The 288,358-nt window shown below is 44.4% G+C and overlaps 1 protein-coding gene across 5 annotated transcripts; it reads right to left on the reverse strand.

The window, feature by feature from the left end:
• Window positions 1–29,562: 29,562 nt before the first annotated feature.
• Window positions 29,563–184,982, reverse strand: ELAVL2 (ELAV like RNA binding protein 2). Of its 5 annotated transcripts, none has more exons than XM_069962000.1 (8): window positions 184,817–184,982; window positions 168,249–168,339; window positions 155,640–155,877; window positions 114,661–114,764; window positions 92,295–92,448; window positions 78,671–78,896; window positions 34,138–34,179; window positions 29,563–32,236 (listed from the first exon to the last, which is right to left on the reverse strand). In XM_069962000.1, exons 2-8 carry the CDS (start codon window positions 168,318–168,320, stop codon window positions 31,906–31,908), a joined length of 1,167 nt encoding a protein of 388 aa, XP_069818101.1. In that variant the 5' UTR covers window positions 168,321–168,339; window positions 184,817–184,982; the 3' UTR covers window positions 29,563–31,905. The 5 variants fall into 5 exon arrangements, with proteins under 5 accessions (XP_069818101.1, XP_069818099.1, XP_069818100.1 ...); XM_069961998.1 differs by having other exon boundaries at window positions 155,640–155,880; XM_069961999.1 differs by lacking the exon at window positions 184,817–184,982 and adding an exon at window positions 184,318–184,564 and having other exon boundaries at window positions 155,640–155,880.
• Window positions 184,983–288,358: the final 103,376 nt, after the last annotated feature.

Here is a 288,358-nt window from a genome sequence, read left to right on the forward strand (position 1 = left end):
CCTAGAATGAACAGTTGACGGAGGAAACTATAATAAAACTTTTGTCAATTTTTGTCAATCCAAAAAAAGAAATAAAGTCCCCAATGAATAAACGCAAATACATAAGAAACCTTTTTATAAAATGTCAAGTAATGCTACTGTAATATAAAAGTTGAGCTGAATGTGCCATTCAACTGCTAAAACATTGATTTTAACACCTAGTCAAGTAGGTCCTATCCAGCCTTGGTTCATCTTGATCAGTGTCAGCCTCTCCACACTGGGGCAAGACAGCCTCATTCTCCTGGGGGTCATAATGTCCCCTTTCGCACTAAACAACCTCTCCATTGCAACACTGCAGGTTGGGTATGACAGCAGGGTCAGAGCGAACATCTAAGCCTGTTGGGATGACCTCTACCAGGACCCTGCATTCCACCACTTGTACCAGCTTGTGCGCTACCTCAGCTGCTGCCAATGGCCATACTGTGAAAAGGGCCAGACTTCTTAGGACGCTTAGACATACTTGCAGCAGAAAATTCACCAGGGAGATCTAATTTTTTTTTTATAGGGTGTAAAGTGCCAGTACTGGTGCCAGACACTACATGCGGCAGGCCATAGATGAAACATGATGGTGGGTTTGCTCATGGCCCCAGACGTGAACTGAGTGTGCCACACATGCATAGGTTAAAAGGTAACTTAAAGGAAGATTGAAAGAAGTAAAATGCTTTAATTGAAAGGGGGTGGATGGGGATTTGAACAAGTTGGGTAGTATTTTTCAAACAGGTGATTTACACTGTATTCACCAGCAGTGTACAGCTTACACTGCCACACTAACTTGACCACAAGAACTCTCCTTGACCTCACTCCTCTACTAACACTCTACCTCTCTACCACAAGAACCTCTACCTCTCCACTACCTCTCTCTCTACCAAAAGAACATCTACCTCTCCACTACCTCTCTTTATCACTACCACAAAAACCTTTACCCCTCTCCTCTTCACTTTTCCTGACCTTCATTAATCTATTAGCCTGCGCTGCTGTGAACCTTCTCTTGCCTCAACACATGCTGACTGCCTGCCTCCAGGAAGCAGTCAGAATATAGGGGGAGAAGGGGTCACAGCAGGGCAAGTGCTTCAGCTGATTGGATGGCTGCACTGTAATGCACAATAACAAGTATGGTGGCCATGTTTAGACAATTTTCTTAACTAATCTACCAAAAATTTGCATCGTCAACAATTTTTTTTCTGGATTCGTTTTGCTCATCATGATTCTTAACCCCCTATAAATAAAAACTATTGAGACCAATGAGGTCTCATACATCAAAAATCCAAAACACACTCAATACTTGGGAAGCGCCCTAGTGTCTTCTCTCTCTAGCCCTCCTTTTCTAAGCACCTGCCTACCTTACCCTAGTCTCTCCCTCTCCCACAATGCAAGGTCTTTAAAAAGTAGACGATAACACCTAAAAAAAGTCCAAACAAATAGTATGATCCCAACACGTTTCTTACCTGGGATACTCAAAATAGGGGAAATCAGGGGAAAATGGTAAGAATGATGGGCCTTTGTGGATAAATGCAGAGTGGTCCTACCCCGCCATGACAACCACTACAATGTGAAAGCTCTCACTCTGTACAACAGTTCACACATAGTAATAAGTGTCATGGTGGGGTAGCACTAGGGTTGGGCAATTATGGCTCTAAATCAACATCACAATTAATTCAACATGTAACCTCAATTACAATTATTACACAAGGCCAGCCTTTCATAGGAGTCCCTTTTCCTGTATGTAGATGACATTGTTCACTTTAGGAAAGGAGGACATAACTAATCATTGCTCAATAAGAAAATATGTGCCACTTACCCTGAAGAAGCATGGTAAGCGTGAAACAGCTGTCACCTGTGATACATGAAAAAGGCTGGCGCCATAGCTACTGTAACTCTACTTTTATGGAATAAAAAGAGCATTTTTTTTTATTTAATCCCTTCAGGATCGGGCTAATTTTTGCTTTTGTGCTTTCCTTTTTTCCTTCTTGTGTTTAAAAGACCATGGCACTTCCTTTTTTTCACCTACAGACCCATATGAGCCCTTATTTTGTGCACCAATAATTGTACTTTGCAATGACAGAATTTTTCAGTAAATTATGCTGACAAACAAAAAAAAAAAAATTGTAAACTTGTATAACTTACATTTTTTTTTAAAGAGTCACTGTCGTTATTTTATTTATTTTTTTGCAGAAATCTATAGTCCAGGCGATTTTAAGAAACTTTGTAATTGGGTTTATAAGCCAAATATGCCATTATCTGCATGTAAAAAGCCTTTTCCCATGCCCCCCCCTCCTCTCCTTTCTGTCATCCACTGCTCAGAATCAGGAAATCTCGACCGTTTTTTCATCAGTCTGATCTGTCTGGTCTATGAAGAGGGGAGCAGGGAGGAGGAAGACGCGAGATTAGCAGGCAGCTGAGAGCTGAGAACAAAGGTTTGCACAGCGGAGAAGCTATTCACAGTGCTATTCAGAGTTCAGAGAGGTCAGTGGTGACTGTCAGAGGAGAGAGCCCGTGATGTGAATGTAAATTAACTCATTGTTGTCCTATTTTTCTGCCTGTACTTTCTCTCTCCATAGGAAAACCAAAAGACAGAGGGAGAGCTTCAAACTGCTTTTTCATGATAAAAATTCATTTTTTGGCTAATAAACCCATTACAAAGTTTCTTAATATCGCCTGTACTATTGATTTCTGCAATAAAAATTTTAACGACAGTGACTTTAACCCCTAGGCGACCCTGGACGTACCCATATGTCCAGGGCCATCTCAATGTGTTCAGAGCGGGGCCGCGCTCTGAACCGTCGCGGTCCCGGGTGCCACTCGTAGCCCAGGACCGCGGCTATTAGCGGGCAGGGTCCGAACGCCGTGCCCGCTAATAAAGTAATTGGATGCAGCTGTCAAAGTTCCCTGGTGTCTAGTGGGAGCGATCCACACATCTTACCCCGTCAGGGCTCAGCGCCGTAATGACGCTGATCCCGGCTCGGCACTCGATTGCTTCTGGCTGCAGCAGCCGGAAGCAATCGATGTGGCTATCTCATCGATCTATGCTGCATATGTATGCAGCATAGGGCTGGGTTCACACACAGTATATTTCAAGCAGTATTTGGTCCTCATGTCAGGTCCTCATAGCAACCAAAACCAGGAGTGGATTAAAAAGCACAGAAAGGCTTTGTTCACATAATGTTGTAATTGAGTGGATGGCCGTCATTTAATGGCAAATATTTGCTGTTATCTTAAAACAACTGATGTTGTATTGAAATAATGGCAGTTATTTACCGTTATATGGCGGCCATCCACTCAATTACAACATTGTGTGAACATAGCCTTTCTGTGTTTTTAATCCACTCCTGGTTTTGGTTGCTATGAGGATCTGACATGAGGACCAAATACTGCCTGAAATATACTGTGTGTGAACCCAGCCTAGGGCTATGTTCACACTCTGTATGAGACCGGCCGTTCCGTGACCCCGGCCGGGTCAAGGAACGTCCGGTCTCTGGCCGGATCATCTCGTAAGCGGGCGCATCAGCGTGCACCTGCCTCAGACCTTACCATAGCACACAGTGAGGCAAGTGGCCGGAACCGCTTGCTTCACTGTGTGAACTGACAGGTCTTTCTGCGTCCGGAATTCACTGAATTCTGGCCGCAGAAAAATGACCTGTCAGTTTTGTTCCCGCGCCGCATGGGATCCCGGCCGGAGCGTGTACGATGTGTGTACGCTCCGGCTGGGATCCCATTGCACATAAGGAATTGTTCCACAACGCAAAACTATGGCCGTAGTTCTGCGGCGAGAACTACGGCCGTAGTTTGACGTTGTGTGAACATAGCCTAGATCTGTATGAGAGATCAGAGTACTTACACTAGAAGTCCCCCCATGGGAGCTTCTAGTATAAGTGTAAAAGTAAAAATAAAAGTGTTGTTATTAATAAAAAGCCGCCTCCTCTAATAAAAGTTTGAATCATGTTTTTCCCATGTTATAAATAAAAATAAACAAACATGTTTGGTATTGCCGCGTGCGCAATCATCCAAACTATTAATTAATCACATTCCTGATCTCGCACGGTAAATGGTGTAAGCGCAAAAAAATCCCAAAGTGCAAAATTGCGCATTTTTGGTCGCATCAAATCCAGAAAAATTTTAATAAAAAGCGATCAAAAAGTTGCATATGCGCAATCAAGGTACCGATAGAAAGAACACATCATGGCGCAAAAAATGACACCTCACACAGCCCCATAGACCAAAGGATAAAAGCGCTATAAGCATGGGAATAGAACGATTTTAAGGAACATATATTTATAGTGCTTGAAAAGCACTATATTGTAATCTGTATTCTTCTTCTTCTTCCGTTTCTTCTTCTTCCAGCCATTTTTCTGCGCGTAATACAGCCCAAACCGCTTTGCGCACACACTCCATTCAAACTGCGTTTCGAAGACCTCAGCGGTGTGAGGTGTGCTATCTATTTTTCGTTTCGATCGTATTTGTCGTTTTTAAGAAATTTACGTTAAACGACCCCAAATTTCCCATAGAAAATAATGGCCCATTGCAAATAATGGCCACACTCTAACCGCTAACAGCCAATCACACCACATATGCAAATAGCTGAGATATAGCAGCCAATAGGAACTCTACGGTCTCGTCAGGCAATGTCTCACACCATTCACAGTCACATGTCCACTATTGGCCAAAAGAAGATGTAATATATGGAAGGTCCTTAATGATTTTGTCTCACTGACATAAGGAAGATTGTCATGGTAACCAAGCAATGATCTTTACCATTATAAGTACCCAGATCGCTCTTAAAGGGACCCAGGTCGCCCTTAAAGGAACGCAAGTCGCTCTTAAAGGGACCCAAGTCGCTCTTAAAGGGACGGGAGCCATGTCGCTCTTAAAGGGACCCAAGTCGTTCTTAAAGGGATGCAAGCCGCTCTTAAAAGGACGGGACCCAAGTCACTCCTAAAGGGTCCCATGTAGCTCTTAAAGGGATCCAAGTCGCTCTTAAACTGACGGGACCCAAGTTGCTCTTAAACGGACGGGACGCATGTTGCTCTTAAAGGGACCCAAGTCACTCCAAAAGGTATGGGACCCATGTCGCTCTTAAAGAGACACATGTCGCTAGAGCGACCTGGGTCCTTTTAATAGCGACCCGGGGTCCCTTTAAGAGCTAACTGGGTCCCTTTAAGAGCAACCTGGGTCCCTTTAAGAGCGTCCTGGGTCCCTTTAACAGCGAAATGGGCCCCTTTATGAGCAAAATATGTCCCTTTAAGTGTGAAATTGGTCCCTTTAAGAGCGACCTGGGTCCCTTGAAGAGCGACCTGGGTCCCTTTAAGAGCAAAATATGTCCCTTTAAGCGTGAAATTGGTCCCTTTAAGAGCGACCTGGGTCCCTTGAAGAGCGACCTGGGTCCCTTTAAGAGCAAAATATGTCCCTTTAAGAGCAAAATTTGTCAATTTAAGAGCGACCTGGGTCCCTTTAAGAGAGAAATGGGCCCCTTTAAGAGCGACCTGGGTCCCTTTAAGAGTAAAATATGTCCCTTTAAGAGTGAAATTGGTCCCTTTAAGAGCAACCTGGGTCCCTTGAAGAGCGACCTGGGTCCCTTTAAGAGCAAAATATGTCCCTTTAAGAGCAAAATTTGTCAATTTAAGAGCGACCTGGGTCCCTTTAAGAGCGAAATGGGCCCCTTTAAGAGCGACCTGGGTCCCTTTAAGAACAAAATATATCCCTTTAAGCGTGAAATTGGTCCCTTTAAGAACGAAATGGGTCCCTTTAGGAGCGACCTGGATCCCTTAAAGAGCGTCCTGGGTCCCTTTAAGAGCGAAATGGGTCCCTTTAAGAGCGAAATGGGTCCCTTTAAGAGTAAAATGGGTACCTTTAGGAGCAAAATATATCCCTTTAAGCGTGAAATTGGTCCCTTTAAGAGCAACCTGGGTCCCTTAAAGAGTGACCTGGGTCCCTTTAAGAGCGAAATATGTCCCTTTAAGAGCAAAATGGGTCCCTTTAAGAGCGACCTGGGTCCCTTTAAGAACAAAATATGTCCCTTTAAGAGCGAAATATGTCCCTTTAAGAGCAAAATGGGTCCGTTTAAGAGCGACCTGGGTCCCTTTAAGCGTGAAATTGGTCCCTTTAAGAGTGAAATTGGTCCCTTCAAGAGCGACCTGGGTCCCTTTAAGAGTGACCTGGTTCCCTTTAAGAGCGATCTGGGTCCCATTAAGAGCTACCTGGGTCCCCTTAAGAGCGTCCTGGGTCCCTTTAAGAGCGACCTGGGTCCCTTTAAGAGCAAAATATGTCCCTTTAAGAGTGAAATATGTCCCTTTAAGAGCAAAATGGGTCCCTTTAAGAGCGACCTGGGTCCCTTTAAGAGCGACCTGGGTCCCTTTAAGAGCAAAATATGTCCCTTTAAGAGCGAAATATGTCCCTTTAAGAGCAAAATGGGTCCCTTTAAGATCAACCTGGGTCCCTTTAAGAGCGAAATGGATCCCTTAAAGAGCGAAATGGGTCCCTTTAAGACCGACCTGGGTCCCTTTAAGAGTGACCTGGGTCCCTTTAAGAGCGACCTGGGTCCCTTTAAGAACAAAATATGTCCCTTTAAGAGTGAAATATGTCCCTTTAAGAGCAAAATGGGTCCGTTTAAGAGCGACCTGGGTCCCTTTAAGCGTGAAATTGGTCCCTTTAAGAGTGAAATTGGTCCCTTTAAGAGCGACCTGGGTCCCTTTAAGAGTGACCTGGTTCCCTTTAAGAGCAAAATATGTCCCTTTAAGAGCGAAATATGTCCCTGTAAGAGCAAAATGGGTCCTTTTAAGAGTGAAATGGGTCCCTTTAAGAGCGACCTGGGTCCCTTTAAGAGAGAAATTGGTCCTTTTAAGAGCGATCTGGGTCCCTTTAAGAGCGAAATGGGTCCCTTTAAGAGCGACCTGGGTCCCTTTAAGAGCGACCTGGGTCCCTTTAAGAGCGACCTGGGTCCCTTTAAGAGCGACCTGGGTCCCTTTAAGAGCGACCTGGGTCCCTTTAAGAGCGACCTGGGTCCCTTTAAGAGCGACCTGGGTCCCTTTAAGAGCGACCTGGGTCCCTTTAAGAGCGACCTGGGTCCCTTTAAGAGCGACCTGGGTCCCTTTAAGAGCAAAATATGTCCCTTTAAGAGCAAAATATGTCCCTTTAAGAGCAAAAAGGGTCCCTTTAAGAGCGACCTGGGTCCCTTTAACCTCTTAACGACGCATGACGGGTATACCCGTCATGCGGCCGTTAAGAGTAAACAGAGAGGGCTCCCGACGTGAGCCCTCTCTGCAGCGCGCGGTCCCCGGTTGCTAAGTGCAGCCAGGGACCGCTTGTATTAGCCGGCGCGGCCGATCGCCGCGGCCGGCTATTTAACTATTCAAATGCCGCTGTCAAAGCTGACAGCTGCATTTGAATAGCAGCTGTGCCCCCTCTCCCTGGTGTCCAGTGGGGGATCTCCCCCCCGCGATGCGATCGCGGAGGGGAGATCCGTTCTAATGAGCCGGCCGGGGCTCAGCGTCGGAATGACGCTGATCCCGGCTCGGCAATCTATTCAGATGGTCTGCAGCAGACCATTATAATAGAGCACCGATCTGATGGATCATTGCTCTATTATATACAAAGGATTGATCTCAATGGGAGATCAGTTCTGTGTATATAGAAGTCCCCCAGGGGGCTTCATATTACTGTAAGGGAAAGTTAAAAAAAGTGTTTTTATTAATAAAAAATCCCCTCCCCTAATAAAAGTCTGAATCACCCCCCTTTTCCTATTTTACAAATAAAAATAAAAAAATAAATAAACATGTTTTTTATCACTGCGTGCATAATCGCCCAAACTATTAATTAATCACATTCCTGATCTCGCACGGTAAACGGTGTAAGCGCAAAAAAATTACCAAAGTGCAAAACTGCGCATTTTTGGTCGCATCAAGTCCAGAAAAAATGTAATATAAAGCGATCAAAAAGTCGCATATGCGCAATCAAGGTACCGATAGAAAGAACACATCATGGCGCAAAAAATGACACCTGACACAGCCCCATAGACCAAAAGATAAAAGCGCTATAAGCCTGGGAATAGAGCGATTTTAAGGAACGTATATTTGTTAACAATGGTTTTATTTTTTTACAGGCCATCAGATACAAGAAAAGTTATACATGTTATATATCGTTTTAATCGTAATGACTTGAGGAACATATATAACAACTACGTTTTTCCATAGGACACACGGCGTAAAAATGAAGCCATCCCAAAGAAAAATAATTGCATTTTTTTTTCAATTTCACTGCGCATATAATTTTTTTTCTGGTTTCGCAGCATATTTTATGGAAACATTCAGCCTGTCATTGCGAAGTACAATTAGTGACGCAAAAAATAAGGGCTCATGTGGGTCTGTAGGTGTAAAATGCAAGTGCTATGGCCTTTTAAGCACATGGAGGAAAAAACGAAAACGCAAAAACGAAAGTTAGCACGATCCTTAAAGGGTTAAGAGCGACCTGGGTCCCTTTAAGAGCTAAATGGGTCACTTTAAGCATGAAATTGGTCCCTTTAAGAGTGAAATTGGTCCCTTTAAGAGCGACCTGGGTTCCTTTAAGAGTGACCTGGGACTCTTTAAGAGCGACCTGGGTCCCTTTAAGAGCGAAATATGTCCCTTTAAGAGCGAAATGGGTCCTTTTAAGGGCGACCTGGGTCCCTTTAAGAGCGAAATGGGTCCCTTTAAGAGCGACCTGGGTCCCTTTAAGAGCGACCTGGGTCCCTTTAAGAGCGACCTGGGTCCCTTTAAGAGCGACCTGGGTCCCTTTAAGAGCGACCTGGGTCCCTTTAAGAGCGACCTGGGTCCCTTTAAGAGCGACCTGGGTCCCTTTAAGAGCGACCTGGGTCCCTTTAAGAGTGACCTGGGTCCCTTTAAGAGCGAAATGGGTCCCTTTAAGCTTGAAATTGGTCCCTTTAAGAGTGAAATTTGTCCCTTTAAGAGCGACCTGGGTCCCTTTAAGAGCGAAATGGGTCCCTTTAAGAGCGAAATGGGTCCCTTTAAGAGCAAAATGTGTCCCTTAAAAAACGAAATATGTCCCTTTTAAGAGCAAAATGGGTCCCTTTAAGAGCGACCTGGGTCCCTTTAAGAGCGAAATATGTCCCTTTAAGAGCAAAATGAGTCCCTTTATGAGCGACCTGGGTCCCTTTAAGAGCGACCTGGGTCCCTTTAAGAGCGACCTGGGTCCCTTTAAGAGCGAAATATGTCCCTTTAAGAGCGACCTGGGTCCCTTTAAGAGTGAAATATGTCCCTTTAAGAGTAACCTGGCTCCCTTTAAGAGCGAAATGGGTCCCTTTAAGATCGAAATGGGTCCCTTTAAGAGCAAAATCGGTCTCTTTAAGAGCGACCTGGGTCCCTTTAAGAGCGACCTGGGTCCCTTTTTAGAGCGACCTGGGTCCCTTTTTAGAGCGACCTGGGTCCCTTTAAGAGCGACTTTGGTCCCTTTAAGAGCGACCTGGTTCCCTTTAAGAGCGAAATGGGTCCCTTTAAGAGCAAAATCGGTCTCATTAAGAGCGACCTGGGTCCCTTTAAGAGCGACCTGGGTCCCTTTAAGAGCGACCTGGGTCCCTTTAAGAGCGACCTTGGTCCCTTTAAGGGTAGCTTCACACGGGCGGGCTCGCAGCGAGATTCTCGCTGCGAGCCCGGCAGGTCCTGTCAGTTTCCATAAACTACATACTTGCTGCGGACCGCAGCGAGTATGTAATTGTACCGCGCTTAACCCCTTCTACTCCCGCCGGCTCCCCCGCTGTAAGCAGCATAAATTACCTGTCCTTGCTGCACGGGTCCGGCGTCCTGCTCTCCCGCCCGGCCAATCAGTGGCTGCGGCTGGGCAACACACTAATTGGCCGGACGGGAGAGCAGGACGCCGGACCCGTGCAGCAAGGACAGGTAATGTATGCTGCTTACAGCGGAGGAGCCGGGCGGGAGTAGAAGGGGTTAAGCGCGGTACAATTACATACTCGCTGCGGTCCGCAGCAAGTATGTAGTTTATGGGAACTGCCAGGACCTGCCGGGCTCGCAGCGAGAATCTCGCTGCGAGCCCGCCCGTGTGAAGCTACCCTAAGAGTGACCTGGGTCCCTTTAAGAGCGAAGGGACCCTGGTCGCTTTTAAAGCGACCCCGGTCGCTCCTAAAGGGACGGGAGCCAAGTTGCTCTTAAAGGGATTCGACTCAAGTCGCTCTTAAAAAGACGGCACCCAGGATTAAAGTTTCTCTTAAAAGGAAGTCACTGGCAAAGGGGCGCTCTGGAAGTCACTGGTAAAGGGGCGCTCTGGAAGTCACTGGTAAAGGGGCGCTCTGGAAGTCACTGGTAAAGGGGCGCTCTTTTCAAGCACTATGTATTTCCCTGGAAATGCAAATCTAGTTGTTAACAGTGGTTTGAATTTTTTACAGGCCATCAGATACAATGAAAGTTATACATGTTACATACTGTTGTAATCGTAACGACTTGCGGAACATGTATAACAAGTCAGTTTTTAAGCCTTTTAAGCACATGGAGGAAAAAACGAAAACGCAAAAACGAAAGTTAGCACGGTCCTTAAAGGGTTAAATGGACTACCTACACTTTTCTTAATAAGCAACGGTTAATACTTATAAAATGTGCAACATATGTTGATATGTAAAGTGTTGTGATGGAAAAGAATAACTACTCAATAAAAAGGAATTAGCATTTCTATTTATTGACAGTGAGTGCTCAGGATTTTTAGAAATAGATTACGGGGGGAAGGGGGGCCATGAGATCTTCTAACCATATCATTTAGGTTTCCTTTTTTTTTTTTTTTTGTAAAGCCAAACAGAAAGTGCCCATGTAGAAAAGAAGCCATTTAAAGTGTGTCTGAGAGAGCATATAAACACAATCGCAGTCTTTTCTTATAGCTGCCTGAGCAGTGTCTAACAGCTGTGCCCGCTCTAGTTAATTGCTCCCAACATCTGAAAGAATATACACAATTGCTACAGCAGGAAAACTCTTTGGCAGCTAAATATTAATGAATTTATGAACAGTTGGTTTGTACAGAGAAATGAAGGAAAATGAAGCAGAAGTAATTAAAGTTGCGTGTGTGTATATGTGTGTGTGTGTGTGTGTGTGTGTATGTATGTGGGTGTGTATGTGTGTGTGTGTGTGTGTGTGTGTTACGTGATGGATGTTTTAAAGTGGCATTTAAATTACATACTGTTAATGTTTTCCCATAGACCAAGAAACCATAACAATTAACCCTTTCTGGACCGGGCTAATTTTCTTTGGGCGGGGGGATTCGTTTTTACTCCGTGTGTCCTATGGAAAAACTGACTTGTTATGTATGTTCCTCACGTCGGTACGATTAAAACGATATGTAACATGTATAACTTTTATTTTATTTGATGGCTTGTAAAAAATTCAAACCACTGTTAACAAATATATGTTCCTTAAAATCGCTCTTTTCCCATGCTTATAGCGCTTTTATCCTTTGGTCTATGGGGCACATATGCGACTTTTTGATCACTTTTTATTACAATTTTTCTGGATTTGATGCGACCAAAAATGTGCAATTTTGCACTTTGGGATTTTCTTGCGCTTACGCCGTTTAGCGTGCGAGAGGAATGTGATAAATAATAGTTCGGACGATTACGCACACGGCGATAACAAACATGTTTATTTATTTATATTTATAAAATGGGAAAAGAGGGGCTTTTTATTAATAACAACACTTTTTTTTTTTTTTACTCACATATACTAGAAGCCCCCCTGGGGGACTTCTAGTATAAGTACACTAATCTCTCATAGAGATCTACAGTATGCTGTATAGATATACAGCATAGATCAATGAAATCAGTGTTCTGCTGCTGCAGCCAAAAGTAATAGAATGCCGAGCCAGGATCAGCGCCATTACGGCGCAGACCCCGGCTGGCACCAGACGCGAAGATCGTGATCTCCCCACTAGACCACCAGAGAACAGCTGCAGTAAGTCTTCAGATGCAGCTGTCAACTTTGATAGCTGCATCTGAAGACTTAATTAGCAGGCACGGCAATCAGACCGTGCCCGCTAATAGCCGTGGTCCCGAGCTACATGCCGCACCCGGGAACGCTCTGAACTCCCCCACCCACGCAAGGACGTAGTTACATCCTCGTGCGTTAAGGGGTTAAACCACTTGCCTGATATTGTGTAGGCCTCCTTCGCACTACATAAACAGCTCAGACCTTTAGGGAGCATTCACAAGTTCCATGCACGGTCCGTAAGTATGGATGATAAGCAACAGAACAGACTTTGGAGTTTCTGGCATCATCAATCACTATGATGTCAGGAGCTCCAAAACGGTTTGAATATTAGCACTACTATACTGACATGCTGTCAACAAACAAAAAACTATTCTGCAATTCCTTATCTAATGTTGGTACAAGCTTGTCAGCTACAGATGAAAACTTGATCTAGACCTATAGAAACATAGAAACATAGAAGATTGTCGGCAGAAAAAGACCACTGGGTCCATCTAGTCCGCCCTTTTAGTATTTTCTTCCTTATTATCTTAGGATAGATATATGTCTATCCCAGGCGTGTTTAAATTCTGTTATTGTAGATTTACCAACCACCTCTGCTGGAAGTTTGTTCCAGGTATAACGACAGTGACATTTTAATATTAAGGGGGAGGGGGCACTGTCATGGGATGGCAACTGTATATCCAATATTTTTGTGCAAACTGCCATCAGCCCTAAACAGTCATCAAATTCTAGGGCTATATAGGGCTATATTCAGGCTTTCTCCCATTTTGGTATAGGTGCAAGTAATAGTGACCCTCTGCCTTTCTTTATTGGCTTACAACACTACAGAATTTGATGACTGTTTAGGGCTGATGGCAGTTTGCACAAAAATATTGGATATACAGTTGCCATCCCATGACAGTGCCCCCTCCCCCTTAATATTAAAATGTCACTGTCGTTATAACTTTCAAACTCTAAATCAACAGCAGATGTGATATAAAGCAAGTTTGCTATATATATTCATTATTATTATTATTATTATTATTATTATTATCATGCTGTACTGAACTTACCAGAAATTCATGTCCAGTCTCCTGAAGGCAGATTTTCTGACTTGTGCTGGTTGAAAAAAAAACCCACAGGAATTCCAGCCAGTACAGAATTTCAATATGTCTGTCAATCACACTGACTCTCTCCTGTTTTTGAGGAAAAAAAGAGCCTAAAAACATGAAGTGCCAAGATATTTGCAATGAAAACATTGCAAGAAAGGCATTCCACACACCTCTCAAGTGAACACCTGCCAGGGTAAGATTGAGATTGCATGGTAGTCTCAGATGTTCTGGGATTCTACAATTTGTTGACTAGCAGGTGTAAATTATGGTAAATTTAGGGCACGTGGAGGCCACATCCCTCAGCTGTAACCCCCATCCACTTGGTGAATGCCAAACCAAGGGATTTTGGCAAAATTTTGTGATGTGAGCCAATCTGCACGAGCTGCGCAGCTTAAAGAATCCCCAATATTGATTAAAAAAATGTAAAAAAAATTACTTTTTTTTTTTTTTTTTTTTTACTGCCAATAACACGTAATGTGTCATGAATGTCAATTAATGCCTTATTGCCATTAAAAAAAGCCAGAGCTGTTTAAGTTTTGTCCAGGCTTAGAAAAACATGGCAGCTTTCTTTCAGAAACAGTACCACTCTTGAACTCAGTTTGGGTGTGGTTTTGCAGCTCTGATCTATTGAAATTAATGGAGCTGAACTGTAATAACCCACAAAACCTGAAGACAGACATGGCACTGTTTTTGTAAGAAAACTGTGTTTTTTTAAATACAGGATATGCCCCTTTAAAGAATGTCATAAAAAAGAAGCAATATTTGACATATCACACAGTTTAAACTTTTAGATTCGTCGAGGGTCCGGGAATTTTGACCAAACTGATTGCTAGATAGAGCTGAGGGAGGTGTATTGCATTGCTCTACATTTTGTTACAGGAGTATGGTTCAAAGACCTAGATTATCACATTGTATAAAACAGAAACAAGTGTAAACTGCCTATAACCACCAATTACAGTTAATGTTTCATTTTACTGCAACTAAAATCTGAACTATGGTAGGTTTCTATGGCTAGTTTACACTAACTTTGACAAATATGAGCCTAAAGGTGACCATAAACCTAAGATCAAAGTTGATGAAAGTTTAAAGGAGCTGTCCAGCGAAAAAAAATTTCTTTCAAATCGACTGGTGTCAGAAAGTTATACAGATTTATAATTTTCAGATGACAGACAGAGGAAAGATTGTATGTTGAAGAAAAATATTTAGTTTACGAATGAGCTTTTGAGAAACTATATTCTCGGACCGATTGTTCATCCTTTCCTGATATCATTGATGTTTCATGAACAGTGGTTTGCAATAAATTAGAATATCAACGAAAACAGTAATTGAATTCAAAAAGTGACCTCATATATTACATACAGAGTGAACTTTTTCAAGTGTTTATTTCTGTTAAAGTTAATGATTATGGATTACAGCCAAGAAAAACCCAAAAGTCAGTATTTCATAAAATTAGAATATTATATAGAACCAACTGAAAAAAAAAATGTTTTTAACACAGAAATGTCAACCAAATGAAAAGTATGTACAGTATATGCCCTCAATACTTGGTTGGGGCACCTTTTGCATAAATGACGGCATCAATGCGGCGTGGCATGGAGGTGATCAGCTGATGACTCTGCAGAGGTGTTATTGAAGCCCAGGTTGCTTTGATAGCGGCCTTCAGCTCATCTGTATTGTTGGGTCTGGTGTCTTTCATCTTCCTCTTGACAATACCCCATAATTTCTCTATGGGGTTAAGGTCTGGCGAGTTTGCTGGCCAATCAAGCACAGTGATGCTGTGATTAGTAAACCAGGTATTGGTATTTTTGGCAGTGTGGACAGGTGCCAAATCCTGTTGGAAGATGAAAATTTCATCTCCAAAAATATTTTCAGCACATGGAAGCATGAAGTGCTCTAAAATTTCCTGATAGACGGCAGCATTGACTGTGGTGTTGTTGAAACACAGAGAACCTACACCAGCAGATGACATGGCTCCCCAAACCATCACTGATTGTGGAAACTTCACACTAGACCTCAAGCAGCTTTGATTGTGCCTCTCCACTCTTCCTCCAGACTCTGGGACCTTGATTTCCAAATGAAATGCAACAGTCCAGTTCTTCTTTTCCTTGGCCCAGATAAAATTCTTCTGGAACAAACAAAGAAACAAGCCTGAAGAAAAAAATGCTCAGCACATACAAAAATTATACACAAAATATACTTCTCAATATACTATATAAAGTATATTTTGTGTATAATTTTTGGATGTGCTGAGCATTTTTTTCTTCAGGCTTGTTTCTTTGTTTGTTCCCGTCATTTTTTTACTGAAGTAGCTCGCACTCCATTCTTTTGTATTATTATTTATTCAGTGTGCGCTCACGCTGTATATGTTGCAGATAAGATGCTTCTGGCTTTGTTTATTGGTCAGGAATGGCTTGACAAATGGAATACAACACTTGTAGTCCATGTCCTGCAGACGTCTGTATGTGGTGCCTCTTGAAGCACTGACTCCAGCAGCAGTCCACTCTTTGTGAATCTCTCCCAAATTATTGAATGGCTTTTACATTAAAATCCTGTTAAGACTGCTGTTCTGCCGGTTGCTTGTGCGACTTTTTCTACCACACTTTTTCCTTCCACTCAACTTTCCATTAATATGCTTTGATACAGCACTCTGAGAACAGCCAGCTTCTTTAGCAATGAACTTTTGTGGCTTCCAGTCCTTGTTGAGTGTGTTAATGACTGCCTTCTGGACATCTGTCAAGTCAGCAGTCTTCCCTATGATTGTGTTGCATACTGAACAAGACTAAGGGACCTTTTATAACACTTAGGAAGCCACTGCAGGTGTTTTGGGTTAATTATTAAAATTTTCTGAAATACTGTCTTTTGGGGTTTTCTTGGTTGTAATAATCAACTTTAACAGAAATAAACGCTTAAAAAAGTTCACTCTGTATGTAATGACTCTATAGAATATATGAGGTCACTTTTTGAATTGAAATACTGCATTTTTTTTTTTGTTGATATTCTAATTTATTGCAAACCACTGTATTAGCAATTTGAACAAATGTAATGGTCAATATAACCTAAAATACTGTTTCTGTTTTGTTCAACTACAAAATACTTTTATGTAGGGGTACTACAATTTTAACTAATAGTTCAGTTAAACTTGTATGTGAAGTTAAAGGGTATGTGAAGTTAAAGCGACTCTGTACCCACAATCTGACCCCCCAAACTGCTTGTACCTTCAGATAGCTACTTTTAATCCAAGATCTGTCCTGCGGTCCATTTAGCAGGTGATGCAGTTATTGTCATAAAAAATTAATTTTAAAACTGCAGCTCCGTGCCCTACGGGCGTATCTGTGCCCTAACTTTGCACCCACCCCTCAACATGGAGGCCAGGAAGGATCAGCAGTAGCCAACATAGAGGCAAAGCAGGAGCAACAGTAGCAAACATGGAGGCCAGGCAGGAGCAACTGTAGTTAACATGGAGGCCAGGCAGGAGCATCAGTAGTCAACATGGAGGCCAGGTTGGAGAAACAGGAGTCAACATGGAGGCCAGGCAGGAGCAACAGTAGTCAACATGGAGGCCAGGAATGATCAACAGTAGTTAAAATGGAAGCCAGGTAGGAGCAACAGTAGCCAACATGGAGGCCAGGCAGGAGCAGCAGTAGCCAACATGGAGGCCAGGCAGGAGCAACAGTAGTCAACATGGAGGCCAGGCAGGAGCAACAGTAGCCAACATGGAGGCCAGGCAGGAGCAACAGCAGCCAACATTGAGGTAAGGCAGGAGCAACAGTAGTCAATATGGAGGCCATGCATGATCAACAGTAGTCAATATGTAGGCCATGCAGGATCAACAGTAGTCAATATGGAGGCCATGCAGGATCAACAGTAGTTAAAATGGAGGCCAGACAGGATCAACAGTAGTTAAAATGGAGGCCAGGCAGGAGCAACAGTAGTCAACATGGAGGCTAGGCAGGATCAACAGTAGTCAATATGGAGGCCAGGCAGGAGCAACAATAGCCAACATGCAGGTCAGGCAGGAGCAACAGTAGTCAACATGGAAGCCAGGCAGGATCAACAGTAGTCAAAATGGGGGTCAGGCAGGAGCAACAGTAGTCAACATGGAGGCCAGGCAGGAGCAGCAGTAGCCAACATTGAGGCAAGGCAGGAGCAACAGTAGCCAACATGGAGGCCAGGCAGGAGCAACAGTAGCCAACATGAAGGCCAGGCAGGAGCAACAGTAGCCAACATGGAGGCCAGGCAGGAGCAAAAGTAGCCAACATGGAGGCCAGGCAGAAGCAGCAGTAGCCAACATGGAGGCCAGGCAGGAGCAGCAGTAGCCAACATGGAGGCAAGGCAGGAGCAACAGTAGTCAACATGGAGGCCAGGCAGGAGCAGCAGTAGCCAACATGGAGGCCAGGCAGGAGCAACAGTAGTCAACATGCAGGCCAGTGAAGGCCCAGCAGTAGCTAACATGGAGGCAAGGGCAGGCACAGCAGTTATCAACATAGAGGGCAGTGAAGGCCCAGCAGTAGCCAACATGGAGGCAAGGGCAGGCACAGCAGTAGTCAACATAGAGGGCAGTTAAGGCCCAACAGTAGCCAACATGGAGGCAAGGGCAGGCAAAGCAGTAGTTCCTCCGCTGCAGGTCGAGGAGGATGTGGTGAGAGCAACTTGAATGGCTGAAGTGGTTACACAGCTTTCGAGCCATTGACAGCACAGTCTGTAAATGGGATGAAGACTTTAGAAAGTGTGTAACTATTAGGTTTAAAACATGTGCCATACACGGGGCGTGCCTTATACCTCCTCAACGCAGCAGAGAATGTTGCTCCCACTGCCACTCACAACCGTCCCAACTTTCAGATGGCGTAGAGTGAGCCACAAGAGGATTTCCATCTTGAGCTGGAGGTGCGGCTCTTCAGCTGTGTGTCTCCTTTTTCCCAGGCAGGCTAGGTGCAGCATAGCGTGACACCCAAGTGGTACAAGGGAGGACCACTGGCGGTTGAGGAGGCTTTGACCTACTGGAGGAGGACTGCGACACAGGAACCCTGCTGTGAGAACGGGGTGGTGTCATCGATCTTCCCTGGCCAGGTTGCTGGAGGTCCGCCGGCCATATTACATTTACCCACTGAGCAGTAATGGACATATACTGACCTTGCCTGTAATTACAGCTCCAGATGTCTGTAGTTAAATGTACATGTCTGCTCACTGAATGGCTCCGCGAGTGAGCAACCTTTTCACGAACATACCTACACATGGCCGACACAGCTGTGTTGGAAAAGTAGTGTCGACCTTCCACCGTGGCTCCGCACACATCAGTTCACGGAAAGGTGCCGAGTCCACCACTTTAAACAGCAGAGCCTGGAGCACCAGACTCTTGGCCAGGTGGGCGTTCAGCTTGACTGCTGCGGGATTGCTGGTTGCATATGTCTGCCTCCGGTATAGGGACTCCATGATGACAGGCTGTCTACTGCTAGCAACACAGGGGCCACCAGCTGAAGAAGGGAGTGAAGCCACACTCGCTTCCACAGAGGAGGTCTGACTCTGTGAAAGGCCCCCCTGACTACTGCTGCTTCCTGCTGCTGACCACAGTTCTGCCTGGGCCTGCTGTGACCCACCATCACCCAGTTTCTCCCAGGCGGAAAGGTGGTGGCGATTCATATGGGCAGCCATGGCGCTGGTGCCAGGATGGCAACTCTTACCTCTTTTAATGCGCTTGTCGCACAAGCGACAGATGACCACATAGGACATAGAGTCTAGCACCGACAGGCTGCGAGGATGGGCGGGCACTGCCGATAATAGGACCTGCAGTGGAGGTTTCCCCAGTGGTCATCTGCTTGTCCCGGCTACGCTTCTGACTTATTTGGCTACTACTGCTGCCTGTCTGTTTCTTAGTTGTGGCGGGCCTGCTGGCGGACGGATTCCCGGTTGACAAATCCGGCGAATAAGCCAACTTCTGACGTGGATCCCATGTAACATCCGATGTAGCATTATCCAGTTCCAGAATGATGCTATCATCCTCATCAGGCTCCTGCTCAGCCCTCTCTCATCTACTGCCAGGCCTATCATGGGCCTGCTGTGATATGGCCACCGACACAGCTATGCCCTCCACTTGATTGTCCCGTCTCTTCCCCCACGTGCTCATCGTCATCAAAGAGCAGTTGGCTGTTCATAGACGCCAACAGTTCCCTTGCAGGCGGCGGTTCAAAAGTTAGCGGGATGTTGCTGATGATGCCAGATGGAGGAGGTGGGGGAATTGCTGCGTGCCCGTGCCTAGTCAGGGTCGTGTCCGAGGTACCCACAGATACCTGGCTGGCTGTCTCACTACTCATCCAAGTGTGAGCCAGCCACTCCAGGACTGTGGAATTAGACGTGTGGACACGACCCTGGTGTGACAAAGGAAACTCAGGCATGCCACTGGACCCTCTTCCTGCACTACTTCCCCCTTGAGCCAGACTCTGCCCTGCCCTCTACCTCAAACGCTTAGTGAGGTTTCCTGCTGCTGCTGTGCCATGACTTTATATTCAAATTAGGATTTCTACACTTGGTAGATGAGAACAGTATTTTCTGTAATACAGTCTAGCAGGCGTCCCACTTTAGTACTTGTATATCTGTATAGCAGTTCTTTTTTTTGTTTTATTCTACACACATGCACAAGGTATATTTGTGTCTTAGGATAACACCTGTGTCATATACACTCTCACAAGGATCCAACTATTGTACTTGGAATATCTGAAGAGCACTTTATTGTAGAGTTTTATTCTCCACAAATGCACAAGGTATATTTGTGCCTCAGGAAAACACCTATGTCATATACACTCTCGCAAAGGTATAGTACTTATATATCTGTATAGCACATTTTTGTTCTGTGTACCCGTTTATCTCCTATGCCTAATCTATCTATCTTTCGCCCTCTCTATTTTTCTCTCTCAATATATGTTTCTCCTCTCAGTTTTCCTAATGATATTTTGGTCTTTGCTTTTGTACAATATCTTCTCAGTAGTCAGTACAGCAGCGTTTTGTCACACAGTCTCCTCCCTCTCTCTCTGCAGACTGCCTCATGCGGTCATGTGACCGCTCCTCTTAAAGCAATACCAACGTCACACAGGGGGTGGGCTAGTGCAAGATGCCTGCTTATTGGATGTGTTCCGGGCATCATGGGAAAGCGCTTTTTCCGCCCGGAACACTTCCTGCTTTCTAAAATGGCAGCTGACATTTTAGAAAGCAAGAAAAAAAAAAAAAAAAAACCATCTCTAAAAATTATTCTATATACACTGCTCAAAAAATAAAAGGAACACTCAAATAACACAATATTCTCATTGAATATTTTGTTCTGTACAAAGTTGAATGTGCTGACAACAAAATAACACAAATCATCAATGAAAATCAAATTTATTAACCAATAGAGGCCTGGATTTGGAGTCACACACAAAATTAAAGTGGAAAAACACACTACAGGCTGATCAAACTTTTATGTAATGTCCTTAAAACAAGTCAAAATGAGGCTCAGTATTGTGTGGCCTCCACGTGCCTGTATGACCTCCCTATAATGCCTGGCCATGCTCCTGATGAGGTGGCAGATAGTCTCCTGAGGGATCTCCACCCAGACCTGGACTAAAGCATCTGCCAAATCCTGGACAGTCAGTGGTCCAACATGATGTTGATGGATGGAGCGAGACATGTCGTCCCAGATGCACTTAATCAAATTCAGGTCTGGGGAACAAGCAGGCTAGTCCATAGCTTCCATGCCTTCATCTTGCAGGAACTGCTGACACACTCCAGCCACATGAGGTCTAGCATTGTTCTGCATTAGGAGGAACCCTGGGCCAACCGCACCAGCATAAAGTCTCACAAGGGGTCTGAGGATGTCATCAGGTACATCCTCTTTAACCTGAAGCCACAGATCGAATAACGCTGGCACGGGGAAGCCGGTGCCACAGTCCAATTTCCAGACCGAGGCCCGATTCCCATGCACGGCGCCGTTCTATGCACCAGAACCGGCCGGTGCTCAAGCACTGGAGGTAGGCCAGCCCGCCTCCAGTGGGAGGGAATTCCATTCATTCTAAGGAAGCCGCGTCATGGAGGGAATTCCCTCTCACTGGGGGCGGCCCGGCCTACCTCCAGTGCTCGAGCACCGGCCGGTTCCGGTGCATAGAACGGCACCGTGCACGGGAATCGGGCCTCAGTCCGGAAAACGGACCGCGGCACGAGCTTCCCCGTGCCAGCACCGTTCGATCCGTGGCTTCAGGTTAAAGAGGATGTACCTGGTGGTACATCCTCTTTAATGGCAGTCAGGCTACCTCTGGCAAGCACATGGCTATGCAGCCCTCCAAAGAAATGCCACCCCACGCCATTACTGACCCACTGCCACATCGGTCATGCTGCAGGATGTTGCAGGCAGATGATCGTTTTCCACGGCGTCTCCAGACTCTGTCACATGTGCTCAGTGTTGCTTCCTAAGTGGACAGTTTGATTTACTTTGAGTTATATTGTGTTGTTGAAATGTTCCCTTTATTTTTTTAACAGTGTATGTTCACATATATAAACATAGTTAAGACTTTTAGGACAGCCTATAATACGTTTATGCTAAACTTGTGTCTACTTGTTAGACTTTTGCATATTGAAAAACCAGTGCAGATGGCGGGGAAGTGGTACAAAGAAGGAAGCCTGTAAGAAATCAGTCCGTGGTATACAGTTCGCTTACTTACCTTTCACCACAAACATGTGAATGCAGCCTAAGCCTGTGTTATGCGATCAATATGCTGGACGTAGATAGACTGAACTCTACATTTTTTATTTGATGCAGTGAGCACTGTAACAGCTAGAGCAGTACGCTTTGAAACTGACATGGCTGTGCCAGTCCTACAGTGTAGTGTTTAACTGTTTAATTATGATGCCGGAGTCCTAAGTTTAGTCTGTAATATAAAATGAGCATATGGACTGTATATCATGGATGTAAAAACCCAGCCTTGGGGTCCATTTACACAGAAAGATTATGACAGATTATCTGCCAAAGATTTGAAGCCAAAGCCAGAAACAGACTTTAAACAGATCAGGTCATAAAGGAAAGCCTGAGATTTCTTCTCTTTTCAAATCCATTCCTGGCTTTGGCTTCAAATCTTTGGCAGATAATCTGTCACAATCTTTTACGTGTAAATGGACCCTAAGGGTGAGTTATAGGCGGGTGCAATAATGTTCAAGGAAAAGCAATTACTGGTGAGCGTAATTTATATTTTCCCTTTAACCCTATGACAGCACTCCTGGAAAGTAGACTAGAATAGAGCCCACCTGGGTGAAGGTGCTCTGAAGGACCTACAAAATTAAAGGACCCTAGGGGAGACAGTTGGGAGTCTAATGTTTAAAAAATGTTCGGGGGACTCAGCCCAACAAATCTGAGCTATAGAGGCTGAGGCAATCTCTGCCCAGGAAGTAGACACTGCTCTAGTTAAATGGGCACCATATTCCCAGGGTATTAATGTCTGAGGTGGCCTACTAATCCAATGGGCTATAGTCTCTGCCTTCTCACAATGATGGACAGCAGGCTAATTTTTGGCTACATAGAAATCTCACACAACAGATGAGCTAGCTGTCAATCATCCAGCAAGGAGGCGGTGGTGGCCTGGAGACAGAGCAGTGGCAGGCACTAAATTTCACAGACATGCTTGTGACACTAGGCCTTGAGAATAAAAGATCTTTGTTACAAAAATGATCAATATAAAGGTATAAATAGAATACTTGCTTCAGAAGCAACTGGTAAATGTCAGTACGTATATACTGTATGTGCTGTCAGTTTCCCTTTAGGGTGCCTCCACACCTACCGGATCCACAGCGGATCTCACTTCTGCGGATTCAAAACGAGAACCGCTGCGGATCCGGTACCATTCACCCCTATGATAGCACATATTCACAGCAGAATTAACATCCCGCTGTGAATATGTGCTTTAACCCCTCGCTGTCCGCAGCCCCGCCGCATTAGCCCATCCTCGGCCGCATCCCCCCATCCCCCGCCGCATCCAGCAGCCCGCATCCCCGGCCGCCAAGAGCATAAAGTATCTGCTCGTCGGCGCGGCTGCAGTGAGGCTCCCGGCTCCGCTCCTGCTAATGAGCGGGACCTGAGCAGGTACTTTATGCTCTCAGTGGCGGGCTTCAGGATGCGGCCGGGGAATAGGGGATGCGGGCTGCTGGATGAGGCGGGGGATGCGGCTGGAGATGGGGGATGCGGCTGAGGATGGGCTAATGCGGCGGCGGGGCTGCGGACAGCGAGGGGTTAAAGCACATTTTAACATCCCGCTGCGAATATGTGCTATCATAGGGGTGAATGGTACCGGATCCGCAGTGGTTCTTGCTTTGAATCCGCAGAAGTGAGATCCGCTGTGGATCCGGTAGGTGTGAAGGCACCCTTAAAATGTCTGTGGAGAGAGAAAGAAAGGAAGATCTAAAGAGCTGGAAAACCTATCCCACTGAGATATTTGGGACTGTAGAACCAGAACAAGTCATGTTTTGAGGATTTCCTTAGTATTCCGGTTATATATTTACTACATCAGGTATTATCGCAGCTGTTGTTTGTATGGGATATCCTTAAAACAAGTCCTAGGACTGACATGGTCACCCTTAAAGATGTGGAACCCTGTTATGTCTAAATTGCCAGGGTTGTTTTTTTCCCCTCAATTTCTGAAATACAGTACCAAACAGAAGGACCCGATACTGAATATGGAGGACAGCTACTCTCAAATTTCTGATGACCAGGAAATATAGGAACATGATAGAAAGTATATTGCATTTCCAGAGTGGCCATGAAGCAGTCTTTGGAGAGATTCATGATGGGAGAAGGCCTGAATTTCTCATATTAAAAAAAAAAAAGTTTAAAAGTCTGAGATTATTAATAGTTCAAAATGAACCAATTTCCTTACCAGAAAGAGTGGGGTAGAATCCTTCTTCCCTTTCCTTTGGTAGAATCGAAATCAGAACCCTCCTATCAAAAACTTAAGCTTCCACTGACAGGGGCCAAACTGGATCTGTGGAAAGGTTCATGATAACAAATCTAAAACCTGGGTGAGACAGAAAATCTTTAGACCATCTCAGTATGCAGAAAATTAATTTGCTGGTGAAGATTTTTTCCCATTCATGAGTAAAAAGGGACAACCTACTCCCAATTGGGACCGCGCATTATTGGACAGGTATTTTATTGTTGTGTCAGCCCAGATACACACCAGTCTTCTTTAAGTCTGTCCAATCCTTCCTTCTAGCCAGTGCTTACCTCTGCTTCCTGCTACATCCACTATGGAAGGATCTGTTTGACTGCTGAGGAATAGGGGTAAACACTTTACTTGTCAGAGGTCTTCTCAAAAATGGTGTCCAGAGAAGATCTGTATAGTAGAGCAATTTTAAAACTGACTGTAAACAGTGTTATTTTAATTAGCTATTGTCTGGACCTATTTATTAACGCATCCTAGAATCCCGCAAAACAAGAGCCAAAAAAAGTAAATTTGCACTTGCAAAGGACAGTACATAATTTTGACTTGAGGGTAACACCCCACTTCCAGTCTTTTAATCAAAGGGTTCAACGAAGAGAGCTGCTGATCTGGCTGATAAACACACTGCAAAAGCCTGAGATAAATCTGACTGCGCTACTAATTGGAAAGGAAGATACCTATTCCCAAGGTAGTCTCCCAGCTCTTAAGTTAAAGGGAACTCCACATAAGAAAAATTTGTTTTCTATTAAAAATACATTAAAAGTTTTATAGATGTGTCTATACCATATCTGTACGGTTCTGCCACACTGGTAGCTGATAGAAATCCAGGAAGTAAAGAAAAATGGCCTCTGTGCTAATTCACATTGTCTCCTGCTCACACTGCTCTCCCACCTTAGGAGACAAATATTCCATGCCTCTGTCCCACATTGTGTGTGTTTGCTGAGCGCAGGCTAATGATGCAGGTAGGGCAAGATGTCACAGGAGGCTTGTGACCTGTGACAGGCCAGAAGCAGCTGCTGCAAGGACTGAACAGCTGAGGGAAAGCATTGCATTCTGGAACCAGTATTGCATTCTGGGAAGTGCGCAACTAGGAAGTACAGAAACAATACAGAACAACCCCCCCCCTCCCCCAAACAAATGGATTTTTGGTAGTTTCAAAACTGGGATAGATAAGTAATGCGTTATTCTTCTGCAGAAGTTTGATTTTTTTTTTAACCCCTACCTGGAGTTCCCCTTTAAGCCACTGATTCTTTATCCATTGGGTCTTTGAAAAACCCATAATCCTCAAAATTAAAAAGCTGTCTTTTTTTAAATCTTTGCCATGGGGGTTACAGGTCATTACATTTTCTGTCTCCTTGCCTAAGTTTTGAGTATGTTGCTTTTTGCTTAAGATACAAAAATCCTCTGCTCTCAACCCACTCCTCCTCCCTGTAAAAGCTGATGTAAGAAACTCCCTGGCCGGCTGTTTCTTCTGTCTGTATAGCAGGAAAGGTTAATCAAAGTAAGGTCCCAAGTTAATTGAACTCAGATTACCCTTCCAGCTTCACGGTGTGTATAAACGGCCAGCGATGTTGTTTACAGACTGAGAAAAGGGGGGGGGGGGGCTAAGACCAGAAAGGACTTGTGTCTTCAGCAGAAAACCGCAACTGGAAAACTGAGGGAAGGAGACAGAAAGGCTAATGCAATGTAAACAATAAATCGCTAGTCTCCAGAAGGGGGCATGATTAAACATTTATTTTACCCTACTGGATAAACCCTTTAAACTTCCCTTCCTGGGCTCCTCGATCTGTCATTAGTGGCTGAGACAGAACATTGCTGCAGCCACAACCTTAAAGCTCATGGAGAGTCAGGCACAAATCGGGACTACAGTTTGATTCCACTCATCTCTATTAAAGAAAGCTTTAATTTTTAGAAGTAAAGGAAACACACTGCCTTCTTGGTTGCAAGTCCCTTGTTTTATCCTGCAAGGATTGAGGCTCTCAGCTGTCCTTGATATTCATAGTGGCTCAGACTGCTTTAATAAGTTGGCCATCAACCTCCACAGGAAATAAAGGCCTTCATGACAGTTCCTCTAAACAAACAGATTCAGAATCATTAAAGGAGAAGTTTGGCGAAAAGGTTTGTATTGCCCCCCAAAAGTTATAAAAAACACCAATATACACTTATTATGGGAAATGCTTATAAATAGCTTTTTTCCCCTGCACATACTACTGCATCAAGGCTTCACTTCCTGGATAAAATGGTTATGTCACAACCAGATTCCCAGAGCTGTGCAGCAGCCAGAGCCAGCACAGCTCTGAAAATCGGGTTGTGACATCACCATTTTATCCTGGAATGAAGACTTGATGCAGTAGTAAGTGCAGGGAAAAAAGCCCTTTATAAGCATTAAGTGCATATTGGGGCGACAATACAATACTAATTTTCGCTGGACTTCTCCTTTAAATTCTTTCAGACTCCTAATCCAGATAAATAATCCTCATCTTCCTTTAAGAGTTAAGACGTAGACGTATGATTTTGGAATAGTTACCCTGACAAGCCAGGAATTTTCAACATCTGGGCTGAGAAGGAAGTTTCAATTTTGTGCCAAATAACATTCTTCATAAAAGTAGTTTCACCCTCGCAAATCTTAACACAAATTCCATAAGTTTTTGAAGGTTTTATGTCACCCTTTAAGTGTCTCCTTGACCTAAAATACATATCCCAAATCATTGTATAGGCAAATAAAATTTTACAAACAGGGACAAACCCCTTTTACTCCATTTACTGGTCCAATGTCAGGGGTAGGTTTAGGGTTATCAATGATATTTCATGATCTCTCATGAGCAGGGTGAGTTTCTTTTAATCTTGACAACCATTTGGGACCAGTTGGTCCTTCCCTAAAGGAAGGAACTGTCCAGAGCAGAAGTTTTGTTTGGCCATTTGCTATTGCTTTGGACAGTCTAATAAAATAAAACCACATTAATAGTAACTTCACTACATTTCAGTAAATTTTCATGCTTTCCTTCTGCTTTTAATGCAAACTGTCTGCTTTGTCTTCATTAGCCCAACCTTGGCTCTGATAACAGCCTGTAAGGGATTTCTTATTACCTTATACATGTTAGTGGGGAATTCAGCCAATTGTCTCCTTCCCAGGTCATAGTCAAGGTAGTGCAGTGGGAGGGAGATTAAGTTGGCTTGAATTCCTAGTTAGAATATACACAGGAACTGGAAGTCTGATGTAAACCCTGTAACAGACTTCCCATTCCTGTGTATATTATAACTAGGAATTCAGCCAGCTATGTTCCTTCTACTATACCACCTTGACTATAACTTGGGAGGGAGACAATTGGCTGATTTCCCAACTAGGATGTACAAGGGAATGGGAAGTCCTTTACAGGCTATTCAGAGGGGAAGTTGGGCTAATGAAGACAGAGCAGACAGTTTGCATTAAAGTGGTAGTGCGGCGGTAAAGAATTATTGACAGAATAACACACATTACAAAGTTATACAACTTTGTAATGTATGTTATGTCTGTGAATGGCCCCCTTCCCCGTGTCCCACCACCCCCACCCGTGTACCCGGAAGTGTGGTGCGCTATACATACCTGTCACGTGCCGACTCGTCTCCGATCTTCAGTCTGCGATGTCGTCTTCGGACGGCCGGACCGAATCCCTCCGAGCGTCCTGAGTGCCGGACGCCCTCTTCAGCGTCATCGGCTGCTCAGCCGCAATTGGCTGAGCATAACTGTGCTCAGCCAGTTGCGGCTGAGCAGCCGATGACGCGGCCACGTCATCAGCTGCTCAGCCGCGATCGGCTGAGACAAACTGTGCTCAGCCAATCGCGGCTGAGCATCTGATGACGCTGAAGAGGGCAGCCGGCACTCAGGACGCTCGGAGGGATTCGGCCCGGCCGTCCGAAGACATCGCAGGCTGAAGATCGGAGACGAGTCGGCACATGACAGGTATGTATAGCGCACCACACTTCCGGGTACACGGGTGGGGGTGGTGGGACACGGGGAAGGGGGCCATTCACAGACATAACATACATTACAAAGTTGTATAACTTTGTAATGTGTGTTATTCTGTCAATAATTCTTTACCGCCGCACTACCCCTTTAAAAGCAGAAAGTAAGCATAAACTGCTACAGAAAAGTAGTAAAAACTATAAACCAATATATTTACTTATTAGTTGGTTGAAAAAAGGTTTCTTCATCAGACCGCCCCTTGAAACTATTTTACAACAACATGTAAATATATGTTGTCACACTGCAACAGAGAACGAATACTGTAAAAGGAGTTATCCAGCATTAGAAAAACATGTCTTGCTTCCATAGAAAACACAATTCTTGCCTCAGTTCAGGTGAGGTTTGCAATCAAGTTCTATTTACATCAATAGAACTGAAATGCAAAACCCCACCTAAACTGGACACTAGAGTTGTGCTGTCTCTGGAAGAAAGTGGCCATGTTTATCTTATGTTGGAGAATCCCTTTTAAGGGGTTATCCATGCTTCTATGAACATGTCCATTTCCTTCCAGTTTTAGTGTGGTTTTGCAGTTCCTTTGAAGTGGTGCTGAATTGCAATACCACACACACAACCTGAGGACAGGTATGGGGCTGTTTTTAAAAGTTTTTCTAACAATTCACAATACCTTTAAATTACCATTTTCTGCATCTAAATGGGACTCAAAAGTGATTAATATAATTGTAGGAGCTGTATAAATTATATAAACTGTAGTAAGCTCCCTCTACGTTTGCCAAAATCATAACTTTACCCCCTAGGCAGCATCCACCATACATGTATAATGGGTGTACATGGGTTTGAGTAGACACCTGCTTGTAGCATTTGGGATTGGAAATAAGATCCCAGCTTTTTAACACTGGTGTCATGGGCAATAGTTTCTGTGGCATTAAAAAAGGTTACACAGAGGTAGAGGTCTCCCTCCATCACCAAATGAATCCCCTGCAACACGAATCCCCCCAAAGCCTTGACATAGCTTTCCTAACACACATAAAAATGATATGGGTGTTAGAATATCGGATTTTTTTTTTTTACCAAACCGTAAAAAAAGTTTTAATAAACGATTCTAAATACATAATATGGCTTATCAATTTAACCATTTAAAGGCTATAAACACCTTTGGAAAGCTTTTTTTTTATTTTTTTATTATCTCTTTAGACTGGATCTTTTGGACTGGCAAAGTGAATCTCTAAACCTAGGCTTAATGAACATTTCTGCTTTGACAGTTGTATATCAGAGTCCTCAAGAACGCTTTAGAAATTAATGTGAAAAATGTCCCCAATCTGAACAGGGTAAATGGTTTAGAGGCCTATTTACACAGAATAAAGCAGCAATTGCTAATGTTTACATACAGAATGAGAAGTTACTTATTTTATACTTTAGTATTTTTAAATGTAGATCAACACTGATTTGAAAACAGTAATTTGTTAGTGTTGAAACTTAAAGCATCAGAAAAAATTAAAATAAAAAGAATCTTACAAATATTTTCCCTTCAATTTTGTTTATTGATGTACTAAACATGAAAAAAAATACAAAGGATTCAAACACAAAATAAAAAAAAAACACATACAGCCTGTTAAATACTCAACAGAATATATATTATATTTAACAGAAGTGTTGTCATACATTACAAGTTCAAAGCAAACACCAGCCTCACATTTTACCAAGTGCTCTGAGAAAAAAAAAAAAATACAAAGTCAGGAATAATTTTCATGCTCTTACCAATGCTAGTCATATAATTGAATAGTAGGATTGTAAATATGTATCCCAATACTGCAAAATGTGTACATATTTGTAGAGAAATATATCCTAAATACTATTTTTCAAATTGGTTCAGAGAATCCGTAAGGATGGCCATGTCATATTTTATAAACATAAAAGAAGGGGAGGTTGTCAAAGAGGAAAGCCTGGAAAGGAGCATGAAAACTTGCCTGAACACTTTGTCACGCACTTTTCAAGGTATAAGTACTGAACTACCATAAAAAAAACAAACAAACAAAAAAAAAACAGATGAGTATAAAAAAATAAATAAATAAACTGCATATTTAAGTGATATACATGTATGTAATGCACAGCACATACTGTTTGGACCTCTAGGAAGCATTTCAATTTGTGCAAAAAATGAAAATGAAAAAATGCTTCACTCTATTACCTTTAGAAGGCACCTAGTCCTCAATTTAAGTGCAAATCACACTTTTTATTTGCTTTCATATTTACAAACCATCACAATCTTAAGTGGTCTATGAATTAATGTGAACAAAATTATCAAAGCATATACAACATAAATTTAATTACTTTTATACAATATACATAACTTATCACAAATGTGCAAGCTAATGGTACCCAGACTTATGATACAAATAAAACAAACAAATGATATTTCAAGTTCTCAGGAACAGAAAAATATGGTGCTTAAGTAACAATATAGTTACGGTACATACACAACTAAAAATACAGATACAAAAATCTTATCACTTCGCTTTACAAAGTAACCAAAAGTTAAGTAAACTTAAATGAGACCCAGCAGCAACAGATGTGTACAATCTACCAGCAATCCTCTGGGAAGCTGAATACATCATCATGGCTAGGTTTCTCTTTTCCTCTAATCTTGAATGATTATAATATGTACAATACATAAAAGCTCAGGTGCTAGTTTTAAACAGAATTACATTTCTTAAAGGACAAAATTGTGCCACTTTGTAGGTTGGCAATCCCAACTCTCTTCTTACACAAAAATGTAAATTGTATAGATAAAACTAAATAAAATATTTAAACAAGACTGCAAGTACATCACTAAACACCATGAGCTCCTTCTGAAGGGAATGATTTAGGAAGAACAGATTTTTCTTTTTGTCCCCAAAAATCTTTCAATGATTTATTTGTTCTTACCAGCTCATATATACTTTTTAAGTTGATTGAAAATTACAAACTGATGTGAGCAATTACAGAATAACCAAGATGACCAACAGGAAACTAAGCAATAGCAATGTTTAATCTTTGATACAAAAATGCTAAAGTAAAAGGGAATAAAAAAAAAAAAGTGCCCCTTTTTATCACTTTCATTCTCAACCAGAAGTAGGGCAATATCCTTCTGTCCAAAAATATTGATCACACACAAATATCCTGGCAAGTTTTAAAAGCTCACAAGGCTGTCATATGAAGTAGATTTTGCAAAGTATTCAAGTCAAAATAGTGTGTTCCAGGACCAGTAAAAAGTTTGTTCAAATTTTTTTATTTTACTTTTTTATAAAAATAGATGCTTTTTCTCATTTGAAACCCACATCAAAGAGGTTATCATCTCTTTGGCAAGGTACTACTTTATGAAAAGTCCGCAGTAATCTTACAATAGGCTTTATTAACTGAGGCCACCCTTGCCCCTAAACCTAAATAATTGCAACATAAAGCTTTACATATTACAAAGAAAAAAAATATATAAAATAATTTTATCAAGTACCACAATATAACACTAAAAAATGTTTTACAGAACAAAAAAGAAATTCAAACGCAAAGCTTTTTTTTTTCTTAAATCCTTTAAACACACAGGATTGAAGGCAATAATGTAAAAACATAAAGAAAGAAAAAGGTTTGTTCTTCCCATTGCAGAAACAGTAAAAGGCCCCAACAATTGAAGGCATAAGAATGCAACGGGACAGGTAAAAACCCTGTTACCTAACGTCCATATTCAAACATAAAAGGTAAATTCCAAGACAATTAATAACAAAATCCCACAAATGCTAAGGTTGCTAAACCATATCTAACTTTGCCTACCTCACCCCCACACACTGTGTAAGTAATATCAAAGCAGACAGTTTCTCAACTTGCCCTTGATACTTGTGTGTGTTAACAGGAGTGAGGTTAACTTGTTAAGCTTTGTGCGTTTTGCTTGTTTTAAATGACACTTGCAAAACTCTGTCACCAAGCCGGTACCCGTTAAGACTGGCGATAGCCATTGCTGCCTCATCATAGTTTGTCATTGTCACAAAACCAAAGCCCTTGCATTTGTTTGTGTTGAAATCACGAATAACTTTGACATTGGTGACTGCTCCAAAGGGGCCAAACATCTGCCACAAGATACTTTCATCTGCGTCGGGTGCCAAGTTGTATACAAATATGCACCATCCAGTGCCAGCATGTCCAGGAAAATTTATTCCAGCTAAACTGGTCATACCATCGATGGTCACTGGTGAGAATCTACTAAAAAAAACAAAGGAAAAGGTACTTTTGTTAGCCATGCCTGCCCATAATCTGTATAAGTAAAAACAGCCTAGATGATAAACATTTAGAGAACATGCAATAAAAACCAAATCAAAAAGGTTAAATTATAGAAGCTCATGCAAACTATTACATTAAGAAAAACAAATGACAGAACAGTAAATGGTACAACACATAGAAAGTCATTGTGTCGCAGATATTATCAATTACATAGTTGTATGTAGTTATTTTAACATTTGAGCAAAGGCTTAATATTCATGTCTGCTTTACTGCTTTCCCTTTCTTTCCTATTCACCTTCCACACAGCATACACGGTATAATATAGTAATGAAGGCAATTCTGGTCCATTTAGAAAACTACTATACCAGTCACAATAAAACTTGCTAGCGGTTAAACAGACAGCTTTTGTATTGTAAATATTAAGCCATGTCTAATTATAAGTTGTGCATATTGCTATCATGTTCTACAATTCATACAAAGTATTTTACTTAAATGGTTAGGTACTGTAGAAAATAATCTCTTCCTAGTTAATTGATCAAATATAGATCCAATAAGGAGGGAAAGTACTTCCTATTTGGTGGTTTCATACAAAACTTTTTTCCCCAGCAGTTTTTCATTAAGTTTTTGAACCAACGCCAGAAGTGGGTCTAGCAAAACGGAAATGTACTTCAGTTACATTTCCCATTCTTTTTTGTTCCCTTCTGGCTTGAGCTTTAAAAAAAAAAATTAATAATTATAAAACTGCAAAACCTTATTTACTGTATATTGATCAATTTTTTTTGCAACTACTTGTGCTTGGGGTAAAAAGTGGCTTAAAAAATAAAAAGCATGTGAAAACAACCTTAGACTGGTGTGTCACAGACATCAAAGACTTTTCAATCCGAGACAAAAAATTATTTCTGAAAGGTTGCAACCGATCACAGCTTGTCTTTTGTGTCTAAAAAGAGCTATGATTAGTATCTTTTAAGACATTTTTCTTAGATTGACACCTCTGGACCATAGTGTATCCTAGAAAAATTCCACATAATTTTTTACTTGCCAGAACGTAAAAGTTGTTAGAAAAGAAAGCACACTACAATGTTTTGGTGTACTTTTCTTTAGTTTGGGTTTGTTTTTTGGGATTAGTTGCAGTCCTTATAAATGCAGCATGTTCTAGGCATTACAGGTAGAGTGACTTTCTAAAATACACTTCAAAAACTTTTGCCTAAAAAGTGTGTAAAGGTTACATTTTTGTCAAAAATACTTGGAAAAAAATCCTTAAAGAGTCACTGTCGTTTAATTTTCATGACCAATGAATCACATGATTAGCAATGGAAAAAAGTCAGAAAAGTTTTCAAAATGCACATACTGAAACACTTTTGGAAGTAAAATCTTTGAGGCTTTAGGCCAAAATGTTACACAAAATGTGTATATGAAGGAAACCCAATGGTAATCACTGACATTACCTTCCTTACTTTAACAGAACTTTCTACAACGTAACCCAAAATGCATCTTTAAAACTAGACCACCTAGCTTATTTCTGGAAAATGTTTGTGCTGAAAACAAAACCTGTGCACAGTACAAAATTTAAAGACTCAGATGTGTAATTTTCTATGTACCAATTTATTTTAAAATACTTTCAACAAATACTTTATTTAATTTATTTGTATGTACCAGAAATCGTACAAAAAAAAACAAAAACAAGGAAAAAAAAAAACAAAAAAAGACAGTTACATCCAAAATTTGATATTTGTTATCAAACAATGATGGCAATGTGGAAATAAGGCAGCTTTCAGTCACAAGCAAATACAGATGGAAGACACAAACAATGCAAACAACAAGCCCACGACTGTAAAAAGAAAAAAAAGAAAAGAAAAAAAAAAAAGTATATATCCACAGTTTACCTCTTTATGCCTCCATAAGCCATATTGAGTAAATTGTCCAACCTGCAAAACACATTTGGCAGATTGTTCAGTCTTGGCACAAACTGCCCCATTAAAACTGAGTGCAGCATTAGCCCTGACCAACAAACATGTTTCTTTGCTCACCACATTCAAGTGGCAATATAACTTTCTTTTGAATACTGCTTGTATTCAACATGTTTCAAGGGGAGTGGGGTTGCATGCACAGCATTGTGGCAGTTTTTAGAGCCAGACCCAGGGGTGGATTCAAAGGGAAAACAGAAAGACATTATCTGCTACATTCCTGCTAAATCTACTTTCTGCTTTAGCTCAAAGTAAACAACAAATCACCACAAAAGGCTGTGTACGACTCTTCTCCTTCAAGGTGAAGTTTTAGCAATAACAAAAACACAGCTATTTACTGCTGGCAATTTAAAGGGGTTATCAAAGTCTTGGAAAAAAAAAAAAATAATAAAACAAAAAGTGTATTTCTCTCTCAAGTCCCATAGTAATCAAGAGAACGCTCAGGTGGGTGCCCGAGTCTATGTTTATTAGTTGCCTAGCATACAGCAGCTGCAGCCAATCAGTGGCAGTCACGATAACGCTCATCACTTAACAGTGATGCCAATAGCGGAACGTGTGACTAGCTGATACAGTCATGTGCCAGCAACTAATGAACACAGACCAGGGAACTGGAGTTTATATTCTGAATCACCATATGTGTATTACATTCTTCCTCTTATTTTACAATACTTTGATAACCTCTAACTTTAAAACAAAAAGTAGAAAATTCTATGCATCACCATTTAACTCAAACTGTAGTTTGACTTATTCTATCTACATAAAAAGGACAGTAGAATTTACGCAGGATTTAATTTGTGGACTAGGTTTTAAAAGTTAATACTTTAAACCACCTTCACGTACAATATATAACATTTTAATGCTGCTAGGGCGACAAAGACACAAAGTTGAAGTACTTAAAGGTACTTTTTTCATAGTTGAACAAAAAAAGAAAACCATTGTTGAGAAAACACACATTATGTGCCAAGATGACAGTATATATCACATGCAACGATGCTTAAAAGCTACCCAATTTTAACCCCATTTTCACTATCCCCTTCTTGCCCTTGCTGCTCTGTACATTTATTGTTCTAATAGCTGGGCCCTAAAGTGGTGCAGCTTAAAGGTACAGATATGGAGTGAGTTCAGCTGTAAAAAACAAAACAAAAAAACAAACAAACACCCTGCTGCAACAGAGCTAGCTACAATCAGGCTATTTTAACCCGTAGATGCCAACAGTGGCATTTTGTGGTGCCAGAGGCAGCCCCCTCTTACTGTAATCCCCACTGGCATGATCACAGGGTGCAAACAGTTTTACATGTAAGTAGGGACCTGCTAAAAGTTTTCATTGTCTGCAATCTTTGTACATGTGTTACACTTAAAAGTACTGTATTACTGTATAATGTGCTGTAATAAATCAGTAATAAAGCATGGCTTAATACCTTGCTGGGGTGGGAGTGAGGTAAAAACATTAAGTAAAAAAAAAATAAAAAAATCTTTGAACAGAAGAAAACAAAAACCGGATAGCATAAAACAAGCTAGTATAAAAAAAATCTGATGAGCTGGCTGTCAATCATTTTCAGGGAAGGGTGGCATAATGATAAACAGTGTCATGGACCAGACTCTGACACTTGTCACAGAATAAAGTTTTTTTTTTTTTTTAATACAGTATACCTTGGTCTCAAAAAAGGTATACGCTTAATCAAAATATATGTTTATAGGTATTCTCCCATGGTGAAGCCTGTACAGTAATGAACAGATGCTGTACTGTTCTATGTTAATGTCATACAAGCTATAGGCACAGGCTACGTTGCGTGCATAAGTCCTAAAAAAGGAACTCTGGGAAAAGTTAAGTTTAAATTTAGTTGAAACATAACATAGCTTGGTGTAATAAGGGAAACCTTTATTTTTTTGTAGCGCTGTCATTAATATTCTTTTCTAACACTTCATATTTCATGAAATGGACCTACTAAATATATTTTAATAGCACTAAACTTCACAGGGCTTGCAAGGTTATCTGGCATGAGAAAAAGTGATGGGAAATCTAGTTCATTTTGGTGATTAGTTCACTATGAACTAGTTCCTTTAACCCCTTAAAGACCGGGCTAATTTTCGTTTTTTCGTATGTTTTTTCCTCGTGTGTATATAAGGCCATAGCAGTTGCATTTTTACACCTACGGACCCACATGAGCCCTTATTTTTTGCATCACTAACTGTACTTTGCAATGACAGGCTGAATTTTTGCATAAGTTATGCTGCGAAACCAGAAAAAAATTATATGCGCGGTGAAATTGAAGAAAAAAACGCAATTCTTTTTCTTTGGGGGGGGCTTAGTTTCTACGCCACATGTCCTATGGAAAAACTGACATGTTATATATGTTCCTCAAGTTGGAAACGATATGCAACTTGTATAACTTATATTAATTGATGGCTCGTAAAAAAATAAAACCTTTTACAGAAAATAAACATTCCTTAAAATCGCTCTATTCCCATGCTTATAGCAAAAGGGGGGTGATTTGGACTTTTATTAGGGGAGGGGATTTTTTATTAATATAAACACTTATTTTCACAAAAAGGAATTAGAAGCCCCCTGGGGGACTTCTATATACACAGCACACATCTCCCATTGAGATCAATGCTGTGTATATAACAGAGCACCGATCCATCAGATTGGTGCTCTATTATAATGGTCTGCTCCGAAGGATTGACGAGCCAAGATCAGAGTCATTCCGACGCTGAGCCCCGGGCGGCTCATTACAACGGATCTCCCCTCCGTGATCCCCCACTAGACAGCAGGGACAGGGGGCACAGATACTATACAAATGCAGCTGTCAGCTTTGACGGCTGCATTCGAATAATTAGCCAGCCGCGGCGGCTAAGACCCGCGGTCCCTGGCTGCACATAGCAATCGGGGACCACGGGCTGCAGAGTGGGCTCCCGCCGGGAGCCCTCTCTGATCCCCCTTAACGGCCGCATGACGGATATTCCCGTCATGTGTCGTTAAGGTTTTAAGAGAGTGGTTCAAGAGATCGGCTCATTTACTTCATATAGTTCATTATATCTCTGGCACTGCGATACTGATAAGTCACTAGACACAGATCTTCCCTAATACTTTAAGAGCCTTCAGTGACAGCTGCTTGGACAAAATATTTTGGTAAAATTATCACATTTTGTTATTTTTGTCAATGTAATCACTTATATAATAAAAACTCAAGTGTCATTCTGAACTCTGCAAAATCATGATTTTATGTAATGTGCTGCTTTTTAAAACTTTATTGCATTTTTGTCCAAAACCCCTGCGGCTATAAGTTAGCTGGGAGTCAATAGAGTAATAAGAGATGTCTTACCAACTATACTCACATTCACACCCATCATACCTACTATACTCACATTCATACCCCTCACACCCACATGGAATTTTTCTTTTTGGCATCTTTTAGCTTAGTGATAGTTTTTCTGAATTCCCTGCTTTGGCCATTACTTTTTCTTCAAGGTCTTCTATTAAGTGCCAAAATTCAAGAAAAAAAAATGCTAAAAGATTGTAATAAGAACAAGATACCTGGTGGAGTAAACAGGCTATAGGATCCATCTTGGCTCCAGTTTATAGCTCTGTATCCTGAGGAGCCTCATAGGTGATGGAGCATGTGATCTGTGAACTAGTTTTGAGTGATTCAGGAGAATCTATCTCACTCAGTGAGCTACGAACTATATGAGCCAGAAGAACCAATGAGGAGAGTCTAGTTCAATCAAATACATATGACCGTGCTCAGCAGTGACACCTATGGTGGTTAGAGGCACAGACTATGGTGAATGTGTGAGGGAGCAGCAAAGCAGTAAAGCTGCAAGTAGCATATAGAGCATAGAGTGAGGATCCAGCAGCCAGTGCTGGCAAGACTGGAGCACTGGGCTAACAAGATTGCTACACACACAGACTCACCATCACACACACAGGCTGTGTATAGGAAGTGCAGTTTCAGTTTTTTTATTTTCTCAATTTGTATTTTTCTAGGGTGTGCTGTGTTTTATTACTTTCATTTTCCCATGCCCCACTCCCCCAGCTGCCTGGCTGGACTAATCTTTGCTAGGAAAGTGAACTAAGTTATTTGGGTCATGTTGAAGATAAGTTCATTTTGAACTGATCATTCACAAACTACTTATCACTAGGGAAATCTTTTAATATATCATATAGCTGCATTTATTTAGAAAATGAGGGAGCCTATGCTTAGCTTACTACACTCCCCCAGTGTCCTACCATAGAGACAGACTCATTACTTTGGTACATTGATTTTACTGTGAAAACGTGGCCAATATATTTTTCCGTTTTTACTGGTATAATTCTTCAGGTTTTAAAACCTGATTATACTCACTACACTCCTTTCCACATAACATTCTCTAATACAAGTCCTAAAAATTATTTCCACTTAAAATGCTAACACATTTGAAGCTATCAGGTACATCACTTTTTTTTTTTTTTTTACACATTAGGCAACGGCATTGGGATCCCAGTGACGAGGCCCCTTCTTTTGAGACTGGCCGGTCCCCAGTGCATAGAGCTGGGCCTATGCACGGCAAAACAACAGAACCAAGCTTGGGACCTAGGCAGAGTTTCGAAGACGGGGCCTCGCCACAGGAATCCCCGCACCAAATTGCCTTATTCTACATTTACTTTAACCCTTTAAGGATCGGGCCGGAAATGGCCTTAAGGACCGAGGCAAATTTTATGAATATGACCTGTGTCACTTTATTCATTAATAAACTTGGGAATGCTTTTACCTATCCGGCTGATTCTGAGACTGTTTTCTCGTGACATATTGTACTTTACATTTTTTTAGGGACCTGTTCAGGTTTAAAGTGTATTTGAGGGTACTAAATGTTAGAAAGCCCCACAAATCACACCATTTCAGAAACTGCACCCCCAAAACTGTGCAAAAGCACATGGAGAAAGTGTTTTAACTATTTAGGGGAGTCACAGAAATAAAAGCTAAGTGTGTAAGAAAACTGAAAATTTAAATTTTCTGTGCAGACATTTTATTGTAATCCAAATCTTACAATAAATCCTAATCTTTAATAATAAAATTACCAGACAAATGCACCCCAAAATTTATTGCCCCGTTTCTGCAGTTTATAGAACTACCCCATATGTGGCCCCATTGCACTATTTAACGCAACCACAAGCCTCAGATACAAAGGAGCGCCTGGCGAATTTCAACGCCTCCGTTATATTTGGTCATTTTTGACTGTACCACTTCAGGTTGGCAGAGGCTCTGGGGTGCCAAAACATAAAAAACACCCCTAAAAGGGACACTATCTAGAAAACTACACTGCTCGAGGAATGTAACAAGGGGTGTGGTGAGCATTTGGACCCCACAGGTATTTTTTTACACTAAAACATTATTCTAGCCTTCAATTTTTCATTTTTACAAGGGAATAATGAATAGGAAAAAAACCCCACAACATGTAGTATAGTTTTTCCAGAGTACAGAAATACCCTACATGTAGACAAAATGCCAAGCGGGCGCAAGACGAGCCTCTAAAGGGAAGGCGCGCCAATTAATGTTTGGAAGCTGAATTTCACTGGGATGGATTTCGAGGGCCATGTCGCATTTACAAAGCCGCCATACAGCCAAGACAGTGGAAACCCCCAACTAGTGACCCCATTCTGGAAACTACACCCCTCAAGGAATCTAACAAGGGTGCAGCGGGCACATGGACCCCACTGGTGACGGGCACAAATGTGGAACAATGTGACGTGAAAGTGAAAATTTTCATTTTTTCACTTTCACAGCACAAATGTGCCCATCATCAAGGGGTCCATATCCTTACTGCACCCCTTGTTAGATTTCTTGAGGGGTGTAGTTTCCAGAATGGGGTCACTTGTGGGCGGTTTTCACTGTCTTGGCAGCACAACTGCTCTGTAAATGTGACATGGCATTCATCCATTCTAGCCAAATCCAGCCTCCAAAATCCAAATGGCACTCCTTCCCTTCAGAGGCTTACCCTGCGCCCACATAGCGCTTTAGGTCCACATGTGGAGTATTTACGCATTCAAGGGGAAATTGCTCTACACATTTGTTTTTTTTTCTCTTTTAACACCAAGTGAAAATGAAAAATTCAAGGATAGACCAACATTATAGTGTAAAAAATTTAATATTTTATTTTCACGCCACACTGTTCCACATTTGTGCCCATTACCAGTGGGGTCCATATGCTCACTACACCCCTTGTAACATTCCTTGAGGGGTGTAGTTTCCATAATGAGGTCACTTGTGGGGTGTTTCAACTGTCTTGACAACACAGGAGCCTTTTAAATGCAACATGGCCCTCAAAAACCATTCCAGCAAAATCCAGGCTCCAAAAGCCAAATGGTGCTCCTTCCCTTTGGAGGCCTCTTGCGGCTGCATGTCCACATGTGAGGTATTTCTGTACTTAGGGAAATTGCTCTATACATTGTTTTTTTTTTATCTTTTAACCCCTTGTGAAAATGAAAAAAAATCAACACCAATGATTTAGTGTAAAAATAAAAAAATTTTTTTACACTAAATGTTGGTCTAGCCTTGATTCTTCCCATTTCCACAAGGGGTTAAAAGAGAAAATAAACAAAACGTGCAGGGGCATTTCCCCCGAGTACGAAAATACCCCACACGTGGACATAGTGTGCCATATGGGCACAGGGTAAGCCACCAAAGGGACAGAGCGCCATTTAGAGGCTGGAATGGAGGATGGAAGCCATGTCGCATTTACAAAGCCTCTGTGCTGCCAGGACAGAAGAAACCCCCTACAAGTGACCCCATTCTGGAAACTAAACCCCTCAAGGAATCTAACAAGGGGTGCAGTGAGCATACAAACCCCACTGGTGACTGGCACATATGTAGAACATGTGCTGTAAAAATAAAAAATACAATTTTTTTTATTTTCACGGCACAAATGTGCCCGTCACCAGGGGGCCATATCCCCGCTGCCCCTCTTGTTAGATTCCTTATGGTGTGTAAATTCCAGAATTGGGTCACTTGTGGGGGGGGGCTACCACTGTCCTGGCAGCACAGGAGCTTTGTAAATGCAACATAGCAAGCCTCTAATGGGAAGGGGGCCATGCTTATTAAGTTGGGGAAAAGGGACAATTTTAATTTGTGGGTATAATGCCAATTATTAGTTTAAAAGGTTGAAAAGGACAGGAGTCCAGGAGTCCATCAAATTCAAGCTGTGTTGATCCAGAGGAAAAAAACCCTCATGGAGGCAGAAAAATTCCTTCCTGACTCCTAAATGGCAATCAGAATAATCCCTGGATCAATGTGACCCCTGAAATAGGAATAAAGGGAAAGAATTTAGAAAATTTAGAACTCTAATGACGTGTGGTACGCCTTGAAGCGATCCTGTATACAGAGGCCAGGGTGATCAGGACAGGTGTCACACTGGAAAATGGTGTCCTTCCGGATCCCCCTGTTACAGCACACTCTGCACTTCTTCTTGGATCTCTGGTTTTCCTGTGTGGGGGATGTCAACTGGAAAATGTTGCCCTGGCACGATACGGGGTCCGCAAGCTCCAAGTAGCTCGGGCAGCGAGGGACCGGAAGAGCGGGATGCTGGTATACAAGTTCTACGTACAGGTGGTAACCTTTATCCAGCAGTGGGAAGATCAGTTCCCAAACGATCTTCCCACTAACAGAGGATATGGGGGGGGGGGGGGGCATTCTAGGGGTTGGATTTCGGTGTCCCTTACAGTCTAAATCTGCCTGTTGATGCAGTGGAAATGAAAAAAGGGGAGGGGTTCTGGGCTATAAATTGGTGCATGTACAAGTTTGTTTGCGCCACCAAATTTAAAGGTTATCAGAAAAATAGAGTTGGAAAAAGTATTTCTCTGACGCCTGTGGGGTTAATTTGGATTCCTGCTCGTGCTACAAGGCCAGGAATCCGGGGCTTATAATTTTGGGGGGCTGGGATCAGGATGGGATCACCTGCCGGGGGGGGGGGGGCGAGATGGGATGACGTGTCTGGGGGGCAGCCTGGGGCATCCTCCTTGGACGCCTACATGGATATACATCATCTCTGGGTGATGATGGTGATGACAAGGATAAATGGAGGGAAGACTGAGCCCCCCAATCATCCTCACTGGCTGTTCCGGTGTTAAGAGGCAATAAGAGCGTATGACTCCTCCGCTGAAAATACCCTGTGGGCCATTTTTATACGGGGATTAGTATATTGGGTATGTAAATGTGTAATGTAGTTTCGTGTAAAAACTTTTTTTGTGTAGTGTAATGTGTTTTTTTACCAGAAAAAAAAACCTACGCCAACAAAGGAGTTGCAAAGAAATGGTGCACTTATGAGCAGACAGTGGCGGTAGGATATGGGGGGGGGGGGGAGCCCCTACCCCAAAAAGGAGTTGCTGATCAGAACTCAGCAGCGGTCGGATGCATAAAAAAGCAAAAAAAAAAAAAAAAAAAGGAAAAAAATCCCTCAAACTATCCTTCTACCCCACAGCCACTAATCAGTGTATAATATACACTGATCAGTTGCTAGGGGTCAGTAGAACGATAATTGCCGGAAACAGCCGAAGATAGACCACAGGGGAGCTGAAGATAGACGATGGGGCAGCTGAAGAACGGCAACGGGGAGAAGAGGACGATGTGGGACCGCTGGATGTTCGCTCCAGACGCCTGGATCAGGAGAGTATGGTGCACCTACACCATACTCACCTGTTATACACCCCTCAGCTACCTAGCTGAGGGGTGCAGATCCAGGTAAAAAAAAAAAAAAACACAAAACTTTTTTTTTTACACTTATTGCCGTGATTGGCCGGCCAATCACGGCGATCATGGGGGTGGCACCATGGCCACTCAAATACAGTACATCAATGGTGACTTGTGCTGTCTCGGACAGCACCAATCACCATTGATTTCCGGGTCACCGATGACCCGGAAAGCTGATTTTTCCTGTATTTGGCTGGTCTGAATTGACCAGCCAATTACAGTTATCGTCGGCACGGGGGGTGTAAATCAGGGCTGGGGGGTGTAAATCAGGGCTGTGGAGTTTTATCAGGACCGACTCAGATACCAGGGGAGTTATTTATCACACTGGCTCAGCAGCTTCTCCCTAATGTCCTACATGGTCCTGGGGCGATTTCTGAGGGAAGATATAAAGCAGATTCGCCTGTGTGTGTAGTGGATGCAGCCAGTCTCCAGCCTCCATGTCCTGAACTGCTCACAACTAGATTAGAAGAAGCAGGTGGTCTTTTCCTGCTGACAATCTTCTATGTTTCTAACTAAATATTCACCATACAGAAACACTGCTAACAATGCCAGATACCTGTAATATAGAGGTCAGCCAAAGTAATATAGAGGGGGCCACACATAGTGATATAGGGAGGTCACACATATGGATATAAAGGTAGGGGCGTAACTACCACTATAGCAGCTGCTATGTGGCACACATCAGGGGGCCCTGTGGCCCACACCATCAGGGGGCCCTGTGGCCCACTCCTGCAATACACTGGGCTCCCTGAGCTGTCATCATTTGCAGCACCAGGTGGCCAAGTGGGGATCCTGGGTTCTGCAAATGTCCCTTTAAGTGGAAGGGGGGGGGGCACGCAAAAGTTTGCTGTGGGGCTTAGCCATTTCTAGTTACACCCATGTATAGAGGGGTCACTGTGGGTGTGGGGGCACGCCATAGCGCGCACACACACCTAGCCTGCTGCAGCCATATAACACACACACAGACTGCTGCAGCCATAGCGCGTACACACACACACGTACAGCCTGCTGCAGCCATAGCATACACACACACACACACAGCCTGCTGCAGCCATAGCGCACACACACACAGCCTGCCGCATCCATAGCATACTCACACAAACAGCCTGCTGCAGCCATAGCATACACACAGCCTGCTGCAGCCATAGCGCACACACAGCGTGCTACAGCCATAGCATACACACACACAGGTGCTTCAACCATAGCGCACACACAGCCTGCTGGAGCCATAGCATACACACACACGCACCTGCAGCCACAGAACACTGAAGAAAAACACCACATTGAGAACTGAGGTTACTGCTACACTACTTATGGCTTCTCCACCTCCATATTACACAGGATATCTTCATATGACACTACTGCTCATATACAGTCATCCAGCATTCAGGAAGAGACCGGCACAGATTTTCCCCCACACAATGGACCCTTCTAGCACAGAAACAAGCTGCCAAATAGTGACTAACAACTTATCTTTGACCACCCTTATCTAATAGGGCCAGGGTCCTATTAGAATGTTGCTCATAATATATATTGATGAGCAAAACTTATAAAAATCATATCAAAACTAAATTTTAAATTGTTCTAAGATTTTTTTTTAACCCTTAAGACGACCCAGGGCGTATAGTTACGCCATGGAAGTCTGTCCCCAGACGACCTAGGGTCTAACTGTACGTCCTAGGTGGTTATCCCGCTATGACGCGTGCTCGGGAGCGGAGCGCGCTTCATAGCAGGTGGGGGCCGGCTGCAATCAGCAGCCGGGACCTCACCGGTAATGACACGCGATCGCTGCGTCATTTAAGTGTGACAGGGGGAGTCCCCTGTCACTTACCGATCGGGACCCCCGCAGTGTGACTGCGGGGATCCCGATCGTTAAAACGGACCGCCGGAGGTCTCTCACCTTCCTCCGTGTGGTCCGATCGGCGATCTGCTGCACTGAGCCTGCACAGGCAGGCTCAATGAGCAGATCGCTGATAACACTGATCAATGCTATGCCTGTTGCATAGCAATGATCAGTGTGTGTAATCACACTAGTGTATGTAAAAGTCCCCCAAAGGGACTTCAAATGTGTAAAAAAAAAGTTAAAAACACTAACACACTACCCCAAAACCCCTCCCCCAATAAAAGTTGAAATTACCCCCCTTTCCCATTATATAAATAAAACATATAAAAATAAACATAATATACCGTAGTGTGCGTAATTGTCCAACCTATTAAAATATTACAAGCGTCATTGCGAACAGATAACGGCGTACACGAAAATAGGGGAAAAAGTGCGCGGATTACCGATTTAATGTTACATTATATACAAAAAAAATAATAAAAAGTGATCAAAACGCCCGATCTTCACAAATATGGTATTAATAAAAACTAGAGATCATGGTGGAAAAAATGACACCCCATACAGCCTCATAGGTGAAAAAAAACCCGTTATAAGCGTCACAATAGTCAATTTTATTTATAATTGCCAAAAAAAAGGATTTCATTTAAAAAAAAATATATAACAGAATCTGCGTAAACCTGCATATGGTTGTAATCGGGCTGACCTATAGAATAATTGTATCATGTCGTTTTTACCATATAGTGCATTAGGTAGACACAGGAACCCCCCAAACGTTACCATATTGCATTCTTTTTTACGATTTCACCAATTTATATCTTCATAAACTAGATTTGCATTTCCAGGGAAATACATAGTGCTTGAAAAGAGCGCCCCTTTACCAGTGACTTCCAGAGCGCCCCTTTACCAGTGACTTCCAGAGCGCCCCTTTACCAGTGACTTCCAGAGCGCCCCTTTACCAGTGACTTCCAGAGCGCCCCTTTACCAGTGACTTCCAGAGCGCCCCTTTACCAGTGACTTCCAGAGCGCCCCTTTACCAGTGACTTCCAGAGCGCCCCTTTACCAGTGACTTCCAGAGCGCCCCTTTACCAGTGACTTCCAGAGCGCCCCTTTACCAGTGACTTCCAGAGCGCCCCTTTACCAGTGACTTCCTTTTAAGAGAAACTTTAATCCTGGGTGCCATCCCTTTAAGAGCAACTTGGGTCGCTCTTAAAGGGGACCCAGGTCGCTCTTAAAGGGGACCCAGGTCGCTCTTAAAAGGGACCCAGGTCGCTCTTAAAAGGGACCCAGGTCGCTCTTAAAAGGGACCCAGGTCGCTCTTAAAAGGGACCCAGGTCGCTCTTAAAAGGGACCCAGGTCGCTCTTAAAAGGGACCCAGGTCGCTCTTAAAAGGGACCCAGGTCGCTCTTAAAAGGGACCCAGGTCGCTCTTAAAAGGGACCCAGGTCGCTCTTAAAAGGGACCCAGGTCGCTCTTAAAAGGGACCCAGGTCGCTCTTAAAAGGGACCCAGGTCGCTCTTAAAAGGGACCCAGGTCGCTCTTAAAAGGGACCCAGGTCGCTCTTAAAAGGGACCCAGGTCGCTCTTAAAAGGGACCCAGGTCGCTCTTAAAAGGGACCCAGGTCGCTCTTAAAAGGGACCCAGGTCGCTCTTAAAAGGGACCCAGGTCGCTCTTAAAAGGGACCCAGGTCGCTCTTAAAAGGGACCCAGGTCGCTCTTAAAAGGGACCCAGGTCGCTCTTAAAAGGGACCCAGGTCGCTCTTAAAAGGGACCCAGGTCGCTCTTAAAAGGGACCCAGGTCGCTCTTAAAAGGGACCCAGGTCGCTCTTAAAAGGGACCCAGGTCGCTCTTAAAAGGGACCCAGGTCGCTCTTAAAAGGGACCCAGGTCGCTCTTAAAAGGGACCCAGGTCGCTCTTAAAAGGGACCCAGGTCGCTCTTAAAAGGGACCCAGGTCGCTCTTAAAAGGGACCCAGGTCGCTCTTAAAAGGGACCCAGGTCGCTCTTAAAAGGGACCCAGGTCGCTCTTAAAAGGGACCCAGGTCGCTCTTAAAAGGGACCCAGGTCGCTCTTAAAAGGGACCCAGGTCGCTCTTAAAAGGGACCCAGGTCGCTCTTAAAAGGGACCCAGGTCGCTCTTAAAAGGGACCCAGGTCGCTCTTAAAAGGGACCCAGGTCGCTCTTAAAAGGGACCCAGGTCGCTCTTAAAAGGGACCCAGGTCGCTCTTAAAAGGGACCCAGGTCGCTCTTAAAAGGGACCCAGGTCGCTCTTAAAAGGGACCCAGGTCGCTCTTAAAAGGGACCCAGGTCGCTCTTAAAAGGGACCCAGGTCGCTCTTAAAAGGGACCCAGGTCGCTCTTAAAAGGGACCCAGGTCGCTCTTAAAAGGGACCCAGGACGCTCTTAAAAGGGACCCAGGTCGCTCTTAAAAGGGACCCAGGTCGCTGTTAAAAGGGACCCAGGTCGCTCTTAAAAGGGACCCAGGTCGCTCTTAAAAGGGACCCAGGTCGCTCTTAAAAGGGACCCAGGTCGCTCTTAAAAGGGACCCAGGTCGCTCTTAAAAGGGACCCAGGTCGCTCTTAAAAGGGACCCAGGTCGCTCTTAAAAGGGACCCAGGTCGCTCTTAAAAGGGACCCAGGTCGCTCTTAAAAGGGACCCAGGTCGCTCTTAAAAGGGACCCAGGTCGCTCTTAAAAGGGACCCAGGTCGCTCTTAAAAGGGACCCAGGTCGCTCTTAAAAGGGACCCAGGTCGCTCTTAAAAGGGACCCAGGTCGCTCTTAAAAGGGACCCAGGTCGCTCTTAAAAGGGACCCAGGTCGCTCTTAAAAGGGACCCAGGTCGCTCTTAAAAGGGACCCAGGTCGCTCTTAAAAGGGACCCAGGTCGCTCTTAAAAGGGACCCAGGTCGCTCTTAAAAGGGACCCAGGTCGCTCTTAAAAGGGACCCAGGTCGCTCTTAAAAGGGACCCAGGTCGCTCTTAAAAGGGACCCAGGTCGCTCTTAAAAGGGACCCAGGTCGCTCTTAAAAGGGACCCAGGTCGCTCTTAAAAGGGACCCAGGTCGCTCTTAAAAGGGACCCAGGTCGCTCTTAAAAGGGACCCAGGTCGCTCTTAAAAGGGACCCAGGTCGCTCTTAAAAGGGACCCAGGTCGCTCTTAAAAGGGACCCAGGTCGCTCTTAAAAGGGACCCAGGTCGCTCTTAAAAGGGACCCAGGTCGCTCTTAAAAGGGACCCAGGTCGCTCTTAAAAGGGACCCAGGTCGCTCTTAAAAGGGACCCAGGTCGCTCTTAAAAGGGACCCAGGTCGCTCTTAAAAGGGACCCAGGTCGCTCTTAAAAGGGACCCAGGTCGCTCTTAAAAGGGACCCAGGTCGCTCTTAAAAGGGACCCAGGTCGCTCTTAAAAGGGACCCAGGTCGCTCTTAAAAGGGACCCAGGTCGCTCTTAAAAGGGACCCAGGTCGCTCTTAAAAGGGACCCAGGTCGCTCTTAAAAGGGACCCAGGTCGCTCTTAAAAGGGACCCAGGTCGCTCTTAAAAGGGACCCAGGTCGCTCTTAAAAGGGACCCAGGTCGCTCTTAAAAGGGACCCAGGTCGCTCTTAAAAGGGACCCAGGTCGCTCTTAAAAGGGACCCAGGTCGCTCTTAAAAGGGACCCAGGTCGCTCTTAAAAGGGACCCAGGTCGCTCTTAAAAGGGACCCAGGTCGCTCTTAAAAGGGACCCAGGTCGCTCTTAAAAGGGACCCAGGTCGCTCTTAAAAGGGACCCAGGTCGCTCTTAAAAGGGACCCAGGTCGCTCTTAAAAGGGACCCAGGTCGCTCTTAAAAGGGACCCAGGTCGCTCTTAAAAGGGACCCAGGTCGCTCTTAAAAGGGACCCAGGTCGCTCTTAAAAGGGACCCAGGTCGCTCTTAAAAGGGACCCAGGTCGCTCTTAAAGGGACCCAGGTCGCTCTTAAGGGAGCCAGGTCGCTCTTAACCCCTTAAGGACGGGGACCATTTTCATTTTTTGCGTTTTCGTTTTTTTCTCCTTGTGTTTAAAAGGCCATAGCACTTGCATTTTTCCACCTAGAAACCCATATGAGCCCTTATTTTTTGCATCACTAATTGTACTTTGCAATGGCAGACTGAATTTTTGCATTAAGTACACTACGAAACCAGAAAAAAAATTCAAAGTGTGGTAAAATTGAAAAAAAAAAAAAAAAAACGCATTTCTTTTATTTGGGGGAACTGTGTTTTTACGCCATTCGCCCTGGGGTGAAACTGACTTGTTATGCATGTTCCTCAAGTCGTTACAATATAAGTTATACATGTTATATATCGTTTTAATCGTATCTGATGGCCTATAAAAAATTAAAACCATTGTTAAATATACGTTCCTTAAAATCGCTCCATTCCCATGATGTGTTCTTTCTATCGGTACCTTGATTGCGCATATACGACTTTTTGATTGCTTTTTATTACATTTTTTCTGGATTTGATGCGACCAAAAATGCGCAATTTTGCACTTTGGGATTTTTTTGCGCTGACGCCGTTTACCGTGCGAGATCAGGAATGTGATTAATTAATAGTTCGGGCGATTACGCACACGGCGATACCAAACATGTTTATTTATTTATTTGTTTACTTTTATTTAAAACCTGGGAAAAGGGGGGTGATTCAGACATTTATTGGGGAAGGTTTTTTTTTTACTATAAACACTTTTTTTTTTTTTTTTTTACACTTATACTAGAAGCCCCCAAAGGGGACTTCTAGTATATATATACTTTAATCTCTCATTGAGATCTCTGCAGCATAGATATGCTGCAGAGATCCATGAGATAGGCACTCGTGTTTACTTCCGGCTGCTGCAGCCGGAAGTAAACGAGTGCCGAGCCGGGGACGGCGCCATCTTGGACGAGTCCCCGGCCGGCATCAGTAACGGAGATCGCTCCCGGAGGAGCGATCTCCCCCACTAGACACCAGGAAAAGGTTGCCTCCGGTAAACGGAGGCAGCTGTCAACTTTGACAGCTGCCTCCGATTAGCTAATTAGCAGGTACGGCGATTAGACCGTGCCCGCTAATAGCGGCGGTCCAGGGACACGCGGCACCCTGGACCGCGGAAAGCGCGGCCCCGCTTTGAAGTGCTAATGCGGACATATGACGTACCGGTACGTCATATGTCCTTAAGAGGTTAAAGAGACCCAGGTCGCTCTTAAAGGCACATATTTCGCTCTTAAAGGGACCCATTTAGCTCTTAAAGGGACCCATTTAGCTCTTAAAGGGACCCATTTAGCTCTTAAAGGGACCCATTTAGCTCTTAAAGGGACCCATTTAGCTCTTAAAGGGACCCATTTAGCTCTTAAAGGGACCCATTTAGCTCTTAAAGGGACCCAGGTCGCTCTTAAAGGGACCCAGGTCGCTCTTAAAGGGACCCAGGTCGCTCTTAAAGGGACATATTTTGCTCTTGAAGGGACCCAGGTCGCTCCTAAAGAAACCCAGATCACACTTAAAGGGACCCAGATCGCGCTTAAAGGGACCAAGGTTGCTCTTAAAGGGACATATTTCGCTCTTAAAGGGACATATTTCGCTCTTAAAGGGACATATTTCGCTCTTAAGGGGACCCAGGTCACTCTTAAAAGGGACCCATTTTGCTCTTAAAGGGACCCAGGTTGATCTTAAAGGGACCCAGATCGCACTTAAAGGGACACATTTTGCTCTTAAAGGGACATATTTCGCTCATAAAGGGACATATTTTGCTCTTAAAGGGACCCAGGTCGCTTTTAAATTGACATATTTCGCTCTTAAAAGGGACATATTTTGCTCTTAAAGGGACCCAGGTCGCTCTTAACCCCTTAGTGACCGCCGATAGGGCTTTCTACGGCGGTCACTAATGGTCCTTATTCTGCTGCCATCAGCTTTTTACGGCGATGGCAGAGAATAAGGCTGCGGGGCCGGGACGGCCCCCACCCCATCCCCCCGGCTACCGGAGGTAGCTGAGGGGTTGGGGCAGTGTGTGAGGTCCGTCCCGCCCCCCCCCCCCCCTTACCGACGATCGCCGCTATTAACGTTATAGCGGCGGCCGTCGGTAAAGGGGATTACTGGTGCCGCCGCCGCCTTTCATCTCCCCCCGCCGTGAAACTACGGCGGGGGGAGATGAAATAAGTGTATATCAGACCCCAGATCAGACCCCCCTAGTGCCCCGATAACTAACCCCCCTCCCCCGGCGGCCATCATTTCCAAGATGGCCGCCGCCATCGCTGTGAACCGACTAACGTCGGTTCACAGCGATTAAAAAGTTAGAATGAATGAAAGCCCCATGTTCTCCGCCACCGGAGGTAGCGGAGAGCATGGGGCAGTCATCGGGGACCCCCCTGTGGGGTCCCGGTACAAGCGATCAGCGGTATATACTATATACCGCTGATCGCTTGTACCATGTGCTCCCGGCACTTTTTATCCCCTGTCACCATAAATGATTGGTGACGGGATAAAAAGTGATGTCCCCCCACCCCCCAAGTCACCCCCGTCCCCCAGTCACCCCCCCTTCCCCATATACTCACCGGATCCACGGAGCTCCTTCCTCCTCGACGTCCTGGCTGGTTATGAAGTGCGCATGCGCTTCACAACCAGCCAACTCTGAAAATTTAAAGTGACAGAGACCAATTTGGGCTCTGTCACTGAACTATGATTACTGTGATAGAAAATATCACAGTAATCATAGTAATACAGTGAAAATGAATATGTAAAGTACAAAAAGTGACAAACATACAAAAAAATAAAACACACACTTTTTATTATAGTAATAATTGCAGTTTACTCCCAAATTACCCCTAACCCCTCCCCAGATTACCCGTAACCACCGCACGTTGCCCGTAACCACCGCACGTTGTCCGTAACCACCGCACGTTGCCCGTAACCACCGCACGTTGCCAGTGACCTCCTCCAGATTTCCCGTAACCACCCCAAATTACATGTACCCACCCCAGATTACCTATAAGCACTTCAGTTTATCAGTAACAATCCCAGATTGTCTGTAACCCCCGTAATCATGCCAGATTACATGTAACCCCCCCAGATTGCACGTGACCACCGCACGTCGCCTCTGACCACCGCACGTCGCCTCTGACCACCGCACGTCGCCTCTGACCACCGCACGTCGCCTCTGACCACCGCACGTCGCCTCTGACCACCGCACGTCGCCTCTGACCACCGCACGTCGCCCCTGACCACCGCACGTCGCCTCTGACCACCGCACGTCGCCTCTGACCACCGCACGTCGCCCCAGATTGCCTATAAGAACTTCAGTTTATCCGTAACCACCCCACATTGCCCGTAACCACCCCACGTTGCCCGTAACCACCCCAGATTGTCAGTAAGCACTGCAGGTTGCGCGTAACCACCCCACGTTGCCCGTATCCACCTCAGATTGTCTGTAAGCACTGCAGGTTGCCCGTAACCAGCCAACGTTGCCTGTAACCACCCCAGATTGTCTGTAAGCATTGCAGGTTGCCCGTAACCACCCCACGTTGCCCGTATCCACCCCAGATTGTCTGTAAGCACTGCAGGTTGCCCGTAACCACCCCACGTTTCCCGTAACCATCCCAGATTGTCTGTAAGCACAGCAGGTTGCCCGTAACCAGCCCACGTTGCCCGTAACCAGCCCACGTTGCCCGTAACCAGCCCACGTTGCCCGTAACCAGCCCACGTTGCCCGTAACCAGCCCACGTTGCCCGTAACCAGCCCACGTTGCCCGTAACCAGCCCACGTTGCCCGTAACCAGCCCACGTTGCCCGTAACCAGCCCACGTTGCCCGTAACCAGCCCACGTTGCCCGTAACCAGCCCACGTTGCCCGTAACCAGCCCACGTTGCCCGTAACCAGCCCACGTTGCCCGTAACCAGCCCACGTTGCCCGTAACCAGCCCACGTTGCCTGTAACCAGCCCACGTTGCCATAACCACAGCAGGTTGCCCGTGACCACCACACGTTGCCCATAACCACCACACGTTGCCCGTAACCACCCCGCGTTGCCTGTAACCACCCCACGTTGCCTGTAACCACAGCAGGTTGCCCGTGACCACCGCATGTTGTCCGTAACCACCCCAGATTACCTGTAACCACCTCAGGTTGCCCATAACCACCCCTGGTTGCCCGTAACCACCCCACATTACCTGTAATCTCATTTTTTTTATTTTATTTTAGTAACTGCGCTATTCTAATAACCATTACTAGCTGCGGTTTTGCTCCTGTAAATTGGCGCTCCTTCCCTTCTGAGCCCTGCTGTGTGCCCATACAGTGGTTTATGCCCACATATGAGGTACCGATTTACTCAGGAGAACCTGCGTTACAGATTTTGGGGTACGTTTTCTCTCCTGTTCCTCGTCAAATTGAGAAATTTCAAACTAAACCAACATATTATTGGAAAAATTCGAGTTTTTCATTTTTACTGGCCAATTTTGAATACTTTCCTCTAATACCTGTGGGGTAAAAATGGTCACCACACCCCAAGATGAATTCTTTGAGGGGTGCTCTTTCCAAGATGTGGTGACTTTTGGGGGGAATCTATTCTGCTGACACTACAGGGGCTCAGCAAACGCACCTGGCGCTCAGAAACTTCTTCAGAAAAATCTGCACTGAAAATGCTAATTGGCGCTCCTTCCCTTCTGAGCCCGGCTGTGTGCCCATGCAGTGGTTTATGCCCACATATGGGGTACCGTTCTACTCAGGAGAACCTTCTTTAAATATATTGGGGTGACATTTCTCTCCTGTTCCTCGTGAAATTGAGAAATTTCAAACTAAAGGAACATATTATTGGAAAAATTCGAGTTTTTCATTTGTACTGTCTACTTTTGAATACTTTCCTCAAATACCTGTGGGGTCAAAATGCTCACCACACCCCAAAATAAATTCTATGAGGGGTGCACTTTCCAAAATGGAGTGACTTATGGCGAGATTTTACTCCGCTAGCACTACAGGGGCGCTGCAAACGCACCTGGCGCTCAGAAACTTCTTTAGCAAAATCTGCATTGAAAAAGTTAATTGGCGCTCCTTCCCTTTTGAGCCCTCCTGTGTGCCCATACAGTGGTTTACAACCACATATGGGGTACCATTGTACTCAGGAGAACCTGCGTTACAAATTTTGTGGTACTTTTTTCCTCTTGTTCCTCGTGAAATTGAGAAATTTCAAACTAAAAGAACATAATATTGGAAAAATTTGAGTTTTTCATTTTTACTGTCTACTTTTGAATACTTTCCTCTAATACCTGTGGGGTCAAAATGGTCACCACACACCAAGATGAATACTTTGAGGGGTGCACTTTCCAAAATGGAGTGACTTTTGGGGGGGTTCTCTTCTACGGACACTACAGGGGCTCTGCAAACGCACCTGGCGCTCAGAAACTTCTGCAGCAAAATCTGCATTGAAAAAGCTAATTGGCGCTCCTTCCCTTCTGAGCCCTCCTGTGTGCCCATGCAGTGGTTTATGCCCACATATGGGGTACCATTGTACTCAGGAGAACCTGCGTTACAAATTTTGGGGTACTTTTTTCCTCTTGTTCCTCGTGAAATTGAGAAATTTCAAACTAAACGAACATATTATTGGAAGAATTCAAGTTTTTCATTTTTACTGTCTTCTTTTGAATACTTTCCTGTAATACCTGTGGGGTCAAAATGGTCACCACACACCAAGATGAATTCTTTGAGGGGTGTACTTTCCAAAATGGGGTAACTTATGGGGGGTTTTCTCTCTGCTGACACTACAGGGGCACTACAAACGCACCTGGCGCTCAGAAACTTCTTCAGCAAAATCTGCATTGGAAAAGCTAATTGGCGCTCCCTTCCTTCTGAGCCCTGCTGTGTGCCCATACAGTGGTTTATACCCACATATGGGGTACCGTTGTACTCAAGAGAACCTGCATTACAAATTTTGGGGTGCTTTTTGTCTCATATTCCTTTTGAAAATGAGAAACTAATCTAAACGTATATATTATTGGAAAATTAAAATTTTCAATTTTTTTACTGCCTAATTGTGAATACTTTCCTCCAGCCCCTGTAGGGTTAAAATGCTCATTATACCCCTAGATTAATTCTTTAAGGTGTGTAGTTTCCAAAATGGGGTCACTTAAGGGGGTTTTCAGGATACCAGACTTCTAAATCCATTTAAAAAAAGAACTGGTCCCTAAAAAAATCAGTTTCACGAAAATGTGATAATTTGCTGATAAATTTCTAAGCCCCATAACACCCTAAAAAAGTAAAATATGTTTACCAAATTATGCCAGAATAAAGAAGACATATTGGTAATGTGACTTAGTAACTAATTTATGTGCTACGACTTTCTTTTTTTAGAAGCAGAGAATTTCAAAGTTCATAAAATGCTAATTTTTTCAATTTTTCATGATATTTTGATGTTTTTCACAAAAAACACACAAAATAGTGACCAAATTTTGCCACTAACATAAAGTGCCATATGTCACGAAAAAACAATCTCAGAATCGCTAGCATACGTTAAAGCATCACTGAGCCATAAGAGCATAAAGTGAGACAGGTCAGATTTTGAAAAATTAGCCTGGTCATTAAGGCCCAAACTAGCTGCAGCACGAAGGGGTTAAAGGGACCCAGGTCGCTCTTAAAGAAACACAGATCGCACTTAAAAGGACCCAGATCGCACTTAAAGGGACCAAGGTTGCTCTTAAAGGGACATATTTCGCTCTTAAGGGGACCAAGGTCACTCTTAAAAGGGACCCAGGTCGCTCTTAAAAAGGACCCATTTTGCTCTTAAAGGGATCCATTTCGCTCTTAAAGGGACCCAGGTTGATCTTAAAGGGACCCAGGTCGCTCTTAAAGGGACCCAGTTTGCTCTTAAAGGGACCCAGATCGCTCTTAAAGGGAACCAGGTCGCTCTCAAAGGGACCAATTTCACGCTTAAAGGGACCAATTTTACTCTTAAAGGGACCCAGGAAGCTCTTTAAGGGACCCAGGACGCTCTTTAAGGGACCCAGGTCGCTCTTAAATTGACATATTTCGCTCTTAAAAGGGACATATTTTGCTCTTAAAGGGACCTGGGTCGCTATTAAAAGGACCCAGGTCGCTCCAGCGACATGTGTCTCTTTAACCCCTTAACGACATCGGGCGTAAATTTACGCCCTCGCACTTAGCGCATCAGGGCGTAAATTTACGCCCGATGTTTCCCCGATCGCTGCGTGTTCGCACACAGCGATCGGGGAAGATGGCCTGCTATAAGTCATAGCAGGCCATCTTAACCACCCCCCGTGCCGAGAAGCTAACACCCCCCGTGCTTACGATCGCAGCTATTGGCTGATCAATTCAGATCAGCCAATAGCGGCGATCGGAACCTTTCCGAGGACGGCACAGACCGCCATTTTAAAAAGTAATGGTGGTCACGGTGCCACCGGCCCGATCGCCGGTGGCACGGCGATCAGAGTCCCCCAAAATAGTAAATACCTGCTCTGGACCCCTCAGCTAGGTAGCTGAGGGGTCCAGAGCAGGTATTTGTACATTACTCACCTGTCCCGGGGTCCTGATCGGCGACTTCCGGGTTCACGGCGTCCTCCATCTTCTCATTCGGTCTTCGGCTCTTTCCGGCGGTCCCCATCGTCTTTTTTCGGCTATTTTCGGCTCCAGGATTGTCTTTTTCCGGATTTTGCGCTCTGCTGCCCCCTAGCGGCTGATATGTGTAATACACTTAGCAGCTACAGGGATATTCAGAATGTAGAAAAGGTTTTTTACACTAGTCCCCGTATAAAGATGACCCCCAGGGTGTTTTCGGCGTCAGAGGGATACGTTATTATTGCCTCCGACACCGAAACAGCCAGTGAGGATGAATGGGGGGGATCCTTCTTTCCTCCATTCATCCTCATCATCCAGTGACGTGTCTGCGGGTAGCGTAGCGTACGCTGCCCCCCAGACAAGTCTTTTCCGCCAGTACCGTCCCTAATATTTAGCAGCCATGGAGCGGACCCAGCGCTTCTGGATATGAAGGACCCCGTATCGCACCAGGACAACATTTTCCAGGTGACGTCCCCCACACTGGAAAACAGGAGACCCCAGAAGAAGTGCAGAGTGTGGTGTAACAGGGGGATCAGGAAGGACACCATTTTCCAGTGTGACACCTGTCCTGATCACCCCGGCCTCTGCATACTGGAACGCTCCAAGGCGTACCACACGTCATTGGGGTTCTACATTATCTAAATTCTGTCCCTTATTCCTATTTCAGAGGTCACGTTGATCCAGGGATTATTCTGATCGCCATTATGGAGTCGGGAAGGAATTTTTCCCCTGTGATGAGGCTACTGTTGTCTGCCTCACGAGGGTTTTTTGCCTTCCTCTGGGTCAACACAGGTTTAATTTGATGGACACCTGTCATTTTCAACCTTCAAACTAATAATTGGCCTAATACCCCCAAATAAATTAGAATTGTCCCTTTTTCCCAGCTAAATAGGTATGGCCGCCATTCCCATTAGAGGATGCCATGATGCAATTACAAAGCCTCTGTGCGGCCTGGACAGTAGAAACCCCCCACAAGTGACCCCATTCTGGAAACTATACCCGATAAGGAATCTAACAAGGGGGCAGCGGGGATATGGCCCCCTGGTGACGGCCACATTTGGGACGTGAAAATGAAAAAAATGGTATTTTTTATTTTCTCGGCACATGTTCTACGTAAGTGCCCGTCACCAGTGGGTTCCATATGCTCACTGTACCCCTCGTTAGATTCCTTATGGGGTGTAGTTTCTAGAATGGGGTCACTTGTGGGGGGTTTCTACTGTCCTGGCAGCACAGGAGCTTTGTAAATGCGACATGGCCTCCATCCTCCATTCCAGCCTCTAAATGGCGCTCTGTCCCTTTGGTGGCTTGCCCTGTGCCCATATGGCACATTATGCCCACATGTGGGGTATTTTCGTACTCAGGGGAAACTACCCTACACGTTTTGTGTTCATTTTCTTTTTTAACCCCTTGTGGAAATGGAAAAAATCAAGGCTAGACCAACATTTAGTGTAATTTTTGTAAAATTTTTACTCTAAATCATTAATCTTGTCATGATTTTTTCATTTTCACAAAAGGGTTAAAAGATAAAAAAAAAACTAAATGTGTAGCGCAATTTCCTCTGAGTACGGAAATACCCCACATGTGGACATAAAGCGCCATGCGGGTGCAGGGTAAGCCTCCGAAGGGAAGGAGCGCCATTTGGTTTTTGAAGGCTGGATTTGGATGGAATGGATTTCGAGGGGCCATGTTGCATTCAAAAGGCCCCTGTGTTGCCAAGACAGTTGAAACCCCCCACAAGTGACCCCATTATGGAAACTACACCCCTCAGGGAATGTAACAAGGTGTGTAGTGAGCATATGGACCCCACTGGTGACGGGCACAAATGTGGAACAATGTGGCGTGAAAATGAAATATTACATTTTTTACACTATAATGTTGGTGTAGCCTTGAATTTATCATTTTCACAAGGGGTTAAAAGAAGGGAAAAAAACCTAAATGTGTAGAGCAATTTCCCCCGAGTCCACATGTGGACATAAAGCGCCATGTGGGCGCAGGGCAAGCCTCCGAAGGGAAGGAGCGCCATTTGGATTTTGGAGGTTGGATTTGGCTAGAATGGATGATATACGCCATGTTGCATTTACAGAGCCCTTGTGCTGCCAAAACACTGGAAACCCCCCACAAGTGACCCCATTCTGGAAACTGCACCCCTCAGGGAATCTAACAAGGGGTGCAGTGAGGATATAGACCCCTTGATGACGGGCACATTTGTGCCATGAAAGTAAAAAAAAAATGAAAATTTTCCCTTTCACGTCACATTGTTCCACATTTGTGCCCGTCACCAGTGGGGTCCATATGCTCACTGCACCCCTTGTAAGATTCCTTGAGGGGTGAAGTTTCCAGAATGGGGTCACTTGTGGGGGGTTTCCAGTGTCTTGGCAGCACGAGGGCTCTGTAAATGCGACATGGCCCTTGAAATCCTTTCCAGTGAAATTCAGCTTCCAAAAGCCAATTGGCGCTCCTTCCCTTTGGAGGCTCGTCCTGCGCCCCCTTGGCACTTTATAGCCACATGTGGGGTATTTCCGTACTCGGGAGAAACTTCGCTACACATTTTGTGTCTTTTTTTCCTCTTCTCCCTTTAAAAAAAAAGGAAAATTTGAAGGCTAGAACGTTTTAGTGTAAAAAATAAATTTTTCTTTTTTCACGCCATATTGTTCGGAAAATCTGTGAAGCACCTGTGGGGTCCAAATGCTCACCGCACCCCTTGTTACATTCCTTGAGGGGTGTAGTTTTCTAAATGGTGTCCCTTTAGGGGTGTTTTTTAGGTTTTGGCACCCCAGAACCTCTGCCAACCTGAAGTGGTACAGTCAAAAATGACCAAATATAACGGAGGCATTGAAATTCACTAGGCGCTCCTTTATATCTGAGGCTTGTGGTTGCGTCAAATAGCGCAATAGAGCCACATATGGGGTATTTTTATAAACCGCAGAAACGGGGCAATTATTGGGGTGCGTTTCTCTGGTAATAGGTTTATAATTATGAAAAATATTGGATTACAATAAATCTCTGCACAGAAAATTAAAATTTTCAAATTTCTTACACACTTGGCTTTTATTTCTGTGACTCCCCTAAAGGGTTAAAACACTTTCTGGATATGCTTTTGCAGAGTGTGGGGGGTGCAGTTTCTGAAATGGGGTGCTTTGTGGGGCTTTCTAACATACAGGCCCCTCAAATACACTTTAACCTGAACAGGTCCCTAAAAATATCTGATTTTGAAATTTTACTGAAAATTTGGAAATTTGCTGCTAATGTTTTAAGCTTCCTATTGCCTAAAAAAAATGAAAGATCATTTAATAAATGCTGCCAACATAAATTAGACATGTTGCTAATGCTATTTAATATATAATTTATGTGGTATAACCACTTTCTGTATAAGCAAAAAAGTTTCAAAGTTGGAAAAATGCATTTTTTCACATTATTTGGGTTTTTTTCATAAAGATTTGTTGTGAGTATCGACTCCAATTTACCAGAAATGTAAAGTACAATATGTCACGAGAAAACAATCTCAGAATCAGCCGGATAGGTAAAAGCATCCCGAAGTTATTAATGAATAAAGTGACACTGGTCATATTCATAAAATTTGTCTCCGTCATTAAGGCCATTTCAGGCTCTGTCCTTAAGGGGTTAAGAGCGACATGGGTCCCATACCTTTTGGAGTGACTTGGGTCCCTTTAAGAGCAACATGCGTCAGTTTAAGAGCGACTTGGATCCCTTTAAGAGCTACATGGGACCCTTTAAGAGTGACTTGGGTCCCGTCCTTTTAAGAGCGACTTGGGTCCCTTTAAGAACGACTTGGGTACCCTTAAGAGCGACATGGCTCCCGTCCCTTTAAGAGCGACTTGGGTCCCTTTAAGAGCGACCTGGGTCCCTTTAAGAGCGATCTGGGTACTTATAATGGTAAAGATCATTGCTCGGTTACCATGACAATCTTCCTCATGTCAGTGAGACAAAATCATTAAGGACCTTCCATATATTACATCTTCTATTGGCCAATAGTGGACATGTGACTGTGGATGGTGTGATACATTGCCTGACAAAACCTTAGAGTTCCTATTGGCTGCTATTTTTCAGCTATTTGCATATGTGCTGTGATTGGCTGTTGGCGGTTAGAGTGTGGCCATTATTTGCAATGGGCCATTATTTTCTATGGGAAATTTGGGGTCGTTTAATGTAAATTTCTTAAAAACGACAAATCTGATCGAAACGAAAACTAGATAGCACACCACACACCGCCGAGGGCTTCGAAACACAGTTTGAATGGAGTGTGTGTGCAAAGTGGTTCGGGCTGTATTACGCGCAGAAAAATGGCTGGAAGAAGAAGAAACGGAAGAAGAAGAATACAGATTACAATATAGTGCTTTTCAAGCACTATAATAATATATTTGGGATTCCATCATACATGTTATGGTAAAATGAAAGACGCCATTACAATGTACAACTATTCCTGTAAAAAACAAACACTTACATGGCTTGTAGATAGAAAACTGAAAGTGTTAGAGCTCTTCGAAGGGGATGAGGGGAAAAAGGAAAACACGAACAAAATTTGCGCGGTCCACTGGGTCATTTTGGGCCTGGTCCTCAAAGGGTTAAAGCTGAGTTGGAACATTTTTTCCGAATCCAACTCAGACTCCGACCAAAACTAGTTCCCAATCAGACTCCACAGCCCTGGTTTAAATCCCCCCCCCCCCCCCCATGCAGCCAAGCCCAGATGGCCTGTTCAAGAATATAGCAGCCATCATTACCCGATCGCTGTGTGTGTACACACAGATCAGGTAAACTGCGGGCATAAATGTACGCCCGTTTGCGTTAAGGCACAGGCTGCGGGGCGTACATTTATGTCTGCGGTCGTTATGGGGTTAATGACGGAGCCAGACTTCATTTTTGCTTTAATTTTTACCTCATTGTGTTTAACCCTTTGAGGACCAGGCCCAAAATGACCCAGTGGACCGCGCAAATTTTGATCTTAGTGTTTCCGTTTTTCCCTCCTCCCCTTCTAAGAGCTCCAGCACTTTCAGTTTTTTATCTACAGGCCATGTAAGGGCTTATTTGTTACAGGAATAGTTGTACTTTGTAATGGCGTCATTCATTTTACCATAACATGTATGATGGAATCCCAAATATATTATTTATGAAGATATAAATTGGTGAAATCGCAAAAAAGAATGCAATATGGTAACGTTTGGGGGGTTCCTGTGTCTACGTAATGCACTATATGGTAACAGCGACATGATACAATTATTCTATAGGTCAGTCTGAACACAACCATATGCAGGTTACACAGATTCTCTAATGTTATATATTTTTTTTAAATGAAATCCTTTTTTTTGGCAATTAATTATAAATAAAATGGGACTATTGTGACGCTTATAACAGTTTTATTTTTTCACCTACGGGGCTGTATGGGGTGTAATTTTTTCCGCCATGATCTCTAGTTTTTATTAATACCATATTTGTGAAGATCGGACGTTTTGATCACTTTTTATTAATTTTTTTATATATATAATGTAACAAAATCGGTAATCCGCGCACTTTTTTCCCTCTTTTCGTCTTCGCCGTTTACCATTCGCAATGACGCTTGTTATATTTTAATAGATCGGACAATTACGCACGCTACGGTATATTATATGTTTATCTATTTATTTATTTTTATATGTTTTATTTATATAATGGGAAAGGGGGGTGATTTCAACTTTTATTGGGGGAGGGGTTTTGGGGTTGTGTGTTAGTGTTTTTAACTTTTTTTTTTTTTTACACATTTGAAGTCCCTTTGGGGGACTTGTACATACATTAGTCTGATTTCTACACTGATGAATGCTATGCCATAGGCATAGCATTGATCAGTGTTATCGGCGATCTGCTCATTGAGCCTGACTGTGCAGGCTTAGAGTAGCAGATCGCCGATCGGACCGCATGGAGGCAGGTGAGAGACCTCCTGCAGTCCGTTTTACCGATCGGGACCCCCGCAGTCACACTGCGGGGGTCCCGATCGGTAATTGACAGGGGACTCCCCCTGTCACTTACACTTAAACGCCGCGACTTACACTTAAACCCCTTACAACAGTAAGGGGTTACTGACACGCGGCAGCGCGATCGCTGCAGCCTGTCATTACCGGTGAGGTCCCGGCTGCTCACTGCAGCCGGCCCCCACCTGCTATGAAGCGCGCTCCGCTCCGGAGCACGCTTCATAGCGGGAGAAACACCCAGGGCGTACAGTTACGCCCTAGGTCGTCTGGGGACAGACTTCCATGGCGTAACTATACGCCCTGGGTCGTCTAGGGGTTAAAAGGCCATAGTGCTTGCATATTCTCACCTAAAGACCCACATGAGCCCTTATTTTTTGCGACACCACTTATACTTTGCAATTACGGACTTCATTTTTCCATAAAATATGCTGCGAAAAAATATATATTTGTGCAGTGAAATTGAAAAAAAAAAAGATGCAATTCTTTTATTTTGAGGGATTTAGTGTTTACGCCGTTCGCCCTATGGTAAAACTGACAAGTTAGCCATGTTCCTCAAATCAATCCAATTACAACCATATGTAACTTGTATAACTTATTTTATTTGATGGCTTTTAAAAAATTAACACAGTATTAAAAAAACTTACATGTCTTTCAAATTGCTCTATTCCCATATAATTCTTTATAATGCTTTTATTGTTTGGTCTATGGGGTCCACGATCTGTTATTTCTTGCAGTACCTTGTTTGCATATATGCGACTTTTAGATCACTTATTACATTTTTTTGGGATTTGATGTAAACAAAAATGGGTACTTTTGCACTTTGGTGGTTTTTTGAGTTTACCCTGTTTACCGTGCAAGATCAAGAATGTGATAATTTAATAGTTTGGGTGATTACGCACGTAGCTATACCAAATATGAAGTTTTTATTTATATATTTATAAAATGATAAAAAGGGGGGTAATTTAAACTTTTAAATTTTAATTAGGGGGGGGGATTTTTTTTTTATTAGTAAAAACTAGAGATAAGCGAACCGGGTTCAGGTTAGAGTCCATCCGAACCCGAACTTTCGGCATTTGATTAGCGGGGCTGCTAAACTTGGATAAAGCTCTAAGGTTGTCTGGAAAACATGGATACAGCCAATGACTATATCCATGTTTTCCACATAGCCTTAGGGCTTTATCCAACTTCAGCACCCACCGCTAATCAAATGCTGAAAGTTCGGGTTTGGATGGACTCGAGCATGCTCGAGGTTCGCTCATCTCTAGTAAAAACACTTTCACACATTAATTAGAAGTTTCCTGGGGGACTTTAATATACACAGCACTGATCTTCCATTGAGATCAATGCTGTGTATATAATAGAGCAATGATCCACCAGATCATTGCTCTATTATACTGGTCTGCAGCAGACCAGATACACTGATTACAGAGATGGGATCAGCGTCATTCAGACCCCGGCCGGCTCAGTGGCAGGGATCTCCCCTCTGCAATCGCATCATCGGGGGGGGGGGGGGGGGGGGGGGGAGTGGCGATCGGCTGCGCCATACCCGCGGTCCCTGGCTGCACAGAGCAGAGCCGGGAGCCCTCTCTGTTTATCCTTGATGGCGCATGACGGCTATAATCGTCATGCGTCGTTAAGATAGTTTACTTCTAAAAGAAATGTTAAAGTACAAACTAAAAGTATGAGACTTTGTGACAAGCTCGAAATAACCTCAGAAAATCTGGCTAAAGCAAAAGACTACAAAGTAAAATAAAAATAAAATAAAATAAACAGATTTATTTTTTAATGTTCAATCATGGGAATGCCAAATATAGATGAAGTAAAGAGGAACATTTTAGAACTTTGGGAGAAATTTACCATTGGTCTCTAGACAAATCTGGTGGTATCTGCAAAATAAAAAAATAAAAAAATTCTACCAGTTTTAAAAATATTTTTTTGCCTAGGTCTCAAAAAGTTCCCACCTTTGTGTTCTAGTTTCAGACACATTTTATGGACAACTGTAAGGTAAAAATGTGTGTGTAAAAAAAGATAGGTTTGTAGTAATGAATAGCGGACAGAGTTAGAGCTCTATTACACCAACAGATAATCTGACCTTTAAGCCAAAGCCAGGAATGGATTTGAAAAGAGCAGAAATATCAGTGTTCCCTTCATGAACTGTTCTTTGTTAATAGTCCATTCCTGGCTTTGGCTCAAAAAAAAAAAAAAAAAAACCTGCCAGATAATCTGTTGGTGTAATAGGGCCCTTAGGAGCTCAACAGAGCAAACTTTGGTTAACATGATAGGACAAATTTACTAAAGAGGTACGAAAACAATTTATCTGAAATTAAAGGGTATCTGTCATGTTTTCTTAGTCAATCAGGGTGTTCTCACTCAGACCCACTGAGCCAGTTCTGATTTAATAAGGCTTGTGTACAGAACTGACCCAGGGTGGTTGTATCCATAGTTACCCAAACTTCCAGAGGCAGGAATGACTGCATGCCAGTCGGTGAGGAAACATCATGGTAGGTGCCCCTTAAGTAATGACTGTCAAAAGCAAAACTGACAGGAACCTCTAACAGTTGCAACTGTCAGTACAGTACCACAAAGACGTTTTAACACTTAAGGCACTTCTAGCTATGATACATTATGCCATGAGGTTCAGGAATCCAGTCAATGTTCTGTGCAAAGACTGTATTCATGGAAAGTGTGCATGTGCCCTTAAAAAGGGTATTCTCATCTCAACATTACAGGGTTATACTTTTAGAACTCATCAAGTTAAATATTTTTGCAATTACATTCAATAAGCAAATTTCCCCCTTTGCCTAATACGGCACTCTTTCCCTCCCCTTGTTGACAACTTGTTGTCTTGATTACCGACCACTTCTCAGTTCTAAAAGCAGTGGTCTGACTGGTGTATTTATAGCAATAATATACGGTACATTTAAACGGTTTTTACTATATATCTCCGTATTTTCTGGCATATACAACAACTCACAACTTTTCCAATTAAAATATAGAGTTTGAGATAAACTCGCCGTATAGGACTACCCCTCTTCCCACACAAAATTAAGTTAATAGACAGCAGCAAGATCTGAGAGGTTATGATAAATAAGTGGGCCAGACAGGTGAAAAAGGTTTGTTTTTCTGGGCAAAGCGCCATTCTACTGTATCTTTTTTTCTATACCCAGGCGCCTGTAGCTTGCTCTGCCTTTCATATGGTCCCTACATGGGACCATTTTACTGGCAAATTCATGCATCTTTAATGACATCACCAATATATGGCATTGTGGTATTGTTTTCAAGTGGTTACACGTTTACTCATTACAGAATATATATTTAACTATATTTTTATTTTTCACTTTAGTTTTTTTTTCTTTTTGCCTTCTTGGGATATTTACTGTTCCTGTCTGCGTTCTAATTTTATAGTGTACACTTTTTTCCCCTTTTAGAGGGGATTGGTATATGCACATTATAAATGCAATGTACATAGTTTTCATATTTTTATCCTAAATGTGTATTACTAGTTCTTGTATTTGTCTGAATTGAGGACGATTTTTTTCTCATGGTATAGGAGAAAATAAGGTTAACCTCATTAGCAATACACCACAGCAGGAAGAAACCAAGGAAAACACTTCATAACAAGGAAAACCAAGGAAATACACCACAGCAGTTGAATTCACACTACACCTATTTTGTGTGTAGCATGGCTGCTCAGTAGTAGTAGTAGTTTCAGATTGTGCGTTAGATACCCATCCAACAGAGGGGGCCTCTGCTGCACAGGTGTTATTTTTATTAACCCCTTAACGACATCGGGCGTAAACTTACGCCCTCGCGCCCTGGTACTTGGCGCATCAGGGCGTAAATTTACGCCCGATGTTTCCCCGATCGCTGCGTGTTCGCACACAGCGATCGGGGAAGATGGCCTGCTATAAATCATAGCAGGCCATCTTAGCTTCTCGGCACGGGGGGTGGTTAACACCCCCCGTGCTTACGATCGCCGCTATAGGCTGATCAATTCAGATCAGCCAATACCGGCGATCTGAACCTTTCCGGGTCATCGGTGACCCGATGACCCGGAAAAAAATGGCGGTCGGTGCTGTCCAAGGACGGCACCGACCGCCATTACTGTAAAAAGTAATGGTGATCGCCGTGCCACCGGCCCGATCGCCGTGGCGATCAGAGTCCCACAAAATAGTAAATACCTGCCCTGGACCCCTCAGCTAGGTAGCCGAGGGGTCGAGAGCAGGTATTTATACATTACTCACCTGTCCCGGGCTCCTGATCGGCGTCTTCCGGGTTCGCGGCGTCCTCGTCTTCGTTCGGGTCTTCGGCTTCCTCCGTGACGTCACGTTCGGCTTCTCTCGGCTATTTTCGGCTCCAGCGTCGGCCTTTTCCGTATTTTGCGCTCTGCTGCCCTCTAGCGGCTGATATGTGTAATACACTTAGCAGCTATAGGGATGTTCAGAATGTAGAATTTTTTTTTATTTTTTTTTTCAAATTTTTTTTCTATTTTCCGCACCCTATCGCCGCTGAGTGTTGATCAGCATTGCACGAAAGTGCGCTGCTAATCAGCAACTCCTCCTTTTTGGCGTAGGGTGTTTTTTTTCTATATCCTACTGCCACGGTCTGCTGGTAAGTGCTGCACATAAGTGCGGCATTTATCAGCAACTCCTTTGTTGGCGTAGTTTTTTTTTTATACTTACTGTAAAAAAACACGTAAAAAACACTACATTACACCACACTACATTGAATAAAGTTTGACACTACACCACTACATACCCCATATACTAGTCCCCATATAAAGATGACCCCTAGGGTATTTTCGGTATCGGACGCATACGTTATTATTGCCTCCGACACCGAAACAGCCAGTGAGGATGAATGGGGGGATCCTTCTTTCCTCCATTCATCCTCATCATCCAGTGACGTGTCTGGGGGTAGCGTAGCGTACGCTGCCCCCCAGACACGTCTTTTCTGCCAGTACCGTCCCAATAAGAGATCACGGTATGGTGTGAAATTCTACAAACTCTGTGAGAGTACCTCAGGGTACACTTACAGATTTAGGGTACGTGCACACTGCGGAATGGCAAAGGATAACCCTTTGTGCATTCCGCATCTGGCACCCGCCGGCGGACTGATGCGGGCGCATGTCTCTACCCGTGTCATAGACTCCATGTTATGCACAGGCGGATTCCGTCGTCCATCCAAAGAATGAATACGTTGGACAGAGGGCGGAATCCGCCCGTGCATAGAATGGAGTGTGACACGAGCGGAGACGCACGCCTGCATCAGTCCGCCGGCGGGTGCCAACTGCGGAATGCACAAAGGGTTATCTGTCGCGATTCCGCAGTGTGCACGTACCCTTAGAGTGTATGTAGGAAGGGACACCCGAATCCAGCCCCAGATGCCCCCTCCCCCCCCATCCTCGGAACAAGTGGGAAGATCGTCCGGGAACTGAACTTCCCACTGCTGGATAAAGGTTACCACCTGTACGGGGATAACTCTTATACCAGCACCCCCTCTTCCAGTCCCTCGCTGCCCGAGCTACCGTAGCTTGCGGCACAATCCGAAAATATCAGAAGTAGTAATAGCGCCCTAATATTTAGTAGCCATATAGCGGACCCAGCGCTTCTGGATATGAAGGACCCCGTATCGCACCAGGGAAACATTTTCCAGGTGACGTCCCCCACACTGGAGAAAGGGAGACCCCAGAAGAAGTGCAGAGTGTGGGGTAACAGGGGGATCAGGAAGGACGCCATTTTCCAGTGTGCCACCTGTCCTGATCACCCCGGCCTCTGCATACTGGATCGCTCCAAGGCGCACCACACGTCACTGGGGTTCTACATTATCTAAATTCTGTCCCTTATTCCTATTTCAGGGGTCACATTGGTCCAGGGATTATTCTGATCGCCATTATGGAGTCGGGAAGGAATTTTTCCCTGTGATGAGGCTACTGTCGTCTGCCTCACGAGGGGTTTTTGCCTTCCTCTGGATCAACACAGGTTTAATTTGATGGACACCTGTCATTTTCCAACCTTATAAACTAATAATTGGCCTAATACCCCCAAATAAATTAGAATTGTCCCTTTACCCCAGCTAAGTAGGTATGGCCGCCATTCCCATTAGAGGATGCCATGATGCAATTACAAAGCCTCTGTGCGGCCAGGACAGTAGAAACCCCCCACAAGTGACCCCATTCTGGAAACTACACCCCATAAGGAGTCTAACAAGGAGGGCAGCGGGGATATGGCTCCCTGGTGACGGCCACATTTGGGACGTGAAAATGAAAAAAATGGTATTTTTTATTTTCTCGGCACATGTTCTACGTAAGTGCCCGTCACCAGTGGGGTCCATATGCTCACTGCACCCCTTGTTAGATTCCTTATGGGGTGTAGTTTCCAGAATGTGGTCACTTGTCGGGGGTTTCTACTGACCTGGCAGCACAGGAGCTTTGTAATTGCGACATGGCCTCTATCCTCCATTCCAGCCTCTAAATGGCGCTCTGTCCCTTTGGTGGCTTGCCCTGTGCCCATATAGCACATTATGCCCACATGTGGGGTATTTACGTACTCAGGGGAAACTACCCTACACGTTTTGTGTTCATTTTCTTTTTTAACCCCTTGTGGAAATGGAAAAAAATCAAGGCTAGACCAACATTTAGTGTAATTTTTGTAAAATTTTTACTCTAAATCATTAATCTTGTCATGATTTTTTCATTTTCACAAGGGGTTAAAAGATAAAAAAAAACATTTAATGTGTAGCGCAATTTCCCCTGAGTACGGAAATACCCCACATGTGGACATAAAGCGCCATGCGGGTGCAGGGTAAGCCTCCAAAGAGAAGGAGCGCCATTTCGTTTTTGAAGGCTGGATTTGGATGGAATGGATTTCGAGGGGCCATGTTGCATTCAAAAGGCCCCTGTGTTGCCAAGACAGTTGAAACCCCCCACAAGTGACCCCATTATGGAAACTGCACCCCTCAAGGAATGTAACAAGGGGTGTAGTGAGCATATGGACCCCACTGGTGACGGACACAAATGTGGAACAATGTGGCGTGAAAATGAAATATTAAATTTTTTACACTATAATGTTGGTTTAGCCTTGATTTTATCATTTTCACAAGGGGTTAAAAGAGGGAAAAAAAAAACAATGTGTAGAGCAATTTCCCCCGAGTCCGTAAATACCCCACATCTGGACATAAAGCGCCATGTGGGCGCAGGGCAAGCCTCCGAAGGGAAGGAGCGCCATTTGAATTTTGGAGGTTGGATTTGGCTAGAATGGATGATGAACGCCATGTCGCATTTACAGAGCCCTCGTGCTGCCAAAACACTGGAAACCCCACACAAGTGACCCCATTCTGGAAACTGCACCCCTCAGGGAATCTAACAAGGGGTGCAGTGAGGATATGGACCCCTTGATGACGGGCACATTTGTGCCATGAAAGTGAAAAAATGAAATTTTTCCCTTTCACGTCACATTGTTCCACATTTGTGCCCGTCACCAGTGGGGTCCATATGCTCACCGCACCCCTTGTTAGATTCCTTGAGGGGTGTAGTTTCCAGAATGGGGTCACTTGTGGGTTGTTTCCAGTGTCTTGGCAGCACAAGGGCTCTGTAAATGCGACATGGCCCTTGAAATCCTTTTCAGTGAAATTCAGCTTCCAAAAGCCAATTGGCGCTCCTTCCCTTTGGAGGCTCGTCCTGCGCCCCCTTGACACTTTATCGCCACATGTGGGGTATTTCCGTACTCGGGAGAAACTGCGCTACACATTTTTTGTCTTTTTTTCCCTCTTATCCCTTTAAGAAAATGAAAAATTGAAGGCTAGAACAACATTTTAGTGTAAAAAAAATTTTTTTCTTTTTTCAAGCCATATTGTTCTGAAAATCTGTGAAGCACCTGTGGGGTCCAGATGCTCACCGCACCCCTTGTTACATTCCTTGAGGGGTGTAGTTTTCTAAATGGTGTCCCTTTAGGGGTGTTTTTTAGGTTTTGGCACCCCAGAGCCTCTGCCAACCTGAAGTGGTACAGTCAAAAATGACCAAATATAACGGAGGCGTTGAAATTCACTAGGCGCTCCCTTATATCTGAGGCTTGTGGTTGCGTCAAATAGCGCAATAGGGTCACATATGGGGTATTTCTATAAACTGCAGAAACGGGACAATAATTATTGGGGTGCATTTCTCTGGTAATAGGTTTATAATTATGAAAAATATTGGATTACAATAAAATCTCTGCACAGAAAATTAAAATTTTCAAATTTCTTACACACTTGGCTTTTATTTCTGTGACTCCCCTAAAGGGTTAAAACACTTTCTGGATATGCTTTTGCAGAGTGTGGGGGGTGCAGTTTCTGAAATGGGGTGCTTTGTGGGGCCTTCTAACATACAGGCCCCTCAAATACACTTTAAACCTGAACAGGTCCCTAAAAATATCTGATTTTGAAATTTTACTGAAAATTTGGAAATTTGCTGCTAATGTTTTAAGCTCCCTATTGTCTAAAAAAAAAATGAAAGATAGTTTAATAAATGCCGCCAACATAAAGTAGACATGTTGCTAATGCTATTTAATATATAATTTATGTGGTATAACCACTTTCTGTATACGCAAAAAAGTTTCAAAGTTGGAAAAATGCATTTTTTCACATTATTTGGGTTTTTTTCATAAAGATTTGTTATGAGTATCGACTCCAATTTACCAAAAATGTAAAGTACAATATGTCACAAGAAAACAATCTCAGAATCAGCCGGATAGGTAAAAGCATCCCGAAGTTATTAATGAATAAAGTGACACTGGTCATATTAATAAAATTTGTCTCTGTCATTAAGGCCATTTCAGGCTCTGTCCTTAAGGGGTTAATATCCAAAAATATCTTGTTTACTTCTTGTTTTTATTCGTAATCTTTGTCTTTGTATTGCTATTAAAACATGTCTGGACCTCTTCGAATCCTTTAAAACAGGAGCTCAGTAGAAGGACTAATTTATAGGGGTCAGAAAATAGCAATTTTGACATTTCTTTTAAATTTAAATTGTTTCAAAGTAGTACAGTTAAAATCAGAAAGGTGTCAATGCAAAGAGAAAAAAAGTGCAGCAGACAGTGCTGCAACTGATGTTACTCATTTAAATGGGCACGGTCATATCAAAAGTTGATTAACTGGGGTCCAAGGAGCTGGGAAAAGTTTTGATCAGTCAGAAGAATGAACCAGGAGAACTGTACTCTTAGCACATTCTCCCCTGGCTCCACATCACATTATAAAGACAGTCGCATAATTTAAGTCTATAGGGCAGTCTTGTTCAAAGACAGAACATCCTACCGATTGCTTGCAGTTGCGTAGCTTGTTCTAGCTATCACTCACAGTCTGAACAATCAGATATCAACCTAGGACAAGTCAAAGATTTGTAAAGTGGCAGGTAATAGTCTGGCTCTACAAGCAGATCACAGATAAAAGGGGTAGTGCGGCGTTTAACATTTATTCACTAAATAGCACACATTACAAAGTTATACAACTTTGTAATGTGTGTTATTTAAGTGAATGGCCCCTTCCCAGTGTTCCCCTTCACCCCAGAAGTGTGGTGCATTATACTCACAGACCCCAGCCGCCATCTTAAGTCGGCGACGTCATCTTCGGGAGGCTGGCTGAACCGCTCCAGCCGCCGATCCCCCCCCCCCCCTGCTGCGCCATCAGCTGCTCAGCCAATCGACTTTTTAACCCCGAAAAATCGGGGTTAAAGTCGGGGGTTGTCTTATACGCCGGGTATGGTCAACCCCATACAGTTGAGGGGGCTCAAAAATTGCCCCATCCCCACTTTATGGGGCGGCCACTACAAAAAAAAAAAACAACATTGAACTTACCTAGGGCCCGTTCCTGGCCTCCGCGCGCCTCCAGTACCGTTCACAGCGCAGGCAGTGTGACGTACACTACCTGCCCCGGAGGTCGCAGGAACCTCTCCCTGGCAGCTAAGCCTCTCATCAGAGAGGCTCGGAGACGCTCGGCTGTCGGGAGAGCTTCGGGAGAAAGAGGTGCTGGAAGTTCCCAAAGCCTCTCTCATTCTCCCGAAGCTCTCCCAGCAGTCGAGCGTCTCCGATGAGACGTTCTGCTGCCTAGGAGGGGTTCGGCGATCTCAGTCTCTGGTAGTGTAAGTCACACTGCCTGCGCCGGAACGGGAGCGGAGGCCGGGAATGGGCCCCAGGTGAGTTAAATGTTTGTTTTTTATTCAGCTGCAGTTAAACTCTGCCTGACCGCAGCAGGGCTGCGGTCAGGCGAGGTTAACATTTTCTGGCGTATAAGGCGGACCCCTGACAATCTGCTTAAAAGTCAGGGGTCGTCTTATACGCCCAGTCGCCTTATACGCCAGAAAATACAGTACCTATTAGTACCAGATTAGTGGTTACCTAGTGTAAACTGCAGTGGCCCAGCGATGGATAAAGCAGACCAGTGCTGCAGTACATGTCTTTATAGATTACAGCCAGTAGCAATTGTATAGTTGGCGCTATTACATCTGTCACAAATCAGCTTAGCATACTTTGCAAAGATGTTATTTTTGTCTTTAACAGGTGTCCCATCCCCCTTGCATTTTTTATGGCACCCTATGCTATTAGTGTAAGGTGCCATGGAAAGAAACACAAGCACACTTGGCCACATGAACATCTATATATATTCTATTCTATACTATATATTTAATAAACTTTGCCATCTTATCAGCAAGCCAGATTTTGGTTAATGGACTGTATGCTACAATCTAACAGATGGAGATAGCACTCAATGTGAACTGTCACTTTAATATTTTGTAGAACCAGCAGATAACCTACAGAAAATTCAAGATGGAATCAATTAAAACAGTTGTGCGTCTATTTCCGAAGAAACCCCAAGTGCTCCAAGATGTAAAAACACATATTACCATATTTCCAAGGGTATTCTCAAGGCTGCGTATACACAGTTTCATTGCAGTACTATTGCAATACTGCAGCATCTTCACAACAATGATGCAGTACCGAAATTAAATTGCAATGTGTTAACACAGATGGTAATACCGTGTTTCCCCAAAAATAAGATGCCCTCATAAAAGACACCCCAACTAGCCTAAAGTAAGACATCCCCCTGAGAGTAAGGCTGCCCCTGTTGCCACCCATGACACGCTTAATCCCTTTCTAATGCTTAAAGAGTCACTGTTGTATTTTTATTTTTTTTTGCAGAAATCAAAAGTCCAGGCGATTTTAAGAAACTTTGTAGTTGGGTTTATTAGCCAAATATGCCATTATCTGCATTTAAAAAGCCTTTTTCCAGGTCCCCCCCATCCCTCCTCTTTTCCATCCACTGCAAAAAATCAGGAAATTGTAACTTGTTGCATCAGACGTACCCAGTCTGTTCTATAGAGAGGGGAGGGGGAGGAGGGAGGAGCACAGAGCTGGGTGACAGCTGTAATCAGAGCTCAGAGAGGTCAGTGGTGACTGTCAGAGGAGATAGAGGGTGATGTATTTGTAGAATAACTCTTTGTTGTCCTGTTTTGGTCTTTTACTTAGCTCTCTCCATAGGAGAACAATGAAGACAGGGGGGAGAGCTTCAAACTGCTTTTTCATGGTAAAAATGCATTTTTCGGCTAATAAATCTAATTACAATGTTTCTTAAAATCGCCTGGACTATTGATTTCTGCAAAAAAAAAAAAAAAAAAAAAAAAAAATTCACGACAGTGACACTAACAGCGGGCGCCACAGGCAGCTCTGTCTATAGCCACCATGTCCTCTCCTCCACACGTTCTGCTGGCACGTCCTGCTGCTGCAATGATCTGAGTATTGCGAGGAGATCCGGGAGAGGGGGGGGGGGGGGGGGGGGGGGGGGAATAAGACATACCTCGAAAATAAGACAAAGTGACTTTTTTGAGCAAAGATTAATATAAGGCTCTGTCTTATTTCCGGGGGAAACACTGCTGATAAGTTACCAAAAATCTGATCTAATGGTGTGATTACACAAAGATTTACCTGGCAGATTTGATGCCAAAGCCAGGAAAGGAATTGAAAAGAAGAAATCTCTATCTTCCCTTTATGACCTGTTCTCTGTTTATAGTCTGTTCCTGGCTTCGGCTTCAATAATCTGTCAGATAAATCTGTCTGTGTAAACACACTAACTCCAGCAACCCAAAAGATTTTCCTCAGGATCTTGCTGTATTCCCGTCAAGGGAAAATTGAAAATCACAAAAGTGAAAGTAAACCTAGTCCTATAAGGGTTAATGTTTTTTTCGGAGCCCAGTTTTTTCATGCCCTTTACCAGCTTAGTTAGGAAATCACAAAATAAACAGACTTGGGGGGAGGTGCGCTAGTGAATAGATCATGCCAATGTATACTAATTACTGAATGTGAAACAGAATCATTGATATCTTGGACAAAACAACCTATGCTCCAAGCAAGACTGCTGACATGTTTGAGCAATAAGTTTGGATTATGTGCCAAGAAAACTATCTGCACACAGAATAAATAGAATATGGTACTATTTACTTGGTAGATGCCAAAATGTCTGTGTGGTGCCAGAAAGCATAGGGCGACCCAAAAACAAGGTGAGAACAAAGAAAATTTCACATGGGTTGTGAACAGAGAGGAAGGCAGACAACATGGCAGTCTAAAAGGTAGAATTGTAGAGAATGTCTACAAGGGTGGACAGAATGCAGAACTCATACCGAAAAATGGAGAGGCAGTAGAAGAGAAACTAAGCAAAAGACCAATGTAGAAATATATATATTTTTTGCATCATAAATGCAATAAAATGCAAAAAAACCCAAACAGTTAACAGCCTTTAAGTGCAGGTGCATTGAAGATTTTAGACACACCTTTAGTGCGCCAAGCCACTTAATCTACATATTGATAAAACTGAAGATTTAATCAAACGTTGAGGATAAAGATAAGCAAACCACAGTATGTTTTTAAGCATTTCTAACCCTAACGGAACATAACAGCGGGTTAGAGTCTTAACCTTATGTTATTTTCCCTTTAATATCAAACAGAAATCAAGGAGATACACTGACATAAAAAGCTAGGAGATCACATGAAAAATACCTAATTCTCTGGCGCACTTGTCACTAAACATTTGAAAGGTCCACTTCTTGCCGTGTGTCTGAGACCTAGATGGCCCCATAGATTTGCTTTAGGAGTCTGTCCAGGCCAAATGACAGAAAATGAGTAAACACTGTAAGCGCAGACTTTGCCCAGCTAGTTGTCCTGATTTTTTTTTTTTTATTACAGGTAAGCTTTAAATAAAAAGGCTCTCACAAGAGGCATAAGTTTATTTAAAATACAAACTTCTTAAAGTGAATGTACCACTAGTACATCGCTTTTTGTATTTTACACAAACAGACCAGATCTGGCCCGGGGATGCCTGTGCTGCGGTCTTTTTTTTTTTTTTTTTTTTCAACTGCCGCCTGGTTACCACACACAGCTGAAGCACTAGAGTGTGGCCAGCCACCTGTGTGACGATCTCCCCACCCCTCTGTGATGTGGCTCTATTGATTTTAATGGAGCCACATCACAGAGGGGGCAGCAAAAAACAAGAAAAAAATGGTACTAGATACAGCGCTGTCCCAAAAAGAATCCAAATGTGCACCATGAAAAACGTTACATATATAATTTATTAACAAAGCACAGAATTTACGCGTTTCAGGAGGTAAGTAGGTCTCCCTTCATCAGAACAGTACAATATGTGTCCAGTTTAAAAAGACCTCACAGAGGGGAGAGGGTCTTGTCACACTGTTCGGTGCTCGGTAATAGACGGGCACTGTATGCGGGAATCTGGTTGCTGATTAAAAAAAAAAAAAAAAGTGTCACCGGCATCCCCACACCTGCCTGTTCACGTAAAAAAAAAAAAAAAAGCAAAGCACTAGTGGTACATTCGCGTTAAAGAAAATCTGTCAACCCCACCTTAATTCTCATACTGTTATTAGCTGCCATAAATGGAATATAAACCCTAAGAAATACTGTACACCGGCACACCTAATTGGGGAAGGGGGTGGAGGACAGACAAAGGGATTGTCAAAGGTTTCAAAAAAGCAGAGCTACTTTCTTGCAAAAACACCACCACTCCAGCCCCTTGGCTGTTTGTGGTATTACAATCAGGGCCGTTTCTAGAGGCGGGCGGGCCGGGCCGCCCGCCTGCTAGCTCGCTCGCCCCATCACCTGCTCCTCTGAAGAATCACCTCGCGTAGCTCCGCCCCCGGACCACCTGGACCTCCGCCTCCGGACCGGCCGTAGCTCCGCCCCCGGACTGCCTGGACCTCCGTCTCTGGACCGCCCGTAGCTCCGCCCCCGGACCTCCCGTAGCTCCGCCCCCGGACCGCGCCGACCCAGCCGAGCACTCTGCACCTGCAGACATCTCCCTCCAGCAGCGCAATGACGTCATTTCACTGCGTTTGCTGGAGAGAGATGTGTGCTCCTCGCAGGCTGGAGAAGATGAGAAGAGGAGAGAGGGACCTCTATGCAAGAATAAGGTGAGTATGTTTTGTTTTGTGTGTGTGTTTGGCAATGCAGGGGGAGCAGAGGGGGTTATTACTATTTGGGGGGGGGGGCAGCAGAGGGAGGGGAGGGGTATGACAATGGGGACAGCAGAGGGGGGATTATTACAATGGGGGCAGCACAGGGGGGATTACAGGGGGTGGTCACCCAGCTTTCCCAGCATCCTGTATGTCAGTGTGTAATGGAGGTCACACAGCTTTCCCAGCATCCTGTATGTCAGTGTGATGGAGGTCACCCAGCTCTCCCAGTATCCTGTATGTCAGTGTGATGGAGGTCATCCAGCTTTCCCAGTATCCTGTATGTCAGTGTGATGGAGGTCACACAGCTTTCCCAGCATCCTGTATGTCAGTGTGATGGAGGTCATCCAGCTCTCCCAGTATCCTGTATGTCAGTGTATAATGGTGGTCACCCAGCTTTCCCAGTATCCTTTATGTCAGTGTAAAGGGAAGGCCGGACGCAACGTAGTTTAGGGAGGCCGGCATGACAGGGAAAATGGAGCGCAAGGGTTAATAGGGGGTGGGGGACAGTCTGTTAGAGGAAGCGGGAACAGGGTGGGGGTGGAGCTAGTGCGAGGGGAGGTTTTATAAACCTCCCTCCTGAGGAACAAGACAACACACGAGGAGCGGTGGTTGAAGAGTCCCGCCCGCCCTCCCTGAAGAGTAGCTTCGGACGGATCTTGGTTGGCTGGGGGTTGCTCCTGGTTGGATTAATAGGGGGGTGAGGGGATGTGTGTTTTTGGCTCAATGGTCACTGTCATAGCAGCGGGTGGCGGGTTAGGGGGTCCTTGGAGTTGGCAAAAATGTGAAAAGGGGGTACACGAGGGAGGGTGAACCCCCCGTTTAATTAGAGGATCAGCAGGTTAATTGGAGGATATTGGGCTCCTGACAGGGTGGTGTCCCGGGGAGTAGTCGGGTGTTATGGGTAATCGGCCAATGTAGTTGGAATATGGGCTCCTGAGCCTGTGGTAACCGGCTGGGGGCAGGAATAGTTATAAGATGTTTATCTCTAGGATAAATAGTGCAATTTTTTGGTGGCCGGTTATATATTTTAGCTTCAAGGACCCCCTCCCGTACCGGACAGTTAGTTTTTCATTGCTATATTATATGTATATTCAGATAATGGTTATTTATGTTTTGTGTTATTTTGTTAATAATAAAATTGGCTGCTGTGGCCAAATATTCCAAAGGCTGGAGTCGGTGTCTCATTTCTGGAAAAAGGTGGGGGGGAGTGGGGCTTTGGGAAATTGGCCACAGAGGGATCATTTTTCCCATGTCATGGAGGTCACACAGCTCTCCCAGCATCCTGTATGTCAGTGTAATGGAGGTCACACCTTGCAGACTTTACTGCACCAAGCAGCAGAATTACTACAGTTTAGGAGCCTATAGGAGGGAAAAGGGAAGGAAGTTGCTGGATAAGTGCAGAGCCTGAGATGTTTGTCTGGAGACGAATTGTAGCTGCAAGAAATCATCATGGTGGTCCGGTTGGAGAGGAAAAGGAAAATGGTGCCGCAGATCGAAGAAAACAGCACCTGTGAGTCCCTGTATGGTGATTTTGTATTCGGTTGAACATTATCTCTTAGGGGTGCAACACCGATCTATGCCATAATACACACACTGCTTCTTCCTAATAACCCGAATCCTGATAAAAGCCCCCCTTCCTTCTCCAGGGCTGAATTGTGTGATGTTGAGGGGGGGGGGGGGGGGGGGGGGGCGCTTTTATCAAGATTCGCCTTGTTTCCAAAATGATCTAGAAACTGCCCTGATTACAATAAAGATTCAGTCCTTTAATAATTCAGTCCTTTTAATAAAACTAAACTACAAAATCACAGCCAGACTAAGTGGTGCAGTTTCTGAAAGAAGGCAGCCATATTTTCCCAACCCTGGATAACCACTTTAAATTAAAATATAAGCATCATCAAGAAAAGTGAGCATACAAACCAACCTAAATCGTTGAGCTTGTTGAGCAAGTGGTCCCGGGTATCTTCGGTTTGGGGACTGGTATAACTGGGACAAAATAGTGTGGTTTACTTTTTGGCTTGGATTGTTGGCAAATTTAACAGTTATGGGTTCCGTAGCTCCAGGAGGCTTCTGTCCATTTAGACCTTTAATGGCTTCCTCAGCCTCAATCCTTTTGTCAAAACGAATGAATCCAACTCCCCTGGATACACCTATTATGAAAATATAACTACATGTTATAAAGCTAAATAAAGCACAACAGCATGCAGCAAAAATATTACTTGCAGTAAAATAAAGACAGCCCACATAAGAAAACTATGCCAAAACAACACAGTTCAAGATACCATCGACCCAGAGCTACCCTGAATATAGTTTAATATGACATTTGCAACACATTTACCTATAGGAGTCACGCGCATAACTGGAGGGCTACTTTAATCAAATCCCATAAATAAATGTAAATTACTAAGACTGTGCTCCGTTCCAGGTGGATTTTTAACTTACACTCCGGTCTTCTCCTCATGTTCTATCAGCGCCTGCAGCAAGAGCACTGCTTCAGCCACTGATTGGCTGAACAGATGATGCTGAGCCAATCAGCAGCCGCAGCAGTGGCCCTGCTGCAGCCGCTGATGCTGGGGCGGATTATTTGAAGCAGCAGAGCCTGGCACACTTGTATCTCAGTGTGCCAGGCTCTGCTGAAGATTGAAAACATCGGTGGAGAGTATAAATAGGGCCCAGCTTCTCCCCCTGCAAGGAAGGGGGGCAATTGACCCCTTCCTTGCTGGGATGGGTGCATTGTAATATCAATGTGGCCCCCATGGGGTTAATTTAGGTGGCCATGCACCAATACTTAACCCCCTGTGTGCCAGACTGTAAAAGCAGCATCTGCAAAGATGCCTCCCCCCCCCCCCCCCTACACACACACACTTTTGTTTTTCAGATATCGGTATCCTGTCGATTACGTCGGATTCGTTGGACCAAGTCGATGACCAGCCTTTTTTTTTTTTTTTTTATAAAATGGTCAACGAGGGGTGTGCTTTTATAAATAAAATACTTATCTTGATTGTGTTGTGTTTTATTTATCTTTACTTTCAGACTTAGTGGTTGAAGCTGTCTTAAAGTGTAAAAAAAAAAAAAAAAAAGTAAGTTTTTAAAAAATGCCCCAAAGCCCCTTCCCCAATAAAAGTGAAAATCACCCCCTTCCTATTTTATACATAAAACACATAAAAATAATTAACATATAATACACCGTAGCGTGCGTAATCATCCGATCTATTATAATAAAATAATATTCCTGCATGGTGATTGGTGTGAACAAAAAGCGTTAAAAAAACAGATTGCTGTTTTTTAAATTACATTATGTATAAAAAAATCTAATAAAAAGCGATCAATACATCGGATCTAGAAAAATTCTTTACTAATAAAATCTAGAGATCATGGCGCAAAAAATGATGCCCCATATGACTCCATAGGTGAAAAAAAGCACTATAAGTCACAATAGAGCCATTTAAAATATACCTATTTGCAAAAAAAACTTTTTTACTGCTAATAAGTAAAAACATTAAAAAAACCTAGTAAAACATGCATATCACTGTGTTCAGACTGACCTACAGAATAAAGAAAAAATGCCAGTTTTACCGTAAAGTGCATTACGTAAACATGGAACCCCCCCCCCCAAAAAAAAAAAAAAAAAGTTTGCGGAATCACATTTTTTGACCCAAATTCACCCCATAAACTATATTTTGGGGGTTCTGTCATTAATTTTATGGCAGATTAAAAGACACCATCAAAAAGTACATCTGTTCCTGAAAAAAACAAGCCCTCACATGGCCCTGTAGGTGGAAAAGTAAAAGTTATGGTCTTAGAAGGCTAGGAGAAAAAAATGAAAACACAGAGTGACAATTGGCCCGGTCCTTAACGTCATTTCAGGCTCTGCCTTTAAAGGGGTTGTCTGGGATTTTTCAATAAACTAGCATTGCACTGACCTCTGTGGATGTTGCATATTCTACATACACTTCTATTATTTATTTAGAGCGCTTACTGTGTTCTCAGGCTCAGTCACATGACCACTCTGCCTGTGTTATCTTTACTTCCTGTATCTTGTTCCCTTTCTGTTTCCTGTTCCTGCCAGTGAGGGACCACCCCTAACATCTAACTGACATCTGAGGCCATAAGAAACTGCAGCAGTAAGGCCAGCATGACAGACTACAATCTCTGGAGAGCACTGCAGCATAAGATGGAGCTATATACAGTGAATAATGGAACTATGAGGGGGTGATTTATCAAAACTTGTGTAGAGAAACAGGGAAGCAGTTGTCCATAGCAACCAGCCAGATTCTAAGTTTCATTTTCCAGGGCCTTTTTAAAAAGCAATCTGATTGGTCGCTATGGGTAACTGCTCCCTTGCACAGGCTTTGCTAAATCTTCCCTTATATTGTTACGATTGTACTGTAAAGATGTGAGTGTTAGGGCAGTGCTGCTGCTGTGTGTAATATGGAGAGGAGAGAGGCTGCTGCTGTGTGTAATATGGAGAGGAGAAAGGCTGCTGCTGTGTGTAATATGGAGAGAAGAGAGGCAGCTGCTGTGTGTAATATGGAGAGGAGAGAGGCTGCTGCTGTGTGTAATATGGAGAGGAGAGAGGCTGCTGCTGTGTGTAATATGGAGAGGAAAGAGGATGCTGCTGTGTGTAATATGGAGAGGAAAGAGGATGCTGCTGTGTGTAATATGGAGAGGAGAGAGGATGCTACCGTGTGTAATATGGAGAGGAGAGAGGCTGCTGCTGTGTGTAATAGGGAGAGGAGAGAGGATGCTGCTTTGTGTAATATGGAGAGGAGAGAGGCTGCTGCTGTGTGTAATAAGGAGAGGAGAGAGGCTGCTGCTGTGTGTAATATGGAGAGGAGAGAGGATGCTTCTATGTGTAATAGGGAGAGGAGAGAGGATGCTGCTGTGTGTAATAGGGAGAGGAGAGATGCTGTTTCACCTCTTGTCAGTCACCATTCTATCTATTTCTTGCTGAGGTAAACTTGTAACAGAATCTTGCCTCATTGAGACCCCGCCCACCAGTAGGATGGCTATAGTAGTGCATATGTAATCCAGCATTACAATTCCTAACATACACATGTGTGCTGGGGTTTGTAGTCCTACAACAGATAAGTGTGAAAAAACTAGTTGATTTGATAATATAATTGGCAGAAACTGAGCCACCATGCTGCTCAAAAGACACTTCTAGTAATAGAGACATTTCCTGCCTATAAAGGGGTGGAGCTAGATTCAGAGAGGAGTGGGCGGAGCTAAAGGCTAAAGCTTGCAGAGCTGTGATGTCACTGCTGACCCCAGTGACCTGGAAGTTCTTTATGTAAACAAACAAATCCAAAAAGCAGCAACAGAGGTGGCGGCCCAGGGATACAGAGGCGAGAAAAGGTTAGCGAGAACCACTAAGGGAAAGGGACAGATTACAAATTATTCACATTTCCAAGAAAAAAAAATGTTGGAAAACCTCTAAGTGGTTAATCCCTTGTGTGCCAGACTGAACAATTTGGCCCTCAAGGGGTTAAGGAAGCATGGCATCCTCAATTAACCCCATGGGGGCCACATTGATGTCACAATGTACCCAATCCCAGCAAGGAAGTGGATAATTGTCCCCATCCTTGCTGGGATAGGTACAGTGCTGGGGGGGGGGGGCTATTTATATTCACCACTGATGTCTTTGATCTTCAGCAGAGCCTGGCACACTGAGATACAAGTGTGCCAGGCTCTTTTTCTTCAAATAATCCGCCCCAGCATCAGCGGCTAAAGCAGTCGCCTTGAAACAAATTTTTTCCTCTTCGCCATTTAAGAGCCATAGCACTTTCATTTTACTAGGGGAAACTGGATAAAAAAAAAATGCAACTTCACAACTATTTGGGGGTTCTGTGTTTATGCAATACACTTTACTGTAAACCTGACATGTTTATTCCACAGGTCAGTCCAATTACGTTAGCCACATTTACATTGCTAATGTACTTTTCTAATATTGTACTATTTTTAAAACATTTTATTTTATTTTTAAATAACTGATTAACCCCTTCACATCAGCAATCCGTATATATACGTTCCTACTGCACATACCCCATGCAGTAGAAATCTATATATACGCTCCTGACTGTGAATGGGTTTGATTTGTGCGAGAATGCTGCAGTGACATCAGTGTCCCAGGAGCTGAGGATGATGAGGTGCAGCTGTGATCCCTCAGCTTCCTCTCATTAACCCCTTAACTGCGCTATCTATAGCGATCGCTGCATTTAAGGTACACAGTGACAGGACAAGCTCCTGTCACTGAGTGATCGGGACCGATGGGCGGGGGTAATCCACTTACCTCCATCCTGTCGGATCGGCCATCCATGCATAGAATCTGCGCTCAGGCAGGCTCTGCATAGATCGCTGATAACACTGATCTATGCTATGGCATAGCATAGAGCAGTATAAGCAATCTATTGATTGCATGTTTTCAAGTGGAAAAAAGTGGAAAAAACAAAAGTGTAATAAAAAGTTTTTAAAAGTATTTAAAAAAAAACCTTATAACCCCCCAAAATTTAATATACCTCCTTGCCCATTATAAAAATATAAAAAAAATTAAACAGCCAGGATTAAGCCAAGATTGCTGATTTTTTGTTTTAAATTATATCAGAAAAAAAATTAATAAAAAACAATCAAAATTTTTCTGTTACACCAATATGATATTAATAAAAACTAGAGAACATGGCGCAAAAAATGACACTCCAACCAGCCCTGTAGGTGGAAAAATAAAAGCGCTATGGCTTTTAAAAAAGCGGGGAGGAATATTGCATTAACTTGACCCGGACAGGTGTACATCAATGGGCTTGGTCTTGAAGGGGTTAAAATAGCCCTATTGCAACTCATAACGGTTTCATTTCACTCACAGGGCTGTTTGGGGGCTACTTTTTGCACCATGATTAACCCCTTAACCTCTTAAGGACATAGGACGTACCGGTACGTCCTATGTCCTCATTAGCACTTCAAAGCGGGGCCACGCGGCGGCCCCGCTTTGAAGTGCCGCGATCCCGGGTGCCGCGTGTAGCCCGGGACCGCTGCTATTAGCGGGCACGGTCCGATCGCCGTGCCCGCTAATTAGCTAATCGGAGGCAGCTGTCAAAGTTGACAGCTGCCTCCGATTACCGGAGGCAACGTTTCCCTGGTGTCTAGTGGGGGAGATCGCTCCTCCGGGACCTTGTCCCGGAGGAGCGATCTCCGTTACTGATGCCGGCCGGGGACGCGTCCAAGATGGCGCCGTCCTCGGCTCGGCACTCGTTTGTTTCCGGCTGCAGCAGCCGAAAGCAAACGAGTGCCGATCTCATGGATCTCTGCAGCATATCTATGCTGCAGAGATCTCAATGAGAGATCCAAGTGTATATACTAGAAGTCCCCTAGGGGGGCTTCTAGTATATGTGTAAAAAAAAAAAAAAACGTGTTGTTAATAGTAAAAATCCCCCTCCCCTAATAAAAGTCTGAATCACCCCCCTTTTCCCAGGTTTTAAATAAAAGTAAACAAATAAATAAATAAATAAACATGTTTGGTATCGCCGCGTGCGTAATCGCCCGAACTATTAATTAATCACATTCCTGATCTCGTACGGTAAACGGCGTCAGCGCAAAAAAATCCCAAAGTGCAAAATTGCGCATTTTTGGTCGCATCAAATCCAGAAAAAATGTAATAAAAAGCGATCAAAAAGTCGTATATGCGCAATCAAGGTACCGATAGAAAGATCACATCATGGCGCAAAAAATGACTCCTCGCACAGCCCCATAGACCAAAGGATAAAAGCGCTATAAGCCTGGGAATGGAGCGATTTTAAGGAATGTATATTGGTTAACAACGGTTTGAATTTTTTACAGGCCATCAGATACAATATAAGTTATACATGTTATATATCGTTTTAATCGTAACGACTTGAGGAACATGCATAACAAGTCAGTTTTACCCCAGGGCGAATGGCGTAAAAACACATTTCCCCCAAATAAAAGAAATGCGTTTTTTTTTTTCAATTTCACCACACTTTGAATTTTTTTCTGGTTTCGCAGTGTACTTTATGCAAAAATTCAGCCTGTAATTGCAAAGTACAATTAGTGACGCAAGAAATAAGGGGTCATGTGGGTTTCTAGGTGGAAAAATGCAAGTGCTATGACCTTTTAAACACAAGGAGGAAAAACCGAAAACGTAAAAACGAAAATGGGCCATGTCCTTAAAGGGTTAACGACCATGGGCGTATATTTACGCCCTGCGATCGTTAAGGGTGTTCAGTGCGGGGCCGCACGGCAACCCTGCTCTGAACCGCCGCGGTCCCGGGTGCGGCATGAGCACGGGGCCGCGGCTATTAGCAGGCACGGTCCGATCGCTGTGCCAGCTAATAAGGTAATCGGATGCAGCTGTCAAAGATGACAACTGCATCCGGTTACCTGATGCAGCTGTTCCCTGGTAATTAGTGGCGGAGATGCCCCTTTCATTGATCTATGCTGTATATCTATACAGCATAGATCTCAAATGAGAGATCAGTGTACTTATACTAGAAGTCCCCCAGGGGGGCTTCTAGTATAAGTGTGTAAAAAAAAAAAAAAAAGTGTTATTAATAAAAAGCCCCCTCCCCTAATAAAAGTTTGAATCACCCCCCTTTTCCCATGTTATAAATAAAATGAAATTAATGAACAAACATGTTCGGTATTGCCGCGTGCGTAATCGCTCGAACTATTAATTTATCACATTCCTGATCTCGCACGGTAAACTGAGTAAGCTCAAAAAAATCCCAAAGTGCAAAATTGCGCATTTTCGGTCGCAACAAATCCAGAACAATTGTAATAAAAAGCTATCAAAAAGTCGCATATGTGCAATCAATGTACCGATAGAAAGTAAACATCATGGCGCAAAAAGTGACACCTCACACAGCCCCATAGACCAAAGGATAAAAGCGCTATAAGTATGGGAATAGAGCGATTTTAAGGAACATATATTTGTTAACAATGGTTTTGAATTTTTTACAAGCCATCACATACAAGAAAAGTTATACATGTTACATATCGTTGTAATCGTAACGACTTGACAGACATAAAACAAGTCAGTTCTACCCAGGGCGAATGGCGTTAAAACAAATACGCCCCAAATAAACAAAATGCTTTTTTCCTGGTTTCGCAGGGTACTTTATGAAAAAATTCAGCCTGTCATTGCAAAGTACAATTTGTGGCGCAAAAGAAATAAGGGCTCATGTGGGTTTCTAGGTTGGCCTTTTAAGCACAAGGAGGAAAAAACGAAAACGCAAAAAATGAAATTGGCCCGGTCCTTAATAGTATATATTGGTATAGATAGAACTTTTAAATAGTAATTTTATTTAATTTTTGAGAACTTATTGGAGTGGCTTTCTCATTTTCCAAAAACATTTTTGGTGATTTTTTTCTACATTTAAGTCCCCCTAGGGGACTACGACCAGCAACCAATAGATTGCTTATACCGTTCCATGCTCTTCTATTGCATAGCACTGATTGGTAATATCTCTCCTCTCACAGTCCGCTTGAGGCAGACTATGAGAAGATTGCTGCTCGGAACACATGGAGGTAATTATTATTAAGCAGTCAGGGAGGAGCAGAATGCAGAAACAGAATGCATCTCCTTTATGAACGGTATGATGGTTCACTATTTTTGTGTTTTGGCCAATTTCTTTTATGATGTCAAAAGGTTGCAAGATTATCTGAAAAAGTTATACAATCCTAGCTAGAGGAATGAGAAACCTGCTTTTAAGGGTCACTAGTAAGTCCTGGCCAACATTTACTATGCCTCATGTGCCAGAATTGTAGCCCCATATACACCAAAAATGCAGAAATAGTAACATTAGCCACAACAGACACTTCATTTTCATGCACGAAAAAGGCAGGGGCTAAAGATGATTTATGCCAACTCAAGGCCAACTAGATACTTTTTGATGAATAAAAGTGGCACATAAGCAATTAACTGGTGTAAAAACAGACTTTCTGGTGCATGTGCTAGAACACCGTACTCAGTTTTTAAAATGTGTAAAATGAAGAAAATGTATAAATGGATATGCACCAGAATAGCAAATCAATGCACAGACTTAAAGGTAATCTGTCAGCTGTAAAACTGCTGACACTGGTAGATAGCTGTAAGGCCAAGGAGACACATAGTACCTTTCAAATATCTGTATGCTTACAGGATGAAGAGATGTTTTTTTCTCTCTGGTACAAGGAGGTCTCAAAGAGCGTTTCCAAGCTCCTGAATAGCTGCAAGCTGTAATATCTTCTCCCCACCTCCTTGCTTGATTGACACCTGGAAGCAGAGTTCCAAGCAGGGTCAGTTATGGGACGGGGAAGAAAGGAGTGTTACAGCTTTCTGCACTTCAGGAGCTCAGGAAAGTCTCACTCTTACAATATACTAGAGGCTCTGTCGCAAACTTTTTGGTAAGAAAACAGGTTGTGATTGCAAGCAGTTTTGCAATATACTCCAAGTTATTTCAGTTTAAAGAAGTCTGTAGAAATTAGTTTCTTAAAGTATTGTATTGCCCCCACAAAAGTTATACAAATCACCAATATACACTTATTACCGGAAATGCACATAAAGTGCTTATTTTCCCTGCACTTACTACAGCATCACGGCTTAACTTCCTGGATAAAATAGTGATGTCACGACCCGACTCCCATAGCTGTGCGGGCTGTGGCTGCTGGAGAGGATGATGACAGAGGGACACAGGGCACTGAGCATCCCTCTGCCATCATCCTCTCCAGCAGCCACAGCCCGCACAGCTCTGGGAGTCGGGTTGTGACATCACCATTTTATCCAGGAAGTGAAGCCTTGATGCAGTAGTAAGTGCAGGGAAAAAAAGCACTTTATAAGCATTTCCTGTAATAAGTCTATATTGATGATTTGTATAATTTTTGGGGGGCAATACAATACTTTAATAAAACTTTGACAGACTTCTCCTTTAAATTGTTATATATATGGCCATATGGTCTCCCTTCCTGTACAAACTGCGGTCCATGACCCCTGCATGCCGATATTTGGTTCGCTCTGTTTTAAACACATGAAGTCCCGATCCTTTGTGTGCTCACAGACATGGGTGCTTGCCTTGTACTGTCAGCTCTCCTGTCACACAGCACCAAAACCTCTGTAACAACACAGTGATATTATACTGACTGAACTGCTGCATTAGAGTACATGCCCAGTACAGAATACACGTGGAAACTTCAAGCAGATTCCGCCGTGCGTCCTCTGCTTGAAGTTTCACCCATCCCATAGACTCTATGATATACGCCGGAAAATTCCGTTATCTGCCAAAAAAACTGACATGTCAATTCTTTGGGTGGACAGCGAAGTTCGCCAGCGAATTCACCCACGGTCCAACAAGGCATCGGTGTGTAAACTGGCAACTGACATCGGTGTGTAAAGACTAGACTGGCCTGCACAGAACCTTGGACTTAACCCTAATGGAAAACTATAGGATGCATTAGAACACAGATTGTGAGCCAAGGCCTCCTCCTTCAAGGTCAATGTCTAACCTCTGAATTGTTCTTGTAGATAAATTGTAAAACCCCCCCAGAATACACACAGACTACAAACCCTTGTAGAAAATCTTCACAGAAGGCTTGAGACGAGAAGTTTCAAGTCCGCTCAGCCAGTCAATGGCGGGATCCCACCTCTGTCACTAACTGGCTGAGCGGACTTGAAACGTCACGTCTCAAGCCTGCGTCAGAGACCAGGAAGCGGCCGGGCTGGAACCATATAAGAACTAGGGAGGTAAGTGGACGTAGTTGCCCTCAGCCACATCGAAACCCCCCCGCTGGAGTACTCCTTTAAGCCCCTATTAAATTAACTGACAGATTTTTTGGACCTGAAGCCAGGAATGGACTATAAAACAGCTAACAGGTAATAAATTAAAGACTGAGATTTCTCCTCTTTTCAAATCCATTCCTGGCTTTGGCTTAAAAAAAATCTGTCAGATAATCTGTTGGTGTAATAGGGCCCTTAGGGTGTCTAATTCACGAACATTAAATAGAATGAAAGACAATGCTCTATAGCGTAATCCAGACAAAAGAAATACAGTGAAGGTATATATGGAACTCTCACCTTAGTGAGTTGTGCAAGTATAAGGGTGCCTTTACACAGATTTATCTGATAGATCATTGAAGCCAAAGCCAGGAACAGACTATAAAACAGGAAACAGGTCATAAAGGAAAGGTCGTAAAGGAAAGATTGAGATTTCTCCTTTTCAAATGTCCGTTACAGAGATTTATCTGACAGATCATTGAAGCCAAAGCCAGAACCAGACTATAAAAAAGGAAACAGGTCATAAAAGATTGTGATTTGTCCTCTTTTCAAATCCATTCCTGGCTTTGGCTTAAAAAATCTGTCAGAAATCTGTCTGTGTAAAGGCACCCAATGTAAAACCACATAAGAACCGCAGCCACTCCCTTTTAACCCTCTCACAATAGATAAACTCCTCCACTCCAACAACAGGAAGCCAGGAATAGATAGCAAATATTAAAATAATATAACATATGATACAAGACAACGCGTCGTATATAATAAAGCAACAGTTATATAATACAACTCTAAAATGTAGGAGGGGCGTGCTGACAACAGATCAGCTGGGTGGGGTATCAGAAATGTTACCCTCTGAACCGCCTGATCGGACCGTGACCGCTAATTAAGTCTTCAGAAGCAGCTGTCAAAGTTGACAGCTGCATCTGAAGTCTTCATTGCAGCCCTTCCCTGGTGTCTAGTGGGGGTGGGGTGGGGGTAAGCACCAAAAAATCCCAAAGTGCAAAATTGCGCATTTTTGGTTGCATAAAATCAGGAAAAATTGTAATGAAAGCGAAAAAAGTTGCATATGCGCAATTAAGGTACTGATAGAAAGAACACATCATTGCGCAAAAAATGACACCTCACACAGCCCCATAGACCAAAGGATAAAAGCGCTATAAGCCTGGGAATGGAGCGGTTTTAAGGAACATATATTTGTTAACAATGGTTTGAATTTTTTACAGCCCATCACATAAAATAAAAGTTATACATGTTACATATCGTTGTAATCGTAACGACTTGAGGGACATATATACAAGTCAGTTCTACCCCAGGGCGAACGGCGTAAAAACAAAAACCATCAAAATAAAAAATGTGTTGTTTTTTTTTCAATTTCATCACACATTTAATTTGTTCCTGCTCTTGCAGCGTACTTTACTTACAAATTCAGCCCGTCATTGCAAAGTACAATTAGTGGCGCAAAAAATAAGGGCTCATGTGGGTTTCTAGGTGAAAAAAATGCAAGTGCTATGGCCTTTTAAGCACAAGGAGGAAAAAACGAAAACAAAAAAAAATTGAAATTGGCCAGGTCCTCTTAGGGTTAAAAAAATATTAAAAATAAAAGATGTATATATGACAAAAGGTAATATGCTTAATAGACATTCCTATAAAAAAAAGGCTAGAAAAAAAATGCCTAACACACACCCATACCCTGTAGATGCAATGTAAACTAGAATTACTAAGGCCGCATTCACATGTTCTGTGTTTCACACGGAACACGGATGTGGAAGGCCTGTAACGGACATCCTTCTGGATCTTCAGACTTTCCACACATCCGCATGGTCTAACTGAGAACATAAAAAACCCTAAGTAATTCTAATTTACATTGCATCTGCAGGGTATGGGTGTTTTTTAGGCATTTTTCTTTTCTTGGTTGCCTTTTTATAGGAATGCCTATTAAAGTGACACTGTCACCCCCTTTTTGCATTTTGACTGCTCTCCACAGGTGTAAAGGGTAAATGTTACAGCTTGTATTACTTATTTTATAGCATACGTCATGGTGCTTGTTCTGGTAAAAAGTGTTTTTTATCAACTGTGGATTGGGATATATGGGCGGGGCTTAGTGACCTAAGCCCCACATCGCCCCGCCCCCAGCGCCACTTAGCCACGCCCCCATCCGTGACGTCATCACTGCATAGGCACTGCCCAATCAACAGCCATTGGAAGGGCCGGACTAAAGATCTGGGCCCCATTTACCCTAGAATGACCCACACTAATGGCCGCTGAGGGGTGGGACTATGCAGCGATGACGTCACGAATGGGGTGGGGCTAAGTGGCGCTTAGGCCGCAAAGCCCCGCCCACATATACCAATCCAGAACAAGCACCATGACGTATAATATAAAATAAGTAATGAAAGCTGTAAAATTTACCCTTTACACCTGTGGAGCAGTCAAAATCCAAAAACGGGGTGACAGTGTCACTTTAAGCATATTACCCTTTGTCATATATACATCTTTTATTTTTTATTACATATATAAAGCATTTTTTATGCATCTTCTATGCTTAAAGTGACACTGTCACCCCCTTTTTTGCATTATGACCTCTTCACAGGTGTAAAGGGTAAATTTAGCAGTTTTCATACCTCATTTTCATGATGTTTGTTCCAGTAAAAAGTGATCTTTTATCATCTGGGATTGGGATACCTAGACGGGGCTTTACGGCCTAAGCACCACTTAGCCACGCCCCCTGTTCCACTTAGCCACGCCCCTTCCATGACATAATTCACACATAGGCCCCACCCCCTCAGCCGCCATGGGAAGGGCCGGCCTAAAGGTCTAGGCTCACCAATGGCCGCTGAGGGGGCATGGCCTATGCAGTGATGACATAACTGAGGGGCGTGGCTAAGTGTTGCTGGGGGCGTTGCTAAGTGGCATTTTGGCTGTGAAGCCACGCTCAGGTATCCCAATCCCAGATGATAAAAGATCACTTTTCACTGGAACGACCATCATGAGGTATGATAGAAAATGAGGTATGAAAACTGCTAAATTTACCTATTACACCTGTGTAGAGCAGTCATAATGCAAAAAGGGGGTGACAGTGTCACTTTACACATGTTTTACTGCAGTTTTAAACATGTGTATTTATTGGCTCATACTGGTTGTTTTTTTTGGGTATACCATGAGGGTTAACATCCTTGATACGCCACCAAGCTGATCTGTTTTCAGCACGCCCCTCCTACATTTTAGAGTTGTATTATATAAGTGTTACTTTATCATGTTGATGCTATTGACACTTGAGGTCACTTGAGGACAGGTGTTGAAATGCGTTGTGTCTTGTATCATATGTTTTATAAAATTATATTAATATCCGCTATCTAGTCTTACAAACAACTACCATCTAGGGCCTTGTGTCTAATGTTTACCTTAAAGAACCAGCTGTGCATTTCTGCATAAAATTTCACTTTCTATAAAAATAAGATTGTTTATTAGCATTTTAGAAGGAGCAAGGGGACCATTTTTAAACAGCAGCTTGGAAATGAAGATTATAGCAGCTGTAAGTTTATTACAAGTCATCAAAATGATTCCAAACCTGCACCTTCAGGGTGGAAATGACTCAGACTGGCTCACTACATTCAACAGTCTATTTTTGTACATGCATATTTATGAACAACTGCAGCAGAAAATTGCATTTTCTGTCCCACATATCACCACCTTTGATATGTTGAGGAGGCAAGTCTGCTGTATTTAAGGGGAAAATATTTTATAGCTTGACAAAAAGTAAAAAAAAAGGTACACTAAATCATCATGTACTTACCAGTGACTTGGTCAACAAGAATACGAGACGTAATAATGCGACCATACTGAGAAAACAGTTGTTCCAGCTCTTTCTGCGTCATTGTTTTTGGAAGTCCACTGACATATAGGTTTGCATCCCTAATAGACGCTGAACTGGGACGAGCATAGGAAACCTTAACAAAAAAACAAAAAAATATATTTTTATATATATATATATATATTTATATATATAGTGAAAGGTTTGAGACTATGTGCTAACATTGTATGTGTTTTAAGGTTATATGTATACATTTATAAAAATGATAGCGTTTTCTGGAAAGGTACATCTACTCTATATGAAGGTACTAAATAGATACTAAAGTGGTTTGAACCACTAATATTAAGGGTCTCAATTATAAAGTGTCACTTTAATCAACTACCAAGCAAAATCTTTGCTTACTGGGCACAAAATAATCTGCCTTTTGTAGCAACAAGGGGAGTATCCTAGTTGGACAGCTCATTTAACTTGACAGACACTAAAAAGAGCCCTGTTCACAATGCACTAGAGCACTAAGATCCATAAACTGGGTGATCAGTAAGGCAAGATTCAAGTGAGCAGGTCCAATCAGCAGCAAGTGCAATATTTTGTGGACTGTATGAAGAAAGTTTAGTGCTCGCCAAGGTAAAGGAGGATTTTTACAAGCAAATAAATTCACACATAAATGTGATAATTACTGACTCCTGCAGCTCCTGCCAATCACCCTGCTGCTCATTACTACTAGCTGCCAAGATGTGAGGTTGGAGCAGGACCTGTTTCTCAGCCAATCACTGGACAGCAGTGGTGTTCTGTCTCAGCCAGTGACTGGCTGAGTGTGCACAATCTGCTCCAACCTTTGTCATTTAGATGAAAGAAAACACAGATTTTCTAAAAAAATCTGCAACAAAATCTGCATGTAATATGAGATTTTTAACACTTATAGTAACCAACAGTGAAAAAAATTGCAACATTTTCACCCTTAATGTCCCATAACTAACTATTATATCATGGCTGTTTTAAAGGTAATCTGTCAGAACCCAGGCCCTACATGAAGTGCTGACAGTGTGCTGTAACTAGCTGTCCCCTAGTAAGCATGTTACCTGTTGGTAAATGGTCTGTGAAGTGAATTATGCACATGTGAAGTGAATTATGCACACTCTGGGGTCTTCTACTGTAAGGGTATAAACCCACACACCGTATATGCAGCGTATTTACTGCTGCGATACGCAGCAAGCTCACAGCAAAATCGCAGCAGATTAGATCTAAATAACTGAACACAGCATCAAATCTGTACCAACAAATCTGCTGCATATTTGTTGCATATCTGCTGCATATACGGTGTTTGGGTTTATACCCTAATGAATAGTCAAAGAGGATTTGTGCCTCATTTTAGCACACCTCCCCACTCCTTCTTCCTTTATGAATAATCTGCTGTCCGGCCTCCTGCTGTTAAAAGTGCAAAGAATTCCCAATCAGGTCCCAATTCATTTAAAAATTTTTATTTAATACAATCATGAGAAATATATATATTTTAAAAAACAAAACTAATATGCACCTGACTGGGAATTTGCCCAATGATACAATAATGAAAAAAAAAATATATATATTACCATCAGGGGATTTGAACTAAAGAAAGACCTGCTGGTGGTCTCTAGACAGGTGATTTACTCCTAGACCACAGCACTAACAAAGGTTAGGAGATTCCACTATATTTGATTGCAGGACAGTCCTCTGTTGGTAGACACTGACAGCTGAGTAAGCAGTAGGCCGGGCAGCATTATTCATGAAGAGGGAGGAGCAGAAAGGAAGAGGGAAGGGTGAGGCATGCCAAAGTGCAGAACAAATGCTGAGCCACAACTTTGACACTTCATTACAGTAGGAGATGTGTTATTGTGCAAAATCCACTCAACTGACAAATTACCAAAAGACAACACGGTTATTAAGGGACTGTCAGTACCAGTGGTAGGGCCCGGGTGCTGACAGATACCCTTTATGAATGTACAGGGAAGTCTTAGGAGCAAAGCCCACTCCATACCAAACAGCATAGAAGATGCTTAAGTGAAAAATATAAGCGGATAGTGGTCAGTATTTGGAAAGGCAAAGCATAAAAAAGGAAAATAAAGTAGTAAAACAAAAAACTGTGTAAATTGGGTATCTATATTTGAACTGACCCTGAGAATAAATGTCCTTTTACAGGAAAATGAGTGCTGATGGGCAAGATTGCCAGCCATTTGCTCAGTTGTTTGTATGGGCCATTTAAAGTCACTAGCCACACGTCATTAGGACAGGGTGATTTGCGGCCAATAACAGATTAAAATGACTGCAGAATACATTAAATAAGCAACATTTACAGATTACTGCTAATAAGCTTTCCTAGGAAGGCTCACTTACCTGATAATCAGCCTATATAACATATCACATTTACTGCACATTGTACAAACTAAACTCTATAAAAGTTGCAGAAATTTCTATTTCTTAAATATTTTTGTATCTGTTTTACCTTACTTCCTACGGCTGCATTCAATGTCAGACAGCGGTATTCAAATGCTGAACAATCTTACTTGAGCACACTCTAGTTTCACTCATCGCTAAAAATGTATTACTTACATCATTCCGTTCAGCCATTCTCCTAATATGCAGAAGAATGGGCTTTGTGCCGTGCTACTTCCTTGCCCTCAAGCTGCTGATTAACAGTTGTCTGCCTATATAAAGTATAGATAGACAGCTGTCAATAAGCCAGTGACCTGGTGCTCATAAATAGGACACATGTGCAGTGCTCATAGTCATCATTTTAGGGGAGGATATCTGTGAATCAGCTGCACAGAACAATGTCAGTAATGCATCATTCTGTTAATTTTCTGTCACTAGCTTATGCTACCTCTTAGAAAGCGCAGCATAAACCTACTAACAGTCTCTAAGATCTAATGTTAACCTCTACTTTCAAATAGTAATGAACAATATTTAAGTTTTAGTTAGCAAAAAACACTAAACTAACTCTTTAAATGCATCAGGTATGTTTAGGATGTATGGTCAGGACTTAAAAGTGTCACTGTCATTATAACGTTAAAAAGATAAAACCATGTGCCAGTACAGTACAGTATGTCATAAAATATGTTTAACCCCTTTGCGTCCCATGACGTACCTGGTACATCATAGCGGCGCGAGGGGACCCCGCCAGGACTCCGTTCTGAACGGGGCCGTCTCCATTACCCAACACAGGTCCCTTTGCCGCGCCGGCTAATCAAGCATCTAAATGCAGCTGTAAAACCTGACCGCTGCGTTTAAATGCTCTGTTCCCGGTGTCCCTGGTGTCTAGTGGAACGGATCGCATAGTGGGGGGGGATCCGTTCTTCTGCCCGGTCCTCAGCATCGCAATGACGCTGATCCCGGCTCGACAATACATTGCTCTGGTCTGGAGCAGGCCAGAGCAATGTATCACCGATCTCACTGATCATTGCTGTGTATATAGAAGTCTCCCTGGGGGACTTCTACTTAAAGTGAAAGATAAAGTAAAAATTTTAATTAAAAAATCCCCTCCCCTAATAAAAGTACAAATTACCCCCCTTTTCCCATTATATATATATATATATATATATATATATATATATATATATATATATATATATACACATATATATACACACACACACACATTTGGTATTGTCACATTCCTGATCTCACACGGTAAACAGCATTAACGCAAAAAAATTCCCAAAAATTTAAATTAAATAAAGTGATCAAAAAGTTGCATATACGCAAACAAGGTACCGATAGAAAGTACAGATCATGGCACAAAAAAATGACACCTCACAGAGCGCTATAGAACAAAAATGAAAGCATTATAAGGATGGGAATAGAGCAATTTCTAAACAAAGTTTTTTTTTTTTTAAAAAGGTTTTCATTTTTTAAAAGCCAACAAATAAAATAGAATACAAGTTACATATCGCTGTAATCCTACTGATGTAAGGAACATAGATAACATGTCAGTTTTACCATAGGGTAAACAGCATAAACACGAAACTCACTGAAATGAAAACAAATTCCTTTTTTTCAATTTGACAGTGCAAATGATTATTTTTCTGGGTTTCGCTAAATATTTTATGGGAAAATAAAGCCTGGCAATGCAAAGTACAATAGGTGTCGCAAAAAATAAGGGCTCATATGGGTCTCTAGGTAAAAAAAATTCAAGTGCTATGGCCTTTTAAACATAGTGGAAAAAGGAAAAGCGCAAAAACGAAAATTGGCTTTGACCTTAAGGGGTTAACGAGTCTAAACACAAAGGGGGACATGTATCATCCAGCATACGGATGATTTTCGGCGGAAAGTGCCGAATTGCGCATTATTTTATTCGCAAATGACCGATTTGCGAATAAAATATTTGCAAATCGGCACTTTCCGCCGAGTACACCGGGGGGCGAGGAGGGGGTGTGAAGGGGGCGGAACGGAGGGCGCCGACTCAGAGTCTGCGCAATTTACCATCCGTTCCGCCAAAAGATACGCCGAAAACCTACTCCAGTCCTCAGCTGGCGTAGGTTTTCGGCTGTGCGCACCAGAGCGCACGGGATTTATGTAGAGGCAGTCCACCTCTACATAAATCCCCGTAGCGCCGGAGATGCGGGGACATTTATAAGTCCGGCGTAAAAACCGCCGGACTTAATAAATGTCCCCCAGTGTCTTGTGTTTTCCCAGGTCATCTGAGCACTCAACAAAAAGGCAGCAAAGTGATTGATGAACACATTGAGCAGTAGTACTCTGTACAGGTCAGACTTCATGTTTTTTTTTTAACAAGCACAAGACTAAAGCTGCCTTCAGGACCTGGATTTAAAGTATAACTGTTTTAAAGCATAACTACAAAAAATAATTAATGTAAATTGCAAACATGATTTTAAATGTTATAACGACAGTGACACTTTAAGCCCTTCACGTCAGCCATACAACGCCCCGTACATCAGGAACATATACAGTATAAACGTTCCCGACTGTGAAAGGTTTTAATGTGTGCAGGGCCATTTCAATGCGATCAACCTTGCACACATTACTGTCCCCAGACCCGGAGTCAGCAAAAATGTACCCACTCTAGCTTTAAAAAAAAAATAAATAAATAAATCTTCAAAAAAGTTATTATTCAATTTTCATATGAATTTTACAAATGTTATCACTCTAAGGGCCTTATAAAAAAAAATAGAAAAACACTCACATACATTTAGTTAGAAAGGGTGAAGCAATTTCCTCCATGTACCATATGGATCTATTACATAAGAATGGTCAGGAAAAAAGACAGCGGTCCCTATTTGGCAGTTTGTTTCTGAGCTGAAAGAGTCCATTGTGTGGGGGAGATCTGTGCTGTTCTCTTCCTGGATGCTGGGTGATTGTATATGAGCCGCAGTCTAATATGAAGATATGTATGGGGTACTGTATGTTCACTGAGCAAACGGGGCAAAATTCTGCCTGCTTCAGTGTCAGACCACATCTCTAAAGGGAGGGCTTGCGCGCCTTTCACTCTACTCTGCTTTCCACTCAAAATATTGACATGTCAATTCTTTGAGCAGAGGAGAGGGGTGCAAGCCCTCCCATAGAGATGGTGTCTGACACTGAAGCAGGCGGAATTAGATAATAAAGTCTTATTAACTCGTCTCCATGCCCCCGCAGTGCAGCATCTCCGCTCATGGTTCCCCACCGGGCTTCTGATCAGGTTATATCATGGCCCCGCTCAACCAATCAGTGAATGAGGCGGGACACAGCTGCAGTCTCTGACTAGCTGAGCAGGTAGTTCAAGGCCCTTTGCAGATTCAGGAGCATGGACGCTGCTGGGCCTATGTTTAACTTCTACATCACTTGTATCTTGCATTGTTAGTTTGTTCTTTGTGTATAGTGAATATTTAGTTAACTGCATAGTAAACTGTAAAAGAACAAGAAATTCTTAGAATCTGCAAAGCTGCTTTTTTATTTATTCTACTTCACCTCACACAATGTTTGTTTTTTAATTTGTATACAAAAAAAAAAGTGGGAGCTACTGTACATCTATAAATGGGATGCTGCCCATGTCCTGATTACAGAACATATACAAAACAACAAAGGACAATAAATGGCGCACCCACAATCATGTAATCAATAAATGCAATATCTTTATTTTCAAAACATATAAACAAAACAGCAAATGGACATACACTTAAAAACACCTAAAAACCCAATACGGGTAAACCATCACAGGGAGTGCACATGATAACTACCAGGCCCTGTATGCCATCTATTCAGGTGGATCTCAAACCTGACTACTCCAAATATATCCCTCCTAAACTGCACGTGCTCCCAAAAAATACGTCAATAAATAGATAAATAATCAATCACATGTGAAATATAAATAATTCATAAACCAATTAATGAACATATTCAAAAAAGTGACTAAGTGCTAAACCGCCCTATCACTAGAGAGTCAAGGTTGAATCAATAAAAATATATAGTCACATATCAACCAGGGCTCTGGAATGGGGCTCCGGTCTGCAAACCCTAAGTGTATGTCCATTTGCTGTTTTGTTTATATGTTTTGAAAATAAAGATATTGCATTTATTGATTACATGATTGTGGGTGCGCCATTTATTGTCCTTCTTTGTTGTTTTGTATATGTTCTGTAATCAGGACATGGGCATGTTCTGTTTTTCAATATATCCTATGGTAATATAAAAGGATGTCGATAGAGATACTATTTCTCCAGTCATTTTCTATGGATGTCGGACTTATCTCTGGTAATTAGCATAACGCAGGGCTTAAAACAGCGATTTCTCGGTGGCGGGACCAGGTCCATGAGCGGGACTTCGTGGAAGGGGTAAGTATATGGGGCTCCACCGGGGGGTTGGGCTTTGCCCCAGGAGCCGTGGTGAAAGGTCCTCTAAGTTGAGTCTACGCATATTCCATGAGGGGAGCATACCCTAAGGGACAGCTACCTCGAACAAAACAGATATACAGAGTATCACATACCTGCTGGTAGTTTTAAGGATTGGAGAGATTAAGTAACACCACTTGACAGCTTAGGGCTACAATGACACTTTTTTGGGCTACTGATTTTATCTAGCCACAGGTGCAGTCCAAACATCTATGTTTGGCTACATGTAACTACTACACTACTTGTGGATTCTAGCTGTCATTCAACAGTTAAAACCATTAAGTGGCCCTACAAAAAATCAAAGCAAAGCATTAGCCCTAAGGGTATGGTAATGCATGGCATATTTGCTGCATGTTTTCTGCATTACATTTCCATGTAGGAAAATAGTTTATCGTCATTTTGCATTACACCCAGTGCTAAGAACCTCAGACTGAGCATCAAAAAACAAGATAAATCACAAACTGACAATTTAAAGGGGTATTCCCCCCCAATTTTTTTGCATTAATACCCACCCACCCATAGCTTTTCATCTTTCCAATATAAAGTTATTATGGATTCTGCACAGTTTTGCTGTTATCTAGCTGCATTCACCCCCACGGATTGCATAGAATCATCAGCTCTCTGTCCAACCCGACACCACTCCCTGCTCCTGGCCCGCACCCTCCGAGACGGCATCACGTGTCCTCAGTCTCTTCAATGGGCCGGGCTAGTGCTTGTAACTCAGCACACTGAAGTGAGTGAGGACACTGACAGCTGCTGATCAGTGACACTGACAGCTGCTGATCAGTGTCTCCCGACTCTCTCCCCCCCAGGTCACCTTTGTGCCCCCCGCTCCTGAGCTCACCTGTGGCCCCCACAAACAGCCCCCGTGGTCAGTGCAGAGAGCCACCGCCAGCAGGGCCAGCCCGTCGAAGGACCCCCCCTTCGGTACGCAGCAGCGGCACCCCCCCAGGGACTCACCAGGTCACCAGCAGCTCTGTCAACCCCTGCCCGCCCCCCCACTCACCGGCGACGGAGCCCCACCCCAACCCCGGACTCAGCAGCTCCAACCGGGACTTCCCAGGTCACCGGCGGCTACACCCCAACCCCCCAACCCCCCCCCCCCCCCAGCAGCAGCAGGAGCGGCGGCAGCTCCCACAGGGACTTCCCAGGTAACCCTGTAACTATGGAACGGAAGCAGCTAGAAAGACGGGAGACGGCTCAAAATTCTCAAGGGGACTTGGTGAGTAAGACCGCTAGGTCTGGGAGCATTTCATTGTTTTAGCTATTGGGGAAAATACCCCTTTAACTGCTGAGATGGCAGAAGTGTTTTCTGTCTATTACATGTTAAATGCACTCTAGGTTAGTCAAGTTAGAACTGCCACAAGTGGGAATCTGTTACAGAACCAATTATTTTAGGAATAGCTAACTTACAGCACAATATTACAATACCACAATATTACTTAAAGCAAATGGGTTGCTCTCTTGTGGCTGTGTTCTGGGAAGTTACCTGGGTGAAATCTCTCATGACTTTCACCCACCATTCAAAAGCTATGCATGTGGAAAGGTTCAAGCTCTCAGACAACAAAGCAGGTAAGTTATTCTGTTTGTATGACAAAGGCAAGGGATTTTTTGCATGGGAGCGTAACATGAGGCTGTCAAAATCTTCCTAGCTGCCTCAGAATTTTATTTTTCAGCACAATCTTGGACTCTAGTTTTGCAACTTAACTCAGCTGCCCTTGAGCTCGTACTATCAAATGCCAACAACCTTGACGAAAGCCCTTTATTGCCTCCATTAATAGCATTATTCTCGAGTCAATCCACTTTATCGCCACACCATTATAGACGCAAGCCATAATTTGTCCACTCCTCCTGGGCCTACCAGGACTACAAAACTTACACATTTTTGGGAGATTCTTGATACTCACCAGGGCCGGACTGGGACCGAAAATGGGCCCTGGCATTTCAAAGCACACAGGCCCAACTTACCGTACGGGGTTGTCTATGCATCATCTATGCAGCGTCTACCAGACAAAGATTATAGGCTCCTAGCTCCAGCACCATCATCACCTCTATACAAACTCCCCATCTATATTGCTCCACGGTGTTACAGCGCCCACGTTATGCCCCTTGTAGTATTTCCCTCTATGAAATAGAAAGGCCCCCTGTGGTCTAGTGGTCTAAGGAGCATAATGGTGGGTGTAGTAGTGGTCTGGGGGCATAATGGTGGGTGTAGTAGTGGTCTGGGGGCATAATGGTGGGTGTAGTAGTGGTCTGGGGGCATAATGGTGGGTGTAGTAGTGGTCTGGGGGCATAATGGTGGGTGTAGTAGTGGTCTGGGGGCATAATGGTGGGTGTAGTAGTGGTCTGGGTGCATAATGGTGGGTGTAGTAGTGGTCTGGGGGCATAATGGTGGGTGTAGTAGTGGTCTGGGGGCATAATGGTGGGTGTAGTAGTGGTCTGGGGGCATAATGGTGGGTGTAGTAGTGGTCTGGGGGCATAATGGTGGGTGTAGTAGTGGTCTGGGGGCATAATGGTGGGTGTAGTAGTGGTCTGGGGGCATAATGGTGGGTGTAGTAGTGGTCTGGGGGCATAATGGTGGGTGTAGTAGTGGTCTGGGGGCATAATGGTGGGTGTAGTAGTGGTCTGGGGGCATAATGGTGGGTGTAGTAGTGGTCTGGGGGCATAATGGTGGGTGTAGTAGTGGTCTGGGGGCATAATGGTGGGTGTAGTAGTGGTCTGGGGGCATAATGGTGGGTGTAGTAGTGGTCTGGGGGCATAATGGTGGGTGTAGTAGTGGTCTGGGGGCATAATGGTGGGTGTAGTAGTGGTCTGGGGGCATAATGGTGGATGCAGTAGTGGTCTGGGGGCATAATGGTGGGTGCAGTAGTGGTCTGGGGGCATAATGGTGGGTGCAGTAGTGGTCTGGGGGCATAATGATGGGTGTAGTAGTGGTCTGGGGGCATAATGATGGGTGTAGTAGTGGTCTGGGGGCATAATGGTGGGAGTAGTAGTGGTCTGGGGGCATAATGGTGGGTGTAGTAGTGGTCTGGGGGCATAATGGTGGGTGTAGTAGTGGTCTGGGGGCATAATGGTGGGTATAGTAGTTGTCTGGGGGCATAATGGTGGGTATAGTAGTTGTCTAAGGGGCATAATGGTGGATATAGTAGTGGTCTGGGGGCATAATGGTGGATGTAGTAGTGGTCTGGGGGCATAATGGTGGGTATAGTAGTGGTCTGTGGGCATAATGATGGGTGTAGTAGTGGTCTGGGGGCATAATGATGGGTGTAGTAGTGGTCTGGGGGCATAATGGTGGGTGTAGTAGTGGTCTGGGGACATAATGGTGGGTGTAGTAGTGGTCTGGGGGCATAATGATGGGTGTAGTAGTGGTCTGGGGGCATAATGGTGGGTGTAGTAGTGGTCTGGGGTCATAATGATGGATGTAGTAGTGGTCTGGGGGCATAATGGTGGGTGTAGTAGTGGTCTGTGGGTGCAGTAGTGATTTAGTCAGAACCCATACATAACACCCCCCCCAGTGCCTCCATTACTCACACACTCTGCAGCTGCTGATTCCTCCCCTGTCCCTACTGCTGCTTGCAGGGAGGAAGAGAGTTACACACAGGCGCTGCCCCCGGCTCCCGGCCTTCAGTGAGGGAGTTCATGAGATCTCTGCAGGGGAGGTCATGTGATCTCTCAGGACCCAGAACTTACATGTAAATGAACAGGCCCAGCCAATGCCTGCTCATTCTGTATGTCAGTGACAGGGCCGCCAGGGGAAGCAGGGGGCGGGGCTGCCCGGGACAGGAAGAAGAGGCCGCACCGCACTGCAAGTGAGACAGACAGCATGTAACCTCCTGATGCTGCAGGGCCGTGTGATTGGCTGGGCAGCATCAGGAGTTTACAGGAGTTGGGGGAGGAAATAGCCGGGTATAGAGGGGTCCAGACCGGCCCACGGAGGGGGCAGCCCCTCTGGCATTTGCCAGAACTGCCTAATGGCCAGTCCGGGCCTGATACTCACATTACCGACCTGTCATTTGTCCACTTTCTACTCACCAAAACTAATAACCTCTGCACAAATGGGAGAAGCTGCTGTTATGAACAGTAGGTTTCCAACTCTTACATGCAAAGAACAGACATGCACATACTTTTGGACAATAGAAAATTGATGAGAACTATGGTAATTGTTTTCTGTCAATTTGAACTTCAGACAATGATTAGCACAGAGGTTATTAAATAGCAAGAACCTTGCCAAATACCTCAACTCATTCCTAAACTATTTTTGCAGTATGAGGCCACCAGGGCTGTGGAGTCATTAAGCCACAGCTCCGACTCAAACTCCTGACTTATCTAGACCGACTCCAGCTCCTTTATAAATTGTCAGTCAGACACCAGGGTACTTATTTGCCCAACTCGTGTAAAGTAGATCTGTCTCAGATAGCTACCGGATTTAGCCACATTGGGGGTGCTAATTTACAAAGTCCATAATAAATCCAACAACATAGAAAAAAGAAGTTGCACTCACCCACTCAAGTCTTATAAAACTTTTGTTTACTTTTCTTATAAAATGGACATAGTGCGGACATGGATTAGAGCACACGCTACGTGAACGGAGTGGTGACAGCCTGTTTCGCGCTCTAAGGTGCTTCTACGGACCTACCCCTTCTCTCACCTACACTATTCAAATAGCCATACCAAACAGTGACACACATGTGAAGTGAATAAAACCATCATTAGTAACAAAACAGAGTTAAAGTTAAAAACAATACAGGAGATAGAGCATATTCAATAAACAAGGAAACTGCGATCAACGCACTCATTCATGTCTCTTGGACCTTCGGGATTTGTTCTAATTACAACAAATGCCGAAGGTAAAGGAGGCATGAATGAGCGTGTTAATCGCAGTTTCCTTGATTAATGAATAGGCTCTCTCTCTTGTATTGTTTATAACTTTAACCCCTAGACGACCCAGGGCGTATAGTTACGCCATGGAAGTCTGTCCCCAGACGACCTAGGGCGTAACTGTACGCCCTGGGTGTTTCTCCCGCTATGAAGCGTGCTCCGGAGCGGAGCGCGCTTCATAGCAGGTGGGGGCCGGCTGCAATCAGCAGCCGGGACCTCACCGGTAATGACACGCTGCAGCGATCGCGCTGCCGCGTGTCATTAACCCCTTAAACGCTGCGATCGCGGCGCGACCGCGGCGTTTAAGTGTAAGTGACAGGGGAAGTCCCCTGTCACTTACCGATCGGGACCCCCGCAGTGTGACTGCGGGGGTCCCGATCGGTAAAAAGGACTGCCGGAGGTCTCTTACCTGCCTCCGTGCGGTCCGATCGGCGATCTGCTCATTGAGCCTGCCTGTGCAGGCTCAGTGTAGCCTATGGCATAGCATTCATCAGTGTACAAATCAAACTAATTTACGTAAAAGTCCCCCAAAGGGACTTCAAATGTGTAAAAAAAAAAGTTAAAAACACCAATACACTACCCCAAAACCCCTCCCCCAATAAAAGTTGAAATCACCCCCCTTTCCCATTATATAAATAAAACATATAAAAATAAATAAACAAATAAACATATAATATACCGTAGCGTGCGTAATTGTCCGATCTATTAAAATATAACAAGCATCATTGCGAACGGTAAACGGCGTATGCGAAAAGAGGGAAAAAAAGTGCGCGGATTACCGATTTTATGTTACATTATATATATATAAAAAAAAATAATAAAAAGTGATCAAAACGTCCGATCTTCCCAAATATGGTATTAATAAAAACTAGAGATCATGGCGGAAAAAATGACACCCCATACAGCCCCGTAGGTGAAAAAATAAAACCGTTATAAGTGTCACAATAGGGCCATTTTATTTATAATTGCCAAAAAAAAGGATTTCATTTAAAAAAATTTATAACATTAGAGAATCTGTGTAATCCTGCATATGGTTGTGTTCGGACTGACCTATAGAATAATGGTATCATGTCACTTTTACCATATAGTGTATTACGTAGACACAGGAACCCCCCAAACGTTACCATATTGCATTCTTTTTTGCAATTTCTCCAATTTATATCTTCATAAATAATATATTTGAAATTCCATCATACATGTTATGGTAAAATGAAAGACGCCATTACACAGTACAACTATTCCTGTAACAAATAAGCTGTTACATGGCCCTGTAGATAAAAAACAGAGTGCTGGAGCTCTTAGAAGGGGGGGAGGGAAAAACGGAAACACTAAGATCAAAATTTGCACGGTCCACTGGGTCATTTTGGGCCTGGTCCTCAAAGGGTTAACTCTGTTTTGTTACTGATTGTTTTATTCTTTTCACGTGTGTACATGTCACTGTTTGGTATTGTTATTTGAATAGGGTGGTGACGTGAGAAGGGGGAGGTCCGTAGAAGCGCTTTAAAGCGTGAAACAGGCTGTCACCACTCCGTTCACGTAATGTCTGCTCTCATTAATGCCTGCACTATGTCCGTTTTATAAAAAGAATGAACAAAAGTTTTAGAAGACTTCGTGGGTAAGTGCAACTTCTTTTTTCTATGTTGTTGCAACACTCTATAGCAATCGTGTCATTTAAGAGTGTCAGTAACAGGTGTGGTACCAGTCACCGACTGATCGGAACCCCCACAGTCTGTCCTGTTGGATCGGTGATTTGCATCTAATCTGCTTCAGGTAGATCTCACTGATCAATGCTATGTAACAGCACAGCGCTGACCAGTATAGACAGTATAAACTAACTATTGCTTATAAAATTCCGCTAGGATGACTTAAAAGGTGTAAAAAAGAAAAAAACCTTTAAAGTGACACTGTCACCCCCTTAGTGCATTCTGACATCTCTACACAGGTGTAAAGGGTAAATTTAGTGTTTTTCATATCTTATTTCATATCATACGTCATGGTGCTTGTTCAAGTAAAAAGTGTCCTTTTATCAACTGCAGATTGTATTAAGTGGGCGTGGTCTCGCGGCACTAGCGCCACATAACCCCGCCCACAACGGCACGGTTGGCCCCGCCCCCTTGACGCCCATTGGTTGTCCAACGTAAAGGGGGTGGAGTCTAGACCTTTCGGCCAGCCTGTTCCAATGGCCGGCGAGGGGGCGGGGCCAATTGTGCCGTTGTGGGCGGGGTTATGTGGCGCTAGTGCCGCGAGGCCACGCCCACTTAATACAATCTGCAGTTGATAAAAGGACACTTTTTACTTGAACAAGCACCATGACGTATGATATGAAATAAGATATGAAAAACACTAAATTTACCCTTTACACCTGTGTAGAGATGTCAAAATGAACAAAGGGGGTGACAGTGTCACTTTAAGGGTGCGTTCACACCTACAGGATCTGCAGCAGATCTGCTGCAGATTTGATGCTGTGTTCAGTTATTTAAATGAAATCTGCTGCAGAAAATCAGCTGCAGATCCTGTAGGTGTGAATGCACCATAAAAAAGGTTTAAAATTACAAAGCCCCATCCCAATAAAAAGGTCAAATCCCCCTCTTTTCCCATTTTACAAATATGTAAAATAAACACTATTTGGTATTGTAGCATGAGAAATTGTTACCATATTATAAAACTTTGTATTATATAATCAGAAAAACAAAAAGTATTCAAACGTTTCTATTAACACCAATAAAGTACCAATAAAAACTATAGATCATACAGCAAAAAAGAGCCACCAAACCCGTAAGTGGAATACATAAAAGTGTTATGCCTCTTAGGTGAGGAGGAACACTTTTAGTGTGACCTGGACATATATCAATAATTTTTGGTACTGAAGGGGTTAAAGCCCCTTTAAAACAGTTATTTTAATTCCACTACAGACCTCTAGCTTTAACCCCTTAGTGACCGCCGCACGCATACTCACGGCAGCCACTAATGGGCTTTATTCCGATGCATACGCCTTTTAACGGCGGGCGCATCGGAATAAACCACCGCCCGGCGGCGGCAGCAGAGCGGGTGATCAGCGGTCAGTGTGACCGCTGACACCCTCCTGTAACTGCCCGGAGCGGAGGAGTCTCCGCTCCGGACAGTTTAACCCGTTAAATGTTGCTGTCCAACCAAGACAGCGGCATCTAACAGGTGCCGGTGTGTCCCAGTCGGCGCCGCAGGTCACTTACGTGATCGTGATGTCCCGCGGCGCCGTCCGGTGTCCTGGTGGTCTCCGGGGTCCTAATTAAGGTCCCCGGGGTTACCATGGAGATGCCTCATGCTGACAGGGGTGGCCGTGGCTATTGCCTGTCAGCATAAGGCATGATACAATACATTGCAGTACATGAGGTACTGCAGTGTATTGTATGCTATTGTATGAGTGATCTATTTTACACTAGTATACAGTAATGTACACTAGTGTAAAAGTAAAAAAAAAGTGAAAAAATGTGCACCAAACACAACACAGCCCCCCCAATAATAAAAATACATTACATTTCCCATACACAATAAAAGTTGACATAAAAGTAATCAAAAACACAAATCATATACATATTTGGTATAGTTACGTCCGTAACGACTATCTATAAAACTATATCAATAATTACACCGCAAGACACGCTGTAAAAAACAAACAAAAAAAAAAAAACAGTACCAGAATAGCTGTATTTTATCAATCTGCTTTAGGTTACAAACCCACTTGCCGGATCTGCAGCGAGTCTCCTTGCTGCGTTTTTGCAGGGAGACTCGCTGCAGATCCCGGCCCTATACTTTCAATAGCAGAGAAACTCGCAGCAGGGATGTACATGTACATTTTGTCTGCAGCCCGCCCCATTAACCCCCCGGCCGCCGGACATTATACATTACCCGGTCCCCGTTCCTGCTTGCTTCGGGGCTCCCGGTGTCTTCACGGCCCGCCCGGCCAATCAGTGCGCTGCGGCGGGGCAGCGCACTGATTGGCTGGGCGGAACGTGTCGGGAGCCGCTGAAGCAAGCAGGAGCCGGGATCAGGTAATGTATATCCTGCCCGCCCCCAGCCCCCGGCCGCACGATCGCCCCCAGCCCCGCAGCCCCCGGCCGCACGATCGCACGATCGCCCCCAGCCCCGCAGCCCCCGGCCGCAGGATCGCCCCCAGCCCCGCAGCCCCCGGCCGCAGGATCGCCCCCAGCCCTGCAGCCCCCGGCCGCACGATTGCCCCGCAGCACCCGCAGCACGATCGCCCCCAGCCCCGCAGCCCCCGGCCGCACGATCGCCCCCAGCCCCCGGCCGCACGATCACCTGCAGCGGGGCAGCGCACTGATTGGCTGGGCGGAACGTGCCGGGAGCCGCTGAAGCAAGCAGGAGCCGGGATCAGGTAATGTATATCCTGCCCGCCCCCCTGCAGCCCCGATCGCCCCCAGCCCCCGGCCGCACTATCGCCCCCAGCCCCGCAGCCCCCGGCCGCACGATCGCCCCCGGCACTGATTGGCCGGGCGGGCCGTGAAGACACCGGGAGCCCCGAAGCAAGCAGGAACGGGGACCGGGTAATGTATAATGTCCGGCGGCAGGGGGGTTAATGGGGCGGGCTGCAGACAAAATCGCAGCACGGATGTACATCCCTGCTGCGAGTTTCTCTGCTATTGAAAGTATAGGGCCGGGATCTGCAGCGAGTCTCCCTGCAAAAACGCAGCAAGGAGACTCGCTGCAGATATGGCAAGTGGGTTTATAACCTTAGAAAATGTTATAAAAGAGATCAAAAAGGCATATACATGTAAAACTTGGTATCAATAGAAACTACAGATCTTCCTGCAAAAAATAAGCCCAAAACCAGCTCTGTTGCGCAAAAGATAAGAACGCTATGGATCTTGCAATGTGGTGACAGTTTTTGTGGGTTTTTGCTAGGAAGATAGTTTAAAAAAAAAAAAAAACACTACACAAATGTGGTATCGCCGTAACCGTAGCGACCCAGAGAATATATGTATTATGTTATTAGTGACCGCCGATACGGATTTTTACGGCGATCACTAATGGGCTCTATTCTGCTGCCATCAGCTCTTTATGGCGATGGCGCAGAATAGTGACACGGCGCCGGTAAGGCCCGCAGCCCCCTCCTCTCAGCTATCGGAGGTAGCTGAGGGGTTGGGGTAGAATGTGGGGTCAGTGCTGGCCAGTCCCCTCACCGGCAATTGCCGTTATTACCAGTGTAACGGCGGCCACCGGTAACTGGCATTGCCAGCGCAGCTGAATGCTTTCATCTCTTCTCACAGTGAATCCACAGTGAAAGGAGATGAAAACATGTCCCCCCCCCACTGTCCCCAGAATTAACCCTAGTGACCTGGTCACTGACCCTCCCCTCCCTGGGCAGCCATCTGATCAAAGATGGCCGCCGCCATCACAGTGTACAGACTTTGTTCACAGTGATGGATTCTTAAAAATGATCAAATCTCCATTCTCTCCACCACCGGAGGTGGCAGAGAGCATGGGGCAGTGTTCGGGGACAACCCGCTGTGGTCCCAGTACAAGCGATCAGCGGTATATACTATATACAGCTGATCGCTTGTTCCAAATGGTGCCTGCACTTTTTTATCCCTGTCACCAAAGTCGAAAGCCACCCCGGATTAGCTGTTACCACCCCAGATTACCCGTAACCACCCCAGATTACCTGTAACCATCCCAGATTGCCCGTCACCTCCCCAGATTGCCTGTAAACCCCCCCAGACAGCCCATAACCATCGCAGACAGCCCGTAACCATTGCAGACAGCCCGTTGCCACCCCAGATCACCAGTGAACGCCACCAGATTGCCCGTCACCACCCCAGATAGCCAGTGAACACCAGATTGCTCGTCACCACCCCAGATAGCCAGTGAACACTCCCAGATAGCCAGTAAACACTCCCAGATAGCCAGTAAACACCCCCAGATAGCCAGTAAACACCCCCAGATTGCCCGTACCACCCATATATCCAGTAAACACCCCCAGATTGCCTGTAACCTACCCAGATTGGCACAGACTGCTCGTAACCACCCCAGATTGCCCATAACCACACCAGATTCCCTTTCGCAACCTCAGATAGCCAGTAAACACCCCGAGATTGTCCATTACCACCCCAGATAGCCAGTAAAAACCCACATATTGGCTGTAACTAAAATGACACTCCTTCCCTTCTGAGCCCTGCTGTGTGCCCATACAGTGGTTTATGCCCACATATGGGGTACCGTTCTACTCAGGAGAACCTGCGTTACATATATTGGGGTGAGTTTTCTCCCCTGTTCCTCGTGAAATTGAGAAATTTCAAACTAAACAAAAATATTATTGGAAAAATTATATTTTTTCATTTTTACAGTCTTCTTTTGAATACTTTCCTCTAATACCTGTGGGGTCAAAATGGTCACCACACCCCAAGATGTATTCTTTTAGGGGTGCACTTTCCAAAATGGGGTGACACTTGCGGGGCTTCTATTCTGCTGACACTACAGGGGGGCTGCAAACGCACCTGGCGCTCAAAATTCTTCAGCAAAATCTGAACTGGAAATGCTAATTGTCGCTCCTTCCCTTCTGAGGCCCGCTGTGTGCCCATACAGTGGTTTACGCCCACATATGGGGTACCATTGTACTCAGGAGAACCTGCGTTACAAAATTTGGGGTGCATTTTCTCTCATGTTGCTTATGAAAATGAGATACTTTAATCTTAACAAATAAATTATTGGAAAATTTCTATTTTCCATTTTTTTCCGGCCTAATTGTGAATACTTTCCTCCAGCCCCTGTAGGGTTAAAATGCTCATTATACCCCTAGATTAATTCTTTAAGGTGTCTAGTTTCCAAAATGGGGTCACTTATGGGGGTTTACAATATACAAGCCTCCTAAATCAACTTAAAAAAAGAACTGGTGCCTAAAAAAAAAAAATCAGTTTTGGAAATTTCATGAAAATTTCATAATTTGCTGATACATTTCTAAGCCCCATAACACCCTAAAAAAGTGAAATATGTTTACGAAATGAAGCCAGAATAAAGAGGACATATTCATATGGTGACTTACTAATTTTTGTCGTGTGACTTTTTTTTTTTAGAAGCAAAGAATTTCAAAGTTCGTAAAGTGCAAATTTTTCAGATTTTTCATGATATTTTGATGTTTTTCACATACGTTAAAGCATCACTGAGCTATAAGTGCATAAAGTGAGACAGGTCAGATTTTGAAAAATGAGCCATCAAATGAGAAATCAATAGTACAGGCGATTTTAAGAAACTTTGTAATCGGCTTTATTAGCCGAAAAATGTATTTTTATCATGAAAAAGCAGTTTGAAGCTCTCCCCCATGTCTTCATTGTTCTCTATGGAGAAGGGAGGGGTGGAGGGAGATGAAGAACCTAAACATGACAACAAAGTTAATTTACAGCTACATCACCAGGCTATCTCCTCTGAGGTCAGCAATGACCTCTCTGACCTCTGAATACAGTCTTTCACACAATTCCTGCTGTGTAATCCTTTGTTCTCTGCTCTTTGATGCCGACTAATCTCCCTCCCTCCTCCCCCCTCCCCTCTCCATAGAACAGACAGGGCCCAACTGAGGTAAACCAGTCGAGATTTCCTGATGAGCAGTGAATGAAAGGAGGGAGGGACCTTGGAAAAGTCTTTTTGAATGCAGATAATGGCATATTTGCCTAATAAACCTAACTACAAAGTTTCTTAAAATAGCCTGGACTATTGATTTCTGCAAAAAAATAAATAAAATGAAACTACAGTGACACTAAGGGATACTCTAGCCATTATTATTGTTATTTTCTTTCTCCCTTCCTTTGGTTATATTGCTGCCTTTAGTTAAGAATAGGATCTCCTTTTCTAAGCAATCACGCTCCCCTGGGGTCCTCCTGCCGCATCTTCAGGTCCCCCATTGCCACTTCCAAAACTGATGTCTTAGCATTAACAGCCCACTCAGCCAATCACTGGTCACAGCACGGTCTTTTTTTTTTTACATGGCTTTATTCATTAGCGAGTTATTGACAGGTTTCTTACTGTTACAGCCACGTAACATGTGCCAAAGGTTAAACAACGATTGGCGGACAGACAAGGTTGATATTTAGTGAACGCAGTACCCGGGTAATTGCAGCAGACTTCAATGCAGGAAAAGCTATGAGACCACCCGCCTCCCATGCCACAGTTAGAAAACTGCTTGCCAAGTTTCATGTTACTGGTTCGGTGTTGGATAAGCCCAAATCTGGACGTATGAAAACTGTCACCAATGACCAAACAGTGGCTGTTCTGACAGCATTAACCTTGAGACCACAGCGTAGAACTCGACGTATGTCCCTGGAGTCTGGCATCAGTCGAACATCCATTGGACAGATACTGGCTACACACAGATGGCACCCTTACAAGATCCAGCTGCTACATCTCACCAAGGATGATCCAGAGTTTACACTAGCAAACTTATGTGAACGGTGATGTTAAACAAAACTACCACTACTGATCCGACAGTAACCCACTCTGGACAGATCCCTCCAAACTTGTTGGAACACAAAAACTGATGGTGTGGTATATGTGGTATGAAGATAGTTAGGCAATTTTTCATCAATGAAAACTTCTACTGGGCATCTGCAATTGCTACGTGATGTGTTTTCCTCTCTGTGAACTGAAGCTGGCATATTCCCTGAGTTCTTCCAGCAAGATGGTGCACCACCACATTACAGATTTCAGGTCTGAACATTCCTCGATGAACAGTTTACTGGGAAGTGGATTGGCCACTGTGGCCTAGTGGAATGGCACCCAAGGTCTCTGGATCTCACCCCCTTGGACTTCTCTCTCTCTGGGGCCATTTTAAGGCTATGATGTATTGTGTGAAGATCCAAGATGTTGGGCATCTAAAACAGATATGGAGGCCTGTGGTAGCATTTCTTCTGCGGTATTGCTCTAGGTGTGTCAAAAGTGGGAGAAGAGAATCACATTGACAATTCAACACAATGGGCAGGATTTTGAGCACATCATTTAGTGGGTTACTGTTGTTGCACCATGTCACAAACGTGTCGAATAACTCGATAATAGATAAAGCCATGTTAAAAATGAGCACACCATTATTATTGTGCAATTCTGTTTTAGCACATGACCCCTTCCCTTGAAAAAAGTAAAGTTGAATCCAAAATGGCAGCTTTGCAGATGGCTGCTATGGGTGTTACCTGGCCTCAAATGTTTTTCCCTCCCACGTACTAATATGCCAGAAACCGTAAGGTAATATCAGCAACCACTTCCATTTTACCAGGGTGTATCCATCCTTATGCCCCAGCCCGTATAAATATTGACACAGTATATATGTAATTAAAAACATCAAGGCAACATGAAATAGTGGTAGGGAATTTACAAAGACAAATGGGGGGAATATACAAAAGGGTTTCACAGATTAGTCAATTCCCAGCTTCAATTTGGCAGATTCATAGACTTATGTCTCTTAATGAATCTGACAATGTTGCTCCTGCTCCAAGTCCCACTATAGTGCACACAAATTACTGCAAGTGTAAACTCTGCATTCTACAAGAGCTTGTTAAGATATAAAAATTTTAAAGCAAATGTATCATCAGGTACATTCGCTTTAAGTTTTGTCCATGTACAAAATAGCATTGCAGCATTTCTTTTTTTAAACCGCGGCCCAGTTCCCATGTACAGCGCAGCTCTATTCACGGGCACCAGGGGTGAAGCACTGGAGGCTTTAAACTTGATACATAGAAGATTGTCGGCAAAAAAGCAGCCCCATAAAGAATGTATGACATGCAGGGCCCAGTGGGAATGATTGCATCTGTTTTTGGGATCAGTGTGAATCCCAGCGATCAGCTTGTTAACCTCAAGCTGAGATAGGACTACCCCTTTAAGATTTTATTTATAAGCCTTTTTGCCCAGACTCCGGAAACAATGATTCGGTTCATTTAGGATAACCAAGACTCCTCATACATTTCAATAAGCATGCATACACCAACATGGGGTTTACTGCCCAGCACCCTACAAGAAAGCATAACATTTAAAGAGTACCTGTAAAAAAAAAAAAAAAAAAAAAAAAAAAAAAAAAAAAAAACACTTGATATGTCAGAAATCAAAAGACTAAGCAGAGAGACTACTGTGCTGCTGCACGTTCCTCTACCTTATCCTTCTCTGCGTCTGACAGTCGGTAGTGAACGTGTTGCTTGTGGATTTCTCCCGGGTCATGCTTTTGATTGGTCATATTCTGAGTGTTCAAACCATGACCTATCAAAACTTTTAAATGTGTCTTTTAAAGACAGTGAACATTTTGACAAAAATGTGATTTTAGAAAGAAAAATTTTACCATTGTTACATTTACATTGTTACTGCTTTAATGCCAGGTTGTGGCATTGGAAATCCAAATTTCTGACTTCAACTTTTCCAAACTGGAACTACAGCTTCAAGTCCTTTTAAAATGGCTCATATGATAATTAGTAAACTTTGGTAGCTGTGGTAAAACTGTTTTCACATCTTCATCTTGAAGTCTTGAAGTCAGAGTTGGTATATTTCTACCAATTCCAGTGTCCTACTTTACTGAATTGAAAACACCCAATATCTCACTAATAAAAAGACTGTACATATTACATGTAAACATAAAAATCTGAACCTACTTTAATGGTTTTGGTTTGAAGTCTTAGTCCATTCAGGGTATTGATGGCCTTCTCAGCATCCTTGGGATCAATGTAGTTCACAAAACCATAACCCAAGCTTTGTCCTGAACAAAAAAAAAAAAAAAAAAAAAAAGGAAAAAAAGCAAGCCATGGTTTAGGACACAAGCCAAAGCAGTCACTGCATTATTCTTTAGCCATAGTAACAAGAGCTGCTGACCAACCTGGGATGGGTTTATAAGGCCATTTCTAAACTATTTGAAGTCCAGCATTCTACAGTGACAGATTTTTTGAAAAAAGTGAAAAGTTAGGTTTTCAACATTCCACTGTTGCCACAGATTTCAGCAACCTTGCCTTCAAGTTTGCAACGTTACATAACAATAAATCACAAGACTTCTAGAACAATGTATTTTTTAGCAGAGGAGACCAAAAGAGAGATTGTTTGGCCATATTGCACAGCACAATGTTTTTTTTTTTTTTTTTTTTAAATCAAACGCTGCATATTCGTACAAACCCTTCATAAATCAACCATGTACCGGTCACTAAAAAAAAAAAAAAAAAAAAAAAAACTTACACAAATGTTTTTATCAGTCAGGGTATGTGTCCAGACACTGACCAATCAGTAGATTGAGCTGGGACGGGTCATAAGTTTTTATGGCGACAGTGCCTTTTTAGGGTGTTGCAATGGCCCAGTGAAGGTCCAAAACTCACGTAAATTGGAATGCTGTGGCAGGTACATTTTAAGAGCTCTGCATAAACAAGTGCCCCCAAACCTGGGCTGAAAATATGATGTTCAGTTTTTACATCTGATTCATAGAAAGAATGTCCTAGAGCTGGAAAAGGTACAAAGGCAGGCAACTAAACTAGTAAAGGGCATGGAGCATCTTAGTTATGAGCATAGATTAAATGAATTACATTTGTTCATTTAAATATGTAAATAGCCCCTACAAGAAATATACGGAAGAGATGTTCCAGGTACAACGTACTCTGGGTGCCTGGAAAAGATGGATGCAATCCTGGGAGACTTTTGTGCATTACTATATGCACCTACTTTAGGTATAGACTTCTGTCGTTCATCCTCCAGCCCTTTACCCCCCCCCCCCACACACACACACACAAAAACAGACACACACACACTTTTTCCCTCAAACCGTCCCCTTGCCCTCCAATTCAGCCTAGTGATGCATTTTTTTTTTTTTTACCGTTTTTCGGACCAAATCATGCCAAGGTCCTTTCAAAAGCCAGGTCCTGGAAGAAGCCCTTGACTCCTGGGCTACACGTTGGGTCCTGCTTTCTCTAGTTTCCCTTCCTTATTTGTCTGCACTACTCCATTGTCATGTTTTGACATAATATACCAGGATATATTCTGTATCCAAATGTTCTGCCCCGTGTTTAATAAAGTACTTTCATGCAGTTATTTTGTAACCCTATTGCTTAATTTACTTATTAAATATTGTTCTTGGAAAGGTCTACAATAGTCTTTGCCCTAAGCCTATGGCCCTTGGAGACTTATATGCTGTAAGGTGTGTATATGATGTATGTACAACTGATCAGTGGTGCACAACCGTGAAACTGTGGCCTCCATTCCTAAAGCAAGCCTATGGCTGTATCAGTGTTTTCCAGCCCGCCTTAGGGCTGCATCCAACTTCATACAATAATTAAATGCAGAGCGCCTGGGTTTGGATGAACCCGTGCATGCTCCAAGATTGCTCATGTCTAATCTCCAGCAAAATTCTCGAGCACACCTCCAACATACAGGGCAGCCTGAAGCATTTCTAAAAAGCCACGTGGATTATTTCCACAACAGGAATAGTATGTTGTAAGACCCCAATAACTGGGCTCACAAGCTGAAATTAAAATAGCTAAAGAAAGAAAAAAACAAGTGTGTTTATGTATGTAAAGTGCTATAATTAAATATTGTTATAATACAGACCATATAGAGGGGGTGCTGGCATAGTCTACTACAAATCTGTATCAGAAATACACTATACAGTGACTAATAGGAAATGCATTATGTTCTTTTGATAGGTTTCATATAACTTTCACAGGACCCACTGTCAGAGCCACAGGAAGACAAAAAGCCAAGAATGGTATTTATTTTTAATAGCAATATACCTCTGCAAGCATTTTCTGTGCATTCACACCCTCAGGCAGAGTGAAGTAGACATAGGGATAACTGCTCTTTCCTTGGGCTCTATTGTTAGGACAGGCTATTTTGAAGCATTGTGTTGGAGAAGAGAATGGCTTGATAAAAATAGCATAGTAGCAAGGACATAATCCAGCCAAGATGATTATACCTATTGTATTATACTTACCTCTGTGTGATTCTGAAACACTCAAAAAACTGCAAAAACTTTAAACACCTTGCAGTTTTACTCAATTCTAGACATAATGTACAAGACCTAAAGAACGGTTCAGTTTTTTTGCATTCCAATGCATATATTAAGATTAACAGAATCATGTTACAACATGCAAACTTCAGGCCACCTTTAAGATATTGCCAAGAACATAATTTATGCAATATATTGTCATCCATAAGGATGAAATTAGGCCTGTGCTGTTCATGCAGAGGCACAATGACTAGATTCAAATATAATATTCTAATGGTGCGTTTACACGTAACGATAATTAGCCAGATCGTACGATTAAAGATGTCGGAGTAACGATTTTTTTTTCATAACAAGCAGCGTTTAGACGGTACGATATATCGTATGGAAAATTCGTTGTGCGATCGTTTTGCAAACGCTTAAGCCCATCTCACACATTGGTTAAATCGGTGAACGACTGTTCACACGGACCGATTTGCGAATTTTTTGCGAACGACGAACGACGATTTAACAACATGTTGAAAGATCAAAATGCGCGATGTATCGTTCGTCGTATGATCGTTCGCTCCGTTTACACATACGATTATCGTTCGAATTCGATCGTTATCGCGCAAATTCGTACGATAATAGTTACGTGTAAACGCACCATAATATGGACTCATCATTACCATTTAGAAAGTGTAAGGCAGTTCTGTATTGATTAGACACACCTGCCCCACACTGCTACCAAAGGCAACAGTGGCTGATGCATGGCACTATCCTACGCTTGACAGTGCTTTTCACTGATAGAAGTCCATTTACGCTGGGCATAAATGATTGCCACAAACAATGTTGGAAACATCAAGGAAAGCGCTATGTATCAGCACCTGTTGCCCCTGGTGGTGGTATTACAGTGTGGGCAGGTTTCTCCAGTTTATACAGGACTGCTCTTCACTTTGTGAATGGTACAGTGACAAGCCCATACTACTTGAATAAAATCATTAATCCAGTCAGTGTGTCTCAGCATGAAAACCACAGGCCTAATCTCATCTTCATAGATGACAATGCTCCAGCTCATCGAGGTTACATCATTAGGGAACAGCTGCTGAAGACTGTGGTACCCCCAAGCCTGAACGTGTAAACACACCCTTGGGTAGCTTGACACGTACAGGATCCGCAGCAGATTTGCTGGTGCAGTAACCGCAGAAGATTTGACTAAATAACTGAACACTGTATCAGACTCAGATACAGGCATTCCACATCAGTGTTCCTTGCGGAACATGAAACACGTGTACGAAGCCTTACTGTGCTTTTCACACCCCAGCTTGCCACTCAGTCCATATAATAAAATGGAATCCTTCTCTTGCAATAATTTCAATTGAGTGGTGAGCTGGGAAAACAGAGCCAGGTAAAGCAGGGCAGGTAAGTTTTTTTTTTTTAACAGTTTTTTTGTAATCCTGAAAAGTATAAATGTTGTTTAACCCCTTCCCCCAATATGACGTCCAGGGACGTCATGAAAAGCAGTGGCAGAACGCATCATGACGCCCCTGGACGTCATGCTTTCCCTGCCTCCCCCCTCTGTCTCTAGGTGAGATCGGGCAGCCGGAGGTGGCTGTGTCACACAGCCTCCTCCTGCTGCCACTGCCCAGAGGGGAGCTGCGCTCCCCCCCGGGCAGTTAACCCCATAAACGCCGCGGTCAATGCGACCGCAGCGTCTATGGGGAGATTCAGTGTCCCCCGCCGATCGGGCGGCGGGGGGAGGCTGCAGAACGCTGCCTCCCCCCACCGCCACTCAATGTGTATCCCCTGGCCCCCTCCCCTCGTCCCCCGATACCGGCGGATCGCCGCTACTACCATTTTAGCGGCGATCCGCCGGTACCGGGCATTACCGGCGCCGCCGATAGCTTTCATCTCCCCCCACCGGTAATCCACAGTGGGGGGAGATGAAAAATGTCCCCTCAGACCCCAGATCAGCCCCCCGATCACCCTACCCGGGCGGCCATCAGATCCAAGATGGCCGCCCCATCCCTGCGAACAAACGATGTTTGTTCGCAGGGATGGAAATGAATTTGTGATCAAAGCCCCATGCTCTCCGCCACCGGAGGTAGCGGAGAGCATGGGGCAGTGATCGGGGACCCCCCCCCGTGTGGTCCGGGAGCAGGCGATCGGCGGTATATACTATATACCGCCGATCGCCTGTTCCCAGTGCTGATCAGCACTTTTTATCCCCTGTCACCATAAATCATTGGTGACAGGGGATAAAAAGTGTCACCGTGCCCCCCCCCAAGTCGCCCCCCCCCTTCCCCACATACGTTACCTGATCCACGGAGCTCCGTCCTCCTCGACGTCCAGGCTGATTCTGAAGTGCGCATGCGCTTCAGAATCAGTTATCTCAGAAAATTTAAGGTGACAGAGACCAATTTGGTCTCTGTGACTGAACTATGATTACTGTGATAGAAAATATCACAGTAATCATAGTAATACAGTGAAAATTAATGTATAAAGTACAAAAAGTGAAAAACATACAAAAAAATAAAACACACACTTTTTATTATAGTAATAATTGCAGTTTACTCCCAGATTACCCCTAGCCCCCCCAAATTACCCGTAACCACCGCAGGTTGCCCATATCCGCCCCAGATTGCACGTAACCACCGCACGTTGCCACTAACCACCGCACGTTGCCACTAACCACCGCACGTTGCCACTAACCACCGCACGTTGCCACTAACCACCGCACGTTGCCACTAACCACCGCACGTTGCCACTAACCACCGCACGTTGCCACTAACCACCGCACGTTGCCACTAACCACCGCACGTTGCCACTAACCACCGCACGTTGCCACTAACCACCGCACGTTGCCACTAACCACCGCACGTTGAAACTAACCACCGCACGTTGAAACTAACCACCGCACGTTGCCCATAACCACCGCACGTTGCCCATAACCACCGCTTGTTGCCCATAACCACCGCACGTTGCCTATAACCACCACACATTGCCTATAACCACCACACGTTGCCCATAACCACCGCACGTTGCCCGTAACCACCCCAAATTGCCAGTGAGCCCCTCCAGATGGTCAGTAATCAGCCCCGATTGCCAGTAACCCCCCCATATTGCACGTAACCACTGCACATTGCCTCTAACTCACACACGTTGCCAGTGACCCCCTCCAGATTGCCCGTAACCACACCAGATTGCCGTAACCACCCAAAATGACATGTACCCACCCCTGATTACCTATAAGCACTTCAGTTTATCCGTAACCACCCCAGATTGTCTGTAACCACCCCATGTTGCCCGTAACCACCGCAGATTGTCTGTAACCACCCCATGTTGCCCATAACCGCCGCACGTTGCCTGTAACTACCCCAAATTGCAAGTGACCCCCTACAGATGGTCCGTAATCAGCCCCGATTGCCCGTAACCCCCCATATTGCACGTAACCACCGCACGTTGCCTCTAACCACTGCACGTTGCCTCTAACTCTCACACGTTGCCAGTGACCCCCTCCAGATTGCCGTAACCACCCAAAATTACATGTACCCACCCCTGATTACCTATAAGCACTTCAGTTTATCCGTAACCACCGCAGATTGTCTGTAACCACCCCATGTTGCCCGTAACCACCGCAGATTGTCTGTAACCACCCCACGTTGCCCGTAACCACCGCAGATTGTCTGTAACCCCCCCAGGTTGCCCATAATCACATGTAATTCCCCCCAGATTGCCTCTAACCACCGCACGTTGCCCCCGACCACCGCACGTTACAGGTTCTCATCCCAGATTACCTATAAGCACTTCAGTTTATCCGTTACCACCCCACGTTGCCCGTTACCACCCCACGTTGCCCGTTACCACCCCACGTTGCCCGTTACCACCCCACGTTGCCCGTTACCACCCCACGTTGCCCGTTACCACCCCACGTTGCCCGTTACCACCCCACGTTGCCCGTTACCACCCCACGTTGCCCGTAACCACCCCAGATTATCCGTAACCACCCCACATTACCTGTAATCTCATTTTTTTTATTGTGTTTTAGTAACTACGCTATTCTAATAACCATTACTAGCTGCGGTTTTGCTCCAGCAAATTAGCGCTCCCTTCCTTCTGAGCCCTGCTGTGTGCCCATACAGTGGTTTATGCCCACATATGGGGTACCGTTGTACTCAGGAGAACCTGCGTTACAGATTTTGGGGTACATTTTTTCTCCCATTCCTCGTGAAATTAAGAAATTTTAAACTAAACAAACATATATTGGAAAAATTCGAGTTTTTCATTTTTACTGTCTTATTTTGAATACTTTCCTCTAATACCTGTGGGGTCAAACCGCTCACTGCACCCCAAGATGAATTCTTTGAGGGGTGTACTTTCCTAAATGGGGTGACTTTTGGGGGGGTTCTCTTCTGCTGACACTACAGGGGCACTGCAAACGCACCTGGCGCTCAGAAACTTCTTCGGAAAAATCTGCACTGAAAATGCTAATTGGCGCTCCCTTCCTTCTGAGCCCTGCTGTGTGCCCATACAGTGGTTTACGCCCACATATGGGGTACCGTTGTACTCAAGAGAACCTGTGTTACAAATTTTGGGGTGCAGATTCATGTTCCTTTTGGAAAGGAGAAACATTAATCTAAACATATATATTATCGGAAAAATTAAAATTTTCGATTTTTTTTTAAGGCCTAATTGTGAATACTTTCCTCCAGCCCCTGTAGGGTTAAAATGCTCATTATACCCCTAGATTAATTCTTTAAGGTGTCTAGTTTCCAAAATGGGGTCACTTATGGGGGTTTCCAGTATACAAGCCTCCTAAATCAACTTAAAAAAAGAACTGGTCCCTAAAAAAAAATCAGTTTTGGAAACTTTCACAAAATGTGATAATTTGCTAATAAATTTCTAAGCCCCATAACAGCCTAAAAAAGTTAAATATGTTTCCCAAATTATGCCAGAATAAAGAGGACATATTGGTAATGTGATTTAGTAACTAATTTATGTGCTATGACTTCCTTTTTTAGAAGCAGAGAATTTTAGAAGTTCATAAAATGCAAAATTTTCAAATTTTTCATGATATTTTGATGTTTTTCACAAAAAACACACAAAGTAATGACCAAATTTTGCCACTAATATAAAGTGCCATATGTGACAAAAAACAATCTCAGAATCGCTAGCATACGTTAAAGCATCACTGAGCTATAAGCGCATAAAGTGAGACAGGTCAGATTTTGAAAAATGAGCCTGGTCATTAAGGCCAAAACAGGCTGCGGAGGCAAGGGGTTAAGGAAATCCTCCCCCAAATACTTTTTAATGTCCCCTTCCCCACTGCAGGATGGCATGTTTACTCCCCTGTGATGAACTCTTTCCCGCAGTGCTGCTTTATTCTGGAGCTACAGTGCCATTCATAATCTGCTGGCGCTGATTTCACAGGTCTGATTTTCTTCATTCTCCTGTGTTTTTGAAGACCAGAAATCAGCGTCTTCAATGCAAGTCTATGAGAGCCTCTGAACGACCGCTGCGTGTATGTAATTCTGCCGGCCGCTTAACCCCTTCTATTGCCGCCCGGCTTCCGCTCTGTATACATTACCTGTCCTCGCTGCACGGGTCCCGGCGTACTGCTCTCCCGCCCGGCCAATCAGTGTGTTGCCCTGCCGCAGCCACTCATTGGCCGGGTGGGAGAGCAGGACGCCGGGACCCCGTGCAGCGAGAACAGGTAATGTATACAGAGCGGGAGCCGGGCGGTAGCTGAAGGGGTTAAGCGACCGGCAGAATTACATACACGCAGTCTGTTCCTGGCTTTGGCTTAAAAAATCTGTCAGATAAATCTCTGTGTAAACGCACCATTAGGATTTAACCAATTCATTAAAGGGTATTCCCACCAGGGGAAGTTATATCTATCCTGATTAGGCACTGGATAGAGCATAACTAAGATTGTGGGTATCCAACTTCAAGAGCCCCCTGCGATTTTGAGAACAGGGACCATGAAATTCACACAGAAGAGAATTGCTTTCCATGCACATGCCTGCTGCAGTTTTACTCATTCTGTATGGAGCCGCTATAGCGAGGTGAATGCGGCTCTCTTCTGCAGGGAATCAGGGGTCCCCAATGAAAAGCCCCTGTGGTCAGACCCCCTGCACCCTTAGGGCCCTATTACACAGGACGAAAAATCGTTAAATTGTTAGAATTTAAACGATAATCGTTTTGTGTAATTGCAGGCAACTATCAAAAAATCGTTCGTAAGTCGTTGATCGTTTATTTAGATCTGAACCTAAAATTATCGTTAATCGTTCGCTGTAATTCCACGTTCGTTCAAGTTCCACGTTTTTTCACTAATCGTTCAGTGTAAGCACATTGTTTATTGTTTTTCTGGGATCAGAAGAAATAAACGATCATAGTAACGATCGCAATAACAATCACAGTAACAATCGTAACTAACGATTATCGTTCTGTGTAATATGATAAATGATTTCAGGTTAACGATAAACCTTTAAAAGGTTTGATAAAAGGTTTGCGATCGTTTATCGTTAGTCGTTAAAAATCGCTCGGTGTAATAGGACCCTTAGTCACATTTTATCCATTGGATAAGGCATAACTACCCATGGTGGGGGATACCGCTTTAAGAGTTACAAACCTCTGTAAAACTAGTAAGGACTAGGGATGCACGATGCACCGAAATTGATACTACTATCAATATTTCGGGCTGAAAAAACGGTTCGGTACCAGGATTTCCTGGTATCGATACTTTATTTTAAGCTGCACTATTAGGCAGCTTAATATAAAGTATAGCGCAGAGAACACGGCCGGCGGCTATCTGAGCGCCGGCAGTGTTCTCTATGTGCCTCTCACTACCCCCTGCAGTCTCCTCCTCTGCCCTTCCTTCCTCTGCTCTCGGCGGCACCAATTTCAAATACCCGGCACTTTGCGATTGCTTGTGCCGGCTATGTAACTGTGTTGATGCCGCTGTCACACTGACCCCTCCTAAGCCGCTACGTATGCAGCAGGGGTTGGGTACTGTGTGTAGCAGACCCCCGCTGCCTGTGTCTGTCTGATAATAGAGTCCGGCTCGGCCAGACTCTGTTATCAGAGAAATGATTTATGCTGAAGAGTCGGAGCTGCACGGAGGAGAGCGGCTGGAGAGGTAGAGGAGGACGGAGAGGGAGAGCGGGAGGTCCGGGAGAGAGGACACATGTGAGGATCCAACCGGCTGGAAGGTGGGGGAGGTGCGGGGGCTGTGAGGTGCCGACATCAGCATAAGCATGGGCAGTGCATAGCAGAGCCGAGTGGGCAGTGCATAGCAGAGCCGAGTGGGCAGTGCATAGCAGAGCCGAGTGGGCAGTGCATAGCAGAGCCGAGTGGGCAGTGCATAGCAGAGCCGAGTGGGCAGTGCATAGCAGAGCCGAGTGGGCAGTGCATAGCAGAGCCGAGTGGGCAGTGCATAGCAGAGCCGAGTGGGCAGTGCATAGCAGAGCCGAGTGGTCAGTGCGTAGCAGAGCCGAGTGGGCAGTGCGTAGCAGAGCCGAGTGGGCAGTGCATAGCAGAGCCGAGTGGGCAGTGCATAGCAGAGCCGAGTGGGCAGTGCATAGCGCAGCCGTCCATGATCGCTGTACGCGGTATAGCGGAGCTGTCTAAGTGATCACTGTACTCTGTACACAATTATGTAAAAAAGTTAAAACCTTTATTTTTAACGTAATAAAATTAAAAAAAAAGTCCATAAATTGGTATCTCTGTAATAGTGCAGGCCTGAAGAGTATAGAAAACATTTCAGGTTTATTATATTCGCTGTCTAGGGTGTATTATATTTCTACCGTTTTAAAAAAAAAATATTTTAGTATAAGTATCGAACTGGTATTAAGTATCGAAATTAAAAAGTTAGTATCGGTATCTAACTCAAAATTCTGGTATCGTGACATCACTAGTAAGGACAAGGAGAGAAAGGAGCGCTGCACCTCACACTTATGGTTGACACTAATGCCTGTAAAACTAGTCACAACTCAACTTTTATTATACTAGAAATGAAACCAAAGCTGTGAACGGTTGCTATGGGTACTTTACACCAGTTTGTATTTTACACACTTTTGTAAATCTAAATCTGAGCCTAACAGTTTACATAACTATAGCGATATTGACTGTAGCCAAGAAAACTGGACATCCCAAACCTGTTCGCCTTTGGCCATAGAAATACAGTAATCTCTCAAGCCGTCCCATGGCACAGCTTTGTTCCGATCCCACGCCGCCTTTCAAGTCCAGCACGCGCTCACGTCATCCAATGCTGTGACCCCTGTGATTCCGCTGTTTAATCACAGGACACAGACGAGGGGACACAGCGTGAGTGCGCGCTGGATTTAAACGGCCACGTTAGACTGGAACAAAGCCACGACGCAGGACACCTGCGGTGTGTATACGCACCAGCGCCTAGTGGTGGTCCAATAAAAAAAAATTTGTGAACTGCTTCTTGAAGTGTATGCACTGAATGGCTTCTGGTAGTGCTGCTCTGCAATACAGTCCAAAACTGCACGACAATGTACTATTTTCTACCCGTGTGATGAAAAGATGATCATAGGCGACGGTGTGCACGGTACGGGACCGCGCAAATTTTGATGTGTTTCCGTTTTTCCCTCCTCCCCTTCTAAGAGCTCTAGCACTTTCAGTTTTTTATCTACAAGGCCATGGAAGTGCTTATTTGTTACAGGAATAGTTGTACTGTGTAATGGCATCTTTCATTTTACCATAACATGTATGATGGAATTCCAAATATATTATTTATTAAGATATAAATTGGTGAAATCGCAAAAAAGAATGCAATATGGTAACGTTTGGGGGGTTCCTGTGTCTACGTAATGCACTATATGGTAACAGCGACATGATACTATTATTCTATAGGTCAGCCCGAAAACAACCATATGCAGGTTACACAGATTCTCTAATGTTATGTATTTTTTTTAAATGAAATCCTTTTTTTTGGCAATTAATTATAAATAAAATGGGACTATTGTGACGCTTATAACGGTTTTATTTTTTCACCTACGGGGCTGTATGGGGTGTCATTTTTTCCGCCATGAACTCTAGTTTTTATTAATACCATATTTGTAAAGATCGGACGTTTTGATCACTTTTTATTAAGTTTTTTGTATATATAATGTAACAAAATCGGTAATCCGCGCACTTTCCCTGTTTTCGTGTACGCCGTTTACCGTTCGCAATGACGCTTGTTATATTTTAATAGATCGGACAATTACGCACGCTACGGTATATTATATGTTTGTTTGTTTATTTTTATATGTTTTATTTATATAGTGATTTCAACTTTTTTGGGGGGAGGGGGGGTTGTGTGTTAGTGTTTTTAACTTTTTTTTTTTTTTACACATTTGAAGTCCCTTTGGGGGACTTTTACATCCAGTACTTGGATTTTTACACTGATCATTGCTATGCCTATGGCATAGCATTGATCAGTGTTATCGGCGATCTGCTCATTGAGCCTGCCTGTGCAGGTTAGTGCAGCAGATCGCACAGTCACACTGCGGGGGTCCCGATCGGTAAGTGACAGGGGACTCCCCCTGTCACTTACACTTAAACGCAGCGGTCGTTTAAGGAGTTAATGACACGCAGCAGCGCGATCGCTGCAGCGTGTCATTACCGGTGAGGTCCCGGCTGCTGATTGCAGCCGGCCCCCACCTGCTATGAAGCGCGCTCCGCTCCGGAGCACGCTTCATAGCGGGAGAAACACCCAGGGCGTACAGTTACGCCCTAGGTCGTCTGGGGACAGACTTCCATGGCGTAACTATACGCCCTGGGTCGTCTAAGGGTTAAGTTTCTTCTGTCAACACACACAGTTGTTGCCTCCATAACAACCGTAAATTACGGATGCCCTCACGCTTCTATTGTTGAATCCGGATCTGTAAAATCACGGATAAAATTGCAGATTTGTGAACAGGCCCTATGGAAAGCAATAGGATGTAGTGTGTATGTAATTGCAGACCTGGACAAAAAATATGGACATGTGAATTGGGCCTTACTGTGAACCATACCGGAATGGAGAAAATATAAATAGAAAAATATAAGCAAACCTTTCGTTGTTACCTTGCTGTTTAGCATTCCCTTGCTGTATATTCAAACTGTCAATGCATAATTTTCTATTTTATTTTAATTTTGACAGACAACATGCCTTTATCTCTAAAACCAACAATATCCTGGGATGTACAGTGTTACCAGCTTCTCCTAAAAACTTGATTTGGTGACTGTCACGAGATCTATAGGTTGTTCGGTAATGAGTTAACACCCAGTGATTCAACCGATTATTGTGGTTTTGTGCCTGATAATAGTTTCTGTAACGTAAATCAATTTAGAATTTGATGCCAGAATAGGCTACCATGCACCTTGTCTCTCATCTGCATGTAATACCTTATATACAAGGTATATTATACAACTATACAAGTGTTTTATTGCACCTTCACAGCTCCCATCTCCAGAATTAGACCCATTTCCAAAAGACTGTTAAATTGTTCGAATTTAAGAGAAAATTTGTTCATGTCGTTGATCGTATCTTTTGAGCCGACCTCAAAATCTGTTGATCATTCAAGTGTAGACGCTCATAGTTCACTGTAGATATGAATACAATTACATTCATATTTACTGTATTTTCCTGTGTATAATCCAGGAAAATCTTGTCAAAAGTCAGGGATCGTCTTATACGCCGGGTGTTGAAAAACTTCAGAACCGGACAGGAGAATCTGCAGTCACCCGCATATGGTGGGGGGAGCTAATTAACGACTGCATCTCCACCATATGTGGCGACCGTATGAAGGGCAGAGCAAGCTGCAGGGTCCGGGGTATGGAAAAAAGATACGGTAGAGTGGCGCTGTGCCCAGAAAAACACCACTGTTTCACCCATCTGGCCTGGTCTTTTATTCCTACCAGTATTACTGTACCTCCTTCTCTGCTTCTCAGATCTCATTGCTGTTTGATGTTTTATATTATTTGGTGTAGACTTATACAGCAAGTATATCCCAAACTATATTTTAACTGGAAAAGTTGGGGGTCGTCTTACACGCCCAGTCTTCTTAAAGGCTGAAAAATACGGTACTATCACAATTACAATGGCATTAATTATGTTTCATATTGATTTATCTTCTCTTCTAAATGTCTTTCATTTAAAAGAAATAATCATTGTTTTTGGTTAAAGGAACGCTTCAGTGATTTATCTGTGTGTGTAAAAGGACCCTTACATTACATTGTCTCGTTTTGGTGACTGGAGTTTTGGAGAAACAGAGGGCATCTAGTGCCATAAGGTAGTTACACGCAGAATGGGCAGTCAAACCTAATCTGGCGGCAAATTCAAACTACATATACATTAGAAAAAATACTATCATGCACGGTGCTGTCCAATAGTCATTTCTCTTACCTGATGTTATTTTCGCTTTAAGGGTATAAACCCACACACTGTATACGCAGCTTATTTACTGCTGCGATACGCAGCAAATAGACAACAAACACGCAACAAATACGCAGCAGATTAGATCTAAATAACTGGACACAGCATCAAATCTGCACCACCAAATCTGCTTCAAATCTGCTGCGTTTTTGCTGCGTATCTGCTGTGTATACGGTGTGTGGGTTTGTACCCTTAAAGGGGCCATCAAGGATGACAAACAAGAGTGGCACCAATCTTAGAAGAAAGCAGTCATGTTTCTCTAATCCTGGATAACCCTTTAACCACATTAGAAGTGTAGCCACATATGGCCAGCAAGGTTTACAACATACAGCTAATCACTATTTTCAATACACTCCTGCCAGATGCTGACTTTCTGCTCAAAGACAGAAAACATACAGGCCTTGCAAAAAAAAAAAAAAAAAAAAACTGATGAAAAAAACCAATGCATTTGTGTGCATCAGTTTTGAGCCAATTTTTTGTTGACTTTCATTATAAAAAAAAAAAAAAAAAAAAAACACGGATCAAAATGGATGTTTTTTTTAACCTTAACAAAAACATAGTAAACCCCATTTTTATGTCCGTTAAAAAAACGCATCCGTTTTGATCCATTTTTTTTTTTTTTTTTATAATGGAAGTCAATGGAAAAATGGATCAAAACTGATGCACACAAATGCATCAGGTTTTTTTTTTTTGCAAAAAACGGAAAAAACCCTGATTGCAAAAGCGTAGTGTGAACCCAGTCTAAGATTAAACATTTACAATTTCTAAACAGATTGCAGGAAATATATCAAGCTGTTAATGCCTTAAATCTGCATCTTTAGAACTACAACAGATCAATTCATGCCAATATACAGTACAGACCAAAAGTTTGGACACCTTCGCATTCAAAGAGTTTTCTGTATTTTCATGACTATGAAAATTGTAGATTCACACTGAAAGCATCAATACTATGAATTAACACATGTGGAATTAGATACTTAACAAAAAAGTGTGAAACATCTGAAAATATATGTCTTATATTCTAGGTTCTTCAAAGTAGCCACCTTTTGCTTTGATTACTGCTTTGCACACTCTTGGCATTCTCTTGATGAGCTTCAAGAGGTAGTTTTTCCAACATTCTTGGAGTTCTCAAAGATGCTTAGCCCTTGTTGGCCCTTTTGCCTTCACTCTGCGGTCCAGCTCACCCCAAACCATCTCGTAGCACCCCATCACTCTCCTTCTTGGTCAAATAGCCCTTACACAGCCTGGAGGTGTGTTTGGGGTCATTGTCCTGTTGAAAAATAAATGATGATCCAACTAAACGCAAACCGGATGGAATAGCATGCTGTTGCAAGATGCTGTGGTAGCCATGCTGGTTCAGTATGCCTTCAATAAATCCCCAACAGTGTTACCAGCAAAGCACCCCCACACCATCACACCTCCTTCTCCATGCTTCACCATTGCAACCAGGCATGTAGAGTCCATCCGTTCACCTTTTTCTCAGTCGCACAAAGACACGGTGGTTGGAATCAAAGATCTTAAATTTGGACTCAACAGACCAAAGCACAGATTTCCACTGGTCTAATGTCCATTCCTTGTGTTCTTTAGCTCAAACAAGTCTCTTCTGCTTGTTGCCTGTCCATAGCAGTGGTTTCCTAGCAGATATTTTACCATGAAGGCCTGCTGCACACAGTCTACTCTAACCAGTTGTTGTAGAGATGTGTCTGCTGCTAGAACTCTGTGTGGCATTGACCTGGTCTCTAATCTGAGCTGCTGGTAACCTGCAATTTCTGAGGCTGGTGACTCGGATGAACATCTCCTCCGCAGCTGAGGTGACTCTTGGTCTTCCTTTACTGGGGCGCTCCTCATGACAGCCAGTTTCTTTTTAACGCTTAATGGTTTTTGCAACTGAACTTGGGGACGCTTTCTAAGATTTCCCAATTTTTCGGACTGACCTTCATTTCTTACAGTAATGATGGACAGTCGTTTTTCTTTACTTAGCTGCTTTTTTTCTTGCCATAATATAAATTCTAACAGTCTATTCAGTAGAACTATCAGCTGTGTATTCACCTGACTTCTGCACAACACAACTGGTGGTCCCAACCCCAGGAAAGAAATCCTACTTATTAAACCTGACAGGGCAGACCTGTGAAGTGAAAACCATTTCAGGTGACTACCCCTTGAAGCTCATCAAGAGAATGCCAAGAGTGTGCAAAGCTGTAATCAAAGCAAAAGGTGGCTACTTTGAAGAACCTAGAATATAAGACCTATCTTCAGTTAGTGATGTCACGATACCAGAATTTTGAGTTCGATACCAATACTTAATTTTTTATTTCGATACTCAATACCAATTCGATACCCAAGCATGAAAAAAAAAGCTACACCCCCAACTGTTTTTATGCTGTTATGGTCTTCAGGTCTGCACTATTATGGTGACATCAGGTTATGGGCTTTTTATTTTATTATACTATCTTAGAAATAGTTTACATTTTTTTTTAAATAAAAGCTTAAAAGTTGTCCTACTCTGACTACTGTGACCTCTCTAACCTTTTATGTTTTGCCCTATATGGCTGTGGTGTGCGGGATTATTTTCTGCACTGTGATCTGCAGTTTTATTTGGTATCATGTTTGTATATATGTGACCTTTTGATCAATTAATGAATTTTTTTGGGGGGTGTGATGTGACCAAAAATCATAGTAAAAATATAGTAACCTATATGTAGCTATCCCTCTCGTAGGTAGCCCACAGAGTAGTCAGCTCCCTGTAGTAAGCACCCCCTCTATAGTCAATCCCCCTGTAGTGCTGCAGACTGGAGAGGTGATCCTGCTGAGGGTTGTAGTACATCAGACAGGAAGTATTCACAATGCTGGGAGTGATGGTGCTTGTAATATTCTGTTAGTTAAGATCCAGATGTCTACAGGTTAGTGTGTTCCAAACAGGAAACATTATGGTGGGTATGTTAGTGTCCCAAGCAGGACTGATTATCTGCTGAGACTTGTGGTGCCCCCAGCAGAGGAGACCCCTTTAATAACATGTCAGGTAGAAGAGGTTAAAAAAAAAAAAAAAAAAAAAGCGAAAAAGAAAAACAAAGTGGGCCCCACAGGTGTACACAATAATAAGAAAGGGTGCTACCGTGTACCCTATACACTAATACCAATGGAACAAAACAAAAAATGACAGAAATATAGGATATATAAATCACAGTGCACACCAATGAACTGTAATTAAAATAGCTTCATTAAGCCGGCTAATGGTGCGTTTACAGACAGATTTATCTGACAGATTTTTGAAGCCAAAGCCAGAAACAGACTATAAACAGGAGACGGGTCACAAAGGAAAGACTAAGATTTCTCCTCTTTTCAAATCCATTCCTGGCTTTGGCTTCCAGAATCTGTCAGATAAATCTGTGTGCAGGCACCATTACAAAAGAAATGATAAAAGCAATTAAAATGGTCTGAACGGCAGCAGCCTCATAATGCAGGCTGTGCTACACTACTACAAGTCTTGCCACATGCAAGCCTTTACCTAAGAGGACGATAGAGCAAATCGTCAGAAAATGCATAATGGCATATAACAAAGAAATTCAAATGATATCACATGCAATACTGACAAAATACCACCTGCTAAGTCTATGTCCCCATGTAGTAGTGGAGGAAAAACTCTAGGGTATCATATTATGGCTTCGTCAGGACGTGGTGGCGATACCCGTGCAGTTTTTTCCTCCACTACTACATGGGGACATAGACTTAGCAGGTGGTATTTTGTCAGTATTGCATGTGATATCATTTGAATTTCTTTGTTATATACCATTATGCATTTTCTGACAATTTGCTCTATCGTCCTCTTAGGTAAAGGCTTGCATGTGGCAAGACTTGCAGTAGTGTAGCACAGCCTGCATTATGAGGCTGCTGCCGTTCATACCATTTTAATTGCTTTTATCAGGTAGGAGAGATCATATATAGGGGAGGTGGGAGGGGTGGCATAATGCTGTCAGGATGGCCCTGGCCCGTCTTCCTGCTCTGATGAACCTTGGACACACACACCGGAGTCCTTGCCGGCAGAATGGAGAAAGGAGGCTATCATTACAGGAGCCGATAGGGTTAAAGACCACAACACAAGACATGTGTGCCTTATCATCCCCTGCACTGATAACCTCCGACCTCCATTCTGAGGCTGCCGGGAAGCTGCGGGACCCTGGTGTGTGTGTGTCCGAGGGTCATCACTACAACAAGACAGTCCCTCCACCCGCGGACCCCCTCACCCTGCGGCAGGCTGCAGTCATTAGCGGAGGGGATCTGCTACACATAGTAGCCGACCCCCACTGCTTCTGGAACGGGTCAGATGCTGCTGTCAGTGGGACAGCGTCAGCTAAAGCTACATAGGCGGCACATGCGATCGCTATGTGCCGGCTATAGCTTATCACTGCTGTGAGCGGAGGGAGGGGAGGGACGGAGGAGGTGACACCAGGGGGCAGCACCCAGAGAACATGGCCAGCGCTCAGTTAGCCGCCGGCCATGTTCTCTGCTTTCGATACCAGGAAATCCTGGTACCGAACCGTATTTTTGCCCGAAATATCGATAGTAGTATCGCTATTTCGGTGCATCGTGCATCCCTATTTTCACACTTTTTTGTTAAGTATGTAATTCCACACGTGTTAAGTCAAAGTTTTAATGCTTTCAGTGTGAATCTACAATTTTCATAGTCATGAAAATACAGAAAACTCTTCGAATGAGAAGGTGTGTCCAAACTTGGTCTGTACTGTACATCAATATTACGGATTGTCAAGTCAATCACAATAAGGTTTTTTTTTAATAAGAGCACAGTAATAAATACATAAAAGGTCCACATACCTTCTATTTTACGAAATACCAGTTTGTAAATCCGCAAAGCATGGCAGAAAAGAAAATGCAAGTGAATCAGTAAAAGAGGACAATTAAAAACAAATAAGAAAGTAACATGCATTTTAATGCATGTCTGAAATTATAGTTAACATTTGGGGATGTATAAGAAAAACAAAAATTATGTTTTTCTTGAATAAGCAGAATGGCTTTTTGGTAAACAGTTAAATAATGTTACTAATAAAAATTCAAAAGCATGAAGTGGGTAAATTTATAAAATTTTCAGCTCAGCAGATACTTTACAAATAAGCCATGAGTAACTCCATAAGGACAGACTGTTATGACAACAAACAGTCCAATAAATGACATGTCTGCAAAATATGACCAACAATTTTTTCTTTATTACTTTATATAAAAAAAAACAAAAAAAAAAAACACTTAAAACAAGTAAAAATATTTCCCATCAGACCTGCATGGGGGCTTGGTTTTTGGGAGAAAGTTCATTTTAATTGGTACATCAACTTTTTAATCTGCTTTTGAGTCAGCTTTTTGGGAGAGTAGAACAAAAATAACAGCAATCAGTATTTGTATTTATACATGTCAGTGTATGGGTTAAATTTGGTGATTGTTTTGTACACAAACCCTTTCAAGACCAAGAGCTTTGATGCATGGACGTCCGGGTCAAATAAGTGCAATGTTGCTCCTCTGCTTCTAAGAGTCATAGCGCTTTTATTTTTCCACCTACAGGGCTGGTTAGGGTGTAATTTTTTGTGCCATGAGAAAAATTTTGATTGCTTTTTTTAAAAAAAATTTCTGATATATAAAATTTATTAAAGTCCGCAATCCTGGTGTGTTTTATTTTTTCCCCCATTTTGGTCGTTCACCATGCGGGAAGAATAATGTTATATGTAATGTATGTAATATGTTTCTTTTTATTTTTTTATTTTTATAATGGGAAAGGGGGTATTTTAAGCTTTTATTGGGAGGGGATTTATAATATTTTTTTTAAATACAAAAAAAAACAAAAAAAAAAACACTTTACTTTTTCTTTCCACTGTAAAACATGCAATCAATAGATTGCATGACTGATCTATGCAATGCCATAGCATAGCATAGATCAGTGTCATCGGTGATCTGTGCATAGAGCCTGCCTGAGGGCAGACTCTATTCATAGATCGCCGATCTCACAGGAGGAGGTAAGTGAGTTACCCCTGCCCGTTGGCTCAAGCGATTGGAACCCCACAACATGGCTGCGGGGGTCCCGATTACTCAGTGACAGAAGCTTGTTCTGTCACTGAGTACCTTAAACGCCGCAATCATTATAGACGCAGATGCGGGATCGCAGCTGCCTCTCATAACCTCCAGCCCGGGCACACTGATGTTCTCATAACCTCCAACCCGGACACACTGATGCTCTCACTGCTGTGTCGCCCTTACATCTGCCAGTCACCATCATATAGTAAACTTAAACATTTCTTTAAGCAACATATTAAGTCTTTCCTCTCTGGGGTACCCCTTTAAGTCACACTACCCTTTTTTTTTTTTTTACAATACTATACACAGTGTGTACATTTTAAGAGTTCTTCTAGATGAAAGCTAGAGAAGTAAATAAAAAAGTTTAGGTTTGTTAAGGCCTCCTTTATAAGAGATCAAGTGCAAGGACAATAAGGACAGCACAGGGATGGAATCTGTAAAATCAATAGGTTCTATAATGTTGCATAATTATAGATCTGTAATTGCAGAAAACACAGGAAAATACAGTGGTGCCTTGGATTATGAGCATAATTCATTCCGAGACAGTACTTGCAAATTTTCCCACGAGAAATCACAAAAATGCAGAACAATGTTTCACAAACCCCAAAATAAGGATTTTTTCTGATCAACAGGTAAAACAAATGAGTATAGCAATCAGCATGAGGTGTATAATGTATAGTAACCTCATAAACCTGAAAAAACAGCAGCAGTTTGTAGATCCAGGAAGTAGTTGTAGATCCCCAAAATGCACTAGCGTAGTACATTATAACAGTGTGTATAACTGAGTGTAAGTGCAGGCACATTATAACAGAAATGAAGAGGATGACAAGAAACTGCAAAGAGCAGGAAGGAATGAGCAGGAGAGAGGGGTTACAGCTATGAAGAGATTATCTCCACAGTTCTGTCCACTGATGCAGGTCCCAGCATGTAATGGATCTGCTATGATTTGGAAGGTGAGGGAGACTTCCTGGGTCAGAGCACAAGGCTGTAGACCAGTGCTTCTCAATTCCAGTACTCAGGCCTCACCAATAAGTCATGTTTTGAGGATTTCCTTAGTATTTCACAGGTGATATAATTATACAGGTTTTATCACAGGTTTTCTTTGTATGGGAAATCCTCAAAACATGACCTGTTGGTGAGGCCTGAGGACTAGAATTGAGAATCACTGCTGTAGATTACACTATGCAGACCATTCCCCCCCCCCCCCCACCCAATACAGGGAGCTCTTAAACCAAAGCAATGCTCTTAAACCAAGTTACAATTTTGAAAAACTGATCTCTTCTTGGGAAAAACTCTCAATCCAAGTTACTCTTAAACTGAGGTACCACTGTAAATGGTCGCGTGAAGGAGGCCTTTGGCAAGATCAGCGCTCATTTACAGTGTCCCTACACAGAAAGATTAGTCATGCAGCCAGGCTGCCCAAATGAGGACTATCATTTAGGCAGCCATATAAAATCGGCCTTTGCTCCCTTATTGGACGATTACTGGCTTTTTTTTCTAGATTTTTAGACTTTTAGACTTATTTTAGACTTATCGTTAAATATGTTAACAAACCACACATTTTGTAAAAGAAACCCTCCCCCACCCTACACACAAAAAAAAGATACAAATCCTACAACTGAAGCGAAATTATCTAAAATAGACTCTCCACTGCAGATGAGAACCCAGTAATACTGAGGGTTATTACCCAGACAACACTTGAATCAGTTATATCAAAAAGTAATATATAAACACTTGCTGCCAAAGATATATTGGTTTGAAAAACAAGCAACCAGCTTCTGTTAGCCAAGAAAACAGAAGTTACTCACCGGGTAATGATGTTTCCTCGAGTACATGACAGCACCACGGAGAGAGGGACCCCGCCCCCAGGGACAGGAAACCTGAAGCATAAAAGGATTAGGCCCTCCTCTCAACCTCAGTGTGTATTCCAGAGACCGAAGAGAGCCATGATTAGTATCAGGATTTGTTTAACTCTTTTTAAGAACCGTCACCAATATCAAATCAACTTTTTTTTTTTTCTGCACACCCAAGTGAAACAAACAGTGAAGATAACCAATAGGGTGGGATGTAATGGTGCTGTCATGTACTCGAGGAAACATCATTATCCGGTGAGTAACGTCTGTTTTCCCCTTCGACATGACAGCACCACGGAGAGAATACCAGAGATGAGAAAAGAATTTAGGGAGGGACTATAGCCTGTAAGACCTTACACCCAAAGGCCACACCAGAGGAATCAGAAAGATCCAACCTATAGTGTCGGAAAAAAGTGTGCGGTGAGGACCAAACAGCCGTCCTGCAGATCTGAGAGATGGAAGCATCACTTCTTTCAGCCCAAGAGGTCGCAACCGCACGGGTGGAATGAGCTCTGAGCCTAAGGGGAGGAGAAAGACCAGCAGAAGAGTAAGATGAGCAAATAGCCTGTCTTATCCATCTGGCTATGGAACTACTACTATCCTTACAAATTCCTCTTCTCTCGTTAGCAGAATTATCACAGAAAGAGGGTAGTATTATTTCCTGTGAGCGATGGAAATCTGAAACAATTTTGGGCAAGAAAGCAGGGTCTGGCTTGATTATGATTCTGTCTGACAAGATCTTAGTATAGGGCTCACAGCATGACAGGCTAGCTAACTCCCCTACTCTCTTGGCTGATGTTACTGCCACTAGAAGGGCCGTTTTAAGAGTAAGATTTTTTTTTAGAGAGATTTCTGACAAAGGTTCAAAGGGAGCATCTGTTAAACTCTTAAGGACTATACTCAAGTCCCAAGAAGGAACTGAGGGAGACAGTCTTGGAGAGAGCCTGGAAGCTGCTCTAAAAAATCTAACTACCCAAGGATGAGTAGCTATCTGATGGTTGTATAATGCTCCTAAAGCAGATGCCTGAACCTTTAAAGTGGCTGGCTTAAGGCCCTTCTATAGGCCTTTTTGGAGGAAATCCAAGATTTGAGCAATATTAGGTTTATGAAGGTCTACTTTATCTGCCCCCAAAAAAGAAAAAAAGGTCCTCCAAATTCAGAAGTAGATCTTAGAGGTTACAGGTTTCCTACTCTTCTGTAAGGTTGAAATTACAGCATCAGAGAGGCCATGACTTCTAAGGATTAGCCTTTCAAAAGCCAGGCCGTCAGGTACAGCTGCTTCGCTTCTTGATGAAAGATCGGACCCTGAGAAAGTAAATCCGGTTGTTCCGGTAGAACCCAGGGATCCGTCACCGACATGGATCTCAGACCTGAGAACCAAGCTCTGCGTGGCCAAAATGGGGCTATAAGAATCACTCTTGCTGAGTCCTGACGTATCTTCCTTAGTACTCGAGGAATCAAGGCCAGTGGAGGAAAAGCGTACATTAGACTCCAAGACCACGTCTGACTTAGGGCATCTACGCCTAGGGGCCGGTCCGCTGGGGACAAGGAAAGAAACTGTCTCACCTGTCTGTTTGCTCTGGTTGGGAAAAGATCTATGACCGGCCTCCCCCAAAGGTGAGTTATCATCTGAAAGATTGAGGGATTCAGGCGCCATTCCCCTTGTAGTAGCTGATGTCTGCTGAGGTAGTCTGCTCTTGTATTCAGTATTCCCTTGAGATGGACAGCTGATAGACTCAAAAGATTTTTCTCTGCTAAAGAAAAAATAAGATAAGACATGTCCAATAACAGGGGGCTCCTGGTGGTACCCTGCCTATTGATAACGGAAACTGCTGTTGAATTATCTGAGATTTTAACATTACAATTTTTTATGTGAGACTCCGCCTTACACAGGGCAAAATAAACAGCTGCTAATTCTTTGAAGTTAGAAGACCTATTGCTGTATTCCTCATCCCAGGTACCCTGAAAGTTAAGATGTCTAATGTGAGCGCCCCAGCCCGAAGGGCTTGCATCTGTGGTTATTATTTCAGGTGAGGAAAAAGTCCAGCTAAGACCTTTAGAGAGATTATTCCTGGATAACCACCAGGTAAAACTCTGCAATGTAACCTGGGATAAGGTGACTTTTTTGTCCAAACCTGTGGGAGAACCATCCCATGCCTCGAGGAGCTGGGCCTGTAAGGGTCTTGAATGAATTTGGGCCCAAGGAACCGCTGGAATAGCTGCTGTAAACAGACCAAGAAGCGACATACCCCTCCTTATGGATGTTTCTGGATTCTGAAGATGATAACAAGTCTTGCAGCTTCTCTATCTTCTCCAAGGGCAGGAATGATTTTTGAGTCACTGAGTCCAGTGAAATTCCCCTTTGTTATAACAAACCGAGTGGGAGAAAGGGATGCAAAATCTAAGCGTACTCCATCTTGAATAGACTGAAGTACCCATCTGCTGCCACAGATCTTTTCCCATTCTGGTGCGAAGTGTTTTAACCTTCCTCCCACTCGAAATCTGGCGTCATTGCGAGGAGGACTTCTTTGTTGAGTCAGATTTTTGGGAGAACATATAGCCTCTTGACTTGTTGTAGGCTCTTCCTCTACTGGACTTGTCCGTATTCTGTGAAACTTTTCCTTTACTTGACCTCGAAAGGACTGGAATCGTTTCCCTTGAAAGGCTGCAGGAAAATTTCTCTTTTTGTCTGCGGCCTTATCCAGTAGATCATCTAACACAGTCCCAAATATATATTCTCCTTCGCAGGGTATGGTGCACAATTTTGCCTTAGCTGCCGCATCCCCTGACCAGTTCTTTAACCACAGGGCTCGACGGGCCGAGTTGGACTGTGCAGATGAGCGAGCAGAAAACCTGAGTGCATCAGTGGATGAATCAGCTAGAAAGGAGGCAGATTTTTTAAAGCAAAGGTAAAGCTTTAGTGAACTTTTCCTTAAAATCCTCAACCTGAAGATCTATCTCTAGCCGGGAAAGCCAAACCATCATTGCCCTAGCCACACAAGTGCCTGCAATGTTTGGTTTGAAACTTCCTGTGGCGGCTTCCCAAGTTTTCTGTAGAAAATCCCTCCCTTTTATCCATGGGGTCCTTGAGCACCCCTAGATCATCAAAAGGTAAGGACCCCTTGCGTGACATTTTAGAGATAGACACATCTATCTTTGGGGCTCTATCCCATGATGGATTATCAGTTTCCTCAAAAGGGTATTTCCTCTTTACTGCCCTAGGAATGAAGCCTTTTTTCCCTGGCTTACTCCATTCTTTATTAATAAGAGCTGATATGCTCCTGTGCACTGGAAAAACCTTCTTTTTCTTTTCCTCTAAACTTCCAAACATGATGTCTTGAATGGACTAAGGTTCTTTGGGATCTTCAATCTCCATTGTGGAGCGAACCTCTTTAACTAAGGTACACACATCTTCTAATGAAAACAAGGCCTTAACTCCTGTCTCAGTGTCAGAATCTTCTGATCCTGCTGCGTCTGTCTCTTCTTCTCTAGTTCCCCCTTCCTCATGGTCAGGTATAGATACCGTAGTAATTCTCTGGGAAGGTCCCGGAACACTAACCGGAGTTGAAGCAGGTACACTTTTAAGGGAATTCTGAATTTCATCTCTTATTAAATTTTTTACAGAGGAGAGAATAGAGTCCATGGATGGAACCTCCGCAGCTACCAATCTTCCAATACATTGTTCACAAGTTGGCTTATCATAGCTTGAGCCAAGTCTGACTTTGCACACTCTGTATGTCTGGAGGAATTAGATTTCCTAGACGAATCCTAATATATGATTTGTAGAAAAAATAAGATAAAGAGAAATATACTATTAGGGAAAATAAAAAGTTGATCATCTTACCACCCCAACCAGGGGAGAAGTGATTTAGTACCCGGGAAGAGGCCTGAGCCCCGGAGGAATCCTTCCTAGCCTCGCTGCTGGAACTCATTGCAGCTTGTAGCTTGTGAGTATGCCGGCCGAGCTGACCACTGCGCACTCCACGCTGTTTTCTGAATTATCCGGCGTCTGATGTCACTTCCTGTGCGCCGCGTGACTCCCACACCACCGCGCAGCGTCAAACCGGAAGTCGCCGCGCGCCGGACCGGAAGTAGGCCGCAATGTGGAACGCACGCTCCGTACGGACGTGACTTATTGTCTCGGCCCACAACTGCCTCTTAATACCCCGCGGCTGCTACCAGATCTCGGGGCTTAGAAATCCGGCTCCTTTGCCGTTCTGGAAATACGGCTGGTGGTGGTGAGTCGGGCTTACAGCGCTACACCGGCGCTGTACAGAGCCATCCCCCCGGCCATTCCACTAGAATAGGCCCCAGCAACTGGGGAAGCTCCGGCTTCTTTTTTTAATCCTTTAGGAGACTCACAGAGCCTCCATACTCCAGGCTTCCCGCAGGGACAGGAAACCACACTGAGGTTCAGAGGAGGGCCTAATCCTTTTATGCTTCAGGTTTCCTGTCCCTGGGGGCGGGGCCCCTCTCTCCGTGGTGCTGTCATGTCAAAGGGGAAACAATCATGGTTATTTCATTTTAACAGTCTTTTGTACTATCAGGGCCATTTCATGTAGTGGGACCACAGCCTAGTGATGTAACCTTTGCATACACTCACAAGTTGTGTGAGCACTAAGATCAGCATTGCGTGTTGTCTTCAAAAATGGTTCATACATCTTTAAAAAAATAACCATGATTTACAATGTTAACATTTTTCTGCAAGTCAGTATGATTACAGTAATATAAAAAAAAAATTTATTGCCATAGTCTGACACCTATTACTATTTATTAGAGTTATTTTCAGTTTTAGTGTAAGTTCAAAAAACTGGGAAAGAAGAAGGAGTAAGAATAAAGACAAGTGATGCAAAAACAGATGGTAAAAACAGATGCAGTTGTATGACATCCATTAACTTATAACTAGAGATGAGCGAACCTGGAGCATGCTCGAGTCGATCCGAACCCGAACTTTCAGCATTTGATTAGCGGTGGCTGCTGAACTTGGATAAAGCCCTAAGGCTATGTGGAAATCATGGATATAGTCATTGGCTGTATCCACGTTTTCCAGAAAACCTTAGAGCTTTATCCAAGTTCAGCAGCCCTCGTTAATCAAATGCCGAACGTTCGGGTTTGGATCGACTCGAACCCGTTTCACTTATCTCTACTTATAACCCTTTCAGGACCTGTCCAGATGGTGCCTAAGGGTAGCTTCACACATCGGATTCTCAGCGGATTGTATGCTGTGATTTGCAGCGAAATCCGCTGCGGATCCTGTAGTGTGAAACTGAATGGGTCTCATACACGCAGCGTATCCGCTGCCTGTATGGGACCCAGCCCCGTTAAACCCCCCGCCGGCCGCCCTCAGCCTGAGCATACATTCCATGCTCGGCGATGCAGCTGTCTGAAGCTCCTGGCTCCCCTCGCTCCTCTTCAGCCAATCAGTGCTGCCTGTGCTATGATTGGCTGAAGAGAAGAGAGGGGAGCCGGGAGCATAACACATCCGCGGCGCCAAGCAGGTAATGTATGCTCGGGTCGGGGCTGCGGGCGGGCTAAAGGGGCCGGTTCCCATACAGGCAATGGTTCTGCTGCGTGTATGGGACCCATTCAGCTTCGCAGTACAGGATCCGCAGCGGATTCGGTACGTGTGAAGCTACCCTTTAAAGGGGTTTTCTGAGGTTTTTTTTCCCTTTTTCCTTAATATTCGTCTAATAAACTTGCTATATAATATGTGCCACTGGCTTCTACAGCCAATTCTGGCGCTCTCTCGTTTTCGAGATTTACATAGTGCGGTGACGTCACCAACTTAGCTGGCCTCTAAATCTCTAAATATGGGCTTTCAGAGCCTGATATACTGCTCTCTGGATGGTCCGCCCCAAACAGGTGGCGTCAGAGTGGCACCCCGGGGCTACACTGTTAGTGGGGAGGAGGTTTCTACCTGAACATAGAATGTACCGCTGACATCCCAGTCCTGGGCGTGAATATATAATTTAGCTCTTTACTCATGTTGAGCACAAATTCCACCTCCCACACCTGAGTATTCACCTACTCCTCCCTATGTATGTATTAACTCATATAACCCCTCGTCCGCCCCCCTGCGGCGCTGGTATATAGGGTACTCTCAGCACCTTGCAGAGGTGCTCAAAAGTTTGTAGTACTCTAGTTGATATGTGAAGTGTACAAAAGTTATAACAGTGTGCAATGACAAGGCCAGGTTCCACCACCATTACCACTGCAACGCTGAAAAAAGTGTGGCTTGTGTGGAACTGTCCACTTGTCGCAAAAGAAATTGGTCATTATATTGCACCAGTGAGGTGCTTGTTTTTTGTATAACCTTGCAAGCTGTTATATAAACTTTTGTACAATTCACATATTAACAAGAGTGCTACAGATCTTTTTATTACGGTATTCTGTGTTAACAACCCTCCGCTATTAGCACCGAAATATCTCAACCTGTTGCGCACCCCTACCTCTTTCTATTTACAGCTGTGCACAACTGACCGGCACTGACTCTGCGGGACAAAAGTTGAATCTCCTGTCCTGAACTCAGAGCACTTGTCAGCTGAGTACCGCAGCGGAGGTGCTGCAGGGTGCTCGGGATTCACTCATCCACACCTCGAACACACAATGCCACAGCCTGGCTCCTCCCTCTGGCCCGCCGCTGGTCAGACACTCATCGCCTCCTCTGGCAGCTGTGCGCAGCTGACAGGCACTCTGTGTGCAGGACAGGAGATTCAAATCCTGTCCCGCACACACAGCGTCTGTCAGCTGAGCACAGCTGCGAGGCGCCGAGAGTCCCATGTATACCAGTGCCGCAGCGGGAGGACCGAGAGTAATATGTATGAGTAAATACACTTAAGGGGGTAGTAGGTGAATACACTGGAGTGGGAATTTGTGCTCAACATGATTAAAGAGCTAAATTATATATTCACACCTCGGACCGGGACGTCAGCGGTACATTATATTTTCAGGGAGAAACCGCCTCCCCACTAACAGTGTAGGCCAGCCTTGACCAGGGTAATGCTGTGACAACCCATGTTTGGGACTGACCATCCTGAGAGCAGCTTGTCAGGCAGTATAAGTAGATTAGACAAATATAAAAATAACTCTGGAAACCTTATTCTGATACATATGTCTCTCTACTAACCTATTGGCATAAGTAAATGCCGCATTCCTGTGTCTGCATCAGAGGAGATCAGCTGTCAATGTGACAGCTGGACTCCGACTAAGTACCTGAAGCAGAGAATCGTTCCCTTCGGGTAGTTTAACCCATTGAATGCTGCTGTCAAAGCCCCCCCCCCCCCCCCAAGATAAAATCAGTTTATGACAGTTTATCCTCCATACAAAATAAATTGTTACATAAAACAAACCATACGTTTGGTATTGCCAAGGCCGTAACTACCCAAGCTATAAATGCTATCAACTATCTATGCTATCACGCTGTAAAAATTTTAGAAAACAGTGCCAGAATTGCTTTATTTTGTCAGTCTGCCTTAGAAAAAAAAAATAAGAGATCATATATATGTGTGAAAATTGGTCTCAATAAAAACTATACATCTTCCCACAAAACATGATCCCGCAAACAGCTATGTCGCAAGAAAAATAAAAACGCTAGAGATCTTGCTACAGTGGCGACAGGTTTTTTTTTTTTTTAAGAAAATAGTTTCTACTGTGCCAAAGTGGTAATAGTTAAAATAAAAACTATGCAAATTTGGTATCGCTGTAATCGCAATGACCCAGAGAATATATTTATTGTTATTTTTATTGCACGCTGAATAGTGTAAGATTAATATAAAGAAAAAGAATACTTTTTTTCTATTCTTTAAAAAAAAGGGTTAGTAGAAATCAATCATTAACTTTTATGAACCTAAAGATGGCGGAAGTAAAAAGTAAAAGTTGTCCCGCAAAAAACAAGACCTCATATTGCATGTGGGCAAAAATAAAACAGTTGTATGACTCTTGGAAGTCGGCAATGAAAAAGTATGAAAATGGCTTGGTCATTAAGGCCCAAAATAGGCCGGGGACTAAGGTGTTAAGAAAGAGACAATTTCTAAATCTGACCAGTCTTAGTTTGTAGTTATAGCTCCATGATGCTATAACTTATCCATGTGATTCTGACATACTGTTTTGTACTTTAGAATAGTGGTAAATTCTGACTGATATCCATACAATTTTCTTTTAAAAAAATTGGCCATTTGTCATGAAAAAAATGACACTTAGCATTTTTCTCATTTTGCATTTTCTGTGGTCACCCTGCGGATTTAACCCCTTCAAGACCAAGCCTATTTGCACCTAAAAAACCAGGCTAATTTTTCAAAATCTGCCGTCTCACTTTATGCGCTTATAGCTCAGTGATGCTTGAACGTATGCTAGCGATTCTGAGATTATGTCCTCTTTATTCTGGCTTCATTTCATAAACATATTTTACTTTTTTAGGGTGTTACAGGACTTAGAAACTTATCAGCAAATTATCACATTTTCGTGAAAGTTTCCAAAACTGATTTTTTTTTTAGGGACCAGTTCTTTTTTTAAGTTGATTTAGGAGGTTTGTATACTAAAAACCCCCATAGGTGACCCCATTTTGGAAACTACACACTAAAGAATTAATCTAGGGGTATAATGAACATTTTAACCCTACAGGGGCTGGAGGAAAGTATTTACCATTAGGCCATAAAAAAATTGAAAAATTTTAATTTTCCAATAATATATACGTTTAGATTAAAGTTTCTCATTTTCAAAAGGAACATGAGAGAAAATGCACTGCAAAATTTTTAACGCAGGTTCTCTTGAGTACTACGGTACCCCATATGTGGGCGTAAACCACTGTATGGGCACACAGCAGGGCTCAAAAGGAAGGGAGCGCCAATTAGATTTTCCATTGCAGATTTTGCTGAAGAAGTTTCCAAGCGCCAGGTGCGTTTGCAGAGCCCCTGTAGTGTCAGCAAAGAGAAAAAACCCCATAAGTCACCCCATTTTGGAAAGTACACCCCTCAAAGAATTCATCTTGGGGTAGGATGAGCATTTTGAAACTCAAATTTTTCCAATATGTTCGTTTAGTTAGAAATTTCTCAATTTCACGAGGAACAAGAGAAAAAAAAGTACCCCAAAATTTGTAACGCAGGTTCTCCTGAGTAAAAAGGTACCTCATATGTGGGCATAAACCACTGTATGGGCACACAGCCGGGCTCAGAAGGAAGGGAGCGCCAATTAGCCTTTTCAATGCAGATTTTGCTGGAGAAGTTTCTGAGCGCCAGGTGTGTTAGCAGTGCCCCTGTAGTGCCAGCGGAGTAAAATCCTCGCCATAAGTCACCCCATTTTGGAAAGTGCACCCCTCAAGGAATTGATTTTGGGGTGTGGTGAGCATTTTGACCCCACAGGTATTAGAGGAAAGTATTCAAAAGTAGACAGTAAAAATGAAAAACTGAAATTTTTCCAATAATATGTTCCTTTAGTTTGAAATTTCTCAAATTCACAAGGAACAGGAGAAAAACTTCCCCCCAAAATCTGTAATGCAGGTTCTCCTGAGTAGAATGGTACCCCATATGTGGGTATAAACCACTGTTTGGGCACACAGCGGGGCTCAGAAGGGAAGGAGCGCCAATTAGCATTTTCCGTGCAGATTTTTCTGAAGTAGTTTCAAAGAATTCATATTGGGGTGTGGTGAGCATTTTGACCCCACAGGTATTAGAGGAAAATATTCAAAATTGGCCAGTAATAATGAAAAACTCCATTTTTTTCCAATAATATGTTGGTTTAGTTTGAAATTTCAAAATTTCACAAGGAACACGAAAAAAAATGTACCCCAAAATCTGTAACTCCAGAGTAGAACGGTACCCCATATGTGGGCATAAACCACTGTATGGGCACACAGCGGGGCTCAGAAGGGAAGGAGTGCCAATTCGCTGGAGCAAAACCGCAGCTAGTAATAGTTATTAGATTGGTCTCTGTCACTTTAAATTTTCAGAGTTGACTGGTTGTGGATCGCATGAGCACTTCATAACCAGCCAGGACGCCAAGGAGGAAGGACCTCCCAGGATCAGGTGAGTATATGGGGTGGGGGTGGGGGGGTGACTGGGGGACGGACACATCACTTTTTATCCCGTCACCAATCATTTATGGTGACAGGGGATAAAAAGTGCCGGCGGCACATGGCACAAGCGATCAGCGGTATAAAGTATATACCGCTGTTCGCTTGTACCAGGACTCGATCACTGCCCCATGCTCTCCGCTACCTCCGGTGGCGGAGAGCATGGGGCTTTCATTCATTTTTTCTTTTTGATCACTGTGAACAGACTTAGGTCTGTTCACAGTAATGGCGGCAGCCATCTTGGATCTCATGGCCGCCGTGGGGAGGGGGGGGGTTAGTGACTGGGGCACTAGGGGGGCTGATCTGGGGTCTGATTTTACTTATTTCATCTCCCTCCACCGTGGAGTCACGGTGGGGGGAGATGAAACACAGCGGCGGCACCGGCCCATTAGTGACCGCCGTATCGACGGTCACTAAGGGGTTAATGAGGGTCGGCTGCGGGATTGCAGCGGATTCTCATCACCTCCGGTGCTGCAGTAAGATGAGAGCGGGATCGCTATCTCTGCAGCGATCCCGTTCTCATCATAAAACCCAGTCAGAGCAGGAATGTGTATATACATTCCTACTGCACGGGGTATGTGCAATATGAACGTATATACATGTTACTGACGTGAAGGGGTTAATCATGTGATTATTTTATTGCCAGAGCCGTTACGCAGGCAGCCATACTAAGTGTGTGTACTTTTTTCCCTTTTTTTTTTCTACATTATTGCATTGGGGGCTATGGGGATTGTGTGTATTGCATTTTATGTTTTTATTTGTGTGCATTTTCTTTACCAATTTACTTTTTTTTTTTTACTTTTCCACCATGGAAAGCACTTTGATTGCATGGTGATCTGCATTACAATATAAAGTGCTTGTCTTAGGCAAAGCTGATCAGACTCAGGGCCTTAGGGAGACCTCCGGTTGTCATACCAACCATCATGGCTGTGCGATTACCCCGAACAGCCCCGTTGGTGAACAGAGGTACAAAAACTCCCTCTGTTATGTCTTTTAGATACTGCAGTTACACTGATTCGCTCTGCATCTATAGGGTTAACTATCAGAATTGGAGCGCAGCTCAGTTGCGGAGGGTCCCTAGCTATCGGGACCAATCGTAGGATGGCATGGACACAGCTTCTGCGTCTGTTTCAGACCAAGACGAAACTGTACATCCCTGAGCGGAAAGTCACCGCAGAAAGGGACACACAGTTATATCCGCTGTCCTGAGCGGGATAATGGAAGTCAATAGAAAAACGGATCAAAATGGATGCATACAAATGCATCTTTTTTCCATTAAAGGGACAGCAAAAACGCAGTGTTAACCCAGACTTCATTGGTAATAGAACTTTATACCAGGGCTGTGGAGTCTGAGTCGGAGCTAGTTTTGGCTGGAGTCGGAGCAGTTGTGGCTTAAGTCGGAAAAAAATGTCCGACTCCAGCTTTAAAAAAATGTTTAAAAAATGTAGAATTGAATTTTGATATGAATTTTACAAGTTTTGCTCATGAATATATATTATGAGCAACATTCTAATAGGACACTGGCCCTATTACATAAGGGCGGTCGGGGGAATATATCAGTAATAGGACACTGGCCCTATTACATAAGGGTGGTCATGGAAAAGTTGTCGGTCACTATTTGACAGTTTGTTTCTGAGCTGTAAGAGTCCATTGTGTAAGGGGAGATCTGTGCTGTTCTGTTCCTGGATGCTGGATGACTGTATATGAGCAGCAGTGTAATATGAAGATATCCTGTGTAATAGAGGAGGAGGAGAAGACATTAGTGTAGCAGTAACCTCTGTCCTCAGTGTGGTGTTTTCTCTCTGGGAGAAGATTGTGTGTTTTTCTTCAGTGTTCTATGGTGGCAGCAGGCTGTGTGTGTGCTATGACTGCATCAGGCTGTGTGTATATGCTATGGCTGCAGGAGGAAGTGTGTGTGTGCCCGCGCTATGGCTGCAGCAGGCTGTGTGTATGTGTGCTATGGCTGCAGCAGGCCGTGTGTGTGAGCACTATGGCTGCAGCAGGCTGTGTGTATATGTGCTAAGGCTGCAGCAAGCTGTGTGTGTGTGTGCATTCAACTATAGCTGCAGCAGGCTGTGTGTATGTGTGCTATGGCTGCAGCATGCTGTGTGTATGTGTGCTATGGCCGCAGCAAGCCGTGTGTGTGGGCTATGGCTGCAGCAGGGTGTGTGTGTGTGTGTGTGTGTGTGTGCGCGCTATGGCTGCAGCAAGCTGTGTGTGTGTGTGTGTGCGCACACTATGGCTGCAGCAGGCTGTGTGTATGTGTGCTATGGCTGCAGCAAGGTGTGTGTGTGTGTGTGCGTGCAGGCTGCAGCAGGCTGTGTGTATGTGTGCTATGGCTGCAGCAGGCTGTGTGTATGTGTGCTATGGCCGCAGCAAGCCATGTGTGGTGTGCGCTATGGCTGCAGCAAGCTGTGTGTTTGGGCTATGGCTGCAGCAGGCTGTGTGTGTGTGCTATTGCATGCCCCCACAGTGACCTTCTATATCACTGTGTGACCTCTATATCACCATGTGTAACCCCTCTCTATATAACCATGTGTGACCCCCTGTATATCACTATGGCTGACCTCTATATTACAGTGATCTGGCATTGTTAGCAGTGTTTTTGTGTGTATAGTGAATAGATGTCTAGAAGTCTAGATGTGTGTAGTTCAGGACATGGAGGCTGGAGACTGGCTGCATCCACTGCACACAGAGCAGAATCTGCTTTATATACAGTATTCCTTTATTCACTCAGAAGTCGCCCCAGGATCATGTAGGACATTAGGGAGAAGCTGCTGAGCCAGTGTGATAACTCCCCTGGTATCTGACCGGCCATTTATGAAGGAGCAGGAGTCGGAGTCTGTCCTGATAAAATTCAGGAGTCGGAGCTGCGGCTTACTGACTCCACAGCCCTACTTTATACAGCCATAAAAAAGCTGTGACAAAAGGGTTATGTGGCAGCCACCTAGGCCTAGCAGACGCCTCAGGCTGCCATGAAAGATAACAACCCTGTGATTTTGTTGAGGGTAGCCGACACAAACTACTAAACCACCAACGTTAAGCAGCAATCCCACCATCAGTTTGGCAGCTTCACTTGAATGGTTAAATAATCAGCAGAGATCACTCTGTGATGGCTATTTGCAGCAGCCTTATGGAGTCATCTGGTAGTCCCAGGCCTGCTCTGTACTCCTTTAATGCAAATGGAAAGTAACCATACACCCATTCTGGGAAGGGGTTAAAAGTAGTAAAATAAAATATATATATTTGGTATTTCATTAATTGCACCAGCCCACAGGAAAATTAAAGGGGTAATTCAAATCCCTAAAATTTATCAGATCCCCACATACACCTGCTGGGTTGGATTGATGCACTGAAAGTGGTAGTCCTGATGCAGAGGAAAATTACCTTCATCCACACTGCCCTGCACACGAGAGGGCCATATTAGCAGGTTATATGCTTCTACTTTAAAAAGTAATGTAGAGCTGGCTTCACACAAGCATATTATTCCTGCACATACACATTTTTGTAAGTCCTGGCCAGACAGTGGATCTGATGCCCTGTCAGTTAGGCCATGCGTTCACAAGGACCCATATACACAGGAAAAATATGCACATGAAAAAGCCAGCCTAAATCTGTTACATGTGGTGTTCTTTCATATCGGTTAAAAACAGCATGTGCTAAAAGACAATATTCTGAGAAAAAGAGCCACAAAAAATTCGAAATCATGACGTTTTTGTGGTTGCAACCCACAATCAAACCCTTATGGTGTGTTTAGACAGATTTATCTGACAGATTTTTTAAGCCAAAGCCAGGAACGGATTCGAAAAGGAGGAATCTCAATCTTTCCTTTATGACCTGTTCCCTCTTTATAGTCAATGCCTGGCTTTGGCTTTAAAAATCTGTCAAATAAATCTTTGTCTAAACTCACCATTACACACAGATCATGGTGTTAAGTGTCTGTGACAAAAGCTGTTCCTGTCACTGCACGATCAGAACCCCTGCAGTGTGACTGCCGAGGTCCTCATTGTTTTTTCATAATATTTACCTCCATGGGGTCTAATGATAACCCTAATTAATGCTATGTAATAGCATAGCACTGAATGGTATAAGCAATTTAATAATTGCTTCTTAAGACTATCCTGGGGAAATTAAAAAGTGTTAAAAAAAAATATATATATATTATAAATATATACACACCACCTTTATTTTCCGGCGTATAAGATGACCGCCAACTATTCCAGTTAAAATAGAGAATTTGAGATACACTCTGTGTAAGACTACCCCTACTCCAGCACACACCAAACAAACATTAGTAAAAAACAAAACAAAAAAAAAAACAGACAGCAGCGAGATCTGAGGCGCAGAGAAGGAGGTACAGTAATACCAGTAGCCAAACGGGTGATAGGTCTGTTTTTCTGGGCACAGGGCCACTCTACCAAATGCCTTTTTTCCACGCCTGCAGCTTGCTCTGCCCTTCATATGGTCTCCACATATGTAGGGGATGCAGACGTCTTTAAGCTCCCCCCACCATATGTGGTGACTCCAATCCCATTCCGAAGTTTTTGAGCACCCGCCCTATAAGACGACCCCCGACTTTTCCTAGGTTAAGAGGTAGTCTTACATGCAGGAAAATAAATATATATACACACACACACACACACACACACACACACACACATATACACATGTCACAACAGCGCAATGCTATTGCAGGGAAATTTGTAAAAAATAAAAGTTTGTTAAAAAAATTTGTAAAATATCAGAACATGTGTATAATTATACTTGAACTGACCTATAGAATAAAAATGTGTCAGTTTTACTATAAAGTGCATTGTTTAACCCTAAAAAATCTTCTCAGAAGTCGGGGGTCAACTTATACGCCAGGTATGGTCGCTGCATACGGTGGAGGAGCTAAAAAAAAAAATGGCTGCATTCCCACCGTAGGCGGCAACCACTCTAAAAATAAAAAAAAACAGTTAATTTACCTGTGACCCGTTCCCAGCAGCCGCGGGTCTCCCCCCAAAACTGAAGTCCCCGAAGCCGCTCCCGGCAGCCGAACTTCTCAGTACATCACACTGCCTGTGTCAGGAAGGGGTACAAGACGCGCAGCTTCCGGAAACGGGTCACAGGTGAGTTAATTGTTGTTTTTTTCCTTCTTTGACTGCAGTTAACCCCTGCCTGACCTCAGCAGGGCTCCAGCTAGTAAACCCTGCTGCGGTCAGGCAGGGGTTAACATTTTCCGGCATATAAGGCAAACCCCTGACAATCTTCTTGAAAGTCAGGGGTTGTCTTATACGCCCAGTCGCTTAAAAGCCAGAATATACGGTAAATGCTCTCTTATACCCGACTGAACAGAGACAGCTTTGTTAGTTCAGACAGATATTACCCTGTTCAGGAGCTCCCTGCATAATTCATTATGATGCAGCCGGTTCCATATATAGAGCAGGGGGTCTAAGGCTCTGTTCACACCACTGTCTGGTAGATCCATCAACTGACTCTACACACCAATGGCACCTAAGGAACTTCTCTGACAGAATCCCTTTAAACTTTCATTCAATTGGTTTTATCTACCTTTTAGGCCAGTCTCACATGTACCATATCGCAGCGGATTTCACGCTGCAAGTTCTGCAATAAAATTGGCTGCGACATTCTGTACTTTTAGCCACAGCCTACTTAACTCAGCAACTGCTGGGCTAACAAGTTAATACATTACATGTCCACGCTCCTGGCTGCTTCTTCAGCTCCCGGGTCACTGCAGTCCTGCTCAGCCAATCAATGCACTGTCCGCCGCCGCCACTGATTGGCTGAGCAGGATGGCAGTGAGCAAAAGAAGTAAACGGTGGCGCGGGTAGGTAACATATTAGCCCGACAGTGGTGGGTAAATTGGGTAGGGGCTACATTCTAGCAGCGGAATTGAAATCTGCTACGAGAATTTAGATTCATAGAAAATAACAGGACAGACCATCACAATATAGAACTCAAAGCATGAAATTTGCTGCGATGTAGTATATGTGAAACTGGCCTAAAGGTCTGTCTCCCTGCTAGGCCCCTCTGATGTGTGTGTGTTTACAGCTGGTTGTTTAGGTTCCAAGCAGTAATCCATCTTCACACTGACAGCTCCTAGCCCTGTAGGGTTGTCATGACCAGACTTGGCATAGTAGATCTGAACACAGAACAGGAAAGTGCAGAGCAGAGGAGCACAGTGCTAATTGGCCAGAAAACAAAGACTGGAGGTGCCTGCCCTCTACAGCAGGAAGTAAAACAGAACAGGGGTATTAAGAGGGGTAACTTTGGCAGCTGAAAATACACCTTTAATTTATATCTTGTTTAATCTTATGCAATAAAACATCCTTAAGGGCTGCAGCTATGTGAACATTGTGCCGCCTCTGAGGCCAACATGAGACCAAACATTTAAATGGAAAAAAAAAGCAATTGTCACTACTACATATCCTCACATTAAACAATAAGCATACAAAGCTAAAATACTCTGCATCTACTAAAGAGCTCCCCAGAGTGCCACACAAAGGGAATAAAAAAAATAAAAGTTAAAAAAAAGCACATACTGATTCTCAGGGCTCTCAGTTTGTGCATCACAATCTCTTTTACCCCAAATCACAGAAAAGGAGCAGGCAACATACTACACAACCTCATGAGTCATGCATCACAAGATCAAATCTAAAAGAACATGTTTATCTTTATATAGCGCACGTAAAAGTTAAACTGTACAAGGTGCATTTGGAGCTAGCTCTGATGCTGGTCATTTACCACTACTATATAAAGTGTTCTGATAAGTTGTAATGGTATCCAGGAGACATCTATAAGCCCTCTGTAGCTACCATGATAGGACTGTTTGGACTAAAAACTTAATGTGAAAAAAATGGGCCAAAGATACTGTTAAAGGAGTCTGGGGAAATTTTTTATTAAAGTATTGTATTGCCCCCCAAAAGTTATACAAATCACCAATATACACTTACCGGAAATGCACATAAAGTGCTTATTTTCCCTGCACTTACAACTTTGTAGTGTGTTATTTAAGTGAATGGCCCCCTTCCTCGTGTGCCCCCCCCACCCCAGAAGTGTGGTGCAGTATACTTACTCAATTGCTTCAGCCGTCCCTCATGCCGGCCCCCCTCTGCCACGCCATCGGCTGCTCAGCCGCGATTGGCTGCGCATTAGGACGTCATCGACCCAAGATGGCGGCCGGGGTCAACAGCAATTAAGTATACTGCACCACACTTCTGGGGTGGGGGGGGGACACGGGAAAGGAGGCCATTCACTTAAATAACACACACTACAAAGTTGTATAACTTTGTAATGTGTTTTATTTAGTGAATAAATGTCAAACGCCACACAAACTCTTTAACTGCATATTTCGCATTTTATTTAGCTGGATTGGCTCCAGTCAGGGGAAGAAGGGGAACACTTCCTTCTTACCTCAGAGGGGAACATTTCTGTTGTTGGCATATAAATAAATGGTCCTCACGTTAGGGGCATTTAACATGGAGTAAAATTGGCGTGATTCTCCACCACGGAATTCTGCTTGCCTCAGTGTGACACTTTCTCTAAGGGAGGACATGACAATTCTTTGAGCAGAGCGACGGAAGCAGAGACAAGCGAGCCCTCCCATAGAGAAACAGTGTCACACTGAGGCAGGGATTCCGGGGTGGAGAGTTCCACTGCCGAATTCCGACGATTTTACTCCGCGTGAACTGGCTCATGCTATAATACAATCGTGAATAAAATCTAAGGTGTACAGTATTTTAAATGAGAATTTTTTTTATTAAAGTATTGTATTGCCCCCTAAAAGTTATACAAATCAGCACTATACAATTACAGGAAATGCTTATAAAGTGCTTCTTCCCCTGCACTTACTACTGCATCAAGGCTTCACTTCCTGGATAAAATGGTGATGTCACGACCCAACTCCCAGAGCTATGTGGCTGTGGCTTCTGGAGGGGAAGATGGCAGAGGGACACTGAGGGACGCAGGGCACTGGAGGGACACAGAGCATCCCTCTGCAATCAGCCTCTCCAGCAGCCACAGCCCGCACAGCTCTGGGAGTCAGGTTGTGACATCACCATTTTATCCAGGAAGTGAAGCCTTGATGCAGTAGTAAGTGCAGGGAAAAAGCACTTGATAAACATTTCCCATAATAACGGTATATTGGGGATTTGTAATACAATACTTTTTGCCAGACTTCTCCTTTAAAGAGTGATCTCGAAGCCACGTCTACCCTAAAATGGTAGCAGTGAGAAATACAATTTGGTTAAAAAAAAAAGCCCTTAGTACAGCTCCAATGACTGTATATTATGGATTTTGACAATAAAATGTTTTTAGTGTTTATTGCACAAGACTAGAAAAACTTGCTGTGATTGTGATTGTCATTGCGATGTTAACAGACAATAAATTTAAAGGGATATTCCGCTCAAACATAACTTTTCATATGTTTTTGCCCAAGAGACTAACAATTCATACCATACTTGTTATTACCTATTCGCCTTCTCCCAGTTTTAAGCTGATACTTTCTGCCAAAAACACAAAAATCTGTGTGAGCTTTTCTCTCCCTCCTCCCCGCTCCCTTCTGAGTTGGCTGATATCCCTCGCCAAGAAGGATAATAACAGGGTAGTCATCAGCAACATGACCTTAGCTTAACACTCTTAGCTTTTAAAAGAAGCTACAAAGTTGCAGATAAAGCCTGCCAGGGAATATTATATAAACTATCTCAAAAGGTAGCGGGGAGGAGGGGGAGACAGAAGAAAGTTCACACGCAGATTTTTGTTTTCAGCAGAAATCAGCTACTTAGAACAGGGGGAAAAAATGATAAGATAATAACAAGTATGGATGGAATTGTTAATCTCACCCCCATGGGCAGCAACATATGAAAAGTTAAGTTTGAGTGGAATACCCCTTTAAGACAACGTTAAAAAATAGTGACCACTATTTGATTTTTTTTTAAAGTTATACTTTCAAAACAAACATATCCCATTCTCTGAAATAAGCATAAATGTAGCGGTGAGCTTTAACAAGTGAGGTAAATATAAACAGTGATTTGGTAAAGTTTCTTACATTAAGCAATTAGGTCACTGCTTTTATTTTCCAAACAGAAGGGGTAGGGGGGTGGACAACTAAAGTCCCTTTTTTGTTTTGTTTTTTAATCCTCTTGGTATCTGGTCCCCAAATGAAAATTTAATGTAACCTGCATTGTTGGTAGTAAAATGAAAAGAATATATATTTAACTCCCTTAAAATGTTTGTGATTAAACACTGTCACATACCTGTAATCTTGTCCCTTACTAGTTTACAAGATTCGATTTCTCCAATGCTCCCAAACAAGCTCTTTAGTTCCTCTTGTGTCATGTTCTGAGGCAGGTAGTTCACTATTAGGTTTGTTTTGCTGTCCTCTGTATTGTTGGAGTCCACCGGTGATGTGCAGTTGTTTATGGTGTTTTGACAATTGCCTGTGTTATTGCAAGTGGGACCATTGGACAGCTGCGTTTCCATGGCAGCAATTACCTGCTAACAAAATAAAATACAGAAAAGAGGGAGAAAAAGAAGCTGTCAGAACCAATTGGTACTGAAACTATAAATGTCTAGTTAGTGATTTACACAATCAAAAAGTTCCTCTTGTGAAAGAAATGAGCATGCTACATATATCAATGATACATGATGCCAGGAAATCCAATAATCTGTTCCATTGCACACCATCTGTATATCCAGACACTGCACACAACATGGAAATAAGGCCTAAGACACACAAGTATAACTTTTCAGAGCTCCTGCATACACTGTGGGTCACCCTGCTGTGTTTTTGATGAGCAACTGGGCAAATATGGCTACTACAATGTGCACTACTGGTGACCTCGCTCAAGGACAACTGCAGTAAATGAATAGCATACAAAAAAAAAAGTATTAGCTTTTTTTAAATTTGCATAATCCCTACAATATCTATAGATGGGAGTCCTATTACGGTAGTTTGAAATACCTCTTTATTGTATTAATATGTGAACTACTGCTTTAAAGAGGAACTGTCTGGTCTCTTGAGATATCGGTTATAGTATATGTTGGCTTCCCAAAGAAGCATCTTTACAGGAAACTTTGTGATGTGCCACTGCACCATTATTGCTCCTGGATGTTACCATTCCCAACAGAATGGTTAGACTGTTAAATACCATGGGGGTAATTTCTAAGATTTCGTACAAGGGAGTTTTTTCAGAAAACATTGCTCTAAAATTGTTATCTTATAGGTAAGCATTAAAAGGGAACCAATCAGAATGGGGCGTATAAAGGCACTAGCAGTGGCCCATAGATGTTTGAATAACTTCTACCATTTCCTCAGTTATTTGGTAATTTTTTATGAAGGAAAAAGACCTTTTACTCCAACGCGCGGGGTATGCAAATCCCCATTATCTAGACCAGGGGTGTCAAACTCAAATACACAGTGAGCCAAAATTAAAAAATTGAAGAAAGTCGTGGGCCAACCGTGATATTTAATGAAGAGTGCATGCAGGGACTGCCTATCGTAAAGTAATTGTCCCCACATGATACCCACTATATTCCTTAAAGGAGAAGTCCGGCCAAAATTAATTTTTGATATATTGTTACTTATGAAAAGTTATACAAATTTCTAATGTACATTAATTATGGGAAATGCACATATAGAGCTATTTCCCTTAATTTAGTAGATCAGGAAGTGTTAGAAATATCTCTGAAGTGACGTCACGACCCAGGGTGTAATTCCTATGGAGTGTCCAGCAGGGGGCTCTCTCTATATAGAAGTCTATGGGACTTTATTGTTTCTATGGGTTTCAATGTAATGTAATGTAGTGTACAGTGCTTTATTGAATGAATACATCTATGGAATACTTTGGGGAGCACGTGTCCTTGCTCCCCAAAGTATTGCATAAATGTATTAATTCAATACATTCAATACACAGTAAGCCCGCCGATCCGCCGCATTTCCGCCGCATTCCCGCCGATCCGCCACACGCTGATCCGCCGCATTCCCGCCGATCCGGACCATATACATTGAACTACAGCTCCCATCATCTGCTTATAGTATAAACAGGTGATGGGAGCTGTAGCTGGGTAATGGATATGACATGCCGCCGGGCGCAGGGGGGAGCCGCTCAGTACACAGCAGCTCTCCCCCCTCCTCCTCCTCCTCCTTCCGGGATAACTTCCGCCTATACCAATGCTGAGTCCCTGCCTGGCCGCCGCTCTCCGCTCTCCCCCCCCATACATACCGGCTCCCGATGCATCCTGGTGTCCGCGCTGATGCCGGGAGCCGGTATATGTGAGCGGAGAGCGGCGGCCAGGCAGGGACTCAGCATTGGTATAGGCGGAAGTTATCACGGAAGGAGGAGGAGGAGGGGGGAGCGCTCCTGTGTACTGAGCAGCTCCCCCCTGCGCCCGGCGGCATGTCATATCCCTTACCCAACTACAGCTCCCATCACCTGTTCATACTAGAAGCAGATGATGGGAGCTGTAGTTCAATGTATATGGTCCGGATCGGCGGGAATGCGGCGGATCAGCGTGTGGCGGATCGGCGGGAATGCGGCGGAAATGCGGCGGATCGGCGGGCTTACTGTGTATTAAATGTATTGAATGAATACATTTATGCAATACTTTGGGGAGCAAGGACACTTGCTCCCCAAAGTATTCCATAGATGTATTCATTCAATAAAGCACTGTACACTACATTACATTACATTACATTACATAGAAACCCATAGAAACAATAAAGTCCCATAGACTTCTATATAGAGAGCGCCCCCTGCTGGACACTCCATAGGAATTACACCCTGGGTCGTGACGTCACTTCTTCAGAGATATTTCTAACACTTCCTGATCTACTAAATTAAGGGAAATAGCAGTATATGTGCATTTCCCATAATTAATGTACATTTGAAATTTGTATAACTTTTCATAAGTAACAACATATCAAAAATTAATTTTGGCCGGACTTCTCCTTTAAGCAGTAGGTAGTTCCAAATTATCATGTAGTAGCCCCCCCCCCAATAATGCCCCACATACTAGCCAGGCCTACTATAAGAGCCCCACATAGTAGCCAGCCCTTCCAATAGTGTCTTATATAGTAGCCAGCCCTTCCAATAGTGTCTTATATAGTAGCCAGCCCTCCCAATAGTCTCTTATATAGAAGTCAGTCCCTAAAAGTCTTATACAATACCACCCCTCCCCCCTCACCTATAGTTTTATATAATAGCCAGCTCTCTCCAATAGTCTTAGAAAGTAGCCAGCCCTCCCCAATAGTGTCTTATATAGTAGCCAGCCCTCCAAATAGTCTCGTATATAGTAGCCACTAGCCAGTTCTCCCAATAGTCTTTTATATAGGAGCCAGTCACTAAAAGTCTCATATAGTAGCCATCCCACCCTCATAATTTTATATAATAGCCAGCGCTCTCCAATAGTCTCTTACATAGTAGCCAGCCCTCCAAATAGTCTTTAATATAGTAGCAAGTCCAAGCGACTGTCCGGACCACCCATCTGCTGCAACGTCAGGCAGGCCAGATATAATACAGCAATTGAAAAGCTCAGCGGGCCAAAAATAATGGCACTGCAAGCCAAATTTGGCCCGCGGGCCAGAGTTTGACATGACTGATCTAGACAGTGGAGAAAAGACTGGACTAGTTACAGCCCTGTGCCAGTAAAAGAGGCAAAGTCCTAGCAGCCTGATATGTAAGCCGCTGTTCTCCATCATACACCCTACACGAAGCACTCAGAGCCGTGACATTACGGGCCAGTCTCCGCTCTGCCGCATACACAATGTACCAGAATAAAAGACTTCTTTCCTGTACCTAAAGTTTATAACAGAAGGAAGACATGGTAGGAAAGTTTATTCAAACATCTATTGAGCGCTGCGAATGCCATTGTAAGCTCCATACCGGTGACTGTTTCCTTTTAATTAAACAGAAAAACTAGTCCTCTTTAAAATGCTTTTTTATTAGAGAATACTCTAAAGCCAACACTTTAATTACAAATTTGTGGTGAAATTGAGTATAATTGTGTGCCAGACAAATGGTCCCAGATTTTTTATTTAGTAAAAAACTGCTTTACTTAGACATTCTCCAAGTTACAGCTGGGCATACTGATGTGCAAGACTGTTTACATTCTGCTCAGTGAATGTTTAGTAAACGTAGTGGGAAAGCATGCAGCATGGATGCCGAAGGTAGCCACAGATCCCTGTTCATCTTACTGAGGCATACTATCCCCCCCCCCCCCCCCCCCCCCACACACACACACACACACACACACACACACACACACACACACACACACACAGGTGCGTTTTAACATTTATCTGACAGTTTTTTGAAGCCAAAGCCAGGAACATACTTAAAACAGAGAACCGATCATAAAGGAAAGACTGAGATTTCTCTTTTTAAATTCATTCCTGGCTTTGGCTTTAAAAAATCTGTCAGAAAAATCTGTGTGTAAACACACCATTACTTTCACTTAAAGGGAATCTGTCAGCTTCCGGGCCCTACCTGAGGTGCTGACAGTGTGCTGTAGCTGGCAGTCCCCTAGTGAGCATGGTGCCTTTTGGAAATTTTCTGTGCAGTGGATTATGTACAGTCTTAGGTCACCTACGGTAATGAAGAGTCAAAGAGGAGTTGTTTGTGCCACACACTGACACGCCTCTCAACTCCTTCCTCCTCTTTGTGAATAATCAATGCTGCCTGGCCTCCTGTTTGCTCAGCTGTCAGCCAGTGTCTGATTGCAGATCAGTCCTCTGTAGGCAGTTTATGTCTGAAAGAAACATTCAGATATAGTTGAATCTCTGATCCCAAATGTGTTGGAGCTGTGGTCTGGGGGTAACTGACCAGTCTACTGACAGCAGTCTCTGGTTCAAATCTCCTGATTGATATGAAAGGGTTTTTTTTCTCATTGTATTATTGTTAAGGCCATGTTCACACACAGTATTTTGTCTGTATTTTGCAACCAAAATCAGGAATTGATTTAAAAACACAAAAAGGTTATGTTCAAACACTGTTGAAATTGAGCGGATGGCCGTCATTTGATGGCAAATATCGGCCGTTGTTTTAAAATAACAGTAATTATTTGTCATTAAGTGGCTGCCATCCACTCAATTTCAACAGTGTTTGAACATAACCTTTTTGTGTTTTTAAATCCATTCCTGATTCTGGTTGCAAAATACGAACACAAGTACTGGGCAAAAATACTGTGTGTGAACATGGCCTTAACAACCATACAATAATGAGAAAAAAAAAAAAAAACTTCTATGATTGTTAAGGCCATGTTCACACACAGAATTTTTGCCCAGTATTTTTGTCCGTATTTCGGAACCAAAATCAGGAGTGGATTTAAAAACACAAAAAGATTACGTTCAAACACTGTTGAAATTGAGTGCACACTACTCCGTATGGCTACAGCGTAGAAAAAAGGTCACAGGTTTCTTTCCAGCGATGTTTATTAAGTCCACACAATATAAACTTCCATCAACGTTTCGGTAGAAAAACTACCTTTTTCAAGCATGGGTACAACAAACATAATACACAACTATACACCCTCTCCTAGCATGAGATTGCTCATGAGACCTCTGTGTGTGAACCAATCAGTGCAAAAACACACCCCTAATGATCCCATAGGTAACCAGCTGCATAGCTCCACCCCTTTGTCCTCACCTAGGTGACTAAAACATATACACATCAAGGGACATACAGTGCAGCTCTAATAGTGCATAAAACTCGTTATACTATGTCTGAGGTGTCCCAATGGCTGTTGCGGGATCCCCCAACTGTTCTGATCTTCCCGAAGATGCTGCGAAGGGCACATCATAACATCCGCGCCACGCTGTTTGTAAACATACTCACTGCGCATAAGTCACATCTTGCGCGTGCACAGAGCCCAAGAGGAAAACTCAGGCCTGCCCGGTCCGGTTTGGTGATACAGTGGATCTCTGAAACCTGCCTTGCGCATGCTCAGTTTCCGACGCATGCGTGATGGTGAAGATGAGCCTGAAACCGGACCAGGCAGACCTGAGTTTTGCTTTTGGCCTCTGCACACGCACGAGATGTGGCACATGCGCAGTGAGAATGTTTACAAACAGCACGTTGTGGATGGTTTGATGTGCCCTTCGCAACATCCCCGGGAAATTCGGAACAGTCTGGGGATTCCGCGACCGCCAATGAGACACCTCAGCCATAGTATGACGAGTTTTATGGACTATTAGAGCTGCACTGTATGTCCCTTGATGTGTATATGTTAGTCACCTAGGTGACGACAAAGGGGTGAAGCTATGCAGCTGTTACCTATGGGATCATTAGGGGTGTGTTTTTGCAATGATTGCTCATATGAGACCTCTGTGTGTGTGAACCAATCTCATGCTAGGAGGGGTATATAGTTATGTATTGTGTTTGTTGTACCCATGCTTGAATAAGGTAGTTTTTCTACTGAAACGTTGATGGAATTTTTTATTGTGTGGACTTAATAAACATTGCTGGAAAGAAAGCTGTGACCTTTTTTCTACGCTGTAGCCCCACGGAGTGGTGTGCAGTTTAACGGGGTTTTCCTGGTTAGCTATGTGCAGAGTCAAGGTGTCCAGTGCTGGTTCCTATTTGTGTATGTTGAAATTGAGTGGCTGGCCGATATTTGCCATTAAATGACGGCCATCCGCTCAATTTCAACAGTGTTTCTATAGCGTTTCTAGGTTTTCAATCCACTCCTTGTTTTGGTTGCAAAATACAGACCAAAAATACTGAGTGTGAGCATAGCCTTACAAATGATACAATAATGAGAAATAAAAAAAATTAAGGACCTCTATTTCTTTTTTATCAGGGAATTTGAACCAGAGAATGAACTGCTGGCAGGTCTGAAGACAGGTGAGTTACCCATAGACCACAGCTTCAACACATTTGGGCTGAAAGATTCAAATATATCTAAGGGTACAAACCCACTTGACGTATTTGCTGCGTGAATCAGTCTTAAAAATAAGCAGGCAAAACGCAGGTTGGCTTTATACGATTGTTCTGCTTTAAAATACGCAATTGCGTATTTTTGAAGCGTGAAGCTTGTTGTTAGCAAAGCATCAATTGTTAACAACCTGTGCGAAAAACGCATGTAGCTTCATGCTTCAAAAATACGCAATTGCGTATTTTAACGCAGAACAATTGTATAAAGCCAACCTGCATTTTGCCTGCTTATTTTTAAGACTGATTCACGCAGCAAATACGTCAAGTGGGTTTGTACCCTAAGTGTTTCTTTCAGACATAAACCCTACAAAGGACTGATCTGCAATCAGAGACAGTAGCTGACAGCTGAGTGAGCAGGAGGCCGGGCAGCATTAATTATTCATGAAGAAGAGGGAGGAGGAAAGAGTGGCGAGGTGTTCCAGAGTGTGGCACAAACAACAACTTTTCACCTTTAGTACAGAAGGAAACATGAGACTGTGCATAATCCACTGCACAGAAAAATACCAAAAAGTCGCCATGCTCAATAGGGCACTACCAGCTACAGCACACTGTCAGCACCTCAGGTAGAGCCTGGGAGCTGACAGATTCCCTATAATTTCATCTGTGGATATTTGTCACCTAGGCGGAGTTTTAAAGCAGTTGGGCCCCATATATGAAATGTGAAGCATCTTAGCTCAGCACAGAGTAAGGGGGTGACAATATAACTTTAGTATATTAGAAAGCACAGTAGACTATGGGACACTGCAAAATATATATCACACTGCTTAAGGCACCGTTCACAGTACGGAATGGGGGCCAAGATTCTGGGCAGAACTCCTCCATGCCAAATTCTATCAGTTACAATGGGAGAGTGCATGCGCCTCCACTCTCCACTCAAAGAATGGACATGTCAATCCTGGTGCGTTTTTGTTTCAGTTTACGCCGTTCACCGTGCAGAAACAATAATGTTATATTTTAATAGATCTGACAATTCCGCACGCTACGATACGTAATATGTTTATTTATTTAGATTGATATAATGGGCAAGGGGGTATTTTAAACTTATTGTGAGGGGGTTTATAAGGGTTTTTTAATACTTTTCAAAACTTTTTTATTACACTTTTTTTAAACACTTAACACTGTAAAATATGCAATCTTTAGATTGTATATACTGATCTATGTTATGCCATAGCATAGCATAGATCAGTGTTATCAGCAATCCATGTATAGAGCCTGCCTGAAAGCAGACTCTATACATAGATTGCGGATCCGACAGGACGGAGGTAAGGAGCTTACCTTCGCCTGTCAACACATCCGATCTGGATGCAGGGGTCCCGATCACTCAGTGACAGATGCTTGATCTGTCACTGAGTACCTTAAACTCCGCGATCTACAGCGATCGCCACGTTTAAGATACTCATTGACATAGCAAACATTAGGGGGTTAATGAGTCGGCTGCGGGATCGCAGCTGACTCATCACCTGCGGCCCCGGACACAGATGAGAGCGGGATAGCTATCCCTGCAGCGCTCCCGCTCTCATGAATAACCCCTTCAGTTACAGGAACGTATATATACATTCCTACTGCACAGGGTAAGGGCAGTAGGAACGTATATATACACATGTTACTGGCGCGAAGGAGTTAAAGTCTGATCCTAGCTTTGTCTCCAAAGTGCTGAGGCAGAGAGAACCCATAGCAACTACTGAAATCAATCTTCCATTTAGTGATTGTAATGACAAAGTTCTTCCAGAGCTCAACTCTGTACATGCACAATCAAGTCACATTATTATGACCACCGTGTAACAGCCAGATTTACCATCATGTGCAGCATGGACATCAGCTAGGTGAGCTGGGAGTGACTCAACTCCCTGGTGGGTTGTCACAGGAATCTGGGGCATCCCACAGCCGCAGTAGGGTATGTGGGATAGGATCCATAGAGCAAACAAGGTGGTCCCAAAGATGCTCAACTGGATTCAAGTCTGGGGAATTAGGCTTGTCTTGGTCATGCTCTTCAATGTCACACTTTTCTAGCCATGTGGTACAGTACAGACCAAAAGTTTGGACACCTTCTCATTCAAAGAGTTTTCTGTATTTTCATGACTATGAAAATTGTAGATTCACACTGAAGGCATCGAAACTATGAATTAACTAACACATGTGGAATCATATACTTAAAGTGTGAAACATATGTCTTATATTCTAGGTTCTTCAAAGTAGCCACCTTTTGCTATGAATACTGCTTTGCACACTCTTGGCATTCTCTTGATGAGCTTCAAGTGGTAGTCACCGAAAATGGTCTTCACACAATTTTGAAGCAGTTCCTTAAGATACTTCGCACTTGTTGGCCCTTTTGTCTTCACTCTGTGGTCCAGCTCACCCCAAACCATCTCGTAGCACCCCATCACTCTCCTTGGTCAAATAGCCCTTACACAGCCTGGAGGTATGTTTGGGGTCATTGTCCTGTTGAAAAATAAATGATGGTCCAACTAAATGCAAACCGGATGGAATAGCATGCCGCTGCAAGATGCTGTGGTAGCCATGCAGGTTAGGTATGTCTTCAATTTTGAATAAAACCCCAACGGTGTAACCAGCAAAGCACCCCCACACCATCACACCTCCTCCTCCTCCCTGCTTCACGGTGGGAACCAGGTATGTAGAGTCCATCCGTTCACCTTTTCTGCGTCACACAAACACACGGTGGTTGGAACCAAAGATCTCAAATTTGGACTCATCAGACCAAAGCACAGATTTCCACTAGTCTAATGTCCATTCCTTGTGTTCTTTAACCCAAACAAGTCTCTTCTGCTTGGTGCCTGTCCATAGCAGTGGTTTCCTAGCAGATATTTTACCATGAAGGCCTGCTCTACAAAGTCTCTTCTTACTAGTTGCTGTAGAGATGTGTCTGCTGCTAGAACTCTGTGTGCCATTGACCTGGACTCTAATCTGAGCTGCTGTTAACCTTTAATCTCTGAGGCTGGTGACTCGGATGAACTTATCCTGCGCAGCAGAGGTGACTCTTAGGGTACTATTACACGGAACGATAATCGGCCGAATCGGGCCTATCTGGCCGATTATCGTTCCGTGTAATAAAGACGATTAGCCGATGATCGTTGTCATCGGCTGATCGTTGATATAGGTTCTGACCTATAATCTTCGGGCGCCAACCGAGCACCGCTACGTGTAAGGGCTCCTCTTCCTTTGAGCTTTACAGGGTCCCAGCGCTCCAGCTTCACATCGGCCTCTCTCAGCTGACAGGACGCTCCGCCAATCACAGGCCGGGACCGCCGCGGGCCACTGATTGGCTGAGCGGCCTGTCAGCTGAGACAAGCTGCTGTGAAGCTGGAGTGCAAGGGACCCGGGGAGAAGCTCAGGAAGAGGAGCCCTGCAACCTGGATAGGTATGTATATAGTTTAAACAAAGGCTGCAAGGACATCGGTATCGATGTCCCTGTAGCCCTTGTTAAACGATTATTGGCCTGTGTAATAGGCCCAGTAAACGAGCGCCGATCTAGCAGATCGGCACTCGTTTACAGGTATTATCGGGCCCCTTATCGGCCCGTGTAATAGTACCCCTTAGTCTTCCTTTTCTGGGGCGGTCCTCATGTCAGTCTTTGGAGCGCTTGATGGTTTTTGCAACTGCACTTGGGGACACTTTCAACGTTTTACGATTTTTTCGGACTGACTGACCTTAATTTCTTAAGTAACGATGGCCACTAGTTTTTCTTTACTTGGCTGCTTTTTTCTTGCCATAATACAAATTCTAACAGTTATTCAGTAGGACTATCAGCTGTGTATTCACCTGACTTCTGCACAACACAACTGATGGTCCCAACCCAATTTATAAGGCAAGAAATCCCACTTATTAAAACTGACAGGGCACACCGGTGAAGTGAAAACCATTTCCGGCGACTACCACTTGAAGCTCATAAAGAGAATGCCAAGAGTCTGCAAAGCAGTAATCAAAGCAAAAGGTGGCTACTTTGAAGAACCTAGAATGTAAGAAATATTTTCAGTTGTTTCACACTAAGTATATACAGTAATTGCACATGTGTTAATTCATTGTTTTGATGCCTATAGTATGAATCTACAATTTTCATAGTCATGAAAATACAGAAAACTCTTTGAATGAGAAGGTGTGTCCAAACTTTTGGTTTGTACTGTATATCCACCCCAGGAAAGAAACTCATCATGCATGGGTGTACATGATCTGCAAGGACAGATATGTGACCAAATTGAGTGTTCCCATAAAGCCTCTTATCACCATTTCATTTTCTTTCAACATTAGTTGCAGTGTGTTTGTTCTGATATTTTTTGGTTTGACGAGCCAACATCCATCCACTCGAAGCTGAAAACATGACTCATTGGAGAAGACAACTTTTTGCCAATCAGCAGAGGTCCAATTGCGATGCTGCCATAAAAATGTAAGCCTTTTCTGTTACAGCAACTTCATTAGCAGTGGTATTGTGATCATCTGATTGCATCAGAGCTCTACAGTTTGTTTTGCTGTTTTAGAGGTCTACCAGCCCCCTGTTCATTTTGGTGGTGAGCTGCCTCCCTATTGTTTGTTAGCGGGCCATAATGCTTTGTAGCCAACGTCCACCTCTCACATCGGCACAAGTTGCTCTGCAGTTTCCACACCACTTATGTGCAATGGTGCCATTTGTTCACTTCAATATACTTTCACCACAGCAGCATGCAAAGAGTTCAAGTGTGCAGTTTAAGAAATCTACCACCCTAGGGTAGTTTGGACAGAAAGCCAATAATATTCCTTTTTGCAACCATGATATATCCCCCCTTTTACCAATGATGGCAACAAGGGATGTGTCTATTTCACCATATATACCCACCAAGCCATCTCATGTCACATGGCTTCCTTCTTGAACACCACACTGCAGACATGGAAAGTAGGAGGTGATCATAATGTGGCTAAACTGTGTAATAGATAACAGTCCTTCGGTTTCCTCTATTAGCTTAAAATGACATAACGGAGCAAACGACAAGAAACTGTTTACCCTGGACAAACTCTTAATGCACAACAAAATGACAATTTTAATTGTCCTAAAATTTTAAAAGTCCTATTTGCCAGTTGCAATGCAACTATATGAATAGCTTCATCGTAAGTAAAACACAAGAAATTGCATCAAATTGTGTATATAGTGAATAACTTGCACAGATCGGCAATTCACTTTTCCACTGTAAGGGAACATTTAAAAATCTATTGTGTTTTATTGACAGGACAAAACTGGTAATTGTGCTTCCTATGCAGAGAACTGGTTCACTAAATACATAAAGAAAAACCTTCTGGTAAAAGATTTACAAAAAGGTATACAATTAATTGTTTAGCACCTAGACTGTACATCATTCTGTAAAATAATGAATGGTAGTTTACAAAACACAGTTTTTGCCCAATTGCACATTTATTTTCCCTTTCAGGTGGAAAAAAAAATTAGATCTTAAGCCAGCATTCAAGTGAACAGCTGCACTAGGCCGGGTGTACTGAAATAATAGCATTGCACAGCTACAGGACCATCTGCTCTGAATACAATGATACTCGGGATGAAGTTTAACAAACTAATGACTATCATGTTGATAAGCTGAACAAAACTGACTATATGGGCAAAATTAAACCTTTAAAATGAATGAGGCAACATTTTATCTACGAGAAATGTATTAACACTGATGCACAGTGTGGTGACTGCTAATACAACACATGGTCTTTGAGATCATACCAAAACATATTGCTAAGCAAAAATTAGACCTCATCTGTCTTATCCAGAGGCCTTTCAAAGCTAAGCTAAAGCAAACAGTGTAGAATTTGTAGAAACTACAATTCATACATATTTAACGCAAAAATGTTTTAAGATGCATTTCAAATGGATAAAAAGAATTTATGGTTTTGGTATGGCCTCATTTCACTATAAAATGCCTATAGAAATTTAAGAAAAATCCCACAGACCCCAGTCCAAGGCTCTGCGGCCCACGAACCACTTCTAAGCAGAGAAGCCACATCACACAGTCTGACTGCCATGTTAGATTGGAGTTGCCGTCTGAAATATGGACACAAAAAGTATCGCATGTTAGATAAGCAAGAAAATGCAAATACAGCATTACAATCATCCTATTCTAGCAGTTTCTACATAACACTGCTATACTGGTTAGTAGAGCAGCTCCATTTAAAGGGGTAGTGCGGCGTTTAACATTTATTCACTAAATAACACATATTACAAAGTTTTACAACTTTGTAATGTGTGTTAAGTGAATGGCCCCTTCCCCGTGTTCCCCCCCCCCCCCCCACCCCAGAAGTGTGGTGCAGTATACTTATTCAATTGCTGTTGACCCTGGCTGCCATCTTAGGTCGACGACATCTTCGGGAGGCCGGCCGGAGCGCTCCAGCCTTCCCTCATGCCGGCTCCCCTCTACCACGTCATCAGCTCCTCAGCCGCGATTGGCTAAGCATTATGATGTCATCGACCCAAGATGGCGGCCGGGTTCAACAGCAATTAAGTATACTGCACCACACTTCTGAAGTAGGGGGAACATGGGGAAGGGGGCTATTCACTTAAATAACACACACTACAAAGTTGTATAACTTTGTAATGTGTGTTATTTAGTGAATGTGTAACGCCACACAACCCCTTTAAGAACTGCATATTTTGCATTTTATTTAGCTGGATTGGCTCCAGTCAGGGGAAGAAGGGGAACACTTCCTTCTTACCTCAGAGGGGAACATTTCTGTTGTTGGCATATAAATGGTCCTCACGTTAGGGGCATTTAACACGGAGTACAATTGGCGGGATTCTCCACCGTGGAATTCTGCTTGCCTCAGTTTGACACTTTCTCTACAGGAGGACATGACAATTCCTTGAGCAGAGCGACGGAAGCAGAGACACGTGAGCCCTCCCATAGAGAAACAGTGTCACACTGAGGCAGGCGGGATTCTGGGGTGGAGAGTTCCACTGCGGAATTCTGACGATTTTACTCCGTGTGAACTGGCTCATGCTATAATACAATCGTGAATAAAACCTGAAGTGTACTGTATTTTAAGAGAGAAGTCCAGCGAAAATTTTTATTAAAGTATTGTATTGCCCCCTAAAAGTTATACAAATCACCACTAAAACTAATAAAAAGGAAAGAAAGGTAGTTAGGCAGAAACTTAAAATGTCACAGGCCAGAAAGCTCCTGAACTATATGTTAAGATGAGGCTGTGATTGATGCCAAACCGTATAATCCATTGCCTATAACCATTTAATGGATAAGTCATAAAAAGCTACAAACAGCTCACAACCTATACAAAAAAAAACATTTGATATAATTTTTCCGATCTATTGTCCAATATAAGGGTGAGTTCACACAACTTCCTGTGTCTAGTCTTTCCCCCCCCCAAAGTCTAAACATAGAAAGTTCTGGTCATTTGATTGACACAATGGGGGAGATTTATCAAACATGGTGTAAAGCAAAACTGGCTCAGTTGCCCCTAGCAACCAATCAGATTCCTCCTTTCATTTTCCAAAAAGTCTGTGAGGAATGAAAGGTGGAATCGGATTGGTTGCTAGGGGCAACTGAGCCAGTTTCACTTTACACCATGTTTGATAAATCTCCCCCCATGAGCCATGACACTCTGTACTGACTGGGACCGCATATTAGGCATATTAGTAAACAAGCACAAAGGTAAAAAGCTGCCTTCAGGAGACTGGACCTGGATTTCAAGTAAATATAGCTTTGTCTTAAAGCATGATAACTAAAAAAAATAGTCATTTTAAAATGCCAACACACTTTATTTCACATCTACTGTTTATTTAGATTTTGAAAATTATAACACCAGGGACACATAACACCAGGGACACATTAAAAAGTAAGCATTTTGAAATAAACTCACATTGCATAATACCACCATATATCTATAGTTTCTGATATCCCCCAGTGTTCACTCAGATATACAACCCCAGGGGTCTTACAATTATCTGATAATCCTTGATTAATTACATCCTGTGACTGCACTCAGGGCTCAAGGGCCTCCTAGCCAACAAGGTTCCTGATTGTTCCAGGAACCAATGACTTAAGGCCCTATTACAAAGGAACGATTATTGCCTGTATTCGGCAACGATCAGCCGATATAAGCCATGTTGGCTGAACAGTGATGTTTGAAAATTCAATTATAAAATTTTTAAAGAGAGTTGGTACACTTTTCCAACTCCAGCCAAAACTAGCTCCGACTCCACAGCCCTGTTCATAGCCTTTGTCAGCTGCCTAAAGACTATGGAAAGGCTGAAACGCACACTGTGATGTATACTGATCATGTGGAATAAAAGTATTCCTGCATTGAAGATTGGTGTGTTTCTAAGTATTTGAGAATTGCCCCACTGCCTTGAGTACCACAACTAGTGGAAGTGCCGATCACCTTGGATCGCTCGCTATATTGTTGCCACTGACCATCTCTTATGTATCATATCGGCTGATCTGCTTAGGCTACGTTCACACGTATTTGTCCGCCACGGAATGCCATTCACCTCCCTCTCATAATAGGAGTCTATGGGAGGCGCGCGCTGTTCATGTTCATGAACATGTTCATTCTTTAGCGCGGAGAGACGCTGTGAGAACAGCAGCGCGCGCCTCCCATTATGAGAGGGAGGCTAACGGCATTCCGCGGCAGACAATTCCGCTGCGGAATTCTGCCAAGTTTTGCTACGTGTGAACGGGGCCGTAAGCCTCCTGAAGATTTCCTGACGAAGTTCTATAGCGAGACATGCCTTTATTCTAACTATAAGTCTATGCAATATGTATGATTGCTCTATTCATTGCCTATGCTGCTATCTACCCAGTGCAGTATATATCTTTGCTATAATTTTCTAGTATTTACTGAGAGACCATTATATATCTACTTTTTCTTTTTAATGCATATCTAATAAATTTGGTTTTAAAAGGGTTTATTGCAATATGGTAAGCACATTTTCTTCATTGGTCTCAATGCTGCTGAGAAAATTTTGCTGATATGCAGATTAGGACATTACTTCTTTCAGGCTCTGTTCACACTTGTTAACGACCCTAAAATGAGCCTATCGATTCCAAAGGACCAAATGTAGTTTACAAGTGACTAAACTCTTAATTCTAAAGAACATACAGATACTGTATTTTGAGCCACTTAGAGGCACAGCCAACTGTCCTTTAGTCCCAGAAAATTACAGTACTAGAATACTGCCAAAATGTGTTACAGCATATTACTTGATGAACTGTGGGAGTAAAGTTGTACATCGTGATGTAAAATAGGTTTGCTTAGTCTGTGACAATACATTTTTCTATGCTAACTTCTAAAGTGTCACTGTTATAACTTTCAAAATCTAAATCAACAGTAGATGTGATATAAAGCAGGTTTGCCATTTACTTTTTTTTTTTTAGCCATCATGGACACTTCCTGTTTTCTGACTTCTTTGTCTCAAAGAACAGGAAGTCAGAAAACAGGAATCCCTGTGTATCCCAGGCCATCTGAGCACTCACAGAGAGAAGGCAGTCATGTGATTGATGGACATATTGAGCCGTGACTCTGTACTGGCCGGAATTCCTGGGTTTAGTCTGTTTTTCTCAACCGGAACAAGTCTAAAAATCTGCCTTCAGGAGACTGGACCTGGATTTCTGATAAGTACAGCTTTGTTTTAAAGCATAACAAAAAAACAATGAATTTATATTGAAAACTTGCTTTATATCAACATCTACTGTTAATCCCTTTTAATTTTTGCATTTTCCTTCATGCCTTCTAAGAGCCATACCTCTTATTTCTCTATCTACAGGGCCATGTAAGGACTTTTTTTTGCTAGGAAGAAGTGTACATTCTAAAGGCATATTTCACTCTACCATAAAATCAATGACAACCCTTCCCCCCCCCCCCCCCTCTAAATTATTTATAGTTTATAGCTCGGCGGGATGATTGACAGGCAGAGAGGCCAGTAACGGACCTCTCTGCCTGTCAATCATCCCCTCTGAGCGCGCTGACAGGCAGAGCGCAGTGACTAGATACGAGCGGGGAGCCGCCCACCATGACTATTTCCCCGCTCGTATCTAGTCACGAGCCGGGGAATAAAAGTCATTTTCTCAGTTATAAAGCACCTGCTGCTGCGGCCGGTACATGCCGGGGCCGCTCCAGGTGCTTTATACAATGCTCAAGGGAACCATATCAGCTCAAACGGGCTGATTGGTTCCCTTTAACACCGCCATACCAGACCTGACCAATACTGGCATACTGTGACTGGATAACACCACCACACTAGACCTGACCAATCCCTCCCCCCACCCCTTATCAACAGTTGAAAAAGTTGCTTCCTTCCCCCTGCTCCATAGTGCTGCCCCAGGCACTGGACCATGTTTGCCAATTGGTAAATACAGCCCTGTTTGTAATGGCACCTTTCAATTTACCATAAAATTAATGACAAACCCCCAAAATATTTTTAGGGTGAAAATGGGAACAAAATACAGTTCCACACATTTGGGGGGTTCCATGTTTATGGAATGCACTTTACAGTAAAACTGACAATAATCTTCTATAGGTCAGTCTGAATACAGCGATATGCATGTTTCTATAGCTTTTCTAATGTTTTACAATTTTTTTTACAAAGTAAAAGTTTTTTGCAAATAGGTGTGATTAAAATGGTACTATTGTGATTACTATAATTTTATTTTTTTCACCTACGAGGCTGTATGGGGTACTATTTTTTACACTATGATCAATTTAGTTTTTATTAGTACTGTACTTGTGTAGATCGGACATATTGGTCACTTTTTAAAATATTAAACATAATACAAAAATCAATCCTGGCTTATTTTACGGCTTTTTGTTTATGCCGTCTACCAAGTTTTATTTTACTCATGCTACGGTATATAGATTTGTTATATTATTTTTATTATGTTTATTATGTTTTATTCATAAAAAGGGAAAGGAGGGCGTTTTAACCTCTTAAGGACATATGACGTACCGGTGCAAAAAAATCCCAAAGTGCAAAATTGCGCATTTTTGGTCGCATCAAATCCAGAAAAAATTTAATAAAAAGCGATCAAAAAGACGTATATGGGCAATCAAGGTACCGATAGAAAGATCACATCATGGCGCAAAAAATGACACCTCGCACAGCCCCATAGACCAAAGGATAAAAGCGCTATAAGCCTGGGAATGGAGCGATTTTAAGGAACGTATATTGGTTAACAACGGTTTGAATTTTTTACAGGCCATCAGATACAATATAAGTTATACATGTTATATATCGTTTTAATCGTAACAACTTGAGGAACATGCATAACAAGTCAGTTTTACCCCAGGGCGAATGGCGTAAAAACACATTTCCCCCAAATAAAAGAAATGCGTTTTTTTTTTTCAATTTCACCACACTTTGAATTTTTTTCTGGTTTCGCAGTGTACTTTATGCAAAAATTCAGCCTGTAATTGCAAAGTACAATTAGTGACGCAAAAAATAAGGGGTCATGTGGGTTTCTAGGTGGAAAAATGCAAGTGCAATGACCTTTTAAACACAAGGAGGAAAAACCGAAAACGTAAAAACGAAAATGGGCCACGTCCTTAAAGGGTTAAACTTTTATTGGCGGTGGGGCTGTTTTTGTTTTTTTTTTTACTTTTTTAAATTTACACTTTAAAGGGGTTGTCCGGCGATTGGCTGAGCTCAGCCAATCGCGGCTGAGCGGCTGATGACGCGGCCATGTCATCAGCTGCTCAGCCGCGATTGGCTGAGCACAGTTATGCTCAGCCAATCGCGGCTGAGCTTCGGATGACGCTGCAGAGGGCGGCCGGCACTCGGGAAGATCCGCTGGCCTCCCGAAGAAGACGTCACTGCTGAGGATCGGAGACCGTGGTCGGCACGTGACAGGTAATGTATAGCGCACCACACTTCCGGGTACACGGGTGGGGGTGGTGGGACACGGGGAAGGGGGCCATTCACAGACATAACATACATTACAAAGTTGTATAACTTTGTAATGTGTGTTGTTCTGTGAATAATTTTTTATCGCCGGACAACCCCTTTAAGTCCCCCTAGGTGACGAACAATTTTACATTTGATTACTAACCCTGATTACTATGTCATAGCATAGCATTGATCAGTGTTATCTGCTATCATTGCATAGAGTCTGCCTGTAGCAGACTATGCATTGATTGCAGAGCTGACTGCTTAGAATCATTGGAAACCCTGCAGTTTGACTGATCGGGTTCTGATCATTAATGGATAATTTTATTTCTGAACCAAACAACTTTGTAGTTTTATCGTTCATAAACTCGCTCCAACGACTGCTCCTTAATAACTAAACGATTTTTTTTTAACGAACGATAACAACACACGTGGGAACGTGAACGATATATGTAGTGTAACGACTATTTTGCGGTCGTTACATGGTCGTTTGAAACGTTTGCCGGAGTGATCATGACCATACGACACACCTACTTATTTAAACCTTTTTACGAACGACTGAAAGATTTCTAATTTTACGAACCGATTAGCGGATTATCTTTCAAAGACAAACGATTTTTTTTCGACATGCTGAAAAACAATTTTGAACGACAATATAATGATTTCGACTTTCTCATTCGCTCGTTTACACCAATTCCACAAAGCTATTATCGTTAACGAGCAGTCGTTGGAGCGAGTTTATGAACGATAGTCGTTACGTGAAATAGGGCCTTAAGTCCCCCTGGAGGACTTTTACATGCAATCATTAGATTGCATACACTGGTGAGAAACCTAAAATATCTGTACAGTAAATATCTACAGAGGGATGTCGTGGCAGCAAGAAGAATTGTTGGCAGTCTTGGAAAATAAAATAACTAATCAGAAAATAGTGTTGGATGCAATTGCATATAGTAACCGTGACTGCATCGAATGAGTGCTGCATTTTTATTGTTCAGTAGTGCTGAAGTTCATATAAAAATGAATCTATCCCAGGACAGGATGATAAAGGTGGCCACACGCCTTCAATAACTGATGGTTAAACAATGCCAGTTACACAGGAACATTCCATAAACAGGAACATTCGACATGGCCAAGAATGCTTCATAAAGTGGTATTATTAAAATGGTACTATTGTGATTACTATAATTTTATTTTTTTCACCTACGAGGCTGTATGGGGTACTATTTTTTACACTATGATCACTTTAGTTTTTATTAGTACTGTACTTGTGTAGATCGGACATATTGGTCACTTTTTAAAATATTAAACATAATAAAAAAAAATCAATCCTGGCTTATTTTACGGCTTTTTGTTTATGCCGTCTACCAAGTTTTATTTTACTCATGCTACGGTATATAGATTTGTTATATTATTTTTATATGTTTTATTCATAAAAAGGGAAAGGAGGGCGTTTTAAACTTTTATGGGCGGTGGGGCTGTTTTTTTAAAACTTTTTTTAATTTACACTTTAAGTCCCCCTAGGTGACGAACATTTTTACATTTGATTATTAACCCTGATTACTATGTCATAGCATAGCATTGATCAGTGTTATCTGCTATCATTGCATAGAGTCTGCCTGTAGCAGACTATGCATTGATTGCAGAGCTGACTGCTGAGAATGATTGGAAACCCTGCAGTTTGACTGATCGGGTTCTGATCGGACAGTGAGAGGAGCGCAGCTCCTGTCACGGTTTGGCACTGCAGGGGTTATTGGTGGGCAGCTGCGGGATTGCGGTGGCCAGTCATTAACAGTGAGGACCCCACTGCTAGTAACAGCTGGCCCCCAAGCACTATGAAGTGACCTAAGCTCACTTCATAGCGCCGCCAGATCCACTGACGTACTGGTACGTCATGGGTCCTTAATGGGTTAAACGTTTATTGGGGGAAGGTCTTTTGCATATTTTTTAAAACTTTTTTGTACCACACTTAATGGCCCTATTCCACGGAACGATTACACTGGTCAACAGCCAAAAAGGTCTTGACATGAAAACCGTTGAACCTAACTAATTTTGGGATGCTGAGATCGAAAATGATGTTCAAATTTTGAAATTGGCTCTAATTTTCAAGATATAGACGTACTTTCTATACTTCTCACAGCCTGTGATACAATGCTGGGAAAAGTTTGCATCATCAGTGCTGCATCATCAACTGGTTTATTACATCTTAGAATGACCAATACTTATGGTATAAGGCTAGGTTCACACTGCGTTTTTGCTATTCGTGTTTTTCATCTGTTTTTTGTGAAAAACAGATGCATTTGTGTGCATCCGTTTTGATCTGCTTTTCCATTGACTTCCATAATAAAAAAAAAATGGATCCTTTTTTTAACGGACACAAAAGTAGTGTCAACACTACTTTTGTGTCCGTTATAAAAAAAAAAAACAGATCGAAACAGATAATTTTTTTTTTTAACGGAAGTCAATGGAAAAAAACGGATCAAAATGGATGCACACAAATGCATCCGTTTTTCATCTGTTTTTTGCAAAAACTGATTGCAAAAACGCAGTGTGAACCTTGCCTAAGGTTATCGGGGTAAATGGAACCCATCAATGCTTGCAGATTACTGTTGGACAGTTATCAGAGACAATCCCATGTATGAATACAAAAGACATGTGTAAATGTACCAAGAAGCCATTGAATAAGGACCTGCATTCCAGAGTTCAATAAACATTATTTGTAAAAATTCATAGATATGCCTGTAATTTGTAGTTGATTTCAGATAGAACTAAGTTTCCTATGAATATATTTCAAAAGTTTATGAACAGTAAACTTGCTTCCTTATGATTGCAGAAGTAATAAATATGTCGGCTATTATACTGTATTCTATACAATTCACAAAACAGTAACATGAGAACTCTTCCATATCATAGAAACTAGAGACAATTAACATTTTTCCTTGTGATATTTGAATTCAGCACATAAAAATCATTAATGGATAATTTTATTTCTGAACCAAACAACTTTGTAGTTTTATCGTTCATAAACTCGCTCCAACGACCGCTCCTTAATAACTAAACGTTTTTTTTAACGAACGGTCGTTACATGGTCGTTTAAAACGTTTGCCGGAGTGATCATGACCATACGACACACCTGCTTATTTAAACCTTTTTACGAACGACTGAAAGATTTCTAATTTTACGAACCGATTAGCGGATTATCTTTCAAAGACAAACGATTTTTTTTTCGACATGCTGAAAAACAATTTTGAACGACAATATAATGATTTCGACTTTCTTATTCGCTCGTTTGCACCAATTCCACAAAGCGATTATCGTTAACGAGCAGTCGTTGGAGTGAGTTTATGAATGATAGTCGTTCCGTGAAATAGGGCCTTAAGTCCCCCTGGAGGACTTTTACATGCAATCATTAGATTGCATACACTGGTGAGAAACCTAAAATATCTGTACAGTAAATATCTACAGAGGGATGTCGTGGCAGCAAGAAGAATTGTTGGCAGTCTTATAAAATAAAATAACTAATCAGAAAATAGTGTTGGATGCAATTGCATATAGTAACCGTGACTGCATCGAATGAGTGCTGCATTTTTATTGTTCAGTAGTGCTGAAGTTCATATAAAAATGAATCTATCCCAGGACAGGATGATAAAGGTGGCCACACGCCTTCAATAACTGATGGTTAAACAATGCCAGTTACACAGGAACATTCCATAAACAGGAACATTCGACATGGCCAAGAATGCTTAATAAAGCTTAGTGAAGCTAAACAACGCTAGGGCGTGACTAACTGTAGGCCCCACTTCCTCCATACTATTCACAAGCTAATAAAAGGTTTTTAATTTTAAATAAAAAAAGACACATGTAGCAAGAATGTTCTGAATGCTTTTAACTGCCATCTAACCACAGTGCCACCAGCACAGTAGGCAGTCAGGGGGTGACAGGTCGGCTTAAATCCTTTAGTGCACCAAGACATACAGTTGCCATCAGTAGCTGGCATGGAGCAATCATCAGTGCTTGCTATTTGTCCATTTAGATAACTTCATTTCACTGGTGGTCCAGTGGCTGGATCGGCTCTTCACAAGAAGATTGGGAGCAGCTGATCCTACATTAGTCTGGCCCATGTAGAAATGGTGGATCATTGATCCCTATAAACAATTATGATATTGCTCATAGAAGATCCCTTGGGAGGCTACAAAAGTGTAAAAAAAAAAGTTTACAATAGCAATAAACCTATCCTATAATAAGTTTAACCCACTCCCCCGTACAAGATTTTTGGCAAATTTGTAACTCCCTACATTTATACAGTCATAACTTTTTTCATATATTGAAATATATTAAGGCTTACTTTTTTGTGGGACAAATAGACCTTTTTCATTATATCCTTTATTTTCATCATAAAACCTACTGCAGAGCAGAAAAAAACTTTGCAATAAGACTTATTTTATCTTAATTCTGTAGGTCAGTACGATTACAGTAATAGGCAGTCTATATACTTTTTGGTTATTTTTTGCTAACTTTGATGAACCTTTGATGTCCAGGACAATTTTCATGTTTGCCCTTTTGTTTTTTCCTCCTTGTATTTTAAAGGCCATAGCGCTTGCATTATTTCCCCTACAGACCACATGAGCCCTAATATTCTGCAACAGCCTGCTTTCCCAAAGGTAATGTGTATTCTAATGCGTGTTTAAATTAGAATACAGGGCAGAGCAGGCTTAGTAGTACTACCAGTATGTAACTGAAGAGACAAAAGCTTGTACAGCCTAGCAGTTTAAGACATTGGTGGCACTAGAAGGCCAATGTGAACATAACCCAATTGTACCATCAAGGAGTTTACTGTATTGCTTTTTCACAATTAAAGGGCTACTCTTGGCAGGGGACTTTTATTTATCTTACACACATGCCCGGGCATGGGTCATTTTAAAACAAAGCACACATACAGTCATGGCTCAAGCACCACCTCTACCTTTCTTCTCTATCCCACTGTGATAATAAGTCAAGGATTCAGAAGTGCCCAAATCGTGTGACAGAGATGTAAGATAGCAGAGGCGATGGAGCCAGGAAGGGAAGTGTGCTTTATTATTTTAAAACAACCTGTCCCCAGGTATATGTTAAAAAAAAAAAAAAAATTAACCCACAGCTGCACCAGGACGTTACTGAACAACCTGGTGCTGCTATGGGAGTTCAGAGGGGTGGGGTCTCAATCAGAGATCAGTGTAGTAATATTAGAAGTACCCCAGGGGGATATGACAAATCAGGGAGATTCACCATATTATAGCTCACGTTAACAGAGACAATTATAAGCTGAAAAGCAGATAAGCTGATAGTCTTCAAACATGAAAAATCAGCAACCGCAGACCATGCATCACTATGTGTTTTAGTGATGCACAGCAGGCACCTGATAACACTAAGGCAAATAAGGTTTATAATTGTGTGTCCATGCTCCCTTGGTGTCCTGCAGAAGCCTCGGACACTTCTGGCCCTGTATACATATTGACAGGCCACTCAGCCAATCGCTGGCCGTAGGGCTGTGCGGTTTTGGTAAGTGATTGGCTGAGCAGCAGAAACGCAGGGAAAAGGCATCAGAGGAGCACGGGTAAGTATAAACTTTATTATTTTCTATGTGAAAGCAAGGGCGACATGGACATCACATATAGATATATATATATATATATATATATATATATATATAAATATATATATATATATATATATATATATATATATGCTTTGTGGCACAATCATCGAGCCGCGTAACAGACTCAATAAGCGAGCACTGATCTAGCAGATTGGTGCTTCCTTACACTGCTCACTGGACCATGTAATACAGCCCTTGGTGTGAACCCAGCCTTACAGATAGCGGAATAGAGTGGATTGAGTTACACACAAGCTCAGAGTGTGGGTGGGAAACCTTAGGAGACAGCTCGCACAGGCTAGAGAGGGTGTAAAGAGAATACGGAGTTTAGAGGGGTACTCTGGCGCTTAAAGGGGTACTCCGGGCAAATTACATAATTTAACACTGCACTTACAAAGGAAAGTTATATAACATTGCCATTAACACTCATTAGGACAGCTGTAATGTTACCCGTTTTTCAAAGAATCAAAGTCCCACAGAAAGTTCTGTAGTTCAGGAAGAAGGAAACACATCATGTCTCAATGCTGTTCCACAGGTGCCATATTAAGACGTGATGTAGTTCCTCTCTGTCACAGGGAAACCCGCCCCTCAACACATCCTCTGCCCGCCCCACTCCTCCTCTGCCCGCCCAGTTTTACAATACATACTAAATTATCTGTCGGGCTCCCTCCTCTGCGCGATCTCAGTCTCCTCTGCTTCTCAGTCATCCTGGAGATCGGCAGCTGCTTGCAGCATCAGATGTCACAGATCTAATAGGAGGCATTTGGCACCCTTTCAATGCCAGATGCCTGCTAGGAGATCACTGGTGTCTGATGCTACAGGATTCTCCTCCAGAATGACTGAGAAGCAGAGGAGACCTCAGACACCAGATTCAGCTATAACTCATAGTCCAGCAGCTGACAGCAAGCAGCAACATCTTTCTGGAGATGAAAGGGTTTGTTTCAATGCTCCTTGGAAGATCCTGGCCCAGTTCAAGCTCCTGAAAGATGTTGCTGCTTGCTGTCAGCAGCTGAGTTATAGCTGAATCTGGTGTCCGAGGTCTCCTCTGCTACATAAGCACAATCACCATCATCAAGTATCAGCATGGCATGATGGTGGGGGTTGTATGTGTGCAAGCTGGAGTTGCACAGCTTTCAGAACTTCTACCACCATCATTGTCTCTTGGACAAGATGCTGGTAGTAGTTTTTCAAGCTGTGCAACTCCAGGTTGCACAACCACAACCCTAAGCATCATGACATATTAAAAGTAGACAATGGTGGCTGCAGTCTTTATTCACTGGACACCCAAATAAGGGGGCTGGGTTGTCAGTATTTACCATTAGTGCTTCTGTAGGGGACTAAGCTGTGCAGTGGGAGGGGAATAGATGGAGGGAGGCGGGGAATAGAGGAGCTAGGGATGGAGGGCGGGGGAGGTGGGAGGTATACAGAGGCAGGCCAGGGAAAAAGGCATGATGGGGACTGTAGGAATATGCAGCACACAGACACTGGTCCTAACAGGAAGCTGGAGATGTAATCAGCAGCAACAGAGAACAGTGCAGGGGGCAGCGAAAGCAGCCAGAGTGGGAAGAAATGTGACAGAGAGGAAGCCAGTAACCACCCCCCAAGTGTGTGAGGAGTTTAGATTTCACAGAGGGTGCCTGGAGTACTCCTTTAAAGACTTTTGATATTGTGCTGTCCCCTACATAAACTTAGCATTTTTTACTTCTCTTTGTATGCTCCTGTGTGCACCTGTAGTCTTTCCCACGCTCCTGTGGTTCTCCCACGGACTGCATCAACAACCAGGGCTGTGGAGTCGGTAACCCGCAGCTCTGACTCCAACTCCTGAATTTTATCAGGACCGACTCCTGCTACTTCATAAATGACCAATCAAATACCAGGGGAGTTATTTATCACACTGGCTCAGCAGCTTATCCTACATGATCCTGGGCAACTTCTGAAGGAATGAGGAAAGATATAAAGCAGCTTCTCCTGTGTGTGTAGTGGATGCAGCCAGTCTCCAGCCTCAATGTCCTAAACTACTCACACACTAAATATTCACCATACACACAGAAACACTGCTAACAATGCCATATCCCTGTGATATAGAGGGGTGTGGGGGCACTCCAAAGGATAAAAGCGTTATAAGCATGGTCATAGAGAATTTTTAAAGCGCATTTAGATTTTTAAAAAGGTTTTAATTTTTTAAAAGCCATTAAATAAAATAAAATTTATGTCAGTTACATATCGTTGTAATCGTACTGACTTGAGAAACATAGATAACATTTTAGCAGGTAATGTATGCTCCGGGCTGGGGGCTGCAGTATGCGGGGTTTTAAAATGACTGTACCACCAGGCCCAGGCTGAAGCACTGGAGGCGGGCTGATCCACCCATAGTGGGAGGAAACCCCAGCCCCTCTATCATAGGGTTCCATTGATTCTAATGGAGTCACATCATGGAGGGGCTGGAGTGTCTTCCCACTAAGGGTGGGTCGGCCCGCCTCCAGTGCTTCAGCCTGGGCCTGGTGGTACAGTCACTTTAAAGGGGTCGGGTCACATATTGGCAGCAGAATGAAATTTCCGTTGCGAGTATGTGACCCCATAGACCTTCTCTATACCAGGATCCGCAGCGCATTTCTCTGCAAACTTGCAGCGTTAAATCCGCTGCCGATCCAGTACGTGTGACGTTACCCCTAATATACATCTGTAATGAATCCTGTGCGGCTTGCCTGCAGCCAAAGTGTACTTATCCCCAGAACCTGTGTAAACGCAGTAGCCCCTATTCCACTCCATCTTGCTCCTGGCAGGTCGCCTCCCCTCGGGGACAGAGCACATGACTTCAGTCTCCTCTGTGAGCCTCATTTACCTTACTATGTGTTCACAAACCAGGCCCACAGCTGACAGCACTGCATTCACCTGATGGCAATCAGCATCGATTCTGTTCATGTGGGCTTGGTAAATGTAATTCTTTACAGCTACCAAGCCTGCATTAATAAAATTTGCTATTATACAACAAAACTAATGTTTCCAGAGAAAACAGTTCAGCAGTGAATAGGAGCTGGGGGCAGATACACAGCTCTCCAACATTAAGTGCGTTGCATGCTGGGAGATGTAGTTTCCCTGCAGCACGCGATACACAAGGACCAGCTTCACAGGAAGAGTTTCAAAGCCTTTACCACAACAGCAGACGATGCAGGAGTGGTCAGGAAAGTGTAGTGTTGAATAGGTGAGTCACCAATATGATTTTTTTTTTTTTTTTTTTTTTTTTTTAAGAATAGCTGTATAACCCCTTCAAGTACCAGAGAACCCCTTTACAAAGAACCTATCACACTGCCAGAACTCCACCCCAAGCACCTTGCAGCTCTCTAGCACTATTCCTGGGGTTGGGGCCACAGCAGCAGGTAGTCACCCTGCCTCTGACCTTTTTTCCAGCCACTCACCCGACTGCTAGAAATGTATAGAAGTCCGGCGAAAATTATTTAAGTATTTTATTGCCCCCCAAAAGTTACACAAATTACCAATATACACTGTGGCTGCTGGAGAGGATGATGGCAGGGGAACACTGAGGGACACAAGGCACTGGACGGACACTGAGCATCCCTCTGCCATCATCCTCTCCAGCAGCCACAGCCCACACAGCTCTGGGAGTCAGGTTGTGAAATCACCATGTTATCCAGGAAGTGAAGGCTTGATGCAGTAGTAAGTGCAGAGGAATAAAAGCACTTTATAAGCATTTCCCGTAATAACTGTATATTGGGGATTTATATAACTTTTGGGGGGCAATCCTATACTTTCATATTTTGCTGGACTTCTCCTTTAAAGGAGAAGTCAGGCAAAAATTTTTATTAAAGTAGTGTATTCCCCAAAAGTTATGCAAATCCCTAATATACACTTATTATGGGAAATGCTTATAAAGTGCTTTTTTTCCCTGCACTTACTACTGCATCAAGCCTTCACTTCCTGGATAACATGGTGATGTCACGAACCGACTCCCAGAGCTGTGCGGGCTGTGGCTGCTGGAGAGGATGATGGCAGAGGGATGCTCAGTGTTCCTCCAGTGCCCTGTGTCCCTCTGCCATCATCCTCTCCAGCAGCCACAGCCCGCACAGCTCTGGGAGTCGGTTCGTGACATCACCATGTTATCCAGGAAGTGAAACCTTGATGCAGTAGTAAGTGCAGGGGAAAAAAGCACTTTATAAGCATTTCCCATAATAAGTGTATATTAGGGATTTGTATAACTTTCAGGGAGCAATACAATACTTTAATAAAAATTTTCGCCGGACTTCTCCTTTAATGCAAAGCAGAGTATCCAAGATGCCATTCAAGCGAGAGTGGCTGGGAACATACCACTCTTCCACTGTCTACTTACCAGGCTCCAGGATAACTAGATTTCCAAAATGCCACCATCCCTGAGTACTGTGCCCCAGCACCAAACGCTCCCTTTAAGGTGGTGGTCTTCCTGTTGCACCCACTTCTGGCTATACCTCAAAAACGGCAGAGTGTGACTAAGCAGGAATACAAACCTGTTTTACAAAAAGGTGTCTGTAGCATTTCCCAGATCTGGCACATCATATTAGTGAATATGCTCACACACACAGGAAATGCCATCTGCAATAGATAGGAGGAGCAGACTGCAGTAGTAGACGGCTGCTACATGTAGTGCACCTTCCAGGTCCCCACCTCACACCTATGGCCGATCCCCGAGCAGGAGAGCCCGGGCGGGGAGGCGGGCGCCAAGTCTGAGGTACCGACCCGAGCACACACCCCTCCTTCCCTCATGCTAATGGCGCATGTGCCGCCTCCTTCCCTCATGCTAATGGCGCATGTGCCACCTCCTTCCCTCATGCTAATGGCGCATGTGCCGCCTCCTTCGCGTACAGATGCAAATAAAAGGCGGCAACAGCAGCGCTGTAAGGACAAGCCGCCGGCTGGGCACTACCAATGACCTCCACAGCAGCAGCTGCACAGGCTGTATAACAGGCCTGCACCGCGCCGCATTCCCGCCCTCCCTGCCACACTCACATGTCTCACAAGTTGTTCAGGGACACCGCGTCGCCTCAGCATCAGGGGCGGGATGAAAGCCGCAGCACACTACAGACCCGCTCCCTGCTGCACAACCCAGCGTGCCTGCTCCACACCGCCGGACTGAGGCACAGCACAGCCGCTCTCTGCGCACCCCGCGCAACAACACCAGACGCTAGCGAGCAGCCGCCGCCCGCGAGGGCAAGATATAGCCTCCCGCCGTGACGTCACGTAGGCGGGGCCAGTGCGAGTAGAGAGATGACCGTAGGAGCGCAGGTGGATATAATTGCCCGGCTTGCTGCACAGCGGAGAGCGAGGAGGGCGGGGATGCCGGATAGCAACTCAGGCTTATTCCACGCAACCTGTACAATGGGATAGGGATTTATTATAGCCACAAACAGCACATTTACTTCGGGTGTATTCAGTGCTACAAAAGCATGGCCACTTTCCCCCTCTCTTGTCTCCACATTGGGTGCGGTTTCTAACTCAGTTCCATTGAAGTAAATGGAGCTTAATTGCAAACCGCATCTGACCTGGAGACAACAGGGCTATACCGCAAAAACTGCAGCGTGTGACTAAGCAGGAATACAAACCTGTTTTACAAAAAGGTGTCTGTAGCATTTCCCAGCTCTGGCACTGGCACATCATATTAGTGAATATGCTCACACACACACGAAATGCCATCTGCAATAGATAGGAGGAGTCATGTTTTTGTAGTGCTGGAGAACCCCTTTAATCCTTGGCATTGGTCAGTAAGTAATCTAGGCTCTGCTAACATGGTATTCTGCAGCATTCCCAGCAGTATCTCCCCATATATCCTGCAGTGTGCTCCCACATATCCTGCCCCCTTCCAGCAGTATCCCCCCATATATCCTGCAGTGTGCTCCCACATATCCTGCCCCCTTCCAGCAGTATCCCCCCATATATCCTGCAGTGTGCTCCCACGTATCCTGCCCTCCCAGCAGTATCCCCCCATATATCCTGCAGTGTGCTCCCACATATCCTGCCCCCTTCCAGCAGTATCCCCCCATATATCCTGCAGTGTGCTCCCACGTATCATGCCCTCCCAGCAGTATCCCCCCATATATCCTGCAGTGTGCTCCCACGTATCCTGCCCCCTCCCAGCAGTATCCGCCCATATATCCTGCAGTGTGCTCCCACGTATCCTGCCCCCTCCCAGCAGTATCCCCCCATATATCCTGCAGTGTGCTCCCACGTATCCTGCCCCCTCCCAGCAGTATCCCCCCATATATCCTGCAGTGTGCTCCCACGTATCCTGCCCTCCCAGCAGTATCCCCCCATATATCCTGCAGTGTGCTCCCACGTAACCTTCCCCCTCCCAGCAGTATCCCCCCATATATCCTGCAGTGTGCTCCCACGTAACCTGCCCCCTCCCAGCAGTATCCCCCCATATATCCTGCAGTATGCTCCCACGTATCCTGCCCCCTCCCAGCAGTATCCCCCCATATATCCTGCAGTGTGCTCCCACGTATCCTGCCCCCTCCCAGCAGTATCCCCCCATATATCCTGCAGTGTGCTCCCACGTATCCTGCCCCCTCCCAGCAGTATCCCCCCATATATCCTGCAGTATGCTCCCACGTATCCTGCCCTCCCAGCAGTATCCCCCCATATATCCTGCAGTGTGCTCCCACGTATTCTGCCCTCCCAGCAGTATCCCCCCATATATCCTGCAGTGTGCTCCCACGTATCCTGCCCTCCCAGCAGTGTGCTCCCACCTGAAATGGATTATAATAGGGGCGTTTCGGGCGGCAGCCCGGGGCCCTGAGCTCCTGGGGGGCCCATGACCACCCAAAAAGACTTATACTTTCAATGGTGTTCTGTCTCCTGGCTACACTTCTGCCATGATTTGCAAAAAAAATCACTTTTTTTATGGCAATTTTGCACAAATCAGGACATCATGACATTATCTGTCCTGTACTATGAACGCCAGGCTAGTGCCACCATAGTTACAGTGGGGTGGGGGGCCCAGGCTTGGTAAACAGCCCGGGGCCTATGGTAAAGTTAATCCGCCCCTGGCTCCCACATATCCTGCCCTCCCAGTAGTATCCCCCCATATATCCTGCCCTCCCAGCAGTATCCCCCTATATATTCTGCCCTCCCAGCAGTGTGCTCCCACATATCCTGCCCCCTCCCAGCAGTATCCCCCCACATATCCTGCCCCCCTGCAGTGTGCTCCCACATATCCTGCCACTTCCCAGCAGTGTGCTCCCACATATCCTGCCCCCTCCCAGCAGTGTGCTCCTACATATCCTGCCCCCCCAGCAGTGTGCTCCTACATATCCTGCCCCCTCCCAGCAGTGTGCTCCCACATATCCTGCCCCCCTCCCAGCAGTGTGCTCCCACATATCCTCCCCCCTCCCAGCAGTGTGCTCCCACATATCCTGCCTCCCTCCCAGCAGTGTGCTCCCACATATCCTGCCCCCTCCCAGCAGTGTGCACCCACATATCCTGCCCCCCCTCCCAGCAGTGTCCCCCCCACATATCCTGCCCCCTCCCAGCAGTGTGCTCCCACATATCCTGCCCCTTCCCAGCAGTGTGCTCCCACATATCCTGCCCCCCTGCAGTGTGCTCCTACATATCCTGCCCCCCCTTGCAGTGTGCTCCCACATATACTGCCCCCTCCCAGCAGTGTGCTCCCACATATCCTCCCCCCTCCCAGCAGTGTGCTCCCACATATCCTGCCCCCCTCCCAGTAGTGTGCTCCAACATATCCTGCCCCCTCCCAGCAGTGTGCACCCACATATCCTGCCCCCTCCCAGCAGTGTCCCCCCCACATATCCTGCCCCCTCCCAGCAGTGTGCTCCCACATATCCTGCCCCCTCCCAGCAGTGTGCTCCCACATATCCTGCCCCTTCCCAGCAGTGTGCTCCCACATATCCTGCCCCCCTGCAGTGTGCTCCTACATATCCTGCCCCCCCTTGCAGTGTGCTCCCACATATCCTGCCCCCCTCCCAGCAGTGTCCCCCCCACATATCCTGCCCCCTCCCAGCAGTGTGCTCCCACATATCCTGCCACCTCCCAGCAGTGTGCTCCCACATATCCTGCCCCCTCCCAGCAGTGTGCTCCCACATATCCTGCCCCCCTGCAGTGTGCTCCTACATATCCTGCCCCCCCTTGCAGTGTGCTCCCACATATCCTGCCTCCTCCCAGCAGTGTGCTCCCACATATCCTGCCCCCTCCCAGCAGTATCCCCCCACATATCTTGCCCCCTCCCAGCAGTGTGCTCCCACATATCCTGCCTCCGCCCAGCAGTGTGCTCCCACATATCCTGCCCCCCTGCAGTGTGCTCCTACATATCCTGCCCCCCCTGCAGTATGCCCCCACATATCCTGCCCCCCCTGCAGTGTGCTCCTACATATCCTGCCCTCTCCCAGCAGTGTGCTCCCACATATCCTGCCCCCTCCTAGCAGTGTGCTCCCACATATCCTGCCCCCTCCCAGCAGTGTGCTCCCACATATCCTGCCCCCTCCCAGCAGTGTGCTCCCACATATCCTGCCCCCTCCCAGCACTGTGCTCCTACATATCTTGCCCCCTCCCAGCAGTGTGCTCCCACATATCCTGCCCCCTCCCAGCAGTATCCCCCCACATATCCTGCCCCCTCCCAGCAGTGTCCCCCCCACATATCCTGCCCCCTCTGAGCAGTGTGCTCCCACATATCCTGCCCCCTTGCAGTGTGCCCCCACATATCCTGCCCCCCCTGCAGTTTGCCCCCACATATCCTGCCCCCCTGCAGTGTGCTCCCACATATCCTGCCCCCTCCCAGCAGTGTGCTCCCACATATGCTGCCCCCCTGCAGTGTGCTCCTACATATCCTGCCCCCCTGCAGTGTGCTCCTACATATCCTGCCCCCTCACAGCAGTGTGCTCCCACATATCCTGCCCCCTCCCAGCAGTGTGCTCCCACATATCCTGCCCCCTCCCAGCAGTATCCCCCCACATATCCTGCCCCCTCCCAGCAGTGTGCTCCCACATATCCTGCCCCCTCCCAGCAGTGTGCTCCCACATATCCTGCCCCCCTCCCAGCAGTATCCCCCCCACATATCCTGCCCCCTCCCAGCAGTGTGCTCCCACATAGCCTTCCCCCCTCCCAGCAGTGTGCTCCCACATATTCTGCCCCCCAGCAGTGTCCCCCCCACATATCCTGCCCCCTCCCAGCAGTGTGCTCCCACATATCCTGCCCCCTCCTAGCAGTGTGCTCCCACATATACTGCCCCCTCCCAGCAGTGTGCTCCTACATATCCTGCCCCCTTGCAGTGTGCCCCCACATATCCTGCCCCCCCTGCAGTTTGCCCCCACATATCCTGCCCCCCTGCAGTGTGCTCCCACATATCCTGCCCCCCCCTGCAGTGTGCTCCCACATATCCTGCCCCCTCCCAGCAGTGTGCTCCCACATATGCTGCCCCCCTGCAGTGTGCTCCTACATATCCTGCCCCCCTGCAGTGTGCTCCTACATATCCTGCCCCCTCACAGCAGTGTGCTCCCACATATCCTGCCCCCTCCCAGCAGTGTGCTCCCACATATCCTGCCCCCTCCCAGCAGTGTGCTCCCACATATCCTGCCCCCTCCCAGCAGTGTGCTCCCACATAGCCTTCCCCCCTCCCAGCAGTGTGCTCCCACATATCCTGCCCCCCAGCAGTGTCCCCCCCACATATCCTGCCCCCTCCCAGCAGTGTGCTCCCACATATCCTGCCCCCTCCCAGCAGTGTGCTCCCACATATACTGCCCCCTCCCAGCAGTGTGCTCCTACATATCCTACCCCCCTGCAGTGTGCTCCTACATATCCTGCCGCCTCACAGCAGTGTGCTCCCACATATCCTGCCCCCTCCCAGCAGTGTGCTCCCACATATCCTGCCCCCTCCCAGCAGTGTGCTCCCACATATCCTGCTCTCTCCCAGCAGTGTGCTCCCACATATCCTTCCCCCTCCCAGCAGTGTGCTCCCACATATCCTGCCCCCCCTGCAGTGTGCTCCCACATATCCTGCCCCCCCTGCAGTGTGCTCCTACATGTCCTGCCCCCTCCCAGCAGTGTGATCCCACATATCCTGCCCCCTCCCAGCAGTGTGCTCCCACATATCCTGCCCCCTCCCAGCAGTGTGCTCCCACATATCCTGCCCCCTGCAGTGTGCTCCTACATAGCCTGCTCCCCTGCAGTGTGCTCCTACATATCCTGCCCCCTCACAGCAGTGTGCTCCCACATATCCTGCCCCCTCCCAGCAGTGTGCTCCTACATATCCTGCCCCCTCACAGCAGTGTGCTCCCACATATCCTGCCCCCTCCCAGCAGTGTGCTCCCACATATCCTGCCCCCCCTGCAGTGTGCTCCTACATATCCTGCCCCCTCCCAGCAGTGTGCTCCCACATATCCTGCCCCCTCCCAGCAGTGTGCTCCCACATATCCTGCCCCCCTGCAGTGTGCTCCTACATATCCTGCCCCCTCACAGCAGTGTGCTCCCACATATCCTGCCCCCCTGCAGTGTGCTCCTACATATCCTGCCCCCTCACAGCAGTGTGCTCCCACATATCCTGTCCCCTCCCAACAGTGTGCTCCCACATATACTGCCACCCTGCAGTGTGCTCCTACATATCCTGCCCCCTCACAGCAGTGTGCTCCCACATATCCTGCCCCCTCCCAGCAGTGTGCTCCCACATATCCTGCCCCCTCCCAGCAGTGTGCTCCCACATATCCTGCCCCCTCCCAGCAGTGCGCTCCCACATATCCTGCCACCTCCCAGCAGTGTGCTCCCACATATCCTGCCCCCTCCCAGCAGTGTGCTCCCACATATCCTGCCCCCTCCCAGCAGTGTGCTCCTACATATCTTGCCCCCTCCCAGCAGTGTGCTCCCACATATCCTGCCCCCTCCCAGCAGTATCCCCCCACATATCCTGCCCCCTCCCAGCAGTGTGCTCCCACATATCCTGCCCCCTCCCAGCAGTGTGCTCCCACATATCCTGCCCCCTCCCAGCAGTGTGCTCCCACATATCCTGCCCCCTCCCAGCAGTGTGCTCCCACATATCCTGCCCCCTCCCAGCAGTGTGCTCCTACATATCTTGCCCCCTCCCAGCAGTGTGCTCCCACATATCCTGCCCCCTCCCAGCAGTATCCCCCCCACATATCCTGCCCCCTCCCAGCAGTGTCCCCCCACATATCCTGCCCCCTCTGAGCAGTGTGCTCCCACATATCCTGCCCCCTTGCAGTGTGCCCCCACATATCCTGCCCCCCTGCAGTGTGCTCCCACATATCCTTCCCCCTCCCAGCAGTGTGCTCCCACATATGCTGCCCCACTGCAGTGTGCTCCTACATATCCTGCCCCCCTGCAGTGTGCTCCTACATATCCTGCCCCCTCACAGCAGTGTGCTCCCACATATCCTGCCCCCTCCCAGCAGTGTGCTCCCACATATCCTGCCCCCTCCCAGCAGTATCCCCCCACATATCCTGCCCCCTTCCAGCAGTGTGCTCCCACATATCCTGCCCCCTCCCAGCAGTGTGCTCCCACATATACTGCCCCCTCCCAGCAGTGTGCTCCTACATATCCTGCCCCCTTGCAGTGTGCCCCCACATATCCTGCCCCCCCTGCAGTTTGCCCCCACATATCCTGCCCCCCTGCAGTGTGCTCCCACATATCCTGCCCCCTCCCAGCAGTGTGCTCCCACATATGCTGCCCCCCTGCAGTGTGCTCCTACATATCCTGCCCCCCTGCAGTGTGCTCCTACATATCCTGCCCCCTCACAGCAGTGTGCTCCCACATATCCTGCCCCCTCCCAGCAGTGTGCTCCCACATATCCTGCCCCCTCCCAGCAGTATCCCCCCACATATCCTGCCCCCTTCCAGCAGTGTGCTCCCACATATCCTGCCCCCTCCCAGCAGTGTGCTCCCACATATACTGCCCCCTCCCAGCAGTGTGCTCCTACATATCCTGCCCCCTTGCAGTGTGCCCCCACATATCCTGCCCCCCCCTGCAGTTTGCCCCCACATATCCTGCCCCCCTGCAGTGTGCTCCCACATATCCTGCCCCCCCCCTGCAGTGTGCTCCCACATATCCTGCCCCCTCCCAGCAGTGTGCTCCCACATATGCTGCCCCCCTGCAGTGTGCTCCTACATATCCTTCCCCCCTGCAGTGTGCTCCTACATATCCTGCCCCCTCACAGCAGTGTGCTCCCACATATCCTGCCCCCTCCCAGCAGTGTGCTCCCACATATCCTGCCCCCTCCCAGCAGTATCCCCCCACATATCCTGCCCCCTCCCAGCAGTGTGCTCCCACATATCCTGCCCCCTCCCAGCAGTGTGCTCCCACATATCCTGCCCCCTCCCAGCAGTATCCCCCCCACATATCCTGCCCCCTCCCAGCAGTGTGCTCCCACATAGCCTTCCCCCCTCCCAGCAGTGTGCTCCCACATATCCTGCCCCCCAGCAGTGTCCCCCCCACATATCCTGCCCCCTCCCAGCAGTGTGCTCCCACATATCCTGCCCCCTCCTAGCAGTGTGCTCCCACATATACTGCCCCCTCCCAGCAGTGTGCTCCTACATATCCTGCCCCCCTGCAGTGTGCTCCTACATATCCTGCCGCCTCACAGCAGTGTGCTCCCACATATCCTGCCCCCTCCCAGCAGTGTGCTCCCACATATCCTGCCCTCTCCCAGCAGTGTGCTCCCACATATCCTTCCCCCTCCCAGCAGTGTGCTCCCACATATCCTGCCCCCCCCTGCAGTGTGCTCCCACATATCCTGCCCCCCTGCAGTGTGCTCCTACATGTCCTGCGCCCTCCCAGCAGTGTGATCCCACATATCCTGCCCCCTCCCAGCAGTGTGCTCCCACATATCATGCCCCCTCCCAGCAGTGTGCTCCCACATATTCTGCCCGCTCCCAGCAGTGTGCCCCCACATATCTTGCCCCCCAGCAGTGTCCATCCCACATATCCTGCCCCCTCCCAGCAGTGTGCTCCCATATATCCTGCCCCCTCCCAGCAGTGTGCTCCCACATATCCTGCCCCCTGCAGTGTGCTCCTACATATCCTGCTCCCCTGCAGTGTGCTCCTACATATCCTGCCCCCTCACAGCAGTGTGCTCCCACATGTCCTGCCCCCTCCCAGCAGTGTGCTCCCACATATCCTGCCCCCTCCCAGCAGTGTGCTCCCACATATCCTGCCCCCTCCCAGCAGTGTGCTCCCACATATCCTGCCCCCCCTGCAGTGTGCTCCTACATATCCTGCCCCCTCCCAGCAGTGTGCTCCCACATATCCTGCCCCCTCCCAGCAGTGTGCTCCCACATATCCTGCCCCCCTGCAGTGTGCTCCTACATATCCTGCCCCCTCACAGCAGTGTGCTCCCACATATCCTGCCCCCCTGCAGTGTGCTCCTACATATCCTGCCCCCTCCCAGCAGTGTGCTCCCACATATCCTGTCCCCTCCCAACAGTGTGCTCCCACATATCCTGCCCCCCTGCAGTGTGCTCCTACATATCCTGCCCCCTCCCAGCAGTGTGCTCCCACATATCCTGCCCCCTCCCAGCAGTGTGCTCCCACATATCCTGCCCCCTCCCAGCAGTGTGCTCCCACATATCCTGCCCCCTCCCAGCAGTGCGCTCCCACATATCCTGCCACCTCCCAGCAGTGTGCTCCCACATATCCTGCCCCCCTCCCAGCAGTGTGCTCCCACATATCCTGCCCCCCTCCCAGCAGTGTGCTCCCACATATCCTGCCCCCCCTGCAGTGTGCTCCCACATATCCTGCCCCCTCACAGCAGTGTGCTCCCACATATCCTGCGCCCTCCCAGCAGTATCCCCCCACATATCCTGCCCCCTCCCAGCAGTGTGCTCCCACATATCCTGCGCCCTCCCAGCAGTATCCCCCCACATATCCTGCCCCCTCCCAGCAGTGTGCTCCCACATATCCTGCGCCCTCCCAGCAGTATCCCCCCACATATCCTGCCCCCTCCCAGCAGTGTGCTCCCACATATCCTGCGCCCTCCCAGCAGTATCCCCCCACATATCCTGCCCCCTCACAGCAGTGTGCTCCCACATATCCTGCCCCCCTGCAGTGTGCTCCTACATATCCTGCCCCCTCACAGCAGTGGCTCCCACATATCCTGCCTGCTCCCAGCAGTGTGCCCCCACATATCCTGCCCCCCAGCAGTGTCCCTCCCACATATCCTGCCCCCTCCCAGCAGTGTGCTCCCACATATCCTGCCCCCCTGCAGTGTGCTCCTACATATCCTGCCACCTCCCAGCAGTGTGCTCCCACATATCCTGCCCCCTCCCAGCAGTGTGCTCCCACATATACTGCCCCCCCTGCAGTGTGCTCCCACATATCCTGCCCCCTCCCAGCAGTGTGCTCCCACATATCCTGCAGTGTGCTCCCACGTATCCTGCCCCCTCCCAGCAGTGTGCTCCCACATATACTGCCCCCCCTGCAGTGTGCTCCTACATATCCTGCCCCCTCACAGCAGTGTGCTCCCACATATCCTGCTCCCTCACAGCAGTGTGCTCCCACATATCCTGCCCCCTCACAGCAGTGTGCTCCCACATATCCTGCGCCCTCCCAGCAGTATCCCCCCACATATCCTGCCCCCTCCCAGCAGTGTGCTCCCACATATCCTGCGCCCTCCCAGCAGTATCCCCCTACATATCCTGCCCCCTCCCAGCAGTGTGCTCCCACATATCATGCACTTTTAGGGTGCGTTTACACAGAGAGATTTATCTGACAGATATTGAAGCCAAAGCCAGGACCAGATTATAAGAAGAGAACAGGTCATAAAGGTATGACTGAGATTTCTCCTCTTTTCAAATCCATTCCTGGTTTTGGCTTCAAACATCTGTCAGATGAATCTCTTTGTGTAAAGGCAGTCTTAGCAGTGTGTTCCCAGGTACGGACTCTCCATCACACCCTCGCTAGTTGGCGCTCTAGTGCAGGTGGCAGGTTGCTAGCACACACCTATACTGCCCTGCCTATACCTCCCACTAGTTATGTTCTGACAGTGACAGAGGCCTTGCTAGCACAGCTTAGTGGAAATCTGTATTATTAACAATAGTCAAATATGCCTTCTTATTAACCCAAGAGATCTGGATCATGACTCTTCTCCTACAGCATCTGCAATTTGTTAGGAAAATGATATACAGTGGTGCCTTGGATTACGAGCATAATTTGTTCTGGGACCGTGCTTGTAATCCAAATCCACTCTTAAACCAAAGCAAATTTTCCCATAAGAAATTCCACACCCCCAAAATAATAATTTATTATTCTGAATAACATGTAGGACAGATGAAACAAACATTCAGAAACAGCAGAATATGTGATATTATAAATTACTGTACAGTAATGGAGAGGATGGGAAACACAAGGGCTGACAGACTGCAGGAAGCATGAAGGAATGAGCAGGGCAGATGTGGGCACATACTGTACATGCAGCACTCTCTGTCTGGGGAGAGAGGGGTTACAGCTATGGAGAGATTACCTCCACAATCCTGTCCTCTGATTAAAGCCCCAGCCTGAAATGGATCTGCTGTGATTTGAAAGGTGAGCGACACTTCCTGGGTCAGAGTACAGGGCTGTAGACCCCGCTATGCACACTATGTCCCTTCCCCACTCGCGCTCCCACCCAGGATAGGGAGCTCTGAAACCAAAGTAATGCTCTTAAACCAAGTCACAATTTTAAAAAACTGTGAGCTCTTAAACCAAGTTACTCTTAAACCAAGGTACCACTGTATATAGCTAAAAGTTTTGATCTCGATCTTAGAGACTAGTGAGGAGCCATATATGCTGTATATGCAGCAATACACCCTAATGAGAACCGTGACTAGTAAGACTGCTGTGCCCACCCTGGAGCCGTCTGACTATAGATGTGCAGCCTTCCCTGCTCCTCAGCAATCCGGGAGATGGAGCCTTGGAGGGAATATTCAGAGTAATGAGCATTGTATTACTGCCTGGCACTATATACTCAGCTATGGTGACATACTAGGGAGAACAGAGGAACATGCAGCTCTACAATACAGCAAATCAGAAGTGGCCGATCAGCTGGTAAAGCACACGTTACACTGCCAGCACTGCCAGCTACACGAGCCAAGTATAATATACTGTGCAATGTCTGCAGAAACTTGCTGCAGATCACGGAGTCTCCATCCACTTCATGCAATCTCCGGCCATTCAGCAACTTACCTTCAGCTGTCAGCCCGGGGAGGATGCTCTGTGCCCGGGGAGGATGCTGGGTGCCCGGGGAGGATGCTCGGTGCCCGGGGAGGATGCTGGGTGCCCGGGGAGGATGCTGGGTGCCCGGGGAGGATGCTCTGTGCCCGGGGAGGATGCTGGGTGCCCGGGGAGGATGCCGTGTGCCCGGGGAGGATGCTCTGTGCCCGGGGAGGATGCTGGGTGCCCGGGGAGGATGCTGGGTGCCCGGGGAGGATGCTCTGTGCCCGGGGAGGATGCCGGGTGCCCGGGGAGGATGCCGTGTGCCCGGGGAGGATGCTCGGTGCCCGGGGAGGATGCTGGGTGCCCGGGGAGGATGCTCTGTGCCCGGGGAGGATGCTGGGTGCCCGGGGAGGATGCCGTGTGCCCGGGGAGGATGCTCTGTGCCCGGGGAGGATGCTGGGTGCCCGGGGAGGATGCTGGGTGCCCGGGGAGGATGCTCTGTGCCCGGGGAGGATGCCGGGTGCCCGGGGAGGATGCCGTGTGCCCGGGGAGGATGCCGGGTGCCCGGGGAGGATGCCGTGTGCCCGGGGAGGATGCTGGGTGCCCGGGGAGGATGCCGTGTGCCCGGGGAGGATGCTCTGTGCCCGGGGAGGATGCTGGGTGCCCGGGGAGGATGCTCGGTGCCCGGGGAGGATGCCGTGTGCCCGGGGAGGATGCTCTGTGCCCGGGGAGGATGCTGGGTGCCCGGGGAGGATGCCGTGTGCCCGGGGAGGATTCCGTGTGCCCGGGGAGGATGCAGCAGCTCTCGCCTAATGCTCGGAGGCTCCCAGGGATTTGGCTGGGATTAGAGGCTACTCTATATAAAAGCCATACACTGGTCTCCTCCGTGCTACAAAGACTATAAAAATAAAGTAGTGTAAAAGAAGACGCGGCTCCAGCAGAGAGCAGCCCTGTGTAAGGAGGCAAACAAAGAAGGGGCAGGGGAGTGAGGCGGAACTACGTGCCCCCGCTCTTTATTCGGGCTCTTCCCTTATTACTGGGATCTCTCTCTTCTTTTAATAGGAGAGATCTAGTGCATCCTCAGGGTCCCGGAAAAATGGGGAGGGGGGAGAGCTAGAAGGGTGGGGAGGTCGCTGGTGGAAAGGAAGAGATGAGAAGGGGAGTGGGGCTGGGGAGAGTGAAAGAGGTGGGGCAGCTAGCGGCCGTCTATGGGAAGGGGAGTCCCGGTGAGCAGCCGCCTCGGAGCCCTGTCTAGTTCACCTGGCCGGGATACTGGCGCTCTGCGCTCTCCTCTGCCTCCAGCTCCTGTTGGAGAGCCGCGACCACGCCCACGGTGGAGCATACACCCAGGATGAGCAGCGGGGGGCGGGGCCGGGCATCCGATCAGCTCCGGCAGCCAGGGAAGCTATTAGGCGCTGATAATTACCTCGCCATAGAGCTGGATAGCAGAGGGGCATGCCTTATGGGGTCGCTTTTATTCCAAGATTACTCCGCTGGCCAAGGACTTAGCAAGGTCACAAGAAGCTAGTAGGCTGCTGCAGCTGCAGGGATGTGTGCGCCAGCATCGCCCTCACATCCAGCAGCCTGACAATCAGAATCCGCCATGGATGTGTCATCTCATGCTGCCCCTGACCTCCATGTGTATGTGATCCCCATAGGGCAGCAGTCTATGGGGGCGGGGGGCACGGCTGCCAGTCTCCTCACATCATGACAGCCTGACTTTCAGGGAATCTTTCTAGAAGGGGCGTAGTGGTGAGGCTGAGGCATGCTAGTCACCGTGCAGGCTTCATCTACCAGCCATGCTGGGGAGGCTTCTACTGGCTGCAGAAAGACACCAGCAAATACTTATACAATGTAAATGTCCTTCAGGTCAGGTGTATAATGAATGCAGAGATTGCTGTAATATCCTCACACTACCGCCCAGACTGCCAGCATGTGTAGTCTTCAGTAACGCCATCCCATGCTCTCCAGTCTACTCTGCAGATTTACAGTATGACATTGCATTAGGCAGAATGGGAGTGTGACTGAAGGATGGTGAGTGTTATCCTGGCCTGGAGCTTGTTTATGACATGAGGAATATCACTTGTCATTCCAAAGCTGCATTTGCCAGTGGAATAGCCATTTAACAGTTTATCTTGCACATGATAACATCCATCTAATACATATCCTATCACATAATCTAGTGCTGGGCTTAGAGAGTGCACCATGACTAATGAATGGTCAGTTACAGGGTAAGTGAAGAAGAGAATTGGTTAAAGTTCTTACCTTATTGCACTTTTGTTTTCATGTTATCTAAAGATGTTGCAGAGCCTAAATTGTGGTGTAGCATTGCTATGATGACACAGTTACATCTGTAACCTACTTAACATTGAAGGATCATAAATTAAAATCTGGTACTGTTTTCCAACCATGTGAATGGCTACACTTACACTTGGGTATACTGTGTGTAATCCAGACTGTAGCTAAGGGCCCTATTCCACTGGACGATTATCGTTTGCATATCATTAACGATTAACGATCGCAAACGACCACTATTGCGAAAGACCTGAAAACGTTCACTCATTTCCATTGAACGATAATCGTTACTTATGATCGTAATTGCGATCGTTTTTTCTTCGCTATTTATTCGCTATTGCATTCGTATCTATTGCGAACGACCGAACGATGTCTTATTCAACGCGAACGATTTGCGAACGAGCAACGATAAAAATAGGTCCAGGTCTTATAAAGCGATCAACGATTTCTCGTTCGGTCGTTAATCGTTAACTGCATTTCAACCGAACGATTATCGTTTAGATTCGAACGATTTAACGATAATCTGAACGATAATCGTCCAGTGGAATAGGGCCCTAAGTCTTCTGATAGTGTGGAGCAGTCTATTCTCACTATTTCAGCACCATGGAGAGTTTCCCCATAGTTTCTGCTGCATGGAGCTGTTACCTCCCCTTTCCTTCTGTAAGGTCCTAGCTTTATGGAGAGCAGGAGGTGTGTACATTATCTTTCTCATTATCTTTCAGCATAAGAACCCACATAGCACATGTAGAAGACAAACCACAAACATAATTCATTTATTGGTGTTAACTAATCTCAAACAGCTAAAATACATTCCTCTTTAGATATATATGTATATATATATATATATATATATATATATATATATATATATATACATACATATATATATATATAAGTTCACAATGGAGTGCACCTTGTGCAGGACTGCCAGCAACGAAGATTGAATCCACATCTTCTCAATAGATATCCCAAGAAGTCGCTGCGTTAGTATATATATATATATATATATATATATATATATATATATACACACTACCATTCAAAAGTTTGGGGTCACCCAAACAATTTTGTGTTTTCCATGAAAAGTCACACTTATTCACCACCATATGTTGTGAAATGAATAAAAAATAGAGTCAAGACATTGACAAGGTTAGAAGTAATGATTTGTATTTGAAATAACATTGTTTTTACATCAAACTTTGCTTTCGTCAAAGAATCCTCCTTTTGCAGCAATTACAACATTGCACACCTTTGGCATTCTAGCTATTAATCTGTTGAGGTAAGCTGGAGAAATTGCACCCCACGCTTCTAGAAGCAGCTCCCATAAGTTAGATTGGTTGGATGGGCACTTCTGGCGTACCATACGGTCAAGCTGCTCCCACAACAGCTCAATGGGGTTCAGATCTGGTGACTGCGCTGGCCACTCCATTACCGATAGAATACCAGCTGCCTGCTTCTGCTGTAAATAGTTCTTGCACAATTTGGAGGTGTGTTTAGGGTCATTGTCCTGTTGTAGGATGAAATTGGCTCCAATCAAGCACTGTCCACTGGGGACCTGTGAAGCGTCTGTTTCTCAAACTAGAGACTCTAATGTGCTTATCTTTTTGCTTAGTTGTGCAACGCGGCCTCCCACTTCTTTTTCTACTCTGGTTAGAGCCTGTTTGTGCTGTCCTCTGAAGGGAGTAGTACACACCGTTGTAGGAAATTTTCAGTTTCTTAGCAATTTCTCGCATTGAATAGCCTTCATTTCTAAGAACAAGAATATACTGTTGAGTTTCAGATGAAAGTTCACTTTTTCTGGCCATTTTGAGTGTTTAATTGACCCAACAAATGTGATGCTCCAGAAACACAATCTGCTCAAAGGAAGGTCAGTTTTGTAGCTTCTGTAACGAGTTAGACTGTTTTCAGATGTGTGAACATGATTGCACAAGGGTTTTCTAATCATCAATTAGCCTTCTGAGCCAATGAGCAAACACATTGTACCATTAGAACACTGGAGTGATAGTTGCTGGAAATGGGCCTCTATACACCTATGTAGATATTGCACCAAAAAACAGACATTTGCAGCTAGGATAGTCATTTACCACATTAGCAATGTATAGAGTGTATTTGTTTAAAGTTAGGACTAGTTTAAAGTTATCTTCATTGAAAAGTACAGTGCTTTTCCTTAAAAAATAAGGACATTTCAATGTGACCCCAACCTTTTGAACAGTAGTGTATATATATATATATATATATATATATATATCCTGCAGAACATTATTAGCTTTATAAACTCAATTGCTGGCTGGTGTGGTAAGTGTGTAAAGTTTACGTGAACAAATTGAATCATTATAATAGTTCATCATGCTATGATAAGGGCTACTTTTACTAAGGAAATTGTAAGGGGAATATGCTTCTTAAAAGGGATATTTCCTCTGTCTACAGCTAGAAATGGCCATCATGCACAGTACTTCTGCTTAGAGCTAATTGGTGTACTATCTGGTTGGATAAAATACTCTGTGCTATCATATCAGTGTTGTGGCCATTTATTGAAACTTTCCTTGGAGGTAGATTGTGGTACTAATGTGCAGTAGTTACAGCATTAGTAGCATGTCTTAAGGATTTAAATGGGTACTCCAGAGACACACACACATACATTACTAATACATCGCTTTCCTTAAGTTATATACTAGTACTTTCTCATATAACGTCAATAAAATAAAAGTATAGTTGTTGTTTTTTTAGTCAGGTACTGTAGGGCTATCTAAACCTTGCCGTTCCCAATCCTCTGCTCTTATTAAGCACTGCTAAACAGCACTATACAGAGGAGGGACCCGTTCCTGCCCACCTACTGAATATTATTATATACAGTACCGAGGGGGGAGGCTGCCAGATGCTATAGCAGAGCACCGCAGCCTCTCCACAGCGAGAAGTGATTACTATCTCCACTTGGTCTAAAGGGGATTCTAGCGGAGCGAGCGTTGCACTGTATATAGGAATATATCGTACATAAGGGGATCGGGACCCTGCTCTGCATAGCATTGTGTGGCAGCTTTTGATCAGAGGGGGTGATTTGGAACTGCAGCTCTTAGACAACCCTGCAGTTCCCAAGCATAAAGTAATCCAACAGCATTTAGTAGAGTTAAAATCAGTGAATAAAGCTGTATACAGAGGAGAAACATTTTAACCTAAGAGGGTTTTTTTTTTATCAAGGCTTGACAAAAAGTCTGTTAGGTCAAAATGTTACTCCTGTATGTGTTGATTGAATAATAAAATTCACTGGTCAGATACTGAAGGATTATCAGACTTTTATACCTGGTGCTGTTACATCTTTGCTATAAGCCCTGCAGCTCCTGACACAAATATTGGTGGCAGTGGAGGGGCCCATTTGCCCCTTCTGCCACTTAACAAAAGTTGTTATGTAAATAAAAAACTATGTATTTATTTTAATAATGTTATTACTAAAAGTACTTCAAGCAATATTTTAGCACAAAAGCTATTTGACACTTTGCACTGGAGAATAAAAGCATTTTTCTACATTCTAGAATCACAGACGGATATATCAACGGTACCATGTGTCTCCTTTATCACAGCTATCTAACAGTGTCATATGTTTGGAAGTTTAGAACTTCAACTGACAGATTCACTTAAATGTTATGCACGAGTACTCAGTATTCAAAAAAATGTTACCTCCCCCGCCCTTCAGCTTCTTATTGACATTGTTCTCCCTTGGCAGTGTTGTAATATGGAAAAAGCTGTCAATTAGCGGTTGTAGAGGAGGAGGATCCTGCGACTCATGAGTGCAGAGAAATTCCATAAAGCATTTTGTGATGTCAGAGAGGGTAGCATTTAGTTGGGGACAGATTCCCTTTCTAAATGTAAAGACACTTTAAAGTTACCAATCATTTTTGGGGGACATTTTGTCAGGTAATTTTATCAGGCAAATTATGTTTGTGGTAGGCAGTTGCTGTATTCTTCATTAACCATGCCTGCTCTGTTTAGATTAATCTGGCTAAGCTGGGGGTATTTATTAATATATTGTTATGTATTCCCTAGCACAGATGCATTGGAAAGTGTTTAGGGTGAACAACATGCTTAATAATACTTATACTTTTTTATGGCACCTGCTTAGAAACAAAAGGCATGTGGAATCCAAGTCACATACAGTGCAATTTATTTACTGACTAGAGTAGTCGCCAATTAGCAGTTAGTTGCTGTAGCAGCAAGAGAACACACATGAGAAGGCAAGACCTGAACATGGCTATGATCCTGTAACATTTTCAGATTGAGACAGGTGTCAGATCCAGCATATAGGAGAAGTAGAACTGCAAATCCAAAGGTATTAGAAGAAGAACAAGTGAACATCTGATTGTTAAACCTCAGAAACCAAACAGAAACTCCAAAGATTAAAAAAAGGAGGAAGGGTGGCTAGCAGCATGTCGGAGTAGCCGCACGCATTGCTCTCCTCCCTGCTCCACTAGGACCCTGAGCTGCCAGAGTGAACCCTGAGCTGCCCCCATGAACACAGGGATGCCGGGACGTACCTTGCCGGGCTCTGATGGGAGCCAGAGGCGGAGAGACACGGAGGCATGTGATGGGCAGGGTCGCGGCGAGAGTCAGTTCTCGGAGGACGCTGACAGTTGCTGGAGACAGCGGGACCAGGAGTCAGCTGGTGCTGCGGGCAAGCCGGAAATGCGATGCTCTTCCGGGAAGGACGCTGTGAGCATGACACGTGTGCTCCCCCTCCTCTCGCTATGCAGGAGGGGAGGAGGGAGAACACATGGCTATAAAAGACCAGGTGGTGGCGGTCATGGTGATGGCGGGTCTGCAGCATCGGCGTGTGGTGACCCATCGCCGGCACCAAGTTATCCCAAGGAATGGGTAAGCAGGAGAACTGGCTCTTCTTGAAGCTGGATTCGGCCAGCCGTAGACTATGTACTGGCTGTAAATATTTTCCCCTTCTCGTTTTTTTTTTTTTTTACATAGTACTGTCCATATAGACCAGAATATCGAGGCACTCACCACAGCTTCTTGTCAAATAGGCTTGCTTTATTCACAAAAACACAGATACATGGATGCAGACAGGTGAACGGGCGACAGCCTGTTTCACGTGCTTAGCTCGCACGCTTCCTCTCGGCCCTGACGTCACTACGTTACACAGTCCTTTTAAAGGCATACTAATTGCTACATAAATTTACACGTTGTGGACATGTCACTGGTAAAGTGCTCGAGGGGATGTACATCTCACCCAGGTTAATACGTAGCGTGAGATGGTGAGTCCAGAAGGCATCTGTGCTCAGCAGTGTTATGCTGCTGAGCTATTATTTATTATTGCCGAGCCTGGACTTACATGGAATGGCAGGTAGGTTTTTGGTAGTGGGACTTGCCATTCCCTCCCCCCGATCCAGGTCAGGTTTTGGGGTCAGGTGTCTCTGACCCTAATCAGCCTGACAAGGTAAAAGCCCTGCAGAGGATCCAGTGTTTTCTCTCAGCCAGGGGTGAACAGCCTGCATGCTGGTTCTCCTGGGAGCAAGGAATACTGCAGCTGCTGGGGCCAATTCATACCCTGCAATACCGCTTATTGAAGCATCAGATAGGTAACCTGCCTGTTAGTAAGCGCCCAGACGGGCAAGACCTTTTTGTTTTGTTCTTAAAAGCACGGTGTTGCTGTATTTATGTTTTCTGGACTGTTTATGCTACAAATAAACGCCAAGCTGTTATTTTACAAAGCCAAGTCTGCTGTGAACTGTGTCCAAACACACCATCCCCCCGGGAAGATCCCTACAACGTCTAAAAATACACATAGAATTATTTAAAAGAACATAGAACGTTACAAATCTTACAGTGGTGATACCAATTAATAATAACCATGTAAATCGGAACGGTCATTTAGACCAAGTGGTCCTAGTGCTTCCGTCTTTAAGATAAGCTGTCAGGAACCGGACAGCAGGACAAGACAACACAGTGAGCCCTAAGCTCAGCCCCGCCCACTGTCCTCTACCTATTTGCCACAATCCGCTATAAGATGGCGGCGAGCAACTGGGCGTCAGTCCCTGCACTGGCTAGGTGGGACACAAGGACAAGACAGACAGACAAAACACAATAAAGAATGGTCGACAGTCCGGGTCACAACAATCGGGCAGCAAAAGTACAAAATCACAATCCAAAGGCAAGGTCAAAAAACAGGCAGTATGGTCAGGGGCAGGCAGCAAGCAGGAAAGGTCAGAAATACAAAGCAGAGTCAGAATAAACAGAGCAAGAATAGCAAACACAGAACCAGGCAGAGACAAGCTCAATATCCGGCAAAGATATCCCAGACTGAGGTAGTTATATAGGAGGCCAGGGTTCTGATCCAGAACATAATTGGACCATCCCCCTGAACTCCAAGCACAGACAGCTGAGAACAAAACAGATCCACTGGCAGGAAGACCTGTCAGTCACAGCAGAACCAAAACACAGATTAACCCTAACATGGCCAGACAGAACTCAGCAGGTAAAGTCGGGTGTGTCTCTCAAGGTGAGCAAATAACCAGTGTTCACACACTACAAAACAAAACACAGAAACAGAATGCAAGAAAATCAGCACCTTCTCGGCCGCACAGCATGAGCAGAGGGACGCATGACGCTCCGCAAAGATACCATCCTGACATAAGCTCTGCTTCCTTTTTAATCAGCCTGTTATCTCTGCCGCCTCCTGCTGGAGAGTTCTTAACTTGTAACAATCCCATAAAGCGCAGTGCAGACGGGTTACCGTTATGTACTGAGCGCATGTGAGAGATCACTCTCGGACAGCCTTTACCTGTTCTCAAGGAGCGAGTATGTTCAGCAAAACGTTGATACAGTGGGCGTGTGGTCTTACCAATATAGTAAAAGCCACAACTGCATAGGAGTGCATAAACCACAAATGCAGATCGGCAAGTAATGAAATCACGTATCTGCCAAGTAAGACCACCTAGATGCACTGTATTACACTCGTTCAGCTGACCGCAAAAATTGCAGCGACCACATCTGTGGTTTCCTTCTAGCTTTTTTTGGCCCAACCATGTATTTTTGTTTTTTCCTTCAAGTGAATTCTTAAACCGTCCCTGAACTAATTCATCACGAATATTCTTACATCTTTTGAACGCCAATAGGGGTTTACTTTTCATATATTCCTGTAACGACTCCTCCCCCTCCAGTAGATTGCAATATTTGTATATTATAGATCTCACCTTTTTATCCATTTGACTATGTCTAAAGGAGAAAACAAATCTATCCAAGTTACCTCTTTTATTCTTTCTCCGATAAATGAGCTGCGAACGCTGCAGTGTCCCTGCTCTAGATTTAGCTTTATCAATAACCTCTTTGGGGTACCCGCGATCCAATAGCCTTTTACTAAGGTTATTGGCTTGTTGTTCATACAGTTCTTCACAATTGTTAATCCTGCGGAGGCGTACAAATTGTCCATAAGGTACTGACTGTTTTACATGATGGGGGTGATAACTGTCACCTGTCTGCATCCATGTATCTGTGTTTTTGTGAATAAAGCAAGCCTATTTGTCAAGAAGCTGTGGTGAGTGCCTCGATATTCTGGTCTATATGGACAGTACTATGTGAAGATTGTTTGAATCGATTGAGCACCACCAGCTGTATCGGGACCAAGAACGTGTCCACACAGTGCGGTTTTCCCTCCCTCCGGTAGTGCCGTATGTTTATATTGCTCTGATTACGCTTGGGACTTTGCTCTACTAATACTGAGCACACCTATGGAGATGGAGGAAGTAAATACCGAAGACCTCCTGAATGAGGCAGTGGCAAACGTGTTAACTCTTGATCCCATTACTATCACAGATCGAAAGGATGCAGAGGACTTTTTTACAGCATGTGATACCAAAGATGAAGTGCAACTACTCGGCACTAAAGCCCTTGAATACAAGGTTGTTTCATTTATGGAACGTGAGGTCAAGCTCTTTTGGACGATTAGCTCATTAAATTCCTATGTAAAAAGCAACAGGGTGCCACGAGGCCTCCGCACCTATAAGGAGATTTCCCAGTTCCAAGGAGATGCAGAGTTTAAAGCTCAATGGGACGAACTACACCAAACACATTGCTTAAATCTAACCAAGCTGGTGTTAGATTGTACTGAAAAAGAACACGCTACAATTACGGAGCAGCTGCTTAAAGCTAAACGTGAGCTCAAGACCCGACTGACTGAGATGCAGTTTGCTGCCTTTGTAAAACGCACAGAGAAAAAAGTTTTACTTATTCAACATGAAATCAAGGAAAGGAAACGTAACAAATTCCTACGTGACAAACAGGACTATGACCAAGGCATCACGTTCCAGTGGAATCCCAGACGAGGAAACGCACCAGAAAACCGCGTGCACAAAGAAAGCAGTCTGAATACTGGACCACGGACTCTGGTTCAGATTCAAGTGGCGAGCTGGACTGTGCATTAACAGGCTCTGGCAACCCATGGTTGTTGAGGGCAATCCCCCTTTAGGAGGCGGACGAGGAGAGGGTGCCAGAGGAAGGCCCGGCATGAAAAGAGGTGTAAAAAGGAAGCATGTTTCCTGGCAACTATAGGATGCTCCTCTATCTGACACCACAGGTACTGAGAATGGGGGGGTTGGGGCTGTGATTAATTTGACAAATGTAACACTATCAGATGGGTGTATTTCTATGCTAACTAAGGGTTTGAATTACTGTTTGGGGTCGGATTTTGATTTCACACAGTTTCAGTTTGATTTGCATAATGGTATAAGAAAATTAAATTTGAAAAAGTATTTTTTTAGTAGACCACAGGTAGTGGATCAGGAGACACCCATAGCAGAACAGCCCATACATGTGAGCCCATTGGGGTTCAGCCTTAGTCCACACTTTTCCTCACAAGATAGAGAAATACTAACTACACTTATGGAACTACAGGGCATATCCCCCGATGAATATACCCAAGAGGAGATCTTTAGAAGTCCAGTTTAATCCACGTTTAATCCCCCCTTGTCCTCCGGCTCACTTTTAGATCAATTTGAACGCAATGTACTGCGTGAGGTCAAATCTTTGATCTATCCGCAGGCGGAGAAAAACCTGTCAGAAGCCGAATTATCGGCACTGAAATGGTTAAAATCTAGGAAAGACATTATAGTGAAGCCGGCGGATAAGGGGGGAAACGTGGTCTTGTTAACTGAAGGATATTATGTGGAAGAGGCTATGCGTTTGTTAAATGATGCGACCACATATGAAAAGCTGGGTAGTGACCCGACATTCGGATATCTCACTAAACTTAGATCCTTGTTGAGGCAGGGGGTGGAAAAGGGGTTCATGCAGAAAAAATTTGCTGAAAAGCTTATGGTGGAATTTCCAAGTAAACCTTATTGGTATTGGATCCCCAAGGTCCATAAATCGATGGAGCGTCCTCAGGGGCGACCAATCGTTGCGGGCCGGTGTTAGGTTACAGAACCGGTATCCAAAAAACTGGACTGGGTATTGCGTCCACTATTAAAAGGTGTTCCCTCTTTTTTAGGTGATACAAAAGACCTGCTAGCCATATTGGATCAGTTTGAATGGTCTGAGGGGTTGTCCTTGGCAAATGTCGACGTCGAGAGCCTGTACACCCGCATCCCACAGGATGCCGGTGTGCAGGCTGTGCGGAGTCGACTCTTGCATAGTGGGAGATGTGAACCAGAATTTGTGGGGTTCATTTGTGAGCTCCTGGGGTTTGTCCTCCATCACAACGCGTTCCAGTTCGCTGACCAATGGTATGGTCAGCGAGCTGGGACCGCGATGGGGGCGCCAGTAGCACCTACTTTTGCTAACTTATACCTAGCTGAACTGGAAGATGAAATTATTTTTAATGTACAGAATCCTTTTATATCCAAGATAGCTTTTTACTTAAGATATATAGATGACGTCCTGTTAGTGTGGGCGGGCTCGGAAGATGAATTCAACCAGTTTGTACAGTATATTAACATCAATACATACAATATTTCATTTACAGCTATTTATGGTAATAAACAACTTGATTTCTTAGTACACATGGAACTCCAGCAGGGAGAGCTAAAAGTAAGTGGTTACCGTAAAAGCACAGCCACAAATATGTTACTAAATTACAAAAGTTATCACCCCCATCATGTAAAACAGTGAGTACCTTATGGACAATTTGTACGCCTCCGCAGGATTAACAATTGTGAAGAACTGTATGAACAACAAGCCAATGACCTTAGTAAAAGGCTATTGGATCGCGGGTACCCCAAAGAGGTTATTGATAAAGCTAAATCTAGAGCAGGGGCACTGGAGCGTTCGCAGCTCATTTATCGGAGAAAGAATAATAGAGGTAACTTGGATAGATTTGTTTTCTCCTTTAGACATAGTCCGATGGATAAAAAGGTGAGATCTATAATATACAAATATTGGAATCTACTGGAGGGGGAGAAGTCGTTACAGGAATATACGAAAAGTAAACCCCTATTGGCGTTCAAAAGATGTAAGAATATTCGTGATGAATTAGTTCAGGGACGGTTTAAGAATTCACTTGAAGGAAAAAACAAAAATACATGGTTGGGCCAAAAAAAGCTAGAAGGAAACCACAGATGTGGTCGCTGCAATTTTTGCGGTCAGCTGAACGAGTGTAATATAGTGCGTCTAGGTGGTCTTACTTGGCAGATACGTGATTTCATTACTTGCCGATCTGCATTTGTGGTTTATGCACTCCTATGCAGTTGTGGCTTTTACTATATTGGTAAGACCACACGCCCACTGTATCAACGTTTTGCTGAACATACTCGCTCCTTGAGAACAGGTAAAGGCTGTCCGAGAGTGATCTCTCACATGCGCTCAGTACATAACGGTAACCCGTCTGCACTGCGCTTTATGGGATTGTTACAAGTTAAGAACTCTCCAGCAGGAGGCGGCAGAGATAACAGGCTGATTAAAAAGGAAACAGAGCTTATCTTAAAGACGGAAGCACTAGGACCACTTGGTCTAAATGACCGTTCCGATTTACATGGTTATTATTAATTGGTATCACCACTGTAAGATTTGTAATGTTCTATGTTCTTTTAAATAATTCTATGTGTATTTTTAGACATGTATATTTATGTAGCAATTAGTATGCCTTTAAAAGGACTGTGTAACATAGTGACGTCAGGGCCGAGAGGAAGCGTGCGAGCTAAGCACGTGAAACAGGCTGTCGCCCGTTCACCTGTCTGCATCCATGTATCTGTGTTTTTGTGAATAAAGCAAGCCTATTTGTCAAGAAGCTGTGGTGAGTGCCTCGATATTCTGGTATATATGGACAGTACTATGTGAAGATTGTTTGAATCAATTGAGCACCACCAGCTGTATCGGGACCAAGAACGTGTCCACACAGTGCGGTTTTCCCTCCCTCCGGTAGTGCCGTATGTCTATATTGCTCTGATTACGCTTGGGACTTTTTTTTTTTTTTTTACTGTCTACCCTGCTTGCATTGCAGCCCTCTGAAACTGAGGTGGAAGAGGTTGATTGCCGCATCCTATAGCCAAAACAGCATATTCAACCTATGCCGAATAGTCGGTGGATAGCAGGGCAGAACTGCTTTGGAAACAAGGCCCTATGAAGTGGGCTGCTGTGGTATGGTGATTTTGCTGGTATCCAGCTCATAATTTGTTAACCCTGCTGGACTTGTACGCAAGATATAATATATGCAGCATTGTTGATAACATTGGAACAGATAAACTCTTTGTGAATAATGGATGTTAATCAAGAAAATGACTGAATCATGCGGGCAGTATACTGTCTGACAATTAAGAGAACTGTATGAGGCGTATTTATGGCAATTACTCTGGCTGAGTATGAACACTGAGGAATTTCCTTTGCCAGCCTCCCTTGCAAGATGTTCCCCTGTCCCTGTTTTCTTCTGTGCTGAAACAAACCCTCCTCTTTTTTTACAGCTGTCTGGGTACAGCACGCTCCTGTTGTGTTGGGACTTAGGTCTCCAGGTGAATGGGAGGCATGTGACTTGGATGGACTTCAGTCTCCACATCAGAGAACTCATACAGAAGAGAGGACGGCGTGTTGCTACCTTTATACGAACTGGGACGTTTTTACAAGATCATGTTCCGCTTGCAAGTACTGTGTAGATAGTTAATAAAGTCAGAGGTCGGGTTGATCTTGGTTGGGGGTACCTGACCTGTTGTTCCTCTGATGCTAATAGCACAAGCATACAAGCAAATGTGTTTATAATGAATGCCCATGTGTGTTACGGGGCTTCTATGCTGGTTGAGTCGTGACCTCCTCCTGTATGGAGGTGTGGGGGAGAGGGATATCTTCTTTTTCTTTTCCTCCCTTTTTATGTTAGGATAACCTTTGTTTGTTGTTTATACCTGACATTTGTTAATTGTGTGATCCTGCTTTTTCTGAAAACATGAGTAACAAAAAAAAACACCTAAAGCTAATACTTGGAAAGTGGGGGTTAGTGGTCTTAATAAGGAGAGCAATGTGTCCCCTAAGATAGACAAATTTATGAGATCTCCTGCCCCCTCTGTGGTGCGAACCCCGGTTTCCTCTCCATCCTTTGCTCAGGTGGTTAGCTCTAGGCTGGCCGCCGTGGGTGAAGGGGAGGGGGGGTGATTCTGGAGAGGGAGCAGCAGCCCCTTTGGCTCCTCCTACATTGGTGTTGGAGGAAATTTTTGCTGAAATTGTAAAATGTAACAAAGCAGTTGCTGACTTGTTCTCCCAAGTGGGTTCCGTGTCTTCTGATATCCTGCTGATAAGACAGGATTTTCAGAACATGCGGGTCCGAATAAGTCTGATTGAAAAAGATTTACTAGCCTTAGAGGCTAGTGCCCAGAAAACTTCTATAGAGGTAAACGAGTTAAAAAAAGAGAATAGTCAGATCCGTCAGTTAATTGATATGAAAGATCGTACACGTAGGGGAAATATTCGTATTATTGGTTTGGGGGAGGGTGTTGAGGGGGAGGACCCGGTTAAATTTTGCCTTGAGTGGTTGTTGTAGACCTTTGGTCAGCCACCTGTTTCCCAACTGTTTGGCTTGGAAAGAGGTCATCATATTCCTACTAGAAAGCCCCCAGTTGGTAGTAGTCCTAGAACTATGATTATAAAGGTTTTATGTTCTAGCGATCGAGATATTATCCAAAGGAAAGCAAGAGAAAGGGGAGAGATCCAATACAATGGGGTGAAAATTGCCTTCTTCCCCGACTATTCCAGGGAAACACAGCTTAAAAGAAGTTCTTTTAGGGATGCAAAGTGGCGGCTGGCCAGAGATGGAATATCGTTTTCTCGTTATTGTTACTGAATTTATTAAAAATAAGTCCTTAGTACAACTTTATGTGGGTGGGGATCTTAATTGTACAATGGACCCCTTGTTGGATAGACGTAACTCAGGTAAATCCTACGACTGTTGTCGGTCTCCCTTACGGGACTTTTGTGATGAACTAGGTTAATGGAAATTTGGCGCACCTTTTGGGCTGGGTTCACACTACGTATATTTCAGTCAGTATATTTCAGTCAGTATTGCAACCAAAACCAGGAGTGGATTAAAAACACAGAAAGCATCTGTTCACACAATGTTGAAATTAAGTGGATGGCTGCCATATAACAGTAAATAACTGCCATTATTTCAATATAACAGCCGTTTTTCTAAAATAACAGCAAATATTTGCCATCCACTCAATTTCAACATTGTGTGAACAGATTCTTTCTGTGTTTTTAGTCCACTCCTAGTTTTGGTTGCAATACTGACTGAAATATACTGACTGAAATATACATATACTGACTGAAATATACGTAGTGTGAACGCAGCCTTAATCCAGATAAGAGAGAATATTCTTGCTTTAGTAGTTCTTGCAATGCGGCTTCACGCATAGATTTGTTACTGTGTAATCTTTCCGCTCTCCGGCAGATTATAAAAATATGCTCCCAGGTCTATATCTGATCATACCCCGTTGGTTGTTGAGTTTGGGGAAGGTCAGAGGCTAGGTTTCCAAAACCGGATGAAAATTAATCCCCATTGGTTGTCAATTATTGATTCAGAACAACATATAGTTGGGGAAATTAATGAGTTTTGGTCCTCCAACAAGGGGTCTGCATCATTATTAGTTGTGTGGGATACGTTTATGGCTTTTTTGAGGGGTATCCTCACCCAAAATATTAACCCCTTAGGGACCAAGCCCATTTGGGCATTCTGGATTTTGGAAATCTGGTATGGTTGACCTAATCTGCTTATAAATCTATAACGGTTTCATACATCAAAGCGGTTTTAAGATAGTTTTTTTTGTCACATCTTGTACTTTATCCCAGCAGTAAAAAAAACTTTGATATAATTTTCTTAAATAGATAAAAAAAGCAAAAAATGTGAGAAATTTTGAAAAAATTGTATTTTTTAACTTTTAACTGTAATATTCCACTTATATATGTAATTTCTGGAGAATTTTTTTTATCATACATATATTTCCATCTGATTCCTTTGCTTTCGCATTTGTTTTGGGAAAAAAAATAAAAAAATACTCAAATTTGAGAACGTACAAAATTAACCATACTTTTTAAAAATTGTGAATTGCATTTTATTCCCTGCATCAAGCCAAGTTTCAGAGGCTCATACGTTTCAGAACAATAAAACGCCCCCCCACAAATGACCCCATTTTGGAAACTAGACCCCATAAGGAATTAATCAAGGGGTAGAGTGAGTATGTTAACCCCACAGTGTTTGGACAAAATTAACGCAAAGCAAGTGAACGTGAAATAAATTTCTTGCTTTCTTTTTTCTATGTGTCATTTTGAAGACATGTTATCCCTTCTAAATGCATGATAATGACAAAATGCACCCCCTAATTTATTGCCCCATTTCTTCTGAGTTCAGACTTATGACCATTGTGCCCCTAACTCAATGTCTAGGCACACGGCAGGGCTCCAAATAAAGGGAGCACCTAGTGGTTTTGAGAGCACCAATTTAGCTTGAAAATCTATTAGGCCCCATTGTACTTATGGAGAGGTATTCAGCTGCCAGAACAATAAAAAAACCCCCACAAATGACCCCATTTTGGAAACTAGACCCCCTAAGGAATTCATCTAGGGGTAAAGTGAGTATTTTAACCCCACAGTGTTTGGACAGAACTATTTCAAAGCAGGTGAAAGCGTCCAAATTTTTTTTTTTCTCTTGATGTCACTTTAAAGACATGTTATCCTTTATAAATACGTGATAAGGAGAAAAGGCACCCCCAAATTTATTGCCCCATTTCTTCTGAGTTCAGACATATGACCATTGTGCCCCTAACTTAATGTCTAGGCACACGGCAGGGCTCCAAATGAAGGGAGCACCTAGTGGTTTTCAGAGCACCAATTTAGCTTGAAAATCTATTAGGCCCCATTGTACTTATGGAGAGGTATTCAGCTGCCAGAACAATAAAAAAAACAACAAATGACCTAACTTTGGAAACTAGACCCCCTAAAGAATTCATCTAGGGGTATAGTGAGTATTTTAACCCCAGAGTGTTTGGACAGAATTATTTCAAAGCAGGTGAAAGTGACACATTTTTTTTTTTCTTCGTGTCACTTTAAAGACATGTTATCCTTTCTAAATGCATGATAAAGAGAAAATGCACCCCCAAATTTAGTGCCCCATTTCTTCTGAGTTCAGACATATGACCATTGTGCCCCTAACTTAATGTCTAGGCACACGGCAGGGCTCCAAATGAAGGGAGCACCTAGTGGTTTTCAGAGCACCAATTTAGCTTGAAAATCTATTAGGCCCCATTGTACTTATGGAGAGGTATTCAGCTGCCAAAACAATAAAAAAAAAACACAAATGACCCCATTTTGGAAACTAGACCCCCTAAGGAATTCATCTAGGGGTATAGTGAGTATTTTAACCCCACAGTGTTTGGACAGAACTATTTCAAAGCAGGTGAAAGCTTCAAAATATTTTTTTTTTTTCTTGATGTCACTTTAAAAAAATGTTATCCTTTCTAAATACATGATAAGGAGAAAAGGCACCACCTAATTTATTGCCCCATTTCTTCTGAGTTCAGACATATGACCATTGTGCCCCTTACTCAAAGTCTAGGCACACGGCAGGGCTCCAAATGAAGGGAGCACTTAGTGGTTTTCAGAGCACCAATTTAGCTTGAAAATCTATTAGGCCCCACTGTTCACTTGGAGAGGTATAGAGCTGCCAGAACAATAGAAAACCCCCACAAATGACCCCATTTTGGAAACTAGACCCCCTAAGGAATTCATCTAGGGGTATAGTGAGTATTTTAACCCCACAGTGTTTGGACAGAATTATTTCAAAGCAGGTGAAAGCGTCAATTTTTTTTTTCCTTCATGTTAATTTAAAAAAATGTTATCCTTTCTAAATACATGATAAGGAGAAAATGCACCCCCTAATTTATTGCCCCATTTCTTCTGAGTTCAGACATATGACCATTGTGCCCCTTACTCAATGTCTAGGCGCACGGCAGGGCTCCAAATGAAGGGAGCACTTAGTGGTTTTCAGAGCATCAATTTAGCTTGAAAATCTGTTAGGCCCCACTGTTCACTTGGAGGGGTATAGAGCTGCCAGAACAATAGAAAACCCCCACGAATGACCCCATTTTGGAAACTAGACCCCCTAAGGAATTCAGCTAGGGGTACAGTGAGTATTTTAACCCCACAGTGTATTGAAAAAATGCACACAAAGCAGGTTAAAGTGACAAAATGTTCTTTTTTTTCTTCGTGTCACTTTAAAGACATGTTATCCTTTCTAAATGCATGATAAGGAGAAAAGGCACCCCCTTATTTATTGCCCAATTTCTTCTGAGTTCAAAAATATAACATTTGTGGCCCTAACTCAATGTATGGACACACAGTGGGATCCAATGATTTTAGGGCACCCATTTTGCTTAATAAAATCTATTAGGCCCCATTGTTCATTTGGAGGGGTATAGAGCTGCCAGAATAATAGAAAACCCCCCAAAATGACCACATTTTGGAAAATAGACCCCATAGGGAATATATTTTGGTCGAAATCAATGCACAGCAGGTAAATTAACAAACAAATTTTAAAAATCAACAGGTGTAAAAATTGTGAAATCCCTATTGGCAACAAAAAGTAGAGAATTAAGGCTGAGTACCCCTAAGGGGGCATGTTCCTAAAACAGCAACTACCTGTTAATATGGCTATGTCGTGCCACAGAAGCAGAAATCTCGCATTTGTGTCATTTTGATGACATCAAGAACAACATTCTTATCGGACATGTAGCAGGAAAAAAAAAAGTTCTGTAGTGAAGGGCAATATATATATAAAAAAAGAGGAAGATCCAACTGTATGGAAAATTGGACTTTTTTTTCAAAATATGAATGAACACTTGTAGGCCTATGAAGAGAAGTTTATTATTTTATAGCGACTGGTCATACAACACCTCTGTAGCCACATCAATCCCTATATGAGGAACGAATGTGGTAAGCGATGCGGTACACCATAACAGGTCCCTGCCCGGGAAAGTAGGAACAGTTAGGCGCACAAAACAACCAATCACTTTCAAAATATATAGAGACCGTGTCCATTACCATTCGTCTGAACAGTAAAGTATCACTAGTCCCCATAGTGAAGAATTTGTATTTAAGCCCATCGTGTATTAATATTAAACAGCTTTGTTATTAGATAGCCTTCAAAAAAATAGAAAAAAAAATAATGCCCATATGAGAATGCAGTAGACAGAAGAAAAAAGTACCTGGGTAGGTATCCTGGCGCTGCCAAAAAATCCTTCACAACGAGTAGAGTATAAAACATAAAATGGCTGATGTATTGGATAAAATCAGTAAAAATGTACATAAAATAAGCAATTACGCGTTTCGGGAGTTGCATCTCCCTTCATCAGATTGCATGTATGCCATGTGCCAAACAGCTTGTTTATATGAGCTTAAAAAAGGCGCCAATCCCGCCTAGGGGGCGGGGCTAAGCAATAGTAAACAATGAACAATAGTAACATAATGCATCAAAGGTGGACCAAAAGAGTGTGGTTTACACTACACAGCATGAGTGGTTAAACATGTATTCATTCATAAACAGGCAGGAAAAGGGGGTTTGAAACATAAATAAATAAATAAATAAATAAATAAATAAATGAATGAATAAATGAATGTTTATAGCAGTAACAGTGTAATTAAGTCCTGAGCAGCTGCCAGCTCCTGCTTGCCAATGGAGAGAGTGAGTGTCCCGTATCCTAGTAACAGGAGGCGGGCCCTGAGTGGTGTGCTCAGAGGTCTGGTCACATGATATGGAGAGCCCAATGGAGAACAAGCAGGGGGATGTAGCAGAGCTGATTCAGAGTAGTGGAGAGGAGTGGGTAAGAAAATGGTCTGACAGTGAATAATTGAAGTTTCTGTCAGCAAAAATAATGGGAGGAGAAGGAGGAGGATAGACAGTATGAGGAGGACGACAAAATATGATGTAGATGGGACACTGGAAATAAGAAAAAAAAAGGGAGGGGGGAGTGGCTATGAGTGAACTCAATAGAGAATATAGCTGAGCTGATTCAATGTAGCATAGAGGAGTGGGTGAGCAACTGGACAGGGGTAAAATGGAAGGAAAGGGTATTTTACCAGCTCTGACCATTTATAAACTCCCACACATATTTGATACCATATCCATATTTAATTCATTTCACTGTATAGCCTATACATTATCTGTTATAACATTGTAGTATATATTCCATTAAGCTGCCACATACAATTTGACCCTATTCAACTGCTTATATAGCTGCACTCACCTTATCTCTCCTGATGTATTCAAAATACCCTTTCCTTCCATTTTACCCCTGTCCAGTTGCTCACCCACTCCTCTATGCTACATTGAATCAGCTCAGCTATATCCTCTATTGAGTTCACTCATAGCCACTCCCCCTCTCTTTTTTTTTTTTTTTTCTTATTTCCAGTGTCCCATCTACACCATATTTTGTCGTCCTCCTAATACTGTCTATCCTCCTCCTTCTCCTCCCATTATTTTTGCTGACAGAAACTTCAATTATTCACTGTCAGACCATTTTCTTACCCACTCCTCTTCACTACTCTGAATCAGCTCTGCTACATCCTCCTGCTTGTTCTCCATTGGGCTCTCCATATCATGTGACCAGACCTCTGAGCACACCACTCAGGGCCCGCCTCCTGTTACTAAGATACGGGACACTCACTCTCTCCATTGGCCAGCAGGAGCTGGCAGCTGCTCAGGGCTTAATTACACTGTTACTGCTATAAACATTCATTTATTTATTTATTTATTTGTTTATTTATTTATTTATTTATGTTTTAAACCCCCTTTTCCTGCCTGTTTATGAATGAATACATGTTTAACCACTCATGCTGTGTAGTGTAAACCACACTCTTTTGGTCCACCTTTGATGCATTATGTTACTATTGTTCACTGTTTACTATTGCTTAGCCCCGCCCCCTAGGCGGAATAGGAGCCTTTTTTCAGCTCATATAAACAAGCTGTTTGGCACATGGCATACATGCAATCTGATGAAGGGAGATGCAACTCCCGAAACGCGTAATTGCTTATTTTATGTACATTTTTTACTGATTTTATCCAATAAATCAGCCATTTTATGTTTTATACTCTACTCGTTGTGAAGGATTTTTTTGGCAGCGCCAGGATACCTACCCAGGTACTTTTTTCTTCTGTCTACTGCATGAAACCACGGGTCCCGACACTGGGAGAGTCCAGTTTCCTGGATCCTTCGGCTGGCAGCCATCATCCGACGCTACAAGTTACCCCATAGTGGGGTGATACGCACAAAGCCCAAGGGGCTAAAAGGTGATAGTCCAGCTATACTTTTAATTCACTCATTTTCATGTAACAGGATTACACGAGGCGCCATCCTCCCGGCTCCTTTTTTTCCCTCTTGTCTTATTTCATATGAGAATGCAGTATTAGGAATGGAAATAACAGACTTCTGTGGGTGGACATAGTCATAAGAACAGTTGAAAGATGATCAAATGATCACAAATGCCACTTTTCAAAAGTAATGTTGCCTTTAATTGTCAAAAAAAATATGCACAATTGGCTGTGCCATCAAAAAGGTGCACTGACATTAGGGGTGTAAGAATTAAGGAATTTAGGAGCATGATCAATGGTTTCATTTATTTAGGCAAACATAGCCAGGGTCACTTTTTGGGGGTCCCTATGAGCTATTACAAAAGTACATGAAACAGAGAGTGGGATCAGATTACTGATGACAGTACAAGAATTGTGTGGACAGCACTTAACATTATTAAATGCCATTTTGACAAAAAATATAATACCTCTCCTGAAAGAATACACCACAAAATAAAAGAAAAATGATATAGAAATTGATCCCTGAAAGGAACCCTCCCTTCCGAACCTTATGGGTTTTTTATTTCCCAGTGAAGAAAATTGTAAAATGAATACCTCTCCATAAATAATAAACCACAAAATAAAAGAGAAATGATAAAGAAATTGTTCCCTGAAAGGAACACTCCCTCCCTCCCAACCTTGGCATTTTTCCCCTGTGCTGAACATTAAAAAATGAATACCTCTCCATAAATAATAAACCACAAAATAAAAGAGAAATGATAAAGAAATTGTTCCCTGAAATGAATCCTCCCTCCCTCCCAACCTTGGCATTTTTCCCAGTGCAGAAAATAAAAAAAAAAGAATGTATCTCCTGAAATAAACCACAAAATAAAACATAAATTATAAAGGAATTTAGTCCGTATAAAGAATCACCCCCCCCCACACTCTTTTTTGGCGTCTCAGAAATAAATTTAGTAGTGGGCCACGGTATGATAAACTTCAAAGCAGGGGTGAATACAGAGGCCTGGTTGGGATGGACATGTGGGGCAATAAAAATGGGAATCACTCCTCCTTCCGTTCTTTCTACAATCTTTGCATCTTTTTTGGGGGTACCTTCGGGTGGTAGTGGCAGGGACAGGGTGTGGGAAGTGGCGCTCTGTGAGTCTGAGCACGTCCTCAGACTCAAAGGACTCCTGAGGGGCAGGGGAATCAAACAGGAGGCACTCAATCACCTCCTCCTGAAATTGTAAGAATGTGAGCGCCCCCTGTGCCTTCTGAAATGCAACGAAGGCGTTGTAAGTGGCAGACTGAATAAGGTACACTGCCACTTTCTTGTACCAGGCTCTGGTTTTGCGCTTCACCAGGTATGGTTGCAGCGCCTGGTCTGCACACCACCCATAAGTCTACAAGTCCACACCACCCATAAGTCTATTATACTCGCAGACACAGGCAGGTTTAGTGCTGTCAGTGGTGGCCCCCCTCTCCCTTACCACCACTGAGGTGTCTGCGTGCAGGGTGGTGATCATCAAGACCTGCTTTCTGTCATGCCACTTGACAGCGAGCAGGTTTTAACTTGCCAGCGCAAATGATGCCCCCCTTTCTACCCGCCTGGACAGCAATTCAGGTGGGAATCCTACCCTGCTTTTTCGGACTGTCCCACAGGCCCCTGTATTCGCAGCGTGCAGCAATTTATAGAGTGGGACACTAGAATAAAAATTGTCAGTGTAGAGATGGTAGCCTTTGTGCAGAAATGGCACCATCAGCTCCCACACAATTTCCCCACTGACGCCAACTGTGTCTGGGCAGCCTGGGGGTTTTAGCTGGCGGTCCCTGCCTTCATAAATAAAAAAATTACAGGTGTAGCCAGTCGGGCTCTCGCACACCTTATACACCTTCACACCGTAGCGCGCCCGCTTAGATGGTATAGACTGGCGGAAGGAAAGGCGGCCTTTGAAATTCATAAGGGACTTGTCCACTGCCAGCTGCTTGTCAGGGGTGTATACAGTGAGAAAGGTTTGTTGGAGGAGGGATAATAGGGGTCTTAATTTGAAGAGACGGTCAAAATTTGGTTCATTTCTTGGGGGCACTGTGCGTTGTCATTAAAGTGCTTGAAACGCATCAGGGTCTCATAGCGGGTGCAGGACATGATTGCTGCGAATACAGGGGTGCTATGGGTAGCCCGGACACTCCAGTAGCTGTGTATGGAGGGCTTTTTCACTACACCCATCAGAAGTGTCAAGCCCAAAAACTTTTTTTATTTCAGCGACACTTGTGGGCCTCAGGATGTTGCATAGGTGCAGGTGGGCTTCTGGGTGATGTATTGCCGAGCGTATAAATTTGTCTGCTCGACAATAAGTCCTAGGACCTCATCACCCGCAAATAAATAAAAAAATCAACAGGGTTGAAATTGCTGACATCCCTGTTGATCCCAGGCGTGGCAGTGAATGCGGGGATTTGGGGAGAGAAGGAAGTGGCAGGATCCCAAAAGCTGACAGGGACGCCACTTGCTCTAGGGACACCCCTTTCCCTAGGGACACGACTGGGGCCAGGCTGCGACACCTCCACTGCAGCTGCAGCCGCCATACGGGGTCTAGCAGGGACAGACTCCTCTGAACTGCTGCCACTGGTGTCAGAATCCGGAAAAAATTCTGGATCTGACGCAGTGTCAGTCTCACTCCCACTCCCAGAGCATAGCATGGCGTACACCTGCTCTGCACTGTATGATCTGGAGCTGGACATTTTACTTTTACCAGCAACAGAAAAAAAAAACTATAAAATAAAATATATATGTGAAGTGGGGGTGCTTTACACACAGGTCGGGATCTGACAGTGACGGTGGACAGGAGTGACTGACAGGGGCGATCAGACACTGACAACAGACAGGAGTGACTGACAGGGGCTATCAGACACTAACAACGGATGGTGATGGACAGGATGGACAGTCAACATTTGCTGAGGGACCAATCAGATTGGTCCCTCCCCTGTTGCTATGAGACAGGAGCTGACAGGCAGCTCTGTCTCATAGCTTACAGCGCATGCGTGCGCCATTTTGTTTTCTTTGGCGCCCAGAGGGGAGGGGGGCCTCCCCCCTGAAGATCGCCGGCGGCCATGACACCAGGACAGGTGAGGGGACCTGTCCCACAGCATTTTTATCGCCACTGACCGAAAATAGCCGGTCAGTGGCGATAAAAATGCTGTATGACACAGCCACCATTCATTCTAATGCGATCGCCGTTATTCCGTGAATAACGGCGATCGCATTGTCGGGGACCGCTCACCGTGGCTCCCCATGTCTTCTCCCAGCTCTCAGCTACCTCCAGCAGCTGAGAGCAGGGAGATTTTAACCCCCGCGGCGCCGCAGATCTATTCCGATGCGCCACCGCCAAAAGGCGTATGCATCGGAATAGAGCCCATTAGTGACCACCGTGAAAAGGCAGCATGGCGGTCACTAAGGGGTTAAGAGGTGTAAAAGAGGGTTTGCATCTAGGGAATGGGAGTTGCAGGAGGCGGTACGTCAGAGAACTATGGAGAACTTCGGAAAGTGCGTCTGTAGAGAGTTGGGATCGTCTAAAAACCGCACAAAAATTTGTCCATGGGGGAAACCTAATAAATTTTTGATCAGGATTTTGATAAATAGGTCTGACAACCAGGAGATAGTATCTGTCATGGGTAGAGACAGGAGCTTTTTGGTGGAGGAGGCAGGGGTTGCCGAGGAATTTAGAGTTTTTTTTCAGAATCTGTATCGCTCTGAGTCTCAAGGGTGGGATGAGCGGATTGCCGATCGGCTAGCAGAGGTTGAATTGCCCACGGTTGCGGAGGAGGACAGGGATTGGTTGGAGGGGGAAATTATGTTGTCAGATTTAGAGGAAGCATTGGCATCTATATCAGGAAACACTTCACCTGGCCCGGATGGGTTACCTTTTCAGATATATAGGAAATACTCCGCCATTGTGTTGCCCATGCTCGTCGAGGTACTGAATGAATCCTGTAAAGGGGGGATGTTACCCATATAATTCTACTGGGGAAAAAGGGGAAGGATATGAAATTGGTCGAATCATATCACCCAATTTCACTCCTTAACACGGACGTCAAACTTTTCGTGAAAGTCTTGGCCAAAAAAATGGAGTTATCCCTCGGTTGATAGGTGAGGAACAGAGGGGTTTATGCCCAATAAGACAGTGCATGACAATATCATTAAGCTTTATTCGGCTATCCGGGAGCGTGGGGAGGGGGCCCACTCCATCCTGTCGTTGGACGCGGCTAAGGCCTTCGACAGGGTGGAGTGGGGGTACCTCTGGGAGGTTCTAATTAAGTTTGGTTTTGGGACAGCACTGTTGGGGCGGATTAAAACACTATATCAGGACCCTATAGCCAGTTTGTTAATTAATTGTAATCCTTCAGAACCCTTTTCTCTAAGTCGTGGGACTCATCAGGGCTGTCCACTTTCCTTTTTTTTTATTTGCCCTTTATATAGAACCTTTGGCGCAGTGGATCAGGACTCGGTTGGATTATGAGGGTTTTGGTATAGAGGGTAGTAAAAACAAGCTCTTGCTGTATGTTTACGATATTTTTCTGTTGGTTAAGGACCCTGACAATAAACTGATTAGTATTATTACTGAGTTGAGCGAGTATACTATCCCGTCAGGGTTATCTATTAACTGGGACAAGTCATTCTTATTGGCCCTGGGATCCTCCTCCTCCTCCGCAGCGGTGGGTAAGCTGAGAACCTTGGGGCCTACTGAACTGTTGGAATATCTGGGTTTTAAGGTGGGTCCCGTTGTTAGTGATTTCTGTGAGCTGAACATTAAACCGTTCGCAAAAAACTTGGAGAAAAGGATTAATGGGGGGAAAAAGCTACCGGTCTCAATGGCAGATAGACTTGCTATAATAAAGATGGTTATCCTCCCCCAGTTGCTCTTCCTTTTTGGGCTTCCCCGGTATGGGTAAGTGATAGGTGGATTAGGAGGATTGAGATCTTATTGGGAAACCTAATCTGGGGGAGAAAGCGAGTAAAACTCAAATATAGATCCTTTAATGGCCTCAGGAAGGATGGTGTTTTTTCAATGCCCGACATTAGATTATATTTTATTTCATCACATTTGAGTAAGTTAAGTAAATGGGCACCAAGGGCCCCTGCATTAACAGAATGGCTTAACAGAGTTGGAAAAATCTGTAAATATGAGCGGGTATGGTTTGCTCGTAAGAAGAAAGGTGAAGCGAAATTTAAGGCGGTTTGGGGAACATGGCTGGATTAAAAAATGAGATAAGAATTGTATATAACTTCAGTTGCTCCCTTTATCCTTTATCCTTTATTCTTTATCTCTCACCTTTACCTGCTGCTCTCGAGGGGGATGGGGGGGAAGGGGATGGGGGGAAGGGGAGGGTAGTGGTGGAATTAATGGTTTGGCCTGGTATGCCCATTTGCAATAACATGATCACTGGTCAACTGATGTATGCTATTCTGCCTTCTTTTTGTGTATGGACGGGATTTACCCGTGAGTTGGTGGAACTTATGAACTGATCGATATGGGGGATTAGTATAGTTGATTGATGTATAGAGTAGGTTGTAGCTGTGGCCTAATGGGGCTGGAGCTATGCTGCTATTATGTGTTGTAAAGAGGGCAATATTTTTTATATTATATGTGTTATTTGCTTCCCCTAATCTTCAAATGGGGGAATGTATTGTATTTAAAGATTGCATATTTAATAAAAACTATTAAAAAAAAAAAGTTAAGTAAATGGAAAAGTATTTCTTTATTTTCTCACAAGGTTAGGACTAGTAACTATGATAACCTGTTTGAGTTGCTGGAAGCAGGTTACTGGAGTTATGGGATAACGAATAATCCACTATGTAATTTATATGACAAAGTATGGTTATACACTAAGCAAAGATGTGGCATAGTAGGTAGTATGAGTTGTTCTCCACTATGGAATAACTTTCACTTGTTAGAATTTATGAAGATTCACAACTGGAAATTTTGGCACCTAAAAGGGATTAGGTTGGTATTGCAGTTTTTTCAGAATGGCAAGCTCATGATCTTCCAAGATATTAAGAAAAGATATGGGCTAGAACAGTGCTTCTCAATTCCAGTCCTCAGGCCTCACCAACAGGTCATGTTTTGAGGATTTCCATAGTATTTCACAGGTGATATAATTATACTCAGAGCATCAGATATTATCACAGGTGTTCTTTGGATGGGATATCCTGAAAACATGACCTGTTGGTGAGGCCTGAGGACTGGAATTGAGAAGCACTGGGCTAGAAGATAGGCACAGTTTTTTTTGTTTTTTTTTTACAAATAGAGCAAGCATGTAAAGCAACAGTTTGGATGAAGTATCTTGAGGTTAGTGAACACAGAATTTTTTCAGTAGTACAGGGCATAGAAGGGGTCTTTCGCTGATTTATAAATCTTTGGTTAATGAAACTAAAGTATGGTGCCCTAGATAGTAAGAAGGTAAAATTTGGAACAAGAGGTTGGTAGTCTGGGGGAGTCTGGCAAAATATATGTGCTAATATGGAGAAGGTTTCTCTGAGTGAAGCTCATAAGTTGGTCCAATTTAGGATTCTGCATCGCAATTATTATTCACCTTTAGGCTGGGTTCACACTACGTATATTTCAGTCAGTATTGTGGTCCTCATATTGCAACCAAAACCAGGAGTGGATTGAAAACACAGAAAGGATCTGTTCACACAATGTTGAAATTGAGTGGATGGCCGCCATTTAATGGCAAATATTTGCTGTTATTTTAAAACAACGGCTGTTATATTGAAATAATGGCAGTTATTTACTGTTATGACGACCATCCACTCAATTTCAACATTGTGTGGACAGATCCATTCTGTGTTTTTAATCCACTCCTGGTTTTGGTTGCAATATGAGGACCACAATACTGACTGAAATATACGTAGTGTGAACCCAGCCTTAACATTGTTTAGGATGGGGATAAAAGGATCTGCAAACTGTCCCAGATGTGGTTGTGATAAAGCTGATCTTTTTCATGTAATATGGGCTTGTAGTAAGATTCAGAGGTTTTGGAAAGCAGTTTTTGACACTCTTAATCTCCATAACTAAGCAGAATATTCCAAGGACAGCGGAAATTGGAGTGCTGGGTGGGTCAGGGGACATTCCAAACAATAAAATTTTGGTTATTAGAAGTTTATTTTGCGCTAGGCTGCTTATTATGAGGGGTTGTCTTGACAACCTCCAGCGTTGGAGGCTTGGAAAAATTTGTTTCCCAGATCAAGCAGTATGAATTTCTAAAGGTATAAGAACAAAAAAAAATGGAATTCGTAAGCATCTGTATATTTGGAAAGACTGGGTGTCATTTAATCCCCCCCCTTTTTTTTCTTCCCCCATGTCTGCCGCTCTGGGTAGGGTTGGGAGGGGGGTGGGGGGATGGATGGGGGTGTTTTATTGTTGTATGGTGACAGTAGTAGAGAGGACCATCACTTATTTGTTTCTACGATTTGTAGAATGTATGTGAGGTGTTATACCAATTCTCCTTTTTTGGGTGGGTCTCCACCTTTTGTATAGGGTCCTGCTATGCTGTATTATGCCTAGGTATTAGTCATGATTGTAATATATTGTTTATGCTGTGCAGTTGTCCTTGTTGTGAGGAGGTTACTTCCTTTGTATAATTTCTTTTTTTTTTGTTATTATGAAAATGGAAATAATAAAAAGAATAAATAAAAAAAAGGAGGAAGAATTCCTGGAAAAAAGGCAATCCATGTGCAGGTAAATCCAGTTAGAGGCACAGACAACAGTGAGGCACTTAATGAGAGACTTCTTAGCAACATAGATGGAATATGGACTATACAAAACCATAAAGGGGTTTTCCTACTTGCAAAGTTTTGTTTGTTTTTTTTTGTAATTTTTAATTTGAATTTTTAACACCTACAACCATAAGCAATTCAGGATACATTAAACAATCTCATAGATCGACTTGCAGATCTAGCTTAAAGCTACTCTGTACCCACAATCTAACCCCTCCAAACCACTTGTACCTTCAGATAGCTGCATTTAATCCAGGATCTGTCCTGGGGTCCGTTCGGCAGATGATGCAGTTATTGTCCTATTGTCTCCTGACCGCTCATGGTAATCAACAACACAAATAAACATACAATTAACCCTATTCCAGGGCTACAATAGGTGGATGAAAACGAAAAAATTAGCTTCCTCATTCTTTATTCCTCTCTTTCCTTCTTACATCCTATTCCAAAAAGTGATCTGTACTCATCATTTCCCAGTTCTGCCATTTTTTTTTTATAACATTTTGTTATCTGATGTCTCTCTATTGCTATAATCCGTACTTGCAAAGTTGTCTGTCTGCCTGATTACATTACAAGATGGGAAAACTCTTTTCAAAAGTGGAGAATGTTCAGGCTTTTTCTTAGAAAAACAGCACTACACCTGTCCTGTGTGGTATTACAGTTCAGCTTTATTCACTTCAATGAAACTGAGCTGCAAAACCGCTCCCAAACTGAGAACAAGAGTGCGGACATGTGTTCTAAGCTTGAATAACACATTTAAAAGAGTTACCTTTTTGCACCCCTGTCTTCAGTGTGGGTGGATATATAATTCAGTCCCATTCACTTTAATGGAACTAAACTGCAAAACCACACCAAAACTGAGGGCAAGAGAGAGGAATTTTGTGAAAGAAAGCAGCCATGCTGCTGTAAACCCAGATAAGCTTTTTAAATTGAGTTGCACTAGCTTAGAAAAAAAAACATAGCTGGATCCTTCCAGTAACAGCACCACTCACGTCCTCAGATTGTGGGTGGTTTTGCAGCTCAGTTTCATTAAATGGGCACTGTCACTAAAAAAATGTTTTGATATAGTTTCCCTGGTTTCACACATGGAATTTTTTTTTTTTTTGGGGGGGGGGTTGGTGCAATTGCTGTTTTGGAGCCCAAACCAGAAGTGGATTCAAAGTAATGAGTAAAATAAAGCACTTATATGTCTCCTACCTGCCTCATCCACTTCTGGATTTGGCTCAAAACTACAGCGGCACTTTAAAAAAAAAAAAAAAACCTGACATGTTTGAAACCAGCCTCAAAGATATACAGTGGTGCCTTGGATTACAAGCATAATTCGTTCCGGGTCCGTGCTTGTAATCCAAATCCACTCTTAAACCAAAGCAAATTTTCCCATAATAAATCATAGAAATGCAGACAATTGGTTCCACACACCAAAATAATGATTTATTATTCTAAATACCATGGAAAACAAATAAAACAAACATTCAGAAACAGCAGAATTTGTAATATTAGAAGTTACTGTACAGTAATGGAGTGGATGGGAAACACAAGGGCTGATAGAGACTGCAGGGAGCAGGAAGGAATGAGCAGGGAATATGTGGGAAAAGATTACATCCACAGTCATGTCCCCTAATGCAAGCCCCAGCCTGAAGTGGATCTGCTATGATTTGGAAGATGAGGGAGACTTCCTGGGTCAGAGTACAGTTCTGTAGACCCCGCTATGCAGACCATTCTCCTCCTCCACTCACGCTCCCACCCAGTACAGGGAGCTCTTAAACCAAAGCAATGCTCTTAAACCAAGTCACAATTTTGAAAAACTGTGAGCTCTTAAACCAAAACACTCTTAACCCCTAGACGACCCTGGACGTAGGGTTACGTCATGGAAGTCTGTCCCCAGACGACCCATGACGTAACCTTACGTCCTGGGTGTTTCTCCCGCTATGAAGCGTGCTCCGGAGCGGAGCGTGCTTCATAGCAGGTGGGGGCCGGCTGCAAACAGCAGCCGGGACCTCGCCGGTAATGACACGCTGCAGCGATCGCGCTGCCGCGTGCCACTAACCCCTTAAACGCCGCGACCGCGGCGCGACCGCGTCGTTTAAGTGTAAGTGACAGGGGGAGTCCCCTGTCACTTACCGATCGGGACCCCCGCAGTGTGACTGCGGGGGTCCCGATCGTTGAAACGGACTGCCGGAGGTCTCTTACCTGCCTCCGTGCGGTCCGATCGGCGATCTGCTACACTGAGCCTGCACAGGCAGGCTCAATGAGCAGATCGCCGATAACACTGATCAATGCTATGTCTATGGCATAGCAATGATCAGTGTAAAAATCAAACTAGTGTATGTAAAAGTCCCCCAAAGGGACTTCAAAAGTGTAAAAAAAAAAAAGTTCAAATCACTATTACACTACCCCAAAGCCCCTCCCCCAATAAAAGTCTAAATCACCCCCCTTTCCCATTATATAAATAAAACATATAAAAATAAATAAATAGATAAACATATAATATACCGTAGCGTGCGTAATTGTCTGATCTATTAAAATATAACAAGCGTTATTGCGAACGGTGAACGGCGTACACGAAAAAAGGGGAAAAAGTGCGCAGATTACCGATTGTATGTTACATTATATATTAAAAAAAATCAATAAAAAGTGATCAAAACGTCCGATCTTCACAAATATGGTATTAATAAAAACTAGAGATCATGGCGGAAAAAATGACACCCCATACAGCCCCAAAGGTGAAAAAATAAAACCGTTATAAGCGTCACAATAGGCCCATTTTATTAATATTTAATTGCCAAAAAAAAGGATTTCATAAAAAAATACATATATAACATTAGAGAATCTGTGTAACCTGCATATGGTTGTGTTCGGACTGACCTATAGAATAATAGTGTCATGTCGCTGTTACCATATAGTGCATTACGTAGACACAGGAACCCCCCAAACGTTACCATATTGCATTCTTATTTACGATTTCACCTATTTATATCTTCATAAATAATATATTTGGAATTCCATCATACATGTTATGGTAAAATGAATGACGCCATTACATAGTACAACTATTCCTGTAAAAAACAAGCACTTACATGGCTTGTAGATAGAAAACTGAGAGTGCTAGAGCTCTTAGAAGGGGGGGGGGGAGGGAAAAACGAAAACACTAAGATCAAAATTTGCGCGGTCCACTGGGTCATTTTGGGCCTGGTCCTCAAAGGGTTAAACCAAGGTACCACTGTATATCAAAAGTTGTTATTGGTCAGGGAGTGTTCAGACTCTAACCGAGCAGTAAAACGAGTGGGAAAGATGACAGTGCTGCTGAGCTCTCCTCCCCCTGCTCTGTGTCTGAGACCTAGACACCTCCATAGACTTAGGGGGACATTTATTAAGTCTGACATTTTATACGCCGTATATATGGATTGTGTGCATTGGCACAAATTATTGAAACTCCTGGCATCATGTATCATTATAATGCCAGTAGCTCTGCAGTACTGAACTGACACAGACGCAAAGATTTAAACAGTTTCATGATGATACATGATATCAGGAGTTCTGATAATCCGCTCTGATGCACACCATCCGTATATACAGTGTGTGCATGAAACGTGGGAATAAGGCCTAATGCTAGGATGCCTGCAGGATCATCTTTGTCAATGACATCTGAGTTTAACAGTCCACAACGACATGAGAAAATGGTGCACTGTTTATGACACTGGTTAGTTTTATTGTAATTCCAGACCCATGGTATTAGCAATATTTGGTCAATGTCCAATAGCAGACACTGATGTCCCTGTGAACCACAGAAAAAAGTCACCATGCCCTTTCTTTAGCAGAAACAACAGGCAATAGAGTCTAAAATTACAAAATGCTTGTAATGTAATTTAGAAATGGACTTGAACCCTTGACTTGAGATGTTTTACTGCATAACTGAATAGCACATGGTTTGCAGATACGGTACATATCACACACTGATGGCGTGATGTTCATCAAAATTTACTTATAAAAAGCAGAAAAGGCTGACACAAGAAGCTGGAGTTATGGCTGTGAGAAGCCTAGGGGTTTGGGTACATTCAAATTTCAGAATCCACGCGGAGACTTCAAGCGGATTCCGCCGGGCAGCCTCCACTTGAAGTCCCATCCGTTTCATAGACTCACTGATACTTGCCAGCGAATTCTGCTGTCCGCCCAAAGAATTTACATGTCTCTGCGTTGATTCCTCATTGTGAATGTACCTTTAGGCCGGGTTCACACTTTGTAAACAACATGGCCGTATTTAATAACAACGACCGTTGTTTGAGCAAATACGGCCGTTGTTATGAAATACGGCCGTGTTTTTTACGTAGTGTGAACATAGCCTTAGGTTGTAACAGGTTGTTTAGTTAGCACCATTTAAGCTGTAGGACAGAGGCCACACATGCTATAGGCATGAGCAGTGCGTGCCATCATCCAAGATCCATGTGAGTGAGCAGGGCTGCAAAGGCAAAGCAATAAAAGGCTGGAATGTTTTTTGGAAAACTTTTTTTTTTTAAGCATGATGAACTGGACAGGTTAAGAATGGCACAAAAAGTATAACTGTTGGATGCTTGGTGTAAAAATGCTGCAATTAAAAAAATATAAACTTTACCCCTAAAACATATACAGTGGTTTGCAATAAACTAGAATATCAACAAAAAGTTATTTATTTTTCAGTAATTCAATTCAAAAAGTGACCTCATATATTCTATAGAGTTATTACATACAGAGTGAACTTTTTCAAGCATTTATTTCTGTTAAAGTTGATGATTATGGATTACAGCCCCAAAAAACCCTGAAAGTCAGTATTTCATAAAATTAGAATAATTAACCCAAAACACCTGCAGTGGCTTCCTAAGTGTTATAAAAGGTCCCTTAGTCTGGTACAGTATTCAACACAATCATGACGAAGACTGCTAACTTGACAGATGTCCAGAAGGCAGTCATTCACACACTCCACAAGGTGGGAAAGCCACAATAGTTCATTGCTAAAGAAGCTGGCTGTTCTCATGAGTGCTGTAAAGCATATTAATGGTAAGCTGAGTTGAAATGAAAAAGTGTAGTAGAAAAAGTTGCACAAGTAACCGGAGGTACCGCAATCTTAGGCTATATTCACACTGCGTATGATTTCGGACGCATTTCGTACGCCGCCGTACATGTGCGGCTGAAACTACGGGCGTGGGAAAAATAGACATGCGGCCCGTAGTACAGTTATGCTTCCCTAGCTTGTTTCGAAGCGATCTGAGGCAGGTCATTTACTTGGAAATCTTCGCCCAGCCCCGTAAACCACACAGAACCTTTTGGATCGAAAAATCAAGTTCAATTTGGCAGAAATAAGTACTCTGTACGGGACCGCATGGAAATCCACGGCCGTGAGTTTCAACATTTGCATTCCATGTGTCAAGCTACTCCTGACCAATAAACAACGCCAGAAGCGTCTTATCTGGGCCAAGGAAAAGAAGAACTGGACTGTTGATCAGTGGTCCAAGGTGCTGATTTCAGATGAAAGTAAATTTTGCATTTCATTTGGAAATCAAGGTCTCAGGGTCTGGAGGAAGAGTGGAGAGGCTGTACACAATCCAAGCTGCTTGAGGTCTAGTGTGAAGTTTCCACAATCAGTAACGGTTTAGGGAGCCAGGTCATCTGCTGGTGTAGGTTCTCTGTGTTTCATCAACACCAAAGTCAACGCTGCCGTCTACCAGGAAATTTTAGAGCACTTCATGCTTTCCTGTGCTGAATAGATTTTTGGAGATGGAATTTCAATCTTTTAGCAGGATTTGGCACCTGTCCACACGGCCAAAAGTACCAATACCTGGTTTACTAACCTCAGCATCACTGTGCATGATTGGCTAGCAAACTCGACAGCCCTTAAACCTATAGAGAATTTATGGCGTATTGTCAAGAGGAAGATGAAAGACACCAGACCCAGCAATGCAGACGAGCTGAAGGCCGCTATCAAAGCAACCTGGGCTTCAATAACACCTCTGCAGAGTCATCAGCTGATCGCCTCCATGCCACACCGCAATGATGCCGTCATTCATGCAAAAGGTGCCCCGACCAAGTATTGAGGGCATTTACTGTACAGACTTTTAATTTGGTCGACATTTCTGTGTTAAAAAATTTTTTTTTCAGTTGGTTTTATATAATATTTTAATTTCTGAAATACTGACTTTTGGGTTTTCCTTGGCTGTAATCCATAATCATTAACCTTAACAGAAATAAACGCTTGAAAAAGTTCACTCTATAGAATATATGAGGTCACTTTTAAATTGAAAACTGGAGAAAAAAAATAGCTTTTTGTTGATATTCTAATTTATTGCAAACCATTGTATATTACAGTCCAACAGGTTTGCACAGCCATGTGGGCAATGCTACTTACTACTCACAGTCTGTCAACTGCATTCCCTCTGAAAACCCTTTGGGTAGAAACACACAGCAGTTTTTTTTTTAGAAAACTGCCACTGCAGTTTTTGTGAAAAAACCAGAAGAGGATCCAACAGAAAAGAGAAGTACAAGTTCTCCCTTTATATTTTCCATCCCATTTAGGTCCGCTTCCAGCGCATAGAGTGGGCTGAATTGCAAATTCAAAAACTGGCATCAATGGCAGGAACCGGGCAGCAGTTTAAATAATAAACAAAGCCACTGGGATCCATGTGCTGGCATCGAGCCAGGTAGTATATAAAAATATTTTTCAGTAAGCGAAGTGTTACATTCACTTTAACCCCTTCTGGACCGGGCTAATTTTCGTATTTGCACTTTCGTTTTTTTTCCTCGTGTTTAACCCTTTGAGGACCAGGCCCAAAATGACCCAGTGGACCGCTCAAATTTTGATCTTAGTGTTTTCGTTTTTCCCTCCTCCCCTTCTAAGAGCTCCAGCACTTTCAGTTTTCTATCTACAAGCCATGTAAGTGCTTGTTTGTTACAGGAATAGTTGTACTTTGTAATGGCATCATTCATTTTACCATAACATGTATGATGGAATTCCAAATATATTATTTATGAAGATATAAATAGGTGAAATCGTAAAAAAAGAATGCAGTATGGTAACGTCTGGGGGGTTCATGTGTCTATGTAATGCACCATATGGTAAAAGTGACATGAAACTATTATTCTATAGGTCAGCCCGAACACAACCATATGCAGGTTTACACAGATTCTCTAATGTTATATATGTATTTTTTTATGAAATCCTTTTTTTTGGCAATTAAATATTAATAAAATGGGCCTATTGTGATACTTATAACGGTTTTATTTTTTCACCTACGGGGCTGTATGGGGTGTCAGTTTTTCCGCTATGATCTCTAGTTTTTATTAATACCATATTTGTGAAGATCGAACGTTTTGATCACTTTTTATTGATTTTTTTTTATATATAATGTAACATGAAATCGGTAATCTGCGCACTTTTTCCCCTCTTTTCGTGTACGCCGTTTGCCGTTCACAATGACGCTTGTTATATTTTAATAGATCGGACAATTACGCACGCTACGGTATATTATATGTTTATCTATTTATTTATTTTTATATGTTTTATTTATATAATGGGAAAGGGGGGTGATTTCAACTTTTATTGGGGGAGGGGTTTTGGGGTAGTGTAATAGTGTTTTGAACTTTTTTTTTTTACACATTTGAAGTCCCTTTGGGGGACTTTTACATACAGTACTTTGATTTTTACACTGACCATTGCTATGCCATAGGCATAGCATTGATCAGTGTTATCGGCGATCTGCTCATTGAGCCTGCCTGTGCAGGCTTAGTGTAGCAGATCGCCGATCGGACCGCACGGAGGCAGGTGAGAGACCTCCGGCGGTCTGTTTCAACGATCGGGACCCCCGCAGTCACACTGCGGGGGTCCCGATTGGTAAGTGACAGGGGACTCCCCCTGTCACTTACACTTAAACGCTGCGGTCGCGGCGTTTAAGGGGTTTATGACACACGGCAGCGCGATCGCTGCAGCGTGTCATTACCGGTGAGGTCCCGGCTGCTGACTGCAGCCGGCCCCCACCTCCTATGAAGCGCGCTCCGCTCCGGAGCGCGCTTCATAGCCGGAGAAACACCCAGGACGTAGGGTTACGTCCAGGGTCGTCTGGGGACAGACTTCCATGACGTAACCCTACGTCCAGGGTCGTCTAGGGGTTAAAAGCGCTTGTTTTTTTTTACCTACAGACCCACAAAAGCCCTTTTTTGTGCCACTAATTGTACTTTGCAATGGCAGGCTTAATTTATGCATAAAGTACACTGCAAAACCAGAAAAAACTTTAAATGTGTTGTGAAATTGAAAAAATAAAACACATTTTTTTTAATTTGGGGAGGTTTGGTGTTTACGCCGTTTGCCCTAGGGTAAAATTGACATGTTATGCATGTTCCTCAAGTTGTAACAATTACAACAATATGTAACTTGTGTAACTTTTATTTTATTTGATGGCTTTTAAAAAGTTAAAACCTTTTTTAATAAATAAATTCCTTAAAATTGCTCTATTCCCAGGCTTATAGCGCTTTTATCCTTTGATCTATAGGGCTGTGTTAGGTGTCACTTTTTGTCACTGGATTTGATGAAACCAAAAATGCATAATTTTGCACTTTGGATTTTTTTTTGCGCTTACGCCATTTAGAGATCAGGAGATCAGGAATTAAATAAATTAATAGTTTGGGCTATTACGGCCGCGGCGATACAAAACATGTTTATTTATTAATTTTTATTTATAAAATTGGGTGATTTAAACTTTTATTAGGGGAGGAGATTTTTTATTAATAAACAAAACATTTATTATTTTTACACACTGCACTGATATACTGCATAGATCAATGAGATAGGCATTCTATTGCTTTCAGCTGCTGGAGGAGATCTATTGCTTTCGGCTCCTGAGGATGCGGGTATCGCTCCACGTCGCAGGGGGGGGGGGGCGATCCCCCCCCAATAGACTACCATGGATGGGAAAAGCTGCATTTTAAATTCACCTGTTAACTTTGACAGTTGCATTTAAAAGGCTAATTAGCGGGTATGTCGATCGGACCATACCCGTTAATTGCCTCGGTCCCAGGCTGCAGATAGCACCTGGGATTGCGGCGGTTCAGAGCGGGTCGCCGTGCAACCCCTCTCTGAATGCCCCCACCCGCATGAGGACGTACAGTTACGCCCTCATGCGGGAAGGGGTTAAGCTCCATTAACTTTAATGAAACTGAGTTACAAACCCCCATTGTCTCAGTCACTGAAGAAAGTGGCACAGACTCTAGGTACGCTGAATTTGTGACTGCGCATTGAAAAATTATAAGGAAACCTAATCCAGCTCAAAGCTGGCAAGTTTCCCTCCATGCACTTTCTTTCCTTTCTTCTTTTTTTGCTCTTCTTTTGTCTTCAGGTAGTCCTTGCAGTTTGAGTCTTTATTTTTCTGTCATTTAAACCCTTCTCAACAAAGATTTCCTAAAGGGTATAGCCGTATGCAAAATAAAGTACTTTTTTTTTTTTTGTAATATATTTATAATTCTAAATTTTATTAACATTTTCAAATATAAAAGAATCGGGAGCTGGAAAGTCGAAAAGAGACAATTATCACCTTACATGGGTAGACATAACAACACAGAAAATGGCCAATAAAGTGGTACTTTTTCTTTGGCAGTTTATAGTGAAAATAATGCAGATGTCAAAATACCCCAAACCTGAAAATTCCTACTACTGTATTTCACTGTTGTCCACTTTTGTTATCAAATGTATTTGTTTTCTCTTTACATAATTATTTTGCCATAAACCTCAGCTGTTGTGCCTGCAATTACTGATAATATCATCCCAGTTTTTTTGGAACAGATCCAATCACATAGCATTGCAAACTGGGAAGATATTGCCAATACAAATGTACCCGCAATAGGAGTATGCAATACAAATATACCTGATAAAGTTCTGTATGTAACACACTTATTTTTTCTACAGTCCCGCCTATTGCACTTTTTGTGCTGCAGGTCAACACCAGGAATTCAGGCATAAAGAAGTAAATTCTTGACATTTGTTTGACATTAGATTGGATAGCCAGGAGCCAGATAAACAAAACCCATAGGCAACATTATGGTCAGTCTGGATGGATGTATAAGAGCCTTAGATTGGAGCATTAAAAAAAAGTTACATATGACTTAATCATGATGGTTTACAGTTAATTTACCTATTTTTAAATTATTTTTTTTCTATGTCTATTTTCCACAAAATACCACGTAATAATTCAGATTTCAGCTGTTTCATTCAGCCCCCTTGCCACAGGTGTGTAAAACCAAGCACCTAACAACCTGCCTTTACATTCTACAAAGCTCAGTAAATCCCAGTGTGGCACTGTAATATGGTGCCACCAGTGAAATAGGTCTGTTTTTCCCTCCTAGATCTTCCATGATCAACTTCCTGCTGAACCAAAAATTTCAGGAAGCAGGAAGAAGAGGTATTGCATAGTGGTCATGGTGGGGAAGCCGAGCAGGTGAGTATAGGCCAATTTTTTACTCACCGTAAATTTTCTTTCCTGTAGTCCGAAGAAGCGGCACAAATGGGGAAGATTCTTGCAATGGTAGGACAGATGGTAAAAATAAAACCTTAATTAGCTAGCCTATAAAAGTACACTTAACCCCCTCCTTCTTTATGTAATTCTAAGGAGATGTGACATAAAAAACATAACAAGGAAATAAAGAACAAGATACCAAAAGGTATGCTGCATAAATATATTTTATTTAAACAGGGTGGGTAGTCTGTGCTGCTGCTTCAGACTACAGGAAAGAAAATTTACGGTGAGTAAAAAATTGTCCTTTCCCTTACGTCTTCAGCAGCAGCACAAATGGGGATATAGCAAGCCAATATTACATAGGGTGGGATTAAATAAACAAGATGAAAGAACTGCTGAACCAAAAACTGGTTGATCAGAGTCACGTAAATCGAGTCTATAATGTTTCACCAATGTGTTGGACAATGACCAAGAGTCAGTCCTGCATATGTGCTCCAAGGGTACACATCTTTTCTCTGCCTACGTCAAAGACATAGCTCGAGTGGAGTGTGCTCTGATCGCATCAAGTACTGGCAGCACAGCTTTCTGATAGCATAGTGAAATAGTCTCTTTTATCCATCTGAATAATGAGGCTCTTGAGGATTTACATCCGTTGTTCATTCCTGCAAAAGATAAAAACAAATGTTTAGATTTCCTGAATTGCCTGGTACGATCAATATAAACACTTCCGACATCTAGGGAGTGCAGCCTAACTTCCTGTTCATTAGAGGGTTGAGGCATAAAAACAGGCAACTCAATCTGCTGATTGATGTTCTGAAAGAAGGAACTTTGGGTGTACAAAAAGGAAGCGTTCTGAGGACTAACTTATCCTGCAGTATGAGATAGGGTTCTGAGACCCCCAAGGCTTGAATTTCACTGATACGTTTAGCAGAAGTTATGGTAATCAAAAAGCATACCTTTAGGGAGAGTTACTTTATTTCCATCGTAGATAATGGTTCGAAGGGTGGCTTGCATAGCTGGATGTGTCTGATAAAAGAGAATAAATCCAAAAAAACAAGATCCGTAATTACGTCATGATGTCATATCGCGGCGCTGAGCATGACACGTCATCATGCTTTACCTCTTGCCAGGCATAGAGGAAAAACGTCACACGTCCGCTATTGGCCAGTAGAAGATGAAAGGACCTTAAGGATTTTGTCTCACTGACATAAGATTGTCATGGTAACCAAGCAATGATCTTTACCATTATAAGTAGCAGAGTTCAGTCAGTAAAGTAGCAGAGCTGAGCCAGCCATGTAGCAGAGCCGATATCCGCACTACGTAGCAGAACTGAGCCAGCCATGTAGCAGAGCCAATACCCGCACTACGTAGAAGAGCTGAGGCAGTCATGTAGCAGAGCAGATACCCACACTATGTAGCAGAGCTGAGCCAGCCATGTAGCAGAGCCGATACCCACACTACGTAGCAGAACTGAGCCAGCCGTGTAGTAGAGCCGATACTCGCACTACGTAGCAGAGCTGAGCCAGCTGTGTCGCAGAGCCAATACCCACATTACATAGCAGAGCTGAGTCAGTATTGTAGCAGAGGCGATGCCCACATGATACAGCACAGCTAAGTCAGTGAAGTAGCAAAGGTAGTAGAGGTACCAAAGTCGCTCTAAAAAGGGAGTGTCATGATCACGCCTGAAAAGGCATCAGTGCCACCCTCTGCTGCGAAGATTCGACCTCTGCGCCAAAGACTGCGATTTTGGCCATAATCTTCCATTTATTCTGTGTTTTGTTTGCCTTGTTTTTGCCCTGTCTGAACTGTGTCTTATTCCTTCGGGCCTGCTAATTGTTTTCCCTGCCCCACCCGTGTCTGTGCTTCTAAGTTTCCTCTGGTCATGTAACAGTTAACCTGCCTTGCCTCAGTGATTGACAGCTGGTCCCTCCAATCATCTTCTGTATTTGGTTCCTGGTCTCCTATTTAAGTTAGCTGTTGCTGCCTGTGCCTTGCCAGTTATTGACTTAGTCTCTGCCTGCTTGTGGTTCTGTTTCTTTGCTTCTTCTGATTTCTGCCTTGTATCTTTTGACCCCGCTTGCTTGCTGCCTGCCCCCGACCATATTGCCTGTTATTTGACTACTCTTTTGGATCCTGATTTTGTACCTTTGCTGCCAGACTGTTGTGACTCGTATTGTCGACCATTCTTTATTGTGTTTTGTCTGTCTGTCTTGTCTTTGTGTCCCACCTAGTCAGTGCAGGGACCGCCGCCCAGTTGCTCGCCGCCATCTTAGGGCGGATTGTGGCAAGTAGGTAGAGGACAGTGGGCGGGGCTGAGCTTAGGGCTCACTGTCTCTGTGTGTCTGGTGTCACTGGTTCCTGACAGGGAGGTACCAAAGTAGCTCTTAAAGGGATGGTACCCAAGCCGCTCTTGAAGGGACGGTACCTAAGCCTCTCTTAAAGGGATGGCACCCAAGTCCCTCTTAAAGGGACGGTACCCAAATCGCTTTTAAAGGGACGGTACCTAAGTCGCTTTTAAAGGGACGGTACCCAAGTCGCTTTTAAAGGGGCATTACGTAAGTCGCTCTTAAAGGCACCGTACCCAACCCGCCCTTAAAGGGAAAGTACCCAACACGCTCTTAAAGGGACGGTACCCAAACAGCTCTTAAAGGGTCGGTACCCAAGGCGCTATTAAAGGGACGGTACCCAAGGTGCTCTTAAAGGGATAGTACTTAAGCTGGTCTTCAAAGGATGGTACCTGAGTGTCTTTTAAAGGGACAGTACTTAAACTGTTCTTAAAGGGACAGTATATAAGTTACTCAAAGCTTTGTCACCAAAGTTGCTCCTTAACCCCTTAACGACATCGGGCGTAAACTTACGCCCTCGCGCCCTGGTACTTGGCGCATCAGGGCGTAAATTTACGCCCGATGTTTCCCCGATCGCTGCGTGTTCGCACACAGCGATCGGGGAAGATGGCCTGCTATAAATCATAGCAGGCCATCATAGCTTCTCGGCACGGGGGGTGGTTAACACCCCCCGTGCTTACGATCGCCGCTATAGGCTGATCAATTCAGATCAGCCAATAGCGGCGATCGGAACCTTTCCGGGTCATCGGTGACCCGATGACCCGGAAAAAAATGGCGGTCGGTGCTGTCCGAGGACGGCACCGACCGCCATTACTGTAAAAAGTAATGGTGGTCACCGTGCCACCGGTCCGGCCGTTCACGGCGATCGGGCCGGTGGCACGGCGATCAGAGTCCCACAAAATAAAAAATACCTGCCCTGGTCCTCCTCAGCTAGGTAGCTGAGGGATCCAGAGCAGGTATTTGTACATTACTCACCTGTCCCGGGGTCCTGATCGGCGTCTTCCGGGTTCGCAGCGTCCTCCGTCATTCCGTTCGGTCTTCGGGTCTTTCCGGCGGTCCCCGTCGTCTTCTTTCGGCTAATTTCGGCTCCAGCCTCGTCATTTTCCGGAATTTGCGCTCTGCTGCCCTCTAGCGGCTGATATGTGTAATACACTTATCAGCAGCTACAGGGATGTTCAGAATGTAGAAAAAGTTTTGTTTTTTTTTCCAAATTTTTTTTTTTCTATTTTCCGCACCCTATCGCCGCTGAGTGTTGATCAGCATCGCACGAAATCATTAATCTTGTCATGATTTTTTCATTTTCACAAGGGGCTAAAAGATAAAAAAAATAAAAAATGTGTAGAGCAATTTCCCCTGAGTACGGAAATACCCCACATGTGGACATAAAGCGCCATGCAGGGTAAGCCTCCAAAGGGAAGGAGCGCCATTTGGTTTTTGAAGGCTGGATTTGGATGGAATGGATTTCGAGGGGCCATGTTGCATTCAAAAGGCCTCTGTGTTGCCAAGACAGTTGAAACCCCCCACAAGTGACCCCATTATGGAAACTACACCCCTCAAGGAATGTAACAAGGGGTGTAGTGAGCATATGAACCCCATTAGTGACGGGCACAAATGTGGAACAATGTGGCGTGAAAATGAAATATTACATTTTTTACACTATAATGTTGGTTTAGCCTTGAATTTATCATTTTCACAAGGGGTTAAAAGAGAAAAAAACACACAATATGTGTAGAGCAATTTACCCCGAGTCCGTAAATACCCCACATGTGGACATAAAGCGCCATGTGGGCGCAGGGCAAGCCTCCGAAGGGAAGGAGCGCCATTTGGATTTTGGAGGTTGGATTTGGCTAGAATGGATGATGAACGCCATGTCGCATTTACAGAGCCCTCGTGCTGCCAAAACACTAGAAACCCCCCACAAGTGACCCCATTCTGGAAACTGCACCCCTCAAGGAATCTAACAAGGGGTGCAGTGAGGATATGGACCCCTTGATGACGGGCACATTTGTGCCATGAAAGTGAAAAAATGAAATTTATTACTTTTACGTCACATTGTTCCACATTTGTGCCCGTCACCAGTGGGGTCCATATGCTCACTGCACCCCTTGTTAGATTCCTTGAGGGGTGTAGTTTCCAGAATGGGGTCACTCGTGGGGGGTTTCCAGTGTCTTGGCAGCACGAGGGCTCTGTAAATGCGACATGGCCCTTGAAATCCTTTCCAGTGAAATTCAGCTTCCAAAAGCCAATTGGCGCTCCTTCCCTTTGGAGGCTCGTCCTGCGCCCGCTTGGCACTTTATGTCCACATGTGGGGTATTTCCGTACTCGGGAGAAACTGCGCTACACATTTTGTGTCTTTTTTTTCCTCTTATCCCTTTAAGAAAATGAAAAATTGAAGGCTAGAACAATGTTTTAGTGTAAAAAAAAATTTTTTCTTTTTTCACGCCATATTGTTCGGAAAATCTGTGAAGCACCTGTGGGGTCCAAATGCTCACCGCACCCCTTGTTACATTCCTTGAGGGGTGTAGTTTTCTAAATGGTGTCCCTTTAGGGGTCTTTTTCAGGTTTTTGCACCCCAGAGCCTCTGCCAACCTGAAGTGGTACAGTCAAAAATGACCAAATATAACGGAGGCATTGAAATTCACTAGGCGCTCCTTTATATCTGAGGCTTGTGGTTGCATCAAATAGCGCAATAGGGCCACATATGGGGTATTTCTATAAACTGCAGAAACGGGGCAATAATTATTGGGGTGCATTTCTCTGGTAATCACCTATTGGCAGTGCTGCCTCTGATCCACTGTGCCATTTAGTATAATTAATTGTGTTACTGTATCTTTTTTGTGAAGATCCTGCAGTACTGCAATGAGAATCCAACATGTGTGAACATTGCCCTAATTTTGCACATCGGAGGTATTCTGACCTTTTCAGGAATCAGTAGTAAATGTGACATCACACTGAACTTCTGAGACTTTGAATTTCTGAGAAACTTACCTGTTCTACAAAAATACCGGATAACAGAGCCGTCACCAGCCGGGACGTGCTCTTCGGGACGCAAAGAACTGAGAATCAAGGACTGCTAGCCATCACAGAGGATTAGAACAGCAAACCAAGTATCATTTTGTATATGGGAACAACAAACAAAAAACTGCTGTACTTCCGGGGCACATCAGGACCCTGCCATGCAATCACAGTGAGAGGGTGAGTGTGTTTATCTTATTTCATAAGTATACAAACTTACCTTGGAGAATATACTGCTGTGATTAGGGGAACGCTACTATTTATACCAAACTAAATATCTATCATTCAATATGTACTATTTGTGTCTCTATATATATTTTTCTTCCACACTCCATTATAGTGAGAGGGTTTAACCATAGTGTGCACACAGCCTGAGAACAAATAGACACTACTTCAAGCCAACGCCCTGAGGACTTAGCAATCAAGAGAATCCTGATCAGATACCTTGTTTTATATGGTATAGATATTACATGTACTATTTTAACTGTTTCACGACCACGGGCGTAATTGTACGCCCTGAGGTCGTTAAGGGGGTTCAGAGGGGGGCCGCGCAGCGACCTCGCTCTGAATCGCCTCGATCCTGGAGGCTTTCTGCAGCCTGGGACCGCGGCTATTAGCAGGCACTGTCCTATCGCTGTGCCCACTAATTAGCTTTTTAAATGCAGCTGTCAAAGTTTATAGCTGCATTTAAAAAGCTGTTTCTCGCCTCCCTGGTGGTCTAGGGGAGGAGCGATCCCAGCATCTGAGCCGGGCCAGGGTCTGCCCCGTAATGGCGCTGATCCCGGCTCGGTATTCTATTGCTTTCGGCTGCTGCAGCCGAAAGCAATAGAACACTGATCTCATTGATCTATGCAGAATAACTATACTGCATAGATCTCAATGAAAGGGCAGTGTAGTAATACTAGAAAATACTAGAAGGACTTCTGCCCTGCAGAAAATGGAGTTTTCTTTCCAGTCTGACACTGTGCTCTCTGCTGCCACCTCTGTTTGTCCCGGAAACTGTCTAGAATGGTTTCAAATTAGAAATTACTGGGCCCCATAGCAAACTTTTTATTAGGCCCCCCCGCCGCACTTTCTGGTTCCTGTGTAATCCACTCTTCGCCGTTGGCATTTTTTCCACATCCGCTAACATGCTGCTCCCACAAAAAATGGTCATTCAGCACAGACAGTATAGAGTCTATCCTGACTATGGTCATTTCCTATAGTTGCAGCACAGCAGCGGATGTTGTGGACAGTCTGACAGCAGCGGAGAGCAGACGGCCCGGGAACCGCAAGGTGTGTCAGGTGTACAGTTTACACATATACACACATGCCCATTACATATACACATCAACAGTGCTAACATACACAAAAATAGGCACATATACTGTACAGACACATTTACACATATAGAGACACATGACAGATACACATATACAGACATACACATACACACATATGCACATATACAGACACATACACATATAGAGACACATGACAGATACAAATATCCAGACACTTACACATATACATACACATATGCACATATACAGACACATACACACATTCTGGAACTGAATAATGCTACATCAGATGTTAGGGATCCACGTCAGGAGTTGGCTTATTCGACGGATTCGTCAACCGGGAATCCGTCCGCCAGCAGGCCCGCCAAAACTAAGTAGCAGACAGGCAGCAGTAGTGGTCAAAGTAGCTGGGACAAGCAGATGACCACTAGGGAAACCTCCTCCACTGCAAGTCCTATTATCGGCAGCGCCCGCTCATCCTCGCAGCCTGTCGGTACTAGACTCTACACCTCGCCTGTGTGGCAGTTTTTTAAAAAGTGCCAGGAGTATACCTATGTGGTCATCTGTTACCTGTGACACTGGTGCATTAAAAGAGGCAAGAGTTTCCATCCTGGCACCAGCGCCATGGCTGCCCATATGAAGCTCCACCACCTTTCCGCCTGGGAGAAACGGGGCAATCCCGCAGCAGTCAAGCTGAACGCCCACGTGGCCAAGTGGCCCACAGCGTCCCTTAACCTCCAGTGGTCCTTGTCACGGCCGCAGCGGCGTCCGGTGCTCCGGTCCGCCGCCGCGACCTCTCCATGCAGCCGCTGGGGTCCATGTGCAGGGACCCGGCGCTGCTACTAGTTCGGCCCTGGGGGGCGCCTTACCCCGCCTCGCGCCTGTCACTCGCTGTGCCGGCCGGCGTGCACGTCCCTGCCTCCTAGGGCGCGCGCCGGCTGTCTCAGATTTAAAGGGCCAGTCCACCCCTAATTGGAGGTTTGCACCAATCACTCCTATAAATCCCAGCATGCCCTGTCCCTCGTGTTGGAGCCTCTACATGCTTCCCATAGCATTTGGCCCAGCCCCCTGTTGTTCCTGACCTCAGTCCCTGTTCCTAGTCCCTGTCCGCTGTCCCGGTCCCTAGTCCCTGTCCGCTGCTTACCCATTGTTTCTGATCTTCTGCCTACTGCTCCTGCCACGCCTCGCCTGCTGTCACTAGCAACTAAGCCAGGGGTAGCGATCTGGGGGTCGCCTGCCGCAGCAAGTCCATCCCGCCTTGCTGCGGGCTCTGGTGAAAACCAGCGGCCCCTTAGACTCCGCTCCCTGGTGCGGTTAATACCATCGCTAGTGACGGTTCAGTGGATCCACGACTCCAGACTCCGGAGGTGTCACGTTGTGCTGCACCTAGCCTGCCTTGGGGAAAGGAGACACACAGGGGAAGAGCTGCACCGCCTGCTTGAGACATAAATCCTCTTGTGGCTGACTCCACGCCATCTGAAAGTTGGGACGGTGGTGAGTGACAATGGGAGCAACATCCTATCTGCGCTGCGTCGAGGAGGTGTGAGGCACGCCCCCTGTATGGCACATGTTTTAACCCTAATAGTTACACACTTTCTAAAGTCTTCATCCCATTTACAGTTCAATGACTCGAAAGCTTTGTAACCATTTCAGCCATTCAAGTCGCTCTCACCACATCCTCCTTGACCTGCAGCGGAGGAATGGTCTTCCCAACCACCGTCTCATTTGCGATGTAGCCACGCGGTGGAACTCCACCCTCCACATGCTGGACCGGCTCTATGAGCAGAGGAAGGCCTTGACTGATTTCCTCTTGATGCAGGCGGACACGGCGAACCCCCTGTGTAACCTGGAGCTCGGGCAGTGGCAGCTCATTTTAACTACTGTTGATCCTGCCTGGCCTCCATGTTGACTACTGTTGATCCTGCCTGGCCTCAATGTCAGCTACTGCTGCTCCTGCCCTGGCCTCCATGTTGGCTACTGCTGGGCCTTCACTGGCCTGCATGTTGACTACTGCTGTGCCTGCCCCTGCCTCCATGTAGACTACTGTGCCTGCCCTTGCCTCTATGTTGACTACTGCTGTGCCTGCCCTTGCCTCCATGTTGGCTACTGCTGGGCCTTCACTGGCTTGCATGTTGACTACTGCTGTGCCTGCCCTTGCCTCCATGTTGACTACTGCTGTGCCTGCCCTTGCCTCCATGTTGACTACTGCTGTGCCTGCCCTTGCCTCCATGTTGGCCACTGCTGGGCCTTCACTGGCCTGCATGTTGACTACTGCTGTGCCTGCCCTTGCCTCCATGTTGACTACTGCTGTGACTGCCCTTGCCTCCATGTTGACTACTGCTGTGCCTGCCCTTGCCACCATGTTAGCTACTGCTGGGCCTTCACTGGCCTGCATGTTGACTCCTGCTGTGCCTGCCCTTGCCTTCATGTTGGCTACTGCTGGGCCTTAACTGGCCTCTATGTTGATTACCATTGCTCCTGCCTGGCCTCCATGTTGGCTCCTGCGGTTCCTGCCTTGCCTCCATTTTTAATACTGTTGCTCCTGCCTGGCCTCCATTTTAACTACTGTTGATCCTGCCTGGCCTCCATGTTGACTACTGTTGATCCTGCCTGGCCTCCATGTCAGCTACTGCTGCTCCTGCCTGGCTTTCATTTTCAATACTGTTGCTCCTGCCTGGCCTCCATTTTAACTACTGTTGATCCTGCCTTGCCTCCATGTTGACTACTGTTGATCCTGCCTGGGCTCCATATCGACTACTGTTGCTCCTGCCTGGCCTCCATGTTGGCTACTGCTGCTACTGCTTGGCCTCTATTTTTAATACTGTTGCTCCTGCCTGGCCTCCATTTTAACTACTGTTGATCCTGCTTGGCCTCCATGTTGACTACTGTTAATCCTGCCTGGCCTCCATGTTGGCTACTGTTAATCCTGCCTGGCCTCCATGTTGACTACTGTTAATCCTGCCTGGCCTCCATGTTGACTACTGTTGCTCCTGCCTGGCCTCCATGTTCGCTACTGTTGCTCCTGCCTGGCCTCCATGTTGGCTACTGTTGCTCATGCCTGGCCTCCATGTTGGCTACTGTTGCTCCTGCCTGGCCTCCGTGTTGACTACTGTTGCTCCTGCCTGGCCTCCATGTTGACTACTGTTGCTCCTGCCTTGCCTCCATGTTGGCTACTGCTGCTCCTTCCTGGCCTCCATTTTAATACTGTTGCTCCTGCCTGTCCTCCATTTTAACTACTGTTGATCCTGCCTGGCCTCCATGTTGATTACTGTTGATCCTGCCTGGCCTCCATGTTGACTACTGTTGATCCTGCCTGGGCTCCATGTTTACTACTGTTGCTCCTGCCTGGCCTCCATGTTTACTACTGTTGCTCCTGCCTGGCCTCCATGTTGGCTACTGCTGCTCCTGCCTGGCCTCCATGTTGACTACTGTTGCTGATGCCTGACCTCCATGTTGGCTACTGCTGCTGCCTGGCCTCCATTTTTAATACTGTTGCGCCTGCCTGGCCTCAATTTTAACTACTGTTGATCCTGCCTGGCCTCCATGTTGATTACTGTTGATCCTGCCTGGCCTCCATGTTGCTTACTGCTGCTCCTGCCTGGCCTCCAAGTTGGCTACGGTTGCTCCTGCCTGGCCTCCATGTTGACTACTGTTGCTCCGGCCTGGCTGCTGCTCCTGCCTGGTTTCCATGTTGACTACTGTTGCTCCTGCCTGGCCTCCATGTTGGCTACTGCTGCTCCTGCCTGGCCTCCATGTTGGCTACTATTACTCCTGCCTCGCCTCCATGTTGACTACTGCTGCTCCTGTACTGACCTACATGTTGACTACTGCTGCTCCTGTACTGGCCTCAAATGACTATTGCTGGACCTCCACTGGCCTCCAATGACTACTGCTGCTCCTTCACTGCATTTGTGACCTTTTTCCTGCATAGAACCTGTAATGGTGAATTTCCTGCAAAGACCCTGTAATGGTGAATATTGAAGTCTAAAAAAGAAATTTACTTTGAGATATTGAAAAGATAATGATGTTACTGACATGTAGAGCCCTAACTTCAACCAAATACACTACCCCCGTATAATATAGATGCTTTAAACTATGAAATCCGAAGAAATCCGAAATTCGGTCGAACCGAACTTTTCAAAAAAATCCGGAAGTTCGGTCGGAACAAACTTTTGAAAAGTTTGCTCATCTCTATAGCTAGCACCAGCAGCTTCTCCCTCCCTTCCCCCTGCTGCTTTGACATCAGAAGGTCTCAGAAAGAGGCCCAAACTCCTAGTGAGGGGGGGGGGGGAAAGGGGCCCGGGGCTACAGGGGAGGGGGCCTCTCCTTTCTCTCCTGCCTGCATGAGCGGCATGACAGGCAGGAATACAGTTAGTGGCAGAGAATATTCTATACAGGCAGGCTGGAGCTGCAGGCACCAGTGCAGGTCCGGCCCTTGTAAACTCACTCTTTCCTGATGATGGCCATGCAGGGCCCCCTTATGCCTGAGGCCCCCTAGCAGTAGCTACGGCAGCTACTGTGAAAGTTACGCCCCTGCCTAGGAACTGTTCTGTCTCAGGTCACAGGTATGTTTTATGCAATCATAATATACGAAAAAAGTGGTATACCAGCCTACAGGAATGGTGATAAGAGTAGGAGTGCAGTTTCCCAACTGCAGGATAGGTGATAAGAGTATGATTCCCAACAGCTGAATCTCATAAGAACAGGGCCTTGATACTCCGGTAGCACAGTACAAGTGTAGTGTCCCAGAACAGAGTATTTGTTTGTCACTTTATCTCTGCACCTTTATTATGGCCAGTTCTGTTCTGGAAAACTATGGTCCACTGCAAACTGTGTGTATTGTTTCACCCCTCTCAGTGTTCAGGTCTGCTATTCCATTCATTTCTTGTATGCATGTTCAGTTAGCAGTGCCTAAGGGTATTATGTCGCCCCCCAGTGTTCAAGTATGGTACTTCTCATGTATATTTGGTTCTATATGTCCTAATGGTGTGATGATGCAATGGCTGAATGTCACGTGACTGCCCCTGCTTCCATGCTAACCCCAATGGCCATCGAGCTTTGGCTGAGGATACCATGTGACTTCCTGTCTACCTCAGTCCGGTCTTCCACCTTCAGGGGGACAGGTTGTGTGTCGCTGCTGCTCCTGTGTCACAAGGCCGCAGCCCTGCGGTATCTTCTCCAGCATCACCAGAAGTGTTCCTGGCTGTGTTCTATTCTCAAGTCCTCAAGATTCTCATTCTAATCACCAGATTTGGGTGCCGTTCTTCAGTGATTCCTCTCATCATCTTCTCTAATCATCAATAGCAAGTATTCATCTCAGTTTAATTCCGCCCAGCATCTTATCCTCAGTTTCACTACTACTCTCATCATTCAGAATGCTATCATCACAGCCTATTGCTGCATCACCCATTACTCTGCTTTATTCAAGCCTGCCTTATACCCGGTTGCATTTGGAGAGACTGTTGCTACTAGTTACCAGCGTTATACTGTAATAAATGCACAACTACCGTTGTTTCTGAACCTTGGCATTGGTATAATTATTGGTGCCCTGGACAACGAAGAATTGCTCGGCCTCCGCTTGGTCAGGTTCCCGGTCTACAGCTGCTATCCCTCGTGCCCATACCGTGACATACCATCAGGCAAGTGGCTAACCGGGTCCCTACCCAGTACTACCACCTACTTCTACACTCAGCGGAGTGGCCCAGCGCACAAGTGTGTCAAGTTAAAGCTTATTACATCTGTATTTAGATAATAAAATAAAATTGTAAGGTCACATGATACAAAGCGTATCCAGGAATATTATGGGACCTTACTGTGAACGTCTAAGGGGGATGCAGAGCCAATGGCTTTGCTCTATCGGCTGTATTCTCACTCATTGCAAGTGTATGGCACACAAGCGCTGTGACTGAAGAGGAACAAGAGATCCAAGAACAACAGATGCCGACTGCAGCTGTTGTCAGGGCACAAAATGGTGGCGTTGTAATGCAGCTGTGCCGTGACAAAAGCATTCTTACAAGAAGTACAAGACTTACGGCAGCAGAGTTGCACAGAAAGTAAGCTTTGGCTGCAGTACCCCCTATAAGTATGTACTTAAACCCTTAAGGACCATGGGCGTACATGTATGCCCGCACAGGCTGGGCCTTACCGCAAACGGGGGTACATTTACGCCCCACAGGTGTACTGGGCTATGAAGCGAGCTCAAGAGTTGAGCTTGCTACATAGCTGTTGAGGACAGCTGGTATCAGCAGCTGGGCCCTCACCGTCAATGACGGGCTGCTGCAATCACGTGGCCACTCACCATTAACTCCTTAAATGCCACGATCGCGCTGCGACATTTAAGTGTGAGTGACAAGTATATGTTTAAGTGCAGCTTTTGTCACTTACCGATCAGAACTCCAACAATGTGTCTGCGGGGGTTCCGATCACATAAAAATAATACAATTAATTAACATATTATATGTCGCAGTGTGTGTAATTGTCCGATCTATTAAGGTGAAAAAATTTTGTTCCGGTACGGTGAACGCAGTAAAAAAGTCGGGATTGTTGATTTTTTATTACATTTTATATATAAACAAATTATTAAAAAGTGATAAATACATCTGATCTACACAAATGTGATACTAAGAAAAACTAGAGACCATGCAAAAATAATGACACCCCATACAGCCCCGTAGTTGAAAAAATAAAATCACAGTAGGGCAATTTTAACTATACCTATTTGCAAAAAAAAAAAGTTTTACTATTAATAAAAATGTAAAACATTAAAAAAGCTATGTAAACATGCGTATTGCTGTATTCAGACTGACCTATAGAATAAAGATATCATGTTAGTTAAACCGTAAAGTACATTATGTAAACACGGAAACCCCCCAATGCCTTGCCCAAAGCCTAGACCCCGACTGCCGGTGAGTTAAAAAAGAAAACGGATCAAAACTAGGGATGGTCCGAACCGAGTTCAGTTCGGGTTCGTAGGAACCCGAACTCTCAGAAATGATTCCTACTTTTTGGCCGCTGCGTGGAGAGGGTGGATACAGTGGGAGAACTGCCTGGAAAACTGGGATACAGCCATAGCCATAGGCTGTATCCCAGTTTTCCAAGCAGTCCTCCCGCTGTATCCACCCACTGCACGGAGTGGGCAAACAGCGGGATCTGATGCCGAGCGTTCGGGATCATACGAACCCGAACCTCGACAGTTTCGGACCATCCCTAATCAAAACGGATCGTATGGACCCTTTTACAGATTAAAAGTTGTATCCATGTTTTCGAGGACTCCCTAGGGCTGCATCAGACTTTTCCAGCTACTGGGTGTCACATTTCCAATGTTTGGATTCGGATAAACCCAAATATTCTGTAAGTTTGTTGTAGTGTAGGTTTGCCAACAGCTTTTTTTATGAATATTCTAACAAGGTTCATACAATAGTACACTTATAATTTTTTTTTTTTTTTTTTCCATGTTTTTTTTTTCCCTTTTACTTCCTTTATTTGTATTATCAAAAAAAACATAACATACACAAAATCTTATAAATCACATATCAGTCCCTTCCCCCCCCCACCCCCCACTGAGCACGCTTATCCCTCTTTTTTTTTTTTTCTTTTTTTTTTCCATAGATGTTATATTTCAACCCTCCTTCTCTTTCTCCTCGTAACCTTCCTATCCATTCTCTTCCCTCCTCCCCTCATATCTTCCATATAATCCACAAGCTTTCCTCCAACCTATCACACTTGGACTTTCCGGGGATATCCAGTTTTTAACTATTTGTAACCTAGCAATAAATAATAACTTATTCAATCTCACCCTATCTTTTTTCCTCTCAACCTGGGTATCATCTCCCAACAATACCAAACCCGGGGCAAACAAGATCCCAGACTGTACCTCCCTCACTATTTCTTCTACTACTGCACTCCAGTATTCCCTTATTTTGGGACAGTCCCACATTAGATGTAACCAATCCGCAGGTCCTCCCCCACATCTGGCACAGCCGGGAGTATCTCTTTTCCTTATTTTACACAGGAAGGATGGAGTATAGTAAAGTCTGTTGACAATATTAAATTGAATCATTTGATGATTACTGTTTAGAGATACTGACTTAATATTTTCCAAAATTCGTTGCCATCCTTCCTCTGAAAATACTCCTAAATCCCTTTCCCATCTAGCCCTACTCTTAATATTCATATCTTTATAGCAAGTCTCTCTTAATTTAGCATATATCCTTGCCAAACCCCTTTTTCTATCCCTCTTCTCTAATAGTGTTAATACCTCTGGGGACTCTTGTATGAAAAAAAGATCTTTCTTTTGCGACGCCAAATAGGCAAATTTTAGTCTTCCATATTCCAGCCAGCTTATACCCTTTAAATCATACTCTCTCTGGAGTTCCAACCATGATCTCAATTTACCCCCTATAAATGCGTCTTGCACTTTTTCTATACCCCCTTCCCTTAGTCCCTTTACATCTTTTAATTTCACAATTTCCTCTAAGTTAGCGTTCTCCCATAGCGGTGTTTTATCTATGGATCTAGTTATTTTAAGCTCTTTCTTAATTGACTTCCAACTTTTAACCCACATTTGGACCGAGGGAAATTTATCCCACTCTCTTTCTCCCAGCTGTCCAGATTCCAGTTTCTCCACTATCCCTCCTCTCACCTCTCTCCCTCTCCTCAGGACCCACTGGACAAAGGGTATACTCTCCCCCTCCCACCATAAATGTAATTGGGCTGCTAGGAAGTACAGTCTGAGATCCGGAACCCCAAAGCCCCCCTTACCTCTAGGAAGGCAAAAATTCTTAAGGCGTATTCTTATCCTTTTTCTCCCCCAAATTAATCTATTTAATAATTGCTCCATCTTCTTAAATGATGTCTCGTCTATCCAAACCGGGGTAGAGTTGAACAAATACAAGAGTTTGGGTAGTATAATTGATTTGATCAACATTACCCTATCCATTTTTGCTCTAACCAGTTTTACCCATACTCCAACCTTCTCCTTTAAAGTTTTCATTACTGGAACCAAGTTATTTTCTATAAACTCATTCACCTTATTTGATACTTATACACTTATAATTAATGTGTGTTTTTTAAATGTCTATTGTTAAAGTATAACACAATGTGGTTTAAATTTAATAACACAAGTCCTATAGCTAATTGATAAACAGTGTGTATGATATATGCTTGCATACATAAATAGAGGCTTTGTGTTCTGTGTAATAATGGTTATAGATTATTCTATTAACTGCACCCATGTTCAGTTAGCTTGCTTCAGCCTTATCCATTCTTTATAATTAGAGAGAGAAAGTAGTCAGCTGGGTCTTAACAACAGCTGCAATACATATTAGTTTTGTTCTGCCTCTGGCAGGACCAATATCTTGTCATCCCTGCGCTTGTGTGTATGTGTTCTATGGACAATTCTGCTTATGCTGTAGCAGATCTGTGATATTATTAGACATCTTTCCTACAGGGAGACACATGTCATGTTTTCTATGTGTGTTTAAGATAATGCCACATTTCAACTGAAATTCTTTTGTAGAAAAGACTACAGGGTTCATTATTGTCCCTGTTTTCATTTCACAGATCACAATATGTTTAAAGAGAACCTGTTGCTTTTACTTACACTAGTCTGGTATTTATTTATTATCTCTTGTTTGACATGTCTATGGCTATGTTTCCACACAGTATTTATCCTCAGTATTTTGGTCAGTAGTTTTCAACCAAAACCAGGAGTGGAATAAAAAGACTGAAATGTTATGTTCACACACTGTTGAAATTGAGTGGATGGACTGTCAGAAATGTATAGTAGCCTGATGTGAACTGGTTCTGTTTTTTTGCTTTTGTTTGACACACCCGATTGCCTCTCAGCTTCCGGCAAGGCAAGAGTTACACTGAACTCTGCTAGCCTTGATTGCTGCAGCTGAGCAAGTCTGTTTGATTGACGTTTTTATCTGCCTGTCTGGAACCTGGAGTATCAGAGTGCTGGTCCAATGGGGATCCGGACCAGGCTCTTGATCCTCATAAAAGAAAGCTGAGCCAGTCTCTCAGCACTGGCTATTAAGGTTCATACCTTGATCCCAGCTTGCCTTGTCTATTCCTGCAATCCCCGTACCTAATCCCTCGACTTGATTTACCTGTTATCTGACCTCCCGCCTGACCTCCTGACTATCCGACTGTTTACTGATTTTGTACTGCGTTGCCCGTTTGGTTTGCACTTTGACTCTCCCTTTGTGCTTGTTCATCTGTCTCGATCTGTGTTTACCTATCCCAGAGCAGAGACCGCCTTCGTGGTTTTCCACGGCTACCTAGGGCCGTTTGAGGCAAGTAGGTAGGGACAGTAGGTGGGCTGTAGGGCTCACTGTTGTGTCTTGTCCCTACCTCCCCTGTGCTGACATGGACGTAATTTATTGGCAAGTAATTACCGTTATTTTAAAACAGTGGCTGTTATTTTGGAATAACTGCTGTTTTTTGCTGTTAAATGAGGGCATCCACTCAATTTCAACAGTGGGTGAACATAGCCTTTTTGTGTTTTCAATCCATTCCTGGTTTTCGTTTAACCCCTTAAGGCCTGAAATGGCCTTAAGGACCAAGGCAAATTTTATGAATGTGACCTGTGTCACTTTATTTATTAATAACTTGGGAATACTTTTACCTATCCAACTGATTCTGAGATTGTTTTCTCGTGACATATGGTACTTTACATTTCTGGTAAATTGGAGTCGATATTTATAACGAATCTTTATGGGAAAAAAAATAATGTGAAAAATTGTGAAAAAATACATTTTTCCAACTTTAAAACTTTTCTGCCTATACAGAAAATGTGGAAAAAAGGGTGGTAGGCTCTCTAGAGACAATAGGCTTATATAAAATTGGAGATTTGTATATCTTGTAACAATTGTTTATGAATCAGACGCTTCTAAATTATCTAAAATAATATAAAATAATATAATCTAAAATAATAATAGACATGGCATAGTATAAAATAGAACTTTATATGAAAAAATAAATAAAACTTAATATGAAAAAATGAAAATGAAAGTAGAAAGTAGGTGTAAAAAAATTATTACATATAGGATAAAACCCATAGAATCAATAAAATGTCCACATAATCTTACTATAGGTTTGTTCTAGATTGTGTTGTTATTGCGTTATAATGATAAATCCATATACATTTTTAAGCTTTTTTGAGCATTTTTAGGCGTTTTTGCAAAGCCACTGTTTACCGTGTATTGTTGCGGTGCTGGGCCCTAGCTAGACCGCATGTACCCGTTGATTCACCATGTACTCTTCTTAACCATCTATGAAAGTCAACATTATATATATACAGTTGATAATGCCGTATATATGATATATCTATATGGTGGATGTCCACCTCTCACCGATCTCCGCGGCTATCCAGACTATCTGCGACCCTATGCACCTGAATTTTCATGAATAAATCACTATCGATTGCCTGGACCCAGACCCAGTCATCCACACGAGGAAATACAATCTCGATGCACAAAGATTGAATTGAGGAGATACTACTTACCAAAAGGTACAACATTGCCGTATACCAGCTCCCAGACGGAGAAAGCCACTACACAGGCCACTATTGTATTATCTGAAGTCTGGATAGCCGTGGACATCGGTGAGAATTTTCTGAGAGCCTAGTGAATTTCAATGCCTCCGTTATATTTGGTCATTTTTAACTGTAGCACTTCAGGTTGGCAGAGGCTCTGGGGTGCCAAAACATAAAAAATACCCCTAAAGGGACACCATTTAGAAAACTACACCCCTCGAGGAATGTAACAAGGGGTGTGTTGAGCATTTGGACTCCACAGGTGCTTTGCAAATTTTCAGAAGAATGTGGCGTGAAAAATGAAAACCTTGTTCTAACCTTTAATTTTTTATTTTTACAAGGGAATGAAAGAAAAATACCCCACAAAACGTGTAGCGCAGTTTCTTCCAAGTATGGAAATACCCCACATGTGGAAATAAAGGGCCAAGCTGGCACAGCACAAGCCTCCAAAGAGAAGGAGAGCCAATTGGCTTTCGGAAGCTGGATTTGACTGGAAGGGCCATGTCGCATATACAAAGCCCCCATACAGCCAAAACAGTAGAAACCCCCACAAATGATCCCATTCTGGAAACTACACCCCTCAAGGAATCTAACAAGGGGTGCAGTGAGCATATGGACCCCACTGGTGACAGACACAAATGTGGAACAATGTGACGTGAAAGTGAAAAATTTCATTTTTTCTCTTTTTTACGGCACAAATGTGGTCGTTATCAAGGTGTCCATATCCTCACTGCACCCCTTGTTAAATTGTTAGTTTTCAGAATGTGGTCACTTGTGGGGGGTTTTCCCTGTCTTGGCAGCACGAGGGCTCTGTAAATGCGACATGGCGTTCATCAACCATTCTGGCTAAATCCAGCCTACAAAAACCAAATGGTCTCCTTCCCTTCGGAGGCTTGCCCTGCACCCATATTGCGCTTTATGTCCATATGTGGGATATTTGCGGACTCAGGGGAAATTGCCCTACACATATTTTGTGTATTTTTTGTGAAAATGAAAAAATTAAGGCTAGACCAACATTATAACGTAAAAAATGTAATATTTCAATTTCCCGCTACATTCTTCCACATTTGTGCCCATCACCAGTGGGGTCCATATGCTCACTAAACCTCTTGTTACATTCCTCAGGGGGGGCAATTTCCATAATGGGGTAAATTGTGGGGAGTTTAAACTGTCTTGGCAACACAGGGGCCTTTTAAATGCAACATGGCCCTCAAAATCCATTCCAGCCAAATCCAGCTTTCAAAAGCCAAATGGCATACCCTGTATCCGAATGGCGCTTTATGTCCACATGTGGGGTATTTCCGTACTCAGGGGAAATTACTCTACAGATTTTGTGTTTTTTTTATCTTTTAATCCCTTGTGAAAATGAAAAAAATCAAGAAAAGATCAATGATTTAGTGTAAAAATTACAAATTTTTACACTAAATGTTGGCCTAGCCTTGATTTTTTCCATTTCCACAAGGGGTTTAAAAAGGAAATGAATGCAAATCGTGTAGGGAAATTTACCTTGAGTACAAAAATACCCCACATGTGACATAATGTGCCATATGGGCATAGGGCAAGCCACTAAAGGGACAGAGCGCCATTTAGAGTCTGGAATGGAGGATGGGGGGCACATCTTATCTGAGTTGATCAGCCAATAGCAGCGATCGTCGGCATGGGGGGGGGTTAACATTACATTATAGCAGGCCATTTTCCCCGATCGCTGTGTGTGTACATACAGCGATTGGGGAAACCACGGGCGTAAATGCACACCCGTTTGCGTTAAGGCACGGTCTTCGGGGATGTACATTTATGCATGCGGTTGTTAAGGGGTTAAACATACTCACCAAAATACTGAGCAAAAACCGGAACGAGAACGTAGTCTATAGCTAAATTTTAGGTAGCTATTGGCCCATTCCATCCAAACTGACCCTTATCACTATTTTTTGAAATCATTATTATAATAACTTTATCTTTACTGATTAAAAGTTAAATCTACATATATGAAATATGTGGGGAAAAAAATGTTTTTGGGGTGTTTGAAGAGCATGACGAGTGATAATGGATGATATGTTTTTTTGGGGGGGTTATTTCCAGCCGACTGTTGTAGTTATTTAACAAAGGTTTATTGTTCTGCAATTAAGAGCAGAAGTTATTATAATTAAATTGTTATAACATCTACATACTTTCTTCATTGTTATACTTCTACTAAACAATCACAACTTTTAACCCCCGTAACAAAAAAAGATACAAAAGTTTATGCTGTGATCTAACAAAACTGTTTTGTACAAAACCCTTTGGTGAAACTAAGGATATAGATATGTCAGTAAACAACATTAAATTGTTTAAGATTTTTGAAATTTATTTCATCCTTAATGCAGTGTTACGGGTGTTACCATTCACACTCATAATACATGCGTATGTTTAAAGCCATTCTACTTCTGTAAAGCTAGTATTTTTATGGATATTTTTTTTTTTTAACTCAATCACCATTGTTTTCAGCAGTGGTAATTTATAATTGTTAAAGCAAAATGTAATGGCTTTGCACCACAACATTTTAATTCAAACACTAGCAAAATAATAATAAAAAAACAAACCCCAAGGCTTCACCTGTGGAAAATGAAATGAAATTGATGGTTACACATGCTAAGGTTAAATTTAAAGTTAAGGTTAAGTTGGCACCTTTAGTGTTTAAGATTAGTTTTTTTTTTTAACTCTTTTTTATTATTATTGGTTTCTATTAACTTTAAAATGCAAATAACATAAGGTCACACAGGACCTTAAAAGTGTAGTAAACAATAAAAAAAAACTTTGACTATATTGACTATAAAGTAGTTAGAAATGAAAGTCATAAAAATGTAATAGAGAAAACAATGATGATGTAATATAGCCACAAACGTCATATAATGGTATTTTCAGGAGCAGTCAGATCAGTTTATTCTCATTTCGAGGAGCTGTTAAGCATATGTAATAGTAAGTGGAGTAACTGTATTGCATATATTGTGGTAAACAATTCATAAAGAAAAACTCTGCATACAGCAACCTAAGAGAACTGTATATTCAGACCAGGCCCAGTCAGACTGTACTGAGGGATAACGGTTAGTTTTCCGTGCATGAATAAGTTCCATTTGATAAGACTGATTAAAGCCACAATCTGACCCCCCCAAACAACTTGTACCTTTGAAAAGCTGCTTTTAATCCAAGATCTGTCCTGGGGTCCGTTTGGCAGGTGATGCAGTTATTGTCCTAAAAAACAACTTTTAAAGGGAATCTGTCACCCCCCGTGCCGGGGTGACAGGCTCACGACCCCCCACTACAGCCCCCTATACTTACCTGATCCCGCGCTGGACTCGCCCGTCATTGTCTATGAGCATTGGACTCATCTCTCAGTACGCGCGCCGGGCTGCAGCGGCTGATATCTCCGTGACCCGATCCAGAAGCGGGACCCGGCGGGATCAGGTGAGTATAGGGGGCTGTAGTGGGGGGTTGGGAGCCTTTCACCCAGGCTGACACAGGTGGTGAATAGGAGACAATCTGCCTGGAGCATTCCTAATGATGAAGAGGACGGAGAGGAGGGACAGAGAGGTTGTGCCAGCCTAATGCATACACAATCTAAGCCCCGGCCTTTGGGCACAGGGCTGCAAGTTTAAAAGGTTTTTTTTTGTACAATAACTGCATCACCTGCCGAACGGACCCCTGGACAGATCTTGGATTAAAAGCAGCTATCCGAAGGTACAAGTGGTTTGGGGGGTTAGATTGTGGGTACAGAGTCGCTTTAAGTAATCTAAGAGACTAGCTAACTTTAGGAGTGGAGGGAAGTTTCCATGTTTTTGCTATAGTTAACCTAGCTTCCAATATTAAATGACTGACCGCTATTCCTGCTGGCGGGGAAATACCATGGAATTGAGAAAACACACAGCTAAAGGGTCAGGGGCTAATCTCTTTTTGGATATGGCTGATATAATGTCATAGATTTCTAACCAAAAGAAGTGTATAACTGGACCGAACCACCACATGGAGAGGTTGTGGCGTAAAAGGTACTTACCTTCACAGCACTGCACAGGGCACAGGGGACAGAGGAAAGGAGGCATAGATCATTATGATCATTATGATCCCATAAGCTGATGTCCAAACACGACCAGGGCATTGAGGCATCAATGACCCCAAGTCGTGAAAGGGTTAAGAGACATCTTTGTATACCATAAAAACAAATGTAATATGCCCTTCTATTTTATTTATACATTTTAAACTGTTTGAATGTAACACCCGTAACAATGGAATGGCCCTATTGCAAGTGATCATGAAACGTCAATAAATTAATATTGGGAATTCTCTTTAAAAAGCCCTTGCCCTGACCAGTTTCATCTCTAGTTTACTCTAAAGTCCTGTGTCAATCTGTGTTCTCTCTAAGCTTGGCTACATGTAAAAAAAAATAAAATAAACTTTTGCTCTCTTTTCCTGGGTAACTAACACACTATTGAAGCAGGTGGAAATGGAAAACAGGTGGGCACCACCAATACAAAATAATAACAGTGGGTGCTGCTGACTGCCCTTTAATGCCAGAGACTAAACCATCACAAAGATAGAGAGAATATAGGGTATGGAAAATCAAGAGCACACCTGAATATACATAAAATAGCTATATTAGTACCGGCTACATGATTAAAAACATATTAAAAACCAAACAGCAACAACCTAAAATACAGGTTGTGCCTCCCTGCTACAGATTGTGGCTGCGTTCACACTACGTATATTTCAGTCAGTATATGTATAGTTCAGTCAGTATATTTCAGTCAGTATTGCAACCAAAACCAGGAGTGGATTAAAAACACAGAAAGGCTCTGTTCACACAATGTTGAAATTGAGTGGATGGCCGCCATTTAGTGGCAAATATTTGCTGTTATTTTAGAACAACGGCTGTTATATTGAAATAATGGCCATTATTTACTATTATATGGCTGCCATCCACTCAATTTCACCATTGTGTGAACAGAGCCTTTCTGTGTTTTTAATCCACTCCTGGTTTTGGTTGCAATATGAGGCCCACAATACTGACTGAAATATACGTAGTATGAAAGCAGCCTGTACCTGCAAAATGGGACTATTTTTTGTAACAAGTGGAGAAGTACAATAAATGATAATAAATAGATATACAATAGTATATCTATACAAGTGATAAATACCACCTTCAATACCCCGTCCCTGTGTAGTAGCTTGCTTGAGTATACAGGACAATCTGAAGGGGAACTCTAGGTAGAGGTAAAAAAAAGAAACTTCTGCAGAAGCATACAGCATTACTTACCTATCTATTCCAGTTTTGAAACTATCAAAAATCCATTTGTTTTGGGGGGGTTTTGTTCTTTTTTGTGTTTCTGCACTTCCTGGTTGATCAGTTGTACACAGTACTAAAGGTTCCAGAGTGCATTGCTTTCCCTCAGCTGTTCATCACAGTCCCCCACCCTGCACATTCCCCACCCAAATCTATTGCAGAACATCTAGGCTGTGTTCACACATTGCAGTTTCATTGTGTTACTGAATTATTGGCATTACTTTATCATTTCATTGTTGTCCCACCCACCCACACAACACACTGTATTCTCCAACTGTAACAGCACACAACACGCTGTATTCTCTACCTGTAACGCTGATATTGGAATAAAGTAAAGAAATTTTTGATTTTTTTTTCTTTTCATTTCCATGCACATATTATGATCAAGCATCTGTTATCTTTGAAGTTGAGCCCCACAATAAGGCTCTGATCCTCTCTGCGGTTTAGCATCATTTACTTACTGATGTTACTGCATCATTTTTGTGAATATGCTGCAGTACTGCAATGACACTCCAATATGTGTAAACACAGTCCTAATTTCACTGCACACTTCTGCACAATCAAAGAAATCAGGGCAACACCTGCTTCTGGCTGGTCAGAGATGGTTGATCACTCAGCGGATTGGGTGGTCCAGCCAAGCCTCCTGGGACATCACACCCTGCCCCCTGTCTACATCATCAGCCTGATCTCAGCAAACACACACAATGTGAGACAGAGGCATGGAATATTTGTCTCCTAATGTGGGAGAGCAGTGGGAGCAGGAGACAATGTGGATTGGCACAGAGGCCATTTTTTTTTCACTTCCTGGATTTCTATCAGCTACCAGTGTGGCAGAACCGTACAGATATGGCAATACATTGTATAGACACATCTATATAACTATTATATGTACTTTTAAGATGAGCGAACTTTTCGGTTCCACCGGACTTTCAGATTTTTTCGGAAGGTTCGGTCCGACCGAATTTCGGATTACTTCGGATTTCATAGTTTAAAGCATCTATATGGGTCTATGCAGGAAACTCACCATTAAAGGGTCTATGCAGAAAATTCACCATTACAGGGTCTATGCAGGAAAAAGGTCACAAATGCAGTGAAGGAGCAGCAGTAGTCATTGGAGGCCAGTGGAGGTCCAGCAATAGTCATTTGAGGCCAGTACAGGAGCAGCAGTAGCCAACATGGAGGACAGGCAGGAGCAGCAGTAGCCAACATGGAGGACAGGCAGGAGCAGCAGTAGCCAACATGGAGGACAGGCAGGATCAGCAGTAGCCAACATGAAGGCCAGGCAGGAGCAGCAGTAGCCAACATGGAGGGCAGGCAGGATCAGCAGTAGCCAACATGGGGGCCAGGCAGGAGAAACATTTGTCAACATGGAGGGCAGGCAGGATCAGCAGTAGCCAACATGGAGGCCAGGCAGGAGCAACAGTAGTCAACAACTGGGTATATAGCACTTTTTTTTAAAGCTATAATGCTATACATCTGAACCAGGTATTTTAGTCTCTCAGGATAAGAAGGATGTGATATACACACTTTCAATCAGAAGGGTCCAAGTATAGAAACGCTGCAGTACTGCAATGACACTCCAATATGTGTGAACACAGTCCTAATTTCACTGCACACTTCTGCACAATCGGAGAAATCAGGGCAACACCTGCTTCTGGCTGGTCAGAGATGGTTGATCACTCAGCGGATTGGGTGATCCAGCCAAGCCTCCTGGGACATCACACCCTGCCCCCTGTCTACATCATCAGCCTGATCTCAGCAAACACACACAACGTGAGACAGAGGCATGGAATATTTGTCTCCTAATGTGGGAGAGCAGTGGGAGCAGGAGACAATGTGGATTGGCACAGAGGCAATTTTTTTTTCACTTCCTGGATTTCTATCAGCTACCAGTGTGGCAGAACCGTACAGATATGGCAATACATTGTATAGACACATCTATATAACTATTATATGTACTTTTAAGATGAGCGAACTTTTCGGTTCCACTGGACTTTCAGATTTTTTCGGAAGGTTCGGTCCGACCGAATTTCGGATTACTTCGGATTTCATAGTTTAAAGCATCTATATGGGTCTATGCAGGAAACTCACCATTAAAGGGTCTATGCGGAAAATTCACCATTACAGGGTCTATGCAGGAAAAAGGTCACAAATGCAGTGAAGGAGCAGCAGTAGTCATTGGAGGCCAGTGGAGGTCCAGCAATAGTCATTTGAGGCCAGTACAGGAGCAGCAGTAGCCAACATGGAGGACAGGCAGGAGCAGCAGTAGCCAACATGGAGGACAGGCAGGAGCAGCAGTAGCCAACATGGAGGACAGGCAGGATCAGCAGTAGCCAACATGAAGGCCAGGCAGGAGCAGCAGTAGCCAACATGGAGGGCAGGCAGGATCAGCAGTAGCCAACATGGGGGCCAGGCAGGAGAAACATTTGTCAACATGGAGGGCAGGCAGGATCAGCAGTAGCCAACATGGAGGCCAGGCAGGAGCAACAGTAGTCAACAACTGGGTATATAGCACTTTTTTTTAAAGATATAATGCTATACATCTGAACCAGGTATTTTAGTCTCTCAGGATAAAAAGGATGTGATATACACACTTTCAATCAGAAGGGTCCAAGTATAGAAATTGGGTATATTGCACTTTAAGATACAATGCTATACACCTGAACCAGGTATTTTAGTCTCTCAGGATAAGACGGATGTGATATATACATTTTAAATCAGAAGGGTCCAAGTAAAGAAATTGGGTATATAGCACTTTTTTAAAGATACAATGCTATACACCTGAACCAGGTATTTTAGTCTCTCAGGATAAGACGGATGTGATATTCACACTTTCAATCAGAAGGGTCCAAGTATAGAAATTGGGTAGTGCCGTGGCCAAATATTTTAAATGTGGGCAGAGTTAGGCAACTGAGTGGTTGAGAGCTTGGTGATGACCCTCCTTATTGTGGACAAAAACCTGGTGGTGACCCTCTGAAAAAAATATTAAATTAAAAATAACTTAATAGTTCCTGAGGCAGACTCTATGAGAAGATTGGACTGAGAAGTATTTTTACTCTGGCAGTCAGAGAAACTGATCAGGACCCGATAGGTGACAGAAAGGATCAGCTATAAGGGGTTAATGAGGGGCTGCAGCGCAATTGATGCTGCCTCTCATTGACTATAAGAACCCATCTGTCGATAGCAGTCAGTCCTCACCCACTATGAAGCAAGCTCAGTTGTTCAGCTTGATTCATAGTTCCATAGCAACTAAAGGCATATAGGGATGACATGGGACGTTCAGGCACCCATGCCACACCTGTACATCATGGGTCATCTAGGGGATAAAGAAACAGTGCAAGCTGAAGGTATATGTTATAGGGTATAAACTGGGCTGAAGGTGTCTTACTGCATTTTGGCCACTATATGTCTTCCTGTATTTCCTACCCTTTGTAAAAGCACAGCTGAAAGTATGCCTAGGCACATGTTTCTTATGTCTTCTACCAGCTTAAAGTTGGCTTCCTGTCCAGTCCTTGCTAAGGCCACCCAACACTGTCTTTCCAATGCTTCCTCCACCAATCAGCATCCTCCAGGAAGTCTAAAAGTAGAGGTGGAGTGGGCCATTTGCTCGGTCTAGTCAAGACTAGTTCTCATGTTAGCGAAAAAGTTAGTCCCTACTGAGAAACTTTACCGTACCTGGCCAGCCGGTCAGGGCCTCATGCTGTATTCCTGTAGACTCGCCATGCTGGGCTAGTAAACCTCTGGTGAGGCTACCAAGGGGATCATCTTAATCCACGCTATCCTTCTCTCAAAGCCCTGCAACATTCATCAGTAGCTTCTCTTCAGTCGGCATTTTTGAAAGAACAGCTAAAGCCGACTTATTCTGTTGCATTTCGCTAGGACCTAAAGGGGAGCCCCAACAGCTAGTTCACCTTTAAGCGTGGCCTGTGTTCCGGGATCGTGTCACTCAGTGCTCTCGATCAGCAATAGGCAGATGGTCATAGCTGTGAATACAGGTGCTTTTCTTCATGTTTATCACCACTGACTCCAGCGTGATTAGAGACCCTTACAGCTGAGGATTTTGATGTCTAGATAGGTAACCTTACAGTAACTCACCTAGTCTTCAAGCCAAGCCTAAAGTTAAATAAGTATCTACTCATAAAGTATTCTTGTTCTACTGAAACTTTAGGGGAAGTCCAGTAAAAGCTGCACCCTGTTTAAGTTATCCTGGATAATGTTGATTGAACAGTTTGAGAAAAGTTAGGTTTGAGTCGAACATATAGATTTTCTCGAACACGAATCGAACCTTTTTGCCAGCCAATCCGTGCAGAGCACAAAGAAGTGTCAGATACGTCATTGCCGAGGTGTAGGGGTCTCATTGGCTGCTAAAATTACGACTATTAGAGATGAGCAAATAGTGAAATATTCAATATTTCGAAACTCGATTTGAATAGCTCCCGATATTCGACTATTCGAACGAATATCGAATCCCATTATAGTCTACGAGAGAAAAATCCTTGGGACCTGGAAATCAAGATTTGACCACTAGGAGGTCACCAAGTGCACAATGAAACCTCAGGAAATGATGCCAACACCTCTGGAATGTATATGGGACAGCAGGGGAAGAATGCCTAGGTGCATGAACGTAAAGTAGAAGTGTACCTTTTGGTGTAGTGGTACGAAAATTTATCATGCAGCCATTTAAATCACAAAAAGCAAAGTTGGTGTGGGGATTACTTTAAACGGCAATAGAGTCTCTCTCCCCATGCTGTTTAGTCAAACAGCAGTTCTTTTATTTTTTAAGGCAATGGAAAAGCCTGGAATACGTAAGAGCAGTCGTCCCAACTGTCTCTTTGACAGCTCCAGTAAAGCCAGACCCAGATCAGCTGTGGAAACAGCTGATGCATTTAATAAAAGTGTCAAAAGTTTAATGAAAGGCCCATGAGGTGAGCCCTCGAAAAATTAGCATGAGGCCCATGAGGTTAGCCCTCGAAAAATTTGCTTGAGGCCCATGTGGTGAGCCCTCAAAAAATTGTATAGAGGCCTATGAAATTAGGCCCATGAGGTGAGCCCTTAAAAAAAATGTGAACATGGCCCTTCAGGTGAGCCTTGATTATTATAATTTTTTTTTCTTTTTGATCGCTTTTTATGGATTTGCACTTTGGGATATTTTTACGCTTACGCCATTTACCGTGCGAGATCAGGAATGTGATAAACTAATAGTTCGGGCTATTACGCGCGCGGCGATAACAAACATGTTTATTTATTTATTTTTATAACATGGGAAAAGGGGAGTGATTCACACTTTTATAAGGGGAGGGGGCTTTTTATTAATAACAACACTTTTTTTTACTTTTACACTTATACTAGAAGCGGCCCTGGGGGAGTTCTAGTTTAAGCACTCTGATCTCATTGAGATCTATACTGCATAGATATGCAGCATAGATCGATGAGATAGGCACTGCTGCAGCCGGAAGCAATCGAGTGCCGAGCCAGGATCAGCGCCATTAGGGCGCTGAGCCCGGACAGAGGAGGAGGATGTGTTGATCGCTCCTCCGGGACAACGGAGCTATCCACCCCACTAGACACCAGGGATGGCTGCATTCAAGAAATCGGATGCAGCTGTCAACTTTGACAGCTGCATCCGATTACTTTATTAGTGGGCACGGCGATCGGACCATGCCCGCTAATAGCCGTGGCCCCAGGCTACAAGCGGCACCTGGGACCGTGGCGTTTCAGAGCACGGCCGCAACGCGGCCCCGCTCTGAACACATGTAGGTGGCCCTGGACGTACGGGTACGTCCAGGGTCACCTAAGGGTTAATGGCCCATTTCTATGGTAGTGGAGGAGGAGGAGGAAATGACCTAGAGCTGAAACATGCGGCTTCACTTCTCGAGGCTTTCAACTAGTGGAGAAGCAAAGTCTTGGTCTATCCACTGGGCGTTCATTTTGATGAGCGTCAGACCGTCAGCACTGTCAGTTGACAGGCTGCTGCGCTTATCTGTGATGATACCCCCAGCTGCGCTAAAGACTCTTTTAGACAGAATGCTGGCGGCAAGGCAAGCCAGCACCTCCAAGGTGTATAATGAGAGTTTGAGCCATGTGTCCAACTTTGAGACCCCATTCATGTAGGGCGCCGAGGGATTGGGGAGGACAGGGTTGTGGTCTGCCAGGTACTCCCGCAACATCCTCTGATACTTGTCCCTCCTGTTTGTACTAGGAACTGCAGTGATGGTACTTTGGCGAACAGGTGCCATGAACATGTCCCATACTTTGGAGAGTGTTTCCCTGGTGGTTGTGGACCTGATGGATGTTGTACGGCTTTGGGAGGAACTCTCTTCTGTGCCACCAGCAATGGAAGGTGGGAATATCTCCCTCATATTCTGCAGCATTTCTCTCTGGTACTCAAGGAATCTGGTGGTCCTCTCCTCTACTATAATAAACAAGGAGACGTTATATTTATACCTGGGGTTTAGCACTGCAAAAACCCAGTATTTTTTACTCCCCATTATGTGGACAATGTGTTTGTCCCTCGCAAAGCAGCCCAAGATAAATTCAGCCATGTGTGCCTGGCACCAGATGGATTGCTCAATATTACCTCCTCCTCTTCCTCCTCTGCCTCCTCTTCGCCCCATCCTTGCTAGACCAATGGGACGCACACAACTGCACCATTAGCCTCGCCGACAGTGTGGCCAACAGCCTCCTGCTCTTCTTCCACCAGGAATCGATGCTGAGAAGTTGACAGGAGTGTAGTCTGACTGTGTAGTTCCATCACATCTCCTCCTATCCCGGCCTCCTGTGTGTGCAAGGCGTTCTCCCTGATAGTGATGAGGGATTCTTTAACAATGCATAGGAGTGGAATGGTTCCACTCACTGTGGCATCGTCGCAGCTGACCCTCTTGGTGGACTCCTCGAATATCCTCTAAACTTCGCATAAGTCTGGCATCCATGGCCACTCATAGTTGGCAAACTGAGGGAGCTGAGTTGAAGGCACTCGTGGGTTTTTGAGCTGATAATCCATGAGAGCTCTCTGCTGCTCACACACCCAGACCTGTATTTAGAGTTCATGCTGCCCTAGGCACTTTGCATGCTGAGGCGCCCCCCCCCCCCCCCCGGTTACAAGCATGGCATGTACCCTGGCGCTTGGGTGCCGCTCTGCTTCATGCCTGCTGTTCTCATCAAACAGACATGATGGAGGAAGGAAGGAGCGGGGACGTCTTAGTTTGGGGACCGGTTCTGTCCAGTGTTGGGCTGGGGTACCGGGGGCCCACCAATATACAACCAGTGAGACACGACATGCTGACCCGCTTTTTTCCTGAATTCATCTGTATTTGTGACAAATCTCAGAACACCCTACATTTATACAGCTCTCAGGGTATGCTGGGAGTTGTAGTTTCTGAGAGAACAACCCTGTAATAAATCACTGTGTGCAGAGTCTCCTGGTGGCTGCAATCTGTGGGTGACAACCATCAGCCCTGAAGGTCCAGCCACGCATCTGTCTACAGTGGCAGCCATTAGAGGATTGTACTGCTGTACTACAACTCCCAGCATATCCTGAGGGCTGCAGACTGTCAGTACATGCTGGGAGTTGTAGTGCCTGCCGCTGTTGTAGTTGAGTCCCATACACTGTATGCTTCGTGGCATATAAGAATACATAGATCTGTGGGGGCTCAGTGCGGGGAAGTGACCCCAGAACATCACTAATAGGGGATAGGGGGAGATGTTTTGTTCTATCCCCTATTAGTGATGTTCTAGGATCACTTCCCTGCACTGAGCCCCCACAGATCTGTGTGTTCTGATCTCCCACAAAGCATCCAGTGTGTAATGCACCTAGGACCCAACTACAACAGCTGCAGGCACTACAACTCCCAGCATATCCTGAGGGCTGCAGACTGTTCTGGGAGTTGTAGTGCCTGCAGCTGTTGTAATTGGGTCCTGGAGGCATTATGGGAGATCAGAATACATAGATCTGTGGGGGTTCAGTGCGGGGAAGTGACCCCAGAACATCACTAATAGGGGATATGGGTAGATGTTTTTGTTCTATCCCCTATTAGTGCTGTTCTGGGGTCACTGCCCTGCACTATTTACAGTATTCTTATATTCCACAAAGCATCCAGTGTATAATGCACCTAGGACCCAACTACAACAGCTGCAGGCACTACAACTCCCAGCATGTACTGACAGTCTGCAGCCCTCAGGATATGCTGGGAGTTGTAGTGCCTGTAGCTCTTGTAGTTGGGTTCTAGTTTAAAAGGCTAGGGGGCAGGGGAGAAGCTGGGGTTCAGGGGGAGAGGCTGGGGTTCAGGGAGAGAGGCTGGGGGGTCAGGGGGAGCAGTAGGGGGCAGGGGAGAAGCTGGGGTTCAGGGGGAGAGGCTAGGGGCATGGGGAGAGGCTGGGGGTCAGGGGGAGCAGTAGGGAGGCAGGGGAGAAGCTGGGGTTCAGGGGGAGACACTGGGGGTCAGGGGGAGAGGCTGGGGTTAGGGGGAGAGGCTGGGGGCAGGGGCCAGGGGAGATGCTGGGGGTCAGGCTGGGGGCAGGGGAGACACTGGGGGGCAGGGGAGAGGCTGGGGGGCAGGGGGAGATGCTGGGGGCAGGGGGAGCAGTAGGGGGCAGGGGAGAAGCTGGGGTTCAGGGAGAGACGCTGGGGTCAGAGGGAGAAGTAGGGGGGCAGGGGAGAAGCTGGGGTTCAGGGGGAGACACTGGGGGTCAGAGGGAGAGGCTGGGTTCAGGGGGAGAGGCTGGGAACAGGGGAGACTCTGGGGGCAGGGGAGACGCTGGGGGTCAGGGGGAGAGGCTTGAGGTCAGGGGGAGAGGTTGGGGGTCAGGGGGAGCAGTAGGGGGGGGGGGCAGGAGAGCAGCTTAGGATGCAGGGGGGAGAGGCTGGGGGTGGGGGAAGACAGAGCGGCTGGGGGCAGCCGGAGGGCAGGGGGAGCAGAGGCAGGATGGGCAGGCAGGCGGGCGGGCAGGCTTGCAGTCAGGTTGTTCCCCCCCTCCCTCCCTCAATGCAGTGCCAGGGTCCAGGGCCGGGGTATTGATTGGCGCTGGGGGCCGGGGCCGAGGTGAGCTTCCGGCACACACAGCTTGACAGAGGTCGGAAGCTCACAGCTGCAGCCCCGTGGTCCCGGACTTCTTCCCTGCTCGGCGGCGCTCACGTGATGTGACGTAATCGCCGAGCAGGAGAGAAGATCGGGCATCGCGGGGCTGCAGCTGTGAGCTTCCGGCCTCTGTCAAGCTGTGTGTGCCGGAAGCTCACCTCGGCCCCGACGACGATCAATACCCCGGCCCTGGACCCCGGAAATCAAAGAACCCCCCCCCAACACGAACTAGGCACCCGTGGGCCGGTGCCTATTGTGGCAGAGGGGGTTAAAAAAAGAAAAAAGGGGAAAAAAAGTGAACCCTTCGGGTGCCCCCCGCAAGGCGCCGCCCTAGGCACCGGACCATGGGTGCCTAGTGGCAAATACGGCCCTGCACACACCCTGGACAACATATAATATGTAGAATTCCAGCGAGTGTCGACATTGCACAACAGCCCATGTTCGGGCAAATGCAGGTGTTTTTGTAGCTAGCAGCCAACACAGTGGACTTCCTAAAGTGGGTGCACAGGCGCTGCACTTTTACCGGTAGCTCAGACAGGTCAGGGTAGGCCTTTAAAAAGCGCTGCTTCGCCAAATTAAAAACATGGGCCAGGCATGGAACATGTTGGAGTTCTCCAAGCTCCAGAGCTGCCACCAAGTTACGGCCATTATCACACACGACTATGCCCGGTTCCAGCAAAATTTCTGCCTGATACAAGATGGCATCCTTTACCTCTGGGGCGCTGTGCTTCTTATCACCCAGGCTAATAAGCTATAGCACGGCCTGCTGAATCCTCCATATGTCAGTGCTGCAGCGTTTCCAGCTCACAGCTGAGGACAATTTTATGGACGAGGAGGAGAGGGAGGGGTTGGCAGAGCCCGTGCTAGCAATATTAGGCGGGGGGAGGCTGTCCCTGTTTGAGACCCGGTATCCTCCTCCACAACATTCACCCATTGTGCCGTCAGTGAGATATAGTGTCCCTGGTCGCGAGCACTTCGGTGGCCAAGTGGACCTTTGTGCTAACCGCGTAACCAATGTTTCGGGACATGTGCTGTTGCAAGAAGGGGACGGCACACCTTTCTTGTTGAGAAAGGCTACAAGCCGAAACACGTCCTTTATCTGTCTGTCTGTATTGCACTTGTAAATAAAATCATCACCTTGCAGAAGATTTGGCGAGTGACGGGAATTTCTTTTGATCTACTTAGTTTGAAGTGACATAGCGGGCACACCACGCTCAGCTTGTCATCCGCGCGAACATTAATATAAACTCCTCTCCAAAGAACTGCGTGACCCCAAGGGGGGAGCTTGACGTGACTGGCTGCTTCGGGGAAAAGCTTCGGCCCTCGTGACTCTGGCCTGCCTGCGATGACTTGTCTGTCCTCTACCTCTGGACATCCCTCTGCCTCTTTGCGCCTTCTTTGGTGTTGCGCAGGCCTCCACACCTCCACTACTTTCCCCACCAGACATCACCCCTTGCCAGGTTGGGTCGTTCACTTCATTGTTCAGCCCCTCCTCTTCTATCTCCTCACTCTGCTGCTCCTCCTGCACACTGAGCATGTGAACTGTTTGGCTTAACGGTAATTGGGTCTCCTCATCGTCAGTCCTCACGACTTCAGGTTGCCAATCCACAACAGCAAAATCAACTGGACATGGCGAATGCTTAAGATTTTGCGCGTCGCTACAGAGATAATCCTCAGGTAGCTCCTGGGATTCATCAAGTATTTGAACACTGTCCAATTGGGAAGAAGGACCTGAAAAGAGCTCCTCTGAGTGGGCAAGGCAATGACTATGATGGACTAATTGTGCAGGTTTGGAGACATGAGTGTCAGACTCTTGGCTAGCGTCGAGACTGGAGTGAGCGGATAAATGACTGGAAGCACTCTCCGCCATCCATCATAACACTTGGTCATGCTGATCGGGCCTCAACAGTTGTGTACCCCGCCCACTGCACAAATGTCCTATAAAGCAAGGGATGGTGGATGCGTGCGATACTGGACGTCCCTCTGAAGCACGCATTGTATCCCCAATCACTTGACCATGACTTGAAACCCCAGCAGCATTTCCGCGTCCCTGTCCTCTTTGCTTTGCCCTACGCTTTGTAGTAGCCGTTTAACTTTTTTTCAATACAATTTAGCTGTACCAGATTTAGCTGTACCAGTTTTTAAATTATCCCACACTATTAGTATACAGCAGTATACTGCATATAGAATTGTTTTTACAACAATAGGAATAAAGGGCTGGTCAACACCTTCACAGGATGCAGACTGCACAAATCAATAGTAGCAAGATAAGAGGTATTATCCCACACTTACAGTATACAGCCGTATACCAGATGTAGAATTGTTTTTACAACAATAGAAATAAAGGGCTGGTCAACACCTTCACTGGACACAGACCGCGCAAATCAGTAGAAGAAAGATAAGAGGCTTTATCCCACACTTACAGTATACGGCTATGTTCACTTTACATAAACAACTGGCTGTTCCGTGACCCTAGCCAGGTCATGAAACGGCCGGTCTCTGCCTGGGTCATCCCACAGTACACAATGAAGCAAGTGGCTGGAGTCGCTTGCTTCATTGTGTTAACTGACAGGGTTTCCTATGGCCGCAATTCGGCCGGGATCCCATAGATCAATAGGCAGTGTTCGAAGGCGCAAAAAGTACGGCCGTTGTTGCCGATGACAACAACTGCCATACTTATATGTAGTGTAAACATAGCCTACAGCCGTATACCGGATATAGAATTGTTTTTACAACAATAGAAATAAAGGGCTGGTCAACACCGTCACAGGACCCAGACTGCGCAAATCAGTAGTAGCAAGATAAGAGGTATTATCCCACAGACAGAGTATACAGCCGTATATTGGATAAAGTATTGATTTTTAAAATAATAGAATGAAATAGCTGGTCAAGTCTTTCACAGGACTCAGAAAGCGCAAATCAGTAGTAGCAAGATAACAGCTATTATGCCACACACAGAGTATACAGACATATACTGGATAAAGTATTGATTTTTCAAAAAATAGAATGAAATAGCTGGTCAAGTCTTTCACAGGATAAAGACTGCGCAAATCAGTAGTAGCAAGATAACAGCTATTATTCCACAGACACTGTATACAGTCGGGTACTGGATATAGTATTGATTTTTAAAATAATATTAAATAGCTGGTCAAGTCTTTTACAGGACGCAGACTTGGCAAACCAGTAGTAGCAAGCTAACAGCTATTATGCCACACACAGAGTATACAGCCGTATACTGGATATAGTATTGATGTTTAAAATAATAGAATGAAATAGCTGGTCAAGTCTTTCACAGGACGCAGACTGACCAGTAGTAGCAAGCTAACAGCTATTATGCCACACACAGAGTGTACAGCGGTTTACTGGATATAGTATTGATGTTTAAAATAATAGAATGAAATAGCTGGTCAAGTCTTTCACAGGACACAGACTGGACAAACCAGTAGTAGCAAGTTAACATCTATTATGCCACACACAGAGTATACAGACGTATACTGGATATAGTTTTGATTTTTAAAATAATAGAATGAAATAGCTGGTCAAGGCTTTCACAGGATGCAGACTGGGCAAACCAGTGGTAGCAAGCTAACAGCTATTATGCCACGTACAGAGTATATAGACGTATACTGGATATAGTATTGATTTTAAAAATAATAGAATGAAATAGCTGGTCAAGTCTTTCACAGGACGCAGACTGGGCAAACCAGTAGTAGCAAGATAACAGCTATTATGCCACACACAGAGTATACAGCCGTATACTGGATATAGTATTGATGTTTAAAATAATAGAATGAAATAGCTGGTCAAGTCTTTCACAAGATGCAGACTGGGCAAACCAGTAGTAGCAAGTTGACAGATATTATGCCACACACAGAGTATACAGCCGTATACTCTATCAGTGGGTTTCTGAAATCACTGCCTGTCTTTGGTTTTTATAGTTTTAGCCTTAACAAGGGCTTTTGGGAGTCCCTTCCTACCTAACTTCACCTAAAAACTTTCTCTCCCTGGTATACAGTCTGTCCCTCTCTAGCTCCAAGCAGCAAGTGACACAAATCTCAAATGACTATTCTAAGATTCAGGAAGCCACATGGTGTAGCCAGCCAATCACAGTTAGAGTTTTTAAGTCCTGCCTATTCCTAGTGCCTGTCCCTCTCTCCTGCATGTTTATTGGCTGGAAAAAAAGCACCAGGTGATGTGGGAGGACTAATCGAATTTTTACTGCGTTTTTGCTCAAATATTCGACTACAATCGAATAGCTTACTATTCAATTGAATAGCTATTCAATCAAATACTATTCGCTCATCTCTACTGACCATCTCATATAAAAGTCACTGTGCTGCATTCTGGACGCCATTGTCTCCTCACTCACTGTGCTGCACACACTGCTATCGCTGTGTATCATCGTCTCCCTTCATGCTGCCATTTCGATTAGTCAGATAGGTAGTGAGATTAGAGAGATTAGTGGGTTGTTTATGAAGGTTAGGCTAACATATTTGCAACAAGCATTTTCCTGTCCATAGACAGCATTGCAGTCACAGCAATACTTTGGGATTGCAGGATGGATATTGAATTTGCTAATTTATACATAGTGCCCAAAAGTGTATTTTGGTCTGCTCACATCTGTTATATAGTAATTAAACGTACATCTCATTTGTGTACGTGCATTTGCTTAGTGATTACAGCCCTATTTGTATAAGCTGAAAAACGTCCTCTGTCCATCAGGGAAAATACGAAATAGTAGACATCTGTCATACAGTAATTAAACGTACATCTCATTTGTGTACGTGCATTTATTTAGTGATTACAGGTGTATTCCTATAAGCTGAAAAACGTCCTCTGTCCATCACCAAAAATGCGAAATATTTGACATCTCTTATACAGTAATTAAACGTACATCTCTGAAAAACGTCCTCTGTCCATTGTCATGTATTCCATATTTTTTGTTATCTGTTATACCTAGTAATTAATTGTGTATCTGATTTGTGTACATGGATTTATCGAGAGTGGGTAGATTTGTTGATTTTTTTTTTTTTTTTTGCTGTATCTTTGTCAAGAGTGGCAGGTGAAGATAAGACACTAGACAGTGGGCCCTAACTCTGACCCCACCCACTGTCACCTGCCTACTTGCCTCGGTCGACCCTAGGCGGTCGCGGACAACCACGAAGACAATCCCTATGCTGTATACATGCAGAACATAAAACGCAGACAGACAGACAAACACAAAGCGGGAAGTCAACTAGCCGAGTCAGTAACCAAACGAGCAACGCAGTACAAAATCGGAACCAAATGGAGAGTCAGGGGACAGGCAAAAAGGTCAGAATCCGGGCAAGTCGAAATGAGAAAGGATAGGACAGAATACAAGGGACTGGGGAGCTGGGATCAGAAACAACTAATAGCCAGCGATAACCTGCTGGCCACACTGAAACTTTATACTGGACCAGGAGCCCGGACCAAAGGCTGATTGGTCCGGCCTCCTGAGTCCAGCCTCACTGCAGCTGGTGCACTGCAGGCTGAGCGGCCGGGCGACCTGTCACTCAGCCTGAGTGCAAAACACATCAGCTGCGTGCCGGCCGGCCAGCTGACGGTCACGTGACCCCACGGCGTCCCCGGTTGCTAGGGACGCCGTCGGGTCTCCGTGACGTCACTCGGCTCCGGCGGGCGGAGCAGCGGCGCGCTCCCGAGCCGACAGCCGGAGCCGAGCTGGAAGGAGACGCCGCTGGAGCCGGACAAGGTAAGTTCCTTACATTACCCCCTCCCTTATGAGGGGCCTCAGGACCCTTAGTAACAGGACCTGGTCTAGACGGGTTGTGCAAATGATATTGCCGAATGAGACGTGGTGCATGCATATCCCTACTTGCTACCCAAGTGCGCTCCTCTGGGCCAAATCCTCTCCAATGAACCAGATACTATAAAGAACTCTGAACTCGGCGAGAATCCAGAATCCTCTCCACCTCATATTCAAGTTCACCCTGAATAATCAAAGGAGCAGGGGGAGCAGACGGTAACACGGGATTAATATATTTCTTTAACAGAGACTTATGGAAGACATCGTGAATTTTTAGACTCTTAGGCAACAGTAACTTAAACGAAACTGAGTTGACGACTTTTACTATGGCATAAGGACCAATATATTTAGGAGAAAGTTTACCAGATGGTGTTTTCAATCTCAAGTTTTTAGTAGAGAGCCATACCTTGTCACCTACCCTGTACTCAGGGCCAGATATACGTCTTTTGTCTGATTGTTTCTTACAATTTTCTTGGGCTTTAACCAGGTTCTGAAGAGCCTGGGCCCAAACTGTGCACAGTTTTCTGTAGATTTTTTCAGCGGATGGATTAATGGACTCGGCCGCATGTACAGAAGAACAACGAGGATTAAACCCAAAATTACAAAAAAATGGTGACATTTTGAGAGACTGACTTTCACGATTATTTAGGGCAAACTCTGCCAAAGATAAGTATTCTCTCCATTTCTCCTGTGACCCTGCAACAAAACATCTCAAGAACTGCTCCAGTGACTGGTTAACCCTTTCCGTCTGACCATTGGACTGCGGATGGAAAGCTGAAGAAAAGGACAAGGATATGCCTAGGCGACCACAAAACTCCCTCCAGAATTTAGACACAAATTGTACTCCCCTGTCAGAAACAATATTCTCTGGTACACCATGTAAACGTAAGATATGATTAATAAAAAGAGAAGCCAAGGTACGAGCATTAGGAAGCTTGCTGAGAGGAATTAAATGGCACATCTTAGAGAACCTATCAACCACCACCCAAATCACAGTTTTACCCTTAGAGGGTGGTAAATCAGTTATGAAGTCCATTGAGATGTGGGTCCAAGGTCTAGCAGGTACCGGTAGGGGTTGGAGAAGTCCCTCGGGTAATCTGCGAGGAACCTTGGACCTGGCGCAAATCTCACAAGCCTCCACAAACAGTTTAGTATCTCTGACCCAAGATGGCCACCAATAATGACGAGATAACAAATACTTAGTACCAGCAATACCTGGATGACCTGCCAAAACTGAACAATGTGTTTCTTCCAGAACTCTCAAACGAAGATTTTGGGGAACAAATAGTTTGTTCTCCGGGGTATTTCTAGGCGCCATAGATTGAGACTGGACAACTTGGGCAGCCAGATCGGGCTGCAGTATAGCCACCACCACCCCCGGAGATAAGATGGTTTCAGACTCCTTTATGGGGACTTCATTGACGTTGAAACTACGAGATAAAGCATCTGCCCTTACATTTTTGGAACCCGGTCTGAAGGTGATTTCAAAGTTAAACCGTGTGAAAAAGAGTGCCCATCTGGCCTGTCGTGGAGTAAGACGCTTAGCTTTATCTAAATAAACAAGGTTTTTGTGGTCGGTTAAAACCTTAACTTTGTGTTTAGCCCCCTCTAGAAAGTGCCTCCATTCATCGAACGCCCACTTAATGGCAAGGAGTTCCCTATTGCCTATATCATAGTTGCATTCTGCTTTGGAGAACTTTCTAGAGAAATAGGCAATGGGTCGGAGATTGGTGAGAGTTTCAGGACCCTGTGAAAGAACAGCCCCCACCCCTACCTCTGAGGCATCCACCTCGACAATAAAAGGTTGCTCAAAGTCAGGTTGAATCAACACCGGAGCTACAGAAAAACATCTTTTAAGTTTGTCAAATGCCAGAATGGCTTCAGGAGTCCAGTTATCCACATCAGCTCCCTTTCTGGTAAGATCTGTTAAGGGCTTAGCAATCACTGAGAACCCCTTAATAAATTTTCTGTAATAGTTAGCAAATCCCAAAAATCTCTGTAAAGCTTTAAGATTCCTTGGGCGCTCCCACTTGGCAATGGCCGTCACCTTAAGGGGATCCATCCCAAAAGAACTAGGGGTGATTTTATATCCCAAAAAAGAGACCTCCTGAACACCAAACTGGCACTTTGACAACTTAGCAAATAAATGGTTAATTCTTAGGAGTTCCATAACCTTACGAACATGACCAACATGCGAAGACCAATCTGGAGAGAAAATCAGGATATCATCCAGGTATACCACTAAAAAACGTCCCAGGTAGTCGCGAAAAACATCGTTAACAAAACGTTGAAAAACTGCAGGTGCATTACACAACCCGAAGGGCATGACAAGGTATTCGAAGTGTCCTTCGGGGATATTGAAGGCAGTTTTCCATTCATCGCCCTCCTTTATACGAATCAAATTATAGGCCCCCCGGAGGTCAATTTTGGAGAACCACCGGGCCCCCACAATCTGATCAAACAAATTAGGAATCAGAGGGAGAGGATGTTGATTTTTAATCGTGATTTTATTTAATTCCCGATAGTCAATGCAAGGGCGTAAGCCACCATCCTTTTTACCCACAAAGAAAAACCCAGCACCAAGGGGAGAACAGGAAGGACGGATGTGACCCTTATGTAAACTCTCTTTAACATAATCACGCATAGCCTCTCTCTCTGGTTTAGACAAGTTAAAAATGCGTCCTTTCGGGTACTTGGATTCAGGAACTAAATCAATAGCACAATCGTATGGACGATGAGGGGGTAGCTCGTCCACCGATTTTTCATCAAAGACATCAAGAAAATCAGATAGAAACTCAGGGAGCTCCCCTTCTAACGAAGAACATTCAGTTAAATTCAAAGAAATACAATGGGCGGCACAACCTGGTCCCCATTGGACAAGTTCTCTGTTTACCCAATCAAACACAGGGTTATGTTGGGTCAACCATGGTAAACCCAAAATAACATCAGAGGACAAATTGTCCATAACCAAAAAATCCAGACACTCAGAATGGATCGACCCCACTTTCACTTCGAGAGGAGGAGTAATATATTTTACTCTTCCTTGGGCAATGGGGTAAAATCCGCCCCCGTGATACTCAGCGGGCATTTAAGCTGAAGCGGGCATACCCCCAGACCGGACCAAAACCCGGAATTAATAAAATTAGCGGATGCCCCTGAGTCAACATGGGCAAACCCCGAGATACATCTCTCGCCCAAGCATAGCGAGATGGGAACCATCAATTTATTCTTATCGAGTGGTACCTGTGCGCCTGAGTGACCCCCTCGATAGTCACTCAGGCGCTGGAGTTTTCCGACGATGTTCCAGGCCTGGAGGTACATTCCCAAACCCGGTGTCCAGCTTTGCCGCAGTATAAGCAAAGATTATGCTGCATCCGATGGGCTCGTCTAGTTCTAGCATCGGTGGCGCCAATTTGCATAGGTTCCTCCGGTGGTGGCAGCAGGGAAGAGGGGTTTTTAGGAAAAGACACAAGAGAGAAAGAGGTACTACAGGGTTCAGAGGTGCACTTCTCCCTTCGTCTGTCTCGCATCCGGCGATCTACCCTAATGGCTAACGTCATGGTCTCTTCTAACGTTTCAGGGGGAGGATAAGCTATTAACAGGTCCTTCAACTGGTCAGAGAGACCCACCCGGAACTGGTAGCGCAGAGCAGAGTCGTTCCAACCAGATGGGATACACCACTGGCGGAACTCTGCGCAATAATCTTCAACTGGTCTTTTCCCCTGTTTTAGGGACGTCAATTGTCGCTCGGCCACTGCAGTCCTGTCAGGGTCATCGTACAATAGTCCCAAGGCCGAAAAGAAAAAGTCCACAGAAGTTAGTTCTATGGCGTTAGGAGGGAGAGAGAATGCCCACTCTTGTGGAGGACCCTGCAGGACGGACATGATTATTCCAACTCTTTGGGCCTCATCCCCTGACGAACGGGGACGCAGTCGAAAAAACAACCGACACCCTTCTCTGAAGGTTCGAAAACTCTTTCTATCCCCCTTAAATTTTTCCGGGAGTTGTACAGGCGGTTCAGGGGGAGAGGGCGTGGTCATCGTAACCTGTCGAGGAGCAGCCTCCTGCTCTTGAACCCGTTCAGCGAGATTCTGAACCAATGTGTTCAGATTCTGCATCTGTTCCACTAGCGCCTTCATAGGATCCATGATAAAAAATCCTTGGCACACGTCACACAATATTTTTGGGCTGGCTATTCTGTCAAGAGTGGCAGGTGAAGATAAGACACTAGACAGTGGGCCCTAACTCTGACCCCACCCACTGTCACCTGCCTACTTGCCTCGGTCGACCCTAGGCGGTCGCGGACAACCACGAAGACAATCCCTATGCTGTATACGTGCAGAACATAAAACGCAGACAGACAGACAAACACAAAGCGGGAAGTCAACTAGCCGAGTCAGTAACCAAACGAGCAACGCAGTACAAAATCGGAACCAAACGGAGAGTCAGGGGACAGGCAAAAAGGTCAGAATCCGGGCAAGTCGAAATGAGAAAGGATAGGACAGAATACAAGGGACTGGGGAGCTGGGATCAGAAACAACTAATAGCCAGCGATAACCTGCTGGCCACACTGAAACTTTATACTGGACCAGGAGCCCGGACCAAAGGCTGATTGGTCCGGCCTCCTGAGTCCAGCCTCACTGCAGCTGGTGCACTGCAGGCTGAGCGGCCGGGCGACCTGTCACTCAGCCTGAATGCAAAACACATCAGCTGCGTGCCGGCCGGCCAGCTGACGGTCACGTGACCCCACGGCGTCCCCGGTTGCTAGGGACGCCGTCGGGTCTCCGTGACGTCACTCGGCTCCGGCGGGCGGAGCAGCGGCGCGCTCCCGAGCCGACAGCCGGAGCCGAGCTGGAAGGAGACGCCGCTGGAGCCGGACAAGGTAAGTTCCTTACATTACCCCCTCCCTTATGAGGGGCCTCAGGACCCTTAGTAACAGGACCTGGTCTAGACGGGTTGTGCAAATGATATTGCCGAATGAGACGTGGTGCATGCATATCCCTACTTGCTACCCAAGTGCGCTCCTCTGGGCCAAATCCTCTCCAATGAACCAGATACTATAAAGAACTCTGAACTCGGCGAGAATCCAGAATCCTCTCCACCTCATATTCAAGTTCACCCTGAATAATCAAAGGAGCAGGGGGAGCAGACGGTAACACGGGATTAATATATTTCTTTAACAGAGACTTATGGAAGACATCGTGAATTTTTAGACTCTTAGGCAACAGTAACTTAAACGAAACTGAGTTGACGACTTTTACTATGGCATAAGGACCAATATATTTAGGAGAAAGTTTACCAGATGGTGTTTTCAATCTCAAGTTTTTAGTAGAGAGCCATACCTTGTCACCTACCCTGTACTCAGGGCCAGATATACGTCTTTTGTCTGATTGTTTCTTACAATTTTCTTGGGCTTTAACCAGGTTCTGAAGAGCCTGGGCCCAAACTGTGCACAGTTTTCTGTAGATTTTTTCAGCGGATGGATTAATGGACTCGGCCGCATGTACAGAAGAACAACGAGGATTAAACCCAAAATTACAAAAAAATGGTGACATTTTGAGAGACTGACTTTCACGATTATTTAGGGCAAACTCTGCCAAAGATAAGTATTCTCTCCATTTCTCCTGTGACCCTGCAACAAAACATCTCAAGAACTGCTCCAGTGACTGGTTAACCCTTTCCGTCTGACCATTGGACTGCGGATGGAAAGCTGAAGAAAAGGACAAGGATATGCCCAGGCGACCACAAAACTCCCTCCAGAATTTAGACACAAATTGTACTCCCCTGTCAGAAACAATATTCTCTGGTACACCATGTAAACGTAAGATATGATTAATAAAAAGAGAAGCCAAGGTACGAGCATTAGGAAGCTTGCTGAGAGGAATTAAATGGCACATCTTAGAGAACCTATCAACCACCACCCAAATCACAGTTTTACCCTTAGAGGGTGGTAAATCAGTTATGAAGTCCATTGAGATGTGGGTCCAAGGTCTAGCAGGTGTCGGTAGGGGTTGGAGAAGTCCCTCGGGTAATCTGCGAGGAACCTTGGACCTGGCGCAAATCTCACAAGCCTCCACAAACAGCTTAGTATCTCTGACCCAAGATGGCCACCAATAATGATGAGATAACAAATACTTAGTACCAGCAATACCTGGATGACCTGCCAAAACTGAACAATGTGTTTCTTCCAGAACTCTCAAACGAAGATTTGGGGGAACAAATAGTTTGTTCTCCGGGGTATTTCTAGGCGCCATAGATTGAGACTGGACAACTTGGGCAGCCAGATCGGGCTGCAGTATAGCCACCACCACCCCCGGAGATAAGATGGTTTCAGACTCCTTTATGGGGACTTCATTGACGTTGAAACTACGAGATAAAGCATCTGCCCTTACATTTTTGGAACCCGGTCTGAAGGTGATTTCAAAGTTAAACCGTGTGAAAAAGAGTGCCCATCTGGCCTGTCGTGGAGTAAGACGCTTAGCTTTATCTAAATAAACAAGGTTTTTGTGGTCGGTTAAAACCTTAACTTTGTGTTTAGCCCCCTCTAGAAAGTGCCTCCATTCATCGAACGCCCACTTAATGGCAAGGAGTTCCCTATTGCCTATATCATAGTTGCATTCTGCTTTGGAGAACTTTCTAGAGAAATAGGCAACCACGAAGACAATCCCTATGCTGTATACGTGCAGAACATAAAACGCAGACAGACAGACAAACACAAAGCGGGAAGTCAACTAGCCGAGTCAGTAACCAAACGAGCAACGCAGTACAAAATCGGAACCAAACGGAGAGTCAGGGGACAGGCAAAAAGGTCAGAATCCGGGCAAGTCGAAATGAGAAAGGATAGGACAGAATACAAGGGACTGGGGAGCTGGGATCAGAAACAACTAATAGCCAGCGATAACCTGCTGGCCACACTGAAACTTTATACTGGACCAGGAGCCCGGACCAAAGGCTGATTGGTCCGGCCTCCTGAGTCCAGCCTCACTGCAGCTGGTGCACTGCAGGCTGAGCGGCCGGGCGACCTGTCACTCAGCCTGAGTGCAAAACACATCAGCTGCGTGCCGGCCGGCCAGCTGACGGTCACGTGACCCCACGGCGTCCCCGGTTGCTAGGGACGCCGTCGGGTCTCCGTGACGTCACTCGGCTCCGGCGGGCGGAGCAGCGGCGCGCTCCCGAGCCGACAGCCGGAGCCGAGCTGGAAGGAGACGCCGCTGGAGCCGGACAAGGTAAGTTCCTTACAATCTTCTAAGATTTCATATCTATCTTGTGAACATGGTGAGAACCAGAGGTGGTAGGCGAGCAATATCAGGTGTAGGAAGTGGAGATAAAGGTAGTGCACAAGGTTGTGCTTCTGCCACGTTCTTGCCCTGGCATGTCCCCAGTATCAAATGCCTAGCAGGCATTTCTTTGCATGAAAAGCTGTCCCTGCCCTGGCCCAGCAAGGTGCAGAAAATATCTCAAGCACTTTGGCTGCATCTGTATCCACCAAGGTCCACCTGACTACAGACACATGGACCATTAAGCACAGTCAAGGTCGTTACATATCCCTGACTGCTCACTGGGTGACTTTGGTGGCAGACCCTGGCTCTGGTGCCTCTTGGTCTCCGTTGACAGTCTAACAAACTGCTGGGATGGTGCACAGCCTGGATCCCCCCAGCTGTCCCCAGCTACCATTCCAAGTTTTTTAACTTAATGTATTTTTGAAAAATACACCTGTATGAAGGTGTTTTTTTTTCCAAATAATCTCTTTATCTGTCAGATGTATCGATGTTTTCGTACAGAGGAGATGGTGGTAAAAAAGGCAGCATGGTCATAGTGATGCTTTAGAACATCTTCACACTCTTGCAGTTCTCTTCTGTATTTCAAGTACACTTAGTAACAGCTATCCATTTCATTAATTTCCTGTTGAAACTCAGAGAGTTGAGTATAATGATTCTCTAGTGTGGTTAATGACGCATCAAATTCAATTCAATCTTTCATTTATTTTTAAAAAAATGTATTTATTTTTTTAATCAAATTTAATACTTGAGGCACCCCGTGGCAACAGACTAGGGATATCTGGCTATTCCCATGTTTTGAGACTCGCAACTGAGGCTCCACGGACTCTTTTGGGAGCATCAGTGAAGACTCTTGATTGAGTACTTTTTTTTCACTGATCTCCTTGAGCTCAGTGATTACTGTGTTTTGCACATTGAATACTCTCAAGGGCCACAAAAACAATTTTTGTTTTTAGGTGGAAAAAGTCACTGTTTAGCAGGCAGTATCAATCAGGTCGGTAGAGGCGACAGTATGGGGTGGTTTTTCCATCTAATTCAATATAAATTTGCCTTCTCTTAGATACTCTTTAAAGGATTTAATGTGTCAACATTCATATTACAGGGTCTCTTACATGGTTTCTATGACAACTACACCACTGTAGAATGTGTCTGACCAAATAACACACACACAATGACAGTTAGCACAGTGGGTGCTGTTTGCAGGGGAAGCATCTAGCACTAGTGATGAAAGTAAAGTAGAAACATACATTTTGGTTTTTGCGTAAATAGCGTACTATTCGATCGAAGTATTTTACCCTTTTTTTTCTGTTATTCTTAGAGCCAAATTTTCTTCACTAAGTTGCTCCATGTATCCAGTTTCCTCTTCTGGATTGTAATTCCAGTTTCCCCTCTCCTGTGTAGGTATAAAAATTAACCCCAATATCTCCCATTGACTTTAATGGGGTTTGAGTTCGACTCAAACTTCGAACTGAACTTCACTACTGTTTGAGGTTCGACTCGAACTCGAACATTTTACTGTTCGATCATCACTAATCCTGGACTCTGTGGTTTCTCTGCACTCCACAACACCTGCCCTTTCAAGTTACCTTACAACTAGCACCCCTGAGTTACCACACTAGCAAGGGACAGTTCACCCTCACTGATTGATTATAGGTTAAACTTGATAGATTCTTCTTTTTTTTTCAACCTTATTAATTTTGAAACTCTGTATTCCTGTTTCAATACAGTTTTTTCTAGTGGTTTTTCAGGATCTGCTATATACTGTAAAGCCTGTTTATGCTCCCATTCTTTGCGTGTGTCAGCAGAGTCTACCTTATATTCAGTATTCTGTGGATGCTACCTTAAGTCACATTTTTCCGTTATCTAACAGTTTTATTTTATTATCCTTAAGGGTACAAACCCACTTGACGTATTTGCTGCGTGAATCAGTCTTAAAAATAAGCAGGCAAAACGCAGGTTGGCTTTATACGATTGTTCTGCGTTAAAATACGCAATTGCGTATTTTTGAAGCGTGAAGCTTGTTGTTAGCAAAGCATCAGTTGTTAACAACCTGTGCGAAAAACGCATGTAGCTTCACACTTCAAAAATACGCAATTGCGTATTTTAACAACTGATGCTTTGCTAACAACAAGCTTCACGCTTCAAAAATACGCAATTGCGTATTTTAACGCAGAACAATTGTATAAAGCCAACCTGCGTTTTGCCTGCTTATTTTTAAGACTGATTCACGCAGCAAATACGTCAAGTGGGTTTGTACCCTAAAACATTTATGTGAATATACAGAGACAATCTAACAGGTGAGATAATGCATAAACAATGCAAAAAAAAATGTGTTATACTGTGGAATACAAACAAGTGGTTAATATCCTCTCCAAATACCTACTTGTCACTATGCAAAATCCTCCGCTAGAGGGAGTTTTGAAACAAGGGTGCCGATTTGCTCCAAAGAAAGCAACTGCCCTATCCTTTCTATTAACTCCCAGCATGGTCCCTGTTCACACATTTCAAACAGTAATGTTACTTGCCTTTCAGTGGTTTTCACCAAAGTGGGGTCTATCAATGACAGGAAATATACTATAAAAGATTTTATTAACTACAGTTTTAATTATGTGTTGAATTGTAGAAAATGTAAAGTATGTGACTGTACATATGTACGAAGCACAAAACATTCTTCAAAATGAATGTACGATCAGTTCCATTTGCTTTAAGTTTTTCCCATGTATAAAACGGCGCCGCGCAGGGAAGGTGGTGCCGCAGTCTGTTTTTGAACCGCTGCCCTATTCCCGTGTACAGCCTATTCAGATTGTATTTTCCTTTTTCCTTGTTGTAAAGTATCAACACACAGCAGAGCTGATAGCTACGAGTAATGGTGCAGTTAAAGAGAGAGATTTATCTGACAGATTTTGGAAGCCAAAGCCAGGAACAGACTATTAACAGGGAACAAGTCATAAAGGAAAGACTGAGATTTCAACTCTTTTCAAATCCATTCCTGGCTTTGGCTTCCAAAATCTGACAGAAAAATCTCTCTGTGTAAACGGACCATTAGGGTCAGTGTGTACCCAAAACATGATAAACACACATTTCTCAGGCATGATTTTACCTGTTGGATTGTCTTTGTATATCCATATAAACATTTTAACTAGGGATGAGCGAACCGAACCATTACGAACCAATTTCGTTATGAACTTTGGAAAAAGTTCGGTTTGGTGCCGAACCGAACTTTGAGAAAGTTCGTTACGAATGTGGTAAAAATAACAACGGCGACGCAAAATTGTACTTTTTTCACAGAAAAGACCAGGATACAAGGGATTTTTACTCATATAATCCCTTATATTCTAGTTTTCTGTGAATATCAAGATGTCTGACGTCACCTCTGTTAGGGTGAGACCTTAAATTAGTCTCAGATATACCTGGGTGCTGCCTAATCAAAAATGTAATGTGTCAGCTGTCTGTGAGTATTAACCAAGACACATGAAAGCAACTTCAGTGTACAAGCTTATCGAATTTATTAAGGGAAAATCAGTTCATATCTTTACAATCAGGTTAAAAAAATAGGATAAGCCGCAACAACAAAAAGTTTTTTTTTTTTTAAACTCCAAAAAAGTCCCATCACTGTCTGAGAAACAAAAAAAGTCCAAAAAAAAGTCTCATCAGCTGTCCCATCACTGCACAGTTGTGTAGAAAAATGTTGGTGACTGATTGGGTATCTTGGTGTCCAAGACCAGTGCTGATGTCTGGTCCTTTAATTATGGGCAAGGGCAGTACATGTCTGTTACTGCCCATTGGGTCAACATTCCCCCAGAAGACCACCAGAAAGTTAGCCCATTCTTGCCACTGTCACTTCCCCGGTGCTTTAGGGGGCCAGTTCTGCAAAAGTTCTGCCTCCACCAGCTTGCAACCATCCACCGCTTTGTCTGCAGTCCAACCTGCCCTGGTGTCTTACTAACGATGTCAGGCCCGGCGCTCTCAGGCTGTCCTTTATTTTGTGAGCCTGGGTGAACGAAGCCACAGTGGGCAGGAGCTCCTCAGGACCATCAGGTAGGAGATATATGAATGGTTGAGCCAAGGTCAACTAACGGTGGGAAGTGTTGTAGCCCACAAAGGGAGGAACCAGGGGGGGACACTAAAGGGACTGGGGAGACACTGGGGGGACACTGAGGTGACTGGGGAGACACTGAAGGGATTGGGGGGACACTAAGGGGGGCTGGCGAGACACTGAGGGGACTGGGTGGCACTAAGGGGACTGGGTGGCACTGAGGGGACTGGGGGACACTGAGGGGGACTGGGGAGACACTAAGGGTGACTATGTGGCACTGAGGGGACACTGAGGTGACTGGGGGGACACTGAGGTGGCTGGGGGACACTGAGGTGACTGAGGTGGCATCGAGGGGGACTGGGGAGACACAAATGGGGACTGGGGAGACACTGAGGGGACTGGGGAGACACTGAGGGGACTGGGTGGCACCGAGGGGGGACTGGGGAGACACTGAGGGGGACTGGGGGGGACACTGAGGTGACTGGGGAGACACTGAGGGGGGCTGAAGAGACACTGAGGGGGGCTGGGGAGACACTGAGGTGGACACTGCGCTGAGGGGGACTGGGGGGATACTTAGGTGACTGTGGAGACACTGAGGGGGACTGGGGGGACACTGAGGGGGACTGGGGTGACGCTGAGGGGGACTCGGGAGACACTGAGGGGAACACTGCGCTGAGGGGGACTGGGGGGACACTAAGGTGACTGGGGAGAGACTGAGGGGGACTGGGGAGACACTGAGGGGGGCTAAGGGGACTGGGATGACACTGAGCGGGGGCTAAGGGGACTGGAGTGACACTGAGGGGGACTGGTGCAGATGGGTGTAATTGGAGCAGGAGGGCACATACACCTCCTCCTCCTCTCACCTCCGCACACACGTTCTCCTCCTGGCCAGGCATGGAGCTCCCCGGTCTCTGGAGGCAGCCGCAGGGACTACAGGAGAAGGTGATCACGTCGCTGAAGGTCCTGGAGCTGTACAGCGGGATCGAGGGTCTGCACTAACCCCCCGATCCCGCTGTACAGCTCCATGACCCGCAGCGACGTGATCACCTTCTCCAGAGACGGGGGAGCTCCATGTCTGGCGAAAGGCGGGCAGGACCCTAAGCGGAAGGAGCGGGGGCAGGTCAGCGGCGCTGTTAAGCAGCTGGAGGCCGCCGGCACCGCACCTCTGCAGCCTGCTCACCCAACATCTAGCCTTCGCTCCCCTCTCTCCAGCTTGTGTCGTGCCCCACACCGCATTACCCGACGGCCCGACACCGCAACCCCCCTTCCCCGCCAGCTTGGCACGCGCAGCACGAAATTATTTTTCGCCCAGCCCTATTGGGCCCCCAGCCTTGGTGGGCCCAGGAGCGGCGCCCCCCTGCCCCTACCCAAATTTTGCTACAGGGAGGAACCTTTTCTCTGCAGTGCAGCAGGGAGTCATACACTTTGTATGGCACATGTGATAAACCTCATAGTGCACAGGTTTCTTTGAACATGTCGTGACAATTGTTGATATCTTTTAAAGACGCGACTGAATGACATCATCCCACTCGTCTGTGTTCTTAAAAGTGCAGTGAACAACATCATCAGCGAGGAATCCCAGGAATAGTCTGTTCACAATCATACTGGCCTGGGTGCAATCAGGTACTGCCTCCTCCTCCTCAAATAGTCTGTTCTCAATCATACTGGGCTGGGTGCAATCAAGTGGTGCCGCCTCCTCCAATAGTCTCTGTTCAACCATACATGGCTGTTTGCAATCAAGTGCTACTGCCTCCTCCTCTCCCTCCTCCGCACTGGGTCCAATACAGTACTATTACTGCTGCTGGTTCCACTGTCAAATGTCTGTTTTCCACCCTACTGGGTCCAAGGAACTTTGCGTCCTATGTCCCGTGTAATCACTTACACTTTGGCTAATTTTTTTCACTATTTTTGCACTTTGATTTTTTCCACTTTTTTTCATTGTAATAGCAACTGCAACTAAATGAAACTATGCCCTATCAGACTCCCACTATTGTAGCTGCAATTATTCAGCTGTTATTGCAAGGTTCGTTTTAGGTTCGGTTTTGCCGAATCCGAACTTCACCCAGCCTGCTCCTGGACACTACCTCCCCCTAGCCCTTCTGGATATTATGATTAGTTAAATATCTCCTGCACCTGTACTGTATCTATGCTAGTCAATCTGGTGTCTATGCTTCATTGTCTTTATCTGTTGTCACACTTGCTGACATTGTATTTTCACCTGTCTTTTCTGTTACTTATCCTGTGTGTTCCCCAGATGGCTCTGTGCCTAAACCAGCCATATCTACATTCAACTCTGCTGCTGTTTTTATTTCCTAGTCCTGTTGCTGTATCCATGTCCTGTGTCTGTTGTGGTGTCTTAAATCTAGCCCTGCTTATGTGTTCATGGTTAGGCCTTGCTACTTTGTCCATACTCCTGCTTCATTGTCAATGTTTCCTCTGTCATCCTTGTGTCACGCTGC

The sequence above is a fragment of the Dendropsophus ebraccatus genome, chromosome 3 (genome assembly GCF_027789765.1).
Source record: "Dendropsophus ebraccatus isolate aDenEbr1 chromosome 3, aDenEbr1.pat, whole genome shotgun sequence".
NCBI classification, from domain to species: Eukaryota; Metazoa; Chordata; class Amphibia; order Anura; family Hylidae; genus Dendropsophus; species Dendropsophus ebraccatus.

Coding starts and splice junctions, on each gene's coding strand:
- ELAVL2 (XM_069961998.1), bottom strand. CDS start 168,320: ATGGCAGTCAGACTGTGTGATGTGGCTTCTCTGCTTAGAAGTGGTTCG. Junction 114,765..155,639: donor AGTAAGGGACAAGATTACAG/GTATGTGACAGT, acceptor TTTTTTGTTCAG/GACAAAGCTTGGGTTATGGT. Junction 92,449..114,660: donor TTCAAACCAAAACCATTAAA/GTAGGTTCAGAT, acceptor TTTTTTGTTAAG/GTTTCCTATGCTCGTCCCAG.